Below are 213,921 nucleotides of genomic sequence, written 5' to 3'. Positions count from 1 at the left end.
GGCAGGATCAGATTGTTTTGGGGAAGTGGAGTCCGGGGACGGCCCAGCATTTTATTTCTTCACTTCCTGACCATTTATAACCGACTGAATTCCCAGGAGAACAAAGGAGCGCCTAAGATCATACCCAAGAGTTTCATCCTATTTCTACCTAATATGTAATCTGTGAAGAGCACGTTTGCGAGACCCCATTCCCTTCCAATTAAGGTCCTGTACATTTACAGAAATCTCTCACTGCAGGCCAGCCTTAGCGTTTTGCCTGCAAATGAAATGCCCCCGTGTGTTGACTGCCTCCCCCCCCCAACCCCTCCCCAGGGAGAATGCTTTTTGTTCCTCCTTTGAAGGCTATTACATCCATTAGCATTCCCAGCTAGTGCTTTCTAAGCAATACACAGTCCATCCGCAGTTTTTGAAGGAACAGGTACATCTAAAATAACCTATATTGCCTTTCTCTAATGACTGATCAAAAGCCAAAGAAGTACATCATCAAATTTATGATACTGTACAAAGTGAGAACCTTTTCCAGCCATAAAATGGGATCCGGAACACATCTCGGAAATAACCAGAAATGAGAAAGACTAAAGATAGATAACTGTTTCATCCAGGGCCAGAAGTGAAGGTGCTGGGCATTCTCTGCACCCATTGCACCTGGTCTAGAATAAGCCATGCTGGAAAATGGTTTCCTAATAGGGGGTTGTCAGGTACACTTTCAGATATCTAGAGTGTTCAAGACTACACTCAGGGTAGATTTATGATAGATTTGGGTCAGGGATGAACCTCACAATTGTCACGGGGACTGACCATAAAAATTTGGGAACAATAATATTTTGTATCCAGTGGTCATTTCACACTTCCCCTTCAAGATGCCATTGCAAGCACCAACCCCAGTCCTGCTTTGTGTAGGGGGGAGTAAAAAAATACAGCTATTGATGTTGTCCTCTTGTAGAGGCCCACTGAAAGACAGGGGTGTTTGGAAACCTCCTGGGATTACCCACATGATCTCCTGGCCACAGAAATCAGTTCACCCGGAGGGAAAATAGCTGCTTTGGAAGCTGACCCCTTGGCATTCCCCAAGCCCTGGCTTCGTCAAGGCTGTACCCCTAGCCCCCAAATTTCCAGATATTTCTCAACCTAGAGCTGGCCACCCTACCCTGAAGAAGAGTGTTGCCAAATGCTTATGGCATTCTTAGCAGAGCAATAAAATATATTTCTAGTTTTACACCATCGGCCCTAGACTCACATTTGTTTAATCCTTTTGTAACTAGCGCGGACCTTATATTTTCTCCTTTCTCCCGCTAGTGGTGGGACAAGCCACCCCAGGAAAACCCCAAAGGGGAATTGGTCCACAGGGGGAGGGGGAATCGATCAAAATCACATCCCTTCCACCTGTAGAAATCTCCCCTGGAGAAAACGGCAGTTTGGGACGGTGACCTCTGTGGCATTATGTCATAGAATCATAGAATCATAGAGTTGGAAGGGGCCATACAGGCCATCTAGTCCAACCCCCTGCTCAATGCAGGATTAGCCCTAAGCATCCTAAAGCATCCAAGAAAAGTGTGTATCCAACCTTTGCTTGAAGACTTCCAGTGAGGGGGAGCTCACCACCTCCTTAGGCAGCCTATTCCACTGCTGAACTACTCTGACTGTGAAAAACTTTTTCCTGATATCTAGCCTATATCGTTGTACTTGAAGTTTAAACCCATTACTGCGTGTCCTCTCCTCTGCAGCCAGCGGGAACAGCATCCTGCCCTCCTCGAAGTGACAACCTTTCAAATACTTAAAGAGGGCTATCATGTCCCCTCTCAACCTCCTTTTCTCCAGGCTGAACATTCCCAAGTCCCTCAACCTATCTTCATAGGGCTTGGTCCCTTGGCCCCGGATCATCTTCGTCGCTCTCCTCTGTACCCTTTCAATTTTATCTACGTCCTTCTTGAAGTGAGGCCTCCAGAACTGCACACAGTACTCCAGGTGTGGTCTGACCAGTGCCGTATACAATGGGACTATGACAGCTTGTGATTTTGATGTGATGCCCCTGTTGATACAGCCCAAAATGGCATTTGCCTTTTTTACCGCTGCATCACACTGCCTGCTCATGTTTAGTTTACAATCCACAAGTACCCCAAGGTCTCGTTCACACACAGTGCTACGGAGGTCCCTGTGCTCTGTAAACGCCGCTTCCCTAGGCTCCACCCACAACATCTACAGGGACTTCCAGTTGTGTTTGTAGTTTCATTCATTCATTCATTCATTCATTCATTCATTCATTCATATACCACCCTTCCCTGAGGCTCAGGGCGGTTTACATAAAAGAAAACAGTAAATGGGGCTTAGTTTTTCACAACGACAATATTAACATTAAGACTACAACAGGTAATGGACTATAACAGGTCCAGAGCAGAATGCATGAGTGGATTCCTGGGAGGGAGGGAGGGGAGGGGGCAGGGGCCCTGTAGATGTTGCTGGTCACCTGGTCTCAACCAAATGCCTGGCGGAAGAGCTCCCTTTTGCAGGCCCTGCGGAACTCTTTTGGCTCCATCAGGGCCCTGATCTCCTCCGGGAGCTCCTTCCACCAGTTAGTTCTGCCGAGGTCTAAGCTTGAGTTCCGAGGCAGGAGTGTAAGCCTACACTGTAATTGATTAATGCGCAGCTAGATCCTGGCTAGTTGGATCCAGTCGATTTAAAGTGAAACTGACCAATTGCATACACAATAGCAGGAAGATCAATTGTGTGGCATTTGTATATAAGCTGGGATTGGTTGTTGATTTCTTTGGTTCAGTGTTGGTTCAATTGTAGTTCTTGTAGTAACATGCTGGGGTCACAATAAAGAGCTGAAATTAATTCCCAATGTCCTGAACTCATTATGCATACAATGTGCTTTTGCAGCTGGATTTTACTACCTGGAGGTTGGCATCCCTACTAGCACTCCCCAGTAGAAATTGATGATGTGCAAATGAGGAGGGAGGCTATAGGATCCAGCCCTGGATGGCCAACATTTTCGAAATATGCTCGCTCTGGGACTACATGACCCTAGGAAAGTCCTTTTTCTCATGTTTGGGTTGGCTTTGAGAAGTAGGAGGAACTTTTGTCAGGTAAGGGTTTTATGGGGTGTGTGTGCATGTCTGTAGTGACTCTCCAGAGCTTCCGGCATTCTGCTGGGAATGCAAAACTGAGCTCTTCCACCCAGTCTATGGTTGAGGCTGGCGTGGCAAGGAAGATCTATATGGCCCCCTTTCAGGACAGAGCATTGTGTATGGTGGCTACGGGTTCCCTCTTCCCCCCTCCCTTTAAGTGGGGGAAATTGATTGATGGTTGGAATTGTTTTTTTCCGCTGTATCTTTTCTTGATTTTTATTCTGGATCTCTGTGTTTTATATCTGGGGTGTTAAGGGGAGTTTTATCGGGGCCACATGAGCCACTTATGAGTGGCAGGCAATAAACTGAAATAAATAAATACCTTCCTCATTACATACAAATGGCATAGTAATTTCAGGACAAAAAAAAACAACAGAGGCTGGGAAGGGCATTTTATCTGTGTGGGTACCGAGTCTGTAGTGACCCCCAAAAACATGATTGCGGCCTGATCTCCTCAGATCTCAGAAGCCAAGCAGGGCAACCACCAAGGAAAACCACCTCTGCTTCTCCATTGTCCTGAAAGCCCCTATTTGGATCACTGTAACACTTGCAATTTGATAGCACTCACGTACGTAACGACACAGATAGAGGTGAGAAGATGTAAGCAAAAGATAGTGCTCCTGCACACACAATTATTGTCCTGTTACATTGGATCTGGACTAAATTTCCCATTGATAAGAGCAGAACTTCCCTGACTCTTTCCCTCCCACAATACGCTGCTCATCTTCATAAAATGCTGTGTCCGGGGGAGAGAGAATGCTGAGTCACAACACGGGAAGTCTTGTGGGGAGGAGGGGGCTTGTCAGTGGATATTGCCAGACGGATCCAATCCAAAATCTTTTGCAATCCAGTTTCCTGCTCTGCATGTGGATTGGGCAATCCATTCTGTAAATTTCCCCACTGATGGCTTCCGGCCCCAGCTATCCTGTATTGCAGAGGACATGACATTCTGTTCAGAGCAAAGGAATTGTCTAAGCAGGGGGGGCCAAATTGTGGCCCTCCAGATGTCCGCGGATTACAATTCCCATGAGCCCCCAGGGGGTTTAAAAGGAGTGTTTTGAAAAGGAGTGTGTTTTGTCATCCATTTAAGTTCATGCCCAAAGTGTGCATAAGTGCGGTGGCTTGATTTCATGTGGTGTATTGGAGGGAGTGTAAATTTAACAATCTAAGGACGAATGTTTGCACTCGAAAGCTCTCACCTTGAATAAATCTTTGTTGGTCTTAAAGGTGCCATTAGACTCCATTTTTCTTAAAGGGTAACTAGGTCAATAAACCTGAGTTTTGAACCTGAACAAGTTTCCCCTGCTCAGGTAGTCCCAGTGTGTTGGGAGGGCCAGGGGAGGAAAACCAGGCAAAAGCGGATGTTTGCCAACTGGAAAGGGGTATTCCAGTCAGTGAGTGGTGGCAGTGACCCAGAAGAAGAGACGGGCCCCACCCAGGGGAGGGCTGGAACAGGGCCCACAGACATGGCACCCCTGGAGTGAGTGGCCTGTTCCACCACAGATGCCATCACAGGGAGCAAGAGGGATGGGCTACTGGATCTCTACTCCTGGGAGTACTTAGTTTAGTGGCTAATTTAGCCATGTCTTGTTTTCGACTCACATGTTATAACCTAGCAGGAAAGCCTGGGTTATATACACTAACATATTTTTAAAAGGTCATATGCCATTCTGGGGACCAATAGGTTATCTGCATTTTACTGAGAAGACCAGCCCGGATGGATATAAGAGCTACACAGTCTGGTAAAGTAATAAGTTCCTTTGTGATGTGAACAGATAACTTCATTTTGTAACGTTTCTATTTATCGGGATATCTTTTATTTATTCCTGATGATTGGAGTTTCATAACTTTATTTCCTTCAGATTGTTCAGTAGAAGTGATTTATAGAGCCAGTTCTGCACAGGTTTTCCCCCTTGCTTTCACTGTGCAGGTCTGTCTGGGTTTCTTTGACATTCTGCATTGATTCATTCTGTGCTCAGTTAACTTTTTAACTCACTGTTTTCCTGGGTTTTCTGAGAGTGCTTTTGTGCCAATTGTTCCTTTGTTTTACTTCCAAGTGAAAGAAAAATAGAATCCAGTAGCACATTTAAGACCAACAAAGATTTATTCAAGGTGTGAGCTTTCAAGTGCATGCTCTCTTCTTCAGACACTCGAAAGCTTATGCCTTGAATAAATCTTTGTTGGTTTTCAAGGTGCTACTAGACTCCCATTTGGATCTAACAAAAATAGAGTCCAGTAGCACCTTTAAGACCAACAAAGATTTATTCATGGTGTGAACATTTTAAAACAGCAAAATTAGAGTCCAATAGCACTCTGTGCAGGCACTCGAAAGCTCCCACCTTGAATAAATCTTGGTTGGTCTTAAAGGTGCTCTTGGACTCTATTTTTGTTGTGCTGCTTCAGACCAATATGGCTACCCACTTGAATTTTCCAAGTCAAAGGGCCGTAGGGAAGGGCTACAGGGAAGGGCGGTATAGAAATCTAAATAAAATAATAAATAAAGGTAATTCAAAAGTGTAAAGATACCCTTGGATTTTCCCACGGACCTTTTGTAGCCTCCAGGCATGCCGGGTTCGATTCTGCGCTCCCCCACATGCAACCAGCTGGGTGACCTTGGGCTCGCCATGGCACTGATAAAACTTCTGACTGAGCAGGAATATCAGGACTCTCTCAGCCTCACCCACCCCACAGGGTGTCTGTTGTGGGGAGAGGAATGGGAAGGCGACTGTAAGCCGCTTTGAGCCTCCTTCGGGTAGGGAAAAGTGGCATCTAAGAACCAACTCTTCTACTTCTTCTTCAGTAATCTCAGGGCTCTCTCAGCCTCACCCACCTCGCAGGGTGTCTGTTGTAGGGAGAGGAACGGGAAGGTGACTGGAAGCCGCTTTGAGCCTCCTTCAGGTAGAGAAAAGCAGCATATAAGAACCAACTCTTCTTCTTCTTCAGTAATCTCAGGGCTCCCTCAGCCTCCCCTCCCTCACAGGGTGTCTGTTGTGGGGAGAGGAAAGGGAAGGCGACTGTAAGCCGCTTTGAGCCTCCTTCGGGTAGGGAAAAGTGGCATCTAAGAACCAACTCTTCTTCTTCTTCTTCTCCCAAAAGTCACTCCTCACTCCCTCTGCATCTTCTGCCATCCTGCCTCTTTCATCAGTGTACAAGCACCATTTTCCCTTTGTTTATAATCTTTTTTACAAGCTGCATGAGTCTACCAATATGAGACTAGCGATAGTCTCAGATCACTGAATGAAATAATTAAAACAACAGGGGAAAGTTTAAAAGGAGCTGCATAAGGTTTAGTTTCCTGATGGAATTGATTTGAAAGGTGGACACAGAGCAGGCAAACAACAGTGCATAAAAAAGATTTAACTGCTGCGTGTAAACAAAAAAAATGTGTAGAGAGACACTGAGATGGGAAGCCTAAAGATCTGAAAACATTTTCCCCTTTCATATATTTTAAAATAAGATACATAAAAAATAAATATTTTTCTAACCCACCCCTCCTATGCAGCTCAGGGCAGGTAACAACATGTTTATGCAGCTTTTGATAAAATCATAAAACCAGTAATCGTTATTGTTTCCCCCAACTAATTTAGACAGGGGGGTTCAGAGTTAGAAGAGCAGAACTTCCCTAAACTCCCAGCAGTGGGAATTCTTTTCATAGTACATTTTATTTATTAAGAAGAAGGGGAGAAGAAAAAAAGTATAGCATCTATAACATATGCTAAAACTTGCATTATATTTTTTGCCATAGTCTTTGTTAATATCCATTATTCCTAGGGTTCGTTGTAAGATCTTATGATAGAAACATGAAAACAAAATGATGAAAACAAAAACATACTAGCATTCCTAATAAATAATCTGTCCAAATAATAGAATACATAATAATTAAAAATAAAATAAAATATTTTTGATAAAAGATTTCTAGTAAAAACTTGGATTGCCACTTTTAATAACTATACATTCCATGCCATCATTAAAATTATCATTAGATATTATTAGATATTGCATGTACATAATGTCAAATGCATGCTATGAGAAACAATTTATATCTGCCTTGCTCTTCTGATCTTATCAAAATTGCATTACAGCATTAATCACTTTAATATTAATGTAATATTTGACTACTGATCTCAGTCTCAGCATGAAATTTAAATATTTTGACTTTTTATTGTATATCTTGATAAACAATAAAAACAAAATAGAACCAGTAGACTAGAAAAGAAAAAGAAAAGAAAATCATTTGGCTATTATTCTTTGCAATCTAGCCTCCAGAGGTAAATCCCTTCTGTATTAAAAAAAACACTTTTCTAAGCTTAGCATATTTTATCCCTTAATATCAACCAGTATTAAACTTTCTGTCCTGTTTCATATATAGATTTCTCACAGAAATAAAATTTAAATTAGGCTGAAGAAAACAGCAATAAAAGCAGGTTGATACATCTATACATATGTTAGAGTATAGGGGATTATAGGAAACTCCATCCCCTTTTTGTTTCTTTTTAAATTTCTCAGATATAAAAGATTAATTGGAAGCAACAGCAAAATAAAAAACAAAAACAAAAACAATTTACTTCTGACGATTAAACACCTTCCCTCTTTAGATTTTGATATATGAATGTCTTATAATAGATCTGGTTTCATCTTTATAATAATAATAATCAATGCCATTCATCCAACTTAATATTAATGGCATAATAATATGTTCACCCTTTGTCCAAAAAGGTTTCTAGCCCCCAAAATGAATATCTTATTTGGTAATTTCTGTATGAAGATCTGAGAATAGAATCCTGTGTAAAATTTTTGTCATCCTCTTGTGGGTGAAAAAAATGTTTCCCAGATTCTTGTTTGGATCTAAAAATTCCTCTAGTTTCTCAACCTGGGCCACTTGATGGGACCTGATATTAGTTCTCAGTTGCAGTATGAAAATAGATTCTCCATCTAGGACTTGCTGCATAGTAGTTGGTGGTTGCAGATGGCGGGGGTCTAATGATGTTTGTTTCATTTCTGAGATCAAGGCCCTTTGGATTGCTGATGATTCTTGTGTTTCTGCTTGTTTTGAAAATGTTGAGTCATTTATAATAGCTGAATACGAGGCTGTTTGTTGCTTAAAATCTGCTGCAAAGATATTTAGTTATTTATTCAGTATTGCCAACAGTCTATCTGTTAACCCATCCATTTTATTCATTTTAATGAAGCTCAAAACAATATTAAGGCTGTTCAAAATTTTGAGTTTGGACAGAGTCCAAAAGTTGGCAAGATTCCAAGAAATTTCACATGAAAGTCAAGCAGCAGGACTGAAGACAAAACAAATTGGCCATTCCTGACTAGTTTTTGTTATGGTGTCTTTTATATTTTAAAAAATAGTTCAAAGATGATATCTGAGTATGTTCACAAGAGGTAATCGAAGAGATCGTTTAATAAAATGTTTTCAGTTATCATAAAAGTTTAGAAGTCTTAAAAAGAATTAGTAAAATACTTTTTTGTTCCATATGCTGCAGATCTTCCCATTTGCAATGAAATATTTGGATAGAGTCCAAAAAACCATTCAGTTGCAAAGAAGGAATAAAAAAGTAGGCAACAAAGAAAAACTATAAAACCAACAAGTTTTAGCTTTAGAAAGAGTGAAGGACAGATTAATCCAACAAACACCTGTCATACCTTTAAAAATTCTATCCTGGAATATTGCTGAGTGGTCTCACCACCTGGGCAACCAATATCTAGAAGGCTTTCTGAAGGCCTTTGACTATCAGTCTTCAGGAAACATGGACAGATGCTAACCTACATTTTGCAGATTACTCCCCTTTTGTTATTCCAGTACATAAACAGAATATTCATGGCCGACGGAGTGGTGGACTATGCACATTCATTTCTAAATCAATTAGCTCAGCCTTGATTGCTCTTGACTCCTCAAGCAGTTTTTTGGGCCAATATACACCTTATTATAGTCAACCTCTATCTTCCTTCTACAGATGCTAAGACCACCTTGAGCACCCAGTGGTCACGCTTATCCAGGTTCATTTGCCACCTGGAGCAAACATTTTCTTCTTCTATGTTAATAATTGGGTACTGGAATACAAGACTGGGAGCTGATGTTCATAAACTGTGCTGAGTACTTGAACTCAACTGCTGTGAGCTCCTATCTAATAGAATAACATTTAATCGTCTTTCCAGGGACACACGTGTCAACAAGGCTGCCAAATATATGGTGGAATTCTGTACTGCAGCTAATCTTGAATGGCCACTTTCCCAATGATCGCCCAGGGAATTATACGTACAACTCTATTAGGGGGTCTATTGTAATTGATTATGCCATCATATCTCCTGACCTAGAAAATTATCTTGATGATTTTGAGATTGGAGACTGCTCTGAGAGTGATCACAAACCGATCAGCTTAGTCTGAGGGTCAAGTGTGGGACCGTGTCTGTAACAATGCCTTCCAAACCAGAGATCCACCCCCTCAAATGGACAAAAATGTCCAGAAAAAAGGGCTGAGAAATTTTTCCAAGCTCCAACATGGCTCCTCATACAGAAGCTCTCGCAAGTCAGCTCCCTAGAGGAACTTCAGCAGTTGTTTACCTTGACATTCTCAGAATGTCTGGCTCAACAAAGCTGTCCCTCAGGTTCTCCAACCAGAACGTCTTGGTTTGACATTGAATGCTGGAAGGCCAAGAAAAGGCTATCTGCACCATACAATGAGTGGAGGGCCATTGACAAAGATCATCTACTATTGAGATTTTTACAAGTCAAAAAAGATTTTCAACAACTTATTCCAATGAAGAAACTTAACTAGAAACTGCAGTCTTGGGAGCAACAGAAGAGAGACCTCAATTCAAAGGACACCAGATTATTTTGGCACCTAGTTGCAGCTGGCACAAGAGACCAGACAATTCCATCTAGTCTGCAAATAGAGGAAACTGCTTAGATCAAGCATTTTTCTCTAGTTTTTTTGGACCCCTCTACTCTTGATTCTTCTATGGCTGTAGACCCTATGCCTGTTTGCCCCCTATGCCACCCAGCTGACCATAAAGAAATCGAAGATCTCTTTACATTGATAAAATGTGGTAAGGCATTAGTACCTGATCTCCGGATGCCATCAACATTTTTTCATCTGCTTGGGTATCTCTCTTGGCCACTGTGTTCACCAGCATTGATCACCATAGGCCAATTCCTGACTCATGGACTTAGTCCATAGTTGAACCCATAAATAAAAAAAGAGATCCAATCTGTTCAGCAGATTACAGACCAATCCGTTTACTCTCAGCAATGGGCATGCTGTATGCAAGCCATTTGGCATGTACACTTCTGGACTGGTTACCCTCAGTGTCTGGGCCCAAACAGATTGGATTCACCAAGGGGAAGTCAACCCTGGATCACTGTGCCACTCTCCTCCATCTGGCTGAAAAATACACCACTCGTGACAATGGGATTTTTTTAGATCTCAAGTGTGCCTTTGACTCGATCCTTCGACTTTGATCCAAACTATCACAGCTAGACATGAAAGCTTGTCTGTTATTTTTAACATGCAAGCTTTATTCCAACACATCTTGCCCAATCAGATTTAACATAGTAGGTCAACTGACCCCAACGTAAAAATCTAATAAGGGAGTAACGCAAGGATGGTTTATATATTGCAGATTTAAATGCAGAACTCTCTACAGTTAATAGCCATGGCCTGATGCTTTTAGATTGAAAGATCCCTATTCTTTTATATGCTGATGATGCAGTTCTGTTATCGTGTACCAAGGTTGGCTTGAAGTGTCTTTTCTACACTTTTGTCTCCTACGGTAATGAAATGTCCTGGCAATAAAATATAACAAATTTAAAATTCTAGTCTTTGGGAAGTCCAAAAAGAGATGTGTCTTTTGGTGATGTTCCTTCTCAAGCCACTATTGGTATGCTGTGTAGGAACATAAGAGCACAAGAGAAGCCATGTTGGATCAGGCCAATGGCCCATCCAGCCCAACACTCATGAGCCCCTTCAATAAACGGTTTTGGTTAATATGCCAAGTGTGTTAATGGGAAAGGTCAACAGGGGTCTGGCATAAAGAAACATCAGTCTTCCATTACGTCTGTCCCTGGCAGCCATTCTAGAGTTGTTCCTCTTCCATCTGCCTTCTGAAGATATGAGCATTTCTGACCGGAGTCTTTCAAAAAGCATTCCTTCAATAAAAGGTATCCTGCTATGTCTGACAGTCAAAGAAAATAACATTCCCCCAGCCGAGGCATCCTTTCAAGAGAGCACAGAAGCAGAGGGTGTAATTCATTCATTGCATCTGCTGTTTTCTGCTAAATTGAACCCACATGGGTTTAGAGCACAGGCTCCATAAATCAATGTGCAATTTGTAAACCTTCATTTTGAGCAGGATTCTCTATTGGCCCAGCCAGCTGAGTATAACATAGGGATTCCCCACCAGGGTTTGGGGTAACCCTGGGGCTACATGAGAGCACCCTAGGGCAGGGGTCCCTAACCTTTTGGCACATGGGGGCCGCATTAGCATGTCCAGTGCCTAGAGGGCCACATCTTAAACCAAAATGTAACACAATTATTAACCTACTTAGATCAAAAATAAACATTCCAAAGTAAATGAAGAAATGTTAACTTTAATGCAATCTATTTTGGAACAATATTTAACTGTGGAATCCTTTTATTTAGCTACACATATACTTACATAGTCAGTGTGATTTTTGTGGCTGTTTTGTGTTAGCCAAGGCATTGATGTCCAAATCAAGGTTTGTGACAGGCACTCCTAAAATGTCATGCAAATGTTCATCTATAAGCCTTGATCTACACTTTGATTTCACAATTTCCATCTTGGAAAAGGTTTGTTTCCAGATGCATGTGGTGCCAAGGACTGTGAACATGCCTGCAGCAAATTTCTTTAGGCTGATTAATATATCAGGTAGAAGCCCAGAATACAAATCTAACAGACTATTTTCTTTGTAAATGTCTCTGAGATAACTGGCTTGCAAATCAGTTCGTTCCATCTGAAAAAAGTTACGGGCATTTTCTGGTGCTACTTCAAATGGATTCTGAACCATTTTTATTTCCTTTCCAAGCTTACGGCAATCACTGAATCTGTTCTGAAATTCCACCTGAGGCAGGAAGAACAGGATGGGTTTGAGGGAAAATGCCCCGAGGGCAACAGCAGCAGACAAGCAGGTTGGGGGGCTGCACAGAAAGAGGTTGGGGGCTGCATGTGGCCTGTGGGCGTCAGGGTAGGGACCCCTGCCCTAGGCGCTATGCTGCCTTTCCCAGGAGTTCCGATGGCCACTGAGATCACTAAACCTTCCTGAAGTCTACTTCCCTGTTGCTCTATAGACCCAGCCTCTTTCTTCACAGTGGAAACAGTTAATGATCCATCGATTGGGTGGCGGCCTCCCACATCTTACTTCTGCAGCCACTTCTCTGAAAGTGATAGGCTTGTTATGGACCAGCACTGCTCAGTGCTTACAAGGGATGGGATGGAGTTTACTACAGTATCAGATTGGCATAGACATTTTATTTATTATTATATTTATTATATTTATATACCGCCCTCCCCGGATAAGACCCTTGTGTTATCCTCAGCAATACATGACTGTAATTCCTGGGCACAAGTGGTGCTTGTGGGTTATTAAGGCAGATGTGGGAGTCCCAGAGATTTGAGAAGAGTTTGCGTCTCTCCTATGGCCCGGTGGTTGCTCACAAGCCAGTCCCTAGACCTGATCTTGAACTCCAAAGAAGTGCAGTCTGAAGCTGGCAAGAGTCAGTTTGCCATACTGGTTGAAGTGGCAGCTTCTAATTCCCCACTCCTCCTCCACATGCTGGATGAACTTGGGCCAGTCAGGTTTCTCAGCACTCTCTCAGCCTCACCTCCCTCACAGGGCATCTGTTTTGGAGAGAAGAAGGGAAGGCAATTGTAAACCGCTTTGAGTCTCCTTTGGGCCATGAAAAACGGGATATAAAAAACCAGGGTTGCACTTACCTGTAACCGTTGTTCATTGACGTCTTGTGTGCAGACACACATTGGGCTTGCGCAAGTGCAGGTCAGCTGCACTCCCATAGGGGGCGCTCCAGCTCACCCTGAAGCATGCATGCACCAGCCTTCCTGCCTAACGCCCACCTGTTACGAAGGAGGGGCGCCCCCCTCCCTCAGTTCCAAAAACTCCGCTGTAAGCCTCAAGGTAGCCCAACAAACACCAGGGCAGGGCTCAATTCTACATCACCCTAAGCTCACGGACTCCCAGTGGGGTCGGAGGGAGGGAATGTGTGTCTGCACACAAGACATCAATGAACAATGGCTACAGGTAAATGCAACCCTGTTTTCATTATCCATCTTGTGCTGCAGCCCAATTTGGGACCTTCACAAGCTCTTACCAAGGAAGAGGGGTGAGCCCTCAACCAAACAAGGACTGAAGAACTGATCTACCAAATCCGGCGTCATTTCTATCATGTAGGTCCAGTGCGAAGTGTTTGATAAATGTGGTAATTGGTGATCCGAAAGTTAAGAGCAGAGAAGATCTTTCTGCCCAGGAGGTCTAGTCATCTACTCTCTCGGTCAACAGGTGTGGTATGTTGGCCCAGACGGTGACGCAGCCGCATAATAACCAAGGAAAAAACAGGGTGTATTGAGAGGTATCCTGCTTCATCCTGTAAAGATCTTCCAACTTCCTGGGAGGAGCTATACCAGAGGCTGGTTTGTTCCATATCGGAACTGTTAAGTCATCAAGCCATTGAATTATCAGAAAGGCAATAGATGTTGGGGTGTCTGAGTACAGGCAGCTCAGGATTTCATCCTTGGGTTTCGCATCAGCAGTTGAAACATCCAAGTTAAGGGCCTTGGCCATCTTCATAAGTTGTTCACCATGAAGACAATAGTCCTCACTGGGAGACGGGGGATGGATCTCCGATATTATCATCTGGAGACGGTTCAGATGCCATACTAGGTGTCTTCTGTTTTTGACATCTGTCCTCCTCTTCGATCTCTCCATACTGGGATGGAACTGTGTGGTGGTTTGTCCTCGAATCCCATAGGGAGTTCCTGGAGGACATGGGACAGCTGTGAGGCAGCATGCCAAGCGATCGGCTCTGAATGGGCTCTCGGTGGATCCTTACCAATGGTTTTCGGTTCCCGAAGCCTCAGAGCAGGGGTAGTCAAACTGCGGCCCTCCAGATGTCCATGGACTACAATTCCCATGAGCCCCTGCCAGCATTCGCTGGCAGGGGCTCCTGGGAATTGTAGTCCATGGACATCTGGAGGGCCGCAGTTTGACTACGCCTGCCTCAGAGTGTCTGTCAGAATTCAGGGAAGGAGAGCAAAGGCGAGGCAGGAGTGTGCAATGGGGCTGAGCCAAAGGAACGACGGACATCTCCAGGATCTTTGATGGAACCGCCACTGACTCGCAGCTAGAGGACTTAGTTGTGTCCTTATGCTTGTTCTTCTTGGGACAGTTAGCCGAAGGCACACCTGCGGGCGCCTCTTTTGCAGCAATAGACAGATCCGACTTTTTCACTGGAGGGGTAGTAGGCTCTGGTTCCGTACGTTGCACCTGTTTTGGACTCGAGATACGGATCGGTGCCAGAGAACAGACCAATGGGGCATCAGATCTGGGTGTCTGTTGTGACCAGGAAGGTAAAGGTATCCCCTGTGCAAGCACCGAGTCATGTCTGACCTTTGGGGTGACGCCCTCCAGCGTTTTCATGGCAGACTCAATACGGGGTGGTTTGCCAGTGCCTTCCCCAGTCATGACCATTTACCCCCCAGCAGCAAGCTGGGTACTCATTTTACCGACCTCGGAAGGATGGAAGGCTGAGTCAACCTTGAGCCGGCTGCTGGGATCGAACTCCCAACCTCATGAGCAAAGCTTTCAGGCGGCTGCCTTACCACTCTGCGCCACAAGAGGCTCTTTTAACCAGGAAGGAGTCAAGTCTTTATTATTACGGTAATAGAACAGTCGTCAAATTACAAGGTACATAAAAGCATCTGGCATTAACAAGATAAAAGAATCATTGATAACTTAAATATTATAAAAGATAAAAACATTCCAGCTATAAGAATCATTCTGGTTTTAAAACTCACAGGCATTATCTCAAGCCAGGAAGGAGTCGGTTCTGAGGCCAGCTTGGGTGGGCCCACAGATAATGCCCTCTCCCCCAGGGCGGCCTTCAGGTGAGACGATTGATCAGACCGTGCCTCGGGCGTAAATCGTTGGCAGATGGTACACGCACCCACACTGTGTACCTCTCCGAAGCAGAGGAGGCACTGCTTATGCTCATCAGCACGTGGCATCTTAACCCCACACTTCAAACATTTTTTAAAAATAGCCTTAGAGGCTATAGCTAGAAAGAGACGATCAGAAGCGGAGCGATTGAAAAGACGTCTTCCTCTTGCAGCAGCGAAAAAGGAACGGAGGGAAGGGGAGCACTCCTCCCTCGTGGGGGGCGTCAGGCGGGAAGGCTGGTGGAGGGGTGGTTGGGGGGCCAGAGTGCCCCCTATAGGAGCTTTACTAAAAGGTCTTCCGCAGCTGCCCTGCCCTTGCAGAGTCCCAATATGGGGCTGCAGCACAAGACAGATAATGAACCAACTCTTCTTCTAGTGTGGAGAGCCTCAAATCTACAGCCGATGAGGGACCTATGTGATCTCAGGATTATTTATTTCTCTTAAGGTCTGTGTGTTATACAGCCAGGGGATCCTAGGATTGTCTGGTAGTCAGGAAAGAGACATTTGGAGACGGTTAACTATGGCTTGGCCCTCCTCAGAGGCTGCCCCTCCTCGTGCTAGCAGGGCCAACTCTGCTTGGCTTCCTGGCCTACCCACCTTTGATTGCTTTAATGTTACTTGGCAGGGTTGTGTACCCCAGAGGTCCCCCACCAGGTGTTTTTTAGACAGTGGGTGGGGCTTTTGCCTGGCCAGACTTGCGATCGGTCATTGGAAAGTGCAAGGGCTTTGCACATTTATGTAAATGTTGCTTTGATAGCAACATGATAGCGCCAGGGCATGACTGAAGATGACCTGTATCAGCCAGGCTGTGCCCACCATGCAGAGCCAGAATTCTAAGCATCCACAGGTTCAGCAAGCCTGGAGACCCCTGGTACACTGTGTTTAACAGATCATTTTCACTTCCATCATTATGGAATAGATTGTGTATTCCTTCCTGGCCAGTGTTGACCCAGTGGGGAAAATGAAGATACTGACTTTTGAGAACTACACTTCAGTCTGATATGCTAACCGTGCCACCTCAAAAATTTGAGTTTTCTTTCTTTTTAAAGTATCAAGTTGCTAGTCCCTATGGCCATAGAGCTAAAAATAAACAGGCAATACTGAATTTGCAGTCAATGGCTTCTACTCCCCAACAAATGAAGTTATGTCCACTTGTATCTCTCATAGATTTCCCAAGATGTAACCAATGAAACCCCAACAGAGGTGCAAATTCTGTTTAGTGCATTCTAAAGTAGGGGTAGTCAAACTGCGGCCCTCCAGATGTCCATGGACTACAATTCCCAGGAGCCCCCTGCCAGCATTCGCTGGCAGGGGCTCCTGGGAATTGTGGTCCATGGACATCTGGAGGGCCGCACTTTGACTACCCCTGTTCTAAAGAGTGGGTATCAGGCATCCTAGAACAGGTGACTCAAAGGAATATACTGGCTGCTGACTTTATCCACTATGAAAACCAGGGGCCCCGCCCACCACCAGTCTGCACTGAAAACCACTTACTGCAGTTAGCAGATGCGGAATCTGTAAAGATAGGCCTTTTTATGTCCAAAGTTGTCAGTTACATGTAGAGGGCAGGGCTGGCCAAACTGTGGCTCTCCTGATTTCCATGGACTACAATTCCCAGGAGCCCCTGATTCCGAGGTCAAAGTGACTTATTGCAATCTTCACCAGTTTCAGAGGGAAGCCCTCTTGGCCTGCAACAGAACAGCTGGATCCAAGTCCTGCAGCACCTTGGAGCAGCGGTCCCCAACTTCGTGGCTGTGGGCATCCTGGCACTGGATGGTACTTTTCCTGGCACCCGGCAACTGCCCTTAAAAAGTGGGTGGGGCAAGTGCAGCTTTTCCCTAGGAAGGCTTCTGATTGGCCATGAAGATTTTTAAAAACATTGCTTTAGCAGCTGCCATTGCAACTTAAGGATCTTCACTGTGTGGCTGAAGGTAAGCTGCGGCAGCCATTTTACAACTGGCTCTGCCTCTTGTGGCAGCCATTTTGTGGCTGTACTTCAGCGCCGTTTCAAGGTGCCTGCAGGCTCAAAGGGGGGAGGCAACATGCCTGACTTCCAGGCCAACAATGTTTTGGGGGGTGCAAACTTTTGAGAGTAATCAGCTTTGAATCCCATTCCCTGAAAACATTTTTGGGTCTTTATGGGGTGACTGGATTCATCTCTAACTGTACCACCTGCTCTGTTGTCAGCAAAAGCCTATTTGCCACCAGTGTCACATTTTTCAAGGTCTGGAAGGCAATTCAAAGAAGTTCCCTTCCTCTGCATGTATCTAGACCAATAACAACTGAAGCTTGCGCAGGGGAATTTGGACACTGTATGACCATTTATGCACTGGGAACTTCACTGCTCCAGCTCCCGTGCAGGGGAAAAAACTGGGGGCAGATGAGGAGCACCGGGCCAAATGCTGCCCCGTGTGGGTGCAGGAAAAGGTGGGGCAACCTGCCACAACTAAAACTCCAGCCTGCAGCCCGGCATGAAACCTCCAGTGCGTAAACGGTCTATATTTGGAAATGTATATTTGCAGTCAAGCTCTTGCATGTCCTCCCCCCTGCCCCTTGTCACACTCCATACAATTAAATGGGACACGGTTACAGTTTCGGTTACGGAGAAAAGGAAGAAAGCTATGCAACAAAATAGCATTTTTATTCAGAATCCTTATAAAGGGACCTACAGTAGAAAAGTTATTTCCCCAGCTGAGATTACACTTAAAACTGGGGGCGGGTGGGGGAATGGGCTGCGCTCAGTTAAGGGGACACAATTTATCAGCTCTGCCAAGCCAGGGGGGAAATGATGTTTTTTAGACGGAGGGGTTTTCCCAAGCGAGTGTCCCAGGCGGCGGCAGGAACACAACAAAACCCATCCTGGGAAATTGCAGCTTCTGCCCTTCAGTCATCTTCCGGCTCCTCTTTGATTTTCTTCTTTTTCTTCTTCTTCTTCTTCTCTGTGTTCTGGAAAGAACAAACACAGTGTTGCTACACTTGGCTTATAACTGCACCTGGAATCGCAAGAAGCGGGTCCTCTTAGTTAAAAAAAAAGAAAGAAGAGGCAGCAAGATATTAATTTCCTTTCAGGGGAAAATGGCAGCAGCAGAGACATGCTTGACCTGCACTGCGCAGCTAGCCCTCTCTCGACGAGGAGCACAAAGAAGGGTGGGGATCCATGGTTACCACCGGTGTGGCCCTAATGAAGTGAGCCTTCGGCACTAGGCAACGGGAGACCGGCTCTTGTCCCTCCATACCTCTAGCAAGCAGCCACCCCCCCCCCCACTTGGGGAAAGGCCGTCTGCGGCAGGAGCAGGTGGGTTTCTGATGCAAAGCAGGGAGCTCGAGACGGCAGCCAGAGGGTCCCTGCCCCAACCCCAGAGACGCCCTGCTGCCCACAAATCCCCAGATAATTCAAACCTCGTCACCCCAGAATTCGCTTTTGAGGTGACAGCAGCCGAGGACATTTTTTTACGGAACTCAGGCGGCCTTTGGAAAGCCGAGTTCTTGCCTGGCTTAGAAAACATCGTACTAAATCATTACGGCTTTCCAGGCAGTGAGTGAATGCCATCTGAGCCGGTCATTTCGCCCGGGCAGGGCCGGAGGAGGGAGCTGTCATTCCATTTCTATGCCCTTCCCCTAGGTCTCACGGGGGCTTCCAACATTCAGCAAGGCTAAAATAATTGGAATCTAACGTTCAAAACAGCTGACAATAGAATCTGAGGAGCGCATCGAATTCACACAGCTGGGCGGGGAGAGCAGAGAGCAAACAGCTGGGCAGGGAGAAGGAGAAAGAGCCAGCTCAGGAGCTACTGGTGAGTGTGGCTTTCTTTCTTGCAGTGTGAGAGGGCAGTGGGTGAGGATGTATAGGTTGCAGCAGGGTGGGGGCTGTTTGAGTGTTGCTGTTTTTTGTCTCTTCCTTGCCTGGGTGGTGGGGGATTGCAGCTAATTGCACTAGCTGATCTGCATTAGTTGGCAGTTTTGCCTGGGGCTGACTGCTAAGCCCACCCTCTGCTGGGTGGGCCTTTGGGCTAGAAAAGACTCTTGGCTGGGTCTGCTTCTTCCTGCAATGGATCAAAGCAGTGTGCCTGGCGATGGACCAGAGGCTGTGACTTGCACTCTCTGTGGCGTGTTTGTATTCTCACCTCAGAGTAACCTTAAATACACCTGCACCAAGGGCAGGTTAGTAGCACTCCTGGAGGAGAAGGCACAGAAGCTAGAAGAACGCCTGTCCTCACTTGGTTCTCAAAAGGAGGGTGAAGAGTTCTTGGAAGGAAATCATGGAGCACTTTCTGGAGGGCAATTGGGAGAGGTGGGAAAAGTGTCTCACCAGTTAGAGGAGAACCAGGTACAAGAGGACAGCGGATGGAAGAACGTTACCCAGAAGTGTCGAAAAACAAGGAGATGTTCTGCCCCTCTGACACTCAGAAATCGTCCCCAGGATCTGCCTGTAGAGAGTGACTCTGGGCTCCAGGAACAAGGGCTGTTCTCCCAACTCCCCCATAGCTCAGGAGATGTTTCCCAGGCCCCCGTGGCTGAGAGGATTGGCTCTTCTGCTTTCCAACGTATTAGGACTAGGAGACGGGTGCTGGTGATTGGGGATTCCCCATTGAGAGGAGCAGAACCCAAAGGGTGTCGACTGGACATCTTCTGTCGCGAGGTCTGCTGTCTTCCTGGCATGAGAATCAAGGAGGTCACAGAAAGGGAGGAAAGACTTTTGAAGCCCAAGGACAGATGTCCCTTCCTGCTCATTCATATGGGAACCAACGATGCTGCCCAGTTCAATGTGAAATATATGAAACGAGACCATGTGGCCTTGGGGGGGGGAGGGGGGGAGTGAAGGACTTTGGAGCACAGGCTGTGTTTTCACCAGTTCTTCCTGTTAATGGCCAAAGCACAGGAAGGGAAAGAAAAATGATGCAGATAAACGCCTGGCGATGCCATTGGTATCATCGGGAAAGTTTTGGGGCTTTGGACCATGGATCACACTTCCGTGATGAGGCGCTTCTATCAGGGGATGGGTGGCACCTCGAGAAGGTGGGGGAAAATGTCTTTGCAAATAGTCTTGTGGACCTGCCGAGGAGGACTTTAAACTAAGTTCATTCATAAACTAATACATTCAAAGCCTGGTTTGATGGTGATAACCGTAGATGGGAACCCTGCAGATTTAAAGGGAGTGGCACAAATGCAGGGAACTATTAGCTTACAGGAAAGTTCAAAAACGAAAACCCCAGGGTATTCGTAGGAAGGATTACGATGTCTCTACACTAATGCGCAGAGTCTGGGAAACAAGCAGGAAGAACTTGAAGTCCCAATAAAGGAAGGGGGCTCTGATCTAATTGGCATTACAGAAACCTGGTGGGAGAACTACCACAACTGGAATAATAGGATTGAGGGATACAACTTATTTTAAAGGGACAGGCAAATAAAGAAGGGGGAGGAGTAGCACTATATGCTAAGAATGCATGCCATGTGATTTTCAACTTTATAATCTTGGAGAAGAGAAAAGCTGTACGTAGTCACACATACAGGCTGGACTTCAGGAGAGCAAATTTCATAACTAAGTTACGTTAGGTAGAATCCCATGTTCAGAAAAACTTAAGGAGATGCAAGTCCAAGAAGGCTGGGAGTTTCTCAAAAGTGAAATACTTTTTGTCAGCCCAATTGCTGACAATTCCCTAGCGAAGGAAAACTGGGAGAAATCTAAAGAAACAAGGATGGCTCCGAGAGTTGTTGTATTGAGCAGGGGTTCACCATCTGGAAATTGGATTTTTAATAGGGTTTTAATGGGGTTATCTGTTTTATTGTACTATGTTTATTGTATTATGATTACTAGACTTATGTGAGCCAGCTGGGAGCGGTAGGCTAAAAATCAAAACAACAACAACAACATCAGCAATAAACAAACAAACGACTAATTCTTGTAGGGAGAGTGTTAGAAAAGCTAAAGCACAGTATGAGCTTAGGCTAGCAAGAAATGCTAAACATAAGAAAAAAGGGTTCTTTAGTTATATCCAAAGTAAGAAAAAGAATAGGGACATGGTAGGACCATGGTGGGGACCAGAATGTGACATTGTAACAGGTGATGAGGAGAGGGTGGAATTGCTCAGTTCCTGCTTCTCCTCAGTCTTCTCTTGCGAGGGGAATCCTGCTCAACGTGGCAAAATCATGTCACATGATGAGGGAGGGGAGTTGTGGCCTAGGAGCACTCTAGGGGTAGTCCATAAACACCTAGTTTCTTTAAATGAAACCAAATTTTCTAGATGAATCATTTCCAAGAGTACTAAAAGAACTTGCACGTGTAATTTATGAGCCGCTGTACATTATTTTTGACAATTCTTGGGAGTACAGGTGAAGTGCCAGAAGTTTGGGGGCGGGCAAATGCCCCTATTTTCAAGATGATGTCTATAGCTGGCAAAATTTTAGAACAAACCGTCAAGCAGTCATTCCTTGAGCAGCTAGAGCGGATGGCTTTAATTCCTAAGAGTCAGCATGGCTTTCCCAAGAACAAGTCATGTCAGACTAAACTTATCTCTTTTTGGAGAAAGTTACTGCCTTGCTGGATCAAGGGAATGCTGTGGACATTGTTCACCTTGATTTCAGTAAGGCTTTTGATAAGGTTCCCCAGGATATTCTTATTGACAAGCTGGTAAAATGCAGTATGGATCCTATTACTGTTAGGTGGATCGAGAACTGGTTGATCCAGCCTGATGCACATTTGCAAAGACAATCTAAGCCGCCTCCTCCTCCTCACGGGTTCATGGCTCTCAGGAAGATCCCCCACTGTGTTGCAAGCCCTTCCCCGTTGGAGCCACTTGGGAGGGTGAAGCAGCAAAGATTGACTCTATAACCTCTGCTCCGGCTTGTTCGGTCCCCCCTCCTGCTGTGGAGTTCCAGCGACCCCACCACTTACCAAAAGCAACAGCATACGTCCCCGAGCCGTTAATACGGCATCAGCAATAGAAAGAGCTGAGCCAGTCTACTGGGCCCTCACCTCCCCTGCCGTGCTGGTCGTCGGCTGCTCCTCCTCCTCTTCTCCGACCTCTTCTACGAAGACCACCACCTCCTTTTGTTTCTTCTTTTTCTTCTTCTTGACGGGTTCCTCCTCCTCCTGCGGCTCTTCTGGCTCTTCTACAGAGGAGGAAGGAACCAGAAATGAAGGCTTAGGGGGCTGCCAGACCCTGATGGCCCAAACGAGTCAACTGCCGGAAACGAGCATGGCCCAAACGGAGCAGAATGTAAAGCCACCGGTGAGGCATAAGCTGAATGGACAATCCCGGGGGGTGGGGGTGGGAGCTGCAGCGCTTCATGTCTGGGGCTTCCTGCCGGTTGGCTTCTGGGCAGCTAGTGGTGCATCACTGGGGTGAATGATTCAAAGCAGCTGGCGCCCAGGAGCTAACCGACAAATCATGCCCTAGGGCAGGGGTGGCCAAACGGTGGCTCTCCAGAGGTCCATGGACTACAATTCCCATGAGCCCCTAGTAGGGGCTCATGGGAATTGTAGCCATGGACCTCTGGAGAGCCACCGTTTGGCCACTCCTGTCCTAGGCAGTTTGTTTTCCAATACTGTTGCTTCACTCTGCACTGCTTTGGACATCTCATACTGCCATAGCATGCTGGTTTTATGCCATACCTTACGTCAGGTCTCAGCCATCAATACTCACTCACTCACTCACTCACTCACTCACTCACTCACTCACTCACTCACTCACTCACTGTTATTTACAGCCCGCCTTAATCAACTTGGGTCTCCAGGCGGATTGCACAGTATGCATCAATGCAACGGATGGACAAGATGTCAGAGAAACCGTGTGAAATGATTAGGGCTGCAGAAACAGCCAGAAGTCTAAAAAACAAAGCTGAAGAAAAGGGTAAGCATTAACGAGATGTGCTAAATGGCGCACAATTCCATAGTTGGCGCGGAGTTTCAGCAGGCTCTACACGGTCTAAACCTAATCAGTTTTCCAACTCGCCTAGATCCAGTTTTCTTCAGAGATCGTCTGTGAGGGTGACCAAGGCCATCTCTACCCTGTGGCCAGGTCAGAAGCCAGACTGGAATGGATCAAGAGTGCCAAAAACCTTTTGTAGCCCTTCAGTGACCACCAGCTCAGCCACATTACGCAGAAACGGAAGATGAAAAACCAGGCGGAAGTTGGCTGGATTGGATGAATCCAGAAACCCCCCCCCACACACACACACAATGGCCTACCCACCGCCTCCTTCAGCCTCTCCGGGAGCGTCCCCAAAGAAAGGGAGAGGCTGATGATGTCCCGAAGGGAGATCCGAATCTCCTCACCATTGGCTTTCACCAGCGATGAGGGACGTGGGTGAAGGGGACACGTGCTGGGCCCAACTGCTGTCAGAGGTCTTGTCTACATTGGCTAAGGAGAAGTGGTCCCAGGTCAGATCTTGAGTTAGCCAAGGGGCTTTCAGTTTTCTTACTGTATTAACGTCAGTGATTAAATCATGAGAAGCGACCAGATTTTCACTACAAAAAGGTTCTCAAATGCCCCCAGCTAATGGCCATTTGCATCAATTTGGACTGTCCTGCAGTTAAGGACATCAGAGATCGGACCATTCCGGACACGGGCCAGTGGATGCAAAACGTCACAATGTAAAACAGGTTAGGAAGAAGCAAACATTAACCTTCCCAAGTACATGTCAGCTGCTACTGGTGCCAAAACCCAAACGCCAGAGGCATTCGGACAGGCAACAAAGGAGCAGTGCAGCGGTGTCTTGTGGCCTGGTCAGAAGGGAAAGTGGCTGGGCTGTCAGTGACACACTGGAGGGAGGGCAGGAACAAGGCAGCCGGCTGTGGGAGCCGAGGAAAAGGCCGGGGAAGGAGGGAGGCACGTGAGAGAACGCAGAGGCAGTGAGGAAGGATGCTGAGGCACAGCAGGGGTGGAGACGGCAGCAAGCCAATGCAGATTTGCTCCAGCCCAGGGCAAGAGAGAAGAGTGGCACAGAGGGAACTCACCTAATAGGGAGGCACTGAGGAGGCTGCAGGACCAGGGAGACCATGGCTGGAGCAGCAAGACATGAGGAGCTGCCCTGAGACTAATGCAGGGACAGGCAAGGCTGGCTTCGAGGGGCCCTTAAGGTCCAGAGGGAGTGGTCTTTTGGGTGCCCATAGGCCTGCTTAGGGGGCTAAGGGTGGTGACCTGTGTCAAGAGGAAGCGATACATGATGCTGGCCAGGGAGGAACATGGGAGGGCGACCCCTGCTGGTCAAACTGTAGAGAACCTGGGCCTGCGGCGACTTGAATGGGAAACGGAGGCTGGCTCCAAGGATGCTCCTACACCAGCATAAGGGCAGAAGAGGGCAGGTCGGTTTCCGAGGATTCCACCTTTCCACTGCAGACGCCCATTTTGCCCCACGTGGGTTAATTCATCTCCGGGAGGGGCAAGACCCCCACCTTGCCGACATCATTTCACATTATATCCAGCCTTGCTCAGAAGAAGAATGAACCACCCCATCACTCAACAGAAATGCCAGCCTGCGAGCTTCAGTTGGCTGTTGGCAACGAGCAGGCAAGGGCACACCCCTTCTCCAGCATAAGAGCGGGGAGCTAGACCCCCATCAGCCCCTGCAGGCCAGGAAGTCTCCAGCACAACTGACCTTTGATTTCCACCACTTTCGCCTTCTTGGCTTTTACGGGCGTCTCTGTCTCCTCCTCCTCTCCCACTTCGATTTTGCGCTTCTTTGGAACCAGGGGGAGGGTAGATTCCCCAGAAGGATCATAGGTCTTGACCTCGCTGGAATGGATGAAAGAAGTCAAACTGAGGGAAAGGGCACCGTGTATCTCATAGGCAGGGGCTAAAATAAAGGTTAGGATTTTGATTTGGGATGTACATGGAAATAACTACCTTTCAACAAGTCTATAGTGTCTAAGGCATGAAAGGATACATAAAAGCAAGACAACCCTTTGCATATAAACCAATCTATGTTGGGCAGGACAGGTTCAAAGGATAGTCGTCAAGTACTAATATGTCCTTGATTCAAACAGTCCTTGAATCAAATGCATGATTCAAATTAGTCACCCATGGCCTCTTCAGTGGATAGCTAAATCTGCAGATGGGGGCCATGAGGGCAAATGGTTTTTTCAGCAAACTTGGGCCATTCCCCAGGTTTGCGGGAAATCTGAAAATTATAAAAATGCACTGTGTGGTGGACTCCAGGAGCTGTCCAAGGCCCTGCTAAGGTCAAAAGTGGATTCTGGGAGCTCCTCCCAGGCACTTCTGCCACGGGACTACAAGGGTCAGCAATGGAGGGGGGCTAGGACCGCCCCCACACAAGTTTCACAGGGGCACACTTATTTTCACCTAAAAGAACTTTTGCGGCAAAGAGGAGATCGCCACTGATGGGACCATATGGTGCTTACAGATTAACTTTTAATGTTTTTTTATATTTTAATGTTTTATTTGAAAAACAAAAATGAGACTGGTTTGCATACATTATCATATATCAAACAGGATACAACTTTCACTTTATTAAAAGACAACTGCATCAAGTATTTTAATCTAAACTTACTATTTCAAGAGAATGGAAGGAAATGAACCCTGCCCTCCAGGGGACAGGAAGCTAGGTACCTCGTGGTACTAGTCAATCTACCCCCACTTCACCCCCAATGAGTTGCCAATCTGTTTTTAGACTGTTAGATGGACCTTAAGATGGTTGGGGGAAAAGGTGGGCATATAAATATTCTTAATACATGTAATAAATTAACGTCATGGCAGGAGGGCAGGCAGTTGAAGAGAAGGGCAAGGAGCTGAATCTGATGGGCTTCTGGGCCCGGCACATGCTTATTGGAGACATGTTGCTTCTGAACATGGCTCACGTGGGGTGCAGGTGAAGCAAAGTTGAGCAACCCACCTCTTATGCTGGTATTTGTCGGCCCGGGCCAGGGCTTTTCCTGTGCCACTTATTCGTCTGATCTGAGGGAAGAAAAAGCCACAGCTGTGGAGGGCAAATCACCAACAATTGGTGGGAACTACACAGCCCTTATGGCTGTCCACTCACAGGAACCATGGAACACACCCCAGGCGGAGAATCCTCCAGACTGCTCCATCCTGAGGCATTAGAGGGTTGTGCGCTTCGGCACGGTTTGGATGCCTCGGCAATCCCTGAAGCCCCACGTGGCGCGTAGGAGGCCAGTGCCACGGAGAGGAGGGGCAGTTGCAGGGCGCCCGCTGGCAGCTGCTGTGCCGCCAGCCCTCCTCTCCTCGCTGCTGGCCGCCTTGGGCTTTGGTGATTGCCGAGGCGGCTGAACTGCACCACCCTAATAAGAACCCCTCCAAGGCGCTGCTTCAAGACGAAGACAGGCAAAGAACTCTCAGCACAGCTAAATTTTGCACGGCCGCCATGAAATTGCGTACTGTGTATGTGGATCAGAAAATCTCTCTCTGATCCAATTTCAAAAGTACAAAGAACCATTTGTCACTGGCAATTTAAAGTATGTTTTAAATATTGAATGTAACATTTTAAAGTTTTTATGTTGTCAGATCTTAAAAATTTTGTATAGTACTATTACTGTTTTTTCTCTTTTTAAATTGTCTTAGTTTTTAATTGCATGTATTTGAATTTTGGTCTGAATGACCGTAAATAAATATTGATTGAGAACCCCTCCAGGTTTATTTGGCCACTCCTGGCGATATATATAGACAAACAGTGTGGCTTAGTGGCTCTCAACCAAAGGAAATGCTTCCTTATCTAGCGGGTGAATTAAGAGTGGAATTTGCTACTGGAGGATGTAGTGATGGCCACCAGGCACAGACTAGCTTTAAAAGAGGATTAGACAGATTTGTGCAGGATGGGTCTACTGGTGGCTTCTAGCCAGGGTGACTAAAGGAACATCCCTGTTCGGAGGCAGTTAACCTTTAATTACCAAGGAGGCAACATCAGGGGGAAGCCTCGGCCTCTCTGCCCCGCTGCTGGACCTCCAGAGGAACTGGTTGGCCCCTGTGTGAGACGGGAAGCTGCACTAGATCTTCACTGGTCTGATCCAGCAGGGCTCTCCTGATGTTCTCCTGAAGGCCTCAGACTGTATACCCTCTTGTTGGCCTTACAGGGGAACTGGTTGGCCCCTGTGTCAGACGGGAGGCTGCACTAGATGGACCAGTTGTCTGATCCAATTCAATTGTTGGCCATCCAGAGGAGCTGGTTGGCCTCTGTTTGAGATGGGATGCTGAACTAGATGGATGATGGGTCAGATACAGCACGGCTGTTCTTATGTTCATTACCAATACCAATGTACGTTTGTAAAACAGAAAAAAGTAAACCCACCCATACAATGAACATTCTCATACAATGAAGGATTTCTCTCCCTACTGCCCAGCCTGCCCGCAGAGTCACCCTCAAGGCGGCAACGCCAGACATCTCCCCCCTTTCATCCGGAAGGGCTCACCCCCTTCTCCTCCAGATGCCTGAGCCTCGTCTCCACTTTCAGCCTGTTCTCGGCCCCCATCTCGGCACTGGTGCTCTCTCCCAGGGCGTCGTAACGAATGGTCAGGGCGGTCTTGGCTGCCAACATCCGTGAGATCTGAAGGAGAGACGGGGGGGGGGGGGGGGGGCCACGGTGAGACCAGGGTGGGAACCGGTTGTGGGTCACGCAACAAGGAGGAAGAACAAAGGAAATTCCTGGTGGGGACAACTTGGGGAACTGAAAACAAAGTGGCGTAAAGAGCCAGTTTGGTGTAGTGGCCAAAAGTGGTGGCCTCGAATCTGAAGAGCTGGGTTTGATTCCCCACTCCTCCTCCACAATCAGCCACCTGCCTGACCTTGGGCCAGTCAGTTCTCTCAGGGCTCTCTAAGCCCCACCTATCCCACAGGATGCCCGTGGACCAACACTGGCACATCCCTTCCTGCCCACCCACTCACAATCTGCCTAAATTCACAGAATCAGCACTTCTCTGAGGTGGTTATCCAGCCTCTGCTTAAAAACTTCCAAATAAGGATAACCCACCACCTCCCAAGGAAGCCTGTTCTACTGTTCTACATGTTGGGTTCCTATTCTAGAAGCTCATAGATAACAACAGGTTGTGTGAAACTCTCTACACCGAGGTCCCCAACCCTTTTGAGCCTGTGGTCACCCTTGGAAGTAGGACGGAGCAGAGCCACAAAACGGCTGCCCCAACATGATTTATAAAAACCTCCACAGCCAATCAAATCTCCAATGGCGAATCAGAAGCCATGGTAGCCAACAGCACCACCTGGCCCCACCCACTTTTAAAAAACACCTGGCAAGAAAAATTTCAGCGGATACCACAGCGCCCGCAATGTTGGGGACCGCGCCCTACGCGCTCACTTGTGGAACAGACCACTGGTCTGAAAGGCCTTGAGGTAAATTATTGTGTTCAAAGGCAGTAGAGTAGATCCAAGAACATGGTTTCTCAGCTACTCATCCTTCTGGTTTCAGGGCAAATTAAAATCACTTATCACACACACACTGCTGTAGGAAGCTTCAGGCCATCTCTGAGGGAAATAGGACTTACGGATAAAACACGAGCAACTCACCTTTCCTTTGTTCTTGGCTGTCGTCTGCCCCACAATGGAGGCATGATAAATCAGGCCGAACTTGGGGGTATCACGTTTAGTCTTCAGTGCTCTGAAGAGAGCCTTCTCAGCCCCCAAAATCTGGACGGTTGAAGCTGGATGCTTCGCCAGATTTAACAGAGAACCTGTGGACACAAACCGATTGAATGTCAGCCTTCAAGAATTATCCGGCTACAGAACAGGTTTCAGACAAAAAATTCTGTCGTGTGAATTGCCACGCCTCACCACATCCCTTCAACATCAGCCCTTAACAAAAATGGGGCACCATGAGGTGTAGGCCCAGAAGTGTCTCAGAAGAGGTAGTGACTTAAGGGTTGCCTTCATATTCCAAGGCGAAATCAGGCAAACTTTAACATGGAATCATCACTGACTCCCTCTGGGCTCCTGGGAGTGCTTGTGGATCAGCACTCTCTCAATGTTCACAGCTCCTTTGGTGTTGTAAAGACACACAAGCTTGTCAGTCAGACCCTACTGGGCAGCTGTAAGCAGACATCAAAGCAGTTCTGGGTCCCTCCTACCTGCATGAGCGATGAGCCTGGCCCCCACCAGTTCTCCCACCATGACCGTGAGGTTTGGTGCGATAGCCATCATTCTGTTTTTGAGGTAATCGTACAACTGTGCCCGATAGTCCGAGATCTCAATCACCTGGAAGACATGGCAAGGCTGGTCAATCCTCACGAGAAGGAAATGCTTCCAAAGGAACGTGTGTGAAAAGATAATGGCAAAGACACATGTCCAGGGCTTATGTCTTGTGAACGCTTAATGGGAATGCAGACAGGTGGCCAAGCAAGAAGAATGATGAAGAAACAGAAGAACAGGTTTTTCTACTCTACTCTACTTTCTGTACCTTAAGGAGTTTCCCAGCAACTCAGAATCACCTTCCCTTCCTCTCCCCACAACTGATACTTTGGGAGGCAGGTGGGCCTGAGAAAGCTCTGGGAGAACTGAGACTGGCCCAAGGCCTCCTGTGTCTCAAAGTGTCTGAAAATCACCTTCCCTTCCTCTCCCCACAACAGGCCTCCTGTTTGCAGGTGGGGCTGAGAGTATTCTGAGAGGACTGAGATTGGCCCAAGGTCACCCAGCAGGCCTCATGGATCTTAAAGCAGCTTCCAACTGCCTTGCCCTTCTCTCCCCATAAAACGTCCCCCGTCTGGCAGGTGGGGCTGAGAGAGCTCTGAGAGAACTGTGACAGAGTCAAGGTCCCTCAACAGGCCTCATGGGAGGGAGGGGGTGGGAATCGACCCAGATTAGTGTCCACCACTCTTAACCACGCTAGCTTCTAAGTATTTTCTTTCAGAAAAACAACATCGCCTTCGAATAATGTATCCCAAAGCTGAACCACAGGACAGAACTCTTTGGATTCAGGAAAATGAAATCAGGTTTTTAATGTCTTTGGTGATATTTTTATTCTACGTACAGACTGTAATAACACACGGTAGTGGGAACAAGAGTCATTAATCTGTTTAGTGCTGAGATTCCTGCTTGTTAAGCAAACTCACAACATTAATGGCCCCCAAAGCAGCTAACGGGGGCCTCCTGATTGTTCTAGACAGAACCCCCCCCCCCCCAAGCTTCCAAACCTAAGAATGAGATTCCATGAAGAAGAACAAAGCAGAGGAACCATGCTCTACTCTGACTTGCAGGTATGAAAGAGCCACATATCTCTGGACTCCAGGAAAAAGGGGCAGATCTAAAGGGTTCACAGTCAGGCCCTATTTTTAAACAGGGCTGCTTTTAGATGGCATCAGAAGAGGTAGTGACTGTACAGCCTTCATGGCTTCCGCATCAGGAGAGCCAACATGGCAGGTTCATCACAGCCATCAAAAGCAGCTGACGAAAACCCTTTCCAAAAATGGCTTCTTCAGCCACGGAACGGGTCTACTCCCAAATACTCTGCTGCTTCATCCGCAAGCTGGTGGATTTCCAGCAAAGAAAATGGTGCTGGATCGGTCTGAAGGGATTGTGGAAACAAGGCAGAAGCGAAATGGGCTTCTCGAGGAAACCCAAAGGCCCCCCACGGCTACGTTGCCGTCACCTGGTCACAGAGGTGCTGGATGTTGCTTATGTCTTCTTCTGACACTTCGGTCCCCATGGAGATTTCGGCAGCAGCTTTCACCTCCTCTTCGACCTCCTCAGGGAGGAACTCTGACAGATCGGAGCTGGAGAAGTTCCTTCTGTCTCCTACAAAGGAAAACAAGGAGGAGGTGCTGGAACAGGCAAGGTCTGCAGGGTGTGGGTTGGAACACAATATGGGGAATGGCCTGCAGGGGGCGTTGGAGGAGAGGTGTCGTTCGCATAGTTAGGTCAGGAACTTCCTGATGTTTTTCAAATCATCTCTTTCTGTGTCCTGATTGATTCAGCTGGAAACTTCTTGCTCCTCTGAGCACACTTCCTCTCTGCTTGCCTCCAGAACAGAACTGACTGAACAAAAAAGTCAGACTGGTAGGACCCTCTCTCTCCCTGTGTACAAATTTGTTGGCATCGGGTAGTACAGCTGCCATTTTATGTATTATTATTATTATATTATCATTTACACCCAGTCTTTCTCCTTAGTGAGCACCTAAAGTGGCCTACATGGTTCTCCTCTCGTTCATTAGCACTCGTTCAAACTGGCCAGCTTGTGGTTTGCAAAGCAAGGTTTGTGAACCAAGGAACCACCATAAGCATTCATGAATTTTGATGCAGTTCATGCAGAGCAGAAAGCAGAGGTTTAGAACACCTGCTCTTTCCAAAAAACAAACTCCTGTTTTCTGCTCTTCGCAAAAAACAGCTGAGCAGCAGGGAGCAGAAAGCAGGGGTCTAAAACTGAAATGCCTCACAAACCAATTTGGTTCACAAACTAACCTCCTGGTCTAAGAACCGAATCGCGAAACTGCAGCCCAGAATAATAATAATTTTAAAAAATTATTTCTGTCCTGCCCTTCCCTGGTTGTCTCAGGGACTTAATTTAAAAAAAAAGAACCTTAAGACAATTGCACTGCCTCCTGCTAATAACAGTTCTGCAGCTGGTCAAAGCTTGGAGGGGCTTCTGCTGGTGGACGGATTCCCAGGCAGGGAGGCCAGCACCTGGCAACCCCCCCCCCCACACACAACACAGCTGCACAAGCTTTCCTTCCACCTCCTTACAATCGTCCTGCAGAAGAGCTGGAGCCCAACCGTTCCTGGCGGCAGCAGAACACAAGCAGCAGTTAACAGTGAAGATACAAAAAATAATTAGGGGGACTTCACTCTTCCCCCAAAGTGGCTCCTGTCATTCTCCTCTTCTCCTTTTACTCTCACAACAACCCTGTAAGGTCTCTCAAGGACAAGGGTGTATGTCTGGTCCGTGGCAGAGTGGGGATTAGAACCTGGTTCTTGCCATCCTTGTCCAACGTTCCAATCCTGGGGCTCCAGCCTTTTTGAACCAGTGGGCACGGCTGGGATTTTGACATGGCATGGTGGGCAGAGCAACAAAACGGCCGCCCCAGGAGGCAGAGTCAGCCACAAAATGGCTGCCCCGACTCATCTGCAGGAACAGCGTAGATCCGTGTGCTGGAAGGCCCAGGTGGCCAGTGCCCTGGCGCAGAGAGGAGGGACGGTGGTGGCTGCTGGCTGGCGTGCCACTGCCCCTCCTCTCCTCTGCACTGGCCTCCTATGCGCCGCTTCGGGCTTTTCACAAGCCTTCTGTGGAGAATAGAACTGCTGCCGGCCTCCACAGATGCTTCTGGGCCTCCGTAGTTTTTTACCTCAGCTCAGGGAAAGAATGGGCAATTTCAGAAGCAGGAAAAAGCATCCAAGGGGTCAAGAGGAACGCGACTTCACTCACCAATTTGCTTTACGCATTTACAGTACGTTAAGTTATCGGTGATAATTTTGCCCAGTTCAGGAAAATGCCAGCCGTACCATTCTCGACAGCGCATGATGTAGTTGTTGAGTTCTTTGTCCAGGTCATCCAGGAGGGCTGTGGGAGACAGAGGTTCTCCTTGGAACACACACCAAGTATTCCTTGAGAAAGGATACCTATGCTCTAAACCGGTGGCCCCCAACCACCGGGCCGCAAAGGCCCTGGCACCAGGCTGCGGCTCCCTCTCCCCGCCCCCCCTGCAGTAAGAAACTTCCCAGGCCGCAAGCTTGGGGCCCGGCAAGCTCCTTACTGTGTGTGTGTGGGGGGGGGGGGAGAGGGAATCAGGGCTGCACACTGTGCAGCCGATTGTTCCAATAATGCTTTCTATTTCTCCTCCCCCCTTTTGATTCCTGTTCGTCCGAAGGAGGCCTTTACTCCTCAGGAACATAAGACTGCTGTCTGTGCCCCCCCCCCCTTTCTAGGTACCCCCAGAGCCCAGCCCGGCCTTTGCCCCCTCCTGGGAGCTAAAGGACTTCCTCGTAGGCTGCTGGTCCCCCTCCCTGCTCACCCCGACCTCAAATACTGTGAAGGTTAAGTCAGGCTTTCTCAGCAGCCCTGGCGGGGCTTCCTGTTATCGGGTGATATGACCAGATAGACTCATGTCAATATGACCCCCCTCCCAAAATGGCCAATGATGGAGGGAGTGAAAAGGGGAGGGGCTCTGCTTCGCAACCACATTCTGCACAATCGCACCATTTCTGGGGTGTCTCAAAGCCTGAACAATATTTCAGGGGTTTCTCAGCAGTCAAAAATTTGGGAAAGGCTAGCTTCAGCAGAAGGCCTTTGGCTCCTCAGCAACCTCCTAACGTTTTTACATCAGAGCTCCCCAAAGTTTTAAGGCCTGTGGGCATCTCTATGGTTCTGGCAGCACGATGGGTATAACCACAAAATGGCTGCCATAGGAGGCGGAGCAAAGCACAAAATGGTGAGGGGCAAGGCTCTGCATAACTTGAATAGTGTAGTAACTCTTCAACATATCAGATATAAATTCTGTATAACAGAATCTCTCTTATTCTGCACAATCAGAAGCCCTGCTCTGTGAAAGCCTTGCTTGGCCCTGCCCACATTCTAAATATACTTGGTGGGAGCCCAGAAAGCTTTTAGTGGGCATCATGCTGGAGACCTCTGGCTTAAGCGATTGGTTTAGTGAGACTTCCCATCATAAAATGTAATTATTAGGGGAGCCACACAACAACCCTTCCCCTCTGTAAGGAAATACTCTGTTTTTACCGGCTGCAACCACTATGACCTTTTATAGCAGGGGTGGCCAAACTGGGGCTTTCCAGAGGTCCATGGACTACAATTCCCATCAGCCCCTGCCAGCGTGCGGTGACATCCGGAGAGTCACAATCTGGCCACCCACGCTTTCTGAACGCAAGAAGCCGCTTAAGCAAGATGCCCTCGCTTGTGGAATAGACTCCTTCCAACGTTGTCTCAGTGGTAGTGACGAAACGTGGGATTAAATCATCGCTTTCAGATCAACGCATTTCCATCATTGACAACGCCCCCTAAGCCTCAACCGTCACTGTATCAGGGCGGATCAATCATCTTGGGTGAATTTTTGGAGACCAACCCCCCCCCCCCCCCCAATGAAGCGACTCAGCCTCACTGCTAAGCTGCCAAAGGTCTCTTAGGTTGTTCAGATGAGCCTACCCCTGCCTCGTCAGGGCCCACACTACCATGTGCACCAACGCACCAAAAGGCACTCCCACTCAGGTTTAGCATCCGAACCTTGTGGCAGGTATTGTGCAAGGCACCAGACACCCAGCAGGGCTCAGTATTTGGGTCGTACACCACCAAGGAAGCCCAGGGTCGTGACACAGAGGCTGGAAACGGCAGGCCACCTCGGAAGGTTTCTTGCCTTGAAAGCCCTTTGGGGTGGCCAGGACTTGACCACAACCCGGTGGCACCTTGTAGGACCATTCTGTACATCAATGGCCTTGCCCCCAAGGGAAGGGGAGGATGTGCCTTGCTGGCCCATCCCCTGGATCCTGGATGGTGCTCCAGAGATCTCCGAAAGCCTGCCTAGCTGCAGGGGTGCGCACATGCCCGTGAGAAACCTCGTGGAAAGAGCTTGCCGCCACCAGTACTCACAGATGGCTTGGACAATCATCGTGTCGACTTTGTCAGGGCTGAACTTCAGCTTGTACCGCGAGAGGCTGAAAAAGAAAGACAGAGAGGTGAGAAGGAGCTACCCAGGAAAAAGCGCCGTTTGTGGGCGGATGTGACCAGGTCGCCTTCCTCCTCAGAGTCAGCAGGGGCAACCCCATGGAGGGCAAGACAGCACCCCGGTTGATTTATTTGCTATTATTTATTAGATTTAAAAACTGCCCTTCTCTAACATGGTGAGTCTCCATAGAAAATTTAGTTTCGTAAAACAAGAAAACACCACCGTCAGAATCCCACAGGCTCTAAAACTTTGGGGGCCCCCGAGAGCTTGCTGAGGAGCCTGGGGCCACCCGTGGAGAAGGAAGGCCCTGCTCCCTGAAGCCTTCTGTCACCCAGGAACTGAGGCTGGTTGGGGTGAGGGGCGGGGGGCGGGGGGGACGGGGACCCAGCCTCCAAAGAGGCAGTCTTTTGGCTCCCGGGAGGAGGAGAAGGCAGGGCTGCATGAAAAAAAGGAGGAAGAAAAGCAAAAGGGGGAAGAGCTGGTTCTTAGATGCAGCTTTTCTCTACCTGAAGGAGGCTCAAAGCAGTAGGTGAGGCTGAGGGAGCCCTGAGATTCCTGCTCGGTCAGAAGAGCTCTAACAGGGCTGTGGTGAACCCAAGGTCACCCAGCTGGCTGCATGTGGAGCCAGTGGGGAATCAAACTGGGCCTGCCAGATTAGAAGCCACCGCTCTTAACTGCTACATCAAGGTAGAAGGGCAGGGAGGGCGTCAGACGGCCAGCACTAGCCTCCTGGAGAGTAAAGGCCTCCTTAGGGTGAAAACAGAATAAAAAGGCTAGAAAGGGAGGGAGGAGAAATGTAAGGAATTATGGGAACAATCTTGGGTTTCAATGCTGTTTAACTATAATTTCTCCAAAAATACTTGGTGTGTATAGCAAGGGGAAAAACAATAAAAAATAAAAATAAAATCATAACCCTGAGTGCCCCCTTGTCCCGTCCCTTAGGTCCTGTTCTTATCTCTGTACTCCTAGGCCACTTTTCTCATGCAGGGCACTCTGGATAGGGGGAGGGCTGCACCAAGAAAAATGAAAAATATTAAATATATATATGAAAATACACGTATGGATTTACAATGAAAGTTAAAAACACCCTAAGGCCTCAGTTATAGCCTCCCTATAAAACCCACTCTAAAAATCACAAACAGATTGGCCCAGGCTAAACATGTTTTGGCGTAACCCTTGGGGGACAAATGTGCAGTCACACATATGAATTTGTAAAATGCACAGGCTCCAAACACATGTTTGATCTGGAACCTTCAACTGGTGTGAAATGCAGGTACACCTTGGAGGGCGCATATCCAGCCTGTGCTGAGGCAGCTTCATTTGTTGCCAGTTATTTTCTGGATCTGGTTCAAGGTTTTGGTTTTGACTTCCAAGGCCTTACGCGGTCTGGGCCCAGCGTATCTGAGGGACCGCCTGTGGCCCTATGCCCCCTGCAGGGCCTTACGCTTTGTGGGTACGGATCTATTGGTCTTCCCCAGCCCCACAGAGGTGGGTCTGGCCTCGACCAGGGCAGGGTCTTTTCGGTCCGGGCCCTGACTTGGTGGAATGAGCTCCCGGAGGAGCTGTGGGCTTGCGGGAGCTTTCAGTGTTCCGCAGGGCCTGCAAAATGGAACTCTTCTGCCAGGTCGTCGGTTGAGGCTGGGCCGGAAGGAAGATGAGGGGCCCCCCTTACAGGAATAAATTAAGCAGCAGTAGAAATGCCAACAGTGTCTCCCTCCCCTCTAGAACAGGTTATCTAGGAGCAGTGTAGAAAAGGGTTGTGTTTTTCGCCACATGTCCTATTAGAGTTGGCGTGTGTGTGTGTTGTTATTTTTGCATGGGTTTTTATTCGGGTCTTAAATGCTGTGACTCGCCTCGAGCCTTCAGGGAGAGGCGAGTAATAAATCTAAATAATAATATTCTCAACTAATGAAAAAGACACAGTAGAAATTGCAGTCGGCCACCCCGTGGGACAGAGCTAGGCTGGAACGGAAGAGGCCTCAGTGCTCATCACTGCAGGCCTCTCTTTATGCCCCTCCCTTGCAGGGTCCTGATCAATAAACAACTGGATTGGGAGGAGGTGGCCGGATATGGCAGAGGGGGAGAGAAAGTCGGGCCCCAGGGAGGCAATGCACCCCGATTCCTCCCCTCAAGGGTCATCGTGTGTCACGACTGACATATCCGCATCTTGCAAGCAGCACCAGTTGGGCCTCCGAGTCTACAGATCTTTTATCTTCTCCAAAAAACACGTGAACCGTGCAATGGGAGGGTCGGAACCGGATCTTCTGGCCTACGGGGGCAGCTGCTGCCAGAGCAACGTTTTCACTGGCCAACACATCTCCCAAAAGCCCCGCCTGGCCCCACCCACTTTCTTCGAACATTTGGTAGGTGCCAGGAAAGCAGGGTCCTCGGCACCCATGGGCACCACAGGGGGATCCCTCCCCTACGGGGTCAGCGGTGACTTCATGGCGCGTTCCACCAACCAGGCAAGGACAAGTCCTTGCGCTGTGCGTCTTGATCTTCACACGCTTCTTGAGCCGAGCCCTCTCCTTGGGTTGCAGACCTTTAGGAGAATCTGACCTCAACGCTGAGAAAACTCTTTCTCTCTGTCGTGCTGGCCCAGAGGAAATCTGCAACCCTTTGCTTACTTCATTGGAAATAAATCTAATGACGCTCAAGGTCTGTCAATGCAACTGAGGTTAGGTGTGCAGGGAACTTGCAGCATCATCCCCAGCGGAGCAACCCCCCCCCCCCCCCCGAGCCCCACAGAGTCCCTGTGCACAGAACGGAGCAATCCCACTTAGGAACGGCCTGTTCCCCCACCCTCCGCTCAGAAGGAAAACGACTCCTGTCCCGATCAGAGACAGGAGCAGGCCCAGAAGCACCGTACCTGTGAGCCAGTCCAAGGCACATCGCTGCCATCTCCCGCGAGGGGAGGCCGGTGATCAGGCCTTCCATCTGGGAGCGGATGCCTCGCATCAGCTCGGTGACCATCGGGCTGTGGAGGCAGCTTAAGTTCAGCTTGTCCTGCAAAAGGCATCGAGAAGATCCCCGGTGAGAAAGCGGCATTTGTCGCCTCCCCTGTGCTGCAACAGAACGTAACGCCGCCCAACAGTGAGACACTCTTAAGCCACCCTCCAACCTCAGGGGCGGGCATCCGTGGTGAGGATGGGTGGCCCCTGGAGCCATTGGTGGGCTTCCTGCACACGGCAGGCCCCTGCAGAGAGCGGGCAGGCCCCTGGGTTGCTCCCTCCCCTTGTGGCACTTAGGGCTTGCACTCTGGCTGCCACACCTTAGAGCTGCCTCTGGGTGCCCTTCTGGCCAGGTTCAAGGCTTCTTGCACGGTTCATGCTGATAGGGGGTGCAGGACTTCCCTGGAAGTATTAAGCAAGGCCGGAAGGACCGTTCACCTGTTGTTTTTATGTGGCCATGTTGGGTTTTTAAAGCAACCAGACAAAAAGTATTAACTACAGGGCTACAGAAATGCCATGAGAAACGGGCAACTAACTCCCCCTCCACATATGGCAACAGCTGAAGGAGGAGAACCAGGATGGCATAGTGGTTAGCTTGTTAGATAAGGATCTGGGAGACCCAGGTTTGAATCCCCGCTCGTGCCCCGGAAACTTGTCACAAGACCCTGGTCCATTTGCTCAGCTTGACTGACTCCCTAAGGCTGCTTGGGGAATAAAATGGAGGATGGGGAGGCGATGGTGTCAGCCGGCTTGGGAACCTCAGGGTTAGCTCCAGAAATCAATTCTATGTGAAGCCTCGACAGAAGCCCAGACACACATTGCGGTGTTTTTACCTTTATTACACCCCCCAGCTTGGCGTCTGCCACAGCTAACTGTTCGTGGGCATCTTTAGCCACAATCTTCTTTAAAATCTTCTTCAAATTTTTGCCGATCTTGCCTTCCACCAGAGCTGTGGATGCTTTAGGGAAGAAAACAAGAGAAAGTTTAGAGATTTTCCTAACCTGCTGAAGCTGGGAAGCGTCACTGCAGAACAGGGGTAGTCAAACTGCGGCCCTCCAGATGTCCATGGACTGCAATTCGCTGGCAGGGGCTCATGGGAATTGTAGTCCATGGACATCTGGAGGGCCACAGTTTGACTACCCCTGCTGTAGAATAAAATGGGATCCGACAAAATATGAAATCTATGCTTCTGATTTTCCAATCTGTTCTCTGAAAGGCAAAGATAGAATGCCATCTATGGCTACAGAGATACAGTTCCACTCTGCAGCATTGACATTCAGATCTAAGCTTCACGAATGCACAGATGAAGGACAAAGAGGAATTTTTCTTCCTCTCTGCAAATACTAGAACTTGAGGACTCCGGAGTCGCGGACAGAAGGTAGCAACTGGAGAGAGCCAATCACACTGCTGCAGACTTCCACGTGGAGCTCCACCGGGAGCGGTCCTCTCTCCTATCCTATTCAACATCTTCATGTGCCTGCCTGCCCAGCTGGCGTGGAGGTTCACGCTGGGATGTCATCAATACACCAATGACCCCCAGCTCTTCCTCCTGAGGGATGGCCACCCTGACTCACCCACAGACTCATTAGCCGGATGTCTAGAAGCAGTGATGGGCTGGCTCAAGCAGAGCCGTCTGAAGCACAATCCTTCAAAGACGGAGGTCCTAAGGTTTGATAGGAAAGGACCTGGCAAGGAAGCGCGACTGCCGTACCTGGATGGGTTGCAGCTACTAGTACCCGTAAAGGCTTAAACACCTTAAACAATCTAACCTACCTCACAGGATTGTTGTAAGGATAAAGTGGAGGAAAGAAGAACAATGTAAATTATTTTGGGTCCACTCTGGAGAGAAAAGTGGGCTATAAATGAATGAAATGCAGAATAAAGACTGCTTCCAGTTCCGCAGGTAGGGATGTGTGGATCTGAACCATTTCTTTTCCCCCGCAGGATGTGCCATAATCATCTTATGTTGGGCATACACCTTGCCAATCGGTGCACTTGTTTTTGCAGTCTTGCAAGGGTTGTGCATTTGTTCACAAAGCTTAGGGTCTGTGGGTGTGTCAGAGCAACGCAACCACCAAGAAAACAAAGAAAAGGACATTTCAGCCCTTACGTTACCTGCAAGAGCTTCTGTTGTATCTTGAAACTTCTCAAAGTGCTTCAGTTTCACTCTAAAGAAGGGAGAAACGGTTTGATAAGGGTTAGGAGGTGCTGAGCATCATACTGACTGTGTCTGCGAGGCTGCCTCTCCCATCACTCCCCCCAAAGAGCACCACGGTCAGAGAACCGCATCTTGCTCAGACTTTCTGGCCCCCAAAGAGGTAAAACTGGCGTCAACTAACTGAGATCAGCCAGACCTACGGTTGAGGCTGGAACGTCTAACTGACTGGTCTCCCTGGTGAATCACCCAAACAGCAAGGAAAAAGTACTGGGAGAAATCCAGACCATTCATAGAATACAACCCCCCTCAGCATGCAAATTAATTGGTGGAGGCATTAGAGAAACCGGGAAATGTTTTAACTGTTCAAGGATGCTTTTTTAATGCTTTGTAAGACTGTATTTTATGGATTTGATGCTACCCGCCCAATTTTTTTTAAGTTGAGAATCTGAAAATGACAATTCAGTAATGACGGAAAGGGAGACGGTCTGATACGTCAACACCCACTGCAGGAAAAGGGGGGAGCACCTATTATTGGGTGGAGAAATTGGCCCTGTCCTTCCATAAGCTCCCCATGGGGGGAGAGTGGGCAGAACAGGTGCTCCCCCTCCCCCGGCATGACTGTCAAGTGTCCCTCAAGGTGTGGACATGCATGTGAAGGGTGCGAATCTCCACCCTGTGACAGGCCATGTTCAGAAAGCAGCATTGTTGATCGGGGGGGGGGCATCCACATGGGCACTCTCTCGGCATGTCTAGTCTGCATGGATGACTTGGCAATCCCGCGGAAGGAGGGCCAGCTCCCCCTCCCTGAATGGGTGAGCTGTCCAGAGGGCTTTAATCTCTCGCTATCAACTCACAAGGATTAGGGCACCAGAAGACAAGGTGAGCATGACGGGTAGGGAGGAGCTCCCTCCTGGGCCTCTTCCAAACTGGCTAGGGAGGAGCTCCCTCCTGGGCCTCTTCCAATAATAGGTGAGTGGCAGCCCACTTTTCAAATGCAACAAAAGTGGCATATAAATATTCAGAGCCAGCTCGCTGTAGTGGTTAGGAGCGTGGACTTCTAATCTGGCAAGCTGGGTTTGATTCCTCCTCCTCCACAGGCAGCTAGCTGGGCCATTCACAGCACTGATAAATCTGTTCTGACCAAGCAGGAATCTCAGGGCTCCCCCAGGTGTCACAGGGTGTCTGTTGTGGGGAGAGGAAGGGAAGGCAGATGTAAGCTGCTTGGAGACTCCTTCAGGTAGAGAAAAGTGACATATAAGAACCAACTCTTCTTCTTCTTCTTCAGTAATCTCAGGGCTCTCTCAGCCTCCCCCCCTCACAGGGTGTCTGTTGTGGGGAGAGGAAGGAAGGGGATTGGAAGCCCCTTTGAGACTCCTTTGGGTTAGAGAAAAGTGGCATATAAGAATCAACTCTTCTTCTATTTTCCTTTGAGTCCAGTGGCACTGTCAAGACGAACCTGGTTTTAGTCAAGGTATAAGCTTCATGCCCTGCTGTTGGCCTTCCAGAGGAACTGGGTGGCCACTGCCTGACCCAGCAAGCTCTTTGGATGTTCTTGCAATTGAGCCGCAGAGGCTTAGGTATAATGCCAAGACACGGGTCTAGCAACAGCTTAGCTCCTTGTTTGCATCAGACATACAAGCCAGCAAACTGCAGTTTGTTTGTGTCCTCTAAGCCACAGCCTAATCACTCAAGCAGAAGCAGGCACCTTCTGGGTTTGTTTAGGCCAGGGATCCCAAACTCGGTTCTCAAGGAACCCAGGGGTTATGCAAGAGCTCCCCAGGGCTTACACAGCCTTTCCCAGAAGTTTGGATGTCACTGGAACTGACTTCCCCAGTTGCTCTCCAGGCCTAGTCTCTCCCTCCACAATGGAAATGGTAAATGATTTATCAATTCATTGGCTGGCGCCCAGATTTTACTTCCGCACCCGCTTCTCTGAAGGGGCACGGCACCATTTCTGGGGTTCCCTGACGTCTGAAAGACATTTCAGGAGTTCCTCCATGGTCAAAAGGTTGAAAAAGGCTGGCTTAGGCAGCACCATCCCATGGTCTGGCATTATTTCAGGCATTTTTCAGAAAAGAGGTTTGTACCTCTTGAGAAACTGGCTTACATTTTATTTGCTTTTTCAGGCGTTTCAAACTCTTTCCACAAGCTATCGATTTCATGGAGCTTCTTTTCATCCAGAACCTGGGGGAACGAGACAAACACAAGATGTAGCTGCAAGTTAATTTGTTGTTCACTGAAATGTGAAGTTGGCAGAGCGACACTTTCATTCCGGGGGTCGGACCAACTTTCTCGAAGCCTGAAGAATGTTCCAGGGATTTCTTGGTGGTAAAAAAGCCCAGAAAGGCTGTTGAAGACAAAGAGCCCAGACATTTTAGAACTCTATTAACGTGAAGGAGTATGAGCCCGTAGTTTAAAATATGAATAAAATGTGCAAGAAGAGAAAAACCAAGATATGTGGGCATAACAGGATGCCTAATAAATGTTTTCAGAGCCCTGATTATAAAAACCCCAAAACAAGTAGACAAGAATTCTACAGCTTGCGTTGAAGTCAACTTTGATTTTCATATAATCAAAATGTCCCTTTACATTTTAATCTGAAGATATCCTGACGCTACCTTAGGTTCATCTTCCAGACCATGCTGTCAACTTTTCTTACAAGGTTTGCTCAGATCCCAAAAGAATTAGGTAAAGGTATCCCCTGTGCAAGCACCGAGTCATGTCTGACCCTTGGGGTGACGCCCTCCAGCGTTTTCATGGCAGACTCAATACAGAGTGGCCTTGCCAGTGCCTTCCCCAGTCATGACCGTTTACCCCCCAGCAGCAAGCTGGGTACTCATTTTACCGACATCGGAAGGATGGAAGGCTGAGTCGACCTTGAGCCGGCTGCTGGGATTGAACTCCCAACCTCATGGGCAGAGCTTCAGACTGCATGTCTGCTGCCTTACCACTCTGCGCCACAAGAATTACACCTCTGTTTATGTCATGTCCTGGTTCCAGAGAACATACAACATTATGTACTATTATTCCATGCTCTCTTTTCAAAGAATCCAGGACTAAACTTCTAGGCAAAATTCTGTCCATTTTCCCCTCTTCTTCAGACCTTGAAAAACTCCCATTTCTGTTGTCTGATGATGATCCCTCTTTAACTAATAGAGTAGCACTCTTTGCTCCATCACCTCCAACCTTCTAGTGGTCCCTGGCCTCAAGGAAGCCCGCTTGGCCTCAACCAGGGCCAGAGCTTTCTCCATCCTGGCCCCCATCTGGTGGAACGAGCTCCCGGAGGAGATCAGGGCCCTGACGGAACTTGAACATTTCCGCAGGGCCTGCAAAAAGGAGCTCTTCCACCAGGCATTTGGCTGAGGTCAGCCAGAACCACCGCTTCCCATTGGCCTGCCAGCCTCCCTCCTATGACAAGTACTTGTCCAACCCACCGGACCTCAGTATGAGTTGAATTCAATGCTCTTTGCTGTATTCCACCATTCTATAACGTTATTATTGTTATCGCCATGTTATTATTACGAATGGAGTTACCTGTATCGTTCTTGTTTCATGCAAACCGCCCTGAGCCTTTGGGGAGGGCAGCATATAAATAAATAAATCTCCTCCAGGGGACTGGCTCTCTGTCACCTAAACAGTGTTAACTCAAACAGGCTTGCTTGCCAGGTGTGCCCATGTCCAAAGAAGGGCACCACATACAGATCTCAGAAGCAGGCAAAATCTTACTGCAATAAAGGGGACCTTGGCAGTAAAACCCAACGGCTGCACCCAACCAAAATCAACACCAGCTTTTCATGGACTGCAGCCACAGGCAACTTTCAGGCACGCCCAGACCTTTCAATGGCCACATACAATTATTTCGGGTCCTCCCTATCCGTATATGCACGTTTTATTAATTGTCAAGCATAAATATATCCTGTCATCATGCGACACATTTATGGTTTTCTGTAGACTTAACAAAAACAGGCCTTTTCAAAATTGATCCCCATATTCCCCGACATCAACAAATCCCAGGGATCTCGCTAGACATAAGTCATTTGGCTCTTTCACTCAATTTATCACACTCTACTTTGTACAGTAACCTTTTACTGGAGTCAGCTAAAGTTCAAATTCGTCCAGAGGGTCAAGCTAGGTCACAGCTTCCTCAAGGTTGCCTATCAACATCAGTTCTAACCCTGGGAGATCTCCCGCAAGCACCCGGAGCAGCCTCTCTCCACTTTCTTACCACTGAGAAGTCCCTGAAACATTCTTCAGGCTTCAAGAAACCCCCGAAGTGGTGTGATTGTGCAGAATAGGCGTGGGAAGCAGCGCTGTGGACACGCCCACCCTGGGCCCCTCCTCTTCTCAACGCATCCAGGCCCATGATTGGCCATTTGGGGAGGGTTGACATGACCATAAATCGTCCTATTACCTGATAAATGTTTAACACATTTTAAAATAGGTAGAACTCCCACTCATTCAGGAAACCCTTGAAGGGCCACCAAGAAAGCCTCCTCTGGAGGTTGACGTTGCCCATCATGAAGCGCAACTCCACTCCTCTGGCCAGGATCCAAGCCAACGAACTCAGTTCGGCAACCTGAACCAAGCCAGCCTCTGCCCCTGGAACGCCCCTCCCTCCACGGGGCAGACCATCCGTGGGCCTACAGCTACAGAGCTGTTTTGCGGGGAAAAGCACCACGGCCAGGCAGGCAGTTTTCCCTCATTCCCAATCCCTCCCCGCCTAAGATTTAGACCAGCCCCCTTAGAGAAGCCCCCCTCCCCAGACAGCTCAGGTGACCGAGGCCGGGGGGGGGGAGGGCTGCCAGACCCGGGGGGGGGGATTTGGGGGTTGGGCCTGGGGAGGGGGAGTCCAATGCCAGAGAGTGCCCCCCCCAGCCCCTCCTTCTGCAATTCCGAGGTACCCCCGCCCTCCCCCCCCCGGAGGCTGGCCGGCCTCCCTCCCGGGACACTCCTGGTGATGGGGGGGAGCCACCCCCAGGCAGTCCCCCCAGTCCCCCCGTGGTCCGCAGAGGGGCCCCCCGGGCCTGACCTTGAAGATGGCGTATCCGGCCGCCGTCTCGAAGAGGACCAACATGGCGCCGGGGGGGCGGGGGGGGTCCTCGGCCGGCGGGGGTCGAGCGGCGCGACCAGCTCCGGCCCAGCGCGCGGACACCCACGAGGGCGGAAGGGAACCGCCGCGCGCCACACCGGAAGGAAGCCGAGTGGCCCGCTGGGAGAGAGGGCGCGGGCGGGCGGACTTCCGGTTGCCGCTCTGGAATCCAAACTCGCCTCTCCCAGCGCTGGAGGGGAGCTGCCGCTCGTCCCGGCCTTGGTCCTCATAAAGAACTTATTGTTACTATGTTCATATTTGCAGATCGTGTTTACTGTTTACTATCTGAAGAAGTAGCGGTGCGTGCAAAAACCTAAACCCAGGATAAAACTTAAAGGGGTCCTGGACTCGAACCGGGTTCTGTTGCTTTCAACCAGGGGTGGTCGAACTGCGGCCCTCCAGATGTCCATGGACTACACTGCCCATGAGCCCCTGCCAGCGAACGAATATATGATTTAATAATTTGACAACTGACAAAAAATAATTTTGTTATTAGGGTCTTTTGTTATTAGAGTCATTTCCCAAATTTTATTCAAAAATGAAGGCAGTAGCCTTCATTTTCCAATTAAATGCAATACATAGGCTAGCAGCCATTCCAGAATGGCATCTTTTATCCACAAAACCATGTAATCAAAATCTCTCATTTGCCTAGCAAAATATGCAGCAATTCTGTAGGAAGCCGCAACATCCATGGCTGCATTATCCCCACATCACCAATAATTTGGCATCCTACAAAAAGCCACCCCCACCCTGGAGATTCAACAGCCAGTACAGCACAAGGATCTTTATTGTGTGACTATAGGGGGGGCTATGGCGGCCATTTTGTAGCTGGCTCCACCTCCCATGGCAGCCATTTTGTGCTTGAGCCCACCATACTGTTTGAATTTTAAATAGGCCCACGGGGGGGGGGGGGAATCATAGTATACAGGAAAATTGAATCATTTTTCTTCTTTGGATCTAGCCCCTTGGTGTTCTCTCAAGGGCACATTTCACCAAACAAATTACAAAGTTTCTGTTTATTTTTGAGGGCCAATATTTCCAAAAGAACCCAATTCAAAAAGCAAAGAAACGTAGGACCAAAATAGTAATGAAATCCGTAAATTTTCAAGTTAAGAATGGTATGATGGTTTGTTGACAATCAATCAAATGTATATACCGCCCTCCCATGAGGCTCAGGGCGGTTTACATAAAACAGGGAACACAATAGATAACTGAGTAGTTATAAAAACAATACAGTGATAACAGTAGAACAATATAAGAGAACAGTAGAATCAATTCAACAACATACTGACAGCCCCTGTGGGTTGGATGAATCGGTGGTGCATTTCATGGGAAGGAGAGTGGGGAGGGCATCGGAAAGTGATGGGTCCCCCTCAACCTCAACCAAATGCCTGGCGGAAGAGCTCCCTTTTGCAGGCCGTCAGGGCCCTGATCCCCTCCGGGAGCTCCTTCCCCCAGGCGGGGCCCAGGATGGAGAAAGCTCCGGCCCTGGTTGAGGCCAACTGGGCTTCCTTGGGGCCGGGAACCACCAGGACGTTGGAGGTGGTGGAGCATAAGGCTCTTGGAGGGGAGCAGGTGGAGATCTCTCAGGTACGCTGGGCCCAGAACTAAATAGATGGACCAACCTCCAGGTAAGGTTAAAGAAAACATGGCCATTCGGTACTATGTGCTGGCAAAAAGGTTATTGAAGGGGGAGAATCCTGAGTGGTCGGCTGTTGCAGCCAAGTCTTCTGCCACCACCTATGAAATGTGTCACCTCAAGGTAGGGAGACTTTTCCATTGGGATTGTCGTGTTGTGTTCCTGTTTCACGGAGAAGGGATTCTATTTGTTGCTGTGTTTGTGTTTTCTTATTGCTCTGGTCCAAGATAGCTTAAATATGCAATGTGCAATATGGCTGAACTCTTTGCTGTCCCGAATGCCGATGGCACAGGCCCCTTTCATTACTTCAGTGGGCTCTTTTCGTTCCCAAAGACGACGTCCTCGCACGGGCTTCATCAGTGGCGAGGCGCTGCTGGTCCAAAGCCCGCCATCCTCCCTCCCTCCCTTCCTCCCTCCCCTGTTTCCTGGGGACTCGGCCTTGTGTTGCTGCCTCCGGGCAAGGCCTGGGCGCCGGGGCTGCCAACTGGGCTCCGGACAAGAGCTCCCCCGAGGAAGGGGCCCGTCTCCGGCTTCTGGGGCGGGAAGGCGTCGCGTTGACGGAGGCCCTCAATCAGGGGTGGTCCAACTGCGGCCCTCCAGAGGTCCATGGACTACATTTCCCAGGAGCCCCCTGCCAGCATTCGCTAGCAGGGGCTCCTGGGAATTGTAGTCCACGGACCTCTGGAGGGCCGCCGCTTGACCACCCCTGGCCTAAATGGCAGGCAAGGAAGAGGAGGGGCGCGATGCCGAGGGCGGACAGGTGAGGTTTCCCCCTTCCTCATCCCTCATGCCACCCTCCCGGCGGGGCCTGGTCTCCCCCGGGATCCCACCTCGTCTGCAGGCAGGGGGCCCGTTCCCCGGGAGGAAGGGGGAGGGGCGGCCGAGACCCCCTCCCCTCCCCTCCCCCCCCCAGGGCTGCCCGGCCCCTTCTTCTCCCCCTCCCTCCCCGTATCCGGCCCTCCCGGAGCCATCTTCGCGGGCGGGCGGGCTCCTGGGCTCGGCTGCGTCGTGGTCGTGGGAAGCGCAGCGGAAATCCCGCCCGCCCGCGGCCGGCCTGCGTGAGGCGAGCGAGCGAGACAAGGAGCGGGAGGCGGAGGCGGCGGAGGGCGGCCGAGGCGGCGCTTCCCCGGCGGAGGGCGGCAGGAGGAGCCATGTCGGACCAGGTAGGCCGCGCAGAGCAGCCGGGACCAGGCGGAGGCCCGAGGGGAGGCCGGCCCAGCCCGCCGCGAACCGGAGCAGCCGAGCAGGCCCGTCCGCCTCGCCTCCCCTCCCCGGGCCTGGAGAGGCCTGCTCGCTCGCTCGCCCAGCCGGAGCCCGGGCCGCCTGGCACCGCCTCATGGGCACGGTAGTGCGGGGGCCTCCCCGGGAAAGAGCCCCCTCCTTCCGCCCCTTTGGGCCGGGCGGGGGACCCGGCGCCGCCGCCGCCGCCTCATGGGCACGGTAGTCCCCCGTGGACCCCTGGAGAGCCGGCGTCGCCCCCCCCCCTTGGCGGGGCGTCCTCACGAGCTCTGGGACACGTGTAGCCCCGGGAGGAGTAAGACGCAGGACCCCCCCCCTCCCACCCACCCACCCGCGAGCGGCCCAGCCCAGGGAAGCAGCGCCCCCCCCCCTTCCCTTCCCTTCCCTGCATTGTTTGGCTTCCCAGACACGCACGTGGGCGGCCCTTCCCGGGGGTCTCTCGGGGGTCCCCCCCACAGTGGGCTGCGCCTTTCTTCTGTCATTTGCCACCGCTTGGATAAAAACTTTCCTGTTCTGCACTTCAACTTTGTAATCCAGTCCTTAATGGCACAATTAAAAACGCAAAACCCCAGCCCAAGCCTGGTAAATTGGCTTGGTAATTAATTTTTAGGACTATTGTGGTTTGCTGTAATGTTACAGGTTGCAAATCTAATAATTGGACCGACTGGGAGGCTTCCCAAAATACCTTGAGCCGCAGATCGGATTTGACAAAACTGTGCCCGGATCCCATTGGTGCAAGGGAAACAGGCGGGTGGATGAGAAAACGGCACGCTTTCCCCAAAACAAGTCGCATTTTCTGCCGCTTTGGAAGGGGCCCTGCCTGCAAGAATGATTCCACAGTGACCCTTCTTCTTTTCTTAGGGCTGGCTGCCCCCCCTGCCCCCAATCTCTTGCACCTTGATTTCCAGGTGGGATCAGTAACACAGGTAGAAAGGTTAACCCAGGCCAGAACTTCACAGCGAGATGATGATGTGATTCTTTCCTAACTGACTTTCTGCGTTTTGAACAGTTCAGAATTCTGCCTTGTCTTACATGGCTGTAGCAGCAGTAGTTCTTCTAACTTGGTCAATACCCCAGTTTTATTGCTCTTCATTCTTGCATTTACTTGGCACTCTCTGCTGACCTGTTTTTTTAAAATAGTTTTTAATGAAAGCATAAGACTCCGGTTGTCAGACCGTTCTCAGAGGTATGTTTTAAACTCCCATTGTAGAGAGCACCCTTTTTCAACCTTTTAACCATGGAGGACCCCCCGAAATAATTGTTCTGGCTTCGACTTGCCCTGGAGGTGATGCCAGCTGGCTACGACTCCCTGCCTCACCCCTGGACATCACCACCTGCATCAATAGGCAGGTTTGAGGAGGACGGGAAGGGGAGAGACAGGAGGTAGTTTAGGGTGGGAGTAAATGTGCCGGTTGTGCCCCCTCTCAGGCACAGGAATCAAGAGAGAGCTCACACGTTCGGGAGGGGAGCAGTGGAAATTGCCAGTTAAGGCAGGAGGGGAAAGGCTGCGGACCCCCTCTGGAGCTCCCCCAGAACTCCCTGGTAGGAAACCCCTGTATAGAGAATAGCATTGCTTTTGTACAGCTGGAGTTTCCCCAAGGTATGTAGAAGTATTGATGAATCTTAGATTTAAGCAAAGAAAGAAAGAAAAAAAGCCACCTCAGCAGGAAGCATAATGCTTTATTAAATGCTGAGGAAGCGGTCCATTGTGCAAGTATTTTTATGTGTGCACCTTGCAGGAGAATTCTTGGTTACATTGTCTGGGAATTCTCCAGAAGATTGTGTCATTCTTCCAGAAGATAAGTACATGGCTGCTTTTTAAGGGTCACAGCATTATTGTCCCTACTAAATACCGCAGTTGTGTTGTCTTTTTGACACCTACTGGTACTTCATGGTTAAAATGTTCCCTGCAGACTTAATGGTGTGGCCTAGGGGCTTTGCTGTGACCTCGCTAAACAGGGTCAGCTCTGGTCAGTATTTGGAGGGCAGTCCTCCAAGGCAGGGGTAGTCAACCTGTGGTCTTTCAGATGTTCATGGACTACAATTCCCATGAGCCCCTGCCAACAAATGCAAATGCTGGCAAGGGCACATGGGAATTGTAGTCCATGGACATCTGGAAGACCACAGGTTGACTACCCCTACTCCAAGGAATACCAGGGTATGCTTAGGCAGGCAATGGGACCCCCCCCCCCCCCGGCTGTTTCTTGAATAGAAAACCCTACCTGCGGTTTTATAGAACTTTACAGAGATACCTTGGGGCTTTGGACTCTGTTCCAAAGAGCTGCTAGGATTTTATAAAGTTAAAGTAAGGCAATCAGTGAGGGAAGACCAAATTTTATAAAAGACCATACCCCCCTTCCCCAATTCATAGGCCTAGAAAAGGGTTGGTTTTGTATTTAGCTACATACCCATTTGGTGTGGGGTGATGTTGACCGAGTGCCCCACATCCGCGAAGCCCCGTTGGATCAGGCCCTTGGCCCATCCAGTCCAACACTCTGTGTCAACAGTGAGCCCAACCCAGGGGCCATCTGCAGGGTCAGAACTCCCGCCCATCCCCAAGTGCCAAGAATGCAGAGCATTGCTGCCCCTGACAGATTGATCCACCGATACCTTGGGGCTAATGGCCACCGATGGGTTCTGCCCCACATTTCTATCCCATCCCAGCTTGTAGCTGCCACCACTTCCTGTGGCACTGAAGTCCACGTAGGACCTACTCTTTGCGAAAGACCTCTGCCCTGGAGAGCCTCTGCCAGCCTGAGTGGGCAGTCCTCACCTCGGTGGATCGATGGTCTGATGCACTACAAGGCCGCTTCAAGTAGCATTAATTTCCTCTGTGGCTTCTAGTGCAAATTTGTCTCACTTCACTGGCACAAAAGAAGCTCTAAACAGAGGCTGGAGAGCCATCTGACGGAGAGGCTGATTCTGGGAAGGCTCCAGGGGGTGGCAGGTTAGAGTGGAGGAGCGAGAGGGATGTGAGTGTCCTGCATAGTGCAGGGGTTGGACTAGATGACTCAGGAGGTCCCTTCCAACTCTCTGATTCTATGATTCTATGATCTTCCAGCTTTTGTAGAAAACTAATTAATTCATGTATAGATGTATCCAGGTGTTCTCCTTGTTTATTAATCCATTGCTACAACAAACCACAATATAAAATATAAACCATTGGGAGTAAAGGGGTGCTTTCTAATTTAATTTATCTTTAATATATAGGTGAATCTCAATAAACTAAATGTTGTATGTATAATGGGGCATTCAGGGTTACTGTTTTATGTTTTTTATATGTCTTACTGTCTTATTTGAATTTTACACCACCCTGAGCCTATTTAGGGAGGGACAGTTTATCAGTCTTCTCATTTAAAAATATTTATTTATTTATTATATACCGCCCTCCCCGGAGGCTCAGAGCGGTTTACATAGGAACAAAGAACAATACATAAAACAGTCTATAAATAAGTGAATACCTTACAATAATAATACTAATAGTTGTAACCATATAACAGTATAAACAATATAAACAATGCAAACAGGTCCAGAGCATTGGTGGAATTCTGAGGGGAGGCAGGGGGGGAGCAGGGGCCCTTCAATCGCTGTTGATTACGTCTGGTCTCAACCAAATGCCTGGCGGAAGAGCTCCTCCTTGCAGGCCCTGCGGAACTGTTTAAGCTCCATCAGGGCCTGATCTCCTCTGGGAGCTCCTTCCACCAGGTGGGGGCCAGAACAGAGAATGCTCTGGCCTTGGTCAAGACCAGGCGGACTTCTTTATGGCCAGGGATCCTTAGGTGGTTGGTGGCGGTAGAGCGCAGAGCTCTTTCGGGGGCATAGGTGGGGAGGCGATCCCTCAGGTACACTATTGCTGTTGAAAACAGTTTGGTCCTCTGGCTTTCAGCTGGGAGAGTGCCTTGGTGTAGTAGTTGGGTGCGCAGACTTCTAATCTGGCGAGCGGGGTTTGATTCCCTGCTCCCCCACATGCAGACAGCTGGGTGGCCTTGGGCTCAACATAGCACTGATAAAGCTGTTCTGACCAAGCAGAAATCTCAGAGCTCTCTCAGCCTCACCCACCTCACAGGGTGTCTGTAGTGGGGAGAGGGAAGGGAAGGGGATTGGAAGCCGCTTTGAGCCTCCTTCGGGTAGAGAAAAACAGCATCAGAACCAACTCCTTCATTATTCAGCAAGTAAGGAAGGGAAAACCGCCTTTCCAGGTTGAGCAGACTGCATCAGCTAGGGAAGGCATACAGCAGTTGCTTGTGTAGGAGGACTCAGGCCGAGTCTTTCATAGCTTTCTGTCTCATGAAAACTAGGCTCTCCCCTCAGGCACCAGCTCTCTCTAAATACACAAAAAGATGCTAAGGAGCTGCCCAGTCCAGACCCTCTTTCTGACCTTTGTTTTGTTTGTTTTGCAGGAAGCGAAACCTTCAGCAGAGGACTTGGGAGATAAGAAAGAAGGAGAGTACATCAAACTCAAAGTCATTGGGCAGGTGAGCTCTCCTGGCCAGTTGCACAAGGTGCAATCTTGCCTCTGCATATTCATGCCTCACCTTTTTTGCCCTTTCAAGAAGCTGCTGAGGGGGCCAACAGTTTAAAACACACGTGGAAAAAAATGTTAGAATCATAGAATAGAATCATAGAGTTGGAAGGGGCCATACAGGCCATCCAGTCCAACCCCCTGCTCAACGCAGGATCAGCCCTAAGCATCCAAGAAAAGTGTGTCTCCAACCTTTGCTTGAAGACTGCCAGTGAGGGGGAGCTCACCACCTCCTTAGGCAGCCTGTTATAGAGACCATTAGAACAATTCCCTCCCAAATATTTTTTCAATGAAGCAAGTTTTTGAAAAGATTTAAAATACAAGGCTCAGATACATCCTATCCTATATAACAGGGGTAGTCAAACTGCGGCCCTCCAGATGTCCATAGACTACAATTCCCAGAAGCCCCTGCCAGCATTCGCTGGCAGGGGCTTCTGGGAATTGTAGTCCATAGACATCTGGAGGGTCGCAGTTTGACTACCCCTGCTATATAATATCATGTGCAGGGTACTTCTCATGACATGCTGGAGTGGGCCCTCCCTCTGAGGGCCACTCAGAAAAGCCGGCACATTGTTAGTCACCCCGTGGCCTCTGGTTGCCCCTCGCTGGGAGGGATTCTTCCCCACTGAAGACCAACCAGAGGCTTTTCCAGCCCTCTGCCGGGGCCCAGAAGCCCTTCCAAAGCCCACTTTAGAAGCAGGCTGCAAGCCGCCAACAGTCTCCCTTCCCTACCTCTCACCACAAGAGGCTGGCAGGAAGAGCCGCACACCCCATGCGGTGCCTCCTCCCATCAGGCTACGAGCCGTCGTGCGCATGTGAGGGGCAGGGGAGCTTCTTCACTGACTCCTGGTCCTAAGTTGCGGCCTTCACAGGCCTCTGCCCCGGCTGACCACCTGCCACCTTTCCCGCCTCTCCATGGTGTACAGAGGTGCGAGGCCAGGGCGCCAGGGATGCTGGAGGTTTCTGCGCCGCCTCTTGGTCCTGCATGGATCCAGAGCCCCCACAGGCCTCCACCCCAACGGCCCACCCACCTCCCCCTGGGGTGAGGGGCTGTGCTGCCACAGCGGTGCCTCCCCCCAAGCCCTCCCACCCGACCTGCAGGGCACAGGGTACGTGGTGAGGGACCCACAATGGCTCACGAGATGCCACCAGCCTGAACCTCTGCTCCTGCCTTGCTGCGCGCTGGGGGGGGGGTCTTCCTGCCTGCTTTTAAAGTGGGCTTTACTAGTATAAAATAAACACACAGGACAGAAATCCGTGGTCCTTGAGGGAATGCCAAACAAGAGGTTGTTGCCTCTTCAGCCTTTGTCAGAAGGCTGCACCCCAAGGGGACAGACGAGTCTCCCCGAGGAGAGGGCCAGAGCTCTGAGGCTGCGACCGAGCAGGCCCCCTCCTGCGCTGCCCACCCCCTCTCAGAAGCAGGGCCTCCGGAAATGGCCCGAGTGCTTGGGCAGGTTCACGAGGGAGTCGGCGGTCATTCAGGCATAATGGCCCGAAACCATGAAGGGCTTTGAAGGCCACAACCAGCACCTTGAAATGTGCCCAGACCGAGACTGGGGTGAAATGGTCCCTAGGACCCACTTCCAGTCAGGTTCTTGGCTGCACCAGCTGCACCGTCCGTGGACATTTTTCAAGGGCAGCCCCATGTAGAATGTATTGCTGTGTTCTAATCCTGGTGAAAGGCACAGCTGCTGCAGTAGGCCTGGTTGCAAGGGCCACCCTTGTGCAGGTGACATCTGGAAACAGCCTGCACCCAGGGCATAGGCGTATGCCAGTCAATGAATGTGCATTCTTCAAGTGGGGACCCGTGCTCCTGGCTGCTCTTGGAAGCCCCCCGTCTCGCAAATCCTCATTCAAAGGGGAGGAAGGAAGGACATTTGCTTACAGCAGAGGCCTACATTCCGTCCAGGAGTGGCAGGATGGGTTGACTGGGCACCAGCCCTGGGGAAAGCGAGCATCACCCCCGCAGCACCCTTATTGGATAATGGGCGATGCCTCCAGGAGTCTTTGAGCACCGAAGGAGCCATTGGGCTGACATAGGCATGGAAAGCACAGGATTTCTGGAAACGGAAAAGCCAGAGGAGACTTTGGAGTTGTTTGCTGATGGTGTGGGGTGGGTCTGACTGGCCCAGGGTCCCCCAGCTGGCTGAACAGAGAGGAGGAGTGGGGAATCAGCCCTGGTCCTCCAGATTAGAGTCCGCCATGCTTCATCACCCCACCACGCAGGCGGTCCCCCCCCCCCAGTGGAGACCCAAGGGGGTTGATGTTGCTTGCATCTTCTCTCTTTTATCCTGACAGCCACCCCACAAGGTAGGTTAGGCTGAGTGTGTGTTACTGGCCCAAGCAGCTGCATCCTGCAAGCTTCCATGGCACCACTGGGGATTTGAACCTACCGTATATACTCGCATATAAGCTGAGTCTTCCAGCACAGTTTTTAGCACTTAAAAGACCACCTTGGCTTATATGCGGGTAATTGATTAACAGCCTGCTCCCAGCCAGCCAATCGCAGAGAGGAATGGGAAGGCCACTGTAAGCCACTTTGAGCCTCCTTAGGGTAGGGAAAAGCGGCATATAAGAACCAACTCTTCTTCTTCATTGCATCTGCAACCTGAGCTCTTTGCAAGTGACCTAGTGGCCTCCAGTTAACCTTTGCCTTCTGCAAAGATCAAAGATCTTAAAAAACAAGCTGTTTGCTAGTGGCCTCTAGTTAACCTTTGCCTTCTGGAAAGATCTTAAAAACCCAGCTCTTTGCAAGTGAGCTAGTGGCTTCCAGTTAACCTTTGCCTTCTGGTAAGATCTTAAAAACCCAGCTCTTTGCAAGTGAGCTAGTGGCTTCCAGTTAACCTTTGCCTTCTGCAAAGATCTTAAAAACTAAGCTCTTTGCAAGTGAGCTAATTGCTCCCAGCTAACCCTTGCCTTCTGCAAAGATCTTGAAAGCTTACTCTGGCAGCTTGTAGGATATCAGTGGTTTGGCTGAGGGATTCTGATATTTCCCCCATTCTTTTCCTAATCACTTCTTCCAAACTATTCTTTTGGTTTCTGGGGGTGGGTGTTGGGGCTGCTTTGGGATTTACTGTTTTTTCAGTGTTTCTTCTTTTACCTGAGGGGCAGCATTGTTTGCCTTTTCTTCTTGGGGTTGTGTTTCTTTTAAAAGTTGATTTTTCCAGTTCTTTGTTTTCAGTTTTCCAGTTCTTTCTTTCAGTGTTTTGTTCAGGGGAGGGCACTGTAGCCCCCAGTTTGGTAGCTGTTGTACTTGTTGTAGTAGGTTGCCAACTTTGGGTACTATTGTTCTGCTCTGGTTTGCTGGCTTGGGGGCACTGTTTGGTTCTCCTGCCAGAGCTGTTCTCACAGAGCAGTTCTGCCAGTGCTCTCTCAGGGTGTCTGGCATCAAGAGAGGAAGGGAAGGCAATTGTAAGCCGCTTTGAGACTCCTTTGGTTAGTGAAAAGCGGGGTACAAAAACCAGCAGCTATTCATCCTCTTGACATTTCTGTATTTGTTGGGGGGGAGGCTGGATGGGAAAGCCTGTGATGATGGAGCACGGATTAAGCACTTAGGCCACCCTGTAATTTTACCAGTAGCCTGCTGCATTTCCCACCCCCGGCTTATATGTGATTCAATAAGTTTGCCCAGACATTGTGGTAAAATTAAGTTTCTCGGCTTATATGCGAGTATATATGATAGGTTTCCCAGATCTTGGTCCAGCACTGGAGCCACTGCACCTGGCTGACCCCTGAAGCTGCCTTCTGCTGAATCAGACCCTTGGTCTGCCAGGGTCAGAATAGCTTACTCAGACTGGCAGCAGCTCTCCAGGGCCTTGCCTGGGTCTCCCACCTGCTCCTCCTGAGTGGAGATGCCCAGAATGGAGCTGGGACCGCCTGCTTGCCACGTCCAGCTGGGAAGTGATGCTGACTCCGTCCTGCCCACGCTCTGCCCGGCTCTCAGCTGCTGGGAGACATCGTTCCAAATTGCACAGATCTGGCCAGAGGTGAGATTCCGAGATCAGCGCCAAGCATGTACAGAGATCGTTCTACCTTGTCCTGCTTCTGTGGTAATAGACAAAGCAACTCCATAGAAGCTTAAGTCTTCTGGGTTTTTTGTTTCAAAATAGGGAACAGGCTGCATTTCAGTCAAGAGAGCTTGTGCTTTCCACCCAGGATATCCCAAGGGCCAGCACGGTGTGGTGGTGAAAAGCTGGAGAGTCTAGTTTGATTTCCCGCTTCTCCTCCACATGCAGCCAGCTGGGTGACCTTGGGCCAGTCACAGTCCTCGTAGAGCTCTTCTCACAGAGGAGTCCTATCAGAGCTCTCTCAGCCCCACCTCCCTCACAGGGTGTCTGTGGTGGGGAGAGGAAAGGAAGGTGATTGGAAGCCGCTCTGAGACTCCTCAGGTAGAGAAAAGTAGATATAAGAAACAACACTTCCTCAAGTTAAGCCCTTGCCCTCTTGACGTAACTTTTTCTGGGACTGCAGACATGGGTAAGACCTCTGCCTGAGACCCTGGATAGATTCTGGCCTTCAGAGTACACAGAACTACTGAGGACACAGAACCACCAGATAGTTTAAATTAAGGCAGCAGAGCTTCATTTGGACAGGCCAAAATCAGTTGTGTAGGAACATATTGATACTGATGTTTGTATCTGTAATAAATAGATTTTGTACTAGGATTTTATTTTTATGAACCAAAATGGGTGAGCATATGCCAGATTTCCATTAAAGTGGTAGAGCATTTGCTTGGCATGCAGAAGGCCCTGGGTTCAACTCTCAGCATCTTTACATAGAAGGATCGGGTAATAGGAGAGAACTGCTGCTTCTCTGAGTAGACCTTGGTGGACTAGTGGTCTAATTCAGTTTAAGGCAGCTTCAATAGTGCGGCTCGCTATTGGTCCCTTGCCACCAGACTGACTAATCGGGAGGCGCGAAGCTTATTTTCTAGTTCATTATAAACATGAAAATTAAAGGAATCATAGAATCATAGAGTTGGAAGGGGCCATACAGGCCATCTAGTCCAACCCCCTGCTCAACGCAGGATTAGCCCAAAGCATCCTAAAGCATCCAAGAAAAGTGTGTCTCCAACCTTTGCTTGAAGACTGCCAGTGAGGGGGAGCTCACCACCTCCTTAGGCAGCCTATTCCACTGCTGAACTAGAATCATAGAATCACAGAGTTGGAAGGGGCCATACAGGCCATCTAGTCCAACCCCCTGCTCAACGCAGGATCAGCCCTAAGCATCCTAAAGCATCCAAGAAAAGTGTGTCTCCAACCTTTGCTTGAAGACTTCCAGTGAGAAAAAAAATCTTCAGCAAAGCAAAGAGCATATAATCCGGTTTAGAAGACTGAAATTTGACTTGATTGTGATCAAATCAACCCTTTCATTGACTGCTGAGGTAGTGCTTGGTCCCCAGTGTGTAATCTTCCATTGTGAAGCGGCTGTCTCAAAGACGCAAGAAGTGATTTCTTCATCCCATGACCATGTGTTTTGTATTTCGTTTACAGGACAGCAGCGAAATCCACTTCAAGGTGAAAATGACAACGCATCTAAAAAAACTTAAAGAATCATACTGTCAGAGACAGGTTGGTGAAATTGAGGGGACGTTGACCTTCCCTCCTAAAATGCACATGATTTTTTTTCCTGCAGAAGGGGCTGAGGTGAAATAAATAAAACAATTTACTACTAAAACAATTTCAGGTTACTAGGATTTGAATATGCCACGGGATCTGCCAGTGGCAGGGATTCCATGGAATCTTCACATGTATTCTCATTGCTGAGGAGGTGGAATTTCTGGTGATAGATTTGTTTTGCAAACAATCCAGCTTTCTTTGAGATGGTTTCAGAAGATGGCCATCTTGGTCTGTAGAAGAAGAACTAGATTCTAGTCCAGTAGCATTTCAGGAGGCCAACAAGATTTTGGGGGTATGAACTTCCAAGAGAAATCTGATGAAGAGAGCACCAACTCTTGAACGCTTACACCCCAAAAATCTTGTAGCAGTTAAGCTTCTGTAAATGATACTAAAGTTCCTCTTGGTTGAATCATAGAGTTGCATAACCACATAGTCCACTGTCAAGAAGGTGGAGGAGGTTGCATACCAGGAAGTAGAACGCACAAAGGGCAAGGCTTAGAAGGAAGATGGCAGAATAGGCAGTGAAATCTAAAGGAGGGATAAATGGTGGGGGTATAAAGAGAACTGAGAAGGTTTGGTTAGGCCATAGTGGACTGAGAGACACGAAAGGGTTTTGAGTTCAGGTGGCACTTCCAAGTCTCAAACAGTTCTCACATGTTAACTCTGTTATTTGTTTTTGAATTTGCTGCTACTCACAGGTCTTACCTTTAATCCAAGCAGGTTTATGTAATCCAATCGCAGCTATATGAGCTCCTGGGAATGAGCTCCCGGGGGAGCTGCGGGCCCTGCAGGATCTTTCAACGTTCCGCAGGGCCTGTAAAACCGAGCTCTTCCGCCAGGTCTATGGTTGAGGCTGGGGCTGGCTAGATAGATCTACGCCCCCCCCCCCCCCGGGATCTGAAGTGAACATCATTGGGACCTCCTTCTCCACCCCGCTAGTAGTGTGTGTGTGTGTGTGTGTGTGTGTGAGGGAGTTGGGTTTTTATTGATCTTTCCGCCATGTTGGGAATGTTTTATGTCTTTTAAGGCAGGGGTCCTTAACCGATACCGGGCTGCAAAGGCCATGATACTGGGCCACCAGCGGCCGCGCCTTCCTCCCCCCCCCCCCCCCGCAGCGAGAGGGGGGGAAGAAGCAGGCACAGCCGGCGGCACGCCAGCAACGCAAACGCGCACGCGCGGAGATGCCGCGCATGCGTGTTTGCGCCCCCTGATGACGAAAACACGCACGCGCGGCAGCACCACCTAGTGGCGAAAATGCGCATGCGCAACAACTGCGCATGCACATTTGCGAGCGGTGGCGGCGGCTGGGCCGCCGGCTCTCTCCAACTCTCGGAGGCGGTCCCCGACTACTAGAAGGTTGGGGACCGCTGTTTTAAGGGGGTTTTAAGATATTGTGACCCGCCACAAGCTGCAAGGGAGTGGCAGGAAATAAATTGAATAATAATAATAATAAAATAATAATAATAATAATAATATACTTATCTCCTAGTTATTTATGCATCCTGACTCTTACCAGCCCATTGTAAATTTTTACTAGACCTTATACAGCCTAGGAACTATGAGAGCAAGAACTCGATGATTCAACGCCTACCAAGGGACACTGTCCCTGAAACAGCTTTTGCTGATGCAGAAATTTTCAAAATCAAATCTAAAGTTTCTTAAATTGTTCATTTTTTATGTACATTTTAAAATACATTTACCTAGTGTGATTATCTTACTTTTTATCTGGCTAATTTTTATTGATTGTGTTTACTGTGCTTATTAACGGCTGCTGTCCATAGGCCTGTTGAGTGTACCTTTTCACTGATATGCTGATAAAGATTGGCTGGATTGATTGATTGATTGATTGATTGATTGATTGATTGAACTACCCTATCCTGGCAACTAACACCTCCCCCCTCCCTTTCTACCTATAAGTAAGGCATGAGGAAGTCTGAAGAAACGTGCACGTACATGAAAGCTTATACCTAGAATTAAACTTTGTTGGCCTTAAAGGTGCCAACGGACTCAGGCTTGGTTCTGTTGCTTCAAACCAGCATAATGACCCACCTGCATCTATTGTCAAGAAAGGGACTTCTTTGTTCTACTTGTTTATAGCCCATCTTTCTTGCTGAGCCTCAAGGTGGGTTACACACTGTAGGACAGTGAAATCAAATGGCACAAGTCAATGCAGGAGAAACATTGGGACAGTCTTCAGAAGCACCAGATGTCATCTGTCATAAACAATGCAAAAAGCAGTTAAGAAAATAGAAAACAATGCAGCAAGAACAAGATAGTGCATACAGTGAAGAGGGGGATAGACTGCTAGTAAATATTTGCACTCTAAATATCTGCTTATAGACATTCTGCATATAAATTTTACACTGAAGTAAGATTAGATTATCAAAAGTTTTACATATGTCCTTTTTGTTTAGTCTTGTATGTCTCAGTAAATTAGTGTGTCTCTGTGTGTTTTTAGGGAGTTCCAATGAATTCACTCAGGTTCCTTTTTGAGGGTCAGAGAATTACTGATAATCATACTCCAAAAGAGGTAAGTTTTTGAAATTAAGAATTCTAAGAAGCAACCAAATTGGCTGTAACACTCCCCCCCCCCCTTCTCAAGGCTGATCCTATGAAGCAGCATCTTGGGGCTTCAGTGGCAAAGCTTACATTTAATAACGCTTAGTAGAGGCATTAAGATAGAAAACTGAATCCATGACTTCCTGCATGGCACGGTGAGTTTAAGAATTGCCTTCCGGTAGACAGATGAGGATGGGTCACTGAGTTATTCCGTCTCTGTCGGTAGGAAAGAGTCTAGGAGTACCCGAGAGATGTAACAACATTTGTGATAGGGGAGGAGCTTTTGTGAGTTACAGCTCACTCCTTCAGATACTTCTCAAGAAGTGCACAGAGAGTCAGGAAAACTGTTAGTCTTTTCTTAGTCTTTCAGCTCCTGGCCTCTGGATCTTTTCTATTGCATTCCATGGAGAGCCAGCTTGGTGTAATGGTTAGGCACTCTGGGTTTGATCTTCTGCTCCTCCACATGCCAACTGGGTGATCTTTTAATCAGTAATATCAGGGCTCTCTCAGCCCCACCTCCCTCACAGGGTGTCTGTTGTCGGGAGAGGAAAGGGAAGGCGATTGTAAGCCACTTTGAGATATCTTTCGGTAGAGAAAAGTGGCATATAAATCAGGCATAAACATATCAATTTATTAAGGTTAAGTACCAGTCTTGAATCTGGATGGCCCCTTCTAGTCTGTCAGTCAGTTTATTTGCACATAGCAGGAGGCCATTACAAAAGGGATTGAAATTATTAAATCATTTCAAAACATAATAAAATAAGCAATACAAATTAGAATATATCAGCCAGTCAGTTAAAAAACAAAACACATTTCCAGATTGTCTGTGTCCAACTGCAGATTCTTGCTACTTGCTCTCTTTAGTCCTCATTTTCTTAGCTGCAGGGGCAAACAACGGCCTTCTGTTGGTAACAAAAAGAATTAGGATCGGATAACAGGAAGATCAGTTTTTCCTGATTGGATTGACCATTCAGTAAATGAGCAAGAAATATGGCCCTCGGTTTGATGTACAACAACCAAGTTAAAATGTAGTGTGGAAGATTCTCCACCACTGAGGCTCCACAATACCGAAGTGTTGATCTTTTGGAGTTTTATGGATGCATCTGCCCAGGGGAGCTGTCAGCAGGACTGGAAAGGCAGGGAAGCCAAAGCTGCTTTAAGACTTTGGACTGATTCCCGTCCAGTCACACCGTGGAAGCAAAGCAGGGTGGTTGGCCTCGGTTAGTTCTTGCATGGGAGCCCACGGAAGAAGCCCGAGATCGTTCTGCGTTTTGAAGTTGGTACAGGGTTATCAGAATGACCCTTCCCTCCACAGGGCATGTCAAATCATGGACTGTATCTCTCATCAGGGAGAATGGAACTGGCAGGTCTTCTAATGATGCCATCCTGTCTCTCCCCAGAACAAATAAGCCACTAATTGTCTTGGCCACTGTTCTTGCTTGTGCTTTGAGGTAGAAAGGAGAACGGAAATCCATATTTTTTACATAAAATTGATGTGGTGTTAAAAATGTGTAGATAATTTCGCTTTTATAATACATCAAGAGTAGCTGTTAAATTTTGCTGCTGCGTACCATTTTCTAGAGTAGTAAAATGTTTAAAGAAATATTGTTACATAAAGATTATAGAAATATTCTCCCCTGCACAGTATTTGAGCATTGCTCCTAATGGATATCTAATGTGCAGGATATAAAGTTTGTTTATACAGTATTGATTTGAGTCAGTTCATCAGCTAACTAGCATTTATTTTCTAAAACTAGTTTGTTACTCATAGTACACTTTTCTGTTAGTTAAATGGACTGTAGCCACCTAGAAAACCAAATGAACTGCTATGAATTCAGAAACAAACAAATGTGTTTCCTCTTTCACAGCTCGGGATGGAAGAAGAAGACGTGATTGAGGTTTATCAGGAACAGACAGGAGGCCATTCAACAGTTTAGGCTGTTTGCTTCCCCCCTCCCTTATTTTTCCTTCGATCCTTTTTTATTTTTAAAGAATAGTTCTTTTTGTAATGTGGTATATAACACTGAATTGAAAGCAACACCCCCCTCCCCCTAACTGGAGTTTCATTTACAAGTGTCTGTTCTGCCTACTTGTACTCCTCATTGCACACCTGTCATCTGTTTCCGTAGTGCCGAACTCTTGTGATCCTGCCGCGGTTGTACTTTTCCCCGTTTCCCCCGTTTCCTGTTTAGCCATGCACCCGCCCACACATGCATTTGTGTGTTTTCAAGCACGTTAACAGTTTGCTAGATGGGCAGAAGGGTTCCATATTTGCCCCGAAGATTTGATGTGACTTTTACTTGTGGATTTTATGTGACAGAGGAGAAGGAAGTTCTTCTGAAATCTGCACAGTGGGAAGGATGTGTCCTCAGATTCAGAACTGTTTTCTGTAGCTTTTGCCGATAGCCTAGAACAGAGAAGTATCCAAATGTTGATGGGAAAATGTAGGGTCCCCCGTCCCCACGGTAATAGAAATTCAAGACGCTTTTGTCAAAAACAATTTGGAAGAGTCTGCTGAGTTTTCATCGACAGAAGAGTCTACGAGAGGTTGAATTTATAGTAGTTAATATGTAACTTTTATGCGAGAGGAATTGGTAATGATTTGTATGTTATAATTTTTGGCCTGGGATGTGGTTTTTTTAATGGATGCCGACTGTACCAACTTCCCATAAATAAAACAAATATGTAAACAGCTGCATTTTCTTTTGGCATAACTGAGGTTTGAAGGACTATGTGACAAAGCGGGAAGGGGGAATATTAGGAGGCCTTGGTTCCAGAGACTCCGGGCATAGAAATGGGCTTGGATTAGACTGACGATCTGGTACCGTCTGTGCTGCACGCTCTGAAATTTAGATACTAATCTGGTTCATTGAACTCTGTTGTATTTTGGACAGGGCAGTGCATGCCTCCTGAATTCTGAAACGTCGCACTTGCATAAGGTAGAAAAATCAAGTGAGTTGTATGACATGGAAATATCAAGGAATCAGTCGATTGCTGATTTATAACATTACATACCCCCCCCCCCCCCAACCAGGGCCTAGCAGGCATGAGAGCCAAGAGTGTTGTCCTGGCCAGGGTGTCACAGAAATTCTCCATGTGACATGAACGTAGCTTTGCCCAGTGTTGCCCTGGAAATCGGGAGGGCTTTGGGCTTGGTTCAGCAAGGGCTGCGTTCTATGGAAATGCGAGGAAACTCTCCATGAATTGTAAAAGCACAGGCTGAAGATCAGGGTGCCGTGCTCTTGGAGCCCCAAATGGTCATTTGACTTGAGCCTCATGAGGAGAGCAGCCTGTGGAGCTTCATGGTGTTGGGGGCAAGCCCTGTTGAGCTCACCCCCACCCGAATGCGCCAGCCTGGAGGTTCTTCTGAGAACACTTTCCAGCCCCTGCGGAAATGGAAAATAAGGGACATTCTGACAGAAGAAATCCAGAGGGGGCCGGCCTGGCTTCTGTTCTGTGGACGGGTGCCCTGGAAGGAAGGCTCCTCCCTTGTCAAAGGCCTTTGGTGTTCACCCTCGTGACCTTGCTAGGTGTTGTGGGAGGCCAAAGGAGGCCGTTGTGTGAGGAGAGGGAGCCCTGCTTGGGCTTGGCATGAGGGGAGGGCAGGATAGAAACACGGCTCTCCCTCTGCTTCTTCTCCTTGCCAGGAAGGGGTGTGTGTGTGTGTTGGGGGTGGACCCTGCAAAACCACCATGATGTTCTTCATGATTTAGCAAACAGCTGATTGTGTCAGTCGTTCTCCCCTCCCCACTCCTTTGAAGCCGGCACCAAACTGTAGAGGGTTTAAATGGATCTTTGGTGACGCTTGTACTTTCCTTCTCCTGCTTCTGATGCCTTTTTGTACACATGCAGAACTTTTTTTTTTAATTAAAATTTGCTTTTGAAAATCCAAGCACAGGGTTAAGTGTTGTGTTAACCAGGCCGTCCGCACCGGTCAGAAGGAGCGTGTCCAACAGATGAGGCTTGTGTTTTACTGTTCCAAACCACCATTCTCTCCACCGCGAAACAACCGTTGCTGCCTCTCTTAACAAACGTACTGTCTCCCCCCGCCCTCCCCCCTCAGTGCTCATGAGGAAAGCAGAGAACCCCTCGGCCCCCCACAGCAGGGTTAGGGGCCTCGATGCCCTGGACTCTGCAGAGCCAATGCGTTGCAGAGATTAAGTTGTCTAGCAGGGAGATCCCAGTTTAAATATTGCAAAAAGAAAGCTGGATGACGTTGGGACGGCCATTCGGGGACCACTTTTCCTCCCAGGAGCCAAATTCACAAGTGACATTCCACACATGTACCGTCTGTGTGCAGCGAACTCCTGATTTTTCTGTGGCCGTCTGCTGAGCAATTCGTAGGTTACCTGTGTACGACTTACCGTGTGATTGAAACCCTGCATATGCCCGTGCCCTAGTCCCCTTGCTTACTCAAGGGAATGTGCCTTTCCCCTTATGAAAACAGACCTACTGTAACACGGACAGGGCCAGGGCGTGGGGTTGTAAAGTGAAAAGGGAGAAGAACGAACATTATGTGCCACCTCTAACTCTCTGAAAGAAGGGCAGGATGAAAGCACACTAAATAAACTGATTCATGTGCCTGGATGTCAGGAATTTTGGGAGCTGAACAGTCTGTTGGGTGTGTTGTCTCAATGCGTTTCTTGCTCACCACAGCTGTGACATCCCTACCTCTACTCCATGGAAGCGAAGGGAATTCAGCAGCACGGTCCTCTTCTCTGGCTTTTCAGCATATAGTGCGAAGCCCTATTTCAAGGATCACTCATCATTGATTCGTAGCCCAGATATTGCCAACAAAAGACTACCGTTGACTTATATCTTTATTATGCTTCATTAAAAGATTACTTCTTCAACGTCTACAGAGAATCTCTCCACTTCTCCCGGTTTCGTTTCTCCAAGATTTCGTCTGGGATATGCTCTGTGTTCAGCTCCAGGCCAGACCGTTCCTTCTATTGCTTATTTCCAGAGCAGGCATGGAAGTCGCTGAAATTGAGGTTTCTGAACTGGCCAATGGGAGTGCAGCTCTCTAACGCAACGTGGGCCATGGGTACTTGATGTCAGCAGTCGTCATCTCCCACTTTCAGGAAAGGATGCGGGAAGTAGGAATAGACCCAGGGCCGGGAGATGTCCTGCCGCCGTTCAAGTCCACAGGATTCCACAAGGAACGTGTGTTGGAATTGCCGCTCATGCTCCTGCTGGGCTCTGTGTCTAAAAGCGGAGAGATTGATTAATCAGCAGCCGTTGGACAACTGTGTCTTTGCAATTAAGCCCTTTGGGTTGCAAAAGGATCAGGGGAGTCCTAAAGTTGGAAGGAGTCTTTGACTTGAGCCTTGCTGCCTTTGCTGTACTCTGCACTGTGAAGGGCAAGTCTTGGGGGGCCTGTGTGAAGGGAATTGCAGGGAATGCATGTAGAGCAGCGGTGGCCAAACGGTGGCTCTCCATGAACTACAATTCCCACGAGCCCCTTGGTGTAACGTTCAGCCTCAGTTGGGGGACTGGTTTGCACAATGAAGGCGCTTTGAAAACACAGGTCAGATAAAACGGACATTCATTTTGAAGCAACGGCAAGAGATTTTAAAATCTCATTTCTAAGTTCCATCAGAGCTCTCTCAGCCCCAACCACCTGTCTGTTGTAAGGAGAGGAAAGGAAGGCAAACGCAAGCCGCTTTCGGATTCATTTGGGTTGTGAAAAGCGGGGTATACAAACCAATTCTTCTAACCTTCAGATGTATGAAGGTATCTGAAGAAGTGAGCCGTGATCCAGGAAAGCTCACCCCCTGCCACAAATTTTGTTAGTCTCTAAGATGGCACTGGCCTTTTGCTTTTATTTTTACTGCTACAGACAGACTAACATGACTACCCCTCTTGATTGATCTTCCAATGTATTTTAGTGTCGGCAGCGATAGAATTCCCGCGACAAAGGAGACCCCCTCCCTGACTTCACAAAGAGAGATTCCACTAGCTTTGAGGAAGCGCTTCTTGATGGTCCTGGAAGGGTTAGTTAATCTGTAAACCGCCCGTGGCGCCGCGGGCGCCACGGACTAAATAAGACAGTAAGGGGTTCTGGGGCGGGATGTGTCCGGGATGAGGAAGGGTCCAGATTGGACCCTTCCTCATGACAGACAATCAGAGGGACCAATTGGCAGGCGCGAAGCGCCTGCCGATTGGTCCCTCTGATTCCCGCCGCCAGCAACTGCGAGCCGCGCGCAGCGCGGCTCGCAGTTGCTCCTTTGCCGCTGGCCTGAAGCTGCGTCAGGCCAGGGGAAGGCTCCAGAGAGCCTCGGGTGGGGTGGGGGGGCGGCCGGCCCTCTCCTGGCTGCTGGAGCGGCTTCGCAGCGTCGGAGACGCTGCGCAGCCGCTCCAGCAGCCAGGAGAGGGCTTCGGAGAGCGTCGGGTGGGGTGGGGGGGCGGCCGGCCCTCTCCTGGCTGCTGGAGCGGCTTCGCAGCGTCGGAGACGCTGCGCAGCCGCTCCAGCAGCCAGGAGAGGGCTTCGGAGAGCGTCGGGTGGGGTGGGGGGGCGGCCGGCCCTCTCCTGGCTGCTGGAGCGGCTTCGCAGCGTCGGAGACGCTGCGCAGCCGCTCCAGCAGCCAGGAGAGGGCTTCAGAGAGCATCGGGTGGGGTGGGGGGGCGGCCGGGCAGGGCTTCAGAGAGCCTGGGGGGCGGGGGCCGCCGGCCTTCTGGCTGCCGGCGCGGCGCCGCCACCCAATCTCAGTTCGCCCCGTTGACCAGTCGGCCCAACTTCGATAATTAGTTTAGTCATTTATGGCTGCACGTCCGCTTCCATGGGCCCCTGCCAGCACCCCCCAACCCACACTCACTGCTAGCGCCCATTGCATTTAGAACTGCAATGGGCTTGATTACTAGTTTTTATATATTTTAAAAGATTGTTAAACATTAATCAGGTGATATGACCACTAATGACCATGTTGACCCCCCCCCCATGGTCAATGATGGGCCTGGACGGGGTCAGGAGGGGAGGGGCCCCGGGTGGGCGTGTCCCCAGCTCTGCTTCCCAACCATCTTCTGCATGATCCTTCCCCTTCTGGGCTTTCTCGGAGCCTGGAGAATGTTCCAGGGGTTCCTCAAGGGTAGAAAAGTTGAGAAAGGCTGGGTTATTTAATGCCTTTCATGTCCTTGCTTGACAAACATGTTAAACAGTTTGTGCAAAAGGAAAACTGCCGTGAATTGGCTGGCTGGGAGAGGCGGTAGATAAGTCTAATATTAGCACTATGGCTGCCTAATTCAATTAGATCAGGGGTCCCCAGCACGGAGCCCGTGGGCCCCGTGGCACCTGCCAACACCTTTCCTGGTGCTCATCAAGCATTGTAAAAAAGTAGGCAAGGCTTTTGCCCAGTAAGGTTTCTGACTGGCTGAGCAGATTTTTCAAAATGTAATTTTGGCTGAAGCTGCCACTGTGTGACTAAAGCCACTAGTGGAAGAATGGAAGCGTCTGCAGCCATTTTGGGGCGGGCTCCACCTTCTGTGGCAGCCATATTCCCAAGTGGCCTGTAGGCTGAAGACGGCTGGGGAGCCCTGCCCTTGAGGGCTAAGAGGAAGCTACAGAGAAGACAGGCCGGGTAAGTACGTCGCCCGTCCATCATCCTGGATCTCTCATCCTCAAGGGAGGTTTTGAGAGAGAGATGCCAGCCCTACTTGCCTCTTGGTCATGCCGAAAGATGCCCTGAGTACACAGTCTTTGCTGCATTCCTGGCCAGGGAAGAATTTCCGTCTTATCACCGGCTGGGAACTGGGGGTCCATCAAGTACCGACATAAATGAATTACTTTTGTATACCTCGCCAGCAACAACGCTTGCCTCCTTGCTTCCTCCAAGGCAAGCTTGGCCGCGTCTTCCTCTTTCTTTCTCCTCTCCTCAGCCTCCCGTCTCGCCCGCTCTCCTTCCTCTCGCTTCTGTTGCTCATACTCGGCCCGCTGTTCTTCGGCCATCTCAGCCAAGCGTCGGTTCTCCTCCTCCAGCCACATTTCCCGCTCTTTCTGCCTGCGTCTCTCTGCTTCTGAAGAGGGTCACAGAGTTGTCAGCTGCTGTTATCCGTTTTAAAGCTCCGGGATTATTAATTGCCTTGGGAAGCTGCCCTGAGCCCCGGGTGGGGGTGGGGGTGGGGGGGATGGCTTGTAATGAGCCGCTCTGCTGGACCATTTCATGTCGGCAAAACAAAACAAGCATTGCCCACCCACACCAGTGCCCATCCAAACTGGGCCCCCAACCCGTTATTCAAAAAGAGGAACCCACTGGGAGTTCCAGATGTAGAGCTTCCAGGGTCACATGCTGTTTGGGCCTGAAAGTCAGGATTCTTTAGGACTTCTTTTCATGCCCAACAGTATTATGCATAGCGGCCAGGTTTGGGTTGGGAAATTCCTGGAGATTTAGGGGGTTGAGCCTGGGGGGTGGGCAGAATTTTGGGAGGGAGGGCCCTCAGCAGGGTATAGGCTTCCCAGGTCCCTCATAGCTGCTGGCAGAAGATGGGGGGGGGGTGTATTCTGGGAGTGGGTAGGAGCAGGAAAGTTAAAGCGACGTGCTGATATCACCCAGAAGTGATGACACCTTGGCAACATTGGGGAGCAATGCTCTGGATTTGGGGTAAAAACTATGGTAGAATTAGCTTCTTGCTTAAAAAACAGAACGTCACCCCCTGATGTCACCTTGGCCAATATGAGTAATGTCAGCATTTGGCATTTAATTCCTGTTTCTTCCCTCCCCATGCCTGGTAAGTTCCCCTGGTTTCTGAGGGGGAGAGGCTCCAAACTGGGGGATCCCTGGGCCCCAACTAGGGACTGGCAGCCTTAGGAGGGGACAATGCCATAGAGTCCATCCTCTGAATCAGCCATTTTCTCAAGAGGAACTGATCTATGTAGCCTGGAAATCAGATGTAATTCCAGGAGATTTCAAGCCACCTCCTACAGGTTGGTAAGCCCAATATCCTGGGAACAGGGAATGGATATTTTCCCTTCTGTTAAGTTATTATTTTTGTATGTGTGTGTGTGTGGGGGAGGGGGGTTAAAGGAGAGACCTTTCTCAGATTTGAGCCATTCTCCTGAATTCACAGAATAGCCACATAAGAAGATGCATTTGTGCGCAAGCTAAGGAAGCATCAAACCAAGACAGGCCTCTAAATACAACAAAATAAAACAAAATGTTGGCAGGAGGGGCTGTAATGTGACGATGCCTCTTAAACTTCACTGGGCAGGGGGGGGGGGTCAGTATGTCTTAATAAGGCCTTACTGACAAAACATGAAAAGAGCTGATTAAGGAGAATGTGAAAATGTCCATGGAGAAATGGACAGGTTTCCAAAGAAAAACCTTAAAAAATCTGCCGCTCAGTCCAATGAAATGTTTATGCTGCAATCTATGCAAAGTTACCCCAAACTAAACCGACTGACGTTATTGATCTTGGATTGGAATAACTATGCCTTGGATTGCTGTAGGGGTAACTAGTGTGTTTCAGTATGGCCCTTTCTGCACACACCATTTGGTTCTGTTTATCACTGAGTTGATTCCCTTTAATTCGCATCCTGTTTGTATCCTCTTCCTGCACTCTGCACATTTCTTCTTTCTCCGGATCTCCTCCTCCAAATTGCAGAGTATTACGCTACATACTAATGAGAAAAAACGGATTGCCAAGATTTTTCTCTCTCTTTTTGTGTTGCTTGTTGGTCTCTGCTCATTGGTTAATTTTAGGACTTTTGAAAGTGTAAGGAGAGATTCTTAAAGTTGCTTTCAATTTTGGGTTGCTATCTTAGTAGATTTTCCTGCCTTCTTCTTCTTGTCTAAACTCCAGTACTGCTTAAGCATTTACATTTTTTTATAAACCCCCCCCCCCCACTTAGGTCTTGAGAGAATTGTCATTCAGTGTTAGTGTCAGAACTAGCCTTTCATGTGGATCACCTCCATCCGCTCCCCTCCTTCTCCTTCCATCAGACAGTGAGGGGAGGGGGTGAAAAATGCTCCCCAGGTCTGCCATCTCCCCTTCTCCCTCTTCCCCTCCCATGTTGTCAATTCTTTTTTTGGTATAGGATTCCTGTTTTTTTAAAAAGGGATTCTAGTGAAGCATTGTATTTCTGTTTCAAATGAAAAAAATCAGGGAAACATTTTTACGCTGTTTATATGTTTTAGACTCCAATCTAGTCCCTAAAGCTCAAGTAATAATATGCCACCCTAAGATCACAACTTTGAGTTCAAAACTACCTATGGGTGTTATTTTTTTTTCTTCTCACATAATTAACAAAGAAAAATGGAAGGATCTAGATTTATATGAAAAATTAAGGACTCCATAACTGTGTTCAAATACCTAGGTCGCTGTCACCAGCCATGCTGCAATGTCATGTATGACTTCCAGTGACCTTGAGGTTGATAACAGCCTGGGCCTGTCTCCTGCTGTTTGTAAGTTCCCCCTAACCTACCGGTTGCCAGACAGGGTTGCTATTCCTGCCCTGCAACAAGCAAGCGATGCAGAGGGACACGAGGAGAAAGAGCAAAGCCTAGGGCTTGTGGCTGATGTCACACAGGGTGCGATGTATCCCACCAGCGACATCTGGGTGATGCTTTGGGAATTGGGCAAAAACTCTATGGTAAAACCAGCTCAATTACCAGAGCATGCTGGGATGTCACTGGTGTGATGACAGCACTTCCCATATGATGGCAGCCATAAGGCCTCAGCTTCCTCCTGTCAGCCAGCTGATCAGTGGCTAGTAATAGGGCGGTGGCTGACCCTTCCTCCACTGTGGGGGGTCTGGCAACCCTAAGGCCCACAGTAAAGGTGAGCCCCAGAATTGCAAAATGCAGAATGTATTATTTTTTCCATCTTGATAAGAAACTAATTCCCCTAATTCTGAGAGAGACCCCTCTGATTCTAATCTGCAGCCTCCTGCCCCTTCCTTTGAGCACCTGCATGGTCTCGTTCCTCCTCCTCCTTTTTCTTCTGAGCTTCTAGAAGCTTCCTACGAAGTTCCTCCTGCTGCTGTCGGAAGCGTTCCTGGGCTGCCTTCTCGGCTTGGAGCCTCCTGGCAGCTTCTTCCTCCTGGCGCTGACGCACTTCTTGGAGCTGCTGCTTTCGTAAACTAAAACAGAAGGACGGGGTTTATCCGAAGAGATAACAGAAGAGAAGAAATGGGACCAGATGTCCTCAGGAAGGTATTTCATTGGTGCTTAACATACCCTCCTGTTATAAAGGAGCAAAAATTCCCAAGATTGCCAGAGAGGGTATGATCAAAGAAGGGAACAGCAGAAATTAAGCAGGTATATATAGTGTAGCTCAGGGTTTGTCTGTTTTTAATATGTAACCAGATACAAAATGTTCTGTTCCAGAATAAATAGGGCAAGTTCCATAAGAACAGTGATGACCAGATCAAAGACTCAAGCCTGGGAAAGGTGGCTTCCTCTTAGCGGCTGGGCAGGCCCCGATCCAGCGGGCTAGAATGTTGGGCTAGGATTTTGGGGGATTCAGGCTCAAAAAACTATGTTTCTATGTTTTATGTAAACAGCTCTGAGCTTCAGGGGAGGGCAGCAAATAAATAATTAGGCAGGCAGGCAAGCAGGCAGAAAGACAGACAGACAGGCAGGCAGACTAATCCCCTACCCTGCCCTGGGAACATGCTGGGAGATCCTGGGCTAGTCACTGCCCCTGTCAGGGTTGTTGGGAAGGTAAGACAGAGAACAGGACACTAAGACATAGGCCACTTGGGGAAACCAGTGGGGAGAAGAGAAGGGTAGAAATATAGGATGTAAATATATATATTTATATATATTGAAAACATTCTTTATACTACCTTTCCACCCAATCAGGGCTCACAAGGTAGCTAACACAGGCTGACATATATTTAAGTATATTTATGTCCTTTCCAGGAATGTTAATATGATTACCTCTAGAAGAGTTGGTTTTTATACACCATTTTTCACTACCTGATGGAGTTACAAAGCGGCTTACTGTCGCCTTCCCTTCCTCTCCCCACAATAGACACCCTGTGAGGGAGGGGAGGCTGAGAGAGCTCTGACAGGACTGCTGAGTCAGAACAGCATTATCACGACTGTGATTGGCCAGAAGTCACCCCTCTGGCTGCATGTGGAGGAGTGAGCAATCAAACTCAGCTCTCGAGATTAGAGCTACCGCTCTTAACCACGACACCAAGCTGGCTCTACCGTTGTCTTTTGCCAGCAGGTGAAAACTTTTGTCTCAACAGGCATGCCAGCAATAACAATTACTACCTTCATTCTAGTTTGATTATGTGTTTTAAATTAAATTATTATATCATTTTAAATATATTTAATTGCTCAATTTAAATTACGTTTCATGTTCATTGCCTTGTAGACCTAGGTGGAAAGGCATTGTATGAAATAATGAAAAAAACAACAACCCTGATCTGATTCTCTCTTAAATTCTCTGTGGGAACATCATGGCTGCGGGGGGAGGGGTGTCTTTGGGCAGCTGGATTGCTGACCTCCAGCTGACAGCCTGGACACCTTCAGGCACCACATGGAAGGGAGAGGAAATTAGGGAGGGAAGGAAGGAAGAACGGTAAGTAAAGAGGAAAAGAAAAAGAAAATAGCAAAAGGAAGGCAGAGGGGAAGAAAAAGGAAAGGAAATGAATGAGGGAAGGAAGGAAGGCCTATCCAACCCTCCCGCAGTGCAGAGGGCACCCTTTTGCATCATTTCAGATCTCGCAAAGGGCTCCTCTCCCCAAGCCACATAACCAACCCAATCCACTTCAAAATTGAGCTCCCTGGGTCCCTCACTCCTGCCTTAGGGCTGCGAGTCCTCAGACCTTGCTCCTTTGATCTGCTCCTGATATTTCGGCAGAGAAGGCTCCTCAATAGCCAGAAACTTTTGCAGCCCTCTTCCAATGGTCCAAAAGCAATTTGGTACACAATTAAGCACAACGGCACAAGGAACAAACCCCCAACTTTAACGGCTGTGTTTTCCCCATTGTTTACACTGAAGCTGCACTCTCACCTCATCTACCAAACGAAAGGACACATTTTGCATTCTTTGGACAAGAGCCAGTTTCTTCTTCCGCTTCAGGAATGCAAATTTCGCTGATTTGTTCTGATCTTACCACGGGGCATCTTGTAAACAGAGGCTCTTTGCACTGAAAAACACCTCTCTGCTGAAATTCCTCATGTATACCTACTGAGATAATATTTAAAACGGCTTCCTTGGTGGGCTTGTCCACGAAACAGAGGGACAAACCTGGCTTCATTAATTCATTAATTCCGTATCCCCTTTTCCAGTGTAGGTGAAGGAATCTTGAAAGTTGTCCCCATAATCATGCCTGTTTCTCTGGCTTGGCTTCACGGAAAAGCAGTGACAGAAAGCCTGGAAACCTTGAGCTCCGGACCACACGTGGGCCATGAGTCAGGCCAGCCACAGAAGCGTATATAGGGGGTGGGAGCTGGGGCAACATGGGGGAGCACAGGAGGGAGCAACCTGCGCCTTGCCCACCACCACCAGGGCCTTGGTACTCGTGAGGGGCCCGCCAGGGGCCCCAGGCACTCCCACCTGCATCGCTAATGCCCGTTCCTGCGGGTGGAGATCGGCCATGTGCAGTGCCTGTCTGGACACTGTAGCCTTGAGGCAGAGTGTGGTGTTGGTTCCCCTGTGATGGCACATTGCCACTGAAGGCCTGCCCTCCTGCACCCCTGATGCACACACAGCCCTGAGGCACGCATGGGGGACTCCGCTGCTGTCCACAGGGAAGGCAGCAGGGCGCTGGGCAATGGGTTGGTCTGGGCTCTCTGGGCCAGTTATGTGGTTTGGGCCACTGCCTCAATCACCAAGCCCCGCCCCTTGCCCCAGGTGCCAAAATAGCCAGGCCTACTCCTGGAGTCAGCTTCTCCGATCCAGTATGCAGGCGGACACTACGTCAGGGGAATAATGCCGCCAACATGGTGACCCCGATTCAGCTCGGAAGTACAGGGTAGGGGGGAGGGAGGATCCAGCTTTCCCTTCCATGCCATTTCTGGAGCCAGAACGACCACAGAGGAACCCCTGTTGGCTCCATGGGCCAAAAAAGGGCTTTTGAGGGAAAGCTGGATCCCCTCCTCCCCTCGTGCTGTTCTTCCATGCAAAATTGGGCTACATGGCCATGGAGGAATGCTACTTCTCCAACGGAACATTTGCCTGGAAACTTGTTGCAGATGAATCCTCTAGTTTGGCCCTTTCCGAAGATGGGTGTTCAAGTCCCCAATAATGGGGTGTCCTGGGTGGAGTTCCCTGACTTGCCTGACCAGATTATTGTTCCTACCAACCGTATCTCCTCCATCCTGCGCTGTTTCTCCTCCTCCATTTCCTCCTTCATCCTCTCCATTTGCGCCTGGTCCTCCAGTTGCTTCTGCTTCAGCTCCTCCTGTTCCCTTCGCTTCCTCTCTACTGCCAGTCGGCGCTTCTCCGCCCTCTCTGCTATTAGCCTCTCCCGCGATAATTTCTCCTCTCCCTTGGTCTCAAGGAGAACCTGTAGGGTTAGAAAGAGACAGAGTATCGTTGCACACAGAGGAGTCTCCCCACTGGCATTGCTAACTTCTCAGATACTTGGACTCAACTAGATGATGCACATCACACAGACCAGCACGTGGCCCCCCACAGGGGGACAAACCGGTTCCCCAGCAGCCATTTTGGCTCAGGAAAACAGCTCGGGAGGGCAGGCTGAAACCACTCCTCCTCCCACCCCACACTCATGAGCTGAATCCAGCCCGAGTGCATAGTATAATCTAATGTAATAATACATAATATAATCTTAATTCTTGTATCCTGCCCTTCCTGGAAGCTCAGGGAGGTGACAGCATGATTGAAAAGTACATTAAAACTGTCACGTACATTTTATCCACCCCATTTCAGTAAAACCAGGGAGGAGGGGAGTAGATTGCGGATCTTCTTAGAGAGGCAGGTCCTCCTTCGATTTCGGCTGTGAGGCCAGAACTTTTGTTGTTCTGTCTGGCCTTGACCACAGGCCTGGCAGAACAGCTCGATCTTGCAGGCCCTGCAGAACTGGTGAAGGTCCAGCAGGGCCCTGATCTCTCTCAGCAGACCGTTCCATCAGGCTGGGGCCAAGGTCGAAAAGGCCCTGGCTGTAGGCGAGGCCAGTCTCACCTCTTTGGGGCCAGGGACCCTCGGCAGATTTTGGTCGGATGACTTCAATGCTCTTTGGGGGGTTTAGTGGAAGAATGTTAGTTCCCTGATCTTCTGTGTCATGAGTACTCCATTTCAGAGGGTCTGCAAGAGCCAGAACTGAGTCCATTAGCACAGAGGCTCTCACCCTGGGGGTAGGATCCCTTGAGGGTCGAGCGGCCCTTTCATAGAGGTCGTGGCAGGGCGAGCAACGTGGCCTGGGGGGTGCCGCCACTGTTGCCTCTCCTTCTGCAGGCGCCCGTGCTCGGCCGCCCGCCCGCCACTCCAGCCGCACCTCCAGGGCAGTGCAGTCTCCCACCAGGCTCTCCAGGTGGTGGTGCAAGTCGGTAGCCTCGGGCTCCAGGTGGTGGCGCAGTTTCTGCAGTTGTGCGCCCAGCCTCTCCAGGCGTGTCTGCCTGCTGCTCAGCGCATCCTACTCCAGCGCCACCTCCCCATGGGCCTGGCTCAGCTTGGCCACCTCTTCCTCCATGGGCTGCTGCTTCTGCCTGTGCCGTGCCGCTAGCTCCCATGCCAGGTGCCCGTTCTCCGCCTCCAGCGCCTGCCCCTGCCCCACGTAGGTGTGCAGGCAGGAGTTCAGCTCCCGCAGCTTGCCCTCCTCATCCTGCAGCTCGCCCTGCATTGCTGCAGATTGCCCCGGCAACTGGCACGCCCACTCTGTTGCACCGCTTTGGGTCCAGCCCCAGCTGGGCGGGGAGCAGGTGGATGAGGCCAGGCGGCCTGAGGAGGGGGTGCATCCACATAATAGCCTTGCAGGGTAGATCGAGATAGAGTGTTTGTCTGCCTGGAGCAGCAGAAAAGAGTGAGATCAGGGACAAGAGACAGGACTGAACCGAGAAACCCCAGGGAAGAAAAACAATATATATAAATCATGGACAATGGATCTTCATGCCATTGGTCGATTTTGGTTTAATTTCTGTGAAAGAACCCTTGCATAATTTTATGGTTGGGGGTCCCCACGACATGTATTAAAGGGTCGCGGCATAAGGAAGGTTGAGAATCGCTGCATTAGCATCTTAGAACAGGGATTTCCAGCCAGGGGTCCATGACACACTGGAGGTACGTATGAGCTCCGGAGGGGGTCTGCAGACTTCCCCCTCAGAACTGGCCTGGTGGGGAGGCTGTGGCTGTTAAAATCAAAGGGGAGGAGTTGATTGTGGCATGGTACGAAGGGTCTGGGCTGCCTTCTCAGACCCTACCCTTTCCCCCAGCCTACATGACGCAGAGACACTGCAGTAATAGTAAAGGTGGGGGAAGGGAGCAAAAGGATAAAGGGGAGTGTGGGTGCTGATATCATTTCCGGTGACGTGTCATATCCGAGTGTCAATCCAGGGACTCTGAGTGGTGTCCATTGGCTGGTTGGCCCGACCACGCCTGGGCCGGTCGGGGAGTCACTTCCAAGGAAGAAGCCTTCCCCGACGGTAAGTCCGCCAGCTGGCTTCTCCTCGGCCTCAGGAAAGGAGCAGGGACGCCGCGTCAAAGAAACGGCGGCCCTGCTCCTTTCCCACCCCGGGTCGGGAAAGGGGGCCCTGAAAAACTGAAGCCAGCGATTGTGCTCCTGGCCGCCTCGGAAGGCCTGTAGCCTGGGGGGGGGGGAAGGTCTAGGGGGGGACCCTTCCCGGCCGCCCTGCCACAGCTGCCAGGGCCACTGGGAACGGCTAGCGCCCGCTGTATTATTTTTAAAGTGGGCTTTTTTTCTAGAATAACAATATAACAGTATAAACAAAATAGACAATATAACAATGCAACAATGCAAACAGGTCCAGAACATACTGGTGGAATTCTGAGTGGGGGGCAGGGGCCTTTCAGTCGCTGATTATGTCTGCTCTCAACCAAATGCCTGGTGGAAAAGCTCCTGTTTGCAGGCCCTGCGGAACTGTTTAAGCTCCGTCACGGCCCTGATCTCCTTCGGGAGCTCGTTCCACCAGGTGGGGGCCAGGATGGAGAAGGCTCTGGCCCTGGTCGAGACCAGGTGGACTTCTTTAGGGCCAGGGACCATTAGCCGGTTGGTGGCGGTGGGGCGCAGAGCTCTTTTGGGGGCATAGGTGGGGAGGCGGTCCCTCAGGTACACTGGGCCCTGACCGTGAATGGCCTTGAAGGTAATTACCAGAACCTTTAGTCTGATCCGGAATTCAACTGGCAACCATTGCAGTTGGTGGAGAATGGACCGGATGTGGAACCTCCAAGGTGTTGCAGTGAGGATCCTGGCTGCTGCATTTTGAACCAGCTGTAGTTTCCAGGTCAAGGCTAAGGGCAGGCCTGCGTAGAGCGAGTTACAAAAGTCCAGTCTAAAGGTGACTTTCTGGATAGGTGTTCCAGGGCCAGGTAGGGCGCTAGTAGCTTGGCTTGGCGGAGGTGGAAGAATGCCAGCCGTGCTACCTTTGTGATCTGGGCTTCCATTGTGAGGGAAGCATCCAGAATCATGCCTAGGTTCCTGGCGAAGTGAGCCGTAGAGAGCTGCACACCATCCAGGGCAGGCAGACGCGCTTCCTCACATGGGCCCTTCCTACCCAGCCACAGGACCCCCGTCTTTGAAGGATTGAGCTTCAGACGACTCTGCTTGGGCCATTTCGTCACTGCCTGCAGGCAGCTGGCTAATGCTTTAATAATATTTATTATTATTATATATTTATTATTTTATATTATTGTAAAGGTAAAGGTAAAGGTATCCCCTGTGCAAGCATGGGGTCATGTCTGACCCTTGGGGTGACGCCCTCCAGCGTTTTCATGGCAGACTCAATACGGGGTGGTTTGCCATTCCCTTCCCCAGTCATTACGTTTTACCCCCCAGCAAGCTGGATACTCATTTTACCGACCTCGGAAGGATGGAAGGCTGAGTCAACCTTGAGCCGGCTGCTGGGATTGAACTCCCAATCTCATGGGCAAAGCTTTCAGACAGCTGCCTTACCACTCTGCGCCACAAGAGGCTCTTTATATTATTATATATTTATATTAATAACAAAATATATTTATTATTAATATATATAATAAATATAATAAAGATAGAAGAAAGAAGATAGAGGATTGTTCATTGTTGAACATTGATGAGCCACAGGATTGTTGGTTGCTATGGTATGTTATTGTTCATGATTGTTGATTGTATAGCATTGTTAATTATTCAGGATTGTTCATTGTTCAGGTTAAGAGTTGTTCAAGATAGTTCATAATTGAGGATTGTTCATTGTTGAACATTGCTGAGCCACAGGATTTTTAGTTGCTATGGTAATATATTGTTCAGGATTGTTGATTGTTTAGCACTGTTAATTGTTCTAGATTGTTCATTGTTGAACATTTTTGAGGCACAGGATTGGCATAAAAGTTTTGGTTGCCATGGTAATAGATTGTTGAAGATAGTTGATTGTTTAGCATTGTTAATTGTTCAAGACTGTTCATTGTTGAGGTTTAGGAGTATTCGACAGTTGAGAATTATTCATTGTTGAGCCACAGGAGTTTTGGTTGCTATGGTAATAGATTGTTGAGGATTGTTGATTGTATAGCATTGTTAATTGTTCAGGATTGTTCATTGTTCAGGTTTAGGAGTATTCAAGACTGTTCATAATTGAGGATTGTTCATTGTTGAACATTGTTGAGCGACAGGATTTTTGGTTGCTATGGTAATATATTGGTCATGATTGTTGATTGTTTAGCATTGTTAATTTTTCAAGACTGTTCATTGTTGACGTTTAGGATTATTCAGGACTTTTCATAATTGAGGATTGTTCATTGTTGAACATCGTTGAGCCACAGGATTGTCGGTCACTATGGTAATATATTGTTCATGATTGTTGATTGTTTAGCATGGTTAATTGTTCAAGATTGTTCATTACTGAACATTTTTCAGGCCACAGGATTGGCATAAAATTTTTGGTTGCTGTAGTAATAGATTGTTGAGTATTGTGGATTGTTTAGCATTGTTAGTTGTTCAAGATTGTTCATTGTTAATGGTTGCCTATTCTTCAGCCACAGGGTTGTTGCTTGCCATGGTAATATATTGTTCACGATTGTTGATTGTTTAGCATAGTTAATTGTTTAAATTTGTACTTTGTTGAGCATTGTTGAGCCGCATTGTTGAATATTGTTGAGCCCTAGGATTGTTGGTTGCTATGGTAATATTTTGTTCACTATTGTTGATTTATTAGCATTTTAGTTGTTCAAGATTATTCATTGTTGAACATTTTTGAGCCACAGGATTGGTATAAAATTTTTGGTTGCTGTGGTAATATATTGTTGAGGATTGTTGATTGTTCAGCATTGTTAGTTATTCAAGATTGTTCATTGTTCATTATTGACCATTCTTGAGCTACAGGATTGTTGGTTGCCTTGGTAATATATTGTTCATGCATGTTGATTGTTTAGCATTGTTAATTGTTTAAGATTGTTCATTGTTGAGATTTAGGATTATTGAAGACAGTTCACAATTGAGAATTGTTAATTGTTGAACATGGTTGAGCCACAGGAATTTTGGTTGCAATGGTAATATATTGTTCATTATTGTTTAATGTTTAGAATTGTTTATTTTATTTATTTATTTTATTTTTTAGATGTATATACCGCCCTCCCCGAAGGCTCAGGGAGGGCGGTATATAAGGCTTGTTAATTGTTCACGATTGTTCATTGTTCATTATTGACCATTCTTGAGCCACAGGGTTGTTGGTTGCCTTAGTATTATATTGTTCATGCATCTTGATTGTTTAGCATTGTTAATTGCTCAAAGTCTTTCTCTGTTGAACCTTGTTGAGCCACAGGATTTTTGGTTGCTATGGTAATATAAAGTTCATGATTGTTGATTGTTTAGCATTGTTCATTGTTCAAGATTGTTCATTGTTGAATATTTTTGAGCCACAGGATTGTCCCAAAATTTGTTGCTACGGTAATACATTATTGAGAATTGTTGATTGTTTAGCATTGTTAAATGTTCAGGACTGTTCATTGTTGAATATTGTTGAGCCACAGGATTTTTGGTTGCTATGGTGATATATTTTTCATGATTGTTGATTGTTTAGCTTTGTTAATGTTTCAGGATTGTTCATTATTGAGGGTTAGGATTATTGAAAACTGTTCTTAATTGAGGATTGTTCATTGTTGAACATTGTTGAGCCACAAGATTGTTGGTGGCTATGGTAATATATTGTTCAGAATTGTTGATTGTTTAGTATTGTTAATTATTCAAGATTATTCATTATTTACATATAGGAGTATTCAGGACAGTTCATAACTGAGGATTATTCATTGTTGAACATTGTTGAGCCACAAGATTGTTGGTTGCTATGGTAATGTTCTTGATTGTTGATTGTTTAGAATTGTTAATTGTTCACGATTGTTCATTGTTCATTATTTACCATTCCTGAGCCACAGGGTTGTTGGTTGGCTTGGTATTATATTGTAATTTTGCATTGTTAATTGTTCAAGATTGTTCTTTGTTAAACATTGTTGAGTCACATGAATTTTGTTTGCTATGGTAATATATTGTTCATGATTGTTAATTGTTTAGCATTGTTACTTGTTTAAGACTGTTCATTGTTGAACATTTTGAGCCACAGGATTGGCATAAAATGTTTGGTTGGTATGGTAGCAGAGTGTTGAGGATTGCTGATTGTTTTGCATTTTTAATGGTTCAGGACTGTTCATTGTTGTGGTTTAGGAGTATTCATGACAGTTCATAATTGAGGATTATTCATTGTTGAACATTGTTGAGCGACAGGATTTTTGGTTGCTATGGTAATATATTTTTCATGATTGTTGATTGTTTAGCTTTGTTAATGTTTCAGGATTGTTCATTATTGAGGGTTAGGATTATTGAAAACTGTTCTTAATTGAGGATTGTTCATTGTTGAACATTGTTGAGCCACAAGATTGTTGGTGGCTATGGTAATATATTGTTCAGAATTGTTGATTGTTTAGTATTGTTAATTATTCAAGATTATTCATTATTTACGTATAGGAGTATTCAGGACAGTTCATAACTGAGGATTATTCATTGTTGAACATTGTTGAGCCACAAGATTGTTGGTTGCTATGGTAATGTTCTTGATTGTTGATTGTTTAGAATTGTTAATTGTTCACGATTGTTCATTGTTCATTATTTACCATTCCTGAGCCACAGGGTTGTGTTAAATGTTCAGGACTGTTCATTGTTGAGATTTGGATTATTGAAGACAGTTTGTACATTTTTGACCATTCTTGAACCACAGATTTGTTGGTTGCCATGGTAATATATTGTTCATGCGTTTTGATTGTTTAGCATTGTTAATTTTTTAAGATTGTTGAGCCACAGGAGTTTTGGTTACTATGTTAATATATTGTTCATGATGGTTGATTGTCTAGCATTGTTAATTGTTCACGATTGTTCATTGTTCATTATTGACCATTCTTGAGCCACAGGTTTGTTGGTTGCCATGGTAATGTATTGTTCATGCCTGTTGATTGTTTAGCATTGTTAATTGTTCAAGATTTTTCTTTGTTGAACATTGTTGACTCACAGGATTTTTGGTTACTATGGTAATATATTGTTTAGGATTGTTGATTGTATAGCATTGTTAATTGTTCAAGATTGTTCATTGTTGAACATTTTTGAGCCACAGAATTAGCATAAAATTTTTGGTTACCATAGTAATAGATTAGTGAGGATAGTTGATTTTTTATCATTGTTAATTGTTCAGGACTGTTCATTGTTGAGGTTGAGGAGCATTCAAGACAGTTCATAATTGAGGATTGTTAATTGTTAAACATTGTTGAGACATAGGATTCAATATTGTTCTTTGTTGACTATTTTTGAGCCACAGGATTGTTTAGTTTTGTTAATGTTTCAGGACTGTTCATTGTTGTGGTTTAGGAGTATTCATGACAGTTCATATCTGAGGATTATTCATTGTTGAACATTGTTGTGCCACAGGACTGTTGGTTGCTATGGTAATACATTGTTGAGGATTATTTATTTTGTTATCATTGTTCAAAATTGTTCATTATTGAGGTTTAGGATTATTGAAGACTGTTCATAATTGAGGATTGTTCATTGTTGAACATTGTTGAGCCACAGGATTGTTGGTTTGTATGGTAATATATTGTTCAGGATTGTTGATTGTATAGCATTGTTAATTGTTCAAGAGTGTTCATTTTTGAACATTTTTGAGCATAGGCATAACATTTTTGGTTGGCATGGTAATAGATTGTTGTGGATTGTTGTTTTTTTATCATTGTTAATTGTTCAAGATTGTTCATTGTTGAGTTTTAAGAGTATTCAAGACTGTTCATAATTGAGGATTAGTCATTGTTGAACAATGTTGAGCCGCAGGATTGTTGGTTGCTATGGTAATAGATTGTTCAGTATTGTTGATTGTTTAGCATTGTTAATTGTTCAAGATTGTTCATTGTTAATTATTGACCTTACTTGAGCCACAGGGTTAATTATTGACCATTCTTGAGCCACAGAGTTGTTGATTTCCATGGTAATATATTGTTCATGATTGTTGATTGTTTAGCATTGTTAATTTTTCAAGATTGTTCTTTGTTGAGGATTCTTGAGCCACAGGATTTTTGGTTGCTATGGTAATATATTTTTTATGATTGTTGATCATTTAGCATTGTTAATTGTTTAAGATTGTTCATTCTTGAGGTTTAGGATTATTGAAGACTGTTCATTTTATTTTATACTGCATCCCTCTGTGGATCTCAGCTTGGAAAGGTTACAGTCTGCCTTTCTTTGGCAGATTTTGGGAACTCCAAAGTTGTGTCCCTTAATCCTCCTTATGTCTCGAAATCGGCCATAATTTTCTTGAAACTAAGGCCTGGATTTCTACCTTCAAATATTGGCTAAAATTGCATTTTACAGTTCGATCAGATAGTCTATTGGCCTGTTTATTGAGAGACTCTTTTAAATTTAAATGGTTCTCTACCATCCTGACTACACTCCAACAAATTGGCATTGACTACAGTTATATCATATCTCTGAATGAATCTTCCATTATGCTTGTTAATTGTTGAACATTTTTGAACCCCAGGATAGGCATAAAATTTTTGGTTGCCATGGTAATAGATTGTTGAGGATTGTTGATTGTTAAGCGATGTTAATTGTTCAAGATTGTTCATTGTTTAGGTTTAGGATTATTCAAGACTGTTCATAATTGAGGATTTGTCATTGTTGAAAAATGTTGAGCCATAGGATTTTTGGTTTCTAAGGTAATAGATTTTTCATGATTCTTGATTGTTTAGCATTGTTCATTGTTCAGGATTGTTCATTATTGAGGTTCAGGAGTATTCATGACAGTTCATATTTGAAGATTATTTATTGTTGAACATTGTTGATCCACAGGATTGTTGGTTGCTATGGTAATATAAAGTTCATGATTGTTGATTGTTTAGCATTGTTCATTGTTCAAGATTGTTCATTGTTGAGTATTTTTCAGTCACAGGATTGTTCCTAAATTTGTTGCTATGGTAATGCATTGTTGCTATGGTAATACTTGTTGAGAATTGTTGATTGTTTAGCATTGTTAAATGTTCAGGACTGTTCATTGTTGAGGTTTGTTCATTGTTGAGCCACAGGATTTTTGCATGCTATGGTAATATATTCTTCATGATTGTTGATTGCTTAGCGTTGTTAATGTTTCAAGATTGTTCATTGTTGAGGTTTAGGATTATTGAAAACTGTTAATAATTGAGGATTATTCATTGTTGAACATTGTTGTGCCACAGGATTGTTGGTTGCTATGGTAATATATTGTTCATGATTGTTGATTGTTTAGCATTGTTAAATGTTCAACAGTGTTCATTGTTAAATATTCAGGACTGTTCATTGTTGAGTATTCAAGACGGTTCATAATTGTGTATTGTTCATTGTTGAACATCTTTGAGCCACATGATTGGCAAAAAAAATTTGTTGCTATGATTTTTCATTATTGTTGATTGTTTAGCATTGTTCATTGTTCAAGATTGTTGACTGTTGAGGTTTAGGAGTATTCAAGACAGTTCATAATTGAGGATAGTTCATTGTTGAACATAGTTGAGCCACAGGATTTTTGGTTGCTATGGTAATATATTGTTTAGGATTATTGATTGTTTAGCATTGTTAATTGTTCAAGACTGTTCATTGTTAATTATTGACCATTCTTGAGTCACAGGGTTAATTATTGAACATTCTTGAGCCACAGGGTTGTTGATTTCCATGGTAATATATTGTTCATGATTGTTGATTGTTTAGCATTGTTAATTTTTCAAATTGAGGATTATTCGTTGTTGAACATTGTTTAGCCACAGCATTGTTGGTTACCATGGTAATACATTGCTGAGAATTGTTGATTGTTTAGCATTGTCAATTGTTCAAGATTGTTCATTGTTGAATATTTTTCAGCCACAGGTTGTCCCAGCTTTTTTTGTTGCTATGGTAATACATTATTGAGAATTGTTGATGAGTGTGGCTGCCGGGGGCTCCCTGCTGCGCATCCCTTGGCCTTCACCACTGGGGGAGCGCGGCCGGGTGGCTGGGGGGGGCGCGCACCCTTCTCCCGCCTCTGGGAGCAGCCTCGCCGCGTCACAGACGTGGCGAGGCTGCTCCTGACCCTGGGAGAAGTCCAAGGGACGCGCCCAGCTGACACGGGATGTTGGCGGCTAGGGGGGGGCGCGGCTTCTTCTACGGCGTACGAAGCGACCTGACCGCATCCCCTCCTTACACTTTCCACTCCTCTAGGCCGCCGACTGCTGCCCACATTGGGAGCCCTCACCCCAGCCGAAGGGACTGCTCCTTTGCCTGGCCCACCCCCACAACGATGAGGGAGCCGGGATGTGCCACCCGTGCTCCTTGCCCTTCGCTTAAGGCTGAGCCGTCGCCGCAAGACAGCCGAGGAACAAGCCATTTGGAGACGGCACAGGAGCACCCTGCCCATGCCTTCCCCGAACTCTGCAACGACGCCACGAGCCGGACGGAGCCCGAACGCTTCTGGGATGGCTGCGCAGCACCGCGCCCGTGCTCTCGGAACCTTGCTACGCGCCCGGAGTCCGCCCGTGCCCAAAAGCCTTCGCCGATTCCCAGCGAGCACACAGCCTGTGCTCCTTTGCGTTCCCTGCGGCCTCAGATACGCCCCCCCCCCATGCGAGCCTTCTACTTCTGCGCCTCCTCCTCCTCCTCCTCCTCCCTGCAGGCCTCCTTCTCTTTCTCCTGCGGTCCAACAGGTGAGCCTGGGAATATAGCCCCCCGGGGGGCAGGGGGAGAGACTGCTAGCGCCCGCTGTATTTCGCCTACAGCGGGCTTATCTTCTAGTTTTACATAATAATCATGTAAAAATAGGGATTTTCATCCACATAAGTTCTCAATTTAGGGAAGGTATTGTTCAGGGTGGGTAGTTTTTTGGTTTAGTGGGGGTGTTAGGGCTGGGGAAGAAGCAGTTACATGGTTGGGAAAGAACATGACATGTCTAAATATTGTTTCACATCATTTTACATATAAAAAAATATGTAGAAATAAAATAGGGGTTTTCATCCGGTGTAGTTCTCAACTTAGGGTTCGGGTTTGGTATGTTTTTGGTTTAGTGGAAGCATTAGGGCTAGGAAAGATAGAATCATAGAATCATAGAGTTGGAAGGGGCCATGCAGGCCATCTAATCCAACCCCCTGCTCAACGCAGGATCATTCCTAAGCATCCTAAAGCATCCAAGAAAAGTGTGCAGTGACATGGTTGGGAATGGCCATGAGATGTCTAAATATTTTTTCACATTATGTTATATGTTTAAATTAACTTTAAAAATAGGGATCTTCATCTGTTAATTTTACAATTTAGGATTACATAAGGGTGGGTTTGATTCCGGCAGGGTAGTTTTTTAGTTTAGTAGAAGCGTTAGGGCAGGGGAAGTTGAAGTGACATGGTTGGGAAGGGCCAATAGGATTTATAAATATTTTTCCACATATTTTATATGTAAAATATATGTAAAAATATAGGGATTTTCATCCAACTAAGTTCTCAATTTAAGGTTCGGGTTAGGGTAGGTAGAATTCAGGGTGATTTTTTTTTTTTTTTGGTTTAGTGGAAGCCTTAGGGCTGGTCATGATGCAATGACATGATTAGGAAACACCAAGGGATGTGTAAATATTTCTTCACATTATTTTACATTAAAAATCATGTAAAAATAGGGATTTTGATCTGGCTAAGTTCTCAACTTAGGGTTAGGGTAGGCATGGGTCGTGTTGGGTAGTTTTTTTGGTTTATTTTGAGTGTTAGGGCTGGGGGTAATGTGGTGACATAGTTGGGAAAGAACATGGGATGTCTAAATATTTTTCACATTATTTTACATTAAATATCATGTAAAAATAGGGATTTTCCTCTATTTAGGGTTACATAAGGGTTCAGGGTGGGTAGTTTTTGGTTTAGTGGGAGTGTTAAGGCTGGGGAAGATGTGATGTCATTGTTGGGAATGGCCGTAGGATGTCTAAATATTTTCTTCACATTATTTTTAATGTAAAATTTAAGTTAAAAATAGGGATTTTCATCCTCATAAGTTCTCAACTGAGGGTTAGGTTAGGTATGGTTCAGGCTGGGTAGTTTTTTGTTTTAGTGTAAGTCTTAGGGCTGGGCAGGGTGAAGTGAGATGTTTGGAAAAGGTCGTGGTATGTCTAAATATTTTTCTCATTATTTTGTATGTAAAAATCATGTAAAATAAATATGGATTTTCATCTGTTCTCAACTTAGGGTTAGGTTTTGGGTTGGTATGTTTCAGGTGGGTAGTTTTTTGGTCTAGTAGAAGCGTCAGGGCTGGGAAAGATGCAGTGACAAGGTTGGGCAATAAAACATGACCAATTGGACTGGTCAACTCCAACAACTGTATGGCTGACACTCTACATCTCTAGACACAGAAACATTGCGAAATAATGGCCGAAAGAGCAGGATTCAGACACCAAGGTGACTAACTAATTAAAACATACACAATAAAGCCACATTATTAAACCATTAAAACCACCAATAATCATTATTAAACCTATTAAAAGCAGAGCTAAAACATGGATTAAAGTCCATAGCCATGTTGGTCTGAAGCAGCACAACAAAAATTAAGCACCTTGAAGACCAACAAAGATTTATTCAGGGCGTGAGCTTTTGATGCATGCCCTCTTCCTCAGACTAAATAGAACAAACATTGGGCAGGTAGGAGAGAAATGGGGTGGAGCAACTTAACTCTCTTTGTTGAAGATGGTAATTAATAAATTGCACCCTCACCAATGGCATGGAAGAGGAAAAGGACCACCAGCGAGGCCTGTCTGAGCACCTTTTTGTTTGTTTGTGGCCCGTGACAGCCTACTTTGAAGTTAATGACAGCTAGGAGAGGTCTGGCGAGAAGAAGAGTGCAAACAAGCTCAAATCTGCTGAACATGCAGTGCAGAAAACAACTGCTTCCATGTCTCTCCGTCTGAAAGGGCACCTCTTACCTCATGCAGGCCACTGCTTGGCCCTCCCTCCATCTGGGAACCAACTGCTGGGGGGCTTCCAGTGGGGATATCCTGAGCCCCATCTGAATGAGACCCAGGTGGATGCTCAACATCTGCAGGAAAAGGCTGGTCATACTCAGGAGGCAAGGAGTCCTCTTCTCTAAGGCTGAGAGAAGAAGTCCTTTCCATAGTCCTTCCCAAGGTATCCTGTTCGGCGTCAGAATCAAAGTGCTCGACTTCAGTCTCCACCTCCCTCCGCTCTTCCTCTTCCTCTGTTTGCTCGGGAACCTCTGGATTTTTGCCATCTCCCTTCTTCTCCTTGGAGAAAGGTTTTTTCCCAATGGCCTTTTTCTGTTTGGGTTTCCCTGTAAAAGGATGAATGTCAAATATAACATTACTAACATGTCAAGCAATTGTGGCTCAAGGTTTTCTGGGTGTTTGCTTGTTTGTTAGGTCATGGCCAAATTATACCTCACCCTCAAATGTGTGTACCAGTAGCCTGAAAGTCTTTTAAAAAACTTTTAAAGGATTTTATTATTATATTAAGTAATTATTTCACAAACACTAGATACATATATTCATCACAGAATACAGAATGCAGAATCACAAAATACTTCAAACATGTGGAATTGTCTAAAAACTATTCCAATAGTACTCAATAGTTGACCAAGTAATAGAAAATTTCCATAAGAATATACTAAAACCATAAATACAAGATCCCTTCATACACGTAAACGAGAGGCCCTCAACTGTTGGGAATTCTGACAAAGTGGGGTGGGCACAGCTACAAAATGGCTGCCACAGGAGGTAAAGCCAGCCACAAAATGGCTGCCACATCTTCCGCCATACTGTGAATATCCTTGTGGTGTGGTGGCAGCTGCTTCCAAAGCAACATTTAGAATTGGGATTTTTTTACCCCCCCCCCAAAAAAAAACTTTGCATAAATTACTTCAGCTGTCTTTTGCTGATGAAACGCTGCCCTATCGCAGGGTAATTAAAAGCAGAGAAACAGGAGCAATGGGCTAATTTTTCCCACATTCACTGACTCCCTAGTTCAAATACCCTCCCCCAGCTGCCTCCCCACCCATGCACAAGGTGATTAATCACAGGGTGTCTGTTGTGGGGAGAGGAAAGGAAGGCGACTGGAAGCCCCTTTGAAACTCATTCGGGTAGAGAAAAGCAGCATCTGAGACCCAATTCTTCTTCTTCTTCTTCAATAATCCCAGGGCTGTCTCAGCCTCCCCTCCCTCACAGGGTGTCTGTTGTGGGGAGGAGAAAGGGAAGGCGACTGGAAGCTGCTTTGAAACTCCTTCAGGTAGAGAAAAGTGGCATATAAGAACCAACTCTTCTTCTTCTTTTTCTGGGATGACAATTTGAAGCAGAGGAACTGTAGGGAAAAAGTTACATGCCTCTCAGGGATAAGCACTTCTCTGCTCTCAACATCCTATTCCCAAGTCAGTTTTTCATTCAACAGTGGACTATAGTTGTAAATTCAACTGCACCTTATATTGAGCCCCTGTCAGATGTTCATGGACTACAATTACCATGAGCCCATGCATACTGGTAATTATAATGCATGGACATCTGGAAAGCCACAGTCTGGCCACCCCTGGACTACAGCAATATTGTTAAAGAAGTTCCAGGGTGCACTGAAACATAAATGAGGCTCTTGCTAACTCAGTGTACTCCCCTCCCCTCCCCTACCACAGATGAGGTTGAACACTGTGGCTCTGTGTTGGGAATATATGACTCAACCCCTTTGCAGAGATGTAATAGAAAGGACTGCTTTTCAGAGGACACTTCTAGTATCGACAGAGAGGGAGAAAACACTTCTATCCCCATTCTCCATCTCAACTATCTTTAACACTTAGCTGCTCTTATTATATTTGAGCAGCGGCCTCCTGGGTGGAGCCAGTCCGGCCTCTGTTTCCAGCCCACAGGCCAATCAGCTGTGCCTGTCCTGATTGGCCTGTGGACCGGAAACAGAGGCCGAACAAGCCCTCGCCAAACCTGGCGGGGGGTAGTCTGGCGCAATCAGTTCCAGTATGCCAGTATGCTCCTGCTGACTGCCGCTGGGAGAGGAGGTCGGTGGGCCTGGGGGCTGAAAGAAGGGAGTTCCCTGGCCTGAAAACACCCCCCAATCCTTGCACAGGCTGCGGCAGGCCTTTTCAGGGCGGGGAAGCTGGTGGGAGGGCTGCCAGGCGAGTGGGGAACGGAGATGCTAGAGCTCGCTGTATTTAAACATACGGCTTTAAAGCTAGTCTATTTCATAAACTTTGATCTTATCCGCTCTTTCCTTTTTCTAAGCTGAAAAGCATCATGCTCTGAAAAAAGCCCTTCCCTGCCATTTATTTAATCTCCTAAATCTGTGAATTTCTCTTTGTAACCTTTTCTTTCTGACAGCTGCTGTCAGGAGGACAGTCGAGGGCATTCATTGGTATAAAAACATCCCGACTGTGTTCGTACCTACAACAAAATTTGCTCTGCTCTGGTGTGCCTCTTCCGTCAAGCTCTTCTTCTGTGCTCTTGACTTGGGCCCCACTTTCCTCAGATCAGGCTTCTTCTGCCTGCTAATCCGTTTGTTTCTTAAGCCATTGCCAGCCTGGAAATAAAATGAGTAAATAAATTGCAATGTTAGTGCCTCAGAAATTATATCATTGTTGTGTACTGATGGGATTTCTCCCCCCCCCCCAAGGACTAAAGTGGTCTTGAACAGTCTTGGAATGTCCTCTCCACTCACCTCAGGACTGGTCCCCAAATTCCAAACACCCTCCTATGGCCAAGTGGTCTGTAGCAGTGGAAAAGAGCCAGAGTCCAGGAACACAGAATCACAGAATCATAGAGTTGGAAGGGGCCATACAGGCCATCTAGTCCAACCCCCTGCTCAACGCAGGATTAGCCCAGAGCATCCTAAAGCATCCAAGAAAAGTGTGCATCCAACCTTTGCTTGAAGACTGCCAGTGAGGGGGAGCTCACCACCTCCTTAGGCAGCCTATTCCACTGCTGAACTACTCTGACTGTGAAAAACTTTTTCCTGATATCTAGCCTATATCGTTGTACTTGTAGTTTAAACCCATTACTGCGCGTCCTTTCCTCTGCAGCCAACGGAAACAGCATCCTGCCCTCCTCCAAGTGACAACCTTTCAAATACTTAAAGAGGGCAAGCATGTCCCCTGTCAACCTCCTTTTCTCCAGGCTGAACATTCCCAAGTCCCTCAACCTATCTTCATAGGGCTTGGTCCCTTGGCCCCAGATCATCTTCGTCGCTCTCCTCTGTACCCTTTCAATTTTATCCATGTCCTTAACTTTTCCAGATACTCCTGTAATGTGAGTATCTGAAGCAGTGAGCCATGATTCTTCTCCTGGCACAAATGTTGTTAGTCTTTAAGGTCCTCCTGGACCCTTGCTCTTTACGGGTGCCGAGTTGGGCACAAATGCCAGCTGCTCCACTGCCAGCAGCCCAAAAGCCACTAGCAAAGAGGGAAAGAGGTCAACAGAAAAACAGCGGAACATACACTGGCAGAGCTTGGTGTCTGGAGTCAGAGAAGTTGTGCAGGTTGGCTTGGAGAAGAAAGCTTGTTCTAGTGCAGGGGTAGTCAAACTGCGGCCCTCCAGAGGTCCATGGACTACAGTTCCCATGAGCCCCTGCCAGCGAACGCTGAGGGGTCCTGCCCAAAGAAAGGGGAATCAAATCTCCCCTCGGGTTGTTTACTTTCTTTGGAAACATCTAGCATTTTGTGGAATGTGCTACCAAATCATGGTGACCCCAGCAAGGGGTTCTCAAGGCAAGCCAGAAGCAGAGGTGGTTTGCCGTGGCCTTCCTCTGCAGAACCTTCCTTGGAGGTCCCCCTTCCAAGGACTCACCTTGCTCAGCTTCAGAGATCTGGCAAATTCATGCTAATACCCACTTGTCCCACTAGTGTTACCCCACCTACCAATCATAACTGAAGCATTTATAATTATATTATTTTTATTATGTATTCTAATTCCCCAACTTTGACCGGTCCCCAACTTTTTTATCACCGGGGACCGGTCAACGCTTGACAATTTTACTGAGGGCCGGGGGGTGGAGGGGGAGTCTTTTGCTGAGGGATGTTGCCGCTGCTGCCTGAGCCCCTGCTCCACTTGCTTTCCCGCAGGTGCCCAACTTCCCGCTGCCCGCTGGGGGGCGCTGCCAGCAGCAGCTGTGCAGTGCCACACCGAGGGGGAGCCCCAGCCATGGTGGTCATCAGAGAGCACCAAAGGTGAGCCAGAGGCAGAGTGGCAGGGCAGACCCCGAGGGAGCAGCCGGGGAAGAGGACGAGGAGGAGCCGCGGCCTGGTAACTACTGATCCATGGACTGGTACCGGTCACCGGACCAGGGGTTGGGGGGCACTGTCTAATTAACAGCTTCATAGTTCTTTGGATCACTTCCCAAATTCAAGACCAGCATACTGTTTACTCTCCTCCACCCAAGTGATGGGGCAAGATGTTTTAGTGTTTGAGGAAGAAGGTCACAATGAATGTTCTTCACATGATGGTAAGAATATAACATGAATGTGGAAAATAGACAACTTGCTGACCACTCATGGTCCTCCAGAATCTCGCCTTGCTTCATGTTAATTTGAACTCTGCTCATCCAAATCCTCTGGACTCAGATTACATGAGTTTTCGAGAGTTCTTGGCTGCACATTGTGAAACCTACTGATATATGTCCAGTGCTCTTTGTTTGTAAGCTGGGCTTCTCTGGCAAGATTGCCTTGTCATCCTCTCCTTCTTCAGCTTGGCTGTCAGAGCGATGCATGTCCAGCACCAGGCTCAGCTCCTTGCTGAGGCCAGGAAACTCCAGCACGGCTGAATCAGGGTCCCTTTGAAAAAGCAAGAAGGAACCAGACCAACCCTTAGAAAGTTAATTTATCATTTTGTGTTACAAAAGGCACAAATGACAACAAGAAATCCAAACGCTGTTGGAGCAAAGTCTCTGAGCCCTCACTTTATGCCTAACACTTGCTACCCCCACAGCTGTCAATGGGGAGCAGTGCTTGGAATTGTCCTCACCCTAGATTCATCTGACATCACTGACAACACCTGATACAAACAGAGAACAATAATAATGATGTGGTGTCAAATCACAAGTGGCTCCTCAACACCCAAGGTCATGGTGTTTCAGAGCAAGAGCTGCACAGAGGTCGTCTGCCCTGGCCTTCCTCTGCATAGCAACCCGTCTTCCTTGGCCGTCTCCCATCCAACGGCTCCCCATGGGTGACCCTGCTTAGCCTCCAAGCTCTGAGACAAATTGTTTAAAGAAGCAGCTCATCACTTTTCCCCTCAGGAGACCCCCAAACTTCAGGGATCACAATGCCCAGAGAGCATCCTCTCCAAAGCTTAGATACCCTTCTAAGGGTTCCATCACCGTCAAAGCAACATTGTTTGATTTCGGGATTCTAACCCATTCAGAGAAATATTGTGGCTGAAAAAGGGGGGTGCAAATGCTATAGATCAGGGGTAGTCAACCTGTGGTCCTCCAGATGTCCATGGACTACAATTCCCATGAGAATTGTCCGTGGATGTCCGTGGACTCATGGGAATTGTAGTCCACGGACATCTGGAGGACCACAGGTTGACTACCCCTGCTGTAGATAACAGGAGAACTTGTTCATTGTTCAAAACAACAAACTTTGAATGGAGTGACTTCACGAGGAAACATTAATGTACCTAATTCTCAGTGTAGTCCCACATGAGGATACTTAGAGACTGGGGCCATGAACAGACTAGACAGATCTTTCTGCAAACCTGAAAAAACGCCAGGTTTGCAGAATGAGAAAAAGAAAAATACAGTAAAAAAAAACTTTCCCAAATAATGGCAAAGGCAGCCGTACCTTTAAAAAAATTAATATCCTCTCAGTGGCTTCTCAGAGGCCGTTGCTTGGCCACCACAACAATATTGCCAGCTTTCAAGTCTTGGCTTCTTTCAGTCAAAGCCAGGGCTTTTGGGGGCTTTGAAAGAGAGCTTATTAGGACCAGGGTCAGCAGCTCCCACCAGATTACTTGCCACTGTGAAACTTGCAAGACTCACCCCGCCCAGCTGTTTGCTACTATTTAACAACAGCCCCCCCACAAAAGCCACCTAGTGTAGTTTTTATAGCTTCACGCTAGAATCTGGGATGCCTGGGTTCAAATCCCTACTCTACTCCAGCAACTTCTTGGCTGCCCTTGGGACCAGCTGCACAGTTCCAGCCTAACATACCTCGCAGGACTGCTGTGAGGATAAATAGAGGAGAGGAGAACAATTTACGCCACTTTGTGCCTCCATCAGGGAGATAAGTAAGATGAACAGACAAAATTCCAAGAGATCCAGAATCTGAAAATATTCTGACTGAATACAGCTGATCTGTAGCTGACCATGCATTGTGTCACGCTGGATCTGGAAAACGGCACGCAGGAACTCGTAGCTGTTTATTTCGTATACTTACATCTCTGATTCAGGAATCGTCCACTGGCTTAGACTGGGCTCCAAACACGAGAAGCTATTTGACTGAGACGAGTTCTCCATCCGTTTCCCCGTATCTGCAAAGAAGGCAGACGGAATACTTCGTCTGATCCGAAATGCTGCAGCCAAAATCTCGTCTGATATTAGCAGGCAGGCAGAACACGACACAGACATTAAAGCAGCTAGAAGGGCTTCCTGTGCATTTCGAGGCTGTTCAAGGTGCCAGTTGGCGTGAAAACCTTTCTATTTACATCAAATGCATCCAGATTTCCTGCCATGCTCTGATTTCCTGCTGTTCTGATCAGTAGCTATGAATTTATTTAGATTATCAGGAAACCTGCCCGTCTCCCACACTGGAAAACATTTTAATGCTAATATTATTCTAGTGCGATTTCCCCCCTACTGTTTTTATTGTTGTTTCTGCCGTTCCGTGTTGTTGTCTGCCAGTCTGGAATCTCTCAAAAGTGTCTTCAAATCCAGCAACAGATATGGGCATCTTTGAGCCTTCGAGAGAGAGATTCAGCTGAACATCAACACTGAGCATCTCTTAGTAGTTTCCTCTTGCCAGTGGAGGGAGCTCTTGTCCAAAACAGGGATGAGAAGTCTTGTCCAGGCAGCACCAGCAGCATCCATCAATTGATGCCACTGGGGGGAAAGGCAGGCTAGCTTCTGAATGAAGCAAAACAAGTGTGTCTAGGCCATACATTAAGAACATAAGAAGAGCCCTGCTGGATCAGACCCCTGGTCCCCCTACTCCAGCAGACCAACCAGTTCTGTGGCCATGACTACATCCTCTGGCGGCAAATTCCACGTTTTAATTACTCTGTGTGTAAAAGTACCACTTTATGGCAAAGACTGAATATGGATAAGCCGTTATTTTTGCAGCATGAGCTGCACACAAGCTAGAGAGAGGGAGCATCTGGCTCCTTAGCCAATAAGATACCAGTTTGTAAGGGGGTTAAATGGGGAGGGGGTGTTGGCCCCTCCTGTTGCTTAATGTAAATATAAACAACATTTTTGAAAGGCTTTCTGGTCTGCAGTTTGTTCCACCTACACTTGGAGATCAAAAAATATCACCTCCCCTACAAATATTAGGAGGTGAAGATTACTACAATTAGGAATTAGCTCTTAATATAAATTTTGAAAAGTTAAGGGCTAGTCACAGTCCTGTTCTTACAGAGCAGTTCTGTCAGAGCTCTCTCAGCCTCACTTACTTCCCAGGGTGTCTGTGGTGGGGAGAGGAAGGCAAGGTGATTGTAAGCTGCTTTGAGACTCCTTCCGGTATGAAAAGCAGAGTATAAAAACCAACTCTTCTAAAATCTCCAGTTATTTCCCAGCCTGGAGTTGGCAACCGAAGGCCCTGCTGAGGGCTAGTTATTACACTGCCGTGGCTATTTGGCCACAAAATGGAAATCGAATACAGTGCAGAGGGGAGGTGTAGTGAAATAGTAGCTAAAGTCTTGTTCCTGAAACTTTGGTTCAGGCTTCGGCCCTGCAAAATCTTTAGTGGGCCTCCTGTGAAAGTCTTTGCTCTCATAGTGTAGGAATGTAGTGCCAATTAGATGCACCTGTGTCCTTGAGAAGCTTCACTCTATTCGCACTCCCTGATAAGACAATCGGTGCCAGTTGTCTCCAATTAACTCGTTAAGAGAAATGGGCCTTGGGTGAGATGGGTCGACATTACATCACCTTGATTTAGGATTGGCTCCCCTGACTTGACATTTGTAACCCCATTGGTCAAGTAGTAAATTGTTGCTTTGGAGATGATTGGTTTGTGTGCCAAGACCCCCACGTGGGAATCAGCCATAAAGGTTTCGTATTGTAACATCCTATAAAGCAAAGCAAAGCATTAAGCGTTAAGCATGAGTTTTGACTTGGAAGGAAACTTTGTCCGTGCCTCTGAGAACCTGCAACTTTGAAATTCTGTCTTATCATCATGCCATTCTTGTGAGTATCATGTATTAGCTAGTTATACTTTATAACGTTTTTGTTTTCTCACTGCCTGTGTATAATTATGTGTGCACCTTAAATAAATATCAACTTATTTTTTAGAACTGTGTCATTTTATTCTGAAACAAGCTAAGACGTAACCTGGCCTGCCTTACTTGTGCCATACTACCAACTAAGCCTTTTGACTGTGGGACTGGTCCCTGGACAGGGTCAAATTCCCAGGTAATTCCCTAATAGGCTCCAAGGCTGCCTCTGGGTCTTGGGTGCCTAGGGACCCGTTCAGAGGTGGTGGCAGACTACCAGCCAAGGAGGATAGACTATCTGCCTTCTTGGGTTTTGTAACTGTTTTGTCTTCTTGTGTGCCACCCTGCTCTCTAAAGTCTGTGGACTTGGCTTTGGGGACTGGGGTGTGACCACAGGAGGGGTTTATTTGGGCTGGGAGAGAATAAAAAGTAAAGTGCAGGCTTGACCCTTGTTTAGTTTTGGCTAGCTGGAGGATCATACTGTGGGCAGCCTAAACGTCTCCTGACTCAGGATTCGAAGGGGAAGAGCTCTGCGCAGCTGATGTTACTCCAGAATCCTGTGACGAGTGTGTCCTGCCCTGGGCATCATGCATGCCTTGTGCATAAAGGAATTCAGTCTACAGATGATTATTTCCCAGGAATGGAGGAGATGAGAAAGTCTTAAATCAAAGCGAGGAAGATGACCTCTTTGTAGCATCCTGCCCCTTGGCTTGCCTTCACACCTCTCCCTCCTGCCTTCTCAGTGTGGCGATTGTTCGTCTTGACCTCCCACTAGGTACCAAAGTTCTGCAAGCCTCACTGCCCCCCCCCCACCCCTCTTTTTTCACCCTTGTTTCTCTGGTCTGGAAATCCATTTGCACCTAAAGCTCAGCCTCCCACATGATTCTGACACCCAGTTCCAGTGGCTCTACCTGCTTGCTCTGAGACGTGTTACTCTTTACCTGTCATCTCTCTCTTCTCTTCCCTTCACAACGCAGCAGGATTCAATCCTAGCACCTTCCCTGGCTCAGGAATGGGGACATGCCGTTTTTCGGCAATTACAGACACGAAAGAACACAGGAGACTTATCAGCACGAAACTGTCTTGAGAATTGTTGAGAAAGAAGATGCTGTGATCTCGGAACGGATGGATAATCTGGCGTTTCAGAAAGGCAAGAAAGGGCACAAATCCTGCGAGGAAACTTGAATGTAGAAATAAAGCTATGCGGCTAGGCTTTGCGTCATGTCAGGAACACGGAATTCTTGTGTGGCCCGACAAACGGTCTCAATTTAGAAGCAGATTACAGTCTGCAACCCCATCAGAAAGCCATCGTGCTGCCACAGGACTTCTAGGGTCAGCCTTTCTCAACTTTTTTACCAATGAGAAGCCTCTGAAATATTCTTCAAGCTTTGAGAAACCCCAGAAGTGGCCCAATTGGCAGGATATGGCTGGGAAGCAGAGCTGAGGACACGCCCACCCAGGGCTCCTCCCCTTCCCACCCACTCTAGGCCCATCATTGGCCATGGGGGGGGGCAGGTCAACATGACCATATATAGCCATATCACCTGATAAATGTTTAACAAATTTTGAAAATATATAAAAAATTAACTCTCACCCATTTAGGAAATCCCCCCCAGGGCCATCAAGGATCTCCAGGGTGTCATGAAGCCCTGGTTGAGGAAGCCTGGTCTAAGTCAACAGGCCGCTTACCTGAATGGTCCAGGGGAGGCCGGTTTCATCAGATCTTGGAAGTTTAGCAAGGTCAGCTATGGTTTGTGCTTGGGCCACCAAGGAAGTCCAGGGATTGTCTTGGACAGGGACGGCCAGCCTGTAGTTCTCCAGATGCTCATGGATGACAATTACCAGCTGGCAGGGGCTCGTGAGAACTGTAGTCCATAGACATCTGGAGAGCCACAAGCTGTCCATTCCTGGTCTAGGATTACCGGCTCTAGGCTGGGAAATGCCGATTGATTTGGGGAGGGCATAGTACAGGGAGGGGAGGGCATAATGCCATAGAGCAGGATTACCCAATGTCCTCTTTTTTGTGTGTTTATCCTCTTTGGGGCTCTTTTAAAAAAAACCTGAAGAAAATGCCCGTTTTTGGGGTTGGAAGGTTAGGAACAGTAGGGGGGAAATAGTAGGGGTATTTAAAATGAGATTTCTCACAATGAAGACTTGTTCAAAGTTGTCAGTTGGAAAATATGTCCTCTTTTGCTTTTTGAAATATAGGAGACCTACCATAGAGTCTGCCTTCCAAAGCAGCCATTTTCTCCAGGGAAATGATCTTGGTCACCTGAAGGTCAATTGAAACAGAGGGAGATCTCAGCCCAGAGCTGACAATCCTACCTCCAGCTGTTCTCATAAAGACTCTTGAAACAACAGTTGGGAACACTGGCGTGATGAAGGGAGCTATTTACATGGGACTTCTTGGGTGTAACAGTCTTGTTTTCTATAGGCATGGCTGACCCAGGGCTGTCCTGGGCTGAATCTGCACGGAGCTTTTGTTCCAGTCCCAGGTCGATTCAATCCCTGCCGTCTGCACTGAATGAGATTTCCATTTAGATTTTGGGTGATTTAAATTTTTCATCTGCAACAAGCAGGATTGATCCGGAGTGTCCCTGACTTTCCCCCGTGATATCCTGGAGTGGATATAACCCTCAATATTTGAAAAATCGGCATGCGTAAGCATGCAGCTGTCTGCTTTCCCCGAAATAACTTCTTGCTGCCTCATGGCTCCAATGCTGTAACAAGGAAGTCTGTCCTTGATTGGCTGGGCACCAGTTCAAAGAATTCCTAGTTCCTGATTTATTTTTCTTAAAGGTTTAAGGTGACTGTGCTCCAGAATCCACACTTCTCACAGCAGAGATTTGCCTCATTCTGTGAGAGGCTGCTGCCATCTCGGCTTTGCTTGTCTCGGCTCCCCCGCCGAACGCTGTACCCCCCCCCGCTCGCAGCCTTGTACAGATAGGGTTCTGTTTCAAGTTGGGGGGGGGAGCACAAAGACTCGGGGTCAAATAGTTCTGAATTCAGCAGGATCAAAAGCAGGGGGAAAAAACTCCATGCAGATTCAGTCCTGGACTTGGAAGTAAAAGGCTATTTTGTGTCCAGGCAAAAGAGAACAGACCAAGGTCTGACAGTGATTTTAGGAAACAGCCAGGTGGCGTGCGATATGCAGTATGTGAAAAAAGGTTTTCAACATCCATTCCTCACAGTTCATGGCATGCCAGATATACATGAAAGCCTACAGGCTTTTAACATAATCAGCATTTCTATGGCCATAGTTCTGTATCTAGATATTCAGATAATCAGAATATTACAGTGACAGGGGTTTATGAAATTATGCGTGGGATAGAGGGAGTTGACAAAGAGAATTTTTCTCCCTCTCCCAAAATGGAGGGCCTCCGATGAAGCCGATGGGCAGTAGGTTCAGGATGGAGAAAAGGAAATACTGCTTTACACAGAGAATGATATGAAATTCACTGCTAGAGGATCTCATGACGGCCACAGGAAGAAACAGCTTTCATAGATTCATGGAGGATCAATCTATCAATGGCTACTAGCTTTGGTGACTGAGGGGAACCTCCACAGTCAGAGGCACTAAACCTCTGGATCCCAGAGCCAGGAGGCGGCATCAGGGGAAGGCCTCAGATCTGGTTGGCCACTGAGTGGGGCAGGAGGCTGAACTAGAGGGGCTGATCCAGGAGGGCTCTTCTGATGTTCTTAATAATCTCCATCTCCCTTCCTTGAATTACTGCTGAGACCAAAGTGAATATAAAACTTCACCAGGCCTCTGGCAAACTCAACCCAAGCCTTCACATCTGCAACACTAGGAAAGCCAATTTACGGTGTAAAGATCTAGGCTCTCCCCCCCACCCCCCACCCCCCGCCCCCCACCCCCACCACTTCTGCTTCTTTCAGAGAAACTGCTGCAGGAAGAAAAAAGCAGCAGCAGAAAAAGGGAGAAAACGAGTTCTTTTGGATACAACTCTGGGGGGAGTTTTCAGAACCGAAATGGTCTCGTTGTTATGGCCTTCCTCCCGAGAGTTTCTCTGCATGTGGACTTCAGAGGGGGAAATCAACTGGAAGATGAAACCCACGCTGTGTGAAAAGGTGTGCTTCAGGAACTTCCCTGGTGCGAGTAATCGGTAGCGGAGGGAGTTAAGAGGTTTAGCTAACAAATGCTAGAGAATCACAGATGAAGGGAACGAAGCTCCCCTGCTAATGCTCCACGGTGTTTTCTTCAGTGCTGCCGGCGGCTCAAGAAACCCGCCCTTGCTTAGCTGTAGCCTGACGTCTCCGCTCAATAAAGCCGGGAATCTGAGAATCAATATTTATAGACCTGGTTTTTTTCTCTTTAAAAGTGCATTCCTACTTTTAACGAGAGATTCCAAAGCACCAGTCCTTCAGATTAACTCCCAAGTTCTCTCAGAACCAGTTCACTTTTCACATCTCATGTGAGCGCATACGCGGCACATCCTATGTGGAAAGCACAAGTGTGTTGAAGATGGCTGCTCTTCTCTGCCAGTGTCTGGGAGGGAATCAGGACCCCCCTCCCCGTTTTCTACAGAGATCAGCAGTAGCCAAACTGTGGCTCTCCAGATGTCCATGGACTACAAATCCCAAGAGCCCCTGCCAGCATGGGAATTGTAGTCCATGGATATCTGGAGAGCCACAGTTTGGCCACCCCGACAAAGACTGTGGAGACAAGTTGTGTGGATATCCGTTCACAACTGTGTGTGAGCATTCGCACCCAGGTTAAAAGATGGATTCCGTGCCTTCTGCACACACAATGCCCTTTTCCGCTGGAGGGGCAGAACGTGTCTTCCCAGCACACAAGGCCCTTTTGTCGAGATCCTGTTCTCTAGTTCTGGGGTGGTCAACCTGTGGTCCTCCAGATGTTCATGGACTACAATTCCCATGAGCCCCTGCCAGCAAGTTGTAGTCCATGAACATCTGGAGGACCACAGGTTGACTACTCTTGCCATGATGTCTGTATTGTGGCTCACACATATATGTATTCATGCCTCAGTCTCTTAACATGTTTTAGGCTCCCTGCATTGATTTTGCTTCCCTTTTCGTAATCTGTAGGGGGGCATGTTTTATGCATTTGCTTGACATAAGTTTGGGTCTCTTGGTCCTGGTCCTGGGGGGGGGGGTGATGGTTAGCCTAGGTTGCTCCCTTAACCCTGTCAATTTCCGCCCGGAGTCTCTGGCCTCTGCTGAGTCTCCCAGCTGTCTCCCTTGGGTGGCTGCGATGGTTGTCTTGGAGTCATCTGCTGCTTTCGCTGTCACAGACTTTGTAGTGTGGGAACAGGGAAGATTTGCACCTGGCATTTGCATGCCAAGAAGCGAGTTGGGGGAGGGATTTGGGGTAGCCTTATAAGTGGGCCGGCTAATGCAGAATTAAGTTTCAGCAAGGACACCCTTTCAGTGCTGCATTTGTTCCTGCAATAAAGAGAATTCTTTTCACCAAAGAGTCCGCTTATTGGAAACTCAATGGGCCATTGACACCTTCCTGTCATCTAAGTCTTCCAAAAGCCAGAGGAACATGGGAAAGTAAGGGATAGGATTTGAACCAATGAAGGGCATTCGGCCTGCAGACTGGAAGTTGATGGGGCATTCTAAGGAAGCTTTCTTCAGTCATGTAGCCCTTTTTGAAATCTCTTTGCATATATTCCCTGCGCTTCCAACTTGTCCAGGTGTCTGCTTCAGCCACGCTTTGCTTTCCCAGGCTCCATTACCATCTGGTGCGCTTGCACATCTGATCCAGAAGCTCCTCCCTCTGTGCAGGGGCTGGATGCCTGCTGGAGCTGCCTCTGTGCACTAAGGGGGAAAGGAAGGCTCTGTGGGCTGCCCCCTCACTCAACCTCCACGCTATAACAGCGGCTGGGAAATTCTTATCAGCTCTTGGAATAGCTGCAACAGAGATGTTGTTAGACTTTGCCTGTCAGCAAGAGCCAGCCACAGACTGTCAGTCAAAGGGTTAAACTGTTTGTTTACAGTGGTTGCTGGAGGGGACAGGCAGAGTGATCTGTTTAGATATGCAGATTTGTTTTGTGGGGCCATTACCTGACTGATGTTTGTCATGTCCACAAGATTAGCAGGAAGAGCAGCTTTCTCCTTCCTCCCTTTATTTGAGAAGAGATCTGCTTTAGGCAGATAGTCAGGGAAAGTGGGGAGGGTTACAGAATAGAATGCCATCTTTTTATTGTAATAATGGGGTATTTATGGGGTTTTATGTGATTGTACTGTGATTTTATATTTTATTGTGAACCGCCATGAGACCTTTTGGCGAACGGTGGTTTATAAATATAATAACAATAACAACAACAACAACAACAACAACAACAAAAAGATCCATCTTGAATCTTCACCATGTAACAGCTAAGGTGAATGAGCCATAGGAAGCTATGCATTTTCTTGTTTTGTCTTTCAGTTTCCCCTACCCTGTTTAGCTAGTAAAATTGTCTTTTTATATACAGTATTCCTGCCTTGTCTGGTCTCATCATTTATAGAATAACTCTGCTATATTTTTATTACATTAACACTGCTCTCTCTGTCTCTGTCTCTGTCTCTGTCTCTCTCCAGATTTAGCTTCTTTGGAGCAGCAGATAATTTCCCTGCATGAATCTTACAAGTCCCCAACACAGGGGGTGCAAGAAGGCCTTTGGGGAGAGCGGTATATAAATGTGAAAAATAAACAAACAAACAAACAAACAAACAAACAAGCAAATAAATAAAGGGATCTCTCCCAGTGGAGTTTTATTTATTTGTTTTACGTCCGGACCCAGCGCTTTCCCCGGCCTTGCTGCCCACCTCGGTCCCTGCTCACATCCTACCTCTGCCTCTGGAAGTCTTGGCCTGTGGGGTGGGATCCAGCTGGGCCTTCCCTTGGGACCTTCTTCCCTGCAGCTCTTCACTTGGCATCTGGGCTGTGAAAAAAAAAAGACATTATATGGCCATTTGCTAACCACTGCCCTAACACGGAGGTCCCCAACCACCGGGCCGCGGCTCCCTCTCCCCGCCCCACCCCCCACCCCCCCCCCCCGCAGTAAGAAACTTCCCAGGTCGCAAGCAAATCGGCTGCAAAAGCGGCCGATTAGCTTGAGGCCCGGCAAGCTTCATTTTGTGGGGGGGGGGGGGGAGAGGGGAGCAGGGCTGTGCACGCGCAACGTGCATCCCTCCAGCAGATCATAGAACCAATTACCCCCTGCTTCTCACTGGGGTGGGCAAACTATGGGGTTTTTTTGGGGGGGGGAGAAGTTGATCCACAATGCTGCAGCAGTAAGAATTTAAGCAGTCAGATTATTTGCATGATGATACAAAACCTTCCTTTTGCTTTGGGCCTTGTGTTTTCGGGCCGCCAGAGTCCCCCTTCTTCTCTTTCCTCTGCAGCAGGAGGTGGTTTCCAAGGAAGTCATCTTGACTTTGCTGAATTTCTCCTCTGGATTTGGCACCAATGCTCCCACTTCCTGGCACAGGGAAATGAAAGAGGCATTACTGTTCACAGAGGCCGATCCCTCATCGGTGGAAAAGGATGGGAGGGCGGGCAGGTGGCAGTGGGGCTAATCCCCGCTTCCACATGAAATCGCCGCCAGGGATTGGGGTAGTGGGGTCTTATAATCCAGCGAGCTGGGCTTGATTCCCCACTCCTCCTCCACGTGCAGCCAGCTTGGGCTTGCCACAGCATTGATAAGGCTGTTCTGACTGAGCAGTGATATCAGGGCTCTCTCAGCCTCACCCACCCCACAGGGTGTCTGTTGTGGGGAGAGGAAAGGGAAGGCAAATAGGAAGCCGTTTTGAGACTCATTTGGGTAGAGAAAAGCGGCATCTAAGAACCAACTCTTCTTCTTCTTCTTCAGAAATCTCAGGGCTCTCTCAGCCTCCCCTCCCTCCCAGGGTGTCTGTTGTGGGGAGAGGAAAGGGAAGAGGATTAGAAGCCCCTTTGAGCCTCCTTCGGGTAGAGAAAAGTGGCATATAAAACCAACTCTTCTTCTTCAGAAATCTCAGGGCTCTCTCAGCCTCCCCTCCCTCACAGGGTGTCTGTTGTGGGGAGAGAAAAGGGAAGGCGACTGGAAGCCGCTTTGAGACTCCTCAAGGTAGAGAAAAGCGGCATATAAGAACCAACTCTTCTTTTTCTTCTTGGAGGCTTGTGTGGGTCCAGCCTGGTAGAGGTCCGGAGGGGACAGAAAATGCCCCCCTCCACTCCGCAGCTCTTTGTGGTGCCACGTGGCCAAATAAGGCATTTCGGCCCCCCTTGGAAGGTGAGATTGCATTCTCTGCCATCCCACCTTCTTGCCACCCTCCCCTGCTGCCCCTCCGCACAGCGGGACCCTTCTGCCCCGTCTGTGGCTGCTGTGGGGACAGCTCTGCCGCAATACGCAGGCAGTAGCCCAGTTGGTGCTGCTGCTGCAGAATCGCCCAGAGCTTCACTGAACTAATGTCGATGCTACCTGATAAAACCCCTATACCTTTACCCATGATGCTTTGTTCCTCTGGTAGGCTGTTCTCAGTGTCTTGTACCTTTTCAGCTTCTTGTGTTTGGAGAGTTACCTTTAAAAGAGTAGGAGAAAAAGCAAGTTTTAGTCGTTAGACCTGCCTTTTTTTAAACTATGGATTCAGGTGATTTAGGAAAAATTAGATTTCTGGCTTTGAGTCTCTTTGCAGATGCAAAGGATTCTGCTCAAGGTGGCAGCAGGAGAAGAATTGAAAATGGTCATCTGGCCCTTGGTAACATGACTCAGTCTATAAGAATTAATAGAAACTCTACGGTAGAAATCATGGGTGTAGTGCTTAAGAGTGGCAGCCTCTAATCTGGGGAGCCGGAATTGATTCCACATTTGTCTGCATGCCACCAGCTGGGTGGCATTTAGCATCACTTGCAGTCAAGGGCTCTCTGTGCCGGGCAGCCCTTGGGCTATCAGCGTTGATTGAGAGAGCCAGCCAGCAGCAGCAGATCTCGACATCAAGGAAGTTCACCTGGCCTCGACCAGGGCCAGGGACTTTTCGGCTCTGGCCCCAACCTGGTGGAATGAACTTCCGGAAGAGCTGCAGGATTTGTCAGCTTTCCGCAGGGCCTGTAAGACGGAGCTCTTCCGCCAGGCGTTTGATTGAGGCCAGGGCCGTAAAACTTGCCCTTACTCTCATAGAAAGACAACTACCCACTAGGCTGAACAAGATTGTTGTTGTCGTTAGTTGTGAAGTTGTGTCGGACCCATTGCGACTCCATGGACAATGATCCTCCAGGCCTTCCTGTCCTCTACCATTCCCCGGAGTCCATTTAAGTTTGCACCTACTGCTTCAGTGACTCCATCCAGCCACCTCATTCTCTGTCGTCCCCTTCTTCTTTTGCCCTCGGTCGCTCCCAGCATTAGGCTCTTCTCCAGGGAGTCCTTCCTTCTCATGAGGTGGCCAAAGTATTTGAGTTTCATCTTCAGGATCCGGCCTTCTAAGGAGCAGTCAGGGCTGATCTCCTCTAGGACTGACCGGTTTGTCCGCCTTGCAGTCCAAGGGACTCGCAAGGCCTGAACTGCAGATATTCTGTGCTTTTATCCTTATGCAAAAACGAAGTGATAAATATTAATAGTGCTCACAGTGGGGAGTCTGTTCATTCAAAAGAATGGAAAAAATTCAATATTGGAGCTTATCTTCTTGCCTGTCTCATCCTTTTAAAAAGCCTGTTCTTTTATCTGTACTCCTTTTCTCTTCAGCTTTAAGTCTTGCACATGCACACCCCGCCCAGCGGATCACTGCTAACCACTGACACCAAACTTCTTGAGAGGGACAGGAGCCTTTCCCTGGAAGGCCAAATGAGCCGTCTTTGTCTTTAAAAAAAAACATTTTCAACCCCGTTCTGTAACACAGAGAGTCCTAAACACACCACTGGCACAAACACATTTCTCTTCCCTCTGTCCGTTCACCACTCATCTCCAAATGCGGATGCAGTGTGCCCCTGCAGATCCCCAGCAAATTACCCAGGAGCAAGAGGGAACTTTCCGGCTTCCTTCTTCCCATGGCAGCCCACTGATCTCCACAAAGAGCTGCTGCAGGAGGGTGAGGGACCCTGAGGAAGGACATGAGTGGGGTCTGCAGCACGAAGGGGGGCATCAGTTGTCAGCTGAGTTTAAATCTAACCCAACAGCCAGCTTGGTGGAGCCGGGCTTAGAATCATAGAATCATATTGGAAGGGGCCATACAGGCCATCTAGTTCAACCCCCTGCTCAACGCAGGATCAGCCCAAAGCATCCTAAAGCATCCAAGAAAAGTGTGTATCCAGCCTTTGCTTGAAGACTGCCAGTGAGGGGGAGCTCACCACCTCCTTAGGCAGCCTATTCCATTGCTGAACTACTCTGACTGTGAAAAACTTTTTCCTGATATCTAGCCTATATCGTTGTACTTAAAGTTTAAACCCATTACTGCGTGTCCTCTCCTCTGCAGCCAGCAGAAACAGCATCCTGCCCTCCTCCAAATGACAACCTTTCAAATACTTAAAGAGGGCTATCATGTCCCCTCTCAACCTCCTTTTCTCCAGGCTGAACATTCCCAAGACCCTCAACCTATCTTCATAGGGCTTGGTCTCTTGGCCCCAGATCATCCTCGTCGCTCTCCTCTGTACCCTTTCAATTTTATCTACATCCTTCTTGAATTGAGGCCTCCAGAACTGCACACAGTACTCCAGGTGTGGTCTGACCAGTGCCGTATACAATGGATCTATGAGATCTTGTGAGTTTGATGTGATGCCCCTGTTGATACAGCCCAAAATGGCATTTGCCTTTTTTACCGCTGCATCACACTGCCTGCTCACGTTTAGTTTACAGTCCACAAGTACCCCAAGGTCTCGTTCACACACAGTGTTACCTAGAAGCGTATCCCCCATCCAGTAGGCATGCTTTTCATTTTTCTGACCCAGATGCAGAACTTTACACTTATCTTAATTAAATTGCATCTTGTTCTCATTTGCCCATTTTTCCATTGTGTTCAGATCTCATTGAACTCTGTCTCTATCTTCCAGAGTATTTGCCAATCCTCCCAATTTGGTGTCATCTGCAAACTTGATGTGTAGTCCCTCCGCCCCCTCATCTAGATCATTAATAAATATGTTAAAAAGTACTGGACCGAGCCCTGAGGTACCCTGCTACTCACCTCCCTCCAGTCTGATGAAACACCATTGACAACAACTCTTTGAGTGCGGTTCTCTAACCAATTCCCTATCCACCTAACTATCTGAAAATCCAGATTGCAGTCCTTCAATTAATCCATCAGAACATCATGGAGAACCTTATCAAAAGCTTTACTAAAGTCCAAGTAAACGACATCAACCGAATTTCCACGATCCAGCAAACCTGTCACTTGGTCAAAAAAGGCAACCAGGTTGGTCTGACAGGACCCTGTTGGAGACAAATCTAGGCTGATTTCCTTGGATTAGCGATCCCCAACCTGTGGGCCACGGACTACATGTGGTCCTTCGACTAATTGGAGGTGGGCCCCGAAGGACTTCATCCCCCCCGGCCCTTTACAACACATTTTGGGTGTCATTATCTCCCATCACTCCCAGATGGGACTATCTCGTTGCAGAGAAACAAGCTCAGGGTTCCCATTGATTTGTCATTGTCATGAGTTAAAATTTCCATGAAAATAAAATGTTCCTTATGTTCATTGTTGTGGCGTGTCTGTATCTTATTTTGAAGGGATGTTTAAACATTACCATAGCGATCAGAGAGCGTTAGGGCAGTGGTTGAGAGTAGAGGAGTAAACTACCCCCCCCCACCGGGCCTCAGTAAAAGGCGTTGAGGGGTCCCCGGTGAGTGGTCCCCGGCGTTGAGTGGTCCCCAGTGATAAATATATTGGGGGCTACTGCCTTGGATCACCAAATTGTCCTCCAGATTGCAGATCGCTCCCTTTAATATCTGCTCCATTATCTTCCCCACAACAGAGGTTAATACCTTGCTCCCTCACATGTAGACAGCTGGGTGACCTTGGGTAATCTCAGGGCTCTCTCAGCCTCCCCTCCCTCACAGTGTGCCTGTTGTGGGGAGAGGAAAGGGAAGGCGATTGTAAGACGCTTTGAGACTCCTTCTTCTTCTTCTTCTTCTTCTTCTTCTTCTTCTTCTTCTTCTTCTTCTTCTTCTTCTTCTTCTTCTTCTTCTTCTTCTTCTTCAGTAATCTCAGGGCTCTCTCAGCCTCCCCTCCCACATAGGGTGTCTGTTATGGGGGAAGGATTGAGAAGGCAATTGGAAGCCGCTTTGAGACTCCTTCAGGTGGAGAAATACAGCATATTTTATCTATCGATCTATCTCTATTTATTTCTTACATTTGTGGACCTCCTTGGCGCCAGGGATCACTAGATGGTTGGGGCTGGCAGTGTGCATAGTTCTTTGAGGGGTGTAGACAGAGAGGTGGTCCTCCAGGTACACTGGGCCCAGACCGCATATGGTCTTTCAGACCAAATTTCTGCCAGTTGGGCAAAAGGGCACATGAAGATGTCAAACAGGATTGGAAAGACGAACACTCCTCACGGGACTCTGCATGGGAATTGGTGGCAGCTTGAAGATCTCTCTCCTAGTGCTACCCTCTATCTGCAACCCCAGAGAAAGGAGGTCAGCCACTGAAGGGCTGTTCTGGTGTCAGTGAGGTGGTGAGCTAGTCCAACCGGCAACAGAAGTTGTCTGTCAGGGCGACTAGCGCTGCTTCTACACCGTGGCCAGGCCAGAAACCTGACTGGGATGGGTGTAGGACTGAAGCAGCTTCCAGGAACGCCGATCTTTGATCCTCAGCAGCCCTTTCAACTATTTTTCCCAGGGTTCCAGGTGTGAAACAGGTCCATAGTTGTTGGGCTCTCGTGGATCTAGAGATTTTTTTCAGCAGCTGGCAAACCACTGGCTCTTTTAGCGCTTCCGGGAATTCTTCTGTTTCAAGAACCAACTCTTCTTCTTCTAACAGGTACTAGCCAGTCCGGTCCAAGGCTGTGCACCAAAGTTTTTGGGGGGTTGTGGGGGATGGGTTAACCCCCCTGAAATAAGATTTAAAAAAGAAATAATTGAATCAAAGAAAACCTATTAACAATGGTACAAGATAGGAAAATAATAGAAAAAGGGATTAAAAATGCAAGAACAATAAGAACTAATTAAGACATTTCACAAAGGTTCTGGAATGTATTGTAACCCCACCCCTTTGAAAATCCTGTGCACAGGCCAGCTGGTTTTTGTGCAAACCTGTGGGGTCAGGGTTATTTCAGTGCTGTATCTGGACAGAAAAGGGTCCTTTTGCACTAAAAGCCGTGGATTTGCTTTCAGGCTGGTCCCACTTGCTGTAAAATATTTCTTCTGCTCCACCCTTATAGGAATGCAGTTTCCTCTCAACAGCCAATTATATAGCAGCCAAAAGCCGGATAACGGAGACACCACCATGAAAGGTGTGCTATTAATATGTCTACATAACTTCAGACTACAGCCTCTCACCGGATCTGTGCATCTCTGGCAGCAGGAGGTAGCAGAAACGCTCCCCTTCATGCCGAGATTAAAAGGCGTCACTCAGAGGAAATCTCTAGCGTGGCAGCAGGAGGAAGTACAGAAAGCATTAGGATACTCTTTTCTGCGTTGTGTTCTTTCATTAATTTTACTGTTATTATCAGAAACTTGTATTATGATGGTTGTACACTGCCTTGACCAGAGAGGGCTGTCTATTAATTTAATAGCAACAACAATGAAAGCTAAAAGCTGCGTTGGAGTGGAAGAAGGGAAGGATTAAGTGCCCCAACTAAATGTCCATTTCATGACACTTTCGACCGCATATTGCGGCCGGATGCCATTAAGATCCTAATGGCTTGGCAGGATAATGCAGAGGACACCGAACACTTCAGGGTGTCCTGTGAATTCAGCTTAACCAAAGTGGAGTGAGTGCTTTCTGACTGGGTGTGTTAAAATGTGAGATAAAACATTGTGAGGGGGCTGGACTAGATGACCCTGTAGGCCCCTTTCAACTCTATGATTCTATAAAAATGTCAGAAACCCCCATATATTTCCGCCATGATTTATATTTGCTTTCAGTTAGAATGGTTAGGTAGCCTGGCCTTTATGCCTTCAGCTAACCCAGATGCCTTTGCTAGACACCCCAAGGTTGATTTCCTGTTGTCATATTTTATGCATCCCATCAGCCCCAAACATTCCTCACCTCCTCCCCCTTAGTGCCCTCTATTTCCCTTTCCCATTTGGTTCTCTCGTTCCCCACACCTTCCTGTTCCTTGAAGCCCAGACTGTTATATCTTTGTTATGACTTCCTCTGAACTGTGCCTGGTTCGAATCCCCAGTGGAGGAGGATCCCCTGTATCGCCTACTCTGTGCTTTGTGAATCAGTTCTGACTATGCCTCCAATGAAGATGCTTCTATTCTAATAAAGAAACTTTAATTCAAAGAGTTTACTTATTTGGAATTCCAAGTCTCTCACAAAAAGTGCCAAGAGCCAGGTCAAGCTGTAGCAGCAGCTGCCGCCCCATTTATTCCTGGAGTAGCATTGGGGTGCTGTTTAATTTTGCAATTAAAGGGGTACATTGGTGAGGAGAGCTCAAGCCTCACCTCACAAACTGGGATTGCCAGTCCAGTACTGGGAACTGACAGGAGACTGGGAAGGGGCAGAGACCTGATAAAATGTGGTCACGTGATGCTACACGTCACTCCCAGCTGGATAACCGGAAGTGATGTCATCATGATGCACGACGCCCTAGTCCAGCCTTGTACAACCTTTTGACTGTGGAGGAAGCCCTGTAATGTCTCCAGGCTTCGAGGAACCCCAGAGGTGGTGCCATGCCCATTCAGAGAAGTGGGTGTGGTCATGGGGGGGGCAGGACCCAGCCAATCAATCAGTTGTTTACCATTTCCATTGTGGAGAAAGAGACGAGGCCTGTACGGCAAAAGGGGAGGTGGGCTCCAGAGCTGTCTAGTGACGTCTGGGGCCATCTGAACTTCTGGGAAAGGCTGCAGAACCACGTAACCCCAGGGTTCCCAGAAGCCTGGTTTGGCATCTCTGCTGTAGGCCAGGGGTAGTCAAACTGCGGCCATCCAGATGTCCGTGGACTACAATTCCCAGGAGCCCCTGCCAGCGAATGCTGGCAGGGGCTCCTGGGAATTGTAGTCCACGGACATCTGGAGAGCCGCAGTTTGACTACCCCTGCTGTCGGCTTTTTCCTTAGATTGGGAAACTTCTGGCCTGTCTCATGATGCAGTGATGCCACACGATTGAGTGCCCCTCTGGAAATAAGATTGCAGTGTCACCCGGCACTGTGGCCCCATTTGTCCCTCCACCAAGCACCAATGGATGGTGGGGAGCATGAGTGGGGAATGCTCCACCCCTAGTGGGCATCTGCCCACCTTACCTCCCTACCGAGATTGCCAGCCAGGGGAGTCTGGGGATGGTCATTGCGCCATTGCGGTGTGAACCTGGAAACGACCGCAAGATGTTGGGGCAGTGCTGTAGGATGAATTTTGCAGGGTCATCTTGACCTGAGGGTGTCACTTTCTAGGTTTGTGCCTGAAATGATGTAGCAGCATCAGCACAACACTGATTTTTCCTGTATTTTTCCCAGCTTGGGGTCTGGGGGGGGCTGCAAGAGGGAGACGTGACAGCATCGGGGGGGGGGGGAGGAAAATGCCTGAGTGAGGGACCACCAGGGGAGGGAAGTAAAGTGGACTCACAGGAACAGGGACGTTAATTTGAGCACCAGTTTTCAGTGTACCAAAGACATAAAACACGCTCCTCCAGCCTTCACCTCAACATGAAACTCGTAAGGGAGCATTACCAGCGGCACCTTCTCATTCAGGTCCGGAGCAGAAGCGTTGGGGTCTGGCGGGCTTCTGGGGACTCCAGTTCGGTTTGCGAGGGATTCTGTGCCATCTGCTGCAAAGCAAAACCCAAGTGGAGAAAATGAAAACTGACAAATGAATGAAAGGAAGGAAGGAACTCTTGCTTAATTCCCCCTGAAGCTGCTCCTTAATGTACTAGCAGACCCAGCAAATTCTCTGCCTAACTCCTCCCATTGCACCGTCTCTGTCTAATTCCTTGAACTGACGACACGGATACCTTCGGAGAAGCAAAACCCTCGTGGCATCCGGCACAGACAGGGAATCCCTCTTCATTCCCATGCACGGCACAGAGGCAACGCTGAACGGTGGACTGTCAAAGGCTTTCAGGGTTGGAGTCGGCGGGTGGTGGTTGTCAGCAGGGGAGGGCAGGGACCTCCTTGGGGTGGTTTGCCACACAGTTGACCCCCTAAGGTGGCCTGGGGAACTGATCTCTGTCACCTGGAGGTCAGCTGTCATTCCAGGCAACATCCAGACCCCACCGAGAGGCTGGCCACCCTATGTACAGCCCCCTTGCTCACTGCAGCCGTGGATTTAAATTGCTTTAGAACAGCCATCTTCAGTGGGGGTCATAGGGCCCCTGCGGGGGGGGGGGGGCTGGCACATTTAATAGAGGCCACAGAAGGAAAAGGGTGAGGAGGGGAGCACAAGGGGTTTATGGGGGGGGCATAATAACTGATGAAATACCCTTTTGTCACATATTACGGCATTGCCAGAAAGTCTGACTTCCATCAAGGGGAAGAAAAAGAAATCAGGCCATCCGTTCCTTTGTGTGTGCTTGAATTAATGCATTCAAGGGGGGGGGGGGGAATGAACGTACATGACTCTCTTGGTTGAATATTTTAGAAATTTGTCTCACAGATATTTATATAAGGCAAGGTACGTTCAGTATAGCTCACCCTTAGCTTAGGCCTTTTTCTAGCCTAGCTCATTGCTCAAGCAGCCAGGCTCCTGCAGGGGCCCCTGGAACCCGAAAGAGCTCCTGAAACAGCCGCGGCCCAAATAAGTTGAGAACGGCTGATTAGGAGGAAAAGGATGCCACTCGCTGAACAGAGACTGGGGGAATTCTCCCCACTGCTGGGCACGCAGTTATCGAAAAGGAGACAGCATATCTCGAACCTTGCTATGACTACAGAGACACACCAACTCTTTGCCTGGAGAAACAAAGCCACTAATGACCCCGCAGCGTCCTTGTTATCTGTCCCCAGATTATATTGTTTGGCCAACTCTGTTCAGCGGAATGCACGTATCTGCGGCACCCAGGAATGGGGAGTAAGGCAGCCCTGCTTAAACAAAAGGAAGTGGGGGGAGGTGGGGAAGGATTTGGTGTAAACGTGTTTCTACTGGATTTGGGGAACCAAGGGCCATGCTGTGACGGCTTAATTAAATGTTAATTGTTTGTCAAGGAGTTCAAAGGTAGGTGCTGTGGAGCATGAAGAATCACGACTGAGCCGCTTGACGTATGCTTGGAGAGAGGGAACAGAAAAGCAGAACGAAATTTGGTTTTCAGTGTGACAGACGGCAGTGAGCAGCCCTTCTAAAGAGACCGTGCTAATGGGAGACGGAACGGTCACGGAAATGCCACGGGGTGGTAGACATTGAGCACAGCTACTGCATACTTTTATTCTTACCCTTAGTTGCCAAGAAAATAAAGAGTGAGAATGAAAGCTGAGCACAGGGTAAGGGAACTCTTGGATGAGCATGTCTTGTGTGGAAATGTTGCCAACCAGCTGGAGAGCGCCTGGGATTGCAACTAATCTCCAGCTGGCAGAAATCGGGGCCCCTGGAGAAAATGGCTGCTTTGGAGTGAGGGTCCACTGAAGCCCCTCCATGCCCCACATCTCACCCTCCTCAGCCTCCCACCCCCAAATCTCCAGGTTCTTCCCAACCTGGAGATGGCAACCGTAACTGGCAACCAGAAAGTACTATTAGCAATATGGGAAGCTCAGCACCCGTGAAGTCTTTTTGGAAACATTTGCGCCATGAACTCAGTATGAAATTTGCTTTAATAAAAAAAAAATCAAAACCTGCCCTAGACAGAGTGAGACCTTTTTAGTGGATTTCAAAGGGGGTAACCCCCAATCCCCTGAAAGACTGACAACATCTGTGGCAGGGAAGGAGATTTCGAGAGCCACTACAATTCCCATGAGCCCCTGCCAGCATGTGGTCCATGGACATCTGGAGAGCCACAGTTTGGCCACTGGACCAGGCTGGTTTAACCCAGTCTTAGCTATCCTTATTAGTAACTTCTCTATCCTGGCTCTAATCGGCCCTTCATGGCAACTAACTTTCTCCCTGTAGGTCAGGGGTAGTCAAACTGCGGCCCTCCAGATGTCCATGGACTACAACTCCCATGAGCCCCTGCCAGCATTCGCTGGCAGGGGCTCACGGGAATTGTAGTCCATGGACATCTGGAGGGCCGCAGTTTGACTACCCCTGCTGTAGGTAAGGGCTGGACGCTTATCCCCAGAATAAATGGCCGTAAAGGAGTCCAACCTTGTTCTCTTGCTTGAAACCCACCTGGCTCCCCCCTGAAGCTATCGTACAGATGGGTTCTCCATGCACGGTACTTACCCTAATGGGACCTGATAAGTGCAGGGCAGGGGCAGGATTTGAGCAGGGAGCTCCTTGCTTGGCAGGTCCCACCCTTCCCCCACCTTTACATCTATATCCATTGGCACCCAACTGCCCAGCATGGGATTAAGTTTCCGGCTGTGGCATCTCGGCCACATCCCCCTGCTGGGACTATTGTGGGGGCGGGGGGCGGGCGGGGCGGCTTTTGGGCCTGAGAGAGCGAGTTGTGGCAATGGAGACCCCCCCCCTCTAAAAGAGCCCTCCAAAGGCAAAGCATGTGCTAATGGAGCAGACCATTACTCTAATCCAGCCAACACAGCCAAAGTCTTGAGAGTTAATTGCCCGGGCAGGGCTGTCTCTCCGGGTCAGCTAGGCAGGGGGGGAGATCAAAGGCCCTGCTCTGTCCCTCTTCAGGGATTCAGCCTAAGCACTTCTTGAGGAGGCTTAAGGGTGCAGCACAAAGGCCCCCACCCAGTGCTTCAGTGGTATCCCTGCTGCCCAGGACGTCCCTCCAGCAAGCCCCTCGTGGAGGAAAGGGGACCCCAAAAGCAGCGGGACACGGAGAGAAAAACCCCACAGTGAGACTGTGTCCGTGCAGCAGATTAGGTCCTGATCGCCATTAGTCTCTGTGTGGTTTTAAGTCCCCGGACCACATGAAATTGGGCCTGGGTCAAGGGATCACAGGACACCAGGGGGTGTGCGTTGGGTATGGGCCACGCAGACGCGGGAAAGCGTGGGGCATCCCGGTGTGCTTTCCCCATCCTTGCAACACCCCCCTCCCCCTCCCTCCTCTCCCGCCCTTTTCAGAAAGGCACGTGAGGCTGCTGGGGGGTGGAATGGGGGGTGGGCCCTTGTGGCTCCCTACACACTGCCTTGCTTCCCACCCCACCATTTTTTTAACAGTGTTAAAAAAGAGTTATAACAGTGTTTTAAAAAGAAAAGTGTTTAAACAGGGTAAACAGAGTCATAACAGTGTTTAATTTTTTCCAGTGCTCCCTGCGGCTCTCTTGCACTCCACGTTGCAGCTGCGCCTTGCTGACCTGGAGCCTTGTGTTGTGGAGCACGGGAGAGCCCCAAGGAAGCATTTAATTAAAAAAAACTGTTCTGGAATTGTCATGCAAGAACAGTGTTTACATTTTTTTTAATGCTCTCTGTGTCTCTCCTGCAGCTGCACAGTGTGGTTCCACCTCGCGCGAGACACCACTGTGCTGTGCAGTCATGGGAAAGCCACAAGCCCCCCCCCCCCGCTCTCCTGCAGCTGCACAGCATGCCTTCAGGTTGGGGAGGCAGAGCTGGAGCACAGGAGAGCCACAGGGAGCATTAAAAACCCCCACTGTTATTGCTGTTTAAAAACATCCCAGCTCCCCTGGGATGTTTCTGCACTTAATTTGCATTTTCCATTGTGGATCTTGCTGAATTCAGATTGATTTGAACTCAGGTCTTCCTCTATTCCCCGCCCCCACCCAATGAGACAGAAAGTGTTCTGCACTCAATTGGGGAAGCTCAGAGCGGGAGGGGAGCCAAGCGCAGTAGAAGTCTCTTTCTTTTCTTAAATGGTGTGGGGGTGGGGGGTTGAGAGGACTGGAGACAGCAGAGGAGGGGGAAAAATCCAAGAGGCAAATCTTTGGAGCTTCTGGAGCGCAGTCACTTTAAGACAAACCTTGCAACTGGGAACCAGGAAGTCTTTGAACTGATGCCCTGGCCAATCAAGGAAGACTGCTCTGCTACAGCATTGGAGGCATGAGGCAGGAAGTTAATTCACAAAAAGCAGAGATCTGCACATTTAATGATGCCGATATTTGAAATATCGAAGCTTATATCCACTTCTGGATATTGCAGGGGAAAAATAGGGTCACCCTGGATCAGTCATGCATGTTGCACAGGGAAAATTTAAAGCACCCCAAATCAAAGTGGAAATCGAATTCAGTGTAGACAGCAAGGATTTATTTGGGCTGGCAGTGGGTAAAAAGCCCCATGCAGACTACACCCAGCACTCCACAGCGCCCCTCTGGGTCTGTGAGGGCGAGCCATGCGACGAAGTGCAGGAGAGCTGCAGGGAGCATTTTAATTATTTTATTATAGCGCTATAACCCTCTTTTAAAGACAAAAAATGATTTCAGACTTGGAGGGGGGCGCTTAGATGTGACAAAATGGTGCTGGAAGGTGATAGGGAGTTTATGCCATATGACTATGATTGGAAAAAAGGGGGGGGGGAAATACAGGTGGGAATTTTTCACTTCCTGTTCATTGGCTGCCTTGTGCAGGTTCAGAAATCCAGGATAGATGGGGGGGGGAGTGGGCCAAGGGCTCGCCATGCGGTTGTGGGAGAATATGGGGACAGCTATGCTGAGGCAAAAGACCGAGGACAGTGCGGCATAACAGCGGGGTGAGTCCTCAGTGTGGAAGAGGCCTGACTGGCCCTGCAATGGTCCTGAGAGGAAGAAGCAGCCCATTTTGGATGGTGTAGGGGGCCCAGCCTCCAGGTGGGGACTGGGAATCCCTGGAATCTCCAGGGATCATCTCCCGACTGCAAAGATTAGTTCCCCTGGAGGAAGGGGATGCTGTGGAGGGAGACCTGAGGGCCCTGGACCCCACTGAGGTCCCTCTTCTCTCCCTAAATCTCCACTTGTTCTCCACTTGATCTGACAGCCCCCCCCCTTTCCTTGCTACAGGCTGGGGGGGGGAGAGATGGCAACCCTCTATGGAGGTCTGGCAGATTTCTCCTGGCCCCTGGCAGGAGATCGGAGTCAGGGATGCCTGATCCAGCTTTGGGGAGGGAGCCTGGGGAGAACAGGGACCCAAATGGGGAACAAGGCCACAGAGTCCACCCTCCAAAGCAGCCGTTTCCCCCAGTCAGGAGATGATCTGTAATTCTGGGGAAGGGGGGAGGAAGGCCCTCCTGCAGGCTGGCATCCCTAGGTGGGACTCTGTGGCGGGACTGAGGTCCCTCACCTCCCAAAATCCGGCCTTTTCCAGTCACATCCCTCCCCCACCTCCAGGAAATTCCCACTTTGGAGTTAGCAGCCTCAGGGACTAAGTCTCGGCCCATTCGCTGTTGCCACAACATGCCAGTGAGTTTCTGAAGATGACGTCACCGTGCCTTGGAGAAGCGTAATGACTCACAGGAGCCATCTGAAGCACAGAACAGAGACCTGGGCAGATGATAGATGAGCTGCCTTCTTGGCCCTGATTGAATCCAGCCAATCCCAGCAAGAGGAACAGAAGAAAAGAGCAAGAATCCAGTGGGTACCTGGAAGACTAGCAAAATTTGTGGCAGGGCAGGGACTCACTTCTTCAGATGAAAAGAAGAACTGTTGGTTTTTATACCCCACTTTTCACTGGGCAATCGCCCTCCCTTCCTCTTCCCACAACAGACACTCTGGGAGGGAGGTGGGGCTGAGAGAGCCTTGACAGGGCAGCTGTGTGAGAACAACTCCAACAGGATCGTGACTAGCCCAAGGTCACCCAGCTGGCTGCATGCGGAGGAGCGGGGAATCAAACCTGGCTCTCCAGATTAGAAGACACAGCTCTTAACCACGACACCATGCTGGCTCACCAATGACGCATGAAAGCTCCTCCTCATAGACTCATAGAATAATAGAGTTGGAAGGGACCTCACGGGTCATCTAGTCCAACCCCCTGTACTATGCAGGACACTCACAGCCTTATCGCTCACCCACTGTATCCTGATACCCCCTTAAGCCTTCACAGAATCAGCCTCTCCATCAGATGGCTATCCAGCCTCTGCTTAAAAATTTCCAAAGATGGGGAACCCACCACCTCCCGAGGAAGCCTGTTCCACTGAGGAACCGCTCTAACTGTCAGGAACTTCTTCCGGATATTTAGATGGAATTTCTTTTGCATTAATTTCATCCTGTTTCATCCCTTCCTCCCTTGGCACATTTCTTTTTGTGGCCTTTCAGGTGCTCTTTTCTACTGTTGCAGTCAGACTAACACCCCCCCCTTGCTCTAGCAACCAGAGGAACTTTCAGCATAGTTTATGTATACACGCTTGTTCCAATGTGTCTTTCTATATAAAAAGGCACACATATGCAAATCCACATGAAGTACATGAATGTTTAAACGGATGGCCTCTTGCTTTTGACAGGAACTTGATCGTTCCCCCTGATCCAGAGTCTCCGCTAACATTAAGACACCGGTTGGATTGACCCGTGCATTTGGGCCGTCTGGTGTCTCCTTTCTATGTGCAGCTGGTTTCCTATCGACAAGTCGTTCCTGTAACATGGATGCTCTTACCGGCTTCAACTGGAGCAAATTCAAGACCTTCTGGGTCCCCCGTGGTTTGGGTGGATCCCAAAGGCAGCGGACAGACGATTTCTCCACCAGGGCCCTTCGGGAGACTGCTGAGGGGTGTGCTGCTGTCCCATCCTCAAAAACAAGAGGGGGGGGAGTTACGTGAGCAAGGCTGTGAAAACAGATTGCCAGGAAACAAATGCTAGGCCAGATGGGGCCCCCTGGAGTTCCAGCTCATCTTCAGACTGCAGAGACCAGCTCCTCTGGAGAAAATGATGGCCTTGGAGGGGGGGCGGGGGGTGGGGTGGGGGGCTCTATGGCTCCACCCCCAAAGATCTGGTACCCTCACCCCTTGCCCCCTGCTGGAGGGGACTTCCTTCTCTTTCTTACCTGGGCTTGGAGCCGTAGCTATTTTTGATGTTATGCAAATGAGTAAAATTTCTGCTCTTGTTACCCTTGGAGTCAGATCATCTTTGGAATTTGTTTGAACATCATTTTCTATTGGGGAGAGTGGAGGGCCGGGGATACTACACAAAGCTTCGGTGCTTCTGACTTTTTAACATTTAACCCAATAACTATGAGAAGAAGAGAAGAAGAGCTGCATTTCTGTTTCCCACTTTTTACTACCCGAAGGAGTCTCGAAGGGGCTTACAATCGCCTACCCTTCCTTTTCCTGCAATAGATACCCTGTGAGAGAGGTGAAGCTGAGAGAGCTCTGAAAGAACTGTGACTGGCCAAGGTCACCCAGCTGGCTGCATGTGGAAGAGGAGTGGGGAATCAAGCTCGGTTCTCCACAGAAGAGGCTGCTACTCTTAACCAAGCTACCATTCTGGCTCTCACATCACCAATTAAAAATGCTACCAGAAGCTTGATGTGTGAAAGCCTACTCACCACTGGGCATGAGTCTGAAGAACTTTATAGCCCTACATAGGTTTTGTTGGGCTTCATATAGGATGCCGTTGGATTATGCAAGGCCTTCAGTGTGGAAGACTGAGCAGAACTTAAAGAGTGTCCTGCAGGGGGCATCAGAAGTGATGTGTATTTGGCATAGTTAGGAAAGGGACTTCTTGATGATTTTCAAATTATCTCCTCCAGTGATCTGTGGGGCTCAACAGAGACTTCCTGCTCTTTTAAATATACTTCCTCCAGCTTCCCTCCAGAACCACTGTTGAACAACAGAAGAATGACTGCAGACAACAGTTGGACTGTAGGTCTCTCTCTCTCTCTCTCTCTCTCTTTCTATATACATTTTTTCTCTTCATAAATAAAATAATTTTATTCTTTAAGCAGCTCTGGTCTCTCTGCATCGTCAGACTCTGCCAATAATTACCTCTCAATTTTTCTTGCAGAACACTGTTAGCGAGTCCAACAGGTAGGTCCTTGCAAGCACCATCAGTGCTGATGCAGGTTCCAAAGTTAGCCTTTATATCATGATCACCTGGATCCTTCTTTCTGGTGATTGCTGGCAAAGGACCCAATGCTGAGACACCAACAGGGATGCTCTCTAAAAAAGGGAATACAAATGAAAGATAAAAAAGGTACTAATTTGAAAGCAAGATACGAAAGTAGCACAGGATGGGTGAAGTTTATCATCTAGAACAGGGGTGGCCAAACTGTAGCTCTCCAGATGTCCATGGACTACAATTCCCATGATCCCCCCCATGGACATCTGGAGAGCCATGGTTTGGCTACCCCTGATCAAGATGATATTTCTTTGCAAAAATGAAGAAAAAATCGTGCTCTATGATATGGTTAAAAGCTGGTTTCAGCATGAACTTTTGAGGCAGGAGACTGTTTTACTGGATCAGCTCAGCTCTCATTGGCTGACGTCTGGTATATCATGAACCTCATTGAAACTATTAAGATGTGTGTTTTGCTATTCTTTTTTTAATCCAAGGACAAAGGGATAAACATGCATAAAGGTAAAGGTATCCCCTGTGCAAGCACCGCATCATGTCAGACCCTTGGGGTGACACCCTCCAGCATTTTCATGGCAGACTTAATACAGGGTGGTTTGCCAGTGCCTTCCCCAGTCATTACCGTTTACCCCCCAGCAGCAAGCTGGGTACTCATTTTACCGACCTCGGAAGGATGGAAGGCTGAGTCAACCTTGAGCCGGCTGCCGGGATTGATCTCCCAGCCTCATGGGCAGAGCTTTCAGACTGCATGTATGCTGCCTTATCACTCTGCGCCACAAGAGGCTCTTAAACATGCATACAGAGCTTTAAAAATAAAATTAGAAAAACAGCTGTATTGAGATAGCACTAACCTGGATATGTCACCTGAAATAGACCTGTCTCCTGAATTTATCATGGGGGAAATAGCAATTCTAGGAGACAGAGCCTTGCGACAGGGACAACAAACAAGATTCTCTGACAATGTATACAGAGGGAGTATCTTGCCAGAAATATTAGGCAGAGGCAGTTCTTAAGAAATTAATAAAAATGGATTTTTATTGAAAAAGAAGATTAAAAGGTCCCTAACAACAAAGATGGGTATGATAAAGGACCAAAATGGTAGAGACCTCACAGAAGCAGAAGAGATTTTAAAAAGGTGGCAAAATTATACAGAGGAACTATACAAGAGCGAGCTTGACATCCATGATATCCATGATGGGGTAGTTACTGACCTGGAGCCAGAAATCCTGGAATGTGAAGTCAAATGGGCCTTAGGAAGTCTGAGCAACAATAAAGCCAGTGGTGATGACAGCATTCCAGTTGAGCTATTCAAAATCATAAAAGACAATGAAGTAAAAGTGCTACACTCAATATGCCAGGAAATTTGGAAAACTCAACAATGGCCACAGGATTGGAAAAGGTCAGTTTACATTCCAATCCCAAAGAAGGGCAATGCCAAAGAATGTTCCAACCTCCTCACAGTCGCATCAACAGGCTCTTTAGTTCCTCTTCACTTTTTGCCATTAGAGTGGTATCATCTGCATATCTGAGATTGTTGATATTTCTCCCTGCAATCTTGATCCCAATTTGTGACTCCTCTAATCCCGCCTTTCTCATGATGTGCTCCGCATACAAGTTAAATAGGCAAGGCAACAGTATACAGCCTTGCCAAACTCCTTTCTCAATTTTGAACCAATCAGTGATTCCATGCCCCTCCTCACTGTTGCTTCTTGACCTGCATATAAGTTTCTCAAGAGACAAATAAGATGCTCTGGTATTCCCATCTCTTTCAGAACTTGCCACAATTTGTTGTGCTCCACACAATCAAAGGCTTTAGCATAGTCAATGAAGCAGAAGTAGATGTTCTTCTGGAACTCTGGAACTCACAACAGGCTTCTTAATTAAAGAAAGCTTTATTGGAATGTACTACACGCAAAGGACTGAGAAGTCAAATCTGACTAGAGTACAGTTTTGCTTCTGCTTATCAATACATTTCTCCCGCTCAAAACTTGACAGTTCCCAAGGGAGGGGAGTCAGAGAAAAGACACATGTGTAAGAAAAACAGAAATACATTCTCATAGCCTTGAGGAGGTGACAACAAACCCAGGCTCAGGCGAGAGGCCACAACATGTGATAAGGTTACCAAAACAAACTATTCACTTTTATGGCTAGCAAGAATACAGGACCTGGAGCAACCAGGCGCCAAGCAATATAAAACAATATAACTGACATGGAGGTACTCAAGCTAATTTATGACAGAGATTCTACAATCCTGACATCCCTCCACACTAAAAAGACCTCCCCCGCCCTAGCCCGCATCTACAGGGCGGGGGCAATCAGGGAATGCGCGGTGGAAAGCTCGGAGGAGGCGAGGTGCTTTCACGTTCTCTGCCTCCACCCACTCCCTGTCCCCCGAAGGAAAATCCTTCCAATCTACCAAGTATTGGAGGCGACCCTTGAGCACACGAGAGTCCAATATTTGGTTGACTTCATAGTGAGTATCTTTATCGATGTAGACCGGCACAGGTGTAGATAACGGAGGGTGCCACACATCCGGCACAGGGGCTCGTCGCAGCAGGCTGGAATGAAAAACCGGATGTACATTCCTGTAAGTTTTAGGCAAAGACAATTCTACAGTCACAGCATTGATAAGTTTCACAATTGGAAAGGGCCCCACATATTTAGGACCCCATTTCTTGGACTTTTGCTGACAGCGCAGATTCTTTGTGGACAAATAGACAAGGTCCCCCACTTTCCACGCGGGCGCTGGTGCCCGTTTTTTGTCAGCCTGGGTCTTGTAAGTCTGTTTAGCCTCCTCGAGGCTTGAGACAATTTCAGGCCAACCAGCACTGATAGTTGCAGCCCATTTGGTGACTTCAGGAGCTTCGGTCGAACTTAGCTCCCAGGTGGGTGCAGCCACCAAGTCTGTCCCGTAAACCACTTTGAAAGGCGACACACCCGTGGAGGCATGCGCCCCATTGTTATAGGCAAATTCAGCCAGCGGCAAAAGAGCAACCCAGTCATTCTGTTGGTGGTTGATAAAACAGCGCAGGTACTGTTCAAGAATTTGGTTCACCCTTTCGGTCTGGCCATTGGATTCAGGATGGTAGCCTGATGTCAAGGCTTGCTCCACTCCTAACAGCCTCAGGAGCTCCCGCCAGAACTTGGCAACGAACTGGGGGCCCCGATCCGTGAGCGGGCGTCTCGGGATCCCATGTAGGCGTATTATGTGGGTCACGAACATCGAGGCCAATTTGGCCGCTGAGGGCAGGCCAGCACAAGGGATAAAATGGGCTTGCTTGGAAAATGCATCTACTACTACCCAGATCACTGATTTGCCCTGGCTGGGCGGCAAGTCCGTGATAAAATCCATGGTGACATCGGACCACGGGCGGGAGGGAGTGGGCAGGGGCTGCAGCAACCCCCGTTTCTTTCCTCCAGCAGGTTTGGAAACAAGGCATGTGGGGCACCCCTGCACGTACTTCTCCACATCGGTCCGCAATGTTGGCCACCAATAATGTCTCCTGACCAGGTGCAGAGTTTTCACAAAACCAAAATGTCCTGCGGTTTTTGCATCGTGACAAAGTTTCAAAACGTCCCCGCGCGCCGCCGCCGGGACGTAGAGACGCTCCCCCTTAAAAAACAGGCCCCCCTTCTCGGTTAAATCGGGGCGGAGGGAATCAAACTCAGAGTCCTGTGACACCTCCTTCTGAACCCACCCTCCCGGGATCGAATTTCCCCTCTTGGTTTGACTGCGCGTCACTGCGGCCATTCCCAGTTGGGCGGGAGTAAAAACTGTGTCCACCAATGGGTCGCACTTGCTGTTGTACTGGGGCAAGCGGGATAGAGCGTCCGCCAAAAAGTTCATTTTGCCTGGCAGATGCTTGAGAGTGAAGCTGAATCGAGAGAAAAACTCCGCCCACCGCATCTGCTTAGCCGAGAGCGAGCGGGGCTGCTTGAGCGCCTGAAGATTTTTATGGTCTGTCCAAACTACAAAGGGGACGGCGGACCCTTCCAACCAATGTCTCCAGGTGGCTAAGGCCAATTTTACTGCAGCCGCCTCTTTTTCCCAAATCGCCCAGTTCCTCTCTGCCCCGGAAAATTTCTTAGACAAATAGGCTAATGGGTGTAACTTCCCATCCTCCCCCTCTTGTAGGATCACGGCCCCCATTGCCACATCCGAGGAATCTACTTGCACGGTGAATTGCTTAGTTGGGTCGGCATGGGCCAGCACGGGCTCAGAGGTAAACAGGAGCTTCAGATTCTCAAAAGCTTCCTGACACTGGGGAGTCCACTGGAGTGGGGCGCCTGGGCGGCTCGCCGCTTTCCCCCCTTCCTTAGTTTTTAACAAGTCAGTGAGCGGCAATGCCACCTTGGCAAAACTGGGGATGAATGTCCTGTAAAAATTTGCAAATCCTAAGAAACTCTGCAGTTGCCTCCGCGTGCGGGGTGGTTCCCAGGACAGCAAATCACGCACCTTGCCTGGCTCCATTTCAATCCCCGCTTGGGAGACCCGGAAACCCAGAAACTCCACCGCATCCCGGTGAAATTCACACTTTGAAAGTTTTGCAAACAACTGGTGCTTCCGCAAGCGGCGGAGCACTTCACGGACCAATTTGGCATGCTTGCCCACGTCTTCAGAATACACCAAAATATCATCAATGTACACCAACACCCCCTGATACAATAAATCATGCATAATTTCATTTATCATGTTCATGAACACGCCCGGAGCGCCGGCGAGGCCGAACGGCATGACTATGTATTCAAATTGGCCCAAGGGGGTGTTAAAAGCAGTCAAATATTCATGCCCCTTCTTAATTCGGACCCGGTAATAGGCTTCCCGCAAGTCCAGCTTTGTAAAAATCCGAGCCTTCCCCAAATGTCCCAGCAAGTCCTTAATCAACGGCAGCGGGTAGGCATTACAAGTAGAAACAGCGTTCAGCCCTCTGTAGTCCGTGCAGAGGTGCAAAGACCCGTCTTTCTTTTTTACGAAAAGGACCGGGGCCGCCAGGGGCGAAGTCGCAGGTCTGATGAATCCCCGGGCTAGGTTTTTGTCCAAGAACTCCCTGAGTTCTCTCATTTCCCTCGGGCTCATCGAATAAAGTTTAGCTTTGGGAAGGGGCTCCCCTTTCTTTAACTCGATGACACAGTCAGTTTTACGGTGGGGGGGGAGCTGATCACATTCGGCCTCGGCGAACACATCCGCAAAGTCTTGATACTCCCGTGGTAAGCCGAACCCCCCGGCGGAACCCACCGCGGCCACGACCCGATCGTTTTGAGCGAGCAGGGGCCGTACATGCCGTTTGCAATTGGGCGAGGAAAACTTCACCGTTCCCTTCTTCCACTTCACCGTGGGATCATGCTCTCTCAGCCAATCCAACCCCAAGACACACGGGAATGCGGAGTGGGGCGCTACCAGGGGTTGAATCTGCTCCTAATGTTTCTTAACGTCCAAATCCATGGGGAGCGTCTTTACGGTGGCCTCCCCCCCTGGAGCGCATTTCCCGTCCAGTTGGGTAATAGGTAGGGGCTCACCCAATGGCACCTTGCCCACCCCCAAAGTCTCGGCTAGTGCTGGGCTCACTAGAGTCTGGGTACACCCTGAGTCCACAATGCAACGAACCCCCACTTTCCGTCCTGACTTGGGTTCTGTGAGGGTTGCAGGCAGAAGTATCAGGGGAGAGTCACTCACCACTCGTTTGCCCCTGCCGGAGGCCTGCTGGCGGGGCGCCTTTACAGCAGACCGTCTTCGTTTCCCGACTGCTCCTCCGATTTATCCTCTCCGTCCTGGCCACTGCCCTCCTCCGATTCCTCCACCACCGTCGCGGCACCCGCTGGAACCAGCAGAGACTTGGCACTTTTCTTCGGGGCGGTTTTATTGGCCGGCGAAGCTTTGGGGGGGGGGGTTCCCCCTGTTGACTTGGCGCTGGGCAGCGTCTTCGATGGGCATTGCGCGAGGAAGTGGCCAGCCTGACCACAACCCAAGCACAATCCCTTCTCCATGAGCCGAGTGCGCTCGCTTGGTTCCAGTTTCGCCTTCGGCTTGGCTTTCACAGGGGTCGAGGTCTTCGCCCCTGCCTTCCCTGCAATCCCTTGATACTCGGCCGCCCTTTCCAGGCGGCTCTCCATCTCTCCTGCCAGTTGGACCCAACCTGCCACCGTGAGGGGGTCTTCTAGAAGGAGGCACTTGCTGGACAAGTCCCCAGAGAGGCCCCCCACGAACGCGTGCACACGTTGGGGCTCGGTCCAGTCCAGCACCGCTGAGGACAGCTCCTTGAATTCTCTGGCATATTCGGCCACGGTCAGCTTCCCTTGCTTCAGGGATTTGAGTTTCTTCTCCGCCGTCTCCTTCTCGAACGGCTCCACGTACATCTGATGCATGGTTCTCAGGAAGTGGTTGTAATTACGGATGGCTCGTGGGTTGTAACGGTACAAGTCCATGAACCATTTTGCTGCCTTCCCTTCTAGGGATTCTCCCACGAAACGCACGCGCTCGGCGTCATCATTGAAAGTAAACCCCATGTCCATCATGTAGGCTTGGAGATGCACCAGGAACAAAGGGAAGGTCGATGGGTCTCCCGAGAATTTAGCTTTGAATTTGTAGGTGCTTCGCATTTCCACCCCCTGGAGATGGGGAGGCAGTCGTCCCTGGCCCCAATCCGCCGGGGCCCTCGCTCCATGGCCCAAGCCTCGACCGACTCCTGCCGCTGCTCGCGCCGCCGCCGCCGCTCGTGCCGCCGCCGCTCGCGCCGCCGCCGCCGCCGCTTGTACCGCCGCCGCCACTGCCACCTTTGTTCCGTCCACGTCCGCCGCTGCACCCGCTCCGTCCGCCGCCCCGGCACCTTCAGCGGCTCCACCACCGCCAGCAGCCCCAGCGCCCTCGAGGCCGGCTTCTTCTTCCTCCCTTCGCGCTCTCGCCAAGGCAGCGGCCTCGGCCTCGGCTGCCGCCTGCATCTCCGCCTCCTCGCGTTCCCGCAGGGTGGGAAGATCCCCCAGCCTCCGACCGCTGGGTTCACGGGAGCCTCCGTGCACCTCCCGTAGCAGGCGCCGCGTCTCACGCTGCTCCTCTGGGTCCAGCCGACCTGAGAGGTCCTGTAGCCAATTGGTCACCTTGTCCAATTTGTGCTGCAAATCACGCATCTCACCGGCGGGCTCCGACCCGTAGCTTGGCATCCCCAGTTGATCCGGCCACTGCTCATCCCCCGTCAGGTGGTCGTATTTCGACAAACGCCTGCGTTCGGTGATGTGCTTTTCCAAGAACTCGGCATGACCCGGAGTCGCTCCTTCCAAGGCTCTGATCATGCCTGAGCTGTACGGACCCACACCGGCTCCGTCGCTCTGGGAGAGGTCCCAATCCAGGCCCTCTCCCTGCTCAGTATAGGTATTTCCTTTGTCCTGCATGTTGGCAGGTGAAAGGGGTTGTGAGATTTGACTTATTGTCAAACGTGAAGAGAACTCACAACAGGCTTCTTAATTAAAGAAAGCTTTATTGGAAAGTACTACACGCAAAGGACTGAGAAGTCAAATCTGACTAGAGTACAGATTTGCTTCTGCTTATCAATACAATTCTCCTGCTCAAAACTTGACAGTTCCCAAGGGAGGGGAGTCAGAGAAAAGACACATGTGTAAGAAAAACAGAAATACATTCTCATAGCCTTGAGGAGGTGACAACAAACCCAGGCTCAGGCGAGAGGCCACAACATGTGATAAGGTTACCAAAACTATTCACTTTTATGGCTAGCAAGAATACAGGACCTGGAGCAACCAGGCGCCAAGCAATATAAAACAATATAACTGACATGGAGGAACTCAAGCTAATTTATGACAGAGATTCTACAATCCTGACACCTAGATTTCTCCATGATCCAGCGTATGTTGGCAATTTGATCTCTAGTTCCTCTGCCTCTTCGAAATCCTGCCTGTACTTCTGGAAGTTCTCGGTCCACATATTGCTGGAGCCTAGCTTGTAGGATTTTGAGCATAACTTTGCTAGCATGAGAAATGAGTGCAATGGTGCGGTAGTTTAAGCATTCTTTGGCATTGCCCTCCTTTGGGATTGGAATGTAAACTGACCTTTTCCAATCCTGTGGCCATTGTTGAGTTTTCCAAATTTGCTGGCATATAGAGTGTAGCACTTTTACTGCATCATCTTTTAAGATTTTGAGATATATATTTTGAGATATATATATGTGTGTGTGTGTGTGTGTGTATGTGTGTATACACACACACACACACACACACATATACACATTCTGGAAGTCCCTGGGTGTTATATATTGTGAGGCAAAAAACTGAATGTCTTGTTCGTTACGTTGTGCATCAAGAAATTATTAACCAAAGGGGCGTCTTTAACTTGATTTCTAATATGAGACCTGTGCTCCAATATTCTAGCCTTAGGGGGTCTACTCAATAACCACACATAGAGGAAATCACAACTACATTTGATACAATACAGTGTTCTTTGAATTGCAATGAACTAAATCCTTTATGTAAACATGGAAGGTATTAGGAGCCCTTAAATTTTTTAAATTCTCTTTTACATTTTTGTGACACTATGTTAATTAAATGATTAACCTACACAGTATATCAATCAATCACCAACGCTGACAGTTTGATGAGACCAGAAGTCACTTTATAGACAATACGCTGATACTAGAGCAGGTCTTCCAGAAGATACCTTCTACGATAAAACTGGATCTGAAATTGACTGTGATTACTTTTGGGTAAGTCTCTTGTTATAATATTCAATTCATGAAGTGTTTGTGTTTTACTTTAGACTGGAATTATTTCTAAATTGGACAGGCATGATATGTTTTCTCAGTGGATCTTTATTGGTGTTATTTTTGTAGTTGTTTATAGTAGGTTATTTATGCTGCTTTCAGATGTAGTACCAAATGTAATTAATTTGGTTGTTGAACATATTTCACATATTTCATGTTATTAATTTAATGCAGATATTGGCTGCTGAGGAAATTAATTGAAAAACCAATTCAACCGGTGTGGTTTTCAGCCATTATTCACATTGACCACAGCTTGTTTGGGAGCGACAACTTAGAGTTTTGCGCTTTTGATTATCGTACCACTGAGTGTCCACCTGTTTGTTTTCTATTCACATATGTACCTGAATAGGAGGTTGGGTGTGGCAAAACTTCTTTGCTAAAAATGGGTGTCGACAATCCAGTGTACATGGATGGGAAAACAGTTGGTAGATAATTTATAACCAGGAAAGAAATTAGGGAAAGAATGGATACAGGTGTGAGAAAGATAGTTAAGGGCTATCAAGGGCATTAGCAAAACTGCCAGAGTCCATTACACCATTGTCTGAAGCACACCCAGGTGAAAGAGAGGTTGCTCGGTCAGGCCCCCTGTTCAGTTAATTACTGTACTCTGTGATGGCCTAACTAGCGGTTGACATGGAGCCAGGATGGCCTATCTGTGGCACCCTAACCAGCCTCTGCAAGCTCCCTGGCTTGGTCATATTTGGTCAAGGTGTACCAGAAACGCCCCCTTGTGCACAGGGAGAAGAAGACAATCCAATGGGGAAATAACAGTGGGCTAAGGATTGTTTAGACCTTCAGGGTGCCTGACCTGGATGGCCCAGGCTAACCTGTTCTTATCAGATCTGGGAAGTTAAGTAAGCTTGGTCCAAGTTAGCAGGAGCGTAAACCGCAGGGCGGGAGATGCCCCCTCCAGGTTGCCGGGCAGCATCATGAAGCTGCTTAGGCCCAAACAGTCCCGCATCTCCACTTGCACAGCAGCAACCAAATCTGTTTTCGTTCTCTGGGACTTTGGGGCACTGCCTTCTCCCCTCCACTGCCTTACCTGATTATTTCCTTGGGACCTTTGGAAGTTCTGCCTAAAGTCTCTACTTTCAACCTGTGGAATACTGAAACAGGGAATGTACTGGAAGTTAAGGTGTGGTTAGGATATCCAGGGACTCGAAGCTTTAGAGAGAAAGAAACGGAAGATATGGAAATACACAGGGCATTTCGGCACACTGAAAAAATAGTGTTACGCCAGTGCCATGGCATAATGCTATTAAATAACGTGCCTCTGGCCATTCCTCACCTCCTGGCTCTCTCCACCCTCTCTGCCACCGTCTTGTGCTTCTGGGCACTCTGCCTGCCTGCTTGAAATGGCGGAAGAGAGGAATGCACTATACTCGCAACTCTCCTCCGCCTGTCAATCAAGCCAGGCAGCCAATCACCTTTCTCCTGTTGCTCAGGGCCCGTGATGCAAGCTAATATTTTTAAAGTAAAACTTCTCAGTTGAGATGCCTATGCATCTAATGCATAGTGCTTATTTTACTGCCACCCTTTTGGAATCATTTGCCTTGAAGCAATCTTGTTCCCGATTTCAGGAAGGGGGGAGTTTAGAGAGGCATGCTTAGTGTGTTAACTGGTAGGGAATTTTTTTTTTTGCTTTGCCTGGATGATTTAACGTATATTCATTGCTCCAGGCAGTTTACATTTAAAAAAAAAAAGAAAATCTCCATCTCCGGGAGAAGGGAGAGGGAGGTTGGTGCATGGGCAGGTGCTGGAGGTGGAGATAGTGCTAGTTCGGCTCCGCACATTTCCTTGGTGTGTGGCTTGCTGGGTGCTCTCCTCTCGCTCGTGCTACATAGTTGGGGGAATCCACTTTTTTGGGATTCCTCAACTAACACTTTAAAATGGAGGATGTAACTGCCGGTTTTGCTGCTTGGACGCCAGATGTTGGCAATGTTATGCAAAACGCCAAAAATATGGCATTTGCAAAAGGTTACCATTACACTTTATTTTCTGGGTGAGAAAAGAGCCACAGTGTCATTGTTGTTGGTCTCTGTGTGTCTGCGGGAGAGGGGGAGATAACACTGGTTCACCAAATAAATGAAGTGAGGCAACCAACCTCTTTGGCTGTCCGTCTCAGCACCTCTCTCGCTCTTTCCTGTCTTTGTCCTCTCGATGGCAAAGTCTCTGCTCCTTATTGGAGGTAAGTAAGAACTACAGTGAGGAGCCACTCGGGTTTCGCTGTTGACCACCTGGTGCATCTTGCTTCTCTGTTCTGGCTCAGGACAGCGGTCATTCGTCAGAGGAGCCAACAGCTCACTGCAGTCCTCAGCCTCAGAACTGGCTGCATCATGACCGACTGCTGAGAAGCAAGCAAGAAAATAACTAGAATGACGGCGTACAGCAGGGATGCCCAATCAGGGGTCTATGGGAGCCCCAAAGTGGGTCCGCAGTTTCCCCCTCCTGCCTTAATGGACCCATCTACTAGCCAGGGAAATTGTAATTAGCAGTTTATGCTCCTTTCTATTTATTTACTTCATTTATACCCTGCCTTTCCTTGTCCCAAAGTTGGCATTGTCCTCCTCGGCTCCCTTTTGTCCTCACGCTAACCGTTTAGATAGGTTAGGCTGAGACGTGTCTGGCCCAAGAACACCCAGTAATTGTCCACATCAAATAGGAACTCAGGTCTCTCCAGTCCTAGACTGTACATCTTAGTGAGGGGAGGGATATAAATTAAATGAATGAATATTATACTAGCATTATAGTATTATAATGTGTCCAGAGCAGGGGTAGTCAAACTGCGGCCCTGCAGATGTCCATGGACTACAATTCCCATGAGCCCCCTGCCAGCGAATGCTGGCAGGGGGCTCCTGGGAATTGTAGTCCATGGACATCTGGAGGGCCGCAGTTTGACTACCCCTGGTCCAGAGCATATGGCTGTACCTCTTGGGTTTTTTCTTTTGGTGTGGGGCTCCCTTGACAGCCGAACCAGCAAGGGAAAGATCGTAAGTTCTTTTGGGAGCATTCTGGATTTAAGTTTTGCTCTCTGAGCTCTGAGCTGTTCGTCGGATATCTGAGGCAACCTGAACATCTCCGGCATCTGCAAGAAACAAAACATCAAGACATTGATTTTGTCGCCTTTGACAGCAAAGTTATTTTGACAACATCCATCTTTGACAGCACCCGTTCCAAATGTCTCCAAGAGGATTACAGCTTGCCTGTCTTCCAGAAATCTGCTCCTAGTCATTGTTCTTTTGGCCCTGTCCTGAGAGGCTCTGGCTCTGCAGATGGGCTCCTGGTTAAAATCTAGTTTCAGAACGAACTTTCTGTTGTAACTGTTTGGAAATCATTTTTGAGAGCATTATTGCTTGGACTTGTAGAATCACCTCTAGCTGACAAAGGATTACAAACCCACAGCAGGGAATGTTCTTACCACCAGCATCAAGAGGGGACCGGATAAACAAAGAGAACAGAAGGACCCAGCGAGGCTATTAGCTCCTCAGGGTCTGGAACACTGTCTGGGGTAGTGATGCTCTGTACTCTTGGTGCCTGGGAGGGCTTTTGGAGCACCAGTGGACCTGGGCTTGGGTGTGACCCAGAGTGTCGGACTGGATGGGCCACTGGCCTGATCTAACAAGGCTTCACTTATATTCTTATGTCAGACACCTTGCAAAGTTGCGTTTCTGTGGCTTTTATGAAACTGCAATAAAACAGAGGGCCAAAATGCACCCAGTTACAGAATCCGTATTTGGCCTTTCTCTCCAAGCAGCTTCCACCGCTCTCCTCTCTCCATTTGAGTCTCACAACAACCTGGTAAGGTAGAATAGGCTAGAGCAAGTGTGTGACTGGCCCAAGAACACCCAGCAAGCTTCCGTGGCAGAGTGGGAATCCAGACCCTTGTCTCCCAGATCCTAGTCTGCTGCTTTATCTACCCACCCTGACCTTGGAGGGAGCTTAGTGGCCGTCCCTGAGGGTTGCAAGGTGGGGTCAGAATGCTCTTTCTGAGCAGTTGATAGGGTTGCCACCTCTGGGGAGGAAAATTCCTGGAGAATGAGGACAGTGGGGCTTGGGGAGGGACTTCGCTGGGATATCATGACACAGATCATGACACTTTCCAAAGTGCCCATTTTCTCAAGGGAAACTGACTCTGACTCCTGAAGAACACTTGTAATCCCGGGAACTTTCCAGCCACCACCTGGAGGTTGGCAACTCTAAGGGTCTGACCCCCCCACACACACACATACACTAACTTTACCACATTCTTCCTTCAGGGTGCCAGGAGAAATTTCTCCTGTTTTGGGGAGGGCTCGGAATCAGCAGAATTCTGTTCCCACTTCCAGGCAGAGGGGAGGAAAATTGAGTACAATTACCATGAGCCCCTAAAATGAGACTCTTGTGGCGCAGAGTGGTAAGGCAGCAGACATGCAGTCTGAAGCTCTACCCACGAGGTTGGGAGTTTGATTCCAGCCGCCGGCTCAAGGTTGACTCAGCCTTCCATCCTTCCGAGGTCGGTAAAAGGAGTACCCAGCTTGCTGGGGGGTAAACAGTAATGACTGGGGAAGGCACTGGCAAACCACCCTGTATTGAGTCTGCCATGAAAACGCTGGAGGGCATCACCCCAAGGGTCAGACATGACCCGGTGCTTGCACAGGGGAGACCTTTACCTTCACCTTTTTACCATGAGCCCCTGCAGGACATCTGCATGGATGTCTGGAGAGCCACAGTTTGGCCACCCGTGGTCAACCCAGTCTGACAGTGGCTCTCTGAGGGCTCAGGCAGAGGTCTTCCATATCACTTGAGGACCGACTCTTTGAGCTGGTGATGCTGGGGATTGAACCAAGGACCTAGAGATGGCCTACCAACAAGGTACAGTCTGTCTGTCTGAGAAGCTGGCCAATTTTACCGCTCTTATTCGAAAGCACTTCCTGCTGGGATGACATTTGGTTCCTTCATTCATAGGGCTGGGAAATACCTGGAAATGTTGGGGGTGGGGCCTGAGAAGGGCAGGGTTGGGGGGAGAGGGATTTCCTGGGGGGGGGGTCATGCCTCAGAGTCCATCTTCCAAAGTGGCCATTTTGTCCTGCAGGGGAGCTGCTCTCTGTCGCCTGGATATCAGTTGTAATGGTGGGAGGTTGCCAGCCACCCCCAGTTCTATTCCCCGATGAAACTTCAGCTCTGTTGAAAAGAACATGAGCTCACCTGCTTGCCCTGGGGCTTCCTGACGCCACTCTGCTCCACTCTGGGCAAGAGGCCAGCTGGTCCTCCTCCTCCTCCTCCTCCTCCTCCTCTGTCAACTGGGACCTTCGGATGCAGTTGGTGGACTGTGGAAGGCCAGAGAAAAAGGGAGAAAAAACCAGCAGCTGCATGTCAGTGGTCAGTAGCTTGAAGCCACTTTATTTCAATAGGATTTCAGCGCAACTCATGTTATTTGGACAGAGGTCCCCAGATATGGAATGCATGCTCTTTCTTTTAAAAGAATTTGCCTCCACTTGAGGCAGCTTACAAACATAATGAACTCAAACTTCTAAAGGAGCCCAAGAATTGTGTCCAAATATCGGGGTGTGAGGTGGTGAAGTATGTATTTACATTTAGATTTGAGTCCAGTAGCGCCTTAGACCGAATCAGGCTCAAGGTCTTGATCCTTATTGCCAAAGCCCTAAACTAGCCTTTCTCAACTTTTCTACCCTAGAGAACCCACTGGAACATTCTTAAGGCTTCCAGAAACCCCACAAGCGGCACAATTGTGCCGAATATGGTTGGGAAGCAGAGCTGTGGACACGCCCACCTGGTCCCCTTCCCCTTCTCACCCCCTCCAGGCCCATCATAGGATATTTCGGGTGGGGGTGGGGGTCAGCAGTACCATAGATGGTCTTATCACCTGATAAATGTTTAACAAATTAAAAAAAATATATAAAAATTAATGAACTCCCACCCATTTGGGAAACCCTTCCAGGACTAAGAAACTCCAGGATCTCACAAAATTCAGGTTGATAAAGATTTCCCTAAATAGTCTGGGATCCCTGTATCTACAGGACCATTTCTCCCCCATAGCCCCCCCAGAGAGATTTAAGATCTAGTAGTCAGAATCTACTGAGGGTCCCCAGCCCCAAAGAACTAAAACTGGCCCGAACCCGGTGAGATGCTCTTCCTGAGGAGATCAGGGCCATCTGAGGCCCTCCACAGTTCCGCAGGTCCTGGAAGGCAGGGCTGCTCCACCAGGCTGATGTTCGGGGCCGGGAAGTAAGAGTGGTAGTTGCTGGCCTCCCTACAGACCTCCACATTCAATCTGGAAAATCACTTCAGCACGGAACATGCTCAGGAGATCAATTTTAACTGTACGCAATTTAACCTAAATTATTATTATATGATTGTTTTAAGTTGCATATATTATATTTTGATGATTGTTTGAGACTTGTTGCCTGTCTTGGGTTGCATAGGAAATGGGGGAGTTATGAGAATAAAGTTAGTTTAATCAATTTAGAGACCAACAAGAATTTCAGGGTATAAGCTTTCAGGAGTCAGACACAAATTATTTATTTACATTTACCCCACTTTTCTCCACAATGGGGACCCAAAGTGGATTACACCATTTCTCGCTTCCATTTCATACTCACAACAGCCCTATGAGGTGGGCCAGGCTGAGAATGTGTGACTAGCCCAAAGCCAACCAGCAAGCTTCCATGGCACAAGTGGGGATTCGAACCTGGGTCTCCCAGAGCCGAGTCTGACACTAGACCTCAGGCTTTCTCAACCAAGTTCTCATGAAACCCTGGGTTTTCTTGATGGCCCTTGAAGAGTTTCCTGAATGGGCCAGAGTTAATTAATTTTAAAAACATTTTTTAATTTGTTAAACATTTATCAGCTAACCTCCTCCCCCCAACGTCCAACGAGGGGCCTGGATAGGGCAGAGAGAGGAAGGGCCCCCAGTGGGTGTGTATTTCCCAACCATATTCTGCCCGATAGTGCCACGTCTGGGGTTTCTCAAATGTTTCATGAGTTTCCCAATGGTAAAAAAGGTTGCTCTAACCACTGCCCCACACTGGCTAACAAAGAAAACAAAACAAAATGCTGGCAGAGTTTAAACATGCAAAGATAGAAGCACAAGCTGCTTAAAATAACAAAATGGTTTTATTGAGAAGAGAACAAACTTTGAGTAAAAGAGGAGAGAGAGAGAGAGAGAGTCCTATCCGTCTGGCTAACATTCTGGAAGGAAAAGCAGAGAGCAAAACTACTCAAAGAAGCCAGACACAGGAGGAGATTATATCAGGAAGTTCCTAATCTAAATAGTTCCTCCAATGTAGCCCCCTTCCAGTATATTCTTATACTATTAAATCATGCACAGTACAGATGTTGCATATTCCGAAAAGGAAAACAATATATTTTTCATGTTCCAAACATTTGCCTAAAAGAGCTACAGAACTCTTTAAATATTGGCCCAGTATATTCAGGGGAGGGGACAGGGTAGAGTTCTGGCTTATCCCAGAGCCCACACATGAATTTGTGTTTTTTAGATCCCCCCCCCCCAAACATAGACGGTGTGTTGACTTAGCTTTGGAATTTCTGGAGGGGAGCAAGTTCTTCTTAGGCACCATGTTAGGATTTCTTCTCCTGCTCCACCCCGTATGTCTATCACACCTGTGGATTATCTTTTCACATTATTTGTTTTGGAGGTACCCTGGTGCATTCCCGCCATACCAAGGCATATAATGTGCAACTGCACAAGAAAATAATCAGTTACTGGCCTTACTTCTGGTGTGGTTTATATGGGGATCCATGGCCTTTCTCCTCCTGCCTTAATGGACTTAATGGCTCAGTGGTACCTTTAAGACCAACAAAGTTCTATTCAAGGTATGAGCTTTCGTGTGCACACCCACTTCCTCAGAGACAGAGACCACAACGTAGGGAACTGGTCACTTCCATGGCTCCCTCCCCCGAGCACGGGAGATTTCTCTCGTGGTTTCTGCACCTGGGAGGGAGCAGATACTGCATGCCTAATCCTGCCTTAAACCCTATTTCTGTCCCTCTCTGTCCTCCTCCAGCCTGCCTGGGTGGTGATGTCACTTCCAGGGGTATGGCAGGGAGGCGTGGCCAGCTGACATCACTTCTGGGGCTCCTCAACACCTGAAAAATTATTTCCATGGTCAAAAGGTTGAAAAAGGCTTCCCCTTGCCTGCCTCTGAGTCATGTCCCTGGACTTCCCTGGTGCTCTCCCATCCAAGAACGAATGAGGCCCAGCCTTGCTTAGCTTCTGAGATCAGGCTGGCCTGGACCATCCAGGCCAGGGCAGAGATGTCCTTACAGATTGCTTGGCCCCCAAAAGGGAGGCAGGCCCATTCTTATGCCAGTCCATTCATGCAACTGTGCGGGGGCTTCTGGGTATATTGACCTCCCTAGCAGAAGCCTCACCATGACCTCTGTTTGGGCTGCTGAGGCAGGCGGGGTTAGTAATCAACCTACCAATTCCCAGTAACACTGAAACTGTATTGTTGGGAGGGCCTGATGTAAGCAGGAGATTTCTGTTTTTCTCTCGCTTCCCCCTTATTTTAAAAAGGTCCCAAACAGCAAATTGCTTGCCTGAGTTCTGAAGGAGGAGACAATTGATTTCTTTATGAAATCCCACCAGGCCCACAGCGCTGAAATCACCAGCCAATGATTTTGAACTGGGGCCCAAGAAATATAGTGAAATCCTTATCTTTTGCAAACGCCATATTTTTGGCGCTTTGTACGATGTCCTCATCCAGCAACCCAGGAGCAAACTGGCAACTACATCCTCCATTTTAAAGCGCTAGTGGGGGAATAAACTGGATTCCCCCAACAATTTAGCGCAAGCGGGAAGAGAGCAATCAGCAAGCCACACACCAAAGGAATGTGTGGAGCTGAAGCAGCACTAGCTCCAGTTCCAGAGTCTGCTCCTGCTTCCCTTCTCCCACAATGGGGCTTGTTTGTTTGTTTTTTTTATTAAAAATGCCTGGAGCAACAAATGGGTGTACAATCGCCCTTTAAAAGATGGTCCCTTTAAAAGATGGAGAAGGGTGATTGGCTGTCTGTCTTGATTGACAGGCAGAAGAGAGGAGTGTGGATAGCGCGTTACCCTCTTCCTCTGTTTCAAGCAGGCGTGCGGAGTGGCAAGACACGCAAGATGGCGGCAGAGGAGCCAGGAGGTGAGGATTTCCCGGAGGTGCATTTTTTTTTTGGCATTACTCCTTTGCGCTGGCGTAAAGCTAATTTTTTAATGTGCGGAATGTGGGTCTCCACCTTAGCTTCTTACCACTGTCTGAGAGCTTTCTGCCCCGGAAAAAACCGCCATAGAAGGTCACGTGGGCTTTCTCATGCCGAAGCTCAGAGGTATCAGCTGGAAGAATCTCCTCCAGGGCAGACTGGCTTGCCGTTTCAGCTGGGCCTCGCTCCTCCTTCGTGAGCTCGTGGGTCCCATGAACTCCCACATTTGGGTGCTAGAAGACGGCAGGACAGAAGTTGTTCAAGAGCTGTATTTATGAATGCTTTCGCTTAGCCTTACAGAAGATGGTCACATGCCTCTTTTTAGTTGCCCACCTCCAGGTAGTAGCTGGAGACCTTCTGGGATTACAACTGACTCCCAGATCCCTAGGAGGAAACGACTGCTTTGGAAAGTAGGCATGGTGGCATTCTGCCCCATGGAAGTCCCTCCCCTCCCTTCTCAAGCCCCACCCCCTAATCTCCAGGTACTTCAGGTCTGAAGGAGCAGAATACAGTTTGAGGCCAGTAGCACCTCTAACGCCCACTAAGTTTAATGCTGGGTATAAGAATGAAACGCAGTTGTTCTTAGTGGTGCCACTGGACTCAAGCGTTCTTCCATAGCTTAAATAGCAGGGGTATTTAAAAGGAGATTGCTCATCATGATCCCGTGTTCGAATTCAGGCTCAATTTTCCACTTCCACCAGCAAAGGACGACTTTTGGGCCTCCTCCGTTCCGCCACAACCGAATGGCTGGCGGAGGGGCCAGCAAAGTTCTTGTCTGCTAGCGGAAGTGCCTTCCATTGGCGGAAAATTGAGCCTGGATCCAACCTGGTTTATTATCAAGGGGAAGGGGGTGCCTGCTTCACTTTCAACGCGGGGGTCTCCTTGGGCTGCCAGGGAGGCTATCCACCACCACTGGAGTGAAGCCGAGCAAAATCCCAAATCTGCAGCGCTCACCAGCAGTTCTGTTCCTGCTCACCAGGGGGTGCAAAGCTCAAATGCTAACAGGAGATGGAAGAGCACAAACCCTGCTGGCTGAAGAAGCCCTGGCTCCTCTTGCAGGCCAGAGAGCGTCAACGAGGGGGAGAGGCTAAAAGTGCTTTACGGCTCTGCTGCAAAAAAGTCTCTCCCACACGAAGCTCCCCCGAGGCTCAAATGCCGCATTCCGGCTGCCCTTCACCTGGCAAGGGGGACGCTGCAGGCACGATGTGGGAAGAAAGAGACGCCGTGAGGCAGATGCAGCTAGCTCCTGCCCAAAGAGGACCAGGTTTGCCAGACGATGCAGCTCCTTGACAGCAGGGGTAGTCAAACTCGGCCCTCCAGATGTCCATGGACTACAATTCCCAGGAGCCCCTGCCAGCATTCGCTGGCAGGGGGCTCCTGGGAATTGTAGTCCATGGACATCTGGAGGGCCGCAGTTTGACTACCCCTGCTCTACAGTGTTGCTAACCTCAAGGCAGAGCCTGGAGTTCTCCCAACATTACGATTGATCTCCAGACTAGAGTTCAAATCCCGCGGAGGAAAGGACAGTTTTAGAAGGCCAAGGTGGCCAAACTGTGGCTCTCCAGATGTCCATGGACTACAATTCCCATGAGCCCCTGCCGTTTGGCAGGGGCTCATGGGAATTGTGGTCCATGGGCATCTGGAGAGCCACAGTTTGGCCACTCCTGCCCTATGGCATCACATTCCCACTGAGCTCCCTCCGTACACTCCACTCTCCCCAGGGATCGTCCCCAAATCTCCAGGAGTTTCCCAAGCTGTGGCAGCCCTGCTCCAGTATCCAGCAATACTCATGTACACAAAGCCTGGCCCCAGCGAGGAGACGCAAACACAGAGTGAGGCACGTGCTGTAGTAGTTCTCTCAATCCAGGACAAAAAAGGGGGTGGATTTAACACGCGCCACAGAAATGCTAGGCGCATATTTAAGTACAGCTGAAACTGAATTTGCTAGTGGACTCTGTGGTTCACTGCCATGCTCTGCTGTGTACATGAAGCCCACACAGGGCGTGAGTCAACCTATGGAAATTCATGCTATGTTATGCTATCTTGATTCCAGCTCTCCTGGAGCATGCACAAGGATGCTATTGGGAAATACCCAAAGGCGGCCATACCTTTGCAGTGCCTCCGTCTCTGGCCTTCCGTCTCCGAGTGCTGTCCTTTGAACGCTGAGGACTCAGGTGAAAACTCAGCTTTCTTAGGGAGATCCTGAAAGGTTTCCTCCTGGCTTGTTTTTCTCTGCTGCAGCCTTCCACCAACCCGGGTTCAGATTCCACATTTGATGAAAGACCGAGGCCTGTAGGGGAGGAGAACGTGCCGGTATCGAAGGCGGGTTGCCAGATGATGGGGGCCAGTCCAGCCGGGAGGGCATCGGCACGTCCACAATAAATCAGCGGACGGAAAGGGGAAGCGGAGAGGCTGAGGGCTGGTGGACGTGGTGGCTGCCTCAGGGCAAGGGGGGCTGCCATTACCACCCGCCTCCATTCCGATTGCTGCAGCCACCCCCGCAGAAACGTCAGGAAACACCAGGCCAGGGGTAGCCACATCATGGCTCTCCAGATGTCCATGGTTTTGTCATTCACTGCATTCCGTACCTGGATTGGCCTTCTCCATCTGATCCCACAGAAGTGAGCCGGGTGAATAGAAAATAGGCAGGCGCCTATATTTTGGAGGAAAAGCTGACAGATCCTGTTTCCTTCTGTGGTATGTTGCATTTTCCTCCAGCACGAAAGGATCCTTGATATATCCTGGGAGGGATGGCACACGTAGAAGAAGAAGAAGAAGAAGAAGAAGAAGAAGAAGAAGAAGAAGATGAAGAAGAAGAAGAAGAAGAAGAAGAAGAAGAGTTGGTTCTTATATGCCTCTTTTCCCTACCTGAAGGAGGCTCAAAGCGGCTTCCAGTCGCCTTCCCATTCCTCTCCCCACAACAGACACCCTGTGGGGTGGGTGAGGCTGAGAGAGCCCTGATATCACTGCCCGGTCAGAACAGTTTTATCAGTGCTGTGGCGAGCCCAAGGTCACCCAGCTGGTTGCATGTGGGGGAGCGCAGAATCGAACCCGGCATGCCAGATTAGAAGTCCGCACTCCTAACCACGACACCAAACTAGCTCTTTACAGAGAACCCAAGAAAGAACACGCTCAGGAGAGTTAAAAACAAAGATGCCATATCAAGGACTGTATGGCAAGGCTACAGGGTGCCATATTAAAGAAAGAGAACATTAAGCAGGTCCCAGTGACCACAGCGTGTTGGAGAACACATTGCATAAGCTCCCCCCAGAAATGTAGCCATTGGAGTCCTGATCTGGTCATCGTGAAAACAGTGGAAACCGTCCTTGTGACTTTAACACATCATTAGTTATGTTGAGAACATTTTCATGTTTCCTGCAATTTTCTTCTCTCTCTCTCTCTTATTAGTTAGGAATAGATTAGCCAGCCCTTAGAGCATGGAGAAGGGAAGCATCACCCAACTCTCTAGGACAGGGGTCCCCAATGTGGTGCCCAAGGGGCCATGGTCCCCGCTAACTTCTCCTGGTGGCACTCAAATGCCTTAAGAATATGGGCAGGGCTAGATGACACTGTTATCCAACAAGGCTTCTGATTGGTCATTGGAGAGTTGATTGGCTGTGCAGATTTTGAAAAACGTTGCTTTGGCATCAGCTGTACCACGGTGGGTCTAAAGGTAAGGGCCAAGGCAGCCAGTTTTGTGGCTGGCTCCACCTCCTGTGGCAGCCATTTTGTGGCAGCCATTTTCTGGCTGTGCCCACCACAGAGTTCCAAAGGTGCCTGCTGCCTCAATCTCTATGGTAAAGATCAAGGGGAAATTCCCAGAGAGTTGCTGATGTGACAGCCAAAGACACGTCACTGTATGTCCCGTGTCAAGCATGGAGAAGAGCGGGGGGGGGGGGCAATCCATGAGGGGAGGAGGTTGTCCAACATGGAAATCAATACAGGAAGAAACCTGGGCTGATTTTGCAGTTACTTTGCTTATTCCGTGGTGGAGCCTGCTGAATTCAGATCAATTTGGACTTGGGTCTTCCTCTATCCCCCCCCCATTGAAACAGAAAAGTGTTCTGCATGTGATTAGGGAAGCTCAGAAGGGGGGGGGAGCCAAGCACAGCAGGAGCCTCTTTCTTTTCTTGAATGGGGGGGGGGAGAGGATTGGAGACAGCAGAGGTGGGAAAAAGTCAGGGCTTCTGGAGCGCGGTCACTTTAAGGGAAGCCTTGCAACTGGGAACCAGGAAGTCTTTGAACTGACACCCTGGCCAATCAGGGAAGACTGCTTTGCTACAGCATTGGAGGCAGGAGGTAAAAGGTAAAGGTATCCCCTGTGCAAGCACCGAGTCATGTCTGACCCTTGGGGTGACGCCCTCTAGCGTTTTCATGGCAGACTCAATACGGGGTGGTTTGCCAGTGCCTTCCCCAATCATTACTGTTTACCCCCCAGCAGCAAGCTGGGTACTCATTTTACCGACCTCAGAAGGATGAAAGGCTGTCAACCTTGAGCCGGCTGCTGGGATTGAACTCCCAGCCTTATGGACAGAGCTTCAGACTGCATGTCTGCTGCCTTACCACTCTGCACCACAAGAGGCTCTATGGAGGCAGGAGGCAGGAAGTTAATTCACAAAGACCAGAAATCTGCACACTTTCTGATGACGGTTTTTGAAATATCAAACTTATATCTGCTCCTGGATATCGCAGTGGAAATGTAGGGTCACCATGAATCAATCATGCTTGTTGCAGAGGGAAAATTTAAAGCATCCCAAATCAAAGTGGAAATTGAATTCAGTGTAGACAGAAGGGATTCATGGGAACTGGGAGTGGGTAAAAATCCCCGTGCAGACTGCACCCTGGTACACCTAGTTAAGAACAGCTAACTAACAGCCCCTCCAGGAAATATGTACAGTGATTTTCTTCCGTAGGTCCGAAAGTGCTAACTTTTAGAAACCTTGGCTTTACTGCTACTCCCACTCACCTGCATGCTGAAGTTTTTGTAAAATGTTTGGATCCCAGATCTGAGCAAACTTGAGGAGCTTGAGGAGGTACCTCTTGGCCGAATAACCTGGTCTCATTTGCTTGTCAGGCTGGATCGGCGGATTGCTTAGGAAGTGGAGATACGGCTGCCCTCCTGCTGACTTCCGACCGCGCCGTGCCTGCAGAGATGGCAAGATGCCGGAGAAGGAGAGTTAGAAGATCAGCTCTTAATTAAACACCCCCTGTCCAGGGGTCTGAAACGGGGTGCATTCAGGAATGTGATGTTTTTAAGGCTTAATTGTATGTAGTTTTATACACTGTTACCCGCCCTGAGTGTTAGAGAAGGGGGAGTTAAAAATAAAATTTATTATTATAATTATTACTACCACTACCACTACTACTACTACTACTATCTCAGAGAGAGCTCCTCATTGATTCACCGCAGACCATGTTTCATCTCCGTCTTATCGATGCTCCGATTTGGGGGTTGTAAGTGCCAACGGCATTTCACTCAGAATAGCTTTTTCATAGGAACCATCCCAGCAGATGAAATGCCTTCTACCCCGGTACATGCATCCCCCTCCACCATTGTCATTTGTTCTCCTGCATCATCAGCCTTGTGTGACTACTTCACTAACAACTATACCTCTGGGGAGGGGAGGCTGGAAAGCTCTCTCTCACACAAGTGAGTAAATGTTGCCAGCATTTAAATATGCAGCAAAGCAGAACACTGGATGCTTAAAGGAATAAAATAGTTCTACTGAGAAGAGAAACAAAAGTTATGAGTAAGGGGGGAGAGAGATAGTCCTAACTGTCTTACTAAGTCTTCTTCTAGAGCAGGGGTAGTCAAACTGCGGCCCTCCAGATGTCCATGGACTACAATTCCCAGAAGCCCCTGCCAGCATTTGCTGGCAGGGGCTTCTGGGAATTGTAGTCCATGGACATCTGGAGGGCCGCAGTTTGACTACCCCTGTTCTAGAGGAAAAGCATGCAGGAAGTGTACTTAAAGGAGCAGGAAGTCTCCCACTGAGTCAATCAAGCTAGAGGAGGAGAGTATTTGAACATATCAGTAAATTTCTAAATCTAAATATGCTAACTATACATCTCCTCTGATGCCCATGTAGGACCTTCTTGTGCTGTTAATTGTGCATAATACAGATCTTCCATATTCCAGCAGTGAAAAGGGCAGCATCACCAGGCTGCTGAACTGGGCTACACATTCTAGAAGGGCACTTATTTGACAAGGGGTCCGACAAAGGGTATACCTGTCAGCACCCGGTCAAATTCTCCACTAAGCAGACTCTTGGTTGAAGAAATCTCTTCATTGAAAGGATTAGTGAAACAGGTACAGGATGCTCTTTGCCAAAACTAAAGTGAGCACAAGGCCACCTATCTACATGCCTGCCCATCCCCCAGGGACCCTTTGGTGCCAAAAAACCAGGTGCTACAATGCAATGTTCCCACACTGCAAGCCTGCCAGAGCCAAAGTGATAAAACAAATTGCTCAAAACATACCAAGAGAGCAGACCCTGCCACCCAGTGCTGAGAGATAACCAAGAGGCATCGAGGAAGCTCACTGGAAATTTACTACGAACCTCCCCAGAATTGAAAAATTAAAATACCGAAGTTCACAAGACATTTCTCAACAAACCCTGTTTCTGTGGGGAGTTGGGGTGGATTGTTCCCAATATTTGCAGCAGTTCCGTGCCCTGAAATGTGGCCTTTCTGGTTTTTCTGAGAGAAATTTTGGCAAATCGCTCCCAATTTTTGTCTTTCTGTATATACATACATATACAGAAGTGACACAAGTCTGCCAGACAAGAAAAAGAACAACACTGGCCTAGAACTCACAAACACAGTGGTAAATCTCTTGTACAGCATGTGGCACTCATAGCATAAAGTGTACCGCCATTTAAAAAATCACATCTAATTTTTTAAGTGCAGGGAATTGTTCATATGGAAGAGTATCTAGCCAGGTGAGCTTCTACTGCTAGTCTGGAGAGAGAAGAGTCCAGGGACATCTACCACCTCACCCACATTTGGAGGATGTAAGCCACGGAATACTCTGCACTGCATCAGAGATGGCTGCAAACTGGAGAAAGGGTTCACATTGATTAGTGATTCAGGGTAGAACCCACAAATTAGGAAGTTTGTTTAAAACTGGTTCATGGCCCCAGAAACTGTAGTCCCTTTTGATGGGGCTTGTAGGAAGCCCGAAAAATAGCCTACTCCCCACCACTCAGCTATTTCAGGCAACCCCACAAGTTTAAAGAAAGTGCACAAGGAAGTCTCAAAAATAGCTGAGCAGCAGGGGGCAGGCTACTTCCCAGTGCTCAGCTGCTTTCATGGGGAAAGAAAACCCCTGCTTTCTGCTCTAGCCATGAACATCCACAAACCACCATGAACTTGTGGAAGGTTATAATGGTCACAAACTTTGGTTCATGGACCACAAACAGGGCAACTGTATGCTTCATGGTTCAGTTCATCCCCGTTCCAATGCTGGAGATCCCAGGCTACCAAGATCTCATTAGATCTCGCAAGATAAGCAGCGTAGCCTGGTTACTACTTGGATGGGAGACTAACCATGGAAGTCCAGGGCTAAACCAGCTCTGAATTTCTCTTGCCTTGAAAATTTTGTGGCAGCTGAGACGGAAAGTTCTCTTCTCCACCCATCCCAGAAACTGAAGTGATGCTGGAGAGGAGTGGAAAGAACATCCCATTTTAGGAACCATCCCACTGTTAGACTGCGAGAATAGACAAAAGGTGAGAATAGACAAAAGGTAAAAAGGTAAAAAGGTAAAAAGGTAAAAAGGTAAAAAGGTAAAAATACTAAAGAATCCTACACAATTTGCCCTTTACTGGAATATAAACACCTAAGCTGTGGTAAGATATGTATATTAAATGTCCAAAAATCTGAGTTTCCTCAAAATCCGCTGTCAGAGAGCCAACGCTTAAAGTAACAGCCATGGGTTTAAATGTGAGAACTTTGTGCATTTCTTTTTGTGAATTATGGATGGAGACCAGAATAGCCTTCCTGTGCCGGGTTTAAGGTACGGGGAAATCGAATCTGAAACAAATCCATACCTTTAAAGTAGATCCAGCAAGGGGGAGGAGGAGGTTCCATGAAGCCTTTGGTGTGGGCAGCTCATTAAAGCGTTCCTGAGGCTGAGAGTGTCCCTCCCCTCTTTCTAAGGGAAGCAGGGCTTGAAATTTAGGCGAAGTGACAGGATCTAAATTGGACTCGGCTTCTAGCTGAGCGGAGTGTGCTGAACGGTGTTATGAACATGTTCTGGGGCCTTGTTATGAGAACCATTGGAAGCACTCTGAGTAATAAAAAGCATGCTGAGACCTGTCGATTTCCCCTTCACCACAAGCCAGTTAACGCGCTCTAATCAGCCGCTTCCCAGGTTCCAATTTACATACTTTGGCTCAGGGGTATTTGTGTAGGCCAGGGGTAGTCAAACTGCGGCCCTCCAGATGTCCATGGACTACAATTCCCAGGAGCCCCCTGCCAGCGAATGCTGGCAGGGGGCTCCTGGGAATTGTAGTCCATGGACATCTGGAGGGCCGCAGTTTGACTATTTGGGGCTTCACTCTTTTTATCTCTCCAGCTAGTCTTCAAGGAGCACGGGAGATGTGGCCGGCTTCTTGAGATGGAGACCCTGGCCCACCATTACGGAGGGGGATACCGGCTGAGTCTGGGCCCCAGGCTTCCTCAACCAGGGTTTCATGACAGCCCTGGAAGGGTTTCCCGAACGGGAGGGCGTTCAATCATTTTTAATAATGTCTTCTAAAATGTGTTAAATTTTTATCAGGTGATACGACCATATATGTTCATGTTAATCTCTCCCCTCCCAAAATGGCCAGTGATGGGTCTGGAGGGGGTGGGAAGGGGAGGGGTCCCCGGTGGGCATATAGACCACTCTCAATGATAGGGAGTTTGGAAGGGCATTAATTTATAGAGTGTAGGTTGGAAGTGGCTGGACTGAACACACGTGCCCACCCAAGACAAAAATCCCCACTGACACCCCCCACCCCCCACCCCCACCCCCCGTTTTTATGCTCCTCATAACATTTCTCTTGACTGAAGCTGAAATCAATTGCCAGAGACTTCTTTGAGCATCACACACTGTGGATAGAATATGTTGCACATAAAGCCATTTAAAGCAGGGGTAGTCAAATTTGTGGCCCAAATGCTGGCAGGGGCTCATGGGAATTGTAGTCCATGGACATCTGGCGGGCCGCAGTTTGACTACCCCTGATTTAAAGTCTTCTTATGGTTTGTGTTGGTGGGTTTAAAAGTGAAATTAAAACCAAGACATCCGTGCAGCCCAGCCCCGTCCCGGAGAGGTTAATGCTGCTTCGGTCTGTGCCGCTTCCTTCAGCGGACGGGATGTGCCAGTGCCGGGAGAGCCTCTCTGCTGGATCCTAATTGTCCGTGGCAACAGCACAGGATCCCACGTGTTCGGTCACAGCTGCGTCCTTCTTGCTGCGCCTTTAATCTCTGACGGATGTCACGCTTGGATACACGGGGGCTGGGCTGGGATCACACCGACAGCGTCTTGTGCGGTTAGCCGGGATTTATTAATGGGTTTGGGGCGTGGGGTTTCTCTGCACACGACAGGGACTGGGGCAGCCTCTGCATACGAACTCTGGGATTCTCACAGCAGCCGTTTTAAGCACAGGACAGACCAATATTGAGAGCCAGCATGGCGCTGTGGTTAAAGAGTGGCAGATTGTAATCTGGAAAACTGGGTGTGATTCCTTACTCCTCCACATGCAGCCAGGAGGTTGACCTTGTGGTAGTCTCAGTTCACCTGGAGCTTTTCTTCCAGAGCAGTTCTCTTAGTCTCACCTATGTCATAGGGCAGGGGTAGTCAAACTGCGGCCCTCCGGATGTCCATGGACTACAATTCCCATGAGCCCCTGCCAGCGTTCGCTGGCAGGGGCTCATGGGAATTGCAGTCCATGGACATCCGGAGGGCCGCAGTTTGACTACCCCTGTCATAGGGTGTGTGTTGTGGGGAGAGGAGGGGAAGGCTGCTTGTAAGCTGCTTTTGGGGATTCCTTCGAGTAGTGAAAAGTGGGGTATAAAACACCAGCTCTTCTTCTCAGTCGTCTGACTTCTCATTTAGAAGGGACCGAGGGGCATTTCTTTTAAACGGGCTTCTCTCCACTGGACAGATGCTTGTTTTCCCTGGTAACCCAAGTTCTGTTCAAAAGTGCTGGGAATCTTAAGGCAAGAAGTCTCACAACATTTGGCCTAACCAAAACTTACAGGATTCTTTAGGGAGAGTTATACTGCTTTAACATGAATTACGGTTTTAAATTATGCCCCCTGCAGGGCTTTCTGCTTTGCGGGTACTGTTGGTTATTCCCAGCCCTAGAGAGCACGCCTAGCCTCAGCCAGGAGCAGGGTCTTTTCAGTCCTGGCCCCGACCTGGTGGAAGGAGCTCCCGGTCAAGCTGTGGGCCCTACAGCAGCGGTCCGCAAGCTTCTGCTTGCTTCGGACCGCTGCGGCGTGGTGTGCGGAGAGGGCGGTCCAGGGGCCCGCGCACGCGCGGCAGCCCCAGTGCAGATGCGCATGCCACTGCCCTACAGCATTCTGCAGGGCCTGCAAAATGCAGCTCTTCTTCCAAGTTGGTATACCGTCCGCCCAATGCGCCGCCAGATGTCCTGCCCCGCCTGCTGGAGGCGGCGGCTGCCTGGGCGTTGCAGTACCCCAGGCTTCTGATCCTGGGTGACTTCAATGTCCACGCGGATGCACCCTCTCCAGTCCATGGCGGAGACCTGGTGTCATCCATGGCAACACTAGGACTTTCGCAATTTGTTGCTGGGCCCACCCATCATGCCGGACACACACTCGACCTGATTTTTGGCACTGGGACAGAAGTGGATCTGGATAAAGCTTTGGCTGTGCCGTGGTCTGACCACTATGCCCTGCGGGCCCGGCTCAGGATACCACCCCCCCCAGTTGGGCGGCGGGCGCATTTTAGTCCGCCCGCGGAGATTTATGGATCCAATAGGATTCCGGAATGCTCTGCGGGACCCGATGCCTCCTGGCGACTCACTGGCAGCCCTGGTGGAGGACTGGCAGTCCCGCCTATCGGCTGCCATAGATGAGATCGCCCCTAAACGTCCTCTCTGCCCTCGACTCAAACGGGCACCCTGGTATACCAGGGAGCTTCGGGAGAGAAAAAGGGAAGTGAGACGACTGGAGCGAGTGTGGCGGAAGACTCGCGACGAAGCTACGAGAACATCTTATCGCACGCTTATGAGGGCGTATGAGATGGCGGTGAAAGTGGCAAAACGGGAATTTTTTGCTGCGGAAATCGCGTCCGCAAGCTCTCGCCCGGCCCAACTATTTAGAACAGTTAGATCCCTTACCGCCCTTGAGGGGCGCCAAAATAGTAGGAAATTAGAACTAGGCTGTGAGGCTTTAATGAGCCATTTTGCGGACAAAGTCTCGTCGCTCCGCCGCGCTCTTCCCGCCACAGTTAATACAGTAAATGAACTGGAGACCTGTTGGCCGCCTTTGGAGGTGACGTTCGATGGCTTCAGACGGCTCTCTCTACCCGAAGTGGACGAGTTGCTAGGTTCGGTCAGGGCGACCACATGCCCCCTCGACCCCTGTCCGTCATGGCTCCTCAAAGGAGGGGGCCAGAAGATAGGAGGCCAGCTCAGGGATATTGTCAATCTCTCCCTGGATTCTGGGGAGTTCCCTGAGCAGTTAAGGGAGGCAGTGGTCCGCCCTCTCCTGAAAAGATCTATGCTGGACCCGCGAGACCCAGACAGCTACCGCCCAGTATCGCACTTAGCGTTCCTGGGCAAGGTGGTCGAAAGGGCCGCGGCAGACCAGCTCCTGGCATTCTTGGAAGAAACTTCGGCACTCGATCCATATCAGTCTGGCTTCCGACCTGGCCACGGGGTGGAGACGGTGCTGGTCGCCCTGCTGGATGATCTCCGTCGCCAGCTGGATAGAGGCGGGTCGGCAGTGCTGGTTCTTCTGGACCTGTCGGCCGCTTTTGACACCGTGGACCACGAATTGTTGGTCCACCGCCTCGCTGAAACGGGGATACGGGGCACAGCTTTACGCTGGATACGCTCCTTTCTCCAGGACCAGACCCAGAGGGTAGCAGTGGGGGATGAGCTCTCGCGCTCCTACAGACTTCCATGTGGAGTCCCACAGGGCGCGGTCCTCTCCCCCACATTATTTAACGTCTTTATGCGCCCTCTGGCCCAGCTGGTGCGGAGTTTTGGACTGGGTTGCCACCAGTACGCTGATGACACCCAGCTCTATCTCCTCATGGACGGCCGCCCGGACTCTCCCCCGGAACCATTTGCCAGATGTTTGGAAGCGGTGACAGAATGGTTCGAGCAGAGTCGTCTGAAACTCAACCCCTTCAAGACGGAGGTCCTGTGGCTGGGACGCAGGGGGCAGGATCAGGAAGCGCGCTTGCCCACCCTGGGAGGGGCGCATCTTACCATCGCGTCCCAGGCCAGGAATTGATCATTGATGCCTCCCTAACTTTGGAGGCGCAGATCAAAAGAGTAGCAGGCCAGGCTCCCTACCTGTCCCCCGAACACCTGGCCACGGTGATCCATGCAACGGTCACCTCCAGAATAGATTTCTGTAACTCGCTCTACGCGGGCCTTCCCTTGTCCTTGATCCGGAAACTTCAGCTAGTGCAAAATGCAGCTGCCAGGGTCCTCACTGGCACACCTTGGAGGGCCCATATCCAGCCAGTGCTGAGGCAGCTGCACTGGTTGCCAATTGCTGCCCGGATCCGGTTCAAGGTTTTGGTTTTAACCTTCAAGGCTTTACGCGAGTTGGGACCCACATACCTGAGGGACCGCTTATCGCCCTATGCCCCCCGCAAAGCTTTACGTTCTGCGGGAGAAAATCTATTGGTCGTCCCCGGCCCTAGGGAAGCACGCCTGGCCTCGACCAGGGCCAGGGCCTTCTCGGTCCTGGCCCCTGCCTGGTGGAATGAGCTCCCGGGAGAGCTGCGGGCCCTGCGGGACCTTCCATCGTTCCGCAGGGCCTGCAAGACGGAGCTCTTCCGCCAGGTTTACGGTTGGGACCAGGCTTAACATCTATGCCCCCCCGGGACCTGAGGATTGGGATTAGACACGAGTACCATCAGTAAGAACCTCTTGTGGCGCAGAGTGGTAAGGCAGCGATATGCAGTCTGAATCTGTCTGCCCATGAGGTTGGGAGTTCGATCCCAGCAGCCGGCTCAAGGTCGACTCAGCCTTCCATCCTTCCGAGGTCGGTAAAATGAGTACCCAGCTTGCTGCTGGGGGGTAAACGGTCATGACTGGGGAAGGCACTGGCAAACCACCCCGTATTGAGTCTGCCATGAAAACGCTAGAGGGCGTCACCCCAAGGGTCAGACATGACTCGGTGCTTGCACAGGGGATACCTTTACCTTTACCATCAGTATCCCCTCTCCACTTGCTAGGGGGGGAATGGGTAGTTGATTAGCCGCTCTTGCCAGGTAGTCATTAACTATTGACATGTTAATTGGTTTTAATGTATTTTATGGGGTTTTATACTGTTGTAACCCGCCACGAGCCGCAAGGGAGTGGCGGGAAATAAATTCAATAATAATAATAATAATAATAATAATAATAATAATAATAATAATAATAATAATAGTCTCTGACTGAGGCCAGGGCGGTGAGGAAGAGGGGGATGGGAGTTGTGTGCTATTACTGCCATGTTCTATATAGTATTATTGTTGTGTCCCATTTTATTGGGGTTTTTATTCGGGATTTTTATCAAAAGACCATTGTAACTTGCCACGAGCCGGTCTACAGAATTAACAAAATTAACAATAACAATAATAATACTTTATTGTATTTCTGACGGGTGTAACCCTGAGCCCTGTGGGAAGGCAGGGAAGAAAAATAAAATTATTTATTATTATTACTTATTAATTATGATGCTATAATTTATCTCTCTCATTTGGCCACATTTGCTCTGTAAACATCAGGTTGACAGCTCTGAGTTCAGGAATAGAAGAAGAAGAAGAGGAAGAGTTGGTTTTTATATGCTGCTTTTCTCTACCTGAAGGAGGCTCAAAGCGGCTTACAGTCGCCTTCCCATTCCTCTCCCCACAACAGACACCCTGTGGGGTGGGTGAGGCTGAGGGAGCCCTGAGATTCCTGCTTGGTGAGAACAGTTTTATCAGTGCCATGGGGAGCCCAAGGTCACCCAGCCGGCTGCATGTGGGGGAGTGCAGAATCGAACCCGGCATGCCAGATTAGAAGTCCGCACTCCTAACCACTGCACCAAACTGGCTCTCCTGGACGTTTTGGAGGAGGAGCCTCAGATGAGTAGGGTGGGGTTTGGGAAGGGGAAGGACCTCGGCAGGGTGCACATCCTGGCAGGGGCTGATGGGAATTGTAGTCCACGGACATCTGGAAAGTCACACTTTGGTCACCCTTCAAAGCAGCCATTTTCTGCCCCAAAAGTTATCTGGGCAATCTGGAGATCAATTGCAATTGTGAGACGTCTCAAGGTGTCACCTGGAGGTTGGCATTCCGACCTCAAGGTGTTCTCCCCTTGGTTAGCTATAAAGGTGGGTTAGTGCAGGTGCAGCCATTACTGAACGGCTTTGAAGAGAAGCCCTGTGAGTAGCAACAAGCAATTTATTCCTTCTTCAATGCAAATTGTCTGTGGTCGCCTTTACCTGTTTGCCCCCGTAGGCCAGGATGGCCCGCACCAGATCCTGAAGGGTGCGAAGCTCCGCGTTCAGGGCCCCACTTCTGCTTCTAAATCTGTGCTGGGGCTTGCTCAGCTTCCGAGAAGGTTTGGCGAGATCTTCGGAATACAGAACGAGGGCCCCTTTTCTTGTGCTGTAGGTTTTCGGAAGGGCCAGGCCCCAAGATCCCTGCAGGGCTTCGCTGGCATCACCCAGGACCCTGGTAACGCAGCAGTGGCGCTCTGGAAGCTTCCAGTTCAAGTAATCCTAACATGGAGGGGGGAAAAAAACAACACGATTTGGAAGGGAAGTCAACGCACCTCTATGCCCTGTTTAGCTTATGGTCTTACAGAGAAATTCTATCCCATTTTCATGATTCTCTTCCGGTTTCCGAAGCAGCCAGTCTAAGGTTGCTGGGTCCCCGCTGGCCACTGGTACGCAAGGATGCCAGAACCTGGGTGTGGCCAAGGGAGCCCCCACTCTGGCATTGCTCCCTCTGTTTGGGGAGTTTCAGAGAGCCGGGGGGAAAGCGCCTCAAAACAGCCCCTTGTGCACCGATCCTTGTCCCCTGGACCTGCCCCTCACGGAGAATGCCCTGATGTTACCCAGAAGTCACACTGGCATACCCGAGTCATCGCAGGGAGTGACACGGTGGTTTGGGGGCAAAACTCTACAGTTTGAGGCCGTTTTTTTTAATCAGAGTTTCCCCAAAAGCCAGAGGATGAAAGAAAATCTATTTAGAGGCCCCACATAATCTTAGGCCTCATGCTACACTTTATGAAGCTTGTGCATCAGTTCAGCTGAGACTATTAGAGTTGTCAGCTCTGGGTTGGGTGATACCTGGAACTTTGGGGGGCACAGACTGAGGAGGGCAGGGTTTGGGGGGCTTCAGGTAGAGCTGCCAGGTCTCTCCAGCCACCATGGAGACCATCTGCTTTGTAGGCTGTTTTATGTATTAGGGGTTTTATGGATTCTTATATGTTGTTACCCGCTACGAGCCTTAGGGGAGTGGCGAGCTATAAATCGAAATAATAATAATAATAATAATAATAATAATAATAATAATAATAATAATAATAATTATTATTATTATAATGGATGTGGGTGCCAGATCGGGATACCCCTGAAGATTTTAGGATGGAGCCTGAGGGGGACAGAGACTTCAGTGCCACAAAATTCACCCTCCGAAGCATCCAGTTCTCTACAGGGACTTATCCCTGTAGCCGGAAGACAAGCTGTAATTCCAGAGGATCGACAGATCTTGGGCAATTGGAGATCTTGAGTGGTGGTGAATGTTGAAATAAGAGGCTTCATTGGACAGTTTGAGGGTCTGAATAAGGAGAGTTCATTGGACCATGGGAAATTTGGATAACAATATCAAGGTCTATGATCGAAACTTCCGCATTCTTTCTATACTAGGGGCAAAGCCCGTTACACCCAGGAATACAACAGGTGTTAGGATGCATGCCTCCACAGTGTCCTCCCTGGGTGCTGGTCCTCCTCCCCCTGCTCCGTGCTCAAGATCCAGCATGGTGAAGCGGTTAAAGAGTAGCAGACTCTAATCTCCAGGGCCAGGTCAGATCCCCACTCCTCCTCCATGAGCAGGCACAAGTTCCTCTGGAGAAAGTAGCTGGAAGGAAGGAAGGAAGGAAGGGAGGGAGGGAGGAAGGGAGGGAGGGTGGAAGGAAGGAAGGAAGGAAGGAAGGGAGGGAGGGAGGGAGGGAGGGAGGGAGGGAGGGAGGGAGGAAGGAAGGAAGGAATATTCTCCCACGATCCCCATGGGGGGCACATAGTGGACCACCCAAAAGCCACCCTTTGGGGCTGATGGGCAGCATTTTCTCCATCTTCCGTGGCCCTCCCTCCGGGGCATGATGGTGTGCTGAAAGGCCTAGCTGGCCCTGTGGGTCTCAAGGGCAGCCTTTCCAACCCCCCCCCCCCGACTTGGGAGAATGCAAAGGCTGTGCTCAGTCCACTGGGGCTTGCAAGGGAGGCTGGACCCCTTCTCCCACCCACCCCAATGATCTCGGGCAGGTGTAGAGGGCACGCTTGCCTTTGGGAATGGGGCCAGTAGAGGGGGCTGGCTCTTCTTCCAGCAGGAAGGAGGAGGAGGCTGGGGGTGGGACAGACCTGCCATTGGCTCACCATGAGGGCGTGGAAACTCTTGAGGTAGGGTATGAGTTGTCCTCATGCAACTTGGAGTCCTGTGTTCAGTTTTGGGCACCCCAACTGAAGAAAGATGTAGGGAAACTGGAACGTGTCCAGTGGAGGGCAACAAAGATGGCGGGGGGTTTGGAGACCAAGACGTAGGAGGAAAGGTTGGGGGAGCTTGGTCTGTTTAGCCTGGAGAGGGGATGAATGAGAGGTTATTTGATCACCATCTTCAAATACTTGACGGGCTGTCCTAGAGAAGATGGAGCAGAGTTGTTTTCAGTGTGGGGGATCACTTGGGACACTCTGGGTAGTTGTGAATTCCTGCACTGTGCAGGGAGCTCCCTCCCCACTCTATGGTTCTATGAACTTGAACTTCATTATGGTTAAAGGAAAGATGGTTGAAGATATCAGCATTGGCCGTGTGAGTCTCAGACAATCATTTTCAGCTTTTATGTTGCTTATGGCAGTGGTCCGCAACCTTTTTAAGGCTGCGGACTGGCGGCGGTGGGGACTGCTGTCTTATAGGATCTCCAAGCCAAACTAATTGAGTTTGCTATTAAGGGCTTTCTTTCATGGAGTATTGTGGTCCACTACACAGGTCTATTTTCCAGTTGTACCACGTGGAGACTGGCCATCCTAGGAGACGATTCCCCAAATCTCCTCTAAGGGGGTGGATAATTGCACGTGGGAGTTTAAGAAGACATGCACACCGCTCGGGCGCCGATACGAACACCCAACTGCTGCCAAATGGACGGTGTGGCAGAAACGATCTGGCAGCTGCCCTCGTGGAAGTTGGCCAGACGCCACCTTCCTTGTGACTTTCGCATGAGGGTCACAAGACCGGCCCTCAGACATAGCAGCAGCAGCGTTGCAGCTCAGCCTCCTCTACGGGAGTCCTCCCGGATTAACGACACGGAGGGAGGAGAAAGTCCTGAGGTGCAGCCATGTGACGGAGAAGACTGTGGCTCCGGAGGGCCTTGGCAACTTCTCTGCTTTGTGAAGGTGCCTTTGCCATCTCACTCCGCGGCATAGGCCTGTGGGCACAGCCTTAAGTGAGCCCTTGAGAAAGACTTGGTGAGCCCTGGATTGGAGGGCGGCCAGGTCTATCTTGGGAAGATTGGGAGGCAGTGCCTGAGGAGGAGGTCAGCAGGGATGTGATACTGTAAAGCAGGGGTAGTCAAACTGCGGCCCTCCAGATGCCCATGGACTACAATTCCCAGGAGCTCCTGCCAGCAAATGCCAGCAAAAGGGGCAGAGAAACTGGCCTGCTTGAACTGCAGAGTTTTGTCTGCACGCAGAGAGATTAGCTCTAAAGCGGCCTTTTCAACTTTTTGACCATTGGGGGAACCCCCTGAAATATTTCTCAGGCTTCGAGAAACCCTGGAAGTTGTGAAAGGCCCCTTCAGAGAAGTGGATGCCGAGGTAAGATGTGGGAGCAGCTGGCCAATCGATCGATCGATCCCTTCCTGTTTCCCTCGAGGAGAAAGAGACTAGGTCTGAAGAGTGATGTCAGGAGCCCTCCGGGCTTCTGGGAATGGCGGCATTACCCCCGGGGGGCTCCCGTGGGGCCTCCAGGAACCCTGGCTGGGAATCCCTGCTGCAGAGCAACAGGAGAAGAGGGCTCCAGGGACATCCCTGGTTGGCAGTCCCTAACAGAAGGATTTCCTGCTTATGTGTCCCTGCAAGGACTCCAGCTGGGGGACCAAGGGGCCTACAGACAAATGTTGATGGAGAGGAGCAGGATACAAACCTAATCAATAGACAGGTGCCCTGGCCTTTTAATAAAATCCTGCCTAGATATGTATGCCAGTGCCGTCAGGTGACAACTGCCTTTGGGCCGTGGCAGGAAGGGGCTTGCAGGGCAAGGGAGGCCAGTGGGGCTTTGCCTCTGCTGGGTCTGCCTCTGCTGGTCTCCCATCGAGCACCAAGCCATTAGCAGCTTAATGGGCTATTATTTATCAGGTGATCTTAATCCCCCCCCCAGCTGTGCAGACGTTTTGCCACGCTGCTTTGGCAGCAGCACAAAGATCTGCACTGTGTTAGTGAAGTCAAACTAGCAATCATTTTGTGGCTGGCTCTGCCTCCTGCACCTGTGGTCTGGGAGTCTGGAGATCAGCTGTGAGTCTGGGAAATCTCCAGGTCTACAGGGCCCCCTCTTCCATCACCTCCCCATCCCCAAGAGCATTGGTCCCCAACCCCCGGTCCGGGGACCAGTACCAGTCCGTGGATCAGTTGGTACCGGGCCGCTGCTCCTCCTCGTCCTCCTCCCTGGCTGCTGCCTCGGGGGCTGCCCTGCCACTCTGCCTCTGGCTCACCTTTGGTGCTCTCCAGTGGCCGGCATGGCTGGGGCTCCCCCTCCGTGTGGCACTGAGCAGCTGCTGCTGGCAGCACCCCCCAGCGGGGGGCAGGAAGGAAGTCAGGGGCGCCAGCAGGAAAGCAAGTGGAGCAGGGGCTCAGGCAGCGGCAGCGATGTCCCTGGGCAAAAGATTACCCCCCCCCCTGGACCTTATTAAAATTGTCAAGCGTTGACCGGTCCCCAGTGGTAAAAAGGTTGGGGGCCACTGCAGAGCACTGAGGTCTGCGGACTAAAACATGCTTAGGATCCCCAGCCCCAAACAGGTGGGGCTGGCCTTGGCCCTGGCCCCTGCCTGGTGGGACATGCTGCCGAAGGAGATCAGGGCCCTGGGGGACCTTAGTCTGTTCCGCAGGGCCTGTAAGACAGAGCTGCCCCGCCAGGCCTACAGCTGAGGCCAGACAAAAACACACAGAGAGGGAGACAAAAAGGCAGATGCAACACCAAGGAGAGGAGGCCTCACTGCTTTAGAAACAACAAAAAGGAAGAAAAAAGAAAGAAGGAAAACTGACACCCCACACCCGAAATAGCTGGAATTCCCCAAGTTCTATTGAAATGAGGCTGCATGTAACTGTAGAATGTCTTAATATTTAATTGTATTTATACTGGCTTTTAGAATGGATTGTTTCAACATATTGTAACACACCCTGAGCTACTGGGAAGGGCAGGAATCTGTTCCACTCAATATTTCTGGTAAGGCCTAGGAGGAGGAGGAGCTGGTCTCATGGCTTAAGTGCCACTCAGCGCTTAACACCCACTTAGGTGGCTGTCCTGTCCCTGAGTGCCTCCTCCTCCAACTGGCAGGCCTGTCTGTCCAGCGACCAGCCAATCGCCCCCCACCCCTGACCACCCCGCCTCCTTCCACTTCCCTCTGAGGCTCGGAGGCTGCAGATCCCTGCTGTGTGAGAGCTGCCCCTGCTGGTGAGTTCCCCAACATCTGCCTGCAGCCCTTCCAGGTCCTGGAGGGAGGGGGAGGCCAGCTGCAGAGTTCTCCCCCCCCCCCAATCTAGCACCTGTTGCATTCCTGGATGCAACGGGCTTGGCTCTAGTTATGAATAAAGATCATCCTCATCGTGGGAGGCTGACAAGCACCTGCTTCCTGGATTCCAACAGCTTGTCCAATATCCTGAGTAGGCAGGTCAAATCAGATTATTCTACAGAGCCTGATTCAGTCCAGAGTGCTGTGGATGCACAGCAAATGCACACTTTCTTTGGCTCCACGTTTGTCCTGATTCACCCACCTCCAGTGCCAGCATATTATTATTATTATTATTATTATTATTATTATTATTATTATTATTATTATTATTATTATTATTTAGATTTATTTCCCGCCTCTCCCGACAGGCTCGAGGCGGGTCACAACAACTAACCCCATTAAAATTCCCATTAAAACATCAAACTACTAACATGACGGCTAAAAATCCCATCCCTCCCCCAATTATCAAAGAGGTGAAGAGGAAAGGACAGGGGAGTAGCGTACACTCCAACTCCTAGGGGGGAGCGATGTCCCTGATTCGCTGACCCCAGCCTCAACCATAGACCTGGTGGAAGAGCTCCGTTTTACAGGCCCTGCGGAAAGCTGACAAATCCCGCAGGGCCCGCAGCTCACCCGGGAGCTCATTCCACCAGGTGGGGGCCAGGACCGAAAAGGCCCTGGCCCTGGCCCTGGTTGAGGCTAGATGCGCTTCCCTTGGGCCGGGGACAACCAACAGGTTCTCACCCGCAGAGCATAAAGCCCTGCGGGGGGCATCGAGTGGTAGTCGGTCCCTCAGGTATGTGGGTCCCAACCCGCGTATGGCCTTGAAGGTTAAAACCGAAACCTTGAACCGGATCCAGGAAGCCAATGCAGCTGCCTCAGCGCCGGCTGGATGTGGGCCCTCCAAGATGTTCCAGTGAGGATCCTGGCAGCTGCATTTTGCACCAGCTGTAGTTTCCGGGTCAGGGACAAGGGTAGGCCCACATAGAGCAAGTTACAGAAATCTATTCTGGAGGTGACTGTCGCATGGATCACTGTGGCCAAGTGGTCAGGGGACAGGTAGGGCGCTAGTAGCCGGGCCTGGCAAACACAGAAAAATGCCTGGCCCGCTACTCTCTTGACCTAAGCCTCCATAGTCAGGGAGGCATCAATGGTCACACCCAAATTCCTAGCTTGGGGCACGATGGTAAGTTGCACCCCTGCTAGGGTGGGTAGACACGCTGCCTGTTCCCGCAAATGCCTCGCAGCTGAGCTCCAGTTGTCTAGTGTTTTGGCGCCCCTCAAGGGCGGTCAGTGATCTAACTACCCTGAATAATTGGGCCAGGCGAGAGCTTGCGGACGTGATTTCCGTGGCAAAAAACTCATGTTTAGCCACTTTCACCCCCATCTCATACGCCCTCATAAGCGTATAAGATATTCTTGTAGCCTCATCACGAGTCTTCCGCCACACTCGTCCAGTCGTCTCACTTCCCTTTTCTTCTCCCGGAGCACCCCCATGTACCAAAGGGCCCGTTTGAGTAGAGGGCAGAGAGGACGTTTAGGGGCGATCTCATCTATAGCGGCTGTCAGGATGGGCTACCAGTCCTCCACTATGGCCGCTAGTGAGTCGCCAGGAGGCATCGGGTCCCACAGAGCATTCTGGAAACTGAGCGGATCCATGAGTCTCCGCGGGCGGGCTAAAATACGCCCGCCGCCCAACTGGGGAGGGGGTGGTATCTTGAGCTGGGCCCGCAGGGCATAGTGGTCTGACCACGGCACAGCCAAAGCTGTATCCAGATCCACCTCTATCCCGGCGCCAAAAATCAAGTCGAGTGTGTGGCTGACGTGATGGGTGGGCCCAGCAACAAATTGCGAGAGCCCCAGTGTCGCCATGGATGACACCAGGTCCCCGCCAAGTCCTGGAGAGGGTGCGTCCGTGTGGACATTGAAGTCACACAGGATTAGAAGCCTGGGGAACTGCAACGCCCAGGCGGCCGCTGCCTCCAGCAGGCGGGGCAGGGCATCTGGCTGGGCTTTGGGCGGACGATATACCAGCCAGATAGCCAAGCTCTCGACCGAGCCCAACTCAATACCGACACACTCCACCCCACCAATTCCTGGCCCCGGGAGAGCCCTGTAGGAGAAAGCCTCCCGGACCAAGATTGCCACCCCCCTCCTCTCTTGTGGGTCCGGGATTGGTGAAGAACGGAGTATCCTGCTGGGGCCAGTTCTCTCGAGGCCCCCTCCTCTCCATCTCTCAGCCAGGTCTCCGTTATGCACGCAAGGTCAGCCTTCGACTCCGCAAAGAAGTGTTGCAGAGTCGCAGCCTTGTTCTTGATCGACTTTGCATTGCACAAGACCAATGCCGGACCCACTTTCCCCTTAGCCTCCACCCTCACATCCCTGGGGATGGGACGGAGGTTAGAAGGGGATCGAGCACACCCAGAGAGCCGGTCGTGTTTCCACGGCCGGGCCCTATACGGGACACCAGTGCTCCCAGCCCTTCTCTTGTCCAACCTCCTTCCCCAGCCATAGTGCCTCTGGCCCGTGATCGTCGGGATCCCGGCCCCTCTATATGCTCCCCCCCCTGACCAGAACTCCCCCTCCATGATTCCTCCCACCTACCCCCAAGAGAGGGCACTAATACACCTAAGCTAGGTCCTTCTCCCTACAACTGCATCCCACCCTAGCCTGCCCAGCCCACTGACACTATCACCCACCCGACCCCACCTCCCCCCACCCACCCATTCTAGCAGCTAGCGAGAGGGGTCCGACCACAGGGCAAGATCCCGCCTATCTCAGAAATATCTTAAGCAGGGAGCTCCCTTCCCCTCCCCTGGGCTTGCAGAATAGGGCTATTTGCAGAGCAGTGCTAGAAACACTTTCTCGAGAGGAAGCCCCATAGAACAGACCCAAGGAGCATTCTTAACAGAGCGGCAGAAGAGTGCTCCCTCTTGGTCTGAATCAGGGGTGAGCAAACTGTGGCTCTCCAGATTTCCATGGACTACATTTCCCATGAGCCCCTGCCAGCTGGCAGGGGCTCATGGGAATTGTAGTCCGTGGACATCTGGAGGGCCTCAGTTTGTTCACCCCTGGTCTGAATCATGGGAATGGCTGGGAGATTATTGAAGCCGCAGGACTGTCGTTCAAAGCTCCCAAAACATGTCAAGTCTATAAACTGGAAAATGGCTAAAGCTGCCAGAGACGGACCAATTCGGCCCATGAGAATTCTGGTGTTCAGATCTGGAGCGTTTGAACTCACGTGCAACTCCTTCGGCCAACATTAAGAGAGACCAACTAATTGGGTTACCAAATTCCAGGTTGTGCCTGGCAATCTCCTGGGATTACAACTAATTTACCGGCAACAGAGATTGCCCGGAGAAAACGGCCACTTTGATAGGAGGGCTCTGTACAATAATTCCTCATTGACGTCACAGAATCACAGAATCATAGAGTTGGAAGGGGCCATACAGGCCATCTAGTCCAACCCCCTGCTCAACACAGGATCAGCCCTAAGCATCCTAAAGCATCCAAGAAAAGAGTGTATCCAACCTTTGCTTGAAGACTGCCAGTGAGGGGGAGCTCACCACCTCCTTAGGCAGCCTGCTGAACTACTCTGACTGTGAAAAACTTTTTCCTGATCTCTAGCCTATATCTAGCCTATATCCTTGCCCTCTTTCCTCAGGGTCCACCCCCAAAATCTCCAGGTGTTTCCCAACCTGGATCTATTAAGACAGGGAATAGTTCTCGGATGCTGGAATCGCTTCAGCAGAAGCACAGGCTTGGTGTAGCAGCGTAGAGCCGGCATGGTGAAACTGCAGCAGACTCTAATCTGGAGAACGGGGGTTGATTCCCCACTCCCATGTGAAGCCCGCTGGGTGACCTTGGGCCAGTCACAGTTTTCTCAGAGCTCTCTCAGCCCCACATCTCACAGGTTGTCTCTTGTGGGGGAAGGAAGCCGAGTGTAGGCTGCCTTGGGGCTCCTTCAGGCAGTAAAAAGTGGGGTACAAAAAAACAGCTCTTCTTTTTATTTCTGAATCTTCCCAGTGGAAATTAAAGCAGGCTAATAAGGCGCGGTTGCCTGAGATTTTGGGGTGGAGCCTGGGGAAGGGCCTCAGCAGTCCTCCCTCCAAAGCAGCCCTTTTCTCCAGGGGAACCGTCCTTTATTGCCTGGAGAGCAGGAGAGATCCAGGGGTCACCTGGAGGCTGGCAACGCTACAATGAAGCCGGATCAGCAGCTCGTATTTTGCTTTTGCAAACGACACACTCTAGAAATGCCGAACAGAACAGCGGTGAACAGGTCCCAGACAGTTGCTAGAACCCCGTCTAGAATACCTGGCCAGACAGCTCCACGGAAGGAAGGAGGACTCACCTCTGGTTCGAAATGCACCTCCAGCTTCTCCTGAGTTTTCCGGACCACTTGCCCAGCACCACGACTTAAGAGAGACAGTTTGGGCATCTTCAGATCAAACGCACAGGCAACTTCAGCCGCCTGACTTTTTAGGATCTCCTCACCTGACCCCCCCCAAGCTAGGCAGTGCAGGCAAATGTGGACCTATTGACCAGCCCCTAAAAGGGCGGCCGGTTGGAAATCTCCACGCAGCAGCCAGGGGAGTTATCTGTCGCCTGCTCGGCGGCCTTTGCTTCCCTGCCGCTTGGCCAAAGGTTTGTAGTTCGGCTCCGCCATCCTTTTTGTTTCTGTGGAAGTTGTTTCTGTGTTGCTATGGCAGCAAAGGGGACAGAAGCTGCTTAAACCAGCGAGAGGGAAGGTCAGGAGGGAGAGAGCGAGCCCAGATTTTGAAAGGATCAGGATCAGGTTTCAAGGATGGGTTCCCCTGCCCCCTCCCCCAAAAAGGGTGTTTCATGCAGTAACTGCAGCTCATCTTCCACAACACCACAAACCATTTGTGTTTCTCTGTGTTGCAAGGAGCTCATAGTCCCAATGCAGCAGGACTTTTCTCGTGCAAAAAGTTCTGTTTGTTCCACGATCCATCCCAGGGTCCCTCATTCTTGGCTTTCCCACTCAACAGGGTTGTCAGTCTCCAGAAAACAGGTAGAAACCTCTTGAAAACCATGAGGGGGGGGAAGCTAAATCTATTATTGCAAATGTTTAATAATCTTTAAAAATCTCAATCGAAGGATAATCCCTCATGTTTCAAAAATGAACCGAACTTGGTTGTAAGTGGGAATGATTAGAATGATTCCCATAACGTCATTATTCCCAGAAATCCAACATGGGTATATCAGTAGTTAAACAATATCCGTTGTAAGCAGTTTTCAGATCTGATCCTTCCTCAGAACTTAATTATTTATCATTGTCCATGACCTTATTAAGAAAAATACTTCTTCCATGGATGCCCAGATGTACGTGGACAACAGATAGTTTTCAATAGTTTTCGACCCATATTGTGTGGCCCAGTTATTTCGACTCTGCAGGTGGTACCTGAAGATCCTGTGGGATTACCACAGAGAGATCTGTTCCCCTTGGGAGGATGGGGCAGGCGGATCCAGCTGAGGTCCCTCCCCTCAACAAACCCCTCCCAACTCAGCCTCCCCCCCCCCCACCACCAAAAGAAAATCTCCAAGCATTTCCCACCCTGGAGCTGGCACCCTAGAGTGGGATCTGGACTAGCTCTTAATCTAAGGTGACCAGATTGATTCACTTTTGGAGGGACATCTGGGGTACCTGGCAAATTGTACTTATGTTGCAAGTAAAAATATATATTACAATACTATTTTTGAGTTCTATACATTCTACGAAAATTTTTGTTGCTCCATATAGACCAAATTTTTAATCAAGAACCACTCCCCCCCTGGTCAATGGTGTCCCACTTTACCAATGTTAAAATCTGGTCACCTTATCTTAATCTCTCCTTGTTCCTCATGTCCTCTTGCTTGTCTTGTGCTTTGAACTCATAAATAAAAGTTGCCAACTTTCAGGCACAAAAAGAAGCAGAGGCCACAGAGGTAAGAAATGCAAACAAGAAACAGGGAAAATCTGTGAACTGCAGCACTGCAGTGGTGGTCACTTAAACATGAAAAGTATCTTCTGAACATATAAATAAAACGGGAAGAGGGTGCTGGGAGGAGTTGGGACTCATCACCTACCAATCAGGTAGGCTGTCCCAGCTGTCCCATCCAGGATTGGCTGTCCGTCCAATGAATGGCCAATCAGGAGGGATGTCCCGCCCGTGGCCGCATCCCCCTCCAACGTCTTCCATATGGAAGACGTGCCAGCCCGGTAAGTGGGAGCTGGGAGGGAGGGTGGAGGGCCTGATGGGGGTGGCCAAGGAGGGAGGGAGCTCCTGCCAGCATTCACTCCCCCCCCCCCCAAGCAGCCCTGGCTGCGTCCTCACCAGGCCTTGGTGGTGCTGCTGGGGAGAAAGGGTGAGCCAGTTCCTGCCAGTGCAACTACTGCTCTGAGCCGCTCCAGCCATCGCCTTGCCAGGCCTTGGCAGGGCTGCCCAGGGCAGTGGGGGGAGGAATGGAGTCCTTACCAGCACTCCCCCCCCAAAAAAAAACGCCCACCGAGGCCTCTCCAGGCCTCAGGCAGCCTGTCCTGGGCGGGGGAGGGGGCTAGTGCCTGTTCTATTTTTGGATACAACGGGCTTTTTCTCTAACATAAATGTCCATAGGAAGACTAAATAAACATTACATCATGCAGAACCACCAAATATAAAAATATCCTTTTCATGTAATGCTGCTGTTTACAAGAAGCCTGTTACCAAACTGATGCATTTTTAACAAATGTCTCCAATTACAACACATAGTTATCAAGTGGCACAAACCCAGTAAATTGCCACATAGCAAAAAGACAGCAGCCGGACAAAATATGTTCGTCAGGGATGACTGGGGCTACAGCAGGCTGGTAACGTGAACAAGACCAAGAAGGGTCTCCACGAACTCCCCATTGCAGTTTGGCCTGAACCAGTCTCTTCCCCAAAAGTATCCTGTTAAAAAAGGTAACAGACGAAAAACACTGTTTTGACAGCAACACGCCAACCTCCAGGTGGAAATAATGGGGACTGTGACCTGTCAGAGCTGTGAAAAGCAGAGAGCCAAAGAATGAAATAAGGGTCCAGAATATTCGTATTCAGTGTGCTTTGCATTGGTCAATGAATAAACTCTCTAGAGTTTCCCAACCAAGAGCTGGCAACCCGAGAAACTTCCAGGCAGGAGCTGGCATGACCTCCTCCTCAGGTTTCTCCTCTCCTCTCCTCAGCTCCACCCCCACAGACCCAGGGATCTCCAGCCTGGAGTTGACAACCCTACATCATATCCCGCTAACTTCCCTCCTTCCCCAGATCCAGCCCTTCTCGGCTCCAACCCCAAATCTCCAGGAATTGCCCAGCCTGGCACTGGCAACCCCCGTGCTGGGTAATGCCCTGGCGTCGGCAGCATGTGGTGCAGCTATGGGCAGGGACAGTAACGTGAGTCAGCCCTTGGCACGGGAGGACTCCTCTGTAGACCAACAATCTGGCTCGGTCAGTCTGGATCCAAATGTCACCAGCAAAGAGCCTGAAGGGCATCTCTGGAGAGAGATTCTACAGAACGTGCATCTCCTGAGAAGGAACCTCCCATGCCTGAGCCCTCAGCACGCTCAGAACAACAAGTACCACCTGAGGCAGGCACTCTGCTAGGCCAAAGGAGCTGGCAGCAAAGGCCAGAAGTGAAGGAGAGCAGAGAGGGCTTGTCTACAGGACCATGATGGGACTTTGACAGTGCTTCTGGCGGCTGCCCTCCCTGACCTTGGACCGGATTTTGACTATGCTCCTTATTGCTGTTTGCCCCAGCGTTGGACTGCATCTCTGACTTCAGAGTGGAGCCCCCTGGTGCCGTGCCTGTCCGGCTAAGCAACGCAAACAGCATCCATGACCTCCCAGGCTGCTCTACTTGCTGCTGCTCTCTGCCCTCCAAGACCACGGTCCTCCCCCCCCCCCAGTCGCTGCTGCACAAGAGCACAGGCATGGTAGCATTCGAACCAGGTTCCCTTGTGGCTACTATTGGAGGGAGTGACTCAGCATGGCTGGACATTGGGGTGGGGGGCAGTATAAGGGTATATAAGTGTTATCTTCTTGATTGGGATGCCTTTCTGTCTTGACCAGGGAACTGCCCCCTGACCTGTCCTCTCACTTTGCCTGCTCACTCTCCCCACATGGCCTCCCATGAAGGCGCTAGTGTTGCTGGGTCCCTCAGACCAGCTGGCAGGGGATGGGGGTGAACTTTCTGGGAGTGGGAAGGAATGCTGAAAATAAACACAACATGCCTACAAATGGACGCCGGGGAATGGTAGAGGGCAGGAAGGCCTGGAGGATCATTGTCCATGGGGTCGCAATGGGTTGGACACGACTTCACAACTAACAACAACAATGCCTACATGACCAAAATTGATATAGGCATGTTGGGAATTATATGTTTGGGGGCAAAAACTCTATGGTAGAATTAGCTTTTGTCATACAGGGCCCATTCTGCACACGTCAGATAATGCACTTATATACTTTCAAAGTAGATTATCCTGTTCTGCACATGAAAATCCAGCTGCAAAAGCACTTTGAAAGTACATTATCCAATGTGTGCAGAATAGGCCTAGGTTTCCCACCACCTACATCCCCGGTGTGTTTACATCAGGTGCAGATGCTACCTTAACCTCTGCCGTTCTTCTCTTTTTTTGGGGGGGTAATTCTCTCCCACTGGCTAGCTGGCAGAGAGGTAGGGCCTGAAAGTGGGGGTGGGGTGTCTAACATCCAGAGGAACATGTCTGTTGGCTTGGTCCTGAGTCCCTCCAGAAAATTAGAGCAGAAGAATAACAACGCTTTGAAAGTGTGCAGTTTAGTTACATTTGTGGATGAGGCACAGATCCAGACTCACAGTGCTTTGATGTTTAAAAGAGAGATAATCTTTACTGGGAAAGATTATTTGCTAAATACATCATATTCATCTGCTTCAGTCTCCTTGCTGAAGCAGAGCACATAAGCTTAAAAGAAAACACACTATAAGCCTCTTGTGGCTAGGCTGCAGACAGACTACATGCCTACCCATCAGCAGATAACCAAATGGAGTCTGTTCTTTGCTTGCTTCTGCAAAGCACACACACTGAGCTTCCTGAAGAAGCAAGAAGTGGGGCCCACACTAAACAAAGGAGATCTCCCAGGTATGTGCTGGATTTTTCCACTGCTCATGGCTGTAGGAAAAATCAAATGCCTCTCTATAGGATGGGTGAGACTTGTCTTGGCAGTAGGACACCAGTGTAACTCGGTAGCTAAAAAGGCAAACAGGATTTTAGGCTGTGTTAAAAGAAGTGTCCAGATCATGGGAGGTGATGTTACCACTTTACTCTGCTCTGGTTAGACCTCACTTGGAGTACTTTGTTCAGTTTTAGGCACCCCAGTGGAAGAGGGATGTGGACAAACTGGAACGTGTCCAGAGGAGGGCAACAAAGATGGTGAGGGGTTTGGAGACCAAGACATATGAAGAAAGGTTGGGGGAGCTTGGTCTGTTTAGCCTGGAGAGGAGACGACTGGGAGGGGATCTGATAACCATCTTCAATTACTTGAAGGGCTGTCATACGGAAGATGGAGCAGAGTTCTTTTCTGTTGCCCCAGAACCAGTGTGTTGAAATTAATTCAAAAGGATTTTTGGCTAAACATCCGGAAGAAATTCCTGACAGAGCAGTTCCTCAGTGGAACAGGCTTCCTTGGGAGGTGGTGAGTTCTCCTACTTTGGGAGTTTTTAAGCAGAGACTAGATAGTCATCTGACAGAAATGCTGATTTCATGGACTTAGGCAGATTGTGAGTGGGTGGGCAGGAAGGGATGGGCCAGGGTTTGTCTCTTGTGGCCCTTCCTTGCAGACCCAGGGAACTGCTGATTGCCACTGTGGGATGGGAGGTGAATTCCCTCCAGGCCAGGCTGGATTCTGGGGATTTTTGGTGGTGGTGGTGGGGAATCACTGGGGCATGAAACTGGTGTTGCTGTGGGTGGGCAGGTAGTTGTGAGTTCTTGCATTGTGCAGGGTGACCCTGGAGGTCCCTTCCAATGCTAAGATTCTGTGCCAGCTCTGACCACTAGTGAGCACACAGGGGCAGTTTAGCAGCTTAAACAGCTTAACAGCAGCCCTTCGAGGTTGCTTTCACCAAATTACTTGCTGATTGCAATTCCAGCAATGCTGGCGGGGCTTCTGGGAATTGTAGTCCATGGACATCTGGAGGGCCGCAGTTTGACTACCCCTGGTTTACAGTAACTGTTTCTTTAAAGGCAGACACTTACCAGGGGCAGGTACTGGAAGCTAGAAAGCTCTTCTGGGTAAATAAGGAGAGCTGGAGCAGAGGCAGTTCTGGAAAAAGGAAACATGTGCATGGAAACCAGTTTCTGGGTGCAGTCAGTAAAGGGTACGCAAAATCTCGGCATCCAGAACCAGAAACTGCATGGAGGGCTACCTAGGCCAGGGATCCACATTCCAGCACTAAGCTCCTGTTGTTTATGCATGCGGCTGTGCTTGTGGGGCCACCAATAAATATGCAGAACCCCCCCCCCCCCGGGGTGGACTGGGAGGTGGACCGGCATGCCTGCTTTGTGCCATTGTATCAGTCCTTGCAAAAATCCAAAAACAAGAAACAAAATCCATGTAATAAGTTCTCCCTTCAGCCTGCCCGTCTGGCAGAGAAGGTGTGCAGGTGCTAGGCCATGGGTGGCCAAATTGTGTCCCTCCAGATATCAATGGACTACAATTCCCATGAGCCCCTGCCAGCGAACTCTGGCAGGGGCTCATGGGAATTGTAGTCCATGGACATCTGGAGGGACACAGTTTGACCACCCCTGTGTTAGGCTATCCCTTGAGTGTGCAAAAATGTTTGAGAAAACTCTATGGGCCCACCAAGGTCCCTTTCTTCCCCCAGCCAGGCCTGTTGTGTTTGTGGATCTGCCAAGGAGGGAGCTTGAGGTCCAAGTTAGGAGCCAGGCCGACCCGTAACTGGCCATTGCGCAACAAGGATCTCATCTGCTGGATCTAATCGGTTTAAATCAAATACAATCTAGCCTATCACATGTATTGGCTACAAGATCTATTGTATATATGTTGGGGTTTTGTTGTTGCCTACAAGAAGTTATATTCATGCTGAGTTCACAATAAAGAGCTGTTTGTTTGCCCTGCAGCCCTGGCGTTTCTTCCATGAACCCAGGGATATAACAATGCCTTCCCTTAGCTCCCCCCCTAAAAAAAGAAACCTGACTTTGCATCTTAAATGGTCTTATCCGTAAAACAAAACGAAAGGGTTCCTTTTGCTTTGCAATGCTGCAGTTTTGATTACTCCCTCCCTTGTCCCAAAGCAAGAGATCTGAACATTTCTGATTTTAGACCAGATCTCTTTCTAACCTGAAAAAAACCCTAACCCCAAACGCCCTAATTGCTTCTGATAATTCACCAGGCAGGGAAAGGGAGTCCGCATAGAGAATCCCTCCGCTCGTACTGGGAGAGAGCATTCGCTGCGGAAACCAGTGTGATACGTCAAGCGTGCTTCAGCCTCAATCTCCTCAAAGTGCCCCCCTGCTGCCACGTACAAAGTTATTCAGCAGGCTCCCTTCCGCCGGAGTTTGTAGCAGGCCTTTCACGCAACATGTGCTCAGTGTGCTTTACAAAATACAAACAGCACGAGAAAATGTAAAAAACAAATAAGCCCTCAGAAAGAAGATGAGGCTTTCCTGCGCAGGCTGGAAAAGCTCAGTTTTGAAGGGGGGAAAACCCAAACAAATCAGGCGTTAGAAAAGGATTATAACTCCCAGCTGGGAGGGGAAGCGGTGGGCCTGAAATCTGCTTTCTTACCCATGAGCATTTAAAAGTCACTAATGTGCTCTTGCATTGAGGAGGGGGGGTGGCTCCGTGGTAGAGCAGCCGTTTGGCCCGCAGAAGGCCCCAGGTTCAATCCCCGGCATCCCCAGTCGCAAGGGTGGTAGAATCATAAAACCATAGAGCGGGGCATAAAGGCTGTCTGGTGCAGGGGTAGTCAAACTGCGGCCCTCCAGATGCTCATGGACTACAATTCCCATGAGCCCCTGCCAGCATTCGCTTTTCTTTGGGCAGCCCATTCCACTGCCAAGTCAGCCCTGGTGGGTAACTGGAAGGGGACCACCAAGTAATACCAGGGTCAAAGCACAGGGGCTCTGAACATCTCCTGCCTTGAAAGTCATGCCCCCCCCTCCCCAATGCACACACACAGTCACCATAAGTCAGCTGTGAGTTGGCAGAAAACACAATAATACCCATGGATCACCATCTGCCTACAATACGATTTCCGCATGCCATAAATTTAGCATCATATTGACCCTCTGAAGATGCTATATGCCAGCCACTCCACACGACATCGCCAACCTCCCATGTCTGGCCAGCATTCTGCTTGCAATATCCGCCATTTTAAGGCACGAGTCGGTGAATCCTCATAAGTGGATTCACCAGCCTAAAAAGCGATATCCCCCAGCAGACAACCAGCTGGCCACCAGCCAAAGAAATGTATGGAGGCAAAGAAGCGCTACCTCCACCTCCAATGACCCGCCCTTGCACCCGCCTTCCTCTCCCTTCTCCCAGGGAATGGGAAGTGCTTTTTAAAAATGAAGAACAGCCTGGAGCAACAAATAGGTGGACTAGTGTGCAGGTGATGCCAGAAATAATTCCCCCCCCCAAAATCAGGCCTCTCTAAAGTCCCCCCCTGCCCCCCCCAAATCAGGATCGAGATTATCAAGACTCATGATTCCATAAGGGGTGGCATTCAAAAAGCACTATGCATCTATGATTAGAGGCATAGGCGTTGAAATGGAGAAGCATGGATTAAAAAAAAATAGTGGGCATTGCAGGACCTTTGAAACATGGAGAAAGGGGATTGGCTGCCTGGATTGATTGACAGGCGGAAGAGAGTCGTGTATAAAGTGTGTTGCTCTCTTCCGCCATTTCCAGCAGCACCTGTGGAGGGTTAGAAGTGCAAAAGGTGGCAGAACAGAGCGAGACAGCAAAAAGGTGAGGAGGGACCAGGAGGTACGATAACATTTAGCGCTATGCCATTTAGCGCTACTCTATTTTTGCCGATATATGGAAATGCCCCCAGACCTGCAGAACTATTATGTGCTGGGGCTTTGGGTGGGGGTTTCTCAAGAAGTAACTCTGGCTTTAGGCTAAATGGAAAACTGACTCTGAAATGTGGTGCCCATGCCCATGGCGAGGATTGATTGGTGCAGCGGAGCCCTGTGCCTTGGCAAACAGAGCGGCCCCAGGGGAGCTGGATCGGTCCCTCCTCCAACAGCAGTGTTGCCAGCTCTGGGATAGGAAACATCTGGAGATTTCTTTGGGGGGTGGAGTCTGAGGAAGGTGGGTTTGGGGAAGGAGAGGGACTTCAGTGGGGTATAACGCCATACAGCCCACCTTCCAAGGCAGACGTCCTTCTCCTGGTGAGGCAGATCTCTGTGATGCTGTAGAACCACAGCAATGGTTGATGCCCAAGAAAAGCCCTCAAAAACCTCTCCATGGCCTGGTTGGGAAAATGGCAGCACCGAGAGACAGAAAGAAGGAAAACTCTGTCCGTGTGAGTGGGACCTTTGCCTTTCGGCCAGATGACCTTTTTGGACTGCCTTCATGCAAGAAAGAGAGGAGAAATGGATGTATCATGGGCAGGCAAGGATCTAGGGCAGGGGTAGTCAACCTGTGGCCCTCCAGATGTCCATGGACTACAATTCCCAAACGCTGGCAGGGGCTCATGGGAATTGTAGTCCATGGGCATCTGGAGGGCCACAGGTTGACTACCCCTGATCTAGGCGGGCCTAATTGCACTGCTCTGTCCCGAGCAGGAAAGTCTCCAAAAACCTCAGGGAATTCCTCTTCTTTCGGGCACACAGAAGCCCTTTGGAGCATTTAAAGGTAGTTCTCTGAAGGGCAACCTAGCCCTAGAATGTGCTTTCTCGGCGACTTGAGTGTAGATTTTACTGCCAAAATTGCCACGGCAGGTAGAGACTCGTCCCTGTCCATCTGCCCTTGTTTTTAAAAGGCCCGCCCAACACATTTAAGAGGTGTCACTGGCAAGGCGCACGAACGGAGCCCCGGCCACGGGGAGAGGCTGCTCCCACAGTGGCTGCAGGCCTCTGGGCAGGGGCTGCCGACTGCCCTATGCCAGCGTCACTCCCGGCCTTTATGCAACTGCGCGAGGTCAAGAGGAAATCCCGAGGTCCCCCGCGGCAGCCAAGTAAATATTGCCGAGGAGCCTCCGCAATCTAAACCTCTGCGCACGGAGCCTGGAGCCGCAGCAGCACAAATTGTTTCTCTGTCGACAGTTCCCTGCTTTCAAGTGAATATTAGTTCTTGTGAAAGTTGCTGAGCTGATCTCCTCGGAGGCTCCGGCCTGGTACACAAATTAGTTTTAGCAAAATACAGTCGCGGTGCGGCAGCCTTCCCAGACGCCGCCTCTGAACCACATTTGTCAAGGGGTAAGAAAGGCAGATGAATCACTTGGGCTCACATCAAAATGCTCTTTCTGAGGCTGTCAACGTGGGAACCAATTAGCACCAGTTTGGGCAACCGGGGTGTTCGTTTTTAATGCCACAGACACACCACACGCTGTCTGATGTGCAATGGCTCCTTACCAAGCGAAACAGCGATGCATAGTCGGCTCATCTTTTCCCTAATTGGCTGAGTTTGTGATCTGCCACACACACACACATGCACACGCACGTGCACGCACACACGGCCCAACTTGGAGCTGGACTGAAAATCTACGTGAGATCTCAGTTTAAGATGGAACTGCTGGGAAGTGTCGTTTTGGGAAGTGAGGATGAGAATTGTCCTGGACCTGTTGATGGACCTCCTCACGGCACCTGGGTTTTGAGTGCTGGACTGGATGGGCCATGATCCAACACGGCTTCTCTCATATTCTTATGTCTGGAGTAGTGAAGCTCAGCATACTTGGGGCTTGATGGGTCAACAGAGGGGGGGCTTCTGGAGTTCTAGCCCGGCTGATGACATCTCGGTTTTGGCCACTGTGTGACACATAGTTGGACTGGATGGGCCACTGGCCTGATCCACGTGGCCTCTTATGACAGCTGCCTCAGATGCCCTCACGGAGCTACGGGTCCCAGAATCCTTTACAAATAGGTTGCCATTTGCCAGATTTGTAAGATTGCTGCAACGATTCCTGAACTTCCTGTTCACAGAACATCTGGTGAGCTCCAGCCCTTAATGTGGAGGGAGTTCAGGGAATTGTGAATGGTACAAATATCGCTGAAGGCAGCTGGTTTATCCAGTCACTGTCCCCCCTCCTGCTGTGAACTGATTTATAGCAGCTATAAAGCTTCCTTGGCTCTTAACAAAAAGATCCTTTAAAAAGAATAATGGTCTAAGTTATGAATGAGATAAGGAAGGGAGAGCGGTCGGAACTGGAGCTATAAAAATGATGAATAATAATATCCTTGTTCATGATTTCAGAGATCGCAGGCAAAATATTACCGCTTTAGGCTGCGAGGTGATGTTAGATCACTTTTTAAGCCCCGGTGTGCTCTGTGGAAACTATTTGTGAGTAGGCACGTATGACGGCTCCGTGGACTTCCCTCCCTCCAAGGTGAGATTTCCCCCCCATTTTTCTTTCTCTTTCCTAACTGAGCTGCCCTAATAATAATTTCTTTTTCTTTACTGAAGCTGTCCCGCCTTGTCACAGTAGGACATTTTGGCTCTTGGCTCAGCCCAGGAACCTGAGGGAAAGATCTGGAGCCCACTTTAACTTAAACAATTTAAATGGCACAAGAAGCATTCTGAAATTCAAAAACAACCAAATATTTTATTTCACACAGAGGGAAAAGGTCAGGTGGAATCAGGGGCTGAAATTTTCTGAGTTAAAACCAGTCCATGCATAAACTTTTGTTCTCATGTTTGGGACCAACTGTATTCATTTAAACTGGGCTGTCATGGGGTTGAAGACGGAACTTACAGCTTGTTCACATAAATCTGAGGGCAGAATAAATGACTTGACATTAAAGCGGTTGTGGAGATTAAAAGGTAAAGGTAAAGGTATCCCCTGTGCAAGCACCGGGTCATGTCTGACCCTTGGGGTGACGCCCTCCAGCGTTTTCATGGCAGACTCAATACGGGGTGGTTTGCCAGTGCCTTCCCCAGTCATTACCGTTTACCCCCTAGCAGCAAGCTGGGTACTCATTTTACTGACCTTGGAAGGAGGGAAGGCTGAGTCGACCTTGAGCCGGCTGCTGGGATCGAACTCCCAGCCTCATGGGTTGTGGAGATTACTGGAAGACATATAAGGATTTCGAATTGTCCTGGCTAAAATTTTCAGAGACGTGGGTATTTTGTGACATTAATTTTCAGTGTCCTCTTGTGAGTACAAAGAAGCACCAACAGTTATAATGTGGACATAATATTAAAGCAGTGCATTGTGAACATTCACATATATTCATGGGTAGCACCTTGTCCAGATGGGGTAAAAGGCCAGCTCTGGGTTGGGAAATACGTGGAGATTGGAAGCGGTGGGTGGGGAGGTGGGTGGGGACAGACTTCCTCCGTGTGTCATGCCACAGACTCCCCAAAGCGGCCATTTTCTCCAGGGAACCTGATCTCTGTTGCCTAGAGATCAGTTGTAACAGCATATCCCCAGGAGTTTGGCAACCCTGTGCCAACAAGACCTTAGTAAAATAAACAAGTCAAATTTTGGAAACTGATTCATGGCCTCTAAAAATCATGTTGCAGTTTTCTTATTGTTCCTTTTGCAGAACAGATGAGGAAAACTGGATATCTTTAACTGCTCCTGCGGAGCGGATAAAATAAAGCCCTAAGGGCTATTGGGGAGGAGTTAGGGCGGGCTCTGTCCGAGATAAAAACTCGGAGGGGCTCCTGATTTGCCCCTACAAGTGCCACTCTAGGGCCAAGCTGCCAATGGGGGGGCAAGTGCACCTCCCCACTGGCCGCTTGGCCCAGCCTCGCCTGCCAGGGGACTGCTTCCTATCACCCTAAGGAAAGGAGCAGGGATGCTGCGTCAAAGACGTGGCGTCCCTGCTCCTTTCCCACCATCCCCCAACACCACGCTACCGGCTAAGTCCTACTACCCCCTCTCCATCCCCAGGCCCCTTCCCGCCCCGCGGCGGCTGCCCATGACACAAACACCCCCCCACACAGACAGCAGCACCCAGACGCTGCCCGCTAGCCCCCCCACCCTCCCCAGACCCCTTTCTGACCCGCCGCCGCTTTCCACAACACAAACACCCACCCAACCACATACTCCAGCACCCACCCACCGCCCGCTATGTGATGCCCTCCCCAAACCCCTTCCCGCCCCACCCCAACAACCACCCGCCGCCGCTCCCCCAGCCCCCATCTCCGCATTTCTCACCCCCAGCCCAACTTACCCTTCCCCCGGGCAATCCCCGCTCCCTGACATCACACTCACCTTCCGCCGGTCCTCCTGCTCCCTGCCCCTCTCTTCCCTTTTAGCTGCTGCCGCCCCCAGCCAGCATGTCCTGCGCGCCAGCCGGCACGCTGGAAAAAGGAACCAGAAGAAAAGAGGAAATCACGAGGCACAATGACGCAGTAGTCTTCTCTATGTTTATAGGTGAAAAGGTTATAACATAAAGTCTAAATGGTCAAACATAAAGAGTCAACCAAAACGGGATACTCGGTTAAGGGGCACTTTATGAAATCCCCAGATGATTATGAGCATTTTGCCAATGTGATACTACAACTTCTACTGTGACAGTATATTGGAAGAGCAACCACTGACGAAGATAAAACAGAAAGCGGGTCACTTAACCTAGGATCCCGTTTTGGGTGAGGGACTTGGGAATGTTCAGCCTGGAGAAAAGGAGGTTGAGAGGGGACATGTTAGCCCTCTTTAAGTATTTGAAAGGTTGTCACTTGGAGGAGAGCAGGATGCTGTTTCTGTTGGCTGCAGAGGAGAGGACACGCAGTAATGGGTTTAAACTTCAAGTACAACGATATAGGCTAGATATCAGGAAAAAATATTTCACAGTCAGAGTAGTTCAGCAGTGGAATAGGCTGCCTAAGGAGGTGGTGAGCTCCCCCTCACTGGAAGTCTTCAAGCAAAGGTTGGATACACACTTTTCTTGGATGCTTTAGGATGCTTAGGGCTGATCCTGCGTTGAGCAGGGGGTTGGACTAGATGGCCTGTATGGCCCCTTCCAACTCTATGATTCTAGGATTCTATGATTCCTGCCCCACCCCGAAACAATGCAAGTTTTTATTACGGTGTCCAGAGACCCACTTTCTGAAATTTCATCCACACCTCCAAAGGTTCCCCAAAGCTGCTCTGGTAGATCTTTCCATTCTGCACACACTGGATAATGCACTTTCAGTGTGTTTTGTGGATGGATTTTCCTGTGCCCAGCAGGAAAAGCTGCTTCTAAAGTGCCCTGAAAGTGCACTATCCAATGTGTGCGGAATGGAGTACCCAGAGTTGCTGCACGTGTGGGATGATGCGCTTTCAATGCAGTTGATTTTCCTGTTTTGCACAAGCAAATCCAGCTGCAGAAGCACTTTGAAAGTGCATTATCCCAGATGTGCAGAATGCTTTGTGGAAAGTGTGAATGGAAGGTGCACCTTTCCACCCCTCCCCAAATACATCCAATCTGGCACCCATTTACCCCCCACAACCACCATTCCCCCCCACACACATTGCTCGGCAGACTTGTTGCTTTAATGCTTGGGGACTTGGGGTTCCCCTGGAATTATAGCTCTTCCTCAGATAAAAGAGGAAATGGGGGAAGTGGACTCCACAGCATGATACTTCACTGAGGTCCTTGCCTGTCCCAAATCCCACCAACTCCTGGCTCCGTCCCCAAATTCCAATCTAGAGCCGGCAACCCCAGGCAGAAGGCCCACCTGGCCCCACACACTGGGCAGAGGCCAGAAAAGGTATCAGCAGATGGCATGGCATCTATGGGCACCACGATGGAGACCCCTGGACTAGGGGGAAATGTGGAGAAAACCTCCGTGTGGCACTGTTTGCTCTGCCCATTGACATTTTCTTTAGGGAAAGGAGGAGTCACACCCCCTGCCCTCCAGGGGTAAACAACCAAAAAATGAGGTTGCAAATATTCAAGCACAAAATGACATTGATGCTCCTCAAAACAGTGTCCCGTTCTTCTTACTGCCCTTTTGCCTTTTAAAACAGTTAACTTTGCCTGGCTGCCCCATCCGCCTTTTGAGCTGACCAGTCTGTCTGGCTTCAGTTTTAAAAGCGGCATCCTCTTAAGAAAAACAGCAATGACTCACTTTTTTTTTTCCTGTAAGGGGCTTGGAGTGATCAGAAATGAGGGCAAGGGAGTGGTCAGCCAGAGGACACAGCTAAGCCCGGTTTGGGAAATGCCACAGAGTGGCCACTTCTGGGCCTGGGCGGTGGAGAAGGAGGAGGAGGGGGAAGCTGGACTTCAGTGCATCCAAGGCCACAGACCAGCCTTTCTCAGTCTTTTGTCCATGGAGTAACCCCTGGAATATTCTCCAGGCGTTGAGTAACCCTGGAAGTGATGTCAACTGGCCAAGCTTCTCTGCCACACCTCCAGAAGTTACATGTTTACAGTGTGCATGGCATCACTCGTAAAATAAAATGCTTGTTAAATAAAAAGTTAGTTTCATTTTTGTGTGAGCTGTACCTTGCCCGAGCAGAACAGCATTCATCTCCGCTGTCATGAAGCCCGCTATGCAAAGCAGCAATTCTCCTTCGGGGGGAGATTATATTTATTATATAAATAAAAATTAAATCCCCCAACGGGAGTAACTCCTCCAGGGCTCTGGAGTAAACCCCTGGCTGAGAACGACTGACTGCCATTGGAAGTGGCTGTTTTCTCCCGCAGGGGAGCTGACCTCTGTCACCTGGAGATCGGCTGGAATCCCAGATCTCCAGCTTCCACCTGGAGGCTGGCAACGCTAGAAGCGAAGGCAGGAGCCGGGACCGGCAACTCCCGTGTCCCTCAAGGGCAGCAGCTCTGTCTCGCAGCAAGATGGCTAGAAAACCAGGGTTGGCAACTCCCAGGTGGGGCCTAGACGTCATCAAATCATCCCCAGGCTATATTCCCCTAAATCTCCAGGAATTTCCCAAGTTGGAGTTTGGCAAATCTGTGAGAAACCGTCTGAAAACCAAGCAGACCTAACACCCTTTGATTTCAAGAGCAACTTCTTTTGCTGCGGCCAACTGTGGACAGAAGGCTGCATTTCCTCTCCTGCTGCCTGAGCGTGAAGTCAAAATAGTTGGCCTTGTTCCTGCCAGAGACGTACGTTTGTAAGGGGCAAAAACATGCTAGGTCAGGCGAAGGAGAGTGCGGCTGATCAGCAGCTCAGACGGGGGTTTGTGCATTTCCGCGTCTGAAGGCCATTCGGTACGGTGCGTGGAGGGACACACTCTTGGGTGCTCTCCTTGCAGACCGACTCCCTATTAGTCTCTGATCCGTGTTGTGGAAATGCACACAGAGACTGTCTCCGGCACAGCAAGGGTTAATGTTTCCAGGCTCAGCCCCCCCCCCCCCATGCATGTAATGCTCTGTGCAAGCACTCCCATGGTTTGTATTCTTATGCTCCCGGAGTGGCGTGTTCATAGCATCTGGTTCCCTGGCAACAGCTTTCATGGGCTCATTCAAAGTCTTTTCTTCTTCAGAAGGCCCCCGCTGTGACACCCCACCACCACCCCTAATCACCATCTTAGCCGAGTGTTTAAGATGCAGCTGGTATGAAAAATAATGCGCACTGCCTTGGAAGGGCAGGCTATCGTATGTCGCACACCTGGCCTGCTGCTGTCTCCTGCGTGCTCACGCTGCTTGCACGGCCAGGTGGGGCAACGGGTCCTGGCCCCACCCCCGGGGCAGATGTCTGGGCCTGAGAGGGAAGGGGGGGGGGAACCCCAAAACCCACTTAGTGCCGCGCAAATCCATGTGCCTTTTGTGTCCCCCTGAATAGTAGTTTCCTGTTTGTGGCCAGGGTGGCAAAGAAGCCGCTCTGGGGCTCACAAGAGCCGGGGGGGGGGGGGCGGGAGGCATGTGGGGTGTACAATAAAATCCATATTGCAGAAGTCCCCTCGCAAGAGGAAAGCCGAAAGGGGGGGAGGGAGGGAGGGGGGATCGCCTCACTTATGAATCAGCAAACAAAGAGAGCAAAAGGCTCCCAGTGAGACCCTTCGAGGGCGTGCTGACAAAGAGGAGGCTGGGCGCTGGCAGACCCCAAAGAGGGTGACGGGGAAACGCGCTGTCCCCCCCCGCCCCCCCACTTCCCTTGCAGGCCCTAAAAAGATCCCTCCTGCATTGTAGCTAGAAGGGAGCCCCCATTAATCAACACGGTAATTCAATGCTCCCTATGCGCAGGCCAGTGGGCCGGACTTGGGGAGGGCTAGGCTGGCCTCAGCCTATGGGACACTTAAGAGCCGGCACATTCCAGAGGAGTGAGGCAGCCCCCGGGCGCAAGCGAGAGGGGGGATCATCCCCATGGAAACTCCTGCCAGAGGTTGTGATTCCCAGTTTCCCCTCAACTTGATCCCATCCAGCAGCGAGGCCCCTTCCGGTCTCTGGCAACAAGGCTAATTGCCAGGACCCTTAATGCAGGGGTAGTCAACCTGTGGTCCTCCAGATGTCCATGGACTACAATTCCCATGAGCCCCTGCCAGCAAAAGCCATTAAGGCTTAATGGACTCTGGTCAAGGAGCATCACTTCCCCACGGTTCAGGTGGGGCCTGGAGAGCTCCTGGAACTACATCGGAGCTCCCGGCGACAGGAATCGTTCCCCCCCCCCCCCGGAGAACTCGGAGGGGATGGCTGCCAACCTCCCGGTGCTGGCTGGAGATCTGCTATTACAACTGACCTCCAGGTGGCTAAGATCACTTCCCCTGGGGAAGAAAGGCCGCCTGGGAAGGGAAGGTGGACTTCATGGGATTCTGCTTTGCGTCCCGCTTGACAGAAACAGGGCGGCATTTCGATGGGTGGGCCTGTGGCAATGTAGGCTCGAAGGCAGCAGTGCCAAGCAAGCCGGCTCCTTAGACCCGCACTGCAATCCACACGTGCCCTCCAGCGGCAGACTAGGCCCCTAGATTAATGCATCAATGTTGGGGCTTGAAGGAGAGCCCCCATGGCTAGGTTTAACTAGGCTTGCCAACCTCCAGGTGGTTCCTGGAGATCTCGCAGTATTAAGCGTAAACTCCAGGCTAGAGAGATCAGTTCCCCTGACAGCATGGCTGCTTGGGGGGCAGGCTCTGTGGTGTTACTCCCTGACTGAGGTCCCATCTACAAACCGTGCCCTCCTGAGGGACCCACACACACACTCCGGCCAATCTTCAGGGATTTCCAAAAATGGATCAGGCAACCTTAGGAGCAATGTTTTACGGCACCTAAACCAGATGGTTTAATTGATCAGTTAAACAGTTGGAGTTCAGATTAATTGATTATCAGTCAGTCTTGCTCTTTCAGTAAGGAGTCTAGACAAGGGGCCCTTGTGACTCTGTGGTTGCCAACCTCCAGGTGGGGCCTAGGGATCTCCCCGAATGACAACTGGTCTCCCAACACCAGGGATCAATTCTCCTGGAGAAAGTGGCTGCTGCGTGGGAGGATGGGGTCCATGCTTTGTGACTGATTCTAGGTGAGGTGCCCGCCTCGGTTCCTTCCTCCTCAGCCTCAGCCCCAAATCTACAGCAATGCCCTGGGGAGGAACTGGCAACTCCTTTCTAGGTGCAAGCGTTTCAACCTATCACACTTTGGAACTCAACTCTGCCTTGTCAGTGAGCTCTACGGAGCATGCGTGCAAGGGGAGACACAAATAGCCACAGGACCGCTTAGCTGATGGTTGAAGGCCTCTTCGGCTTCCTTCACAGGACCTCTGTGAAGTTAGAGCGGCCAGATTCCACGTGGGAACGGAAGATTTCCTAGGATTATGACAGATCTCCCAGCAGCCGGGATCAGTTCCACGTGGGCTTACCAGCTCAGGGAGATTTTAGGGATGGAGTCCAGGGAGGGCAAGGTTTGGGATTGGACCCCAGCAGGGTCTAGTGCCATAGAGTCCGCCTTCCAGAGCAGCCATCTTCTCCTGGAGACCTGATCTCTGGGACCGAGAGACCTGGGAGGTCTCCAGCCACCGGCAAAACTGGCAACCCTAGTTCCACGTGGGACCGTGTGAAGATGTCCTAGAATTACAGCAGAGATCAGTTCCTCTAGACGCAGGGGTAGTCAAACTGCGGCCCTCCAGATGTCCATGCACTACAATTCTCACGAGCCCCTGCCAGCATACGCTGGCAGGGGCTTCTGGGAATTGTAGTCCATGGACATCTGGAGGGCCGCAGTTTGACTACCCCTGCTCTAGAGAAAATGGCTGCCCTGCAGATTGAACTGTATGGCATTATAAGGCTGACCTCTGTGGCTGAGGTGCCCTCCCCTCCCCAAACTTGGACCTCTCCAGGTTCCACCCCCCTCAAATCTCCAGTCCCCAAACCTATCAATCGAAAAAAACACTTCCCTGGGTGTAAGCCCTCCTGAGAACACCTGATGAGAGTCTCTGTAGACCTTCGTAGGATTACTTTAAAAAAATGATTTATTAGATTTCTATACCGCCCTCCCAAATGGTTCAGGGCAGTTTGCATACACCATTGCAGGGTAAAATCAGAGTCCAGTCGGGCACCTCTAAGACGGACAAAGATTTATTCAAGGCGTGAGCTATCGAGTGCAAGCACTCTTCCTCAGACTAAGAACTATCATCATGACAGTGGGAATCTATAAGCAAAAGTTAATCCTGTTAAGTTAGTAAACTGTGTCACACATCCAAATACAGCCATATGATAATTCCTTGCCAAAACAGGCAATCAGTCCCTTTGAATTCAGTAGTAGTTCACAAAAACATAGGAGAAATTAAACTGTCTACGTCAGTGACCAACATTGCAGGGGTAATACATAGAGCAGTCTGAACATAAAAAAACAATCACAAAATAACACATCAGCAACAACAGTGGATCTAAATCAACTGAACTCCAATGGCTTTGGGCAGTGATAATATAACAACGACAACTTACACAACCCCCAGGGAGGTCAGGCTGGTTCAGGCCATGGAGGGGTTGTCTGAGGGGGGACCAGCAGATGTTGTTGGGTTGGTCGGACTCAAGCAAATGCCTGGTGGAGGAGCTCCCTTTTGCAGGCCCTGCGGAACTGTGGAAGTTCAGGCAGGGCTCTGATCTCCTCGGGGAGCTCGTTCCACCAGGGGGGGCCCAGGATGGAGAAAGCTCTGGCCCTTGAGGACCGACATGCTTCTTTGGGGTCAGGGATCACCATCCAGTTGGTGTTGGCAGACCGTAGTGCTCTTTTGGGGGGATAGGCGGAGAGACGGTCTCTCAGGTACGCTGGGCCCAGACCACATATGGCCTTGGAGGTAAGAACCAAAACCTTAAGCCTGATCCGGAATTCAGTTGGGAGCCAGCTGAGTTGTTGAAGAGTAGGCCAGTTTTGCAGAAACTGTGGGGGCTTTCTGACCTGAAGGAAGTTTCCATCTCGTTTTCATGAGCGAAGGAATTCAGACAGAAGAGTCCTCCTTGGTCTCTTCTTCTTCTTCAAGGTTCATTAACTTCCAGCTCTGCTAAATCAATTTTCCTTCAACTTCAGCAATGGCCCCAATTGAGCCCCCAGCAGGGGTGTGAATTCTACTCCCCCCATTCTTGCCTGACCTCCAAGCTGTAGTCCTTGTAGGGAAAGAGGATTAATTTAGCCCTCCCAGAGCAGATTAAAATGGAGATGTAATTTCAGGTATGTTAAAAGTTGCCTCCCCGCCAGTCGCACACCAAACCAAACCCTCAGAGCAGCACAGATTCCCCCGACTCGGGAGATCACTCAGGGGTTCAGCTTTTCTTGTTTCAAAACTGCCTTCAGTCCCCCGGTCTGATTTGCTCGCTCCCCCTGTACTGCGGAATAACATCCCCGTCTTTTCAGAACCCAACCAGCATAATTTATGAGACTATCATTAATTCTGCATTGTAATTAATAAACCCTCCGGCACCCGAAAATGACTCAGCCCCCACGTCACACTGTCAGATCCGCACACCAGACCTTGAAAATTGATCCGGAACTGAAATTGGCTTTTCATCATGGAAGCCTGTTGCTGTGGGAGAGAGACCGATCCGGTTATCTGCCCTGCCTCTGGAACTTCGTGTCCTGCCTTTTGAAAAACAGCAAGAATTCACCCCCCCACCCCCAGGAGTCAATTAAGGAGGCTAAAAATTATTGCCATTTGAATAAACACTCATTTCTCCGGCTTTCTTCACAAAAGCTTATTACTAATGACTAGAAGCCAGAACTAATTAAGTGATCTGATATTAGAAATCTGATTAAGGATGTGTGTTTTTTTTTTTTAGTTTATTAATTCTCTCCTGAAATCACTGTGTTAGTCAAGGCCTACCGGTTTCATTTTTAAAACATCCTTCAGCCCCTACCCTCTTTCCTTTCCCAAATCTGCTAAGATGAACTTTGTCCTTTCGGCTGATGTGAGAGACTTTGCAGACCCTTCGTCCCCCATATATATTTTTTATCCTAGGCCTTGCGTACCACAGCTGCAGAAATAGATCCAAAGAGGTCACAATTAGATTTTTCTTGCCCCTGCTTCATAAAACCGCATAGTTCTCCTCTCCCCTGGCTTTTGCCCTTGCAACAACCTTGTGAGGTAGCATCAGCAGAGAGAATGCAGCCAGGCCAAGGTCACCCAGCAATTGGGCAGTCATTCCAGGTTGGGAAACTCCAACCTTTGTTCTGCAAGATTTAGGACCGTTCTGAGATCGGAGCGCTGGCTGGGAAAGGAGTCACGGTTTCCTGAGGCCTTTGCTTTCATGGCCACTTCGACAACAGCCTGGAGCGAAATGCTGGTCAGCAAAACACACAGCTAAGGGAAAGAAGAAGACCCAATGCGGGAAAGGGTTAGAGAGCTGGCCTGGGGCTGGGAATTCCTTCCCACTCACTGGGCTACGCAACTTGTAGGGTGACCTGCAGGGTGGAGTTGAGACTGGGCTGGATCTGAGGCAGGGGGTGTCTCCGTGGAGTTTAATTCTCCAGGGGAACAGATCTCTGTAGTCTGGAGAGGAGCTATAATTCCAAGGGATCCCCAGGTCTCGCCTGGAGGCTGGCATCCCTACTTTGGGCCAGCCACTCTCTCTCAGTTTAACTACCTCGCAGGGTTGTTCTTGTAAGGATCAAGAGGAGCAGGTGAGAGCGTGGTACGTCGCCCTGAGCTCCTCTGGAGGAACAGCAGCGGGCTAAAAGTTCCCCCAACAGAAAAGGGAGAAGGGGGAAGCACGGCTTAAGCAGCTGCAGCACCCAACAGATTCAGTCCCTGAGTTTTGTTTGCCAAACGCAAAAAGTATCCAAGATAAGCCCCTCTGGCTTGTAAGAGGCGATAATTGTGAAGCAATTGAGCACGGGTCCTGCCCCAGAAAGGTTCCTCCCTCCCGCTTGATAAAATCAAACCAAAATTCTAATCCTGCAATTTGGACTCTCTCTTTGAAGTGCCTTTTGCTGAAGAAGGGACAGCAGAGGGGTCTCTTCGGAGATCTCAACAGAAACTGCCGTTTTGGGGACGTCAAAGGCCCACCGAGATCGATTCAGGTGGACAGCCGTGTTGGTCTAAAGTAGCAGAACAAAATTGAGGCTGACGCCGTCTACCCCAAGCTGAACAGGGTCTTGGGGGAACAGTGGTGGGCAGAAACCCCACAGGCAATAATGAATCAATTAATCGTACAACAAATCAAAAAGAGTCCAGTCAGGCACCTTTAAGACCAACAAAGATTTATTCAAGGTGTAAGCTTTCGAGTGCTGAGTGCTTGCACTTGCTTGAATAAATCTTTGTTGTTCTTCAAGGGGCGTGACTGGGCTCGGATTTTGCTTTGTTGTGCTGCTTCAGACCAACACGGCCACCCACCCACTTGAATGAATCGTCGTCTCCTTAAAGGGCCTGAAGGGTGGGCCCAGATGTCCTCCCCGGGCACAAGGCCAGGCATTCTAGCCCGGGAGGGTGGGGAGGTCGCATTTGGGGTGTTCCAAAGATTGTTTGGGGGTGAACCTTGGCCCCCACCTCTGCATTACGTTTGTCCAGGAGGCATTCACTGAGGCGCAATTAGCACCAGAAGAAGAAGAAGAAGAGAGTTGGTTCTTATATGCCGCTTTTCTCTACCCGAAGGAGGCTCAAAGCGGCTTCCAGTCGCCTTCCCTTTCCTCTCCCCACAACAGACACCCTGTGAGGGAGGGGAGGCTGAGAGAGCCCTGAGATTACTGGAGAAGAAGAAGAGATGGTCCTTATATGCCGCTTTTCTCTACCCGAAGGAGTCTCAAAGTGGCTTCCAATCACCTTCCCTTTCCTTTCCCCACAACAGACACCCTGTGGGGTGGGTGAGGCTGAGAGAGCCCTGATATTCCTGCCAGGTCAGAATAGTTTTATCAGTGCCGTGGCGAGCCCAAGGTCACCCAGCTGGTTGCATGTGGAGGAGTGCAGAATCGAACCTGGCATGCTAGATTAGAAGTCCGCACTCCTAACCACGACACCAAACCAGAATGGGGCTTGGGATCAAAAAGCAGCACCGGTCCTCTTCCAGAACCTTATTTTGGGGTGTGGGGCTTTCAAACTGTCCTCCGCATTTGTCATCAGATTCACGAGGGAGAAGCAGATGGGCAAGGCTGTGCACCGGGGTTTTATTGGGGAGGGGGGTTAACTTCCCCCCGAAAAAAGAAAAGAAATAATATAAAAAGCTACTCACTGGATTGATTAAAAAAAACTATTCCCAATGTTATGAGACTGAAAAAATAACAGGAAAAGAGTTTTAAAATTCAAGAAAAATGAGAAAGAATTAATTAAGAAGTTTCACAAAGGCCCTGGAATGTCTGGAAGACAGAACAATAAAGGTCCCCCCCCCTTAAGACTCCTTTGCCTGGAGGGGGGGATAAGGAACTGGGAGCTGGGAACTCTTCCGCCTCATCCAAAATTCCCTTGAGGAGTCACAGGGTGAGTTTTGTACAGCTCTCCCCCAATTGCAGTGAATATGGTTTTCGTAGGTCTGTGACTGGCTTATCAGACACTTTTATGGGTAACTTGGTTTTGTGCCTGACTTTTCCCCCCCTCCCCACCCCTCCCCACCCTGAGAGGACAGCCAGAAGCCTGGAGGCACCACTGAGGTGTGGAAACCGGGAAGGCAGCATCTGCATGGGGGGGGGGGGGCATTTGGCTCAGCCACCCTTGAACTCGCGTCCTTTCCAAGGTGAACCCACCAGGGAAGAGATGCCGGAAGAAGACAGGGTCACGCAGGAGATGTAGCTAGGGTTGCCAACCTCCAGGGGGGGCCTAGGGACCGCCTCAGGATTACAACTGTCCTCCAGGCAGCAGAGGTTTTATTTATTTGGTCATTTAATTCATGCGTACCCTTGGCACACAGAAGGTCCCCGGTTCCATCCCCGGCATCTCCAGTCAAGAGCATCAGGTAGGAGATGATGAGGGAGACCTTGGAGAGCTGCTTCCCGTCTGAGGGTTCACGTGTGTACCCTGCTTTCCACCCCAATGGGACCCAAAAATGTTTATATTCCATTTTATCTTCAGAACAGCCCTGTGAGGTGGGTTAGGCTGGGAGTTTCTGGTGGGCCCAAGGTGAGCTCCCATGGCACACAGGTGGGTGGGATGCAAACTCCGGTCTCCAGAGGCTCAAGTCTGCCGTTCATCCCCACTCCCCCACGCCACTTCCCCTGCTTGGACGGGCAGGCTCTAGGCCAGCCTGAAACATTCCTCAGGCTCTGAGACACCCTGGAAGTGAGGTCAGCAGCTCACACCTCCTGGCCACACCCCAGAGGTCACGTGACAGTACCCTCCCGTCAGATGTGACTCCTTGAGCAGGGGGTTGGACTAGATGGCCTGTATGGCCCCTTCTAACTCTATGATTCTATGATTCTATCCTTGTCCCCTGGGATATGAATGGGTTGGGTTAGGCTGGGTAAGTTCCGCCACCACTTGGGCCGGGGTTGGATTTTTTGGGTGATCTTTTATTGTATTAGGGGGTTTTATTGGGGTTTTTATGTTGTAACCTGCCACAAGCCTTGTGGGAGTGGCGGGCTATAAGTCTAATAATAATAATAATAATAATAATAATAATAATAATAATAATAATAATAATAATAATAATAATAATAATAGTGCCCGTCTCCCCCACCCAATGTGAGAAATGGCCAGCAGCCTACTGTGCTGTGCTGGAAACAGACTGGGGAAGGCACCTGCCGCCCCACCCCCAATACACACAGTTAAGTTAAAATGAGAGCACCGACTTATCCAGACTCCAGTTGCTCCCAGATGCAACAAGACTCGGCCAGCCAGGATTTTTTGGACCAGGGCCCCTCCCCTTTCAATTCCCTCCAGGTCTGTCATTGGCCATTTGTGTGGGTTGTTTCTTTTTTGACAAAACCATATATGGTCATATCACCGGATAATTTTTAATTTAAAAATATTACAAATTAATTAACTTTCATGCAATTGGTAAAACCCTTCCGGGGCTTTTGAGAAACCTCTGGGTGCAACAAACCCCTTGTTGAGAGAGGCTGAAGTCCAGGTCATGATACCCTGGTCAGCCCCGCCCCTGCCCCAAACCCTGCTCTCCCAGGCTCTACCCCCAATTCTCCAGGAATTCCCCAACCTGGAGTTGGCAACCCCTCAATGGTTGGGGAATCCCTGGAGAATGGGGTAGAGCCTGGGGAGGGAACCCAGCAGGGCTGTGAGAGTGCAGACGCCATCCGTGAAAGCAGTGGTTTGCTCCTGTGGCCTGGAGCCCAGCTGGCATCCTGGGAGACCTCCGGGCCCTTTGCAGAGGCCTGAGTCCAAGAGGACCCTGGAGAGAGGATTCCACGCGGCTTCCTGGAACGAACAAGGCAACCCCAGAAACGGACCTGCGGAGTTTGACGCTCTAAACCAGGGGTGGGCAAACTGTGGTCCTCCAGATGTCCATGGACTACAATTCCCACGAGCCCCTGCCAGCGAATGCTGGCAGGGGCTCGTGGGAATTGTAGTCCATGGACATCTGGAGGGCCACAGTTTGCCCACCCCTGCTCTAAACGTTGCTACAGAACCACACAAAGCAGTGTGTGAAATGGAAAATGTCCCCAGGTTCAGAATTCCCCCATTTTTCCACCACCCACCACAGAACAAGCAACAACCAGCAGCATTTTCCCTTCTGGTGTGAAGCTTAAAGTGCCGGGCGAGTTTAGGATCTGAAGGACTTGCTTTCGAATCCTCCCTCCGCCAGGGTAGCTCGTGGGGTGACTTTGGGCCAGCCACTTTCCCCTGCAGGATTGTCATGGGGATGAAAGAGAAGATCAGAGAGTGAGGTAAGGAGGAAGGCAGAGGATCAATGAAATAAATCAATTCACTTCAAGGCTGGAATCTCACGTGAAAGCTGATCCGTTTCCTGGGTTTGTTTTAAGGAGCTGCCTTGGATCATCCAGACTTGTGGATACTTTAAATTGAGCGGCTGTCATGTCATGTGCTGAGATCCAGGCAGATACCCATGACGAAGTATTCCAAGGGGGGGAACCTGTGCCCCCTAAAAGCTCAGGGGGATTGCTTTGCCCCATTGAAAAAACAGCCCATTGAGCCTCTCTCTGTTGTGTTCCAGAAGGCGCAGGGCTTCCCTCCCTCCCTCCCTCCCTCTCCCCTTCCCTAGAGATCTCCCTGGTGTCAAGATCAGGATCCAAAATCTGTCAGCCATTCAGGAATTGAGCTCTGTAACTGTTAAGTGAGTCTGTCTTGCCCATGCCCACAAAGCGGTCTAAATCAGGAGTCCCTGAATGATGGGAGCTTGCAGGCATTTTGGGAATGCTGAGATTGCGAGGTGGGCCCAGCCACAAAAATGACCGCCATAAAACGGAATTCAGGAAGTGGCAAGAGCTACGCGATGGTTGCCCCTTCTGTCACCCGGTGGAGATCCTTGGGCCGTGGAGGCAGAACCTGCCAAAGCAATCGGTCAATCAGACCTTCAGTGACCAATCAGAAGCCCTGCTGGGCAAAAGCAATATGCGGATGACCCCCAGCTCTTCCTCCTGATGGACGGCTGCCCTGATTCTCCCCCCGGAAATATTAGCCAGCTGCTTGGAAGCAGTGATGAGGTGGCTCCAGCAGAGTCGTCTGAAGCTCAGTCCTTCAAAGACGGAGGTCCTGTGGCTGGGCAGGAAGGGTCCACGTGAGGAAGTGCGTCTGCCCACCCTGGTTGGTGTACAGCTCTCTATGGCTCATTCCACCAGGAACCTGGGTGTGATCTTGGATGCTTCCCTTATAATGGAAACCCAGGTCACGAAGGTAGCGTGGCTGGCATTCTAACATTTCTGCCTTATCTGGCCCCGGAACACCTAGGCACAGTGATCCATGTGACGGTCACATCCAGGCTAGGCTACTGCAATTCGCTCTACACAGGCCTACCCTTAACTCTGACCCAGAAACTGCAACTGGACTAGAATGCTGCAGCCAGGATCCTCACAGCAACACCTTGGAGGTCCCACTTCTGGCCTGTCTCCCAACAATTGCACTGGTTACCAGTCGAATTCCAGATCAGACTTAAGGTCTTGGTGATCACCTCCAATGCCAGATGCGGACTGGGCCTAGCATACCTGAGAGACCACCTCCCTGCCTACAGCCCCCAAAGAGCCCTATGCTCTGCCAACACCAACTGGCTGGTGATCCCTGGCCCCAAAGAAACACATTGCACCTCAGCTAGGGCTAGAGATAATGTCGTTATTGGGAAATGCTGTCATTCTTATTCTTTTCACTTGTGGAATCCACTGTGATTGTGGCTGATGTAATGAATTGCACTGCATCATCTCTACTTTTTGTGTAAACTGCCCTGAGCCTCAGGTGGGAAAGAAAGAAAGAGAGAGAGAGAGAAAGAAAGAAAGAAAGAAAGAAAGAAAGAAAGAAAGAAAGAAAGAAAGAAAGAAAGAAAGAAAGAAAGAAAGAAAGAAAGAAAGAAAGAAAGAAAGAAAGCTATAAACACTTGGTGGGTACAGGGACAGGCATCCAACTTCACCAGCCAGGACTCCGAGGAGGGAGCCCGTGGATTCCCAAGACCCTAAGTATCAGCAGCAGCAGCAGCAGCAACAAGGAGAATAGATGAGCTCTCTTAACACTTTGATAGGCTGTTTTGTTTTCCTGCTGGAGGGAGGAAGGAAGGTGGCTTCTCCATCCACATGCAGCCTTCTGGGGACACGTTGCCATTTAAACCAGCAATGCTGGACCCGCACAATTGCCTTGGAGGAGTCTGGGGTGTTGGCATCCAACACTGTTCTTTTCAGACGTGACAGTAAGGGGATGCCGCCAGCCTGCCCGTAACAGGAGCGCGTGCAAACCACACTCCTCCCCATCCACGCGGTCACCATGTTTTGCGCACAGGGGCAGCATGCATATTTTCCATGCATGTGCAACTTGAGGAGGCACTAACATGAGCCGTGCAAAATCTCGTGGTCAGTTCATGCACACTGAGCATACTAAATGCACTCAGGGCTGGTTTTAGTTCAGCACAGCAGCTGCGCATATTGGTAGAGTTCTGGGTAGTGCACAGTCCCATTACATATGACTGACAGGTTCCTATTAAGCATTATTGTAATGTCTGCAATAGATAACCCGTCTATCCATGTGTTTAGAAGAACAACCTTACAGGTCATTCAAACAGATTTTCTATTTGGGTATGTCAAATGTCAAAAAGACTTTTCAGGGGTGGCAGGTGACAGTGGATGACCGATTGGGATGTGAGTGTCCTGCCTAGTGCAGGGGGTCGGACTAGATGACCCATGAGGTCCCTTCCAACTCTAGGATTCTAGGATTCTAGCAGCAGGGAGGCCCACCTGATGTACTGCTGATGTGACGTGGAAATGATGTCAGCACATTCCGGACATCCAGGCGGTGCTCTGTTATTCATTAAAAAACTCTGTGGCAAATTGGCTTCTACCATAGAGTTTTTGCCCAAATACCAGAGTGTCACGCTGACATTGCAGATGTGATGATGTCACTTTGGATCATGTGAGCGGTGATGTAGATACACTGTTGCATATCGGATGGATCTCCCTCTTTAATGGCCAGCTGACCGATGGTGGGGTGGTGAGGCCAGGGTGTGTGTCTGGCAGCCTTACCTTCAATATTTACACAAAAGAAAGCCTACCCTGTATATGATCCTCCTCTGTAGAAAGGGTTATACCCACACTAAAAAGACTTTCTAGTCCGCTCTATAAGGGTAACATGCATGAAAATTTAAAGCCCCCCTCCTGTCCCTTGATGCAAGGGGGGCAAGGGGGGCGGGGAGCAGGAAGAAACTAGTTTTCCTTTCAGACAAATTAGGGATTTGGCATTTTTTCTCTCCACAGAAACATTCTCCAACTACTTCACTGGCTGGAGGGGGGGAAATTATATGAACTGTCATTACATGGGATGTACTTTATAATGATTTCCTTAATAACCGCAATTGTGGAGCAAGCTGTCAAGAAATATACTGACATGCTTCTGGTTTGGATGGTACTTAGAAACACAGAAATCCATATTTATTCATGAGAAGAAAATTCAGCCCCCCCCCCCACCGCCAATTCACTTGAATTCACTCCCTGCCCTGCGAGGAGGAGAGGCGGAGAGCGCTGGAGGGCAAGGGGGGATGCGGTCGCTGTGGAACGACGCCAAAAGCAGCCATCTTGAAGAGGGGCCAGCTTGTCTGCGGGAACCTTAGTGACAAGGTCTAGGAGCGGGGGGTTCACATGATGGCGAAGGAGCTCCACTGAAATATCAGAATGCTGCTCATAGAGGGACTGGGCTGCCTCAGTGGTGATGGAGTCTCCTTCGCTGGAGGTTTTAGGTGCTTGGAACCGCCCCTTTTCCCAGCGTTTTTTCTCTGCAGGCACTTTTGGGATTTCGAGAGGGTGTGGCATGCGCCTTCTCAAAATGGCTGCCCCTGGAGGTGGAGCCAAGTCGAATACCTGCCTGCTAATACTTCTGGGGAAGAAGATGTGACTAAGGGAAATCTAGGCGCTCACCAGCATGTTGGAGTGATTAAGAACAGCGGCCTCTAACCTGTAGAGCTGAGTTCGATTCCCTGCTTCTCCACATGTAGCCAACTGAGTAACATTGGGCTAGTCACAGTCCTGTTAGAGCTGTTCTTACAGAGCAGATCTGTCAGAGCTACCTCAGTCCCACCTACCTCCTACGTCTCTTGTAGGAAGTGGAAGGGAAGGCAACTGTAAGCCGCTCTGAGCCTCCTTCGGGTAGAGAAAAGCGGCATCTAAGAACCAACTCTTCTTCTCCTTCAGTAATCTCAGGGCTCTCTCAGCCTCACCCACCTCACAGGGTGTCTGTTGTGGGGAGAGGAAGGGAAGGCGATTGTCAGCCGCCTTGAGACTCCTTCGGGTAGTGAAAAGCAGGGTAAAAGAACCAGCTCTTCTTCTCCTAATCCTCTGCTGGAAGTCATCCCCAGGAGGGCAGCCTTTAACCAGCCCTGCCTTACAACAGTCCATCCATTCAAACAGGCAATTTCCCCCAGAAGGAGCACCCCCAGCCCCAGCTCCACCCCCAGCCCCGCTGCAGGTGAGGGTTGCTTCAGCCTCAATTCCCTTTATGGGAACGGGGAAATATATTTTACTTTATTAACCGGAGGGAGAATTCTGAGTGTTCACTAAAAAGAGAGGCAACAGAAGGGGAGCCGAGTTCTGAAGTGGGTTTTCCATCCTCCCTGCCCTGCAATTCCTCTCAGCTCCAGACTCCTGCTTGGCCACGCTGGAAGGTGTCGAGTGACATCCGTTTTACTGGCTGCCGGCCGGCCGGTCCCCGCGGAATGCTGCTATGCGCAGCTCATAAAACAAGGACAGGAAATGCTCGCCGAAACTTCTACATTTCTTAAAAAAAAAAGAGGATTGCATTACCCGGCTCTTTTCTTTCTCAAAGATGATGATAAAAAGAAAAAGGCTGCAGTTTCACATTTTGGAAAGTTTGCTGTTCGACACGCTAACTTTTGGCTTCAGAAAATCTAGTGAGCTTTGTATTTCTGCGCATACACACAGGCTAAACAACACCCTCCCACACACACACACACACACACACACAAATTCAGAATCTTTTGCTATGCTGTTCCTCAGGGGCAGTCAAACTGCGGCCCTCCAGATGTCCATGGACTACAATTCCCATGAGCCCCTGCCAGCAAATGCTGGCAGGGGCTCATGGGAATTGTAGTCCATGGACATCTGGAGGGCCGCAGTCTTCATCCTACCTAAACTGAAGCTCTTGCAACTTCTCTGGTCAGGGCGGAGGGGTTTGTGTGAGCAGCAGGGCGTGCAGGAAATTCTTGGAAAGGGGCCATGGAAGACACTTGATCTACTCCATAGTTTAGATAAACATTTGGGAAGCAATTCAGTTTGACTGTCTCTAACGCAGACTCGGGTTTTTTTTAAGGCGATGATTTGGGGCCAGGAACATGCCTTTGATGTCTATGGAAAAAGTAAAGAAAAAAAGATTGACAATTAGAAGTCTACAGAAATGTGGGTGGCATAAACTTCAGAAGGATGTGATTTTTGAAAAACTTTTTTTAAAAAAATGCCAAGCCAACCCCGGCCGGCCGAGTCATATTTGGGTTGTTATACGTTGCGAGTGTCAAATTTCCTGGCCTCAGATGGATTTCAATGTCTGCAGAGGATAATCTCAGAGCTGAAATATGCAAGTGAAAAGAAAACCTTCCCTAAGTAAAAAGAAAAAACTTTTCCCTCCATGAAAACATGCAAATTGTCAGATTAGCAAGGAACATGAATATTTGTGCGTTACAAGAAAGCAGGAGAATGTGGGTGTGCCTAGCCATTCTAAGTCCCATCTCATTAAAAAGCTAAGAAGAGTCCTGCAGGATCAGTCCAATCATCCTGTCTCACACAGTTACCAGCCCCTCTGGAGAGCCAACTAGAGGGACAAGAGGTTGAAGCCTTCCTAAGAACACAAGACCCCTGTTGAATCAGACCGATAGTCCATCTAATTCAGCCTCCTGTCCCTCCCAGTGGTCAACCAGTTCCTCTGGATGGCCAGCAACAGAGCATAGAGGCCAAGAATTTCCTTAGAACACATGAAGAGCCCTGCAGGATCAGACCAGAGGTCCATCATGGCAGACTCAATATGGGGTGGTTTGCCAGTGCCTTCCCCAGTCATTACCATTTACCCCCCAGCAAGCTGGGTACTCATTTTACCAACCTCGGAAGGATGGAAGGCTGAGTCAACCTTGAGCTGGGATCGAACTCCCAACCCTATGGGCAGAGGTTTCAGGCTGCATGTCTGCTGCCTTACCACTCTGCGCCACAAGAGGCTCAATCAATGGTTAGGTGGAAGGATTAAATATTAGTGTATTGTTTAAACAGACGCAGCGGCAGTCCTAAACAGAGGGGTGTCCTCCTAATGCAATTGATTTCAGATCTCTGCTTAGGCACTTGATTTGCCAACCTCCAGTTGTGGCCTGGAGTTCCCCTGAAATTAGAATGGATCTCCAGGGGCAAACAGCTGCTCCGGATGGTGGCTTTTATGGCATTGTGCCCTGCTGAGATCCCTTCCCTTCCCACCCCAGACCCTTCCCTCCCAAGGTTCTGCCCCAAATCTACAGGCACTTCCCAGTCCTGAGATGGCAACCCCTGATGGTGCTGTTGTCATGCAAAGATAATCTGCTACTGTTGGCAGTTCTGAGATTGGTCCGTTTCTTCTCCTCCTCTTTAAAAAGAAATGGCTCTACCAATCATAATTCCACCCGTGACTCAGACCCACGTGCAGACTGCAATGCCCGTCTTTGCTGGGACTGGCTAATTCAGAAAGGATGGAGCCGAGAAACGCTGCAAACTGGGTTTCCTCTGGCCTGGCACGCATGTACTGGCTCTGTGGGGAATGTTCTCCTCTCTCGGTGGCCCTTGTTGCTCATGATGTGCAGCTGGCTGCTGGCCCAGGCTAGTTACCACTGCTGAGGCCTGCCAGACTCTGCCTTCCTGTCCTGCCTGGTGGAGAACTCTGTGTGACTCAAAACCTTTCACCTTTCTAGAGCTTCAGAAATCAGTCCAGCAGCAAACAACTGCTCCTTATGTTGGAAGTTCCATTGTCTGGGGCCAACAAAGCAACATCTGGCTGCAGCCCAGCAAATTCCATAGAATTAGGTGTGCTTAAGCCTGTTGCTAAGCTGAGGTTTATTTTGGCAAGCCTCCCTGTGACACAATGTGCTGGGCTTGCTTCATTCTCAGTCTTTAAAAACACACACACACACACACACACACAGAGATCCTTGTATCAAGCAGAAAACCTACTTGCGGCCCAACCAAGTTGTGACATGGTTTAGGTACCTCCAATGAACATGTTTTTGCAGGCTGGCGTTTCCTAATACCGAAAGGGGGTGAGTTTACACTTGTCAAAATGCAGGCTCTGGGCCGTTCCTTACTTCAGGTTGATTTCTAAATTTAAATACATAAAATCTGTTCTCTGGCTGGGTTTGGACTGGAGGGAAAACAAGCTGGATTTCAGCTGCAGTTCAGGAGTTTCCAAAAAGAATGAGAACCCTGTTTACCCAAAGTCAACCTCTCCGACGCCTTTGAAGCAGCGACAAAGATAATCTGCCTCTCTGGGGGTTGTTGAAAACACAATATTTTCCAGTTATCAGGAAGAAGGGCAAGATAAGCTGGTGAAGGCTTGAGAGAGGGGCAGAGGTGGTATGAAGCAGCAGATGCCTTAAGGCAGGGGTAGTCAAACTGCGGCCCTCCAGATGTCCATGGACTACAATTCCCATGAGCCCCTGACAGCATTCACTGGCAGGGGCTCATGGGAATTGTAGTCCATGGACACCTGGAGGACCACAGTTTGACTACCCCTGCCTTAAGTCTTGGGAAAACACTGCTCCAGGGAGGGCCAGACCATGTCCATGGATTGCAATTTCCATGAGCCTCTGCCAGCATGACAGGGGCTCATGGTAATTGTAGTCCAAGGACATCTGGAGAGCCACAGTCTGGCCATCCCTGCATTGTACCAATTCCATACTATTGCTCAGGTATTTGCTGTATTGGAGTGTGGCAATTATTAATCCCAACTTCCTTGTCCTGTTTCCAACATTGAACAAGATGCAAAAGGAGTGAGACTTGTCTGGGAGTGGGGCTATTATTATTATTATTATTATTATTATTATTATTATTATTATTATTATTATTGGCAGGCTGTGGCACAGGAACGCCTCTTGGGGAAGGTCACATGCTGCCTGAGACCCAAAGGGTTCAGGGCTGTGATGGAATCTCCCCGTTCAGCCTTCTTACAGTCAAGGGCTGCAGGGCTAATCTCTGCTTCAGTTCTGCAGTCAGAAGTGAATATTAAGGATGCAAGAAGAGCCCTGCTGGATCAGACCCCAAAAGCCCAGCCCCCTGCCTCACTCAAGCAAAGCTTGAATCCAGTGGCAACTTCAAGACCAATAAAGTTTAATTCTGGGTATAAGCGTTTGTGGCCACACACACACACACACAAAAGCTTACACCCAGGAAAAGACTTGGTTGGTTTTGAAGGTGCCCCTGACCTCAAAAGTTTTTGTTACTTCACCGTCACCTAAGTTGGGAGGGCCTTGACAATATTCCACGCACATTTGCACAGCTGGAACCCACAAAACAGTAAGAAATGCACAGGACATGTTTCTAACAGCATCAAACAGCATTTCTAGAGAAGATACGTTACCCTATCAAGGGAGATGCAGCCTTCGCATCTCAGGCGACACACAAGAACCTCAGTCATCGCCTTAGTTGGGAAGAGTGTCTAAAATATCATTCAAAGAAACCCATTTGAGAGCCAGCATGTTTGGGAGGCTTGGGTTCAAATTCCAACGTGAGCGCAAAGCTCAGTGAGTCACCTTCTACCAATTTGTCTTTCTCAGATTGACCAACATACTTCTCTGATAAGGGCTCATTCCACATACATGGGAGAATGCACTTTGGAAGTTGCAAAAGCACTTTGGAAGCGCATTATCCAACATGTGCAGAATGAGCCAAGGTTTCAGCTCACTGGAGAAAGGGAGGCACATAAATGGGATTCCAGCTAGACAGCACCATGAGAGGTGGGAAAGGGCAGCTCCAATTACTGGATCCAGCCTATTCTGCTAATTTGTAGTCCCCCTAACTAACGACCCGCATTGTACTATTCACACATGGTGTTTAACACTGCAAACTTACTCCAGATACTGAGTGGGTGGGCAGGAAGGGATGGGCCACGGTTTGTCTCTTGTGGCCCCTCCTTGCAGACCCAGGGAACTGCTGATTGCCACTGTGGGATGGTGGGTGAATTCCCTCTAGGCCACGCTGGATTCTGGAGGTTGGATTCTGGAGAGCCAGTTTGGTGTAGAGGTTAGGAGTGCGGACTTATAATCTGGCATGCCGGGTTTGATTCTGCACTCCCCCACATGCAGCCAGCTGGGTGACCTTGGGGTCACCACAGCACTGATGAAGCTGTTCTGACCAAGCAGTGATATCAGGGCTCTCTCAGCCTCACCCACCTCCCAGGGTGTCTGTTGTGGGGAGAGGAAAGGGAAGGAGAATGTAAGCCGCTTTGAGACTCCTTTGAGTAGAGAAAAGCAACATGTAAGAACCAACTCTTCTCCTTCTTCTTTTGGTGGGAGGTAGAGATCACTTGGTCATGAAACTGGGGTCCCTGTGGGCGGACAGGTAGTTGTCAGGGGGTGGACAAGATGGCCTTGGAAGTCCCTTCCCACCCTATGATTCTAAGAGGTGCTATAGAAATATATATATTCTAAATAAATGACGGCGTCCGTTACTGAACACAACGTGTACACCCAAGGCTCTGATAAAACTGCATAACCCCCCCTGAAATACATCTGAAGTCAAAGATCCTATGCGTAACCCTCCCAAGGAACCAAGTGTGTGTGGGGGGGTGGGGGGGGTGGCAGAGATGGTCTCCCAGCAAAGAAAAAGCATCACGGGGGAGCCGAGTCCTCCTGTGTCATCTTCCTCGGCCCTCAAGGCCACGCCCCAGACGCGCTTCACTCCCACTTGGGGGTCATTTCAGAGGAAACAGGCCTAGGATTGCATGACTGTCCCAAGCAAGAACAGAAGCAAAGGAAGAGCAAATTCGGGCAAAACGGCAAAGGATAAGAGAGGAGATTGTTTTTTAAAAAGCATTTACTAAAGCAGGGGTAGTCAACCTGCGGTCCTCCAGATGTCCATGGACTACAATTCCCATGAGCCCCTGCCAGCAAACGCTGGCAGGGGCTCATGGGAATTGTAGTCCATGGACATCTGGAGGACCACAGGTTGACTACCCCTGCACTAAAGCACAAACTGATTTTCCTCTCCCCAGTTTTTACTCTGAGTGAGTCTCCCCCCCATGTGTTAACCTTGCTTCATTCATATTCTGGGTGAATTTTAGGAGCGGTCGAACCATCACCCTTCTTATACAGAGAAGGGGGGGGGAATGCACCCCCCACAAAAACTTGTATTAAGCAACTTCCTTAGCATGATTGGCAGATGAAAGAAAAGTTTTAAAGTCCCAGAGCAACAGCCCCACTCCAAGAGCAGAACACAATGGGATCCTAATCCTAGCTCATGAGCAAGGAACAAAGCCCAGTTGAGTTAGTAAACTGGGACGTCACAGCAAAACTGGTAGGACTCCCAGGTTCAGAAATCCTTCGGCTCTCTTTGGGAGGGGAAGGAGTACAGAGAGAACGGAAAATAAACATTGGGGGTTTTCTCTGACGTCTGAATACAGCCTGACCTTCGGAATTAAATGCAAGTTTGATGCCACTTTGATTTAGCAGATGCTTGGCTCCCTGGGAAACCCTACACAGGTCTACACCCTTCTAATTGCAGAGAGATCAGTGAAAGGGGAAAATCTCTTCAGGATTAAAATGCCTGAGCAATGCAGGATAACCAATAAGAACTATACTGTATTAAAAATCCATTTATTTTGTGTTCTGTACATATAATGAAAATGGGTCTTACACAGACCTTGGGGGAGGGAAGAGCCAAGTAAAAACATAAATACATATATTTTTCTTACAAAAAATGTGAGATTTACAAAATATACATACTGCACTTTCAGCTTGTCCTGTGCACATTTAAATGGGCAAAAAAAAAACCCATACAGGAGCGCTGAACCCAAGAAATCAATTCTAGAGCTTCATCAATTCCCTGCTTCCTCCCCAAATGTAGAAATCCTGCCTTTGATGGCTGCCCTCACCCTTGCCAGCTCTCCTTTCTAAAGGGGATTTTAAAGCAAGAATCTGATCTCCACTCATTAAAGAGAAAGAGGGGAAGCAACTGAGGTCCTCGAGAGGGAGGGGGGAACACAAATAAGGCCTGTTAAAACCCACCATCCTCCAATTAGTTTCTGGGGGGGGGGGAGAAGTCCAATCCCCTTAAGTTCACAACAGCCTTAAAAAAAAACTGGAGGGAGGAGAAAGCTAAATTAAATTTCCCATCAGGTGCTTTCCACGCTCCTTCTTCAAATGTCAAGAAACCCCATTCCTTCTAGAGGACTCTTAAATCATCTTTTAAATTAATTGCTTTTCGGTTGTATTACATAACGATGCATTCTTTAAAAAACAGGCTTGCATTTTTATTTTGGAAGTACAAGATTATGAGATCAAGTTTTTTAAAGGCCCAGAACACTGATTTTTTTTTTTAAAGAAAAGGAATGCACATCTTAAGGACACGCCAAACTACTGCCCTGTCCTGATCTCTGCACTGTGAGCACAAGCAAAGAGGAAACTTATCTGTGATGATGTCAATCAGCAGGAGGCCAATGACTGAAGGGGGGGGGGTCACACCACAGGACGCAGGGCCGGGACCTCGGCATGTTTAGCCGGTAGCTCTACTGCCCAACTGAATGGGACTTGCTCCCAAGCAAGGGTGCCCAGGATCAGAGCCTCGACTGGTAGATCCCAGGCCAGGATCCCCTTGGGAGGAGCAAGAGTTGTCTCTTGTGGGAGTGGGGCTCTCCTTGGATCCTAACTGAGCCCTCCAGCCAGGTTGCTCCCCGAGAGCCCTCACTGCTGCACAACAGCCACGGATCTAGTCCCGCCTTAAAGCAGGCAAACCCCAAAGGATTTTCCACGCGTGGGTCCAGGACTAGCCGCTCACGTCCCCACTGGCCGATATCTGCTTAGTTGCCAAATGCTCTAATCCTCCTTTCCTGCCTCAAAGGGCAAGATATAATTAACAAGGCGACGGGGGCCGGTGGAAAAGAAAGGAGATATTGATCCGCGCTGCTCTTACAGATTTTCTATGTGGCTGTTTTGTCAGGTGTTCTGAATTAAAGCAGTGTTTTTAAAAGGGGGAGGGGGGAGGAGGTCTCGGATTTCCTTCGGTTAGAAAGCAGCAGCAGCAGCAGCCGCCGTTTCGGAGACTTCCTTTCCCCCTCCGAAGGCCAAAGGAATGTGGAACGAAGGCAAAACCTCCCCAAATTCTTTTGTTAGGTTGGCCCATTCAACCCCCCCCCCCCCACCCTAGGCTTCCACTTAGCCGCAGAGGGGAGGAGGGGAAAGAAACCACACAAAACCACACTTCTCTGTTTCTCCTTTGTCTCCCCCGAGGAAAGGCCAGAGAGGAAAGAGCCGGAAAAAACCAACAACACGTCACCCAGCCCAGCGAGAAGCGCCTCTCCCGCCCCCCCAACCGCTTTGGCCAAAGGAGGATTCCAGGGGAAAGAAAACTTTTTAAACTGCTGCGGCAGACAGAAGTGGCTTTTTGCTTCCCTGGGGGCATCCCCCGGAGGGAAGCTCCCCTGACGGCCCCAGTCAGCAGGGACGACTCTGCCTCCACAATATACAGGGAGCCCCCAAAAGGCTTGAGCCCCTGACTTCGGCATAAATGGAGAACAGAGAAGCCAAGCCTTGGCAGAGGAGGAACTGGGATTTCAGGGGCAACCAGACAAGGGGAACGAGGTACAGTTGCCAACCTCCAGGTGGTGGCTGGAGATGCCCCCAGAACTACAACCGAACTTCAGGCAGCAGCGACCAGCTTGCCTGCAGAAAATGGCTGCTTTGGAAGGTGGACCCCCATGGCCTTCTACCCCACTGAAGTCCGCCCACTCCCCAAACTCCACCCTTCCCATCCCCCCCCCCAAATATCGGTGGATATACCCTAGAAAAGACATCACTTTTTGTAAGCTGTGGCCCCCCCCCCCAACTCACATTCATGGCCCAAGAATTCCAGCGTCCCCCTTTGAGCAGAATCTGTGGGGCTCCTGGCCAAAGAATTCCAAACGCAACCCCCAAAACAGAAGAGAGCTCTTCACAGGGAGAGACACGTCCGGTCTCCGGGAACAGTCTTAGGAAGGACACTTAATACTGCGCAATTCCAACGTGGCCGAGGAGGTTCACTTGCACATCACCTTTTCCCCCCTCTGTTGGTGAAGAATAAGGCCGATTTTGGAGGCTCCGCCTCCCTTCCACCCCGTTTGCCTTCTCGTGTCTCCCGCACAAGAAACCGAGAGCAGCCCCCTTGAGGGAGGGGGCCGGGGGGGACCCTCATACCGCAGTCTCCCCTTTGCCGCCCGAGCGGAGTCTGTGGTAGAAGCGGCGCCAGGACTGGAGCGTCTTGCCGGTCCAAATCCAGAAGCCGGTGGTGATGCCCACAATCATGGTCATGAGGTACTTGATGACGAAGATGGTGAAGTCCGGGCTCATGGGGGCAAAGTGGGCGGGGCAGGCGATGGCGTAGCTCTTGCAGGTCTGGAGGAGCCAGGTCTTCTCCCACGTGTCCCGGAAGGCCTGCTCGTAGAAGTAGCAGGCCAGGACGATGGTGGCGGGCACCGTGTAGAGGACGCTGAAGACCCCGATGCGCACCATGAGCTTCTCCAGCTTCTCGGTCTTGGTGCCGTCGTGCTTCATGATGGTGCGGATGCGGAAGAGGGAGACGAAGCCGGCCAGCAGGAAGGAGGTGCCGATGAAGAGGTAGACGAAGAGCGGGGCCAGGACGAAGCCCCGCAGGGCGTCCACGCTGTAGATGCCCACGTAGCAGACCCCGCTGAGCACGTCGCCGTCCACCTGCCCCATGGCCAGGATGGTGATGGTCTTGACGGCGGGCACGGCCCAGGCGGCCAGGTGGAAGTACTGCGAGTTGGCCTCGATGGCCTCGTGGCCCCACTTCATGCCGGCGGCCAGGAACCAGGTGAGCGAGAGGATGACCCACCAGATGGAGCTGGCCATGCCGAAGAAGTAGAGGATCATGAAGAGGATGGTGCAGCCCTCCTTCTTGGTGCCCTGCACCACCGTGCGGAAGCCGTCCTCGGAGAAGCGCTCCACGCAGACCACGCGGTCCTCCAGCAGGAAGCCGGCCACGTAGGCCACGGCCACCATGAAGTAGCAGCCCGAGAGGAAGATGATGGGCCGCTCCGGGTAGCTGAAGCGCCGCATGTCCACCAGGTAGGTGAGGACGGTGAAGAGGGTGGAGGCGCAGCACAGGAAGGACCAGATGCCCACCAGGAGGCGGGCAAAGCGCACCTCGGCCTCCTTGAAGTACATGAGGCCGTTGGGCAGGCCCGCCTCGCAGGGGGCGCCGCAGTCCCTCTCGCCCAGGAAGCGGTAGCCCAGGTAGGGGGGCACCTGGAGCGCCCGCGGGCAGGAGAAGGCGTAGGGGGCGGGCGGGCCGGGGGGGGCCGCGGGCGGGCGGGCCGGGGGGGGGCGCGGGCTGGGCTGGCCCGTGGGCCCCCCGGGCGCCCCCGCCGCGGCCTCGGAGGTGTTCTGGCCCACGCAGATCTCGCCGGCGCCGTGCACGGGGAAGTGCTCGCAGCGGAGGCGCTCGGGCCACTGGAAGCCGAACTTGTTCATGAGCGCCTCGCAGCCGTGGCGGGCGCGCTCGCACAGGGAGCGGCACGGCGGGATGGCCGCCTCGAGCACGGTGCACACGGGCGCGTACATGGAGCACAGGAAGAAGCGCAGCTCCGGCGAGCACTGCACCTTCACCAGCGGGTAGAACTGGTGCACCTCCAGGCCCGCGTCCTCCTGGCTCGTGTGGCCCAGCAGGTTGGGCAGGATCGTCTGGTTGTACGCGATGTCCGTGCACAGCGGGATCGAGATGGGCTGGCAGAAGCCGTGCTCCGGCACCGACACGCCCTTCTCCGCGCCCCGCGCCACGCCCAGCACGGCGCCCGCCAGCGCCACCGCCAACGCCGCCGCCCGCCGCATCCTCCCGCCGCCCCGCGCCCTCAGCGCATCTGCTCCGCGCCGCCGCCGCGCAACAAACTTTCCGCCGGCCTCGCGCGCCCCGCGCCGGCTTCCTCCTCGCGGCCGCGGCGGCGGCGGTGGGTCGGCGGCTCTCCCGGCAGGCAGGCAGGCGGGCGCGGCGGCGAAGGCGGTGGGGGCGGTGGGGGGGGCGCGGCGCACAAGGGCGCTCCGGCCGGCCGGCTGGCTGCTTGGCTGGCGAGTGGAGGCGCCCAGGGGCCGCGGCTGGAGGAGGCGGGCGGGGGCGGGGCCTTTATGGGGGGAGCGGCCTCGGCGCCCCGCCCCGCCCTCCCGCCCCTCCCCTCGCGGCCCCGCCCCCCGGCCCCACCCCCCAGCCCCGCCCAGCCCCAGCCGCCAATGGCGCGCCACGGACCGCGCGCTGCCCCCGCCGATTGGCCGCGCTCAGAGAGGCCGCGGGGAGGGAGGGAGGGGGGTCCCTCCGCCCTCCTGGCCGAGAAGTTGGCGCAGGCTGCGCGGGTCGGCCGCCGGGGAAGAGGCGCTGCGGGCCCCGTCGGGGGGTGGGTGGGTGGGTGGGTGGGTGGGTGGGGGCGGCAGCTGGGCCCGAAGTGGGCGGGCGGGCGGGCGGGCGGGCGGGGCGTGGGGAGCTGGCCGTCGAGCGCCCTTCCGCAGGCTCGGGCCGGCTGGCGAAGAGCGGGGGAGGCGGGCCGCTGCCTGGTGGCCGCCCGGGAAGAGGCGCCGGCCCCTCAGCCCCTTGGCCTGCCTCGTGCTCGTCTGGGAGACCGGCGAGGGATTCCCCTGGCTGTGGCCTTCAGCCTGCCGGACGGGGAAGGGGACCGGAGTCCCCCTGGCCAGGAGGGGGGGGGGGCTCTGGGGCAGCCTGGTGTCCGGCCCGAGGCCCTCCGCCCCCAACCCCCCCCCGCCCCCCCTGCAGGGACTTGCCAGCCCCGAGGAGCCGCTCTGGGAGGGCCCCTTGCAGCCAGGAGGAGGGCTCGTCTTGGGCAGAGTCTGTACCGGGACCAACCACGGGTCACCTTGACCTCCCAGACTTGGCGCTCTCCTGTCAGACCAACCCTGTTGTTCGCTGAGGGCCTAAAGTAGTCAAACGGCGGCCCTCCAGAGGTCCATGGACTACAATCCCCATGAGCCCCTGCCAGCAAATTGTAGTCCATGGACCTCTGGAGGGCCGCCGTTGGACCACCCCTGGCCTCAAGCGTCTGATCTGCCCCAGCGCTTCCTGGGGTCCCAGGCTGCCAAAGTCCTCATGGGCTGGGACCGGGTTTGAGTCCAGCTTACTAACAGAAGTTTCATTCAGGCTCTAAGCCCACGTCTTCAGAAGAGTTGGCCATTGCATGTCCCATTGGGCGTCCTGTGAGAAAGAGGGGCCTTCAGTAAACTATTAGAAGTCTCATAAGGCATAAGGCAGGGGTAGTCAACTTGTGGTCCTCCAGATGTCCATGGACTACAATTCCCATGAGCCCCTGCCAACACATGCTGGCAGGGGCTCATGGGAATTGTAGTCCGTGGACATCTGGAGGACCACAGGTTGACTACCCCTGTCATAAGGAACAGGGAAGGACCGCAAGGAGACCTTATTCTCCCTCATCAGATTCTGAGAGGGCTGGAGACCTCCCCAGGGAACAGTGTGCCCCACTTTTCTGTGTTGGGGGCTGTTACTCTCACGTGTGTGCATGCTGCCCACATTTCTGGCTAAGGGAGCAGAAATTCCAGATGAAATTTCAGGATTTAAATCCATCCTTTCTCCCTTCCCTCCTTCCCATCGAAGGGAGTGTGAAACTGCTGTGAAGCACGTGTCCTGCCTGACCTAAAACATGGCGTGCTGGGGCACTCTATCTGTACTCAGAGGACTCTGGGAATCTCATAGAGTGGGAAAGGGGCCATACAGACCATCTAGTCCACCCTCCTGCTCAAGGCAGGGTCAGTCTTCAGCATCCAGGAGAAGGATCTGTCCAGCTGCTGCTAGAAGACCAGCAGTGAGGGGCAACTCTCCATCTCATTCAGCTGCTGATCTACTCAAGACTAATTTCCCCCCCTGACATCTATATATCATAATTCTACACATAGTTTAACTCCATTCTTTTGCTAGCTGAGCAGAAAAGCTGGAATGGAGCTTGATTGAAATTGGTCACGATGTTAAGTCTGGCTGTAGCAGTAGGAACGAGCCAGAATCCAGCAGCACCTTAAAGACTAACAACATTTGTGGCAGGGGATGAGTTTTTGTGTGTCACTGCTCACTTCTTCAGATACAGCTAAAATGTGAGTCCTTCTGTCCTTATAACTTGGACAGTGGAGTGATTTTAGATGCCAAACGGCAATAGCAGGTCAATGACAGTAGGAAGTGAATGACTGCCTCCTCCTGGACTGAATCAAGACCTAGGTTTCCTGTCTTATTATCAATGCTGATTTCTGCACACCTTACCCTTTTACATATCACACCTAGTTGAATCATGCAATTGGATTAGGTGTGATTGTGCAGAGGGGTGGCAAGTGTAGAGAAACCAACATTGTTAATGAGACAAGAAACCTAGATCTTGATTCAGTCCAGGAGGGTGCATTTTCTTGAGCTTCATTAGCAGCTGTAATCTCTTTTAATTTCCCTTAGAAATGCTTTTGTAAGAGAATTGCTACTCTTAGATCTGCAACTGAATGTCCCATAAGTTTTAAATATCCCCTCGCAGTATTTTAAATGTTGTGGTTTCCAATGTCAGACTTACGAAATGTAGCCAAAATAGGATTCAGGTTTGTTGGGGAAGGAAGCAGCCATGCAGGACATTCTCAACCCAAAAGAGTTACAGCAAGACAACACCCCCGCCTTTCTATTTTTGCAGCTACCCGGTTGACATGTCGCAAGGTATCTTTAATGTGGCAAGATCTGACTGGCTTCTGAGCTGAACTTCAGAGATACATCCCTCATTGTTTATTTGTAACTGTAGAAGTCTGAGACGGGCCTTTTTGTCCATAGTTTACTGAGTCAGTTTCCTTTTTAAAATGTCTGATTTTCTTGGAGCCACATAGAGCTTAGTCAAGTGAAGATGGTTTAGGAGCGTTACCTGCAGGGGCGTAGAGCATCCGTTTTACTGGCTTTGAGAGCAAGTGCCCCTTTTCAGCCAGAATAGAGGCATGCTTCCTTTCTTTGTAGAGGGCCTGTGGCTCAGTGGAAGAGCCTCTGGTTTGCATGCAGAAGGTCCCAGGTTCAATCCCCCAGCATCTCTCATTTCAGATGAATCTGAGAGTGGGTGATGTGAAAGGCTGAGATCCTGGAGAACTGCTGCCTGAGATCCTGGAGAACTGCTGCCACTCTGAGTAGACAGTATTGACTATGACAGACCAAGGGCCTGATCCAGTATAAGGCAGTTTCATGTAAGTGGTCCTGGATTCTGTTAAACGTACTGAAGAGCAATCCAGGATTTTCCCCTTCTGTACTCACTCACTTGTCCGCACTTATTTCTTTATTGTTTCTCTCGAACTATTTCAATATTTCATGCTATAATGTTTGTGTGGAAGCACCTCTGTTAGTTACTGATTTACAGCTGGTATTTTGGACTGATTTCCTGTGTTCTAGAACTCTGCTTTTAGATTTCTCCTAGGATTTAGAAGTTGTGTATAGGGGTGCCAGTCTCCAGGTGGAACCCAGGGACCCCCCCCCTTCTGCAGCTCATCTCAGGTGACAGAGATCAGTTCCCCTGGAGAAAATGGCTGCCTTGGAGGGTGGACTCTATAGCAGGGGTAGTCAAACTGCGGCCCTCCAGATGTCCATGGACCACAATTCCCAGAAGCCCCTGCCAGCATTCACTGGCAGGGGCTTCTGGAAATTGTGGTCCATGGACATCTGGAGGGCCGCAGTTTGACTACCCTTGCTCTATAGCATTCCACTGAGGTCCCCCACCCCACCCGAGATCCAGCTAAACGCGAGTGGCTTCCTGCTGACCAATGGGATGCTGAATCTCATCTTTGCAGCCCTCCTCACGTTTTCCCTCTGCCCCACCACAACGTTTTGCCTCCTGACGAGGCTGTAAGTAAAAACAACATGAATGTCTCCCTCCATTCCTTGGCTTGTCAATCACAGCAAGCCACCAATCACAACACAGTAGTTCTGTGGACTGAAACTTTCTCCCCCCCCCAGCTCTGAATTTTTTTTTTAAAGGCATTTCCACATTACTATGTGGTAATGCCACAACAGAGATGCAGTTTGAATAAAATCAACACTGCCCCACGACTATGTAGAAATGCCAGAATGATACAGCATTGTCCCCCCCTTTGGAATTTGTATTTTTTTTTTGCACTTTATTTCTGTCTGGGTGGATTTCTGAGATGCTGCACATTGTCCCTGGAGCCCAAGAAGACATTTTGTGCTAATGGTTGGCTTTAAAACGCGCTGCTCAGACCGCTGTATGATTGGCAGAAGGCAACCAGATCACCCGCCCCCTTTCCCAGCTCATTTCCCACCTCCCGAAGATGCAATCGGGACTGTTTTTGCCTGCCTGAGTTGTGAGAAGGCTGGACACGTGACTAAAGCCTCGAAATACATTTTGTGCTAATGGTAGGCTTAAAAACATTTCACAGTCAGAGTAGTTCAGCAGTGGAATAGGCTGCCTAAGGAGGTGGTGAGCTCCCCCTCACTGGCCGTCTTCAAGCAAAGGCTGGATACACACTTTTCTTGGATGCTTTAGGATGCTTAGGGCTGATCCTGCATTGAGCAGGGCGTTGGACTAGATGGCCTGTATGGCCCCTTCCAACTCTAGGATTCTATGAAAACAAAGTGTACACATGGCTGAACGATTGGGAAAAAGCTGCTCAGTCTCCTGCCCCTCCCCCTTTCCCATCTATTTCCCGTCTCCAGAAAACAAAAATGGGGCTGTGTTTTGCCTGCCTGATCCCAAGAAGACCGTGGACACCTTAAAGAAGATTTTATTACACCTTGGAAGTTTACAGTCCCGCTGCAACAAGGATCGCGCCATTTAAGACAAAAAAATAAAGCAGGAAGGGTGGGAGCGAGGGTGGGACAAAGCTCCCGAGACGTTGCACGATTCCGCCCCCATACGGTCTTATCCAGGGGTAGTCAAACTGCGGCCCTCCAGATGTCCATGGACTACAATTCCCAGGAGCCCTTGCCAGCATTCGCTGGCGAATGCTGGCAAGGGCTCCTGGGAATTGTAGTCCATGGACATCTGGAGGGCCGCAGTTTGACTACCCCTGGTCTTATCCCTAGTTGCTCACTGGTGGCTCACCGGTGGTTCATGCAATTTAGGGTGGTACATCCAGTTTTCTGGGTTCCCAAAATTGAGATTTAAAAATGGCCAAAAAATGGCCAAATCGTGACCCGGCTACTGGCCTCAGGATGTCAGCAACATCATGTGGCTGTGCAGGAAGATTTTCCTCATGCGGAAATGGGCTCAGAGTCGGCAGCCCTAGCTGTGAGCCTTGTCGAATTGGTATTTTGACAGAGCCTGATAACGAACTGACCTCTACCTGCTGTGTGTCTGCAATCAAGACAACTGAGTTGCTGAGTGGTGATTTTCGTTGCAGAAGAATTCTACGGGGGTGGCGTGCTGTAAGACTTTTGATCGGCGTTCGGGTTGCCAGCTCTGGGTGGGGGAATTTGGGTGGTGGAGGCTGAGGAGGGTGGTTTGGCGAGGGGGAGGGAGTTCCGCAGGGTCTGACTCTGCAGAGTCCCCCCTCCGGAGCAGAAGTTTGATCCACTCAGATGAACGGCCTCCCCGGTGGCTGCTGGAACTTCAGCCTAATGGCCCAGTAATTAATCCAGTTGACATCAAATTTATTTCCACCAGGCAGGAAAGCGATAATCCGGCCGCCGCTCTGTGGGTGCTCTTGTGACGTTTCCAGATTACGCGGCTTGGGATTTCCAGCCCTCCTTGATGGCTTTTAATGGAACAAAGCCCTTTTATTTCCCGGCTTCCACTTCATGTTGCGTCCTGCAGACAGCGGCTGCTAGTCAGGGATTATCAGGGCTTCGTGTGGACCGACCCGTCCTCCCTCTCCAGGGTTATCAGCTGCTGATCTGTGCTCAATTGGGTCTCTCCAGACTTTGTCGCGGATCGCTTTCCCTCCAATCATCCGGGAGTCACGTCTGTCTGACCGGGCGGCATAAAAGGACAATGCAAACTTTGTGACTCGGCTAGATGCCACCCAGGTCGTTTTGGAAGTGTGATCCTATCGGGACTCCTCGCTCGAAAATCCAACCTGCGGCTTTAAACGTCGATGGTTGTGGTCTTTTTGCACTTTGAGATCAGGGGAAATGCTGCTCCGTTGTTTGCATCTGGACATTAGGGGGGAGTGTTGATACTTCACAGGCCCAATGCAAACAAAGACCCAGGCCCCCCCCCCCAAGGTCCCCGGCATCCCCAGCTGAGTGACAAGGAGCATATGGGAGGGCCCGGAAGACAAAAGGAGAGCTCTGCGGGCAGGGGGGGCCCAGGCCGTTGGGGGCTGCACACTGGCTGCTTTGTGAATCACCGGCATGACTGTGGGCCTGCAGAGTCCCCTGCCAAGAGAGGGTGGGAGGGAGGACTCTGGAAGGCTGACCGAAATTGGGAGGCCTGCCGGGAAAGGCTTAGAGCTGGAGGGGGTGGGGCAGAGAGCCAGTTCTGCCTCCCAGTTCCAGAAATCGAGCAAGAAGCGTTCAGGTTGGTGGGGCCACCAGCTCTTGGCCTGGAAGCATCTTACAAGGAGGAGTCTCCGAGGTCACAAAGTGGTTATCTTCAGCCAAGTCTGCTTCAGGTGGAGACTGGGTAGGACAGGAGGGCAGCCCTTGGCTGAGGCTCTTCGGGGATTCCCCCTGGCCACCGACAGGAGCCTGGGTGTGGTCTTGGGTGGCTCTTTATCGACAGAGGCCCAGGCCATCAATGCTGCCCGCCTCTTGCCATCTCTGCCAGGCCCTGCTTGCTGGCATCCGACTTGGCTGCCGTGCTCCCTGCAGCGCTCCTCTCTGGGTTTGGCTACAGAGGCTCGCTCTGTGCAGGGCAGGGCTGCCCTGGTATCCGATCCAAGAACTTCAACTACTCCAGAATGCAGCAGGCCAGCTCCTTACAGGAACCGGTGAAGAGAGCACATTTGATTACTAGGTTGAGGACTGAATCAGGTTCAAGGAGCTGGTAATTACCTTTAAGGTCCTAAGTCAGGGGTGGCCAAAAGGTGGTTCTCCAGATAACCATGGACTACGAATCCCATGAGCCCCTGCTAGTGCTGGCAGGGGATCATGGGAATTGAGTCCATGGACATCTGGAGGGCCACTGTTTGGCCACCCCTGCCCTAAATGTTCTGGGACCTTCGTACCTGTGGGACTGCCTCCTCTCTTACGCCCTGCAGGGAAATCTGCAACCGAGCACACAACATCTGCCCCAAATCCCCAAACTCGTAGAAGTGCAACTGGCCTCATCCAGAGCCAGGGCCTTCCACGTGCTGGAGCCATCATGGTGGAATGCTCTTCCGAGTGAGATCAGGGCCCTGGGGGACTTAAAACGGTCATTCCACAGGGCTTGCAAGACAGAGCTGGTCCACCAGGCCTACAAACACCATCAGCTACTACAGGTCTTCCTACACGGCCCACAACATCCCCCCGTGCCCTAGTTAGAATATCACAGCACTTTGTTTCCCTCTCCCTCATACCGGAGACAAGGCGTTCTTGATATAAACTGAGTCCAGTAGCACCTTTAAGACCAACAAAGATTTAATCAAGGCTCCCGCCTTGATTAAATCTTTGTTGGTCTTAAAGGTGCTTCTGGACTCTGATTTTATTGTGCTACTTCAGACCGACACGGCTACTCATTTGAATCTATTGATATAAACTGGTCTTTAATGTTTTAGCTTTAATTTTATATTAATATGTTGTGAGCTAACCTGAGCTCTCGGGGAAAGGTGGTATAAAAAGTTGAAAATAGATAATTGTTTCTGGATTTTATTTCAAACCTCCCGGAGGGACGCCAGCCTCCAAATGGGACCTAGCAGTCCCCCAAAATTACGGTTCATCTCCAGACTACAGAGATCAGCTCCCCTGAGAAGACCCTCAGAAGATCCCTGCTGGGTCAGTCCAGGGAGGGTCCCTCCAGTCCAACTGCTTATTCCTGTGGCCATCACTGCATCCTCTGGCCGCACATTCCACACTTTCTCCTCTGTGCCAGGAGTCCGCAGGTCATCCAGGATTGTCAGGATATGAAAAATCCGTAGTGGGCCTGATTCATCAGCATATGAACAATATCTTACAGGTAGCATCAGTGTTAGCATAATAATAACAACTTTTTCCCCCTGCTGGCTCAAGGTGGGCAACAACAGAAAATATACAAAATAATTAATTTGCCTGGATGAAACAATGATTATATATTATACTTTGGGCACTCTTCCTCTCTGCATGCCCTCCAGTTAGACTGTTAGGAATCTCTCTCTCTCTCTCACACACACACACACACACACACAAAGTTATTTGTCTCCTCAATAAAGCAATTTTATTCTTTAAGCAGCTGGCGCTTTGCCCCTTTGCACATTTACACTCTGCTTGTGAGTATGATCCCGGGTTGCATTTCAGGTTCCTCAGAGGGAGTTGTTTAATTGCTGCCAGGAAGTCAGATGCTAACAGCTTCATGCACCCACTTGTTCAACTGGTACGAAAGTTTGGGCTGGGTTGCCACCAATATGCAGATGACACCCAGCTCTTCCTCCTGATGGATGACCACCCCAATTCCCCCTCAGAAATCTTAGCCAGATGCCTGGAAGCAGTGACAAAATGGCTGAAGCAGTCATCTGAAGCTCAACCCTGCAAAGACGGAGGTCCTGTGGCTTGGTTGCACACAGAGGCAGTTCATGAATAAAGCTTCCTTGGCCTTTAGGTGTCTTTGGACACAAATGTTTGTCTTTTGCCCATGTTCAAATTACTCCATTGAGGCACTGAGGTAAGTAGCCATTGACAGTCATTGCCATGAATTTGCCTAATCCCCTCTTAGTCCTCCAGACATCCCTGATAACTTGACTTATTTGTTTATTTTGTTCCATTTATATGCTTCCCTCCCCTGAGGGATATGGGCAGCTTGCAACATATCAGCAGTAAAAGCATCAATTAACATTCAGCACTAAAGGGAGGAGAGGACAAGGGCAACTCAAGCTTATCGTTTTATGGTGTTTACTGTTTTTAGATTTATGGAGGATTTTAAAATGGTTTACACCTGCCTCGAGCCTATTTGAAGAGCGGTATAATAATAATAATAATAATAATAATAATAATAATAATAATAATAATAATAATAATAATAATAATAAGCAGGAGGAGCCGCTCTCGGAGGGGCCTCTTGCAGCCAGGATGAGGGCTCGTCTTGGGCAGAGTCTGTACCGGGACCAACCACGGGTCACCTTGACCTCCCAAAGTTGGCGCTCTCCTGTCAGACCAACCCGGCTGCCCATGTGACTCTGTTAGAATCCGTCTGGCCTTTGGTCAACTGTTGTTCGCTGAGGGTCTAAAGTAGTCAAACTGCGGCCCTCCAGAGGTCCATGGACTACAATCCGCATGAGCCCCTGCCAGCAGATTGTAGTCCATGGACCTCTGGAGGGCCGCAGTTTGACCACCCCTGGCCTAAAGCAGTCATCTGAAGCTCAACCCTGCAAAGACGGAGGTCCTGTGGCTTGGTTAGGAAGGGACCAAGTGAGGAAGCACGTCTGCCTGCCCTGGATGGTGTGCAGCTCTCTACGGCTCACTCCGCCAGGAATCTGGGCGTGATCCTGGACGCTTCCCTCTCAAAGGAAGGTCAGGTCATGAGGGCAGGGCGGTTGGAGTTCCTCCATCTTTTCCAAGCCAAGCTACTAGTGCCCTACTTGGCCCTGGGACACCCGGCCACAGTGATCCACGTGACGGTCTCCTCTGGACTTCTGCAACTTGCTCTGTGGAGACCTGCCCTTGGCCTTGATCTGGAAAC

At 49.5% G+C, this 213,921-nt stretch overlaps 5 protein-coding genes and 3 non-coding genes across 24 annotated transcripts; 2 read left to right on the top strand and 6 right to left on the bottom strand.

Annotated features, from left to right (window-relative positions):
* Window positions 1–17,945: 17,945 nt before the first annotated feature.
* Window positions 17,946–45,222, bottom strand: NOP58 (NOP58 ribonucleoprotein). The gene is made up of 15 exons (XM_077319177.1): window positions 45,045–45,222; window positions 42,123–42,199; window positions 39,973–40,025; window positions 38,691–38,815; window positions 37,776–37,912; window positions 34,831–34,895; window positions 32,659–32,793; window positions 30,889–31,034; window positions 29,372–29,498; window positions 28,815–28,978; window positions 27,706–27,840; window positions 26,175–26,236; window positions 24,921–25,057; window positions 22,297–22,433; window positions 17,946–18,269 (listed from the first exon to the last, which is right to left on the bottom strand). The coding sequence occupies exons 1-15, from the start codon at window positions 45,087–45,089 to the stop codon at window positions 18,207–18,209; spliced, it is 1,608 nt and encodes a 535-aa protein (XP_077175292.1). The 5' UTR covers window positions 45,090–45,222; the 3' UTR covers window positions 17,946–18,206.
* Window positions 29,139–29,226, bottom strand: LOC143831057 (small nucleolar RNA SNORD11). Its single transcript, XR_013228692.1, has one exon. It is a non-coding gene; the product is annotated as a small nucleolar RNA SNORD11 (small nucleolar RNA).
* LOC143831060 (small nucleolar RNA SNORD11B) lies at window positions 30,590–30,676 on the bottom strand. Its single transcript, XR_013228694.1, has one exon. It is a non-coding gene; the product is annotated as a small nucleolar RNA SNORD11B (small nucleolar RNA).
* Window positions 34,159–34,245, bottom strand: LOC143831055 (small nucleolar RNA SNORD70). Its single transcript, XR_013228690.1, has one exon. It is a non-coding gene; the product is annotated as a small nucleolar RNA SNORD70 (small nucleolar RNA).
* Window positions 45,223–47,370: 2,148 nt separating the features above from the next.
* Window positions 47,371–63,373, top strand: SUMO1 (small ubiquitin like modifier 1). 3 transcript variants are annotated; one of them, XM_077319182.1, is made up of 5 exons: window positions 47,371–47,503; window positions 52,383–52,457; window positions 57,997–58,074; window positions 60,581–60,652; window positions 62,550–63,373. In XM_077319182.1, the coding sequence occupies exons 1-5, from the start codon at window positions 47,459–47,461 to the stop codon at window positions 62,616–62,618; spliced, it is 339 nt and encodes a 112-aa protein (XP_077175297.1). In that variant the 5' UTR covers window positions 47,371–47,458; the 3' UTR covers window positions 62,619–63,373. The 3 variants fall into 3 exon arrangements, with proteins under 3 accessions (XP_077175297.1, XP_077175298.1, XP_077175299.1); XM_077319183.1 differs by lacking the exon at window positions 47,371–47,503 and adding an exon at window positions 47,695–47,906; XM_077319184.1 differs by lacking the exon at window positions 47,371–47,503 and adding an exon at window positions 47,917–48,088.
* Window positions 63,374–65,492: 2,119 nt separating this feature from the next.
* On the bottom strand, window positions 65,493–163,555 carry KIAA2012 (KIAA2012 ortholog). Of its 11 annotated transcripts, none has more exons than XM_077319170.1 (23): window positions 163,212–163,551; window positions 153,366–153,644; window positions 143,669–143,846; window positions 141,291–141,443; window positions 140,811–140,992; window positions 138,752–138,935; window positions 134,683–134,804; window positions 132,427–132,583; window positions 131,603–131,845; window positions 120,649–120,822; window positions 119,322–119,453; window positions 112,430–112,527; window positions 105,111–105,192; window positions 103,968–104,111; window positions 103,479–103,574; window positions 94,671–94,764; window positions 92,903–93,065; window positions 90,685–90,820; window positions 88,219–88,583; window positions 74,940–75,142; window positions 71,583–71,755; window positions 68,475–68,691; window positions 65,493–65,889 (listed from the first exon to the last, which is right to left on the bottom strand). In XM_077319170.1, the coding sequence occupies exons 1-23, from the start codon at window positions 163,296–163,298 to the stop codon at window positions 65,739–65,741; spliced, it is 3,813 nt and encodes a 1,270-aa protein (XP_077175285.1). In that variant the 5' UTR covers window positions 163,299–163,551; the 3' UTR covers window positions 65,493–65,738. The 11 variants fall into 11 exon arrangements, with proteins under 11 accessions (XP_077175285.1, XP_077175284.1, XP_077175288.1 ...); XM_077319169.1 differs by having other exon boundaries at window positions 68,475–68,694; window positions 112,430–112,524; XM_077319173.1 differs by having other exon boundaries at window positions 68,475–68,694; window positions 112,439–112,524.
* LOC143828985 (uncharacterized) lies at window positions 66,125–111,013 on the top strand. Of its 5 annotated transcripts, XR_013227959.1 has the most exons (4): window positions 66,125–66,677; window positions 85,496–85,977; window positions 98,869–98,938; window positions 103,228–103,313. XR_013227959.1 is itself a non-coding variant. In XM_077319178.1 (3 exons), exons 1-3 carry the CDS (start codon window positions 66,562–66,564, stop codon window positions 110,383–110,385), a joined length of 1,005 nt encoding a protein of 334 aa, XP_077175293.1. In that variant the 5' UTR covers window positions 66,125–66,561; the 3' UTR covers window positions 110,386–111,013. The 5 variants fall into 5 exon arrangements, 3 of the variants coding, with proteins under 3 accessions (XP_077175293.1, XP_077175296.1, XP_077175295.1); XM_077319178.1 differs by lacking the exons at window positions 98,869–98,938; window positions 103,228–103,313 and adding an exon at window positions 109,979–111,013; XM_077319181.1 differs by lacking the exons at window positions 98,869–98,938; window positions 103,228–103,313 and adding an exon at window positions 88,087–88,627.
* A 36,190-nt stretch (window positions 163,556–199,745) lies between the features above and the next one.
* FZD7 (frizzled class receptor 7) lies at window positions 199,746–204,128 on the bottom strand. Its single transcript, XM_077319164.1, has one exon. It carries the CDS (start codon window positions 203,987–203,989, stop codon window positions 202,331–202,333), a length of 1,659 nt encoding a protein of 552 aa, XP_077175279.1. The 5' UTR covers window positions 203,990–204,128; the 3' UTR covers window positions 199,746–202,330.
* Window positions 204,129–213,921: the final 9,793 nt, after the last annotated feature.

Source organism: Paroedura picta, chromosome 2 (assembly GCF_049243985.1).
Source record: "Paroedura picta isolate Pp20150507F chromosome 2, Ppicta_v3.0, whole genome shotgun sequence".
Lineage (NCBI taxonomy): Eukaryota > Metazoa > Chordata > Lepidosauria > Squamata > Gekkonidae > Paroedura > Paroedura picta.
Note: the sequence above shows the minus strand (reverse complement) of the source record. Positions and strands in the feature narration are given on the sequence as shown.

Coding starts and splice junctions, on each gene's coding strand:
- NOP58 (XM_077319177.1), bottom strand. CDS start 45,089: ATGTTGGTCCTCTTCGAGACGGCGGCCGGATACGCCATCTTCAAG. Junction 28,979..29,371: donor CAGGCTCATCGCTCATGCAG/GTAGGAGGGACC, acceptor TTGTGTCCACAG/GTTCTCTGTTAAATCTGGCG. Junction 27,841..28,814: donor CAGCCAAGAACAAAGGAAAG/GTGAGTTGCTCG, acceptor TCTCTCCTTCAG/ATCTCACGGATGTTGGCAGC.
- LOC143828985 (XM_077319178.1), top strand. CDS start 66,562: ATGTATTTTAGTGTCGGCAGCGATAGAATTCCCGCGACAAAGGAGACC. Junction 66,678..85,495: donor TTCTTGATGGTCCTGGAAGG/GTTAGTTAATCT, acceptor CCACTCCTCTAG/GCCGCCGACTGCTGCCCACA. Junction 85,978..109,978: donor TTTCTCCTGCGGTCCAACAG/GTGAGCCTGGGA, acceptor CCACCCTTATAG/GAATGCAGTTTCCTCTCAAC.
- KIAA2012 (XM_077319166.1), bottom strand. CDS start 163,298: ATGCCCAAACTGTCTCTCTTAAGTCGTGGTGCTGGGCAAGTGGTCCGG. Junction 112,528..119,321: donor ATTTGCTCCAGTTGAAGCCG/GTAAGAGCATCC, acceptor TTTGCTTTGCAG/CAGATGGCACAGAATCCCTC. Junction 88,584..90,684: donor CAGAGCAAATTTTGTTGTAG/GTACGAACACAG, acceptor ATCCTTTTACAG/GGAAACCCAAACAGAAAAAG.
- FZD7 (XM_077319164.1), bottom strand. CDS start 203,989: ATGCGGCGGGCGGCGGCGTTGGCGGTGGCGCTGGCGGGCGCCGTGCTG.
- SUMO1 (XM_077319182.1), top strand. CDS start 47,459: ATGGCAGGCAAGGAAGAGGAGGGGCGCGATGCCGAGGGCGGACAG. Junction 47,504..52,382: donor GCGATGCCGAGGGCGGACAG/GTGAGGTTTCCC, acceptor TTTGTTTTGCAG/GAAGCGAAACCTTCAGCAGA. Junction 52,458..57,996: donor AACTCAAAGTCATTGGGCAG/GTGAGCTCTCCT, acceptor TTTCGTTTACAG/GACAGCAGCGAAATCCACTT.